The 260,422-nt window shown below is 49.7% G+C and overlaps 7 protein-coding genes, 3 long non-coding RNA genes and 2 pseudogenes across 28 annotated transcripts; 4 read left to right on the top strand and 8 right to left on the bottom strand.

The window, feature by feature from the left end:
• Window positions 1-584: 584 nt before the first annotated feature.
• LOC135286317 (zinc finger protein 418-like) lies at window positions 585-15,347 on the top strand (annotated as a pseudogene).
• Window positions 15,348-17,600: 2,253 nt separating this feature from the next.
• LOC135286390 (class II histocompatibility antigen, B-L beta chain-like) lies at window positions 17,601-21,620 on the top strand. Of its 2 annotated transcripts, XM_064399525.1 has the most exons (5): window positions 17,601-17,844; window positions 18,143-18,412; window positions 19,052-19,327; window positions 19,869-19,975; window positions 20,077-20,217. In XM_064399525.1, the coding sequence occupies exons 1-5, from the start codon at window positions 17,601-17,603 to the stop codon at window positions 20,083-20,085; spliced, it is 906 nt and encodes a 301-aa protein (XP_064255595.1). In that variant the 3' UTR covers window positions 20,086-20,217. The 2 variants fall into 2 exon arrangements, with proteins under 2 accessions (XP_064255595.1, XP_064255594.1); XM_064399524.1 differs by lacking the exons at window positions 17,601-17,844; window positions 20,077-20,217 and adding an exon at window positions 20,820-21,620.
• LOC135286397 (zinc finger protein 239-like) lies at window positions 21,611-38,610 on the bottom strand. 12 transcript variants are annotated; one of them, XM_064399538.1, is made up of 11 exons: window positions 38,470-38,610; window positions 37,725-37,803; window positions 35,530-37,586; window positions 33,419-35,263; window positions 32,804-33,055; window positions 32,566-32,683; window positions 29,909-30,210; window positions 27,873-28,107; window positions 26,339-27,691; window positions 24,386-24,458; window positions 21,611-22,799 (listed from the first exon to the last, which is right to left on the bottom strand). In XM_064399538.1, the coding sequence occupies exons 2-3, from the start codon at window positions 37,774-37,776 to the stop codon at window positions 36,769-36,771; spliced, it is 870 nt and encodes a 289-aa protein (XP_064255608.1). In that variant the 5' UTR covers window positions 37,777-37,803; window positions 38,470-38,610; the 3' UTR covers window positions 21,611-22,799; window positions 24,386-24,458; window positions 26,339-27,691; window positions 27,873-28,107; window positions 29,909-30,210; window positions 32,566-32,683; window positions 32,804-33,055; window positions 33,419-35,263; window positions 35,530-36,768. The 12 variants fall into 12 exon arrangements, with proteins under 12 accessions (XP_064255608.1, XP_064255611.1, XP_064255610.1 ...); XM_064399541.1 differs by lacking the exon at window positions 32,566-32,683 and having other exon boundaries at window positions 21,611-22,347; window positions 22,425-22,799; XM_064399540.1 differs by lacking the exon at window positions 32,566-32,683 and having other exon boundaries at window positions 33,419-33,494; window positions 34,124-35,263.
• A 94-nt stretch (window positions 38,611-38,704) lies between these two features.
• Window positions 38,705-63,666, top strand: LOC135286412 (uncharacterized). Of its 2 annotated transcripts, none has more exons than XR_010350734.1 (3): window positions 38,705-38,824; window positions 39,569-40,079; window positions 57,652-63,666. It is a non-coding gene; the product is annotated as an uncharacterized LOC135286412 (long non-coding RNA). The 2 variants fall into 2 exon arrangements; XR_010350733.1 differs by lacking the exon at window positions 57,652-63,666 and adding an exon at window positions 47,001-47,137.
• LOC135286417 (uncharacterized) lies at window positions 43,044-45,068 on the bottom strand. The gene is made up of 3 exons (XR_010350739.1): window positions 45,021-45,068; window positions 43,285-43,354; window positions 43,044-43,122 (listed from the first exon to the last, which is right to left on the bottom strand). It is a non-coding gene; the product is annotated as an uncharacterized LOC135286417 (long non-coding RNA).
• Window positions 51,584-54,819, bottom strand: LOC135286385 (zinc finger protein 239-like; annotated as a pseudogene).
• A 974-nt stretch (window positions 63,667-64,640) lies between the features above and the next one.
• On the bottom strand, window positions 64,641-69,034 carry LOC135286409 (hydroperoxide isomerase ALOXE3-like). The gene is made up of 13 exons (XM_064399561.1): window positions 68,808-69,034; window positions 68,248-68,446; window positions 68,092-68,173; window positions 67,874-67,996; window positions 67,672-67,775; window positions 67,251-67,573; window positions 66,972-67,175; window positions 66,754-66,840; window positions 66,021-66,190; window positions 65,825-65,946; window positions 65,633-65,733; window positions 65,038-65,208; window positions 64,641-64,820 (listed from the first exon to the last, which is right to left on the bottom strand). The coding sequence occupies exons 1-13, from the start codon at window positions 68,943-68,945 to the stop codon at window positions 64,641-64,643; spliced, it is 2,004 nt and encodes a 667-aa protein (XP_064255631.1). The 5' UTR covers window positions 68,946-69,034.
• Window positions 69,035-81,376: 12,342 nt separating this feature from the next.
• On the bottom strand, window positions 81,377-88,688 carry LOC135286415 (uncharacterized). The gene is made up of 3 exons (XR_010350737.1): window positions 88,430-88,688; window positions 87,092-87,231; window positions 81,377-85,285 (listed from the first exon to the last, which is right to left on the bottom strand). It is a non-coding gene; the product is annotated as an uncharacterized LOC135286415 (long non-coding RNA).
• A 529-nt stretch (window positions 88,689-89,217) lies between these two features.
• Window positions 89,218-92,941, bottom strand: LOC135286316 (N-acetylmuramoyl-L-alanine amidase-like). Its single transcript, XM_064399431.1, is given in 5 exon segments — window positions 89,218-89,593; window positions 90,512-90,722; window positions 91,593-92,013; window positions 92,015-92,451; window positions 92,704-92,941. Coding segments are annotated over 5 exon segments (1,650 nt in total). The 5' UTR covers window positions 92,909-92,941.
• Window positions 92,942-102,762: 9,821 nt separating this feature from the next.
• Window positions 102,763-162,969, bottom strand: LOC135286386 (olfactory receptor 14A16-like). Of its 2 annotated transcripts, none has more exons than XR_010350726.1 (4): window positions 162,287-162,969; window positions 106,592-106,752; window positions 106,079-106,125; window positions 102,763-103,770 (listed from the first exon to the last, which is right to left on the bottom strand). XR_010350726.1 is itself a non-coding variant. In XM_064399520.1 (4 exons), exons 1-4 carry the CDS (start codon window positions 108,431-108,433, stop codon window positions 102,974-102,976), a joined length of 1,161 nt encoding a protein of 386 aa, XP_064255590.1. In that variant the 5' UTR covers window positions 108,434-108,854; the 3' UTR covers window positions 102,763-102,973. The 2 variants fall into 2 exon arrangements, 1 of the variants encoding a protein (XP_064255590.1); XM_064399520.1 differs by lacking the exon at window positions 162,287-162,969 and adding an exon at window positions 108,278-108,854.
• A 6,876-nt stretch (window positions 162,970-169,845) lies between these two features.
• On the top strand, window positions 169,846-202,292 carry LOC135286401 (hydrocephalus-inducing protein homolog). Of its 5 annotated transcripts, XM_064399555.1 has the most exons (11): window positions 176,536-176,551; window positions 178,221-178,337; window positions 179,899-180,018; window positions 182,024-182,143; window positions 183,928-184,062; window positions 185,696-185,895; window positions 189,652-189,776; window positions 190,685-190,822; window positions 200,536-201,151; window positions 201,508-201,625; window positions 201,978-202,292. In XM_064399555.1, the coding sequence occupies exons 4-9, from the start codon at window positions 182,075-182,077 to the stop codon at window positions 200,544-200,546; spliced, it is 678 nt and encodes a 225-aa protein (XP_064255625.1). In that variant the 5' UTR covers window positions 176,536-176,551; window positions 178,221-178,337; window positions 179,899-180,018; window positions 182,024-182,074; the 3' UTR covers window positions 200,547-201,151; window positions 201,508-201,625; window positions 201,978-202,292. The 5 variants fall into 5 exon arrangements, with proteins under 5 accessions (XP_064255621.1, XP_064255622.1, XP_064255623.1 ...); XM_064399553.1 differs by lacking the exons at window positions 179,899-180,018; window positions 182,024-182,143 and having other exon boundaries at window positions 176,402-176,551; window positions 200,536-200,615; window positions 201,044-201,151; XM_064399551.1 differs by lacking the exons at window positions 176,536-176,551; window positions 179,899-180,018; window positions 182,024-182,143 and adding an exon at window positions 169,846-170,541.
• Window positions 202,293-209,779: 7,487 nt separating this feature from the next.
• LOC135286402 (RNA polymerase II elongation factor ELL2-like) lies at window positions 209,780-220,380 on the bottom strand. Its single transcript, XM_064399556.1, has 8 exons — window positions 220,338-220,380; window positions 218,901-218,967; window positions 217,364-217,608; window positions 215,383-215,507; window positions 214,909-214,999; window positions 212,434-214,529; window positions 210,762-210,933; window positions 209,780-210,309 (listed from the first exon to the last, which is right to left on the bottom strand). Exons 3-6 carry the CDS (start codon window positions 217,541-217,543, stop codon window positions 214,251-214,253), a joined length of 675 nt encoding a protein of 224 aa, XP_064255626.1. The 5' UTR covers window positions 217,544-217,608; window positions 218,901-218,967; window positions 220,338-220,380; the 3' UTR covers window positions 209,780-210,309; window positions 210,762-210,933; window positions 212,434-214,250.
• Window positions 220,381-260,422: the final 40,042 nt, after the last annotated feature.

Here is a 260,422-nt window from a genome sequence, read left to right as displayed (position 1 = left end):
AACTCTCCTGGTCCTTAGCTCAACTCCTGAACCCCTGGTTAAATTTTGTCTCCTCTGTCCGGCTGTAGAAGGCAGTGAGAGAGCGGCTCTGGTGGGTGCCCAGCATCGGGCGGGCATCACCCCACTCCAATGGGACGTGTCCTCATGTGGCCCTGTGCTATGGTGACACTGTTGCTGTTGCCTTTCTTATGATTTTTGCATTAAATGCTTGTGAAGTGCCCCCGCTGTCCCTCGTGCTCCCCCGGCGCCGGCAGCCCCGTCCCTTCCCCTGCTCCCCCTGCCACGTTCCATCCCGGCTGGAGGAGCCTTGGAGCTGCCCCGGGGGCTGCGCCCCGAGCCGGGGCCCCTTCCCAGAGCTCCCGGTCTGCCCTGGAGCCTGGAGCAGTCAGCTGGGACGGCAGAGAGCCCCACATTGGTTCGGTTTGTTTGGTCCTGCACGGAGGCAGATGGTGATCAGATGCTCCTGATTAGGGGCAGGAGAAGCGAGGCTGCAGGGCTTCCCGCTGAGGCGGAGGCACGGCAGGCGCAGGGCTGGGAAAGGCGTGGCGGGAGCTGCGGAGCAGTTTGTTGGTGCTGGCAGCTCAATGCCGCCGCGGGCCCGGGCCCGTTCCAGGGCTGTTCCTCAGCTCCGGCTCTGCCCTCAGGCAGCGCGGGGGGCGCGGAGAGCGCGGGGCGAGGCTGTGCCGCGTGCAGAGCCCGCCCGTGGCTGCGATTGGGCGGCGGTGGCGTCAGTCGCGGGTGCGGCGCGCTGATTGGCGGGAGCGGGGCGGAGGCGGGCCCCGGCGGCGGGCCTCGGGCGGCGGTGGCGCAGCAGCGGCGGCATTGGCGGAGCGCGTGTGCGGGCCCGGGAGCGGCGGCAGCGGCCGGAGCCCGGGGAGGCGGCGGCGGAGCTCGGAGGCGGCCCCGGCGCAGGTGGGAGCCGCGCTGGGCTGTGCGGGGGCTCGGGGCTGGCTGCGGGCCTCGGGGGCGGCAGGGGGCTCGGGCGGGTGGCTTGTGCCGTGCCCGGCCCGTGTTGGCCCTGGGCTGAGGGCGCTGCGGGAGCGGCTGCCCGCGGTCTCCTTGCCGCCGCTGCCTCGGCAGGAGCCGCTGCCGGAGCAGCGCTGGCTCGGCGCGCTTGCTGTGGGCAGGACAGAGGTGGCTGCCCCGTGGCCGGGGCTGTGCGGGCCAATTCCCGTGGCCGGAGGTTTCTGTGGCCCGAGGAGAGCGAGGAGTCCTGGAAAAGTGACTTTCTTGCTGGGCAGAGGCACAGGCCGTGGGGCATTGGCCAGGCGCTCTCTGCCATTGCTGTAGTACGCAGCCTCCTTTGGATCCTCATTTTCCCGGCCGCTTCTCCCTCTGCCTTTGCCCACTGGATGAGGTGCTTGGCAGGTTCCGACTTCCGGATCCGCCAGCTGCATGTCCTCGTTCATGTGCACCCCACTTTTGTATAACAGCCGATATTCATGGCTCTGTTAGGTCCTTGTTCTTCTGCTCGAAGTTCAGGAATTTAGCAGGACTTTGAGCAGCAGTCCATATCAATTAACAACATTTTCTGGAACTGATGGTTTGCTCCCATTACTTCCTTATCTACAAGTCACTGGCCCTATCTCCAGGCAGACTCACTCACTGACTCTGTTCTTACTGGGTCTCCTTTGCTTTAAAGATTATTCTCAGAGCCTCATTCCCTGTCCTTTTGTAGCCATTTCTGGATCAGGAGGCCTGGCTGCCACCTGCATCCCCTCGCTCAGCTGCTGAATGAGCTGCACTCTCAAGGTGTGCAGCATGGCAAAAAGATGAGAGTTGCTGTAGCACATAGAAGGAGAAAGAGCATTCGTTTAACCCGTGGTCTGCCAGGGAACCACGAAATGATGTCCCATTCCCATCCTTTCCACATTTGGGCCGTAACAGGAGGTGCTTTCTTATTTCCTTTGTTATCTATTTCTCCACTTTTCCATTGCCTTCTATTTGCAAACAGCAGTTTGAGTCATTGAATTTTCCACCAACTCCTCCTTTTTCTGCTAACAGCTAAACTGATTCCATCCCCTGGTGAAATGTGTTCCTCATTTCAGTGGATTGGTCAGCAGGAAGGTCAGGAGCTGGATCTGTCTGGTTGGTTATTGTTTTGAGGACAGCTTCTAATCTAATGATGCCATTGAAATGATAAATGGGTACTGTGGCTCCTGATATGAATTGGTTGGGGTTCCCAGGGGCTGGTCCATGGTGTTGTAGGATTTGTTGCGGTGGCCGTTCATCTTTTCCCCATTTTTTGGGTGCTCCTTCCAGCCAGGGCTGCATCAATTGTCTGCTTTTCTGTAATTTGAACATCAAATACTTGGATTCCAAACTGATTTTGCTGAACTTGTGGTAGCAAGAGCACCCCAGTGTTCTAATACATCCTATACAGCATAGACAGTGACAGCTCCTGTTGCAGTGGGCAGAGGGATGATTCCCCCCGGACTTTTTTTAGTGAAGTTTTCACAACGTTCTTCATTTGCTCATTCTCTTTGCAACTGAACCCATTTGTGTTGCAGAGTCAGATATCCTCCCCATGGGCTCTGCCTTGAGCTGTGCAAATCCCATCAGTGGAAGCAGGCAGAGCTTGGGGTGAGGGGCAGAGGGAATGAGCCCAATTCCTGCCCCAGGCAAGAGACTCGGGTCCATTGTCCACACTTTGCCCCAGCAGTGTTAATTTGCATTTCCAAAGCTGCTTTCCTCCTTGCTTGGAAGGAAGCTTCTCTTCCAGGGAAGCTATTCTGAGACTCACTCGTGGCCCCCAACAAAGACTAAAAATTTTTTTAACAGTATTCTGTTAACTGTTTATGCATTAAAGGGTCACCTTTGAATCTCTTTTAGTTTTGCAATTGCAGCCTATAGGTAAACCCACAACAAAATTTTTCTATCAGTAACAGCCACACAAACACATGCACAAAAATAATCCAAAGCCATAAAGATTTTTTCCTACTTTTCAGCTAAGAATAAAAATTGATTTTCACACCCCTGTCTCAAACCTGACTGACAATATAAAAGCAGCATTATTAAGAAAAAACTTTCTCATGGTGTAATCCAACCGCAGGCAGCCCAGTGTGTGAGTGTAGGTGAGAGGCAGAGTGGAATTGTGCCGTGGTGTTCCCCAGCAGCTGTGGCGAGTGCAGGCCCAGCCAGCGCTGAAGCTGCAGCAGGGGCAGCAAGGATTGGCCCCGGTGGCTGGAGCTGGCAGAGGAGGGTGGCCAGGCCGAGGATTGCAGCAGAGGATGTGTGGGCAGGCGCAGGGGCTTGGCCCGCTGTGGAGCCCTGGCTGCTGCTGCGTTGCCTTGAGTGCAGGCTCAGGGGCGGCCTGCCATCCTCCTGCTGCAGGCGGGAAGTGCAAATCTCCGGGGCTGCAGAGCCTGGAGCCCAGGCTGAGGGGTCCCCCCGTGTTCAGCTGTGCTGGCGGCTGTTTCTGGCCTCAGGGACACTTGGCATGGGCCACTTGGCCACCAGTGCTGCTGCTTTGCCCTCCTTAGGCAGGAGCCGATGTCCTGGCTGGGTGTTGGGAGCAGCAAAGTGCCAAGGTGGGTGTGCCTAATCTATCTCTCCCAGCCTGGGTCTGGAGCTCTGTCCCTTGAATGCAGTCCTGGGTTTCTTGCCAGCCCCTCTCCAGGCTGTTCAAACAGGAGGCTGGGTTAAACCCTTCCCCTGTCCTCAGTTCTAAATCCTCCTGTGCCACTGAACAAGTTTCCTACTGTCATACTCAAGCTCTGCTCATCCATTTAGAGGCTCTTTTGGTTATCAAAGCTTTACCTTGATGCCAGACTTGAACAATAAGAGATGCTCCTTCTGTCATCAGTTTTTGAGCCTCAGTTCCCATGAAAGCTGTGTCTGCACAATTCTGCAGACAATGAGGCGACTCTGGCCACTGGGTTAAAGATTTCAGCAGAAGAATTCCTTTGGCAAGACCCTGTTTAATATCCACACACAATCCAAATTCTTTTTCTGTGTCTGGAAGGCCCAGGGCAGGAGCCTCAGTTAATCTTCATTTTAACACTTGAAAATTCTGTGATTTCCTCCTAGTGTCCATCCATCCAGTTTGTTGACTAGCAGGATAGGGGTGTTGCAGGGAGAGATTCCTGGCTGCGAAAACCCTGCCTTTAACAGGGACTCAATAGCAGGCTGTGAGCCCTTCCCTCCCTCCCTTGGAACAGGGTGTTGCTTTTAGACTCCACTTGTCCTGGTTGCTTCCAAGTAATTTGGAGAGGCTCCATATCTAATTGACTGTATTTTCCTGGGCCTGGCCACACTTCTGGGTTCACTTTAGCACAGGTACAGCATTAGCCTCTGTTTTACCTTTTAGAATAGAAATCTGTATTTGCGCATTAGCCTTGGAATCCCTCCCCAGTAAATGATAATCACAATTAGGAGGAAGTAGAAACCCATGCATTTCAAATCTATCTCCCACATCCACTAACAGTGGTTGAAGAAAACACACCTGCTCATTTTTCCCACTTACCCCCTGCATGATCAAACAACTTCTTCACAATTTCCCCCCCCCCCTTACATCTGAGATTCAGAGTGGATGGAGAGGTCCCTGTGTCCATCAGGAAAGGCCTCCTCTGGATGCAGACCCCCCCTGAATGTTGTCAAGGGCTCCAGTGTGGTGGGTCCCTGGTGTGATGGGAGCTGTGCCCCCCCTGCCAATCCATGTCCATCAAGGGGTGCACTTGCTGCTGCTGAGGGTACTGCTGTCTGTGCTTGCAGTGTCCTTGTGCCCTGCAGCTGGAAGCCTGATTCCTTCCCAGGGGCTGTTTGGGTGGGCTCTCCCCTGCCCAGGAGGGCAATGGCTGTGCCAGGTGCTTGTGGCCGAGCGCGTCCCCTGGGTGCTGGGGCCCCCTTGGGCCCTGGGGTTGATCCCTCAGGGGCTGTAGGAACTCTGCCATGGCCTTTGCCTTCAGCTTGGCCTTTTCCTGCTCATCCCTTCTTGCATTCACCTGCTGTGCCTTTGTGCCCAAGTGCTGCAGGGCCTTCTTGTGCCACTCCTGCAGCCCCCCTCACTGCCTGTGGGTGCTCATCCTCTGACAGCTGCTGAGCTTTCTACAAAACCAGTTAGTTTTGCTGTCACCAAAATAAAATCCCTAAAAGTGAATTCTGTCACTTTCCCATATAATCCACATTTCCCAGATGTTCCTTGCTCGTCCTCCTTGTGCTCACTGTCCCATCCACACCCTGTATCCCAGAGCAGGTCCCTGTTCTGCCAAAGTGTCCCCCGGGGTATCCACATCCTTAATTACCTGTGGGACAATGTGCAGACTTCCTGAACATTCTCTCCTTTTCTATTATGCATTATATTCATGGCTCTATTAAATCTTTTTTCTTCTTGAAGTTCAGGAATTTTGCAGGACTTTGGCTAAGGAGCAGTCTGTGTGAATTAATACCCTTTTTCTGAAACCGATGGTTTCTCCTGTCAGTTCCTCATCTACGAGTTCTTAGCCCTATCTCCAAGCAGATTCACACCATCTGTTTATTAAGACACACTCATTTATTCCTTTCAACTTGATGGGAAAGGGGGAGAGAAGTTGTAAAAGGACATTTAGGAGACCTAGACTGAGTGAAAGAAGGGGATGTGTCACCCCCAAGCTGAGCTGGGCAGAGCTGGGATGAGGGTGGGTGATGGAAAGGGGTAGGTAGGAGAGGGAGATTAGGGGAGGGGCACAGTGGGAAAGGAGGTCGTGTAGGGGATCTCTTTGTGTTCCCATCACATCATCCCTGGAGGGATTCTCCAGGGCTCTGGGAGGGGTTGGATCTGCACTGGAGGGATCCCCAACCCTCTTGTCCATCCGTGGGGGATTTTTGGGGGTCGTTCCCCACATCCACCAGCCAGTGCTGTGGCATATGTGGAGCAGAGGGGAGTACAAAAGAGAGGTCCAGGGTTGGCAAGGAACAGGCATGGGAGGAAGAGAAGGGAGACAGGAGAAGTACAGGGTTCCAGCCTGCAGGTGGCCAGGGAGGGGAAGGTTGCCCTAGATATATCAGAGTGTTCTCAAGCGAGTTTTTATGGGGACTGTTTGAAGTTTACAGATTGTGGACTCGAGACCCAAATAACTTTGTGGGTCACTGCGAGGGCTTGGTTTTTTGGGGGGAATTTTGGATCTTGCAGAAACCCAATGCTGAGTTGCCGTTCAAATCTGGGGTCCATGTGACAATCACCAGGTACTGGTGGGGAGAGGACATGGGTCTTTGTGATGCCTCAGGAGAGCAGTGGAGAGGAACCCTAAGACCCCTGGGGTGGGAAGAGAGGATAGCTCACCCGGAGCTGGAGGACCCCAGGCAGCCTGAAGGTCAGAGCAGAAGGGCCTGGAGTAGGGGGACCCCTAGGATCTGTGGAACCCTGGAGCAGAGAGTCAGGGGGAAAGGGATCACTGGAGCATCAAAACCCCTTGATCATCCATAAGAAAGACCCTAGAATGGGCCATGCCAGAAGACATGGGCCCCCCATCAGTCCGGAAGTGAAACCCGCAGAAACCAAAACTGGAGAGACGAGAGAGGCAGATCTCCTATGAGCAGTTTTTTGGGGGCTGAGTCTTGGTGCTTTGGAGATTTTTATGGACACAAAATATCTGGTAACTTCCTGAGATGGACTTGTTCAGGAGGAACCCCACTCCAAGGAGCTCACGCCCTTGTTTTTTGTCCCAAACCAGGATTTGTCATTCTGAAGCCTTGGCCAGATGGAGGAAGAGGAAAAGCGAGGGAGATCCCCCACAAGGAGAGGCTGCAAATCCAGCCCAGAGAGCTGCAAGGAAGAAAGACCCCCTCTGTGTTGGAAGGCCAGAGATCTAAATACAGTTCGGAGCTGGTGGAGAAGCCTGAGGCTTGGGAGAAGCTCCACAAGTGCTTGGAATGTGGGAAGGGTTTCAGCCGGAGCTCCAACCTGATCCAGCACCAGATGTTCCACACCGGGGAACATCCATATGAGTGTGGGGAATGTGGAAAGAGCTTTAGCCAGAGCTCTGACCTGATCCAGCACCAGAGGATCCACACTGGGGAACGGCCCTACAAATGCTTGGAATGTGGGAAGAGTTTCAGCCGGAGCTCCAATCTCACTAAGCACCACCAGATCCACACTAGGAAATTGTCCTACACGTGCTTAGAATGTGGGAAGAGCTTCATCCCGGAACTCCAACCTCATTAAGCACTGTAAGATCCACACCAGGGAACGGGAACAGCCGTATGAGTGTTTGGAATGTGGGAAGAACTACTCCTGGAGCTCCCAGCTTGTCATCCACCAGCGCATCCACACTGGGGAGAGGCCCTATGAGTGTCCTGAGTGTGGGAAGAGGTTTCAGAGCAGTGCCCATCTCCTCAAACATCAGCCAATACACACGGAGGAGAGGCCCTTCCGCTGCCATGACTGTGGGAAGCGCTTCAAGCACAGCTCCACCCTGTCCAGCCACCAGCTCATCCACACTGGGGAGAAGCCCTACGAGTGTCCCGAGTGTGGGAAGAGGTTTCGGACCAGCTCACAGCTCTTCCTCCATCAGCCAGTACACACAGGGGAGAGGCCTTTCTGCTGCCCCGACTGTGGGAAGCGCTTCAAGCAAAACTTGTACCTCGTCATCCATCGGCGCATCCAAAATGGGGAGAAGCCCTACGAGTGTGGGGAGTGTGGGAAGAAGTTTTATACCAGCTCCCATGTCACCCACTGTCGCATCCACACAGGGGAGAGGCCCTACAAGTGTCCTGAGTGTGGGAAGAGCTTCTCTAGGAGCTCTCACTTGACCCAACACCAACGGAGCCACCGGTAGGAGAAGCCCTGTGAGTGCCCCGAGTGCAGGAAGAGCTTCGTGCACTGCTCCAGCTCCATCCCCCATGGGAGGATCCGCGTTGGATGATCCCCAGTGACCCCTGTTGGGCAGAGCCTTGGTGATTTATGATCCTGGTAAGCAATGTTGGAGAGATACCTGGCTGGTGGGTTCCACATCTTGGCTCCCCACAGGTACCTGGATGAACACAGACAGGAACATCCATCGGGATGCCGATGGACTTCAGCAGCTCCTTGGGAAGAGCAGACTGTTTGACTTTCAGCCCCATAAAACTCACCCTTGGTTTCAATTATTTCTTTTGGTGGCATCAGGGAATGCTGATTGGTCTTGGACATCTTTTCTAACCTAAATGATTCCACAATTCTAATTCTCTGGCCCACAGGCATTGTCTTGGGAATGTTTTTTTTATTCCATACTGGTTTTGGGGCTTTTTTTTTCTGTGGTGGTCGTTGGTCTCCCCTCACCTCTCCTGGCTCTGGTAGTATAGGGATGGGTGAGAGCCAGCCCAGGATTTCCTGTGAGAGCGGCCAGTCTGCTCATGACTGTGTTGTGTCATGCCTCTGACCAGAGATACTGTTGCCTTGTGGGTTTTGCCTGTTTCTTTTTGTTTATTTTCCTTTGGCGCTGTGGCTGGCCGTACTGGCTTCCTTCTCTGGTTCTCTGCTGCTTGGGAGCCCAAAGCCAGTGTGTACCATGCCAGGACCTGGGACCAGGAGCCCCCCAGTCCCGTGCCAGGGTCTGCCCCCTTTGCACAGCCTGACCCAGGGATGAGCCATCTCAGATGAGCTACCCAGGGGAGCAATTTCCCCGCTCAGCCCCGCTCTTCTCTGCCGGTGCTTCAGGGCTTCTTGATACACTGTAACCCGACCTGCAGACACCCTGTGGCTTTAGGCAGGGCCCCAGAGTTTCTGCTATCTTTTTTTTTTTTTTTTCCACTTCCAGCTCAGCTGCCCCAGTGATTTTGCCAAGGAAATCTCTGTTCCGTCTCCTGCCAGCCCACGCGCAGAGGCATCCAAAACTGCCGCAGCGCCCCCTGCAGCTGCGGAGGAATCATCGCACCCTGCCTGCCGGGAGCCACCAGCGTCCCTGCTGGCCGCGCCCGGAACTGCACCAACGGCAAGAGCAGCCTGGCACTGGGTTTGTGGTTCTGGTTGTTGTTCCTGCCGTTGTTGTTTGCTTGCCTTATACACATACATACTAGTAAAGAGCTGCTATTTCTCTTTTCATATCTTTGCCTGAAAGCCACTTAATTTCAAATTTATAATAATTCAGAGGGGAGGGGGTCATATTTTCCATTCCAAGAGAGGTTCCCGCCTTCCTTTATAGGAAGTTTGTCTTCATTTTGTCTTTCAAACCAAGACAGATTTTTGCACCCAATGTGGGGCCTGAGGGCATTGAGAGGAAAGAGTGAAAAAGGAATAAAAGTTCCTGGGTAACCTACTTTTGTGTGTGCTGGATATAGAAACCTTGTTAGGCAGCACCATGTGGTGTAGCCTACCCTGGTTCAATGAGTGCATGGTTGTGGCTGTATTTTTCCCGTTTGCAGCTCCTTATCTAAACATGGGTCCTATGACTAAGGCTACTGTGGCTGTTATGCAGTATTTGCACAATGGGTCAATAAGGTGAGGAATTAATGGATTTTTAACTTCTTGAAACTGGGAATGTAGATACATGGTTACCACACACTAAGTGTATGTTTTTGGGGTTTCATTGATAATGGGACCCATTTGTGAGGGAGTGACACCAGGGGAAGTTTTCTCCCAACCTTTCACCCATTTCTTTGGGCCTATCCCAAGAGCTTTCCAAAGGGTCAAATATTCTCTAGATACCAACCATATCATACAGTGGCTGTTGTTGCTGATATTCTATTTAGCATTTAGAGATAAGGTGAGACTGCCTTGGGTTACCACTCTGACATCTAGTCACTCTACCTCAGTGACTAGGGATGCTGCCCTGCAGCCCATCTCATAAATAAACCACCCAGACTGGATGGGGGTAATGGAGAAGATACAACAGCTGCTGAGGGAATATACTTCTCCAGCTGGTTGGTAACCCTCTCCCTACCTCAGAGAGGGAGAGTCTGGTAGTGCAGCACTGGAACCCATGGATGTTCCGACTGTCCAGGTTCCAGCTGAACCACATGGGCAGTCACAGCCAGCAGCAGTCACCCCTGTGCAGAGGGGGAAGTATAAGACATCATTAACAGTGTGCCCAGTTAATGATCATGAGGAGCCAGGGCCCTCACAACCAGCAAGGCGGCCAAAAGTTGAAATCATCAGCTGAGTCTCTGTCACACCACGGTCTCTGTGATCTGTGAAGAGACATTGTACAGCGGGGCTGTGAGGCTTATTCGACCTAGTTACTCTGGGTTTGGGTCCTTATGGGTCCAGGAGAGCAACTGAGTGGTGGCAAAACAAGGAATTTGGGGTCCTGGACCCAGGGCATGGGTATTGATCAGGTGTTCTTGAGGGATCTGTGGCCCCTTTCCCTCCCTCTGTGAGTGGCTTTTAACGAGTGTAAGAAAGAGGTTTGCTCACAGAGGCAGAATGCAGGATTGCTGTCCTAAGACCATTGGAAGACCACTGAGGAAGGAAGTGGCAGTACTAGAAGAACTCTTTGGAAGGGGCCAACAGCACCATCATGACTCTAACAATGTCAGGTGCACAGGGCAAATGTTGTGGAACGTGGCAAATCCTGGGGCCATCCTAATACAACACCTTCATTGTAATGGTGAATGCTGGGGACGACTGAGAGACAGTGGGTTCTGTAGCCAACAGGCTCAGGTACTATGAGAATATGGTCAATGGCCTGATGCACACTCATGTCTCTGCTTTGGGTAAGGACCAAAGAGGAGTTTAAAGAAGAAATTAGGGAGGTGAGAGAAGAGGTGAGAAAGAACAGTTCCCATGTGGCGCCAGTGCAAGTCACAGGCCCTGGCATCAAAGTCCAATGTCCCCCAGCTAGAGAGAGGGGCTACACCCAATGAGCTGAGCTGAAGTTCTTCCTTTGTGACCATGGGGAAGACATGAAAAGGTGGGATAGCAAACCCACTTATGTGCTGGCAGCAGGGATGTCAGCTCAAAAAGGAAAACACTAACCGAGGGAGTTCGGCTAAAATGAAGGGAACCTCAGCCTCCCATGACCGAGCTGCTGGTACAACAGAAGGGAAATCATATGTCACATTCCCTTGAAGGAACCTGTAGGATGTATGTTGAGGGAGGGAATGATAACCAGGGCTAGAGAGGCCCTGCCTCTAGCCAGGTAGAGGCGTGGGAAAATGGGGTCTTTTGGACAGTATGGATCTGATGGCCTGGCATGAAGCGGCGCTGCCGCTGGCGGGGCTGGAGCGCGGCTGCCCCGCACCTCAGGGCGAGCCAGGAGTGACCACACGGGTGGGGAGGGACTCCTGCTGGACTGCAGGGACCGAACCCATGGACAGATCCCATGCCTGGAGCAGGGCAAGGATTCCTGTCCCTGAGGGGGAAGCAGTGGCACAAACTGGCCGTAACTCCCATCCCTTCTCCCTGCACCGCTGGGCAGAGGAGGGAGGGAACCGGTGGTGGTGTTGAATTTTTACATTTGTTGTTACAAAGCAGAGTTGCAAGGGGAGCTCAGCTTGCAGCTTCAGACGAGGGAATCCAATGTGGGTGCTGGGACTTCTGTAACCTCAAGGTGTTACTTGTTACTTGACACTTTAGTTTTGGCAATATGAGGCCCTTCAGCAGCAAAGTCTCTCCCAGCCACTGGTTTCTGACTCAGACCCAGCTCACAACTGGGACAAGAAATTCAAAGTCCCAATAGAAAAAGCTCTGCTGCACTTTATTTTCACAATTTCATTTCATTTCATTTCATTTCATTTCATTTCATTTCATTTCATGTATCTTATATAGTCTACATTTTTTTTTTCTATAATCCCATGTTTATTTACTATTTCTCCCCCAACCCTTGTTCTGTCCTGGAGGTCTGTGGGGAGATGCCGTCCCACAGCCCTTCCTGCCCCAGCACCCATGGCTGCTCCGGTGCCATCAGGCCCTGGCTCAAAGGGAAAGCACAAAACCCTCTGGAAATAAAGCTGGTCTGGGGGAAAACCCTGCAGGGGGGATTGAATTTCATGGACAGTGCTGGCTGAGAGTTGGAGATTCCAAATGCTCCAAGGGGCCAGAGGGAATTGTCCTGGGGCCTTGAGGCCTCCCTGGGGTGGGGGCACCTCTGAGACTCCCGAGCACAGCGACCCCTCCCACCCCCCAAAATCTGCAGGTCTGGGTCAGCTGAGGAAAAGAGCTGGAAAAGGGACTGGAAACGGGGTGGAACTTGAGAGGACCCCTCAGCCAGCACCCGCAGCAGTCACCTGAAAATCTCCCAGAAACCAAGGAAATAAATGGAAATAATGATGAATTTTTAAACCCTTTCTTCTGCTGTTTCTCGAAGGTCCTGGCTGGGTCCCACCAGGAGGAGCCAGGGGCAGGGAGGGAGATCAGGGCTTAATTGTGGAGAAGTTCAATTGGGGCGAGGAAACTGACTGTGGGGAGAAAATGTAAATGGAAGGGGATGATTTGAACTGGGGAGAGAAGATGAAGTCAGGAGAGGAGACTGCCAGCCCTCAGCTGTGTCCCAAAGGTGCTGCCAGTGGTTTTTCCACCGACCCCCCAGGCTGAAAACACACACAAGGGAGTGGCCCATTCACTGCCCCAGCTGCGCGAGGAGCTACAAATGCAACTCCCACCTTGCTGTGCACCAGCACATCTGCACTGCGTGGAGGCCCTACAAGTGTCCTGAGTGTGGGAAGAGATTCTCCTACAGCTCTGCCTTGGCCTCATGGAAATGGACCCATGGATAAGGGAAGCTCTGCGAGTGCCCCGACTGTGGGAAGGGCTTTGTCCCCTGCTCCAGCTTTATCACCCATCAGAGTGACCCACAATGGACAGAGAGCTGGTGACTCCCATTCTGGGTGATCCATGTTTACATCCAGTGTATTGGGTTTGTGTGGACAGGTTTTGGAAATGAAGGGGGCTCATTAAAGTAACACAAGAGAAATTGTGTAAGGGAAAAGAAAGCAATCATCAGAGTAGAAAGATACACAGGCACCAGCCCTGGATCCAGCAACAAAAGTTTTGGTTGTGATTATTACAATGTCCTTGTCCTTGGTCTAAGTGATGGTCCCAGGATGGACCCCTTGGGGGTTGGAAAAGCCCCAGAAACACCAGATTCTGTGGGTCAGTATGGATTCAGGTTTGGGTGAATGCCCAGGTACCTCCTCTGGAGGGAGTTTTACACTGTCTGATGTCACACTGTGGATCCTGGGGCACTGTGGGCGGCTCTGATGGTTTCTGGCCCCTTCTGAGATGTGGCCCTGCCTCTCCCAGCAGTGCAGCTGAGCCAGGTATGGCCCATGTGAAGGGATGAAAAGCTCCAGCCCTCTCTGTGTGAATGTCCTGGACCTTCCCCAGGGGAGTTTCCAGAGGCGAGGCAGTTGTGTAATGGAGGGCATTGCCCTGTCCAAAGCCCTGTCCCACGTGGCAGCATCTGCTCCTGATCGGCCTCTTCCCTTCCCTGGCTCCCAGCCCAGCTTGTCCCGTCTGGGGCTGGCTGTTCATCCCCTCTGCCCCGGGCACTTCCCATGCCCATGGCCAGCAAAGCCCCTCTGCTTTTGCCAATGGTTCGAGCCATTAACCCGGGACATTTCAGTCCCTCACAGCTCTGCTCCCCACAAGCAGAGAGGGATGGATGGTGCCTCAAAACGACTCCATCCCACTGAAAATGGCTCAACTCCACCTCCAAACTGCTCAATCCCACCTCAAAACTTTGGGGTATGTCCTGAGCCCAAATTACTCCCAGTTGTAGATGTCCCTTGTCCACAAACTTCAGCCAGTTGTTGCCATCGAGGAAGTGACAGTGGGCTTTTCCCCAGAAATGGAACACACCTGTGTGGGAAAGGAGACAGGTGAGGGGGTGCCTCCCCTCACCCCCAACAGACCCCAGCACCCCACAGCAGGTTGGGGGCTCAAGGGACCACCCTGGATCCCCCATTCCCACCCGGCTCTGCCCCAGGGCCACCGCAGCACTGGCTGCTGGGTGGGGTCACCCCCACTGTCAGCCCCCCAGGGAGGGACAGGGGGAATGGGGACCAAATGAGATGGAGACGGGGGACAGAGAGAAGGGGCTCCCTGTTGGAGACTCATGAGGTGCAGCCTGTCCCAATGCCCCTTCAGGTGGTGAAATGGACTGTATCAGGAACCTTGTAGCAGGAGGCTGGAACAGCAGATGCGAGCACACCCGCGGTGGGAAATGAAGTGTACCAAAAACTCTGCAACCATGCCTGGAGCCACAGAGGTCCAATGGATGAGGTGCGTAATAAACAAGTGGTGTTCCTTTGCTAAGTTGTAAATGTAAGTTATAAGCTAAGTGTTGCTAAGTGTTGTTTTTCTGTCAAATTGCTAAGTAAAATGTGGAAGTTATAGCTGTAAGTTAGGTTAAATACTGTTAAGTGTTATTCCTCTGTTAAATTGCTTGCCCTAAGGTGTAAGTTAAGTTACAAATTATGGTAGAAGTTAAAGTGCTGCTTAGTGTTTTAGGCCAAGTTCCTTTTATTCCTTGCCCACACTGTATTTTGTCCCATGCACTAAACACAACACACACACCCAACCATCATCCCCTAGATTCTTCTCAGTTCATTTCTATTTTGGTTGCCTGTATTTTGTTTGGTTTTGTTGTTGCTTGTTTTTGTTTTTGTTGTGCCTTAGCTGTTCTGTAGGCAGTAGAGTGCATCTTGCCAATGAACTTGTTGTGCTTTGTCGCTTAATGTTACTGTGATTGAAAAGGGTCTTGTCCAATTAAATATCTCTCAAGGCTGCAGCCATCTTAGTGGCCAGGACCTGAAAGGGTGTGGAGTTCAAACCAATGAGAGCATCCAGACTGGATCTTTCAAATGCACTGTGTAAGGGGGAGGGGGGCTTGGGAATAAATGTTGTCTGTTGCCACATGAACTTGAAGGTGAGTAGTCTCTGTCTCCTGCGCCCTCTCCCCCCAACATGTGACCTTGAATCATGATTTTAAAGGGTTAAGATTTTAGCTGAGGGTCAGAACCAATTCAATATTGAAGTTAGATACACCAGTGATAGGTTAATGATTATTAGATGCTTAAGCTAAAGCTAATTGTTATATTATGAGCTCATTTGTAGGAGGAAGTGGAGCAAGTGAACTATTACAGTAACTAACATATTGAAACCAGGAGAACGATGCCCAGCACCTGGACTCTGTGTTAATCCATCATGAAGCAGGTGACCTTGGGTCATACCAGAGGGTCACGGAGACCTTATGAAGACCTTCCTGACTTCATCCCTGCAACCACTGACCCACTTCAAGACCACCAACCCAATTCAAGAGAAGAGTTGCGCATGTGTGAAGGACTAATGACCTCATTTTAATACAAAGCGGGAATGGGAGGTGCTGGGGTTGAGCATATGTATTATTTTGGGAAATAAATAGAAGGCAAAGAACTCTGTGTGGAGCGGTGACGCATTTCGGGGACAAGCCCCGTGCTGCCTGCTGGTGTAATAAACACACAACTTTCTAACATTAACTAGTTAGAGAGTCTTTGTCCACGATCTTCAGTTTTACAACTCAGTCTGACTTTTGCTCATGCCCTTGCCACTGATTTTTAAGCAATCTCAAACACTCTCATTCATTACAGCCCCACAATGTCCCACATCACCGAGGGCCCTGACATGGGCCCGTGTCACAAAGTGCCACACCTGGCACCCAACAAGAGAGGGACAGAGAGGAACGGGCACAGAGCAGCCCCGGCCTTGTGGCCTTGTAGCCCCTGCAGTGCCCAGAGCCCTGGGAGGCTTTGGCCACGGTCCCAGGACAGCCCCAGCCCTGCCCTGCAGAGCCCTGGGGCTCAGCCCGGGCTGTCCGGGGCAGGAGGAATTGGCCGGCCGGACATGCTGGGGCCTTGTGGGCAGTGGCTGCGTGTCCCGTGGGAGGCCGGGCCCGAGGGTGTCCCTGGGTGTCCCTCAGGGCTCTGCTGGGCACCGGGCTCGTCACTGCCTCGCTCAGGGACACCCAGGGGCACCGAGAGCAGCCTCGGCGCCTTTGCAGGGCACGGGGAGCTGAGTGGGGCAGGGACACCATGGAAACACCGAGTGCCTGCTCGGGGCACAGCCGGGAGAGAGCCGGGCTGGAGAGCCAGGAGAGGCTGCTCAGAGCTGGCCCGGGGACTTGGGCACCTGGGAGACAGAGCAGGCTCTGAGCCAAATGCCTGAGAAAGGACAGCACGTTTTTCTTTTTTTTTTTTCACACTTCATTATTCTGTATTTTCTCAATGTAAGCTTTTATGAGGGAACATTGTCAATATTAATTTTACTTTATTTAGAAAGAATTCCATTGTATTTTGTTATGTGTGAAGAGGGATGGGCTGGGAAATAGTGGGTAATGGAGTTTTTTATTCAATGTATTTTCAAAACTGAGATGTGACAAGTCCAGACTTTGACTCCAACAGCAGCGTCTGGTTCTGACTGCTCTGCTTTTCATGGTGGGATCGCAGTTCTTTCAAATCCAGCAATCAAGACTCTTGAAACACAGAAAAGCTGGGAATCAGTTTAAAGCCCTTGGAGGGTTTGCTCTGTCTGTACATTCCACATCTCCCCTGGTGTCCGTTCAGCCTCTCCACTCCTGTCCTGGTGCACGTTGCTGTATCCAGAGTTCGGTACATGCTTTTATAGATAGATAGAGACCTGTGATTACTGTATATGCAATTGTCTTGGAGTGAGTTACTGAGATGGCACATTCCGTGATCCTCTGCTTTGTGACCAAAGAAGGGTTCTTGTGTCTTTAACCCCGGGAGCCGGGAGAGAAAACAGCCCGAGCTGCAGTGCCGCTGCTGCACCTGCCGGGACTTGGCTTTTCCCCTGGGGGAGAAGCCGCTGCCACCTGTACCCCGTGTGGGGAGCGGGGATGACTCTGGCATTTTGGGTCTTTTGTCCCAGGGTGTGTGTGGGGGGTAAGGTCTAACAACTCAATGTCTATTAATGATTTTTTTTTTTTTTTTTTTTTTTTTTTTTTTTTTTTTTTTTTTTTTTTTGTTTCATGCCTTACGGGCATTCTGTTTGTTAATAAACTGTTCAAGTTTTTTTTCATGTTCATCTATTACTTTTCATTTCCTGTTGGTGGAAAGGGATTATCGGAACCCTGTAGAGGGGACAACACTCACTCCTAAGTGTCCTCTTTTAATCCTCTTTCAAGCTGAGACACCCTACAAGTGCTTGGAATGTGGAGTGAGCTTCAGCCAGAGCTCCTGCTGATCCAGCAGTAGGAGATCCAAACAAAGGAATATCCCTGCTGGGGCTTGGAATGTTGGAAGAGCTTCAGCAAGAGCTCCTACCGCATCAAGGACCACAAGATCCACACTGGGGAAGGACCCTGTGAGTGTGGGGAGTGTGGGAAGAGCCTCAACCCGAGCTCCAAGCTCCTCACCCGCCAGCACATCCACAATCGGGATGCAGGAAGAGCTTCGTGCGCTGCTCCACCTCCATCCCCCATGGGAGGATCCTCGCTGGATGATCCCCAGTGACTCCCGTTAGGCAGAGCCCTGGTGATCCGTGGTCCTGGTGATCCCCCTTGGGTGGGGGGAAGGTGTTGGAGAGATTTATTTCCCTTCTCCTTGTGCTGCTGTGATTTGGTTGGTAATAAATTCACTCCCTGTGCCCAGGCTGGGTCTGTTGCGCCCGTGCTGGTGCTGGTGCTCCAGGCGGGATCTCTCCCCATTTTCTTCCAGCTCCTGGGCCTCTCCTCAGCCATTTGCAGAGCCAATCAGAGCGCGCGGCGCTGATGACTCACCAGTTGCCAGGCAGACCCGCAGCGCCCAGGGCTCCTCACCTGGGCTCCACCTGGGCTCCGCCTTCCCTCCAGACTCTACCGCGAGGGGAATTTGGGGAGGGGGGAGCTGTCAGACCCTGCCCGGCGCTGGCCATGGGGCGAGGGGCGGCAGCTGCGACCGCACTGGTGGCACTGGTGGCACTGGTGGCACTGGTGCTGCTGGGAGCCCCCCCGGCTGCGGGCGCCGAGCTCTCGGGTGAGCGGGAGGGCGGGAAGTGTTGGGAGGGTGGGAACGGTGGAGGGAAAAGTGGGAGGTGGGACCCTCAAATTGATGTGGGGGGTGGTGCTGGCGACTGAGTTATGGAAAAGGGGGAGGAAAATACGGAGAAAGGTGGAAAAGAGGAAGAGGGGCCGCGGGAAGAAAGGGCCTCCAAGGGGTGGCACGTGGGGCACAAGGGGTGCAGAGTGGGGATCCGGGGTTGAGCTCTCGGTTTGCTGTGGGGTGCTGGGGGCTCCTGGTGAGGCACCCTCTGACCTGTGTCCTGCACACACAGGAGTGTTCCAGGAGATGGTTAAGACCGAATGTCATTTCATTAACGGCACCGAGCGGATGAGGTTCGTGAAGAGGTTCATCTATAACCGGGAGCAGTACGTGCACTTCAACAGCGATGTGGGGCACTTTGTAGGGGACACCCCCTATGGGGAGGAGCTTGCCAGGTACTGGAACAGCGACCTGGAATGGATGGAGCACAGACGGGATGCGGTGGACAGGCACTGCCGGCACAACTACGAGTTGTCCACCCCGTTCCTCGTGAAGCGACGAGGTGAGCGTGGGGCAGAGCGTGTCCCCTCGGGCCCTGCCCTGTCAGTGACCCTGGAGCCCCTCAAAACTTCTCTGGGAATAACCCCAGACATGTCAGCCCTTCCTGTGCCCATCCCCGTGGCCTCTTGCCCACCCCGCAGTGTCCCGCAGCTCTCCCAGTCCATCCCAGTCTCTCCCAGTTCATTCCCAGTCCATTCCCAGTCTCTCCCAGTGCCCCCCGCTTGTCCATCTCAGCCTAGCATGCTGCTGACGCCTCTCAGCCAATCAGGGCGCGTGTCTCTGATGACTCATCCGTTGCCAGGCAGACCCGCAGTGCCGAGTGCCCCGCGCTGGACTCGGCCTCCCAGTGCCGCGCGCGTCATTCCCAGTTCCTCCCAGTGCCGCCCCAGTCCCTCCCAGTGCCACAGAAATCCCTCCCAGTGCCAGGCACTTCCTTCCCAGTCCCTTTCAGTTCATTCCCATTCCATTCCCAGTCCTTCTCGGTCCACTCTCAGACTTCCACTCTCACTCCCGGTGCCCTTCCAGCATTCTCCAACCCCCTCCCAGACCCTCCCCAATCCCTCTCAATGTTACCCGGGTCCTTCTCCGTGTCTCCCATTTTGCCCGCATCTTATTCCAGTGTCTCCTCGCTCTCTCCCAGTGCCTCCCACCGTGTCCATCTCGCTGGTGCCCTCGAGCTCCCAGCCCGGCCCCGTCCGCCTGCTCTGCTCCGTGATGGATTTCTACCCTGCCGCGATCCAGGTGAGGTGGTTCCAGGGCCAGCAGGAGCTCTCTGTGCTGGCCACCGACATTTTGCCCAACGGGGACTGGAGCCACCAGCTGCTGGTGCTGCTGGAAGCGCCGCCCCGGCGCGGGGTCACCTATACCTGCCAGGTGGAGCACGTCAGCCTGGAGCAGCCCCTGAGCCGGCACTGGGGTACGGCGCGGCCCCCACAGCGCCGGGAACGGGGGAGTGGGACTGGGGGGACTGAGAGGGGAATTGGTGGTAGCTGGGAGTAATTGGGAGGGAGTTTGAGGGAGGCAGGGGGTAACTAGGAGAAGGGTTTGGATAGCCTGGGAGGGCAGAGAAGAGTTTTGGAGGATGCTGGGAAGACTGGGATGCTGTTAAGGGTTTCCTGGTGGATTCTGAAAGGGAACATCCTGGTGGTGCTGGAAGGGAGTCTGACGGAGCTGGAAGCAGGTTGGGGATGTAAAAGCAGGGCTGGGATGGGAGCTGAGTGTGCTTCAATCTACTGGAAGTGATCTTGGTGAGTCCTGGTGGGACTGGGAAGGGACTGGGAAAAGGTTTGGGGGATCATTGGGAGATGGTGTCAGCTGGGAGGGGGTTTGGGTGGTACTAGGGAGGTTGGATGGGGATAGGAAAGAGGTCTCATGGTCTTGGGTGGGCTGGAGGGGTATTAAGGTGCATGGGGTGTCTGTGAGAGGTTTGGGGGTGCTGAGCCCTGCGGAACCCCCAGAGATGCCACCGGACAGTGCCCGCAGGAAGATGCGGATGGGGATCGGGGGCTTTGTGTTGGGCTTCGTCTTCCTGGCGCTGGGGCTCGGCTTCTACCTGCGCAAGAAGGTGAGGGGGGGCTCCCGGGGGTCGTGTCCCCCCCATGCCGGAGCGTGTGTGCTCCCCCCGGGGCCCCCAGCCCGGTGTCACCCCCTTTTCTCTGCCCACAGAGCTCCTGAGCCGCCGCCGGCCGCAGCCCCTCCCCGTGGCCTCGGGCCCGGCCGGGACCCCCCACTCTGTCCCTGCACTGATTTTGGGGGGCTCGTGTGTCCCCCCAGCCCTGCTGTCACTCTGCCCCCACTCAGCTGCTCCGAGTGTTCCAAATAAAGTTTCCCAGTTCTCCCCGATCCCGTTTATGGGGGAGCTGTGTGGAGGAATTTTGGGGGAACGCACAGGGATACTGTGATGGGAGGGGGCAGAATCGGCTCCAGGGTGGATCAGGAATGGGGATACCCGTGAGTTCCCTGTGTGTGCCCCCACTCTGGGTGCTGGGAGCCCACCCTGGATGTGGGCAAGGAGCTCTTGGGTGAGAGGGGGAGCAGCACAGGGAAGAGGGGAAACGTGTTTCAGAGGGGGGTAAGAGGAGGGATAACAGCAGCAAAGGGATTCCCGTGGGAGTCCCTTCGTGTCCCCATCACTGGATCTCTTGAGCAGCTCCCTGGGGTTCTGGGGGGGAAGGGGAGTGTGTAAGCAGAACCTTCCTGGGGGGGTCCCCAACTCCCCTGTCCCTCCCTGGGGGGCTGACAGTGGGGGTGACCCCACCCAGCAGCCAGTGCTGCGGTGGCCCTGGGGCAGAGCCGGGTGGGAATGGGGGATCCAGGGTGGTCCCTTGAGCCCCCAACCTGCTGTGGGGTGCTGGGGTCTGTTGGGGGTGAGGGGAGGCACCCCCTCACCTGTCTCCTTTCCCACACAGGTGTGTTCCATTTCTGGGGAAAAGCCCACTGTCACTTCCTCGATGGCAACAACTGGCTGAAGTTTGTGGACAAGGGACATCCACAACTGGGAGTAATTTGGGCTCAGGACATACCCCAAAGTTTTGAGGTGGGATTGAGCAGTTTGGAGGTGGAGTTGAGCCATTTTCAGTGGGATGGAGTCGTTTTGAGGCACCATCCATCCCTCTCTGCTTGTGGGGAGCAGAGCTGTGAGGGACTGAAATGTCCCGGGTTAATGGCTCGAACCATTGGCAAAAGCAGAGGGGCTTTGCTGGCCATGGGCATGGGAAGTGCCCGGGGCAGAGGGGATGAACAGCCAGCCCCAGACGGGACAAGCTGGGCTGGGAGCCAGGGAAGGGAAGAGGCCGATCAGGAGCAGATGCTGCCACGTGGGACAGGGCTTTGGACAGGGCAATGCCCTCCCTTACACAACTGCCTCGCCTCTGGAAACTCCCCTGGGGAAGGCCCAGGACATTCACACAGAGAGGGCTGGAGCTTTCCATCCCTTCACATGGGCCATACCTGGCTCAGCTGCACTGCTGGGAGAGGCAGGGCCACATCTCAGAAGGGGCCAGAAACCATCAGAGCCGCCCACAGTGCCCCAGGATCCACAGTGTGACATCAGACAGTGTAAAACTCCCTCCAGAGGAGGTACTTGGGCATTCACCCAAACCTGAATCCATACTGACCCACAGAATCTGGTGTTTCTGGGGCTTTCCCAACCCCCAAGGGGTCCATCCTGGGACCATCATTTAGGCAAAGGACAAGGACATTGCAACAGTCTATTTTTATTGCTGGATCCAGGTCTGGTGCCTGTGTATCTTTCTACTTTTATACTTACTTTCTTTTCCCTTATAAGTTTTCCAAAGTGTTATTGTAATGATAGAGATGGTAACCAAAAGGGTTCAAAAACTGCTTTACATGGCAAAGAAATTGTTCTAAAATAAACCCAACAGAGATATATTTATAAACACAGATCAATCACTGTTGTTTCACATTAATCTGTGCCAGGGCATCCATGAACCAGAACATTGGTTACCCTCGCCTTCAGGAGTGGATCAGAACAGGAGCCACTGTTGGAAGACATAGGGGAAGCTTCTGGAAGCTCCTCACAGAAGCCACCCGTGGAGCACCCCTGTTTCCAACACCTGATCACCCAAACCCAATACAATGCCCAACATGGATTGCCAGGAACATGATTCACTAGGTCTGCCCAGCGGGGCTCACTGTGGATCATCCAACGTAGGTCCTGCAGTGGGTGATGGAGTTGGAGCAGTGTTTGAAGCCCTTCCCATACTTGGGGCACTCACAGGGGTTCCCCTTCCAGAGAATCCATTGGTGTAAGGTCAAGGTAGAGCTCTGGGTGAAGTTTTCCCACACTCAGGACACTTGTAGGGCCATTCCCCCGTGTGGATATTCTGGTGGTGAATCAGGTGGGAGCTCTGGCTGAAGTTCCTCCCTCACTCCCCACACTTGTACAGCCATTCCCTGGAGTGCAGGCGCTGGTGGCTGATGAGGTTAGAGTGGTCACTAAAGCTCTGCACACATTCCCTACACCTGCAGGGCCATTATCCCCTGTGAATTACCTGATGGCAGATCAGACAGGAGCCGTGGCTGAAGCTCTTCCCACATTCCAAGCACTTCTAGGGCTGTTCCTCCATGTGGATCTTCCGGCTCCATCTGAAGCTCCTGCCGTGTTCCAAGCACCTGTAGCAGATCTCTCCAATGTGAAACCACTCAAGGACCACCAGGTCAGAGCTCTGGATGAAGCTTTGGCCACCTTCCTGACACAGGATAGGTCTTTCCTCCTTGGAGCACTGTGGGCTGTGTTTGGAGACCCTCCTCATGGGATACCACTGCAGCTTCTCCTCCCCATTGTATTCTTGTGCCATGGAGTCACTCAAAATGGCCTCTTCCACGAGGTTCTGATGCGGGGATTGTCCTCCCTGGTCTGTCAGTTCCTGGGGAAGGACAGAGAGGAGAGGAATGAAGGAGGGACAGAAGGAGGAAGGAAGGGAGGGAGAGAGGGGGGGATGGGATGGGATGGGATGGGATGGGATGGGATGGGATGGGATGGGATGGGATGGGATGGGATGGGATGGGATGGGATGGGATGGGATGGGATTTGCCTCCATGCAAGCGGGAAGGGGAAGGACATCCCCCAAATCCATCCCTGGCAGGACAATGTTGGCAGTGGGGTTGTCCTGCAGCCGGGGGCGATGCTGGGCTGGGAGGTGGAGCAGAGGAGAGGGGGAAAGGGGCAGTGACTTCCTCCTCACCTGCCTGGGTGCTCCTGTCTGGTGTCTCCACTTTGGTTTCCCTCTGTCTGGCCTGCTGGGAGTCTCATGTATATTGGGAATTCCCCATCTCCAGGGTTCCTCACTTTCAAGACTGATGGGGGTCCTGGGAATCCCTGGGTTCAGCCCTCTCCAGGATCTCTCCTTCTCCCAGGTTACCCCTCACTGAGCTTTGCCTCTCTCTGGGCTGTCAGGGTCCCTCACTTCCAGTATTGCCTTATCGTGGCAATGATCCCCTGAACGGGGAATAGTTAACATTGACTCCATGATTGCAGAAGGCTGATCAATTGCTTTATTAAACTATACTGCATTATGCTATACTACTCTTAAGAAACTTGTAACCCTCACTGACTGTCCAATACAGCTTTAACCTAATTGGTCAATCAATCCAAACACCATCCAGTGTCCAATCAAGAAACCACCCTTTGGTTAACAATCTCCATAACACATTCCACATGTGCACAACAACAGGTGCAGCAAATGGAGATAAGAATTGTTTCTTATCCTGTTCTCTGAACTTTCTCACAGCTTCTCACAGCTTCCCAGGAAAATCCTGGGACTATGTCTCTCTTTGTTCAGAGAACACGTGATTACCACATTGCCTCTCTCAGTTCTCCTCTCTCCAGGGGTCCTGGCCTTCCCCCAGCCCTGGCTCTCCTGAGGAGTCCCCAGAAATGGAGTTCCTGGTCCCCCAGCCCTGGTACTGGCTGATTGCCACGTAGCTCCAGGGATTCCACATCCCCTGCCAACCGCCACGGCTCAGCTGGCAGCAGCCACCAGGAGTCCCCACACAAATATAATCTCTGGAATCCCCCAGCATCTCCCGAGGGACATTTGCAGATCAGCTCTGGAGTTCTGCAAAATCCAGATATCACCTCAATATCAACAAATACTGAGAGACACCCCCCACCCACCCTGGATATTTGAAGCAAGCTCCCCCTCCCCAGTCACCTGCGGGAGGTGAGGGGGGATGAGGCTCCAGGCTGGGGAGGGCTGCAGATACAGGTAGCAGTGGACCCATGAGGTTCCTGCTATTCCTCCTCCCCTTCCTCCTCCTCCCTAATTCCATCTCCTTTTCCTCCTATTTCAATTAGTACAAATACAACTCAATAATACAATTCCACTTCTCTAAGGCCCATGGGTGTCTTTCACAGTGATGGACTGAAGACCAAGATTTCAGAGACAATGTGGTGGAAACTCCTCAAAAAAATTCTCTTCCACCCACCCAACCCAACTCCATGGATACTCACACAATGCCAACATGTAAACACTCTTGGTTTGGCCTTAATTTTCTTTTGATTCCTCCTCATTGCTTTAAAACACCTGAAAGTGGGGTAAAAATAAAGAAGTTGAAAAAAGACATGTAAAACCCTCCTATTTTACTGCTTTTGGGGGAGAATTTGGAGTTCAGGGGATTTGGGGATTCTGTGGGGATGTAGGGGAGTCTTCTGCATCGGTGTGCACAGCAAAAGCCAAGAGGGATTGACCAATCATCTTAAAACAACACAATCACACTGAAAATGGCTCCATGCCTCCCCAAAATCTCTTGATACAAAACTCAAGTGGCTTAATTCCACTTTCAAAACATCTTGAGTGGGGCCTCTGGGCAATGTTTGGGCAGACACAGGGTTTTTTCCCCAACGTGGATCCTGCAATGGGAGATCAAGTCCATTCTCTGGCCAAAGCTCTTCCCACAGCAGACCAGTCTCTTGCCATGATGAATCCTGGGTGGGAGCTGAGGTTGGAGCTGTCACTGAAGCTCCTCCAACACTCAGGGCAGGTGGTCACTCATGGCTGAGGGATGGATCAGGCTGTGTAAGGACCTGAGGAGCAGAGCTGCCCATCTCAAACACTGCCAAGGCCACAGAAGGGCTTTGCCATGGGATAAGCACACAAGGGAGTAACAGGAAGGTGCTGACTCCAGGCCTGGCAGAGGCAAGATCTGGGTGGCACATGCTGGGAAATGCATGCCTACAAAAATTCCCACTGTGGCAAAGTGTGTAAAGAAGCAACTGCTCATATGCACATCACCAGTCAAATGAAGCTCACCACAAGCTATGGACACATTTGCAGCTGTCACCACCAATGACCACTGAATCCTCCCTCCCTCCTGCCCTCCCCCAGTATTCTGATATTCCTCAGTGGATACTTGGCACTTGGGCTGTAGGTAGGATCAAGGTGGGACAATTGTCCAGGTGTTATCTCAGGCCTGGGGGAGGTTAACAAAGCTGGGGAGGAGAATGGGTTACTGAGAATGGACACAAAGATTGCAGAATTTATAGGCCACAAGGAAATCCCAATCCAGCAACTGTGTGAAATCAGCTCTGGCTGGATCAAAGGGAATTCTGGGAAGGGCAGACAGTGACCACCAACCCACGGCCACCAACCCCAGAAACAGCCAACTCAAAAGAAAAGAAACTCTGAGCATGCAGGCTAACAAATGCAGTCTTCCTAATGAATTTCTGTTCTGCCAGTTGATTGGGGCAGCACAAAAGACACAACTTTAAGAAATAAACATATTTTTTTTTAGTTCAAAAGAGCAAAGAATTAAAAAAGGATAAGTAATGCACCAACTAATTAGTACAAAAGATTGCCTAGAGTGATTAATAAAGATCCTTGAAAGGTGACCCACATTGCAGCAGTTTGGGGAGGACTGTTGCCCCTGTGATGGACTCATGTTGCAGCAGTTTGCAGACAGCTGTTTCCTCACTCTAGAGAAGTTTATGGAGAACTGTCTCCTGTGGTAGGGACCCCACAGAGCAGCAGAGGAACAACTCCTCTCCCTGAGCAGTGGGAGAAGCCACAGATGATGAACTGACTGTAACCCCCATTCCCTGTCTCCTTGTGCTGCTGGGATAGAGCTGGGATGGACGGAGGGTTGGGGGAAGGTGGTTTTAAGGGCTTATTTTATTTATTATGCTGCTCTGATTTTGTAGTTCATTTCATATCTGAAAACTGAGCCTGTTTTGCCTGTGATGATGTTTGGTGAGGAATGACTCTCCCAGTCCTTATCTCAACCCATGAACCCTTTGTTACATATTTCCTCTCCCCCATCTGACTGTGGAGGGGAGTGAGTAAGTGGCTTTCGTGGGTGCGTGGCATCTGGCCAGCATCAACCCACATTTGGGTTCCACCCAAAGCCTGGTCAGGGCTCAAGAAGGAACCAAGGCTTTGATGATGTACCTCCAAACAAGGCCACATACCTGATTTCATTGCTTTGACTGTCCCCTAAATATGGAAAGATAAAAGCACTTGTATCACATTACATGTTTCACTAATGATCATTGATATTTCACTAATTAGCAGATGCAAGTATCATATAAGGTTTGGTTGGAAGGTTCATCTAGAGATCAGCTTTGATGCAGGGCCTGTTGTTCAGGCCTCAGTACTTCAATTTCCGATGTCAGTCCCCATCCTGATAGAAGTTCTTTCCCCTGTGTTCATCCAGGTGCCCCAGGGAACCAGGAGGAGGTGAAGACCACCAGCCAGGTGTCTTCCCAATGTGGATCATGTGGAACACGGGTCACCAGGTTTTCACCCACCATGGATCACCAGGAATGTGGATCACCATGTTTTTGCACACTATGGGTCACTGTGGATAATGCAACATGGGTCCTCTAGTGGGTGATGAAGTTGGAGCAGGGGATAAAACTCTTCCTGAAGTCAGGGCACTTGTAGGGCTTCCCCTACTCATGGGTCCATTGGTGTGAAATCAAGGCAGAGCTGTAGGAGAAGCTCTTCCCATACTCAGGACACTTGTAGGGCCTCTCCCTGGTGTGGATGTGCTGGTGGGTGACGAGGGTGGAGTTGTGTTTGAAGCCCTTCCCACAGTCAGGGCAGCAGAAGGGTCTCTCTCTCTCTCTCTCTCTCTCTCTCTCTCTCTCAGTGTTTGCTCATGCATGACCATCAGATGGGAGCGCCTCCGAAAACTCTTCCTACACTCAGGATACTTGTAGGGCCATTCCTCACTGTGGATCTTCTGGTGGTAGATCAAGCGGGATCTGAAGCTGAATCTATTTCTGCAGTTGGGGCACTAGTAGGGCTCTGCAGTGTGGACAAGGTGGTGGGAGAGGAGGTTGGAACTCCAGCTGAAGCTCTTCCTCTGTTCCCCGCATTTGTAGGGCTGCTCCCTAGTGTGCAGGCTCCGGTGCATGACGAGGTTGGAGCAGTCACTGAAGTCCTTCCCACATTTCAGGCACTTGTATGGCTGTTCCTAGGTGTGAATATTCTGGTGGCAGATCAGATAGGATCTTTGCCTGAAGCTCTTCCCACATTCCAAGCACCTGTACACCTGTAGTGCTTCTCATCAATATGATGCTGCTTGTAGACCACCCAAGTCTGAGCTCTGGCTGAAGCTCTGGCTGCCTTCCTGGCACAGTGTGTGTCTTTTCTCCTCAGAGCACCCTGGGCTGGATTTGGAGCCCTTCCTCATGGGATATTTCTGGGATTTTTCCTCCCTGTTGGATTCCTGTGCTGCGGAGGTGCTCAAAATGGCCTCTTCCTCAATGTTCTGCCAGGAGATTTCTCCTCCCTGGTCTCTGCCTGCAGCTCAGTGCCTGGCAGGAGGAAGGACAAGGAGAGGATGGGATTTGCCTCTGTGCCAGAGGGAAGGGGAAGGACTTCCCCCAAATCCATCAGGATGGCATCAGCAACAATGTTGTCCTGCAGCCAGGGGAGATACTGGGCTGGGAAATGGAGCAGAGGAGAGGGGGGAAAGGGCAGTGACTTCCTCCTCACCTGCCTCAGTGTGCTGGGACATCTTCCTCTTTCTTACAGCCTCCTTCTCCATCCAGCCAAGGCTTAGAAATGACAAATCCTGGTTTTGGGGAAAAACAAGGCATGGAACTGTTGTGTAACAAGGCGTGACAGTGTTGGGTTGGGGTTTCCTCCTGTCCAAATCCATCTCCAGAAGTCACCAGGCATCCTGTGTTCACACATACCTCCAAAACCAGATGCAGACCAGAAACCCGTCCTATGAGAAAAGAAGGGCACTGGTGAGTTTTTCAAGAAGCAAAAGCATACACAGCTGACTGTGCTTGTGGACGAGCAGCTGCTGGATTTAGCAATTCCCTTCAGTGTGCACAAAAGCCCAGTGCTCTGCTGCTTCATTCTTTGCCTTCTGTGATTTGCCTTCTGAAGCTGAGCAAGGCTATTCAGCTTTGCCCCTTTTCAGCATCTGTGCTACACGTATGCACTGTGATATCTGAGGGATCTTTTGCCTTTGTGAGGCTGTAATGTGCCCTCTGGTAAAAAGACCTCCCTGTGGTCTGCTGACTTTGGAGTTCTGGGGGTGTCCCCTATACAGGGTGATGGGGGTCCTGCATGCATTTAAAGTTAGATCTCCCCAGCCTCTTCAGGCTGCATGTTTCCTGGCAATTTCAGGTGTCTTCCCTCTATGGTCTTCCCACTTTGGGGTTTTTGATGTTCCCCTTCTCTGGGCTGCTTGGGGGTACCATGGGTCCAGGTTCTTCCCCTTCTCTGGAGTCCAGCTTATGAATGCCGAGGGTTTTGGGCATCCCAGGGGTTCTTTCTCTTCTGACTGTGTCCCAGGGATCCCCTTTCTCTATGCTGTTGGGGGTCCTGGCTTCCCTCCTACGTTGGTTACTTCTCCTCCTATCAAGACTGCCTTGGGTCCTCCCTCTTAGGATTCTGGTTTCAGGGCTCTGGGGCTCCTCCCTCTTTCTCCCACCCCTCCAGCCTTCTGGGGGTCCCTCAGCACCAGTTTCACCCCTCTCCCCACACTGGGGATTCCACGTTTCCCCCTAGTCTGGCTCTCCCCAGGTTCTCCAATACTGCTGTCCTCACCAGCACCCCTCAGTGCTTCCACATGGCTCTGGGAACCCCGCACTGCACCACCCATCGCAGGGACTCTGCCAGGGACCACCAGTATCCCACTAAGGAGCATTTGCAGCTCAGTCTCGAAGTCCTGCAAGCTGAAAATATCCTACTCCGCCCAGAAAATAGTCCCAAGGACACCCAAGATATTTGGGCCGAGCTCCTCTTCCCTGGTTACCTGCAGAACGCAGGGAGGGAGAAACCCCCAGGGTCGAACTGGGCTGCGGAAACAGTGACCGCAGCAAGACAATTCCTTTTCTCTCTTCCTCCTCCTTGTCTCTCCCTGCTCCTCCTCTTCCTCCTCCTTAATCCCGCTTTTGTTCTCCTTCTTTGTCCACCCTTTCTCTCACTCCTCCTTCATCCCTCCTTCTCCATCCCTTCTCCTCCCCCCTCCACAACCAGCACTGCCTGGAGCAGCACTGGCCCCTCCTGCACTGCCTTCTATGTTTGCAGAGCTGTTCGCTTGGGCTCCAATGTTTTAAGGTCACTTAAAGAATCACCAGGAAACCCATCAGCAAAAACAGGCGTCATATAAAAACGACCCTACAACAAAGTTCCTTGGCAAGGTTCACTCTGCCACATACTGGATGCTTAAAGCACTCTGAGAAACAGCAAAAATCAAAAATCAATCAATTCAAATGGAAATAAACCCAAAACCATTTTACTGCATGCTGGGTGGTGGGGCGGTAGGACAGAGGAGCAGGGGAGAGAAAAGGATAGAAAAAGGTAAGGATAAAAAGGAATATGAAAGACCCCACTGTTGAGTCACAAGGGTCAGAGTAGACACCTGTGCAGAACTGAGCCTGGATTTCAACAGTTTATGCTTAAAGCCCCAATAGCACTTAACTTAAACTTAACTGAAACTTAATCAGTAACTTCACATACAATTTATTACACCACAACAGGAACATACCCACAGGCCCAACTGGCTTACATACCTTAAGTACTTCCGACTCCAGGAGAGCGGCATTCCCAGGACATTTGCTATGGCATATTCAGTGTCACACACATATGGACAGGAGGAGTCTGTACGAGGTCCCTGTGGGGAATTCCCCTGGAATCCAGTGGAATTCTCCTTTCAGTTGCCTTTGCATCTTCCCACCAGGTGCAGGGCAGAGCCTGGAGGAGTTGGGGGGCTCAGCCCAGGACCCGTCATCATTTGGGGATGCCCCAAGTGCAGCAAACAGGAGAGTTCACAGCTCGCAGAGGCCCCAGCACAGGGAGGTCGCTGTCGCAGCTGCTGCAGCCCAGCAGAGTTCCAAGGGTGTAATGTGGAATCGGTGGTGAGAGACAGAGACACACTTCAGAGTTACAAGTGGCAATAAGAGAGAGAGCTTTGTTGTTTGAACCTAGCTTTATATAGGGGGTTTGAAAATGCCCCAGTCTAAACCACTCATTGGTCTGATCTTAACACCTCTCAGTTCTCTGAGCGAGATGTCTGCAGCTTAGGGTGGAATGTGATTGGGTGAAATTGCCCAGTACAAGTCAGCTTGTACTGTAACTCAAAGGTCTCACTCAGGGCTGCTGTTTATAGGGCCCAAGGGATGGGTTTTAGTCACAGACATTTTCCACCCTGGCCCAAGATCAGGCCACTGACTTTCTGGGAAAGGTTGAGATCAAAAATATGATCCCATTAGGGATGTTATTCAGGCAAAAGAAAAAACATTTCCAAGGCTTTTAGTTAATAAGCAGGAGCTTTTTGGACAGCACCACTTCATGGAGCAGATAGTGTTTGTGGTAAGCCCCAAAGGAGCTGAGCCCAGGGTTTGGTCACCAAGGCCAAGGCCTAAAGAGCATTTCTCAGATCATGCTTTGGCTTAGGGAAGGGTGGATGGACTCTTCCTCGAGTGTGTCCACTGATGCTTTGCGAAATCTGAGCTACTCCAAAACCTCTTTCCTTGTTTCCCACAGTTATAAGGCCATTCCCTGTGTGCCAGGGCTGGTGGGTAGTGAAGGTGGAGGGAGGTGGCCCCACCATAGTGCCTGAACTGCTCCTTGGTGTAGATGCTCCTGCCCATGAACCTCACCTGCTCGGGGTCATTCAGGAAGTGGTACTTGGCCTTTCCCATCCACTGAACACCCCTCTATGAGGGCAGAGAGGCAGGTCAGTAGCACCTCAACTCCCAGCAACCCCCCGAATCCCACAGCAGGTTGGGAGCTCAAGAGGCCACCCCTGCCACCTTTTTCACACCCTGCTCTGCCACATGGCCGCTGCAGCACTGGCTGATGGATGGAAGAGAGAGGAGGAAGAGGAGCAGGGAGAGGAGGTATCATGTGCATCCACCGTTTAATGCACCTGCAGTCCCTCTGCCCCTGGAGGATTGGCCCCTCACATCCCTCAGGTGACCAGGGAGAGGGAGCTTATCTCAGATATCTTGGGCAGTCCCCAAGAGCATTGTTTTTGCAGGACATGCCGTGGGTGCTGGCAGCAATTGCCTGGTGCTGGCCAGGGGTGTGGAATGCTGGTTTTGGGGACTTCCTGGGAGAGACTAATGTGGGAAAGCCTGGGACCCCTGCAGTGGGGAAAATGGAAATGGGCAATACTGGAACTGTGGGACCTCTGGCAGACTGGAGGTGGGAGTAATATGGATAGGGGAGAGCCCTGGGTACCCTGGAGCTTGGAATGGGGGGCTGGGAGAGGAGGGAGCCCAAAAGCGCAGAGGGGCACAGAGATCACTGAAGTATAGGCTGGAAAAAGGGGGGGTCTGGAGAGGGACAATTCCTGGGACTGCTAACAGGCTTGAGACAGGGAACCCCTAATAAAACGTGGGACCTTCAGCAGTACAGGCAGGGGGAGCCCCAAGAACCTCAAAGTGGAGAGACCAGAGATGGGTTTTGGGCTGAATCTTGGTGTTTTGAAAATCTCTGTGGACACAAGATGCCTGGTGACTTCTAGAGATAGACTTGGGCAGGAGGAACCTCCAACCCAACATGCTCACACCTTGTTTATCCTCCCAAAAAAGGATTTCTTATTCCAAAACTTGGCCAGATTTCTTATTCCAAAACTTGGAGGAGGAGGCTGCAAGGAAGAGGAATGTAGGAATGCAGCTGGCTAGGATGAATAGTGGTTTAGCCTCAGTGGCATATACAGGAGGCATCAACCTGAGACCATGGGAAACAGGACACTGAAAGAGAGCTATCTGGTCAGGTCATGGTGAAAAGAGTGTGGTCATGGAAGTTAGTATGTTGATGGTATGTTAATGGAAATATCCTATATTAAGTCACGTTTCTTGTTCTTGTTCTCAGCTGGTTCAGGACCTGTCACATATAAGGTCATGTTGCAAGTTCGTGTTGCTGATTGGACCCCTGTCTTCAGAACAGCCCTGTATATTGTTATGTTCGCCCCTCCTGTCACTGGATCTTGCCCCTCAGATGGTGTGGTTTCTGTGTTTGTTATTTTGCTGTTAAAGTTCTCTATTTTTCGGGCAAATCCACCGTTCCCATCTCTCTATTTTGCCACATTGCCCCCAGCTGGACTGGACTCGGGGTTGCAGCGAGCCAGACTGCGATAGAGGAAGATGCCCCAGGACACACAGGCAGGTAGAAGCAAGTCACTGCCCCTTTCCCCCTCCTCTATCTTTTAGCTGAAAATTACCCTGGGCTGCAGGACAACCCCATTGCCGATGCTGTCCTGCTGGGGGATTTCCTTCTCCTTCCCTCTGCCATGGAGGAAAATCCCATCCTCTCCTTGTCCTTCCTACCTGGGCACTGAGCTGCAGACAGAGACCAGGGAGAACAAATCTCTGCAGCAGAACCTCCTGGAAGAGGCAGAGATCCCACACGAGGAGGGGCTGCAAACCCAGTCCAGGGTGCTCTGAGGAGGAAAGACTCACCTTGTGCCGGGAAGGCGGCCAGAACTTCAGCCAGAGCTCTGACCTGGGCATCCAGCAGCATATTCACAGGAAAGAGAAATGCTACAAGTGCTTCTTGGAATGTGGGAAGAGCTTCCGCAACAGCTCCAACCTCGTCATCCACCACTGGGTGCACATGGGGAAACGGCCATAGGAGTGTAAGGAACGTGGGAAGAGCTTCACTCAGAGCTCCATCCTGATCCGCCATCAGAAGATCCACACAGGGAAATGGCCCTAAAAGTGTTTGGAATGTGGAAAGAGCTTCAGTGACCGCTCTCACCTCCTCTGGCACCAGAAGGTCCATACTGGGGAATAGCCCTGTGAGTGTCCCAAGTATGGGACGAATTTCTACTGGAGCTCCCACCTCGTCACCCAGAGCGATGCCTTGACCCCACACCAGTGGTTCCACTTGTAAGGGAAGCCCTGCAAGTGCCCTGACTGTGGGAAGAGCTTTTGTCCAACTTTATCACCCATCAGAGGACAAATATTGGATGATCCATGGTGACCCCCACTGGGCAGAGACCCGGTGGTCTACACTGGAAAAAGACAGCTTGACCAATATTCCTGGTGAACCACATTGAGCAGAGACCTGCTTACCCATGTTCCAAGTGATCCACATTGGGAAGACATCTGGCTAGTGGTGTCCATATCCTCCTTGTTCCCCACAGGCACCCTGATGAATGAAGAGGAAGGAACATCCATTAGAATGCAGGCCAACATTGGAAATTCATTGGGAAGAGCAGTCTTGTTGACTTTAGACCCCAAAAAATATCACCAGCAGCCACCATGCATTTCTTCAGGAGGCATCAAGCAAAATGGGATGATCTTTGAGGTCTTTTGCAACAAAGAGGTCTTTTTAATTTTATTGTTCTAATTCTCTATGGCCCACAGGCATCTTCCACAGACAAGTGGTGATGGATTGGTGCAAAGACCAAACTATTCAAATCAAAGGCTCCAAAAAGGGTTCTTCCCACCCAAACAACCCAGCAACAGAGAAACTCACCTGAGACCAATATGTAAATCCTTCTATTTGGACCTTTGTTTTCTTTTGAGCCATTTTAATCTCTTACAAACTGATTAAATTTGGGCTAAAATAAAGTAATTAAACAAAGATCTTCAACCCCCAACTATTTCAATTTGATTTCAAGGAGAATTTGGGATTTAGGGGGATAATCAGGAGGATTTGGGGATTTTTGTGGAGATTTGGGGTTGTTTTCCTCAAAAACAGGGCTGCTCATGCCAGGTGATTGGGGTCATGATCTCATAGTTTTGCCAAGAGTATGTGTCCCTGTAGTGCAGTACCTGAGCCCATCTCTTCTCCAGTAATTCCAGTTGGGTGTTCCAGTACTGGGCCTGGGTGTTCCCATATGGGGTATCCCCTCAAAGTGCTCAAATCACTGTTGAAGTGCTAGAGCTGCTTTAGGTTATAGATGTTCTTCTCCATGAGCCTCACCCGCTCAGGGCTGTTCAGGAAGTGACACCGGGCTTTTCCCATCCACAGGAACACCACTGTGTGGGCAAGGAGGCAAGTTGGGGGATGCACCCCCCTACCCCCACCACCCTACATCAGGTTGGAAGCTCAGGGGGACACTCTGGATCCCCCTTTCCAGCCCCCACTCTGCCACGTGGCCGCTGCAGCACCAGCTGCTGTGTGAGGGGAAGTCCCCCATTTGCTCCTGAGGGATGGACAGGGGGATTGGGGCCCCTCCCCGTGTGGATCTCATCCCCCATGGAGCCCCAAGGAATCGCTCCAGAGATCAAGTGATGGGGAATGCAAAGGGTCGCCCACTGGGAACCCTTTTCCCACTGTCCCACCTTCCCTTATGCGTCCTCTCAAACACCTTTCAGTTCCCTCTCCTGCCTCCCTGCTCAACCCAGAGCCGGGGCGCTGCCAGCAGCAGCAGTGCCACCAGTGCGGCCGCAGCTGCCGCCCCTCGCCCTGCGGCAGCGCCGGGCAGGGGCTGCAGCCCCAAAGCAGCCGCGCTGCGCCGGGAGCGCCCGCCCGGAGCAGTCGGGAGCAGTTTGGCCCGTGGGCAGCATCAGCCGTGCCTGGGCAGGGCCGGGCCCCCGTCTGCACTCCCCCTGCCTCAGCTGCCCCCTTGGAGACAGCTTGGGGGGCCCGCTCCTGGCGCCCTCCACGTGTTCCCTTCCCAAATTCTCTTGGCAGGGAGCGCCGGGGGTGGGGGTCACACTGGAGTCCAGGTGAGGAGGCTGAGCACTGCGGGTCTGCCTGGACACTGCAGAGTCACCAGCACCAAGTGCTCTGCTCGGCTGAGCTCTGCCTGAGGGCTGGAGCTGCGGCAAGTGGGGCACCCTGCTCCAGGGGGGATGTCCGGCAAACGGGGGACTCTCACAGGCCTCTCACTTGTAATCCCCTCCAGCGGGTTAACCGTGACTGGATGCAAGGTGCCACCAAAACTGCTTTGTCCCTGCCCTCCGCACCTGGACAGGGAAGAGAAAATAAAAGGAAAGGCGCAAGAATTGAAATATGGACCAGGAGGGATTGCTCCACAAACACCGTCACAGGCAAAACAGACTCACCCTGGGGAAAGGACCTCAATTTATTACCAACCAAATCGGAGCAGGATAATGAGAAGGAAAATAACTTAAAAACTCCTTCCCCCAGCCTTCCTCCTTTCCCAGGCTCTCCCTCCTCCCTCCAGCAGCACAGGAAGATGGGAATGGGTGTCATGGTCAGTTCATCGCACCTTGCTTCTCTTCCTGCTGCGCAGGGAGAGAAGTTTAGGAGTCCTTCCCCTGCCCCAGCGTGGGTCCTCACAGGGCCTCAGGTCCTTCCAGCAAAGCTGCTCCAGTGTGGGCTCCTCTGCCCAGGGATCCACAGGGCCCTGCATGGAGGCTGCTCCAGCATGGGCTTCCCACGGGCTCACATCCTTCTTTTCGGGCATCCCCTTGTTCCAGCGTAGGCTCCTCCAGCGGCTGCAGGAGAATCTCAGCTCCGGCACGTGGAGCAGCTCCTGCCCCTCCTTCTGCACTGCCCTGGGTGTCTGCAGAGCTGTTCCTTTCACATGTTCCCACTCTGCTCTTCTCTGGACCCAATTCCATCGGCACAAGAACTTTTCCCTTCTTGAATCCATTATCCCTGGGGTGTCACTGCCATCTCCTATGGGCTTGGTGTTGGCGAGTTGCGGGTCCATCCAGAAGCTGGTGCTGGCTTTGCTGGACACGGGCAAATTTCTGGCAGCTTCTCACAAAAGCCATCCCTGTAGACCCCTACTTCCAAAACCTGGCCACACAAAACCAGTACATGGGCCACCTGGAACATGGATCACCGGTCTCAGCCCAGTAAGGGTCACTGTGAATCATCCAGTGTGGGTCCTCTGATGGGTGATGAAGTTGGAGCAGCAGACAAAGCTCTTCCCACAGTCAGGGCATTCACAGGGTGTTGCGGAGTGTCCACAGTGAGCCTCTGTTAACGACCTGCACTCCCAGAGCCCGGAGCAGGCTTGCTTAAACTGCTGACAAACAAGGCCAGAGATAGGTCTCTGTATGGAGCTCCAAACCTGGTTAATTGCAATGAAGAGGGCTCAGGGACAGAGGGCTGAGGACAGGGTTTTACATGGGGGGGGAAAGAGGCGGATCTGAGGGTCAAGGGCCAATGGGAACTGAGTACAAACAACACAGACGAGGGGCAGCCACCTGGGGAACCAATGAGGCAACAGGGGCAGAGCATTGCAGTAAACCGGGACCAACAGGGGACAAGAGAAAGGAGATCATTCTAGGGGGAGTACATATAAGGAAAAAACGGCAGTTGAACCGGGTGATACCAACGAAGCCTGCTGCATTAACACGAGCCTGCAAACACCTATGGATAAGACCATTGTATTCAGAGGGTTGTCTCTCTCTGACCCTGGTCACCTTTGCCCTTCCAGGGCTGAGGTATTACAGCTCCAACGCTGGGCCCCTGGGCCTCCACAGCATGACCTGCATTACAAGTGGGACTGTTGGTGTTGGGTCAAGCCAGAGCTGCTGGAGAAGCTTTTCCCACACTCCTCACACTCGTAGGGCCTCTCCCCGGTGTGGGTGCGCCGGTGCAGGGTGAGGTGGGAGTTGCGTTTGAAGCCCTTCCCGCAGTCAGGGCAGCGGAAGGGCCGCTCGTCTGTGTGAATGCGCTGATGCAGGAGGAGATGGGAGCTGGTCCGAAATCTCTTTGCACACTCAGGACACTCATAGGGCCGTTCTCCACTGTGGATCTTCTGGTGCTGGATCAGGTCAGAGCTGGTGCTGAAGCTCTTCCCACACACCCCACACTCAAAGGGCCGTTCCTTGGAGTGCAGGCGCTGATGGGTGAGGAGGTTGGAGCGGTCATTGAAGCTTTTCCCACATTCCTTGCACTTGTAGGGCCGTTCCCCTGTGTGAATTACCAGATGGCGGATCAGACAGGAGCTCCTGCTGAAGCTCTTCCCACATTCCAAGCATTCATAGGGGCGTTCCCCTGTGTGGATCATCCGGTGGCGGAGGAGGTGGAAGCTCCGGCTGAAGCCCTTCCCACATTCCAAGCATTTGTGGGATTTCTCCCCAGCTTGAGGCTTCTTCATCAGCTCTGAGTTCCAGCTGAAGCTCTGGCTGCCTTCCTGCTCCTCCCTGGAGCATCCTGGGGTGCGTTTGCAGCCCCTCCTTGTGCGGGATCTCTGGGGCTTCTCTTCCCCATTGGCTTCCTGCACTGTGGAGGCACTCAAAACAGCCTCTTCCGCAATGTTCTGCCAGGGGGATTTCTCCTCCTTGATCTCTGCCTTCAGCTCATAGCCTGGGGGAGGAAGGACAAAGAGATTCCCCCAGTCTGTGCCCAGCAGGATGGGCAGCAGGGTTTGTCCTGCAGCTGGGGGCTGTGCTGAGCTGGGAGATGGAGCAGAAATGAGGGGGAAATGGGAAGTGACTTCCTCACCTGCTTGGCTGTCTTGGAGCATCTGCGTCTTCCTTACAGCCTCCTCCTCCATTCAGCCAAGTCTTAGGAATGACAAATCCTGTTTTTGGGGGAAAACAATGTGTGAGTGTGCTGAGTTGGAGGTTCCTCCTGCCCAAGTCCATCTCTAGAAGTCATCAGGTATCTTGTGTCCATGGAAACCTCTGAAAAACCACGATGCAGAAAAAAAAACCCTCCAAAATATTAAGATTCAGCAAAGGAGTCCTCCAAGTTTCCCCCCTCTCTGGTCTCTCCATTTTGGGGTCCTGGAGGTCTTCCCTCCCCTGGGTCTTGCTTAGGGTTGCTGGAAGTTTTAGAGGTCCTAGGGGTCCCTTCTCCTCTGAGTCTCTGTTTCGAGTGCTGGGGGTCCCAGGGTTCCTGCTTTTCAGGCTCACCCCACTCCCGGGTGCCGGGGACATCCCCCCTCCCAGTCCCCCGTTTCAGGGTCTACGGAATCCTGCCCTCCCCGTTAACTCTGTGCTTCCTCCTTTCTAGTCTGCCGGGGGTATTCCAAACAGGTATGGCCCCTCTCCGGTCTCCCACGCCAGGGGCAGCCAGGACTGGTGTCCCCTGCTCCCGCCGGGCGATGTCCAGCTGGCGTGCATCCCCGCATCCTGCCCGCCGCCGCCTGGGCTCTGCCGGCAGGCACGGCTGGGATCCCCCCTCGAACAAAACAACCCCCGGGGACGCCCGAGATATGTGGGGTAAGCTCCTCCTCCCCGGTCACCTGTGGGATGCGGCGGGGCAGATGCTCCACGGGCCGGGAGGGCTGCGGACACAGGGCGCGGTGGACACGCGAATTTCCTCTCCTTCCTCTTCCTGCTACTTTTTCTTCTTGTCCTCTGCAGAAGATCAGACAGCTACAGAAGCTGACCTCCTGGCCCTGGTACATAAGGCAAGAACAAAAATGCAGACTCCTCTTCCTCGTCGTCTTCCTGCTTCTCCTCCTTTTCCGGCTCCTGCTCCTCCTCTTCCTCTCCCCTCGCGCTGCCTCAGCTCCCCCCTGTCCGCTCCCTGCGCCCGGCTGCGGGTGGGACGGGACGGGACGGGACGGGGGAGGAAGGGAGAAGATGGTGGAGGAGGTGGGTCAGTCCCGAACCGAGATGGGGGGAGCTGGGATTTGGGGGGAAAGAAGTGGGAGAGGGAAGATGAAGGGAGGTGGCGCAGCGAAAATGGTTCCCGAAGGGGGTCCCTTCCTATCTGCCGTACGTAATCCCTGGAGGGGTTCCCTGCGGCCCTGGGGGAAGCGGATCCTCACTGGGGGGCTCATGGGGCAGAGGGGAGTGGGAAACGGGGATCCGGTATGGCCTCCTGAGCTTCCAGTCGGCTGTGGGGTGCTGGAAGTGCTGTGGCGGGGGGCACACCATGACCTGTGTCCCTGCCCACAAAGGGGTGTTCCAGCGGACGGGAAAGGCAGAGTGCCACTTCTAGGACGGCATTCCAGAGTGGAGCTGGGCAGGAACAGCTCGGGCACTCCACTGGAAGCCGCTCTGCATCATCCTATGCTGATTCTCGTCTACCTCTCACCCAGCTCCGGGCTCTGGAAATTCTCTTCTTCCATCTGCATTCATCACCTACCAGCACCGGCACACGGGGAATAGCCTTACAAGTGTGAGGAATGTGGGAAGAGGGTTCAGAACATCTCAGATCTCATGAAACATCAGTGGACACACTCGGGAAAATCTCTACCCCAGCCCCCCTCCTGTCAAGCCACACCATGATCTGAGAAATACTTGTTTAGGCCTTGGCCTTGACAAGCAGCCCCTGGGCTTAGCTCCTCTTGAGTCTCTTGAGTTTCTCACCAACATTGTCTGTGTCTGTTCCAGGAACTGGTGCTGCTCAACAAGCTCCAACAACCTTGGAAACTTTTTTTTTTTTTTTTTTTTTTTTAATGCCTGAATAACATCCCAAATGGGATCATATTTTTGGTCTCAACCTTTCCCAGAAAGTCACCAACCTGAGCTGGGGCTAGGATGGAAAATGTCTGTGACTAAAGCCCCTCCCTTGAGCCCTATAAACAGCAGCCCTGAGTGAGACCCTTGGAACTCTCCTGGGCCGCAGCAGCTGCAACAGCAGCTGTGAACTCTCCTGTTTGCTGCACTTGGGGCATCCCCAAATGATGACGGGTCCTGGGCTGAGCCCCTCAACTCCTCCAGGCTCTGCCCTGCACCTGGTGGGAAGATGCAAAGGCAACTGAAAGGAGAATTCCACTGGATTCCAGGGGAATTCCCCACAGGGACCTCGTACAGACGCCTTCTGTCCATATGTGTGTGACACTGAATATGCCATAGCAAATGTCCTGGGAATGCCGCTCTCCTGGAGTCGGAAGTACTTAAGGTATGTAAGCCAGTTGGGCCTGTGGGTATGTTCCTGTTGTGGTGTAATAAATTGTATGTGAAGTTACTGATTAAGTTTCAGTTAAGTTTAAGTTAAGTGCTATTGGGGCTTTAAGCATAAACTGTTGAAATCCAGGCTCAGTTCTGCACAGGTGTCTACTCTGACCCTTGTGACTCAACAGTGGGGTCTTTCATATTCCTTTTTATCCTTACCCTTTTCTGTTTTCCCTCATCCCTTCCTCCCCCAGAACCTCCTGAGGTACATAAAAAGTTTTGGGTTTATTTCAGTTTGGATTGATTGATTTTTGATTTTTGTTTCCTTTTTCTTGGCGTGCTTTAGCCAGGTAATCTTCCCTTCCTCTCTCCCTCCTTCTCCTCCTCCTCCATCCCTTCTCCTCTTCTCCCCGGGACCAGCACCCACTCTTGGTCTCCTGTGCCTCCCAAACCCACAGCACCCACAGGAGGGGCAGGGATGAAGCTGGGGCAGGTCGGGCTGGGGCAGTGCTGGGCTCTTGGCTGCTCCTGCCCACACTCAGCCCCCACTGCAGCTACCACCGCCAGGACAGTGCAGGGGGGGGCAGGCTGGATGCCCTCCATCTTCCCCCTCATCAAATTCCCCTCCTGGGGGGTGCTGAAGGTGAGGGGGGGTTCAGCTGGGATCCACATGAGGAATGTTGGGTGCTGTGGGTCTGCCTGGCAGCTGGTGAGTCATCAGCCACCCCCTGCAGAACTGGGGGATACCCTGCAACCCCTTCAGGAACGGCGTCCCCCTGGCCCCTTCCTCCTCAGCCTTCAGCTGTCTCATTTCAGACCCCATCTGACCCCTCCTAATCCCCATCCCACCCCTCCCAATTCACATGCCACTTCTCCCAAATCCCATCTCACCCCTCCCAATCCCTATCCCATCTGCCCCAGTCCATATCCCACCCCTCTCAATTCATATCCCACCCCTCCCTATCCTCTTCCTTCCCCTCCGGGGTGTGGAGTGCTGTGGTATTGAATATTTTTGGGGTGGTATTGAGTCATTTTGAGGTGTGATTGAGCCATTTTGGGCTGGGATGCAGACACTTTCAGTGGCATTGAGTGGTTTTGAGATGATGGATAGAACCCCTCACCTTTTGGGGTGCAGAGTAATGGAGGAAACTCCTGTAAATTCCCTCAAAAACCCCAAATCCCCCCAGACTACAAATTCCCCCCCAGTCCCTTTAAAATGGTGGGGTTTTACACATCTTTGATGAGGTTCTTTATTTTTACCCAGTTTTGGGTGCTTTTAAAGGATAGATCACAAGAAAATCAAGGCCAAAATTAAAGAAGTTACGTGTCAGCATTGTTTGAGTATCCATGGGGTCGGATTGGGTTGGGTGGGTGAAAGAGCCTTTTTTGGAGGGGTTCCCACAAAATTGTCTCCAAAATCTTGGTCTCTGCCAGTGCTGGATTACCATGTGTGTGACCAACTTGAAACACCAGGCTGATTCAAGTCCAAACATGGTCACCATAGATAACACAATGTAGGTTCTCTAATGGGTGAACTTGGAGCAGTGAACAAAGCTCTTCCTGCAGGCAGGGCCCTCGCAGGACTTCCCTCACCTGTGGGACTGTTGGTGTTGGATCAAGGCAGAGCTGCAGGAGAAGCACCTCCTGAAATAAATGGGCAGGAGGTCTTTCTCCTTTTTAATGCCTTTATTAAGAAGAATCAGCTCAGGCGGGGAGAAATCGACAGGTCGCGCCCACGCCGCCACTGCTCCTGGGCGTGTCATGGAGGAGGAGGGTGATGCAGCTTTGTCCGCTGGTCTGCAGGCAGAGCTGGGGATTCCGTCCTCATGGGAGAGTAGCAGATTCCTGACTTTTTTGTCTAACACCTCGGGGCATCTCTTTAATCAACATCTTTTCAGGTTAGGGTGAGACGCAAAAAGGATCCAAGCAGGTACGGGACTACGCTCCCATCCTTAGACGTCACTTAGGTCACTTGTTGGCTCGTAATTTGAGGGGTTTTCCTGGGAAAAACTGTAAAAATTCGGGGCCCAATGCATTTCTCATCTGCATGCTGGCTCTGATGTCACTGCTATTTTCCTTGTACTTGGAGGGTCTGTCCTGTGTCCCTCCCTGGCAAGCGGCCAGCATCAGGGGAACAATGGTTAATCACCGGCCATTAACAGGTAACTGAAGAACTTTTCTTTGGCAGTGAAACTAACTTACAACAACTGGTCTGACTTGTTTTTAACTCTGCAACCAAAAAAAAAAAAATAGATAGCTTTCTATTCATAACACCTCCCACACTTGGGACACTCTTAGAGCCTCCTCCTGGTGTGGATGCTCTGGTGGCAGATCAGGTTGGAACAGTCACTAAACCTCTTTCCACATTCCCTGCACATGTAGGGCTGTTCCCCAGTGTGGATGCTCTGGTGGCAGACCAGGCAGACACTTCACCTGAAGCTCTTCCTGCATTCCAAGCATATGTAAGGCCATTCCCTAGTGTGGACCTTCTGGCGGTAGATCAGATGGAAGCGGAGGCTGAATCTCTTTCTGCATTCCAAGTACGGGTAGGGCCGTTCCCAGTGTGGATCTTCTGGTGGCACATCAGGCTGAAGCTCTGGATAAAGCTCTTCCCACATTCCAAACACTTTTAAGGGCTGTTCCCCACATGGATCTTCTGGTGGCAGTTCAGGCTGGAGTTCTGGCTGAAGCTCTTCCCACATTCCTCACACTCATAGGGCCAATTCCCCATGTGCACCCAATGGTGGGTGAGGAGGTTGGAGCTGTTGCTGAAGCTCTTCCCACATTCCAAGAAGCCCTGGTAGGGTTTCTCCCCATCGTGAAGCTGCTGGTCAACCACCAGGTCAGAGCTCAGCTGCCTTCCCAACACATGGGGGGTCTTTCCTCCTCAGAGCACCATGGGCTGGGTTTGCAGGCCCTCCTTGTGGGGGATCTCCATGGCTTTTCCTCCCTGTTGACTTTCATGTGCTGTGGAGCCACTAAAAATGGCGTTTTTCATAAGGTTCTGCCACGGGAACTTGTTCTCTTGGGTTCCATCCACAGCTCAGTGCCTGGGGGAGGAAGGAGATTTGCTTCCATGCCAGAGGGAAGGGGAAGGAGATCCTGTGCCTGCAGGATGGCATTGGCAGCAGGGTTGTCCTGCAGCTGGGGGCCATGCTGGGCTGGGAGATGGAGCAGGAGAGAGGGGAAAGGGGCAGTGACTTCCTCCTCACCTGCCTGGGTATCCTGGAGTATCTTCCCCACAGTCTTCTCCATACAACCAAGGCTTGGGAATGACAAATTCTGTTTTGGGTGAAAAAAAAATCAAGGTATGAGCTCATTAGGTTGGGGTTCCTCCTACCCCAATCCATCTCATATATATCTATATGGTCATCTTGTATTATCTAAAAGCCTCAGAAACATGAAGACTCAGTGTCAAAAACCCTCACAGGAGTTCTCCCTTTCTAGTTGCCTCTTTCTGGGGTTCTGGAGGTGCCCCTTCACTGGGCTGCTGGGGGTCCTATGGGTTCTGGGCTTCCCCTCTTCTTGGGTGTTGTTTAGAGATGTCTGGGGTCCCAGGGGTTCCTCTGATAAGAGAAATGGGTCTTAATGTCTTCACAAAAGACTAGGTCTGGAAGAACCAATCAGGTTCTGAAAGAAGGTGTGTGAAGGTCTTCATGAACATGTTGAACATGTCATGAACAATATGACTTTGTAGCAGAACCCAGACAGTTTGAACTTCTGAGCTTTAGGGGAATATGCAGTAGGTGGTTCAGGTGGCTGTACCTCAAGAAATGGGGAAACAAAGAGGGCAATACGCAGCCAAAATTTCAGGATAAAATGAGGTTGCATCCTTTTATGAGGAGAGTCCCCACAGCGGTGTGTCCTAGTGGACTCTCTCCCTTTGTTCGATAAGGTTGCAGGGCTCCTCTGTCTTTGTGTGAAAAACGCCAATCACTTGTTTTTGAAATTTTAAAAGTTTAATAGTAATAAAATAGTTATAAAAATAGTAATATAATTAGAATAATAAAATTTGAACATTTGAGATTAGGACAATATGAGACAATAAAAACAAAGAGATACGGACGTCTGGGTACCTTTTTCTGGGCAACACAAGCCCGAAAAAGGACCCCCGTTAACAGAGGATTAACCCTTAAAAACAATTGCCTGTTGCATATTCATACATCTCATACATGATGCATAAATTCCATTCAAACACAGGATTCTGTCTGGTCACTGTCAACTTCTTCCTCTTAATCCTCATGCCATCTTCCTGTCTGAGCGAGGTGGGAAGAAGTTAGTTTTCTGCTGAAAAGGTAGCAATAAATTCCCTTTCTCTGAAAGGTTTAGGTGTCTTGTGGCTTCTATCTGGTGCGAGTCCTTTCTTAAACATCTTGCATAGCATAGTTTCTATTTTAACATTATGTTATAACCTAAAACTATATTTAATACGCTACTTAAGAAAATTAATATAGCATAACTTTCTAGCATAATACAATATTTATTTTAATACTTGTGAAAAGCCAATCATAAAATACACATTTTTCACATTTGTGAGCACTGGCTCTTCACAGCGTGGTTTTTCCACACACCCATCTCCAGGCTCCCCCCTCTCCAGGCTGACAGGTTATGGCTCCTCCGTTGCCCCCTCTGTTCTCCCCTCTCCGCTCCAGACTGCCGGGGATTCTGCCTCCTCCGTGTCCTCATTTCAGGATCTCGGGGTTTTCCCCCTCGGCTCGCCCCCGCTGCCGGCACTTGGCGATCGCCGTACGGCTCCGGGACCCCGCATCCCCCCGCCCACCACCACCACTGCTCTGCCGCAGCCGCCACCGGGACACCCCCAAAAAAACCCCACCTGTAGTGTTATGAATAAAAAGTTATCTATTTTTTTTAAGGTTGCAGAGTTAAAAACAAGTTAGACCAGTTGCTGTTAAGTGAGCTTCATTGTTAAGAGTTCTTCTTCGGTTACCTGTTAATGGTTGGTGATTAACCATTGTCCCCCTGATGCTTGCCAGGGACCCTGCAGGTACGAGGAGAATGGGAGTGGCATCAGAGCTAGTATGCAGATGAGAAATGCATTGCACCAAATTTTGCAGTTTTCCAGGAAAACCCCTAAAAATAACGAGCCAACATAGAACTAGGGGACCTAAGTGATGTCTAAGGATGGGAGCGTGGTCCAGTGCCTGCTTGGATCCTTTTTGCTTCTCACCCTAACCTGAAAAAATGTTGACTAGAGAAATGACCCAGGATGTTGGACCGAAAAGGTGGAATCTGCTAATCTCCCGTGAGGACGGAATCCCCAGCTCTGCCTGCAGACCAGCGGACAAAGCTGCATCACCCTCCTGCTCCGTGCCACTCCTGGCAGCAGCGGCGGCGTGGGCGCGACCTGTCGATTTCTCCCTGCCTGAGCTGATTCTTTTTAATAAAGGCATTAAAAAGGAGAAAGACCTCCTGCCCATTTATTTCACGTAGGGAATGCCCCGAGATGTTTAGGGTGGGCTCACCTGCAGAATGCTGTGGGCGGTACAGCGAGTGGTGGACCCCCTTCTCCTCCATTTTCATCCCTCCTCTTCCTGCTCCTCCTGGTCTTGCTCCTGCTCCTCCTCCATGGCCACCCTTTCTCCCCCTCTGTACCACGGCCACCCTAAGCTAACCCTAACCCCACAACAGCACTGGCTACGGAATGGGGTAACCCCCCAACCCCCCCCAATCACCTCCACAGGATTGACCGGAAGCGTGGGGACTCCCTCCCCGCCCCAGTGTGGATCTGCCTCCCTCCTCCCAAGCCCGAAGGAACAGCTCCGAGGCTCAAGTGATGGAAGACAGCCGGGGATCCCATAGGAACTTCTTTCCCGCTGTCCCACCTCCTCTTATCCCCCCTCTCCCACTCATTCCTGTCGTCCCTCCAAACTCCAGCTACCCCTCACCACAGTTTAGGAGTGACCAACCCCGCATCTACCTCAGAATGCGGTTCCACGCCCTCTTATTCCAACGCTTCTCCCGCTTTTCCACCATCACCCCTTCCCTCCCACAGCCAGGGAGCCAGCCTTCCTTCCTTCCTTCCTTCCTTCCTTCCTTCCTTCCTTCCTTCCTTCCTTCCTTCCTTCCTTCCTTCCTTCCTTCCTTCCTTCCTTCCTTCCTTCCTTCCTTCCTTCCTTCCTTCCTTCCTTCCTTCCTTCCTTCCTTCCTTCCTTCCTTCCTTCCTTCCTTCCTTCCTTCCTTCCTTCCTTCCTTCCTTCCTTCCTTCCTTCCTTCCTCTCCTTCCTCTCCTTCCTCTCCTTCCTCTCTTTCCCTTCTCTTCTTTCTCCTGTTATTCAAGTTTCTTTCTTTTTGTTCCTTTTTCTCCTCCTCCTATTTTTTTCTTCTTTTCCTTCTTCCTCTCCTACTTCTCACCACTTTTTTTACATGTTCCTTCCTCTCTTTGTTCTACTTCCTCCTTCTCCTTGCCTCCTTGCTAATTTCTCTCATTTTTCTTTTTCTTTTTTTTTCCCCTTTTTTAATGCTCTCTTTCTTCCTTCTCTTTGTTCTTTCCTCTCCTTCTTCCTTCCTTCCCCAGACAATTAGCTGTGGATGGTGATCAAAGGGGACAAATTCCCCCAGTAGAACCTTGTGGAAGAGGCTGTTTTGAGCAGCTTCATGGCTCAGGAATCCAACAGGGATGGAGATCCCCCATGAGGAGGGGCTGCAAACCCAGCCCAGGAGCTCTGAGGAGGAAAGACCTTCCCTGTGCCAGGAAGGTGGCCAGAGCTTCAGCCAGAGCTCTGATCTGGGGGTCCAGCAGCGGCTTCATGATAGACAGAAGCCCTACAAGTGCCTGGAGTGTGGGAAGAGCTTCAGCTGGAGCTGCCACCTGACCCACCACCAGGTGATCCACACTGGGGAACGGCCCTATGAGTGTCGGGAATGTGGGAAGACCTTCAGTGATGTCTCCATCTTTGCCTCCCATCAGCAGCTGCACACTGGGGAATGTGCCCACAAATGTGGGCAATGTGGGAAGACTTTCAGCCAGAGCTCCGTCCTCCTCACCCACCAGTGCCTGCATACAGCGGAATGGCCCTTGGAGTGCCCTGACTGCAGAAAGAGCTTTGTCATCCACTGCCACGTCCACAGTGGGAAGAAGCCTTATGAGTGTCCTGGGTGTGGGAAGAAGTTTCGAGCAGCTAAATTCTCATCAGGCATCAGCAAACACACATGGAGGAGAGAACTTATGAGTATCCTGACTATGGCAAGAGATTTTGGAATAGCTCACATCTCATCAGGCATCAGGGGACACATACCAGGGAGAGGCCCTACGAGTGTCCCAAACATAGGAAAAGATTCAGCCAGAACTTTGCCTTGACAAGACACCAGCAGACCCACCAGTAAGGGAAGCCCTGCAAGTGCCATGACTACAGGAAGAGCTTGAGTTGAAACTCCGAGCTCATCACCCACCAGCACCTGCACACTGGGGAGAAGCCATAACAAGCGCTTGGAATGTTGGAAGAGCTTCAGCTGGAGTTCCAGCTTTATCACCCACCAACATCTGCACACTTGGGAACAGCCCTACACCTGTGGGGAATGCAGGAAGAGCTTTAGGTGGAGCTCTTGCTTGAGCAAGAGGATTCACACCAGAGGATCCACACAAGAGAACCACCATACCAGTGTGAGGAATGTGGGAAGAGTTTCACTGATGTCTCCAGCTTCATCACTCACCAGTGCCTGCACACTGGGGAATGGCCCTACAAGTGTCAGGAATGTGGGAAGAGCCTTAGCATCATCTACTACCTGATCCGCCACCAGAAGATCCATACTGGGGAACAGCCTTACGAGTGTCCTGAGTGTGGGGAGAGGTTTCAGAATAGCTGAAATCTCATCAGGCATCAGGGGATGCACACAGAGTAGAGGCCTTTCTGCTGTACCAGCTGTAGGAAGAGCTTCAGCTATAGCTCCAGTCTCATCACCCACCAAGACATCCACAGCTGGGTGAGTGTTGGGAGTATGGGAGAAACTTCTGCAGCTCTGCCTGGATCTCACACTGCACCCATCAGTAAAGGAAGCCCTTGTGAGTGCCCCAGCAGGGAGGAGGGGGGAAGAGCTTTGTTTATTGCTCCAGCTTCTTCACCCATTGGAAGACACACACTGGACGATCCACAGTGACCCACATTGTGCAGAGACCTGATGATACATATGCAGAGCTGGGATGCATTCAAGAAGCTGCTGTTTTTTTGAGGCCTGTGATGAACAGGGATAATTTGAGGAATGGGATGTTCCCCAGGTGACCACCAGAGACCCTTAAATGATGCCAACTCTAATGTAAAGGAGTTCCAAGAAGTGATTTAAATATGTAAAAGAATTTGAGGGGAATGTTTAGCATATATGTATGAGTTTGGGAAATGTATTAATATGTATTAGTTATATAAATACAAACAAATATGAGAACTGAGTGTGTGTGATAGGGGGAGTCATACCCTGCACACACCTAGCACTGAAATAAAGCTGCTTTCTAATAGTGAAATTACATGGTTAAAGAGATTAATTCCTGTTTTCAGTGACATTTTCTTCTTATCAGCCCCTCCCCCACACACAGCGGGGGGGTGTTCATGTCCCCACCTTGCACAGCACTGGGAGCTCCGGTCCTTGAGGGATATCCTTATTCCACAGAAGAATCTCCACATCCCTCTCCCCCTACGAACTGGATATGTCAGGAGACTCTGTAGTAAAAATTTGGGATCGGGCTGTTACAGTCTGAAGCCCTGCACTGTCAGTCAGATGTGCCCAGGCTGCTGTGCCAGCTCAGCAGCTTTGGAGAAGTTATCACTTGGTTGTTCCTTTATCCTGCTATTTTAACAGATCTCCTGTATCTTATATCACTGTCATTCAACGCCAAAACCAGTGCAAACCGCCTTCATTTACCGCTGGCATGTTTGCAAACAGGGCATTGTTTGAATTGTTTGACCCCATTCAGGCAGAGTATACCCACGGGATGTCCCTGCCCACTGTCCCACCCCCAATTTTCCTCATTCTCCCATTCATTTCACATGGTCCCTTCAATCCCCAGCTCCCCCTACAGCTTAGTTTCAGGGTGTTCCCCCCCCTCCCGCTCGGTATTGGGAACTCAGCCCCTTCACACTCAGTTTGGAAGTCAAAAGATCCTCTTCTCCGCCCTTTCACACTCCCTTCTCATCATACATCAACCTCTAGTCTCCAAGTTTCCCCAGAACTTGGTTCGGGGCTGCCACCTACCTCGCACTAAATTTAGGGGGTTGATGTACCCCTTTCACTGAGTTCTGTAGATTCCATATCTCTCCCACTCCGTTTATGGGTCCCAGACCAAACTTTCCACCTCTTTCTCACTGCACTCAGATCCCCAGCCCACCGTACCCTGCTCTGGATGTGGGGAGGTCCTACCCCACCCTTTTCCTATCCTGACCTGTCCTGGATTAGGGTAAATCTGGGAGAAAACCTCCAAAGGGGGCCCCTCAGAAAGGAAACCCACACGGCCCCTTCCCCCCACCGTTTCGGGAAGGATTCCTCGGAGAGAAGTGGAAAGAACCTGTTTATTTAACAGGCAAAACACCCCCAGCACACAAAATGAACAATAGCAGATGACAACACTTTCACCGATCTGAAAAGGATGACAAATTCAGAAAGTCTTTCCTGGGAGTGGTCGCTCCCTCTGGCGCTGGGGATAGCTGCTGCAGCCACAAGGTGCAAACTCTTGGTGTTTCCCAGGTCCCAGTCCGGAGCAGGTTTGAGTGGTTCCAAAAAGGGAAAGGAAACACAGTCCAGGGAAAAAATCTGGACTGCTTAGCTAAGCTAACTAACAAGCAGAAGCAAAAAGCAAAAGCAAAGCAGGAGCACAGCAGAAGCAAGAGCAAAGCAAAAGCAAAAAGCAAAGCCAAAAAAGCAAAAGCCACACTATGTACTGCCCTGTCTCTGTGTCCTGCCAGCCGTGGGGGAGCAGGCTGATAACAAACCAGAACAAACCTTGCTCTTCAGAGCCAGTCTTGAAGGCACAGTACATAATATCCAGCATTAACAGAACACACGATTGGGGATACAAGCATCATGACCTCATCCTAGGACATGGCCTCACTGCTTCCCATCGTTCCCCTCCCTGCTTCCCCCCATTCCACACCCTGCCCCGTTCACCCGAGCTCTCTGTGCCCGCAGCCAGGGGTGCTCCCAGTGCTCCCAGTAGGGCCCCAGCCGTGCGATCCCACAGTGGGGGGGTCCCCAAAGTGGCCCCAGGAGCACCAGACCAGCACGGGCCATCGGCCATGCCTGGGCAGGGCCGGGCTCTGCGGGGACGGATCCGGCCTGGGCGCCCCCATCTCCCCCCTCCCCAAATTCCCCTGGCGGGGGTCGCTGGGGCCGAGGGGGGCTGCAGGGTCCGCCTGGACACGGGGGAGTCCTCATCGGCTGGGGCTGCATCAAGGGGACACACTCTGCTCCAGGGGGGGATGCCCTGCAATCGGGGGACCCTCACAAGCCAGTCATAACCCCTCAGCCATTGGAGGAACCATGGGGTCACCCCAACCTCCCAAAATGAGGGCAAGGGGGCTCCACAAGCCATTTATAACCCTGAAAATTGGCAGAAAACAGCAAGATCCTCTCTGAAATGGGGTCATCTCATCCTCCCATAATGAGGGGGCATCACCGCAGCCCCCAAGAATAGCAGGGAGTCACCTCAGCCGCCGAAAATGAGCAGTATATTCCCAAAAGCCGTTCATAACACCTCAAACCTAGCAGAAAGCAACAGGGTCCTCCCCAAAATGGGCTCCCTGTACAGCTCACTTTTCCAAGTGCCAGAGCCGCTGTCTCTCCCCTCTCCCACCACCCCCCACTCAGGATTCTGGGTACCCCAAAAACTCACTTAGGAAGGTGGGTGCCCAAAAATCCCCTCAGAAATGGGGAATATCACAGAATCTCTTCAGGAATGGCAGATACCCCAAAACCTCCACAGATTTGGGGGATACCCTGAAACACCCTCAGGGACATGGTCCCCCCCATCCTTAACATCCCCTATCTTTTGCTCTTATTCCAGATCCCTTCTCACCCCTCCCAAAATGTATTCCAGCCCCTAACCTGCATCCCGCCACTCCCAATCCCACCACTCCTAGATATGAAGATCCCCTTTCCAAGCCCTATTTCCTCCATCCCATCCCACTCCTCCCAAACCCCATTCCTTTCTTCCAAACTCCATCCCACTTCTCCCAATCCAAATCCCACTCCACCCCAAACCCCATCCCAACCCTCCCAATTCACATCCCACCTCTCCCAATCCCCATCACACCCCATCCCACCCATCCTGGGGGTTTTGAGGGTTCTGTGGAATCACATAATTTTTGGGGTGGAATTGAGCCATTTTGAGGTGGAACCATGCCCTTAAGGGGTGGAACTGAGCTATTTTAGGTTGGGATTTAGCCATTTTGGGATTGAGTAATTTGGATGTAACAGATTGATCCCTCTTGGATTTGGACTGCAAAGCAATGGAAAAACTCCAACATTTCTCCAAACATTCCCTAGAACCCCAAAATCTCAGTAAAATGGTGGCAGTTCAGAGGTTTTATTCAATTTTTTTTTTACCCCAACCTTGGGTGTTTTTAATGGATAAACAGGAACAAAAAAAAATCAAGGCCAAAAGAAAAAGATTTACATGTCAGCATCTGTGAGTGTCCATGGAGTTGGCTTGGGTGGGTGGAAGAGCCTTTTTTAGAGGGGTCTCTACCACATTGTGTTCAAAATTTTGGTCTTTGCCCCAGTCCATCACCATTTGGCTGTGCAAGATAACCATGGGCCAGAGAGAATTAGAATAATGGAATTATTTAGGTTGGAAATTACCCTAAAGATCATCCAGTGTTGCTTGATACCAGAAGAAGAAATGACTAGATGTAGCAGATGAGATTTTCTGGGGTCTAAGGTCAACAAATCCGCTCTTCCCAATGAATTTCCAACATCAGTCTATGTCCCAATGGATGTTCTTGTCCCTGTGTTCATTCAGGTGCCTATGGGGAACCAGGAGGATGTGGAAACCACAAGCCAGGTGTCTTCCAATGTGGATCACCAGGAACACAGGTCACCAGGCCTCTGCCCAACATGGATTGTCCAATGCTTTTCCCACAGTTGGAGCACTTGTTGGGCTTCTCTTACCAGTGGGTCCGTTGGTGTGAGGACAAAGCAGAACTCTGGGTGAAGCTCTTCCCACACTTCAAGCACCTGTAGGGCCTCTCCCCAGTGTGGATGCGCCAGTGCTTGACTAGGTCAGAGCTACGGATGAAGCCCTTCCTACAATCAGTGCAGTGGAAGGGCCTCTCCTCTGTGTGCATCCGCCGATGCATGAGGAGATCGGAGCTGGTCTGAAACCTCTTCCCACACTCAGGACACTCATAGGGCCGCTCCCCGGTGTGGACACGCTGGTGGATGACAAGGCTGAAGCTGCGGTTGAAGCTCTTCCCACATTCCAAGCAGTTATATGGCCGTTCCCCGGTGTGCAGCCGGCGGTGGCTGATGAGGTGGGAGCTCTGGATAAAGCCCTTCCCACAGTCCAAGCAAATATGTGGCCGTTCCCCAGTGTGGAAGCGCTGGTGGTATGTGAGGCTGGACCTCTTGCTGAAGCTCTTCCCACATTCCAAGCACTTGTAGGGGCGTTCCCCTGTGTGAAGGCGCTGGTGGACCACCAGGTCAGAGCTCTGGCTGAAGCTCTTCCCACACTCCCCACACTCGTAGGGCCGTTCCCCAGTGTGGATCTTCTGGTGGCGGATCAGGTGAGAGCTCCAGCTGAAGCTCTTCCCACACTCCAAGCACTTGTAGGGCTTCTCCCTGCCATGAAGCTGCTCGTGGATCACCAGCTCTGAGCTCTGGCTGTCTTCCTGGCACAGGGTGGGTCTTTCCTCCTCAGAGCTCCCTGGGCTGGGTTTGAAGCTGTGCCTCATGGGGGATCTCTGGGGCTTTTCCTCCTTGCTGACTTCCTGTGCCGTGGAGCTGTTTAAAACAGACTCTTCCACAAGGTTCTGACATGGGGATTTGTCTTCCCTGGTCTCTGTGTGCAGGTCATTCCCTGGGGGAGGAGGGAAGAAGGAGAGGAAGGGAAAGGAGAGGAAGGAAGAAGGAGACAGAAGAAAAAGGAATGAGTGAGTCAAAGGAACAAGGAGAGGAGGGATTGAAGAGAGATAGGAAGGAAGAAGGAGCAGGAACAGGGAGAGGAAGGAAGTGAGAAAGGCAGAAGGAAGAAGGGGAGGAATGAAAAAGGAGGAGGAAGGAGAAGAAGGAACAAAGAAGGGGAAGAAGGAGAAAGGAGAGGAGGGAATGAGGAAAAGGAAGTAAGAGGAAGGAGCATGAAGAAAAAGGAGGAAGGAGAGACAGGAAAGAGAAGGAACAAGGAAAAGAAGGAAGAAGGAACAGGAGAGGAAGGAAAAAGCAGAAGAAAAGGGAGGGAGAAACAAGGAGAACAGAGAAGGGAGAAGGAAGAAAGAAGGGGAGGAAGGAGATCTGCCTCTGTAGCAGAGGGAAGGGGAAGGACATCCCCCCAAATTCATACCCAGCAGGACAGCTGGGGTTGTCCAGCAGCCAGGGGCAATGCTGGGCTGGGAGATGAGGCAGAAGAGTGGGGGGAAGGGGCAGTGATTTCCTCCTCACCTGCCTGGGTGTCCCAGACCATCTTCCTCTTCCTCTCAGTCTCCTCCTCCATCTGGCCAAAGTTAGGGAATGATAAATCCTGGTTTTGGCAGAATAAACAAGATGTGAGTGTGCTGGATTGGAGATTCCTGCTGCCAAATCCATCTCTAGAAGTCACTGGGCATCTTTTCTCTATAAAAACCCCCAAAACACTAAGACACAGCCCCTAAAACCCCAAGATTCAGCCAAAAAACCCTCTAAAATAGAAAATTCAGCCAGAAAAAACTACAAACAGCCAAGATTTAGCCCAAAAAACAATAAAAATACCACGATTCACCCCCCCAAAACTTCACAAGATCAAGATTCTGGCAGAGAAAAATCTCCCAGGAGATCCCCCTCTCTGGTCTCTCCACTTTGGTGTTTCAATGGTCCCCCTTCTCCAGGCTTCTGGGGTTCCTCTGTGTATAGGGGATCCTCATTCCGGGATGCCAGGGGTCCCGAGAATCCCAGAGGTCTCCCCACTTTGAGGCTCTGGTGGTCGCTCTTCTCTGGGCTGCTGGGGGTTCAGTGTGTCATGCCCTCTCCACCTCCTTCGTGGCCCCCCTGCTTAGGGATACCGCGGATTTTGGAAGTCCTGTGGGTGTTTTCTCCTCTCACTACTATCTGCTTGAAGATGCTGGGCGTTCCAGAGTTCCCCCCCACCCTGGGTTTCCCACTTTGGCGTTCCCTGGGGGAGCCCTCTCCAACCTATCCCTCTCCCCTGGCTGCCGGCCGTCCCCCCTCTCTGGCTCCCGAGCGTACCCCCTCTCCACGTTTCTCCCTCTCCGTGCCCGAGCCCCCTCCAGGCGGCTGGGGATCCCCCAGCTGCAGTATCGCCTCTCTCCGGGGCTCCCCCCCACAGCTCGGCTCTTTCGAAGGGCCCCAAAGCCGGTGTCCCACCCCCTCCCAGGAGCGGGCGATCGCCACGAGGGCGGGCTAACAATGGAGGCGGCGGGCCCTGACCAGGAAAACCAGCCCGCCCTCCGCGGCTCCGGGGACCCGGCATCCCCCCGGCATCCCCCCGGGGCTCTGCGGCCAGCCGCCGCCGGGACCACCCCAAAAAAACCCACCGCCCGGGGACCCTCCACTATCCTCCTAAGGGGCATTTCCGGGTCAGCTTTGGATTCCCGGTAGATCCCAAGATCCCCCTCCCAGAAAACTCCACCAGGAACCCCGCGTGATATTTGGGGCGAGCTCCCGCTCCCCCGTCACCTGCGGGATGCGGAGGGGAGCACCGACGCTCCCAGGGCTGGGGGGCTGCAGCTACTACGAGCGGGGCGCTTGTGGCTCCTCCTTTTCCTGCCCCTGCTCCTGCCCCTCTTCCCTTCCTCTTTCCCGCCTCCTCCTCCCCCTCCTCCCCCTCCTCCGCCTCCTCCTCCTCGTCCCTCTACTTCTTTTTCTAAAGAATCCTTACTCCTCGTCGTCTTTCATGCGTCCTCCCCCTGCTTCTCCTTGTTCGCTCCTTCTTCTCCTCTTCCTCTTCCTCTTCCAGGCACCCTGCCTGTGTGTATACACTGGGAAAGCAGAGGCTGGAGAGCAGCTGCGGCAAGGGGCCTGGGGATGCTGATCGATGCCCGTGTGGACCTGAGTCAGCGGTGCCCTCGCAGCCGGGAGGGCCGTCCGTGTGCGGGCTGCATCAGGCTCAGCATCGCCGGCCGCGCCAGGGACGACACTCACAGACAACACATACCGATGGGGATAGGAATTGAATTAATTACCTGTCAAAATAACAGCAGGATAATGAAAAGTAAAATGGATTCTATAAACACCTTCCCCGACTCCTCCCTCCTTCCTAGGCTCTCCCTCCTCCCTCCAGCAGCACAGGAAGATGGGAATGGGTGTCATGGTCAGTTCGTCGCACCTTGTTCCTCCTCCTGCTCCCAAGGAAAGAAATTTGGGAGTCCTTCCCCTGCCCCAGCATGGGTCCTCACAGGGCCTCAGGTCCTTCCAGCAAAGCTGCTCCAGTGTGGGCTCCTCTGCCCAGGGATCCACAGGGCCCTGCATGGAGGCTGCTCCAGCACGGGCTTCCCATGGGCTCACATCCTTCTTTTTGGGCATCCCCTTGTTCCAGCGTAGGCTCCTCCAGCGGCTGCAGGAGAATCTCAGCTTCGGCACGTGGAGCAGCTCCTGCCCCTCCTTCTGCACTGCCCTGGGTGTCTGCAGAGCTGTTCCTTTCACGTGTTCCCATTCTGCTCTTCTCTGGATCCAATTCCATCGGCACAAGAACTTTTCCCTTCTTGAATCCATTATCCCTGGGGTGTCACTGCCATCTCTGTTTGACCGACCCTTGGCAGTGGTGTGACTGTCCTGGCGCCTGGTGGTGTTGGTTCTGCTGGACACAGGGAAGCTTCTGGCAGCTTCTTACAAAAGCCACTCCTGTAGCCCCCCTGCCACCAAAACCTGGTCACACAAACCCAACACAGGCACTAATGAAAGAACCCTGGAAGGTCCTTGCTTTCTCTTTGGGAACTATTGGTCAGGTCACCTCTCATGTCACAGGTCCCACCTGGCCTGCCCCATTTGTCCAGCAAGACAGAAAGAAAAGAGACAAGAGAAAAGCAGGAGGTAGGAGAGAAGGAGGTAGAGAAAGAGCCAGAAAATGGGATCCTGGGAACAAAAGAAGGATGGGAAGATGCACCAGGATGGCAAGAGAGACAGACAAGTGGAGAGGGGTATCTGTAGTTACTGCAGGCTCTGCTTTTTGCACAGATGGAAACCTGGTGGCACCAAGTTCTGCTGGTGGGCTCCTGAAGGGAATGTCAGTGCCTTTCCTTGGGAAGTACAAGATCTGGGCCCATTGTTGCTGTGCAGGTGATGGCCACCCAGGGGAGGGAAAGACCAGCAACAGCTTTCTGTCCTGGGTCCTTTTGTGTGGGAGCAATCCCCCAGCTTACTCAATTTTGGGAAGTGGGCTCTCTCAATGTCCCTCCCTGGGCTGCATCACAGGCCCCTGAGCCCTTTATTGTGCTGAGTCAACAGTTCATGGCCTCTTGTCTCTCTAGACTCCCCCCAGAGTTCAACCTGCAGCTGTACTGCAGCTGCATCAGGTGTGTTCATGACCCTGCAGGGTTTCCTGGTGCCCAGGGGACATTGTGACACTGCAGGGCATAATGGAAACAAGGGAATTGTATTGGGTTTTCATGGTCAGCTTTTGGTAGTGGAGGCAGGGGGCTACAGGAATGGCTAATGTGAGAAGCTGCCAGAATCTTCTCCCACATCTGGTAGAGACAATGCCAGCCAGCTCCATGATGGACCTGCTGCTGGCCAAGGCTGACCCCATCAGAGATGGTAGTGATAATATATTTAAGAAGGAAAAAAACAAACAAACAACCCACCCTCTTGTACAAATGGAATTGGGTGCAGAAAAGAGCAAAATGAGAGTATGTGAGAGGAACAGCTCTGCAGACACCAAGGTCAGTGGAGAAGGAGAGTCAGGAGGTGCTCCAGGTGCTAGAACAGAGATTCCCTTGGGTTGAGATTGGATGCCCAAAAGAGGGCTGTGAACCCATGGGAAGGCCATGCTGGATGCTTTGAAAAGGATGTGATGACTTGGGAAGACCATGCTGGAGCAGACACCTTGCAAGGACCTTCAAACCTGCAGAGAGAAGAGCCCATGCTGGGACAGCTTTGCTAGAAGGACTTGAGGCTCTGTGGGCGATCCATGCTGGGGAAGGACTCAGACTTCTTTCCCTAAACAGCAGCAGGAGCAAGGTGTGATGAACTGACCATGACCCCCATTCCCATCTCCCTGCACTGCTGGAGGGAGGAGGGAGAGCCCAGGAAGGAGGATGGTGTTTTTAGGATTTATTTTATTTCTCATTATCCTGCTCTGATTTGGTTTGTAACAAATTCAGTTCCTAGTTCCAGGCTGTCTATTTTGACCGTAACTGCGGTCAGTGAGGGATCTCTTCTGGTCCTTATTTTAAGTCTTGGGCCTTTCCTTATATTTTCTCTCCTGTGTCCAGATGTGGAGAGCAAGGACAGAGTAGTTTTGATGGCACCCAGTATCAAGCCAGGGTCAACCCACCACCAAATCCTACATAGTCCAGGACTGCAGGAAAAGCTTTGGAAGAAGCTCCAACCTCATCAAGCACCAGTTGATCCATACTGGGTAGACCCTCTGGATGCCAAAACTATGGGAAGGGCTTCACTGTGAGCCCGAAGTTCCTGGAACACCTCTAAGATCCATCTGGAGGAGGTCTCTAAAAGTTCTCTGGCTGCAGGAAGAGGCATAAGGAGTCAAGGTCCTGCCAGAACTATCACCTGAAGTAGAAGGTGGTGACAAACCTTAAGCCCAGGGCCCCAGGAGCACCTGAGGCTTTCCAGCTAGACTCTGCTGAGCCCCAGGAAGGGGCTCACACAGCCTCTCATTCTGCCTCCAAAATCCCTTGGGATCCCCCATCCATCTCTGCATTCCCCCTCCAAGATCTCCAGGCTCCTGAGATGAGCACAAAGGAGTGGAAGTCCCCGACTAGGGAGACCATAAACCCCAAAATTTTATCTCCATTCACAAATTTTCTGTTTTCCTCTGCTTTTCCCCTTTCCGTGTTCTGCCACAGCAGGTGGGAGCAGCCAAGAGCTCAGCGCTGCCCATCCAGACCTGCCCCAGCTCCATCCCTGCTCCTCCTGCGGGACACAAGGGGTTTTGGGGGGAAGGGTGGGCGCTGGTTGTGGGAGGAGGAGGAGGAGAAGGAATGGAAGAGGAAGGACGAAGAAGGAGCGGGATGAGGGCGGAGGTAAGAGGAGAAGGAGGTGGGAGTACAGAGGACGAGGAAGAGGAAGCGGAAAGGAATGAAGCTCACGGGGACAGCGCTGAGTGTATCCGCAGCCGCTCCCCTCGCGGGAGCATTGCCTGCACACCTTCATCCCGCAGGTGACTGGGGAGGGGCAGCTCGCCCCAAATATCTTGAGAGGGAGGGGAGTGTCCCTGGGACTATTTTATTTTTCGGGGGGGCGAAGATATTTCAAGTTCACCCCGAATATCTTGGGGCAGGTCTCTTGTTTTTTTTTCGGGGGATGGGGGAATGTTTCGTCCTTGCAGGATACCAAAGCAAACGCCCCCTGGGAGGATTCTGCGGAGTCTCCAGGAGGTGTTTTTTTGTGAGGATGGTCCCAGGGGCGCCTGCCGGCCGTGGGCGGGGGATTACCCCGCCTGCTGGGGCTGCGCCTTGCCGGGTCCGGCCCTGCTGCCTCCGCTGCCAGCCCAGAGCTGCCGATGGCGGCCGGCGGGAGGTATGACACGTGCTGGGGACTCTCCCGGGAGAGCCGGATGGGGTGTGGGAGCACTGGGACCCCCAGAATGGGGACAGTGGAGAGGGGCCATACCGAAGCTTGAGGACCCATAGCAGCCTGGAAGCGGATGAAGAATGGAGAGGAGGGGGCCCGGTGAGGAGGGATCCTGAAAAGGGGGGAGTCCCGCCGGGACCCTGAAATTGGGAACCTGGAGAGGGGAAACCCCTGGGAGCCTAGAAAGGAGGGAGGAGCCTGAAAGGGGAAAGCATGGAGAGGGGGCACCCCCAGGAGTCTGGAGAGGGGTATCGCCTTGTAGCCCTGAGAGAGAAGGAAGGAGCCTGGAGAGGTGGGAGCCCTTGGATCCCCGGGATGCTGAAAAGGGAACCCTGGAGACAGGGGACCCCCAGGGGCCTAGAGAGTGGGGATCCTGGAGAGGGGTGGGTTATGACCAACCTCTGAAGATTTATAGTGGTATCTATCTGTCTGTCTATCTGTCTATCTATCTATCTATCTATCTATCTATCTTTATGCACATTTTTTTTGAGAACTCCCCAGTTTGGATGTAGTGGAAAGGAGGTAGGCAACCATTTTGGTTATGATTATCTACAGAAATGCAACAATATAAAAGCATAAAAATAACATGTAAGAAAACATATAAGGAAAAGAAAGAAAGAGAAAGAAAGGTTAAGAGTAGAAAGGTATAACTATCTGTGGATCCAGACATGGGACTTGACTGTTGCGATTTTGATGTCGGTTGAAGTGATGGTCACTGTGCTGATTTGCTGGGGCTGGGTGAGGCCCATGAAACACAGACTTCAGTGGGTTAATATATGCTTGGGGTTTTGCAGGAAGGTCTATGTTCTTCCCCTGGAAGGGGGAGTTTGCACAGTCTGTTGAAACACTGTGGATTTGTTACAACACTGTGGATTTATTGCAACACTAGATCATATGCAGTGCTCCGGTGGAAGGCTCCAGAAATGAGTCTGCCCCATCAGAAGGGATGAAAACCTTCAGCCCTCTGTCTGAATGTTCCAGTATGTCTGAATGTCCCAGTATGTCCCTTGGGGAGGGGGGAGTTTTTACAATTGAGCCAGTTGTGTTAAGGATAAAATTGCCCTGCTCAAAAGCACTGTCCCACCTTGCTGGATCAGCTTATTATAGGATTCTTCCCTTATTTGGCTCAAAGCCCAGCTTCTTGCTAAACCAAGTTTGATTTGTTGTGGTCATCCGCTGGGGCTCACACCCTCTGCATCTGGGCTGTTCCCTTGGACATAATCAACAAAGCCCCCCTGCTTTTACAAATGGCCAATTGTTTGAGCCATTAACCCAGAACATTCCAGTCTCTCACAGTGAGACCTTCAGAAGCACTAACAGCTCAGAGTGGAGGAAGTCTTGGGGCCCCCAGCAGCCCAGGGAGCCCTGGAATTCTGAAATGGTGAGTCTATAGAGGGGGGACTCCCAGCAGCCTGGAGGTGGCGGGGAGCATGGAAAGGGGGAGCCCCAGGACCCCTGTCATGATCCACTGGTAGGGGAGTGATGTTTGTTATAAATTTGCATCAAGCTAAACAAAGACCCGGACACATCTTACGTTTTGTTGTTCCCAGCAGTTCCATGAGTTCTCTCCTCCCACCACAAACTCCTCCAAGGCACTGGCTTACAAGTGTGTGGAGCAGCACAACTCCACAATGTCCCCAGTCCCACCACAGTTCGTGTGGAGAATGGGAGAGGTGTGCTTTGCCCAGGCACAGCCAGGGAAGGAAGCAAAGAATATTTCCAGTGCTTCAATCCTGTGTTGGTGCTGCCATGTGGATGGGCTAGAGCTGGGCAGAAAAAAAACAGAAAGAGAGAGGAGAGAGGGAGAATAAAGAGAGGCAGGGAAAACAGAGAAAAAAGAGCGAGGGGGCCTGATCTGCTCCCTTTTGTAGTTCACCTGGTGCAGCCTCTTGTGTAAACCAGACTTTTGGTGGGTTTTGTTCCTGTGGGTGCAGGTGTTCTTCTCCAGTGGGTGAGACAGGGGGGCTGAGCACAAGTCTTGGGGCAGAGCAGGGAGTTCCTAGAATCACAGAGTAGGCTGAGTTGGAAGGGACCCATCAGGATCACCAGTCTTTCTCTGGGACTTGCACAGAACACTCCAACAATCCCACCATAGGCTGACAACATTGTCCAAATGCTCCTTGAACTGAGACAGGTTTGGAATTGTGACCACTTCCCTGGGCAGCTTCTTCAGTGCCTGACCAGCTGGGGTAAAAACCTTTTCCTGATACCTCACCTAAACCTCCCTGACTCAGCTCCAGCTGTTTCCTTGAGTCCTGCCACTGATCACAAGAGTGGAGAGGTTGGTACCTGCTCCTCTGCTGCCCCTTGGGAGGATGCTGAAGAGCTCAGTGAGGTCTGCCCTCAGTCTCCTCCAGCTGAACAGATAAAGTGACCTCAATGGCTCCTCATAAAGCTTCCACTCCAGACCTTTCCCATCCTTGTGGCCTCCTTTGGATGCTCTCCAGTGGCTAAATGTCTTTTTTATGTTTTCGTGCCCAAAACTGCCCCCAGGACTCAAGGAGGCTGCCCCGTGCAAAGCAGAGGACAAACCCCTCCCCAGCCAGGCTGACGATGCTGGGCCTGATGACGCCAGGACATGGATGGCCCTCCTGGCTGCCAGGCACTGCTGATTTAGATCCAAGTGGACATTGACCAGGACCTCCAGGTCCCTCCCCACAGCTGCTCTCCAGTATCTTATTCCCCAGTCCATACACACAACCAGGGGCACCATCTCAGGTGCAGAATCTTGCACTCGCCCGTGTTAAACTTCACACTGTTGGTGATTGCCCGCATCTCTGATTTGTCGAGGCTTTTTTCAGGGCCTCTCTGCCTGTGCAGGAGTTCATAGCTCCTTCCAATTTAGTATTGTTGGCAAACTTTCTTAGTATTCATTTGAGTCCTGCCTCCAAGTCATTTATGAAGATGTTGAAGAGAACTGGGCTGATGATGGATCCCTGTGGAACCCCACTAGTGACTGGTGCCAGCTTGATTTCACCTGTCACTGTCACCCTTTGTGCCCAACATGTAACACAGTTATTCAGCTGTGGGCTGGAACGCGCCCTGGGCCTGGAGCAGGAGCAGCTTTTGAGGGCCATGAGGCTGGGGCTCTTGTGCTGGCATGGGCAGATGGGATGGCAGCAGGGGCTGCAGAGCTCTCAGGATCTCCTGGAGAGGGGAGCAGGGCACTCAGGGAGCCTCCTTTGGCCTTGGCCCAGCACCTTCCCCCATGGCTGGGGCTGAGTCCTGTGTGAGCTGCAGCTGCTGCTGTGCCCTTGGCAGGGGCTGAGGCCGTGGGGCCAGTGGCCAGAGCAGCCTGGCCTGAGCAGAGCTGTGGGGCCAGAGCCGGCTGGGCTGGGCTGGGGAGAGGCCCTTGGTGCTGCCCAGAGCTCAGGGCAGCTGGCAGAGCTTGCAGGGAGCTGGGCTGGGCTCAGAGAGCCTGCCCCAGAAACCATCAGCATCCATCTCAGCCTGGCTGAGTGTGCAGGGGCAGGACTCAGCCCAGGCCTTGTGGGGCAGGGCCAGCGCCTGTGCAAGGCATTGCAAACAGGCAAATGCCCCAGAGAGGAGGCTGCTCTGTGCCCTTAGGGGCATGGACAGAGCAGGGAGGGGTCCCAGGACATTTGTCACTGCCAGCCTCTGTCCCCAGCCCTTGGCAGCCCTGGCTGCTGAGCCCAGCTTTGCCCTGGGCTGAGTTTGGCTGCGGCCCAGCTCCATCCTCCTGCGGGGCTCAGGGCCTGTTCCTGGCCATGGCCAGCCCTGGCCGGCCTCTCTGCTGGCCCAGAGGCCGGCAGAGCCCGGGGCAGGGCTGTCTGTGCAGGCCCACAGGTGCCATGGGCTGTGCAGGAGCTGGCAGAGGCTGCCCAGCAGGGAGGCCATGGGGCACAGAGCCCCAAGGCTGCTGTGGGCACCACGGCACAGGGGCCGTTCCCAGCCGCAATGCTCCTGGCCTTGGGCTTGGGGCCCAAGGGACATGTGAGGAAGCAGGGCTGCGATGTCACAGGACAGGTTACAAACAGGAGCCATGAAGAAACTGGGTAACAGCAAGGCCAGCAAGAGACAGGGAATTTCTGTGCATTGTTTGTGCTGTGCAGGGCTGCTTCAGAACAGGGAGGGGGATTTAATACCAGCAAACGCTGATACTGATATTGAGGGATAAAATGGCTTCTTTGCCTGAGTCTTTGCTGGAAAGGTCTCTCAGATCTCTGCATTCATTGAAGGGCTACAAGGAGGAGGAAAGCATGTATTGACAGGAACCTCACTGGGGGGGGGGGTGGAAGGGGTTAAAAGCAGAAGATTTGGCAAGGAATAAAAAACCAAGAAAAACTATATTTTCACTCAAACATGACCTTGCAGCTGAAATATGCTAATATTTGGTGGGAGAAATTTCACATATTGTGATTGCTTTGGGTTGTTTCTGTCTGCTTTGAGAAGTGGAATTTCTGCAGAAGAGGATGTTGTAAAAAAGTCCTAAAATGCATTTTGCACAGACCTTAGGCCTCCTGGTGAGAGGGAAGAGAGATAAGAAGCTCGGAGATTGCAAAAGCACAGCCTTGTGAAGAAATGTGTCTTTGATGGGCCCTGTGGTATGTTATGGCCGGGGAACGGGCTTGGCATGTGTTCTTTTTGCTCCTGTTAAGATGGAATAAGCTTAGGACTGTATATGTCCCCTTTTCCTAGCGTGGCGATAGAATAAATCTACTCTTTACACTTCAGCTATGGATTTTGGCTTTCTTGGTTACCTGCATATATTCAGTTCACACATTCATGAAATTAATGAAAAAAGGACAAATGACAGTATTAGCCCCTGCAGTGGCACCAGCTGGAGCTGCCTGGTTGGGAGTATCCCTGTGGGAAAGGACTTGGTGGACAAGGAGCTGGAGGCAGCCATATGCCCTGGCAGCAAGGAAGGCCAGGAGCACCCTGGTCTGTGTGACCAGGAGATTAAGGATATGGATTATCCAGGTTATTGTGCCTTGGTTTTGGTTCCTCAGCACAGGAGAGATGTCTGTAAGCCTGAGCAGGTTTAGTGAAGGGCCTCCAAGGTGGGGCTGGAGTGCCTTGCCTGTGAAGAGGCTGTGGAAGCTGGACTTGGATTAGATCCAGCCATACCCACATTCCCTTCTGAGAAGTTTAGAAAGCCAGGAGGTCCTGGTTAGGTTTTGGGGGTGTTGGGGGTCCTTTCTGTACTTTACATCTCAAAAGAAGCTTCTCTAATAAACTTTGTTTTAATGAGGGAAGCACTGCAGGGGGGCACTGGGGACCAGTGGTGAACACTGTGAGCACTGGGAGGAAGCACTGGGAGCACTTGGAACTCTGTCATGTCCCCCAGTTGCCTTAGCTCAGCTTCCTACTTTGAGTGCAGGCTGTGTGGATCCCTGTGGTTTTAGGGTATGCCAACAAGCAGCAAGAGTTTGATTGACAGCTGGCATTTATTGGGGAGAGAATAATGGAGTGGGGGTGCTGAGGGAGCTGAGGGATAGATGCTGGAGATCTCGAGGTGTTGGGTTGCTGGGGTTGTCCAAGTGCGGGATGTTGGGTGACAAGGGTGTTGGGGATGGCCATGTAAGGGGTGCTGGGAGTGCTGGGTATACTGGATGTCCAGATGATGGTGGCTCTGTCTGTTGAGGGTGCCCAGGTGCAGGGTGCTGGGAGTGCTGCTGGTGCTGAGTGGGTGCAGCTCCTGTGCTCAGATGGAGATGCTGTTCTCTGTCTCCAGTGGGTTCAGGTAGTTGTATCTCAGCTCAGCCAGGTGGTTCCTCTCCTCAATCCGGTCCCGGATCTCCTCCAGCCGCCCTTGGAAGGCCCGGATGAGCCGCCGGGGTTCCGTCTCCGTGAACCACTCCTCCGGGTACTGTCCCAGGAGCCTCTGGAGGGAGACAGCAACATGGACCCTTCAGCTTCAACCCCTTGATGCTATTCAGGGGGGTCTCTGGCACCCTGGTAGGTGTGGAGCAATGGTGGCCATCCCCCAGGCTTGGTGTCACCAAAAGTGGTGACATCCACCCTTGTGGGCACCTCTTGCAGTTCCCCTGGCCCACAGAGCTGTTTGAGGGGCCACATGGGGACTGTGGGGCCAGACTCACCCTGTCCTTGAGTTGGGAGCTGAGGAGAATGAGGGCAACCAGGATGTTAGCAGTGGTGGCCACCTCAGGAATGGTGTCGAGGAAGTGCTGGAGGAAGGCCTGGCCCTTCTCAGTGGGTGGTGGGTGGCGCATGGAGGACGGGGCGTTGGGGACGAAGGCCCCCAGATCATACTGCAGGAGAAAAGATCACTGCAGAGAACATTCCCCCAAAACAGCAATGGGATGGGTGGGGACATCCTCCAAAACAGCAAGGGGACAGGGGGAAACATTCATTGGCACAGAGAGGGGGCAGATGGGAACATCTCAGCATTGCAAGGGAGATGGATGGGGACATGTCCAGTATGAAGAGGGGATGGATGGGGACATCGTTCTGGTATGGGGACCCATTGGATGAGGACATAGGGTGAGGACATCCTTCCAGCATGGGGATAGGATGGATGTGGACATCCTTCTGGCATGTAGAGAGGTGTGACATAGACATTGGTTCAGGAGGGGGACATCCTTCCTGCACACAGAGGAGTGGAAGGGGGACATGTCCCCAGCATGGCTGGAGGACACCTGAGGATATCCTTTGGGTCCCTCGCCCATGTCCCACCTGCCCATTGTTGACAGCCGCATGCTGCGCCGAGCAGGTGAACATCACCATGGTGAGGAACTTGATGAGCTCCACCACTGTCTGCAGCGACGAGGGAATACCTGGGTGGGGATGGGACAGCAAAGAGCCTCAGGGACCTGCCTGTTGCCTGCCTTCCCTGGGGACATCCTGTGGCAGCCACAGGTGTGCTACCTGAGGAGGTCCTGCCCAAGAAACCATTGGTGAAGATGTCCATCACCCAGGCCTGCAGCTCGGTGTCCCCGCTCACCGCTGCATCCCCACCATAGTAGAATGTCACAATGCCGGTGACAAAGCTGCCATAGGGAAGAGGTGATTGTAAGATCCTCGGGCGTGCCGGACCACCCTCCACCCCCAAAACCAGTCTCACCTCTCAATGGCTTCCCAGAGGCTCATCCCATCGTCTCGGTAATGGTAGTTGGGGACATGGGACATGCCACGTTGTTGGATGTCATCAGGGAGGCACAGGGACGTGTAGGTCACCTGCTCCAGGCCTCGCTGCACCACCAGCAGCAGCCCTTCGTAGGTCACCCCGGAACCCTAAGAGGATGGCCACCCATGGTTGGGGAGGTCAGGAGGTGCCAGGCTTCAATGTCCCCCAGTGCTCCCAGTATACCCCAGTAGCCCATACTGCTCCCTGGATACAAGTACTCCCAAGTACACATCCGGTGCCCCCGGTACTCCCATATACCCCCGTGCTCTCCAGTGTCCTCCACACCATGTTCTCTAATGTCTCCCAGGTCTCTCATGCTTCCCAGTGTCTCCTGGTGCCCCCAGTACACTACAGTGCTGCCCAGAAATTCCAGTACACCCAGTGTTCCCAGTACACACCAGTACTCCACATTGGTCCCAGTAGCACCCCAGTGCCCCCCAGTGAATCCAGTAGACCCCAAGGCTCCCAGGAGACCCTAGTGTCCCCAGGAGAATCCAGTACCTCCAGGAGACCCCAGGAGACCCCAGCACTGCCAAGACTCCAGTGCTCTCCAGTGTCCCAGTGGACTTCAGTAGTCCCCCAGTGTCCCCAGTACACCCCTGTGCCTCCCAATAGCCCAGAGCATTCTGTGCCCCAGCAGAGCCCAGTGGTCTCAGTCCCCAGGGCTCACCTTGTCAATGAGACCACCTTGGTTTATGAGGACACTGCGGGCCAAAGTGTTGATGTGCAGTGTGAAGTGGAAGTGGGGCATGAGGAGCTGAGGGAGGAACAAACACCAGGCAGGTGACCACGGACCCCTTCATGGAGCTGGGGGGCCGTCAGGTGGGGCATAACTGCCCTCAGATCTGGGGGCGGGGGGCAGCAGGTGGCCCTGAGGGAGGACCTTACCTTGAAGAGGGGGTGACAGGTGGGCAGGTGGCGCAGGGTGGCGATGGCAAAGACCTCCCCAAACAGGTGGGTCCTCAGCAGGTGTGTGAGGAGCTGGTGGCTGTAGAAGTCAGCGTTGCGCACCCAGGTCTTGGCCAACAGCCAGTCCCACTCATCATCACTTGGCAGGAAGATGGGGCTGCGGGGTCCTGGTGTTTGGCTGAGCTGTGGGACACCAGACAGTGGTATAGGACCATTGCCACCCTCCTGACAGCAGGATTTAGGGTGGGACACCCCTACCTGGATGGCGATGGGGCGCAGGAGCCCATCGGTGCCTTGGTGAAGCAGGCAGAGTGGGGCCGCTATGTACTGCTGGCGCCCGTAAATGGTGTCGGTTGGGATGTCCTCCAGCACCTTGTAGTCCACAATGAAAATCCGACCTTCTTGCAGCTCCTTGTCCAGGTCAGTACCACCTCCCAGTGAGCCAGCGACCATCTCTGGTGTCACTGGGAATTTGGGCGGCAGTGTGGTGCAGCGATGGATGATGATGGGATTGTTGCCATTGAGGAACTGGGAACCGAAGAAGTCATCTTCTTGCCAGTGCTTGGCCACATACTCAGGGACTAAGGCAATGGTCAGACATCAGCACCCACTTACCCACCCTCCAGGCACCTTGAGTGATGCAGGGGGAAGGGCAGGGGACAACACAAAAGGCACCCACCAATGTCCCTGCCCTGTGTCCGAGAGAAGATGGTGCGCATCTCATCCAGGCTCTTCCAGGAGCTGCGTCTCAGTAGGAACCCTGACAGAAAGTGGGAGGCCCCTCTGCAGGGCATAGGGAGGCCCTCAGCACATTTCTTGCCTTCTCTGGCCCCTTTCCCTGCCATCACCCAGGTCCTCCATGGCCTCAGGGCACTGCTTACTGGAAGATGAGGAAACCAGTGAAGTTGTTGGCCCTGATGCGGGAGAACTGGATGTTGGAGTCCAGGTCGAAGATGGAGTCCACGTTGAGGCAACGGGGCCAGCCCTGGGCGAAGCTCTTCCACCTGAATGGGGGGGGGAAATGGGAGCAGACCTGAGCATCACTGCTGACCAGCCCACCTGGCCAAAGCAGGCCTTGTCCCCATGTCCCTGCTGTCACCGGTAAGCCTCCTGCCGTGCTGCCAGCTCCCGATGACGATGTTCCTTGAGGATCTGCAGCTTGTCGTCCACCAGCTTCTTCCCTAGAAGGAAGTGGGGGGTGTGAAAAGTCGAACCTCTGGCCAACAGAGGAGGATGGGGGCAGGGTGGGTCCTACCTGAGCCCTCTCGCACCTCCACTGTGGTGACCCCCTCCAGCCACTGGTAGCAGGGGAAGCGATACAGGGTGCCATTGGGAGCTGTCACCCGGACGTCCTTGCAGAACCAGGCATCCTCCAGGAAGAGCCGCCACTTATGCAGGCGGATGAGGACAATGGGGCCCAAGTCCTGCCCACAGTGCACAGACAGGCTCCTCTCCTGGAGAGGAAGAAATACCTTCTGGGGGAATGGGCAGATGTCCTGTGGTGGCACCAGGGACACCAGCGGAGAAGGGGCATTCCCACTTGCTTCCATTGCCTCCAGGATCCTTATCCTCCATCATCCCCTCAAAGTCCTTTTCTTCCATCCTCCCAGAACACCATTCCTCCAATCCCCCAGGACGACTAGCCACCATCCTCCCCAGATTTTTTTCTTTCAGACCCTGGAACCCCTTTCCTCCATCTCTCTCAAATCCCTTCTCACTATCCCCTTGTATCCCCAGGACAGTCCATGCAGCCCCTCATGTCCCCAGGACAGCTCTACCACCCCATGTGCCTTTTGTCCCTATCCCCATTCCCACCTTCCCTGGCAGGAACAAGAAGGAGACGGTGGTCTGGCGGCTCTCGCCATAGCTGCCCACCAAGGTGATGGAGATGGAGTTGTTGGTCCCAGCTTCCACCATGTCACCTGTTGCCACTGTCACCTTGTAGGTGGCCATGACAAGCTGCAGTGATGTCCTGGAGATGCTGTCAGAGAAGAGTGAGGGGCTGTGGGGTGCAAGCCTGCTGTTTTGGGTGATTTGGGTGTCGCAACCCCCATGGCCGTTGTGTGAGCGGGTGATGGCCCTTCCTCCTCAGGGAGGTGTTATCAGACCACTGCTACTGGCCAGTGTCCAGTATATCTGATCTCAACTGATGTTGAGGGACATTACTCAAGAAATGGCCCCGAGGATGGCCACAGGGACATTACCCAAGAAATGGACCTGGGGATGACTGCAGGGACATTACCCAAGAAATGGCCCTGAGGATGGCCGCAGGGACATTACCCAAGAAATGAACCTGGGGATAGCTGCAGGGACATTACCCAAGCAATGGCCCTGAGGATGATCGCAGGGACATTACCCAAGAAATGGACCTGGGGATGACTGCAGGGACATTACCCAAGCAATGGCCCTGAGGATGGCTGCAGGGACATTACCCAAGCAATGGCCCTGAGGATGGCCGCAGGGACATTACCCAAGAAATGGACCTGGGGATGACTGCAGGGACATTACCCAAGAAATGGCCCTGAGAATGGCTGCAGGGACATTACCCAAGCAATGGCCCTGAGGATGGCCGCAGGGACATTACCCAAGAAATGGACCTGGGGATGACTGCAGGGACATTACCCAAGCAATGGCCCTGTGGGTGGCTGTGGGGACATTACCCAAGTGATGGCCGCAGGGATGGCTGTGGGGACATTACTCAAGAAACCGTCCCATGTTCGTGGCTATGGGAACATGACCCAATCGATGGCCGCAGGGGTGGTGCCAAAGGAGGGGCATTCACCGTGGGCCAGGAGCTTCACATGCCCCCACTCAGGGTGTCTTCTCTCACGAACATCCCCAGCTGCCCTTGGCAGGCAGGAGACAGTGGTGCTAATCGCGGGCTTGGAGGTGGCTCTAGGGGCCAGGCCGCAGCACAGCAGCTCCATCGGTGGTTCCAGCGCTGGGTCTGGGGGCACTCCTGGGGGGTGGTGAGGGGTGAGTGGGACTCCTGGCACCAGAACACCCCTGAACCTGCATTCCTGGGTATCGGAACTGCTATTGCCCAAAACCATGACTCCCATGAGCCCCACATCCTGTGTGTCGAGAGCCCCCTGCACCCCATTGCCTGGCCCTGGCACCACTCTCTATCCTCTTTCCCAGCCATCCCAGCTCTCCTAGCCCCCAGCCTCTTCCTTTCTCTTGAACCTGGCACCCCATGCCCATTCCTGCCTTTCCCAGTCCCCAAACCCTCCTTTCATCAACACTGGCAATGCCCTGAACCCTTCTTCCTGGAGATCTTGCCTCTCCCCACTCTTATCTCCACCTTTCCTTACCGTGGGAGCCCCCCGAACAGCAATTCCCAGCACCAGGAACCCTGAACCGCAATTCAAGAGCACCAAGATGGTCTGATACACTGTTCCATGCACAGAAAGACCCTGAACCCCCTTTCTCAGCCACCCTGTATCTATCTCCAGCCTCCAGACACTCCTTTTCCTTCATCCTGGGACCCCCTACACCCCCATTCCTGCCTTTCTCCTTTCCTTAACACTGGGGACTGTCATGATCTGCTACTACAAGTGGGGGTCGTGGTGGTTAGTTAACTGATCTCAGAGTGCAAAAAACAACGCAGAGGGGATTTCATAACTGTGTATAGGTTCAATGAGGGGTTCAGCAATTAATTTATATGTTATTCTAACATCACCTTGTGTTACCATAAAGGGAGGGAAAACATTATTTTTGTCATCCAGCACTAGTTTTATCATGATTTATCAGGTCTTCGTGTCCCTCGGAGTTCTTCTGTGAAAAAGTAAACACAACAGAATCTGCCACCAAGAGGCAGGAAATTAAAATGATGGGATTATCCAGTATGTATTTATCCAATGCTCTTTCCCCAGAGCATCAGGGGCTACCCATGCATATTTATTCAGAGAGATTTTTAGCACCAGTGGTACTTGCCCTATAATAAGGGAGGTCCACCAGAACAAGTTGTGCAGGGTAATGTGCTGGATTATTAGGATAATTTGGTGCAGAGCCACAGCATAGGAGTCAGTGTAGATACAGACAAGAGAGGTATTCTGTACCTCACTTTGGAAAACACTGCAAATAGCTGTCAGCTCCCCAGTCTGAGCATGGCTTTCTCGCTCAGTAATAATTTGTTCACCAGAGGAAATGTGGAGGGCTGCTGCCCTGTATCTCCACATCTTCCCCTCTTGTTTAGCAGATACATCAGGGAACCAAGAATTTGCTGATTGTTCAGGGGAGAAAGGAGGGGCTATTTTAATTACAGAGGCAGGTTTATTTTGGCTGCTACCCAATTCTCAGTTTCTTGTATCGCTAAATTTTTTACAGCACCTTCTGTTATTGAGAAAATGTTAAGAGTAATGTTCAATATGAGCATACCACTTTCTAACTGAGGCCCTCTGAGCCACCTCGTCAGGTGGGGGGGGGGGGTCCCAGTGGTGACAGCCTTAACTTTGAAAGGGCCTCTCAATACAACCGGTTGTTGTTGTACCATTTTTTCCACTTCTATGGGAGCAAATTAACCACAAACAATCCTTTTTCCCAGGTAGTGTATATTTTCTCAGCATCTTTGAAACCACAGGAATAAAAACCAACAGGTCTCATCAGGCCCTCAGGACCCCACTGCCATAGGTGTACTGACAGCCCTGAGGAGGCAAATCCCCATTCCACTTAAAAGGGATCTGTGGGATGGACAGGGTCCAGTGCCTGATGAGCTGTTGCTTCAAAAATCAGCAATTGCAATGCTTCTGCCTGAGAAAGAGTCCAATCCCATTTCATCCCTTTCCTCAGCAAGTCATAAAGGGGAACAAATGGGTCGTTCTAGTTACTAGGAAATCTAACTGGTGTTTCTACAGGAGATACAGCTACCATGGTTTTTTGAAGGAGAATTGTTGAGGGTTTAAGTGTTTCTGGAAGCCCTCGAATTAAAGGGAGTCATAATTTCAGGCTTTACAGGTAATTGCATGGGTGACTCATAGCCTGCAGTTAATTTTCTTTCATGCAATATTTGCAAGCAGGCACCTTTGTGAACATTTTCCAGGAGTTGGTTGGGGGGTACCAACTATGGCTAAAGGGTCTCCCCCTTCCAAGGGGTTAAGCACCCCTGCCCAATAAGCTGTGCACTGAGTTAGAGACCATGGGCTATGTCTGTCTCCTGTTGTGAAGAGCACCTCATGTCCCCAGTACCCACCAGCTTCTTGTTCTGACAAATGAATTTGGTGTCCCCTGGTGAGAGACACTCGAAATACGTATTCTGTCGCAGATTTGTGGGAAAGATAACTGTACTCCTTTTTTCTGTGCAGGTCAAGATCCTCATAAGTGAAATAGTTGTATTCTGTTTTAATTAGAGGTCTCATGCTAGAACAGCAGTGTTCCCCACAATTTTTCATCAGAGCTAATTCTTTTTGAGGGTAATTTTGATTAATGTGAGGAGTTTCCTTCTCCTCTGTTTTTTTTTGGGAATCAGAATTCTGTGAATTGTTAAAATATTCACCTCTCAAGGCAGCCCATAATAAATGGTTTTCATTTCTTTCTTCATCTAATTGTTTTTGCAAAATTTCAACTAGGTTTGAAGGCAGTCTATTATAGCTTTTTCCTCACTTCTTCGCTTTAAGTGAGTTTCTATAGCTGCTGTAAGACAAGCTCCCAAAACTGAGCATAAGATATTTTTATTTTTGCCCTGTTTGAATTTTGTTTCATAATGTAAAGAATATAGTCTATCAATAACATTTTCCAAATTAAACCAGTTACTTTGTGCCCTTTCTTCTACTCCCAGAGAAGTTTTGCCATTGTGTTTAGCTAGTAGAGCATAAAATTCAGCTTTAACTTTTTCACTAGAGTTTTCAGTCATTTTGTGAAGGAATCAAAACCATGACAGGGAAGTACACTATTTAGATACACATACACACAGAGCTCTGCTGTATTTCCCTTTGCTTCCCTGGGTGGGTGAAGAGACAAAATCTGCCTGGGAGGTTTTGCTTAGTTACTCCAAGTTGTCCCTTTGCTTCCCAGACAGCCTAGATTCACATATAGTTTTCCCTTTTGCATGAAGAGATTTTTTTCTGAAATTCTGAAGACAGAATCCTCAATTGAGTATGGGGGTGCTTTTCACCTGGGCATGTGCAGTTTGTGGGAAATTTGAGTCACCCTCCTTCTGGAGTGAAACGTCCTTCCCCTGTTACAGACTACACACAACCCTGCAAACCCCTCTGTCTGTCAGAATCCTGTCCGTGATGCCAATTTAATGTCACGATCTGCTAGTACAAGCGGGGGTTGTGATGGTTCATTAACTGATCTCAGAGTGCAAAAAACAACATGGAGGGGATTTCAGTATTGATCAAAACAAATGCATCTTTTATTGAGTGCCCACAGCAAATGCAATAGAAGAATTAGAAAAGAGATAAAGGAGACAAAGAGAGAGAAAGAGGGGAGGGGAATATAGCTGCCAACGGAGAGACTAAAATCCTCGTGGTCCAGCCAATAGATCCATCTTGTCACATCAGGGAGAATCTCAAAGTCTTTAACTCAGGGGTCTATTATAGTGCTCCACCGAGGGGGGAACAGGTGAAAGACAATAGAGAATAAGTCCGTAGAGAACAAGTACAGACAGTACAGCTTGGGGCCCATTGTTTCAGGACTGGTTTCTATGGGAAACCAGTTTTGGTCCACCGAACACACCTGCAGGCAACGCTTGGCAAACATCCCGCTTCTGTCAGGCCAGCAGCCCGTGTCAGAATTACAGGGGTCTCAGTCTCAGTCCTTGGGAGGGGGCTTCAATCTCCGTCTGTCACAGTGGTCGTGAGGCAGATGAGGGATTTTCCATAGGGGATCACCAGAGTTACCTCAGAAAGTTCATTTGGTCAAGAGGTGGAGCAATTCCTGGGCTAGTGTGATGAGCGGGGATTGTGAAGCAGGTGTAAGCCAGCAGAGCAAGCCGCTCCTGGCCAGGCCCTGCTCGAAGCCGTGTACCATGGCGGCACAGCAAACAGCTGCAAACAATCACCCGGCGAGCATCCACCTCAACCAGGCCAGAACTCCAGCCAGGGTCTCCAGGGTCTTGGTCTCTGTCCTTGTGATGGTCGTGAGGCAAATGAGAGAAACTTCAGACCCTCTCTTACAGGGACTCCCTCAGCCCCCCTCCCCAGCTGTCCTGGCTCTCCCTAACCCATGACTCACCTCGAACCTCCCATCCTACTTTTCCCAGTCCCTATACACCTTATTTCCATGACCTTGGGACTGGTCTGAATCCTCATTCCTGTGCTCTGGATCCATCCCCTTGCACCCCCAACCCCGGTACTGACATCCCCTGCACGTACGTCTCCACACCAAGTCCTCCTGAACCCCCTTATATGGCACCAGGATCCCTATCCTGCACCCTTATCCTCCACTAATACCCCACTGCACTCCCTTTCCTGGCCATCCCATTGTCACCAGTCCCCAGCCTTCCCCTTTTCCTTGACTCTGGGACCTGGATCCTTGTTTCTGCCTTTCCCGGCCTCCAGATCCCCTGTTCTTTCACACTGATGACTTCCAGGTCATCTATTTCCAGGTAACCTGGGTTTCCCCACCCTGTGACTCCCCTTTCCTTGAACCTGGGGAATACTGGACAGCCTTTCCTGGGCACAAGAACACCCTGGAATCCCCGCTACAAGACCCTGCACCCCCTTGTGAGAAACAACGCTCACTTGTAAAATTTTAAAGGTCTATTAAACCTTAACAAAACGCAACAAAAGACTGAATAAGGGAAAAGGACAGCACTTGAGAGCATATGATTATCTCCTGTGTGCTCATCTACAAAATGGCTGCTCCCCATTTTATACCCCTGGGGGGTTGCATCAGCCAACCCTGCCCCCTCCCAAAGTCTGTCAGTCAACCCTTCTTTGCCGCCCATTGGTGGAGACTGCTTTCTTGCAGCTCAATTGGAGAGTCGAGTGTTGTCATGGCATGTCCCCCCCAGCAACAAGCCTTCCCTATTCCCTACTGCCCCATCCAAGGGGCACATGTACTTGCCCTCCCTCCACAAGTCTTTCACAACCAAGGCTGTCTGGCGGCAACAATACTGAGGGGGGGAAGGGGACTATGGGGGGAACAGAGGATGTCTAGACAACAAATACACACAATAACATAATTATACATTAATAACATATACATAATATTAATCTCTTAATTGCAAGAGCCAACTATTGTGTTACTCGTCTACAACACCCTTGAAACCGTCTTCCCCAGTAATGTGTACACTGTGCACTCCCTTATCCTGCGCCAATCCCCCCTGGCACCCTCTTTCCCACCCATCCAAGCTCTCCCCACCCCCAGCCCCCCCTTTTCTTGGCTCTGGGACCCCCAGACCTCCTAAGTCCCTGTGTTCCCCCAGTTCTTCACTCCCTGCACCTCCTGGGGTGAGGCTGGGAATGTGGGAAGTGGGAATTTGGGACACGAATTTGGAACTGTGGGACACCGGGATGGGGTTTCTCCTTCCCCTCCTCACCATCCTGTGCTTCCCAGAGCCAGAATCCGGCTGGCATCTCAAGGTAGTGTTGGGTCACTGTGTCTGTCATCACTGCCAGCATCATCATCCTAATCCAATTTGGTGTCCTTGTAACACCCTGAGTTGGGTTGGAAAGGCGGCACAGCAGCATTCTGAAGATCCCTCGCCGTATGTGGTGGTCCCACTTCAGGTTTTCCGTCCTTGTTCAAGCCCCACGAGTTGCCAGCCCAGCCCCACAGATCCGATCCCTGCCCCATGTATCCTCATCACAACCCAACAGATCCCATCCCATTCCCACAGACCCCTGTCAGAGACTGAAATGTTATAATTTATGACTTAAACATTTTCATAAAGGACTTTTGCCTGTTATAGCAAAATTATTACAAAAGCTGCAGAGATGATCACCACACCCTGAGTATGCCTCCTGACTTAAGCCCTATGGCAGCTCACTCATGAAGATAAGATAAAGAACAACTCAGGGCTGGGGACATTCACAGAGCACAAGCTCAGGGTAGAGATCATAGCCCCAGGGCTATAAGCTGTCAGACTGGAACAGACCCTTTTACCATAGTGATATAAGGAACTGTCCCAGATTGCAAGGTAAGATATATTCTATTTGCCATCTGTTAGAGGTGTGGCAGTTATCTTCTGTTAATTGGGAAGTTTATCTCTTCCACAACCAATCCTCTCTCTAGGGAGACATCTGCTGTTCATGGGCCATTGAATGTCACTGCATGACTGATAAGAACTGCAGCAACCCATTGTGAGACGCTCTGCCCAGAGGGAGCGGCCAAGCATTCCTACCTGGATATAATATGAGATTCTGGGGTAGCAAGAACAGCCTTTCCACTGGGCTCCCAGAGGAGCAGCTGCTCTCTTCCACTGGATCTTCAGAGGAAGACTACACCCTTCTACATGATCACTGCTTCAACAGAACCACATCTGCCACTCCAGGAGGACTGCAGCAACCATTTCAATTAGACTGCTACCAACACCCTGACCCACAGGGTGTCAGGTTGTATTCTTACTCTGTCAGTGTTGTTTTGTTTTACTGCACTGTTTATTTCATTTTTATTTTCTTCCCTAATAAAGAACTGTTATTCCTGCTCTTATATCTTTGTCTGAGAGCCTCCCTTAATTTTAAATTTATAGCAATTTAGAGAGAGTGGTTTACATTTTCCATTTCAGGGGAGGCTTCTGCCTTCCTTAGCAGACACCTGTCTTTTCAAACCAAGACAGGAACTTATAATTAAATTTATAATTTGCTGTATAGTCAAGTATGTTAAAAAAAGATAGTTCTTGCTTTATCACAAGAGGACTTTGCTTCTTTGCTACCACAAACAAGACTTTGTGTATTCGTTTAAAACTGATAAGCAAGAAAAAATTGGATCTGTAGTTTGGACTATGGCCAGAAGCCTTGGAAAACAACCATCTACCCAGAGAGCATATGCAAGGATTAGGGTCATCCAAAGTGCACCCCGAGGAAGACTGCTTTTACCCCATTTACTTCATCTGATGACCCCTGCCCAAGACTAGCAGAAGATAGTACTTATGCACAAAGGGATAAGAAGCTCACAAGGACTAAAGCTCCAGAGAGACATCTCGCACAGAAAAATGTGCTGGGACAAAACCTTGGTCTCCCTGTCCCCTTCTCATTGCTCATATTGTGGTGCTGTGTGAAATGTCTTGGACACAGAACAACAAATCCAGCAAGTCCTTCTCTCCCAGCATATTTTGCTGAACGAAAGCTCCATAGACAGTTTGGATTTGGCGAAACAAAAAGGATATGAGTGTACCTAAAGCTGAGGAGAAACCGTATGTAGCACACTGTGGGTGCTTGAAGTACATACAGGGAAAAAGGCAAAGCTGAATGCCATCAGTGGGCTTCAGTCCTGTCTGGAACACATAAGGTGAAGAATAAAGTGGCAGAGCGTTGGGCTTGTTTGCACAGTGAACAGAATTGCAAAAGTCCAGCAACAGCTCATTCTCAATTTAAGTCTGCTGAGAATGCTCTTGTTGCTTGAAAAATAACATAAAGCCATTAGACTTTATCACAAAATGTGGAGATTAGCTCTTTTTTACACTCTCAGTGTTGCAGAGTCTATGATAACCAAGTCCATAGATCACCTAGAAGCACATGTCAAAACAGATGTTCTTTACATACCCCTTCTCCAAGCAGCCCTGAAACTGCACACAACACACTGCATCTCTGTACTTTCTTTCTCAGATAAATATGCCATCACTTTTTCCACTCTCGCAGCTCCGTTGCCAACTGTCAGCAGATGCTGTTACGGAAAAAAGCTCTGTAAGTCAAAACAAGTGCAGGGCTGTGTCGGGGTCCGCTGTTACTTGTCTCTACCCCAACACGGGAAAAGGTGGTTCTGGGCAGGCCGTGCTTTGAAGAAGGAGTCTGGACTCTTGCTTTTCGGTCTTCAGTTGCATTTATTGTTTCTTATCTACAAAGATTTTCTGTCTGTCCAGCCGAGGTCTGATCAGCAAGACAGCCAAGGGCACTCTCTCCCGCCCACGGGGCGGTTGTCTCTTTTATAGTGAAAACTATGTATAAGATATTTACCTTCTATTTCCAATACTTTTTCATCCTTGTTAGCAAGTGCACCTTCACCATGAACCAATCCACACGTGCCAACATCATCCTGAACATGGATACCAGGGAGAAGAAAGAAGAAGGACAGGGCACGCCCAAATCCCTCCATCTTAGAACCCCTGACCCCCATGTACAGGATTCCAAACCCCCCTGTACAAGGTTCAAAACCCCCCTGTACAGTGCTCCAAAATTTTTTCCTTTCACCCTGTGATTGCTACTACTATGCTACTTAAACTTTTGTGACCTGTAATTCTTCATATAAGGTTGGCAATTTGCTCCATGAATTAAGATCGAATTTCCAGGTGTCTTTGGCTTCCTGCCAGGGTCTCTGAGCCCCTGCCAGGGCTTTGAGCCATCCAGGGCATCCAGAGAGATGTCCTGGGTTCCGACAGGGCTGCACCATCCGCTTGCTACATATAAGTCACATCAAACTGACCAGTGCACTGGGTCCTTTCGCTCTCCACTGCAACTATCATTGTGTTGTCTGGATCTTGGAGCCTAGGTGAAAGCGCAGCTGTTTCTACAGAGGGCCAAAAGAAAAATTGATAGCAGCAAAAAGAGCTGTCCTTAAGATTCTTGCTTAAGACGTGAATTCAGCAGGCAAGAAAGTACCAGCCACCAGTTTTTTGCAAGTCTTTACGCTACATGGGGGGAGCTGGACTCGAGCAACTGGGACACGTGATGGGATATCCACTGCTTCCAGTGCCCACTCCTGGTGCTCCCAGTGCCTCACCTCAGTGCTCCCAGTTCTCTTCAGAGCTCCCTGTAGGACTCCCTGGTTCCCCTTCCTGCCCCCAATTTCAACCAGTGCTCCCAGCTGACTCTCAGTTCCCTCCTGGTGGACTCAGTGTTGCTCTCCACCATCCCTGTCTCACCCCAGTGCTTCCAGTGCCATCCCCATGTCACTCCCAAACTGTCCCCAGCCCAGCTCCCTCCACATCTTTTCAATCTCTCTCATGTCTTTGGCTCACCCCAAACTGACTCCAGCTCGTTTGGATTCATTGAGGCCAGAGCAAAGGGGAATTTCTGTGGAAGATGCAGAACCCCTGTCAGCACCAAAATTCCCAATGTTTCACCCACTGTCCCAAGGCAACACCTAAACCCATCTTCTCCCACCTAAAACCCAGCTTTTCCCACCACCAACTCTGGGAAATAATGTGTGCCAAGGACCCAAATCCTGGACACGGCACCAAAGTGGAGACACAAAACTTCCTGCAGAGCCCAACCTCCTAATCCTGCAGCTGCTTTGGCCGTTCCCAACCTGGAGACAACCCAAGATCACCCGGAGCACAGAGATGGGGCACGAGGACACCCCAAAACTCTCAGACCCCCTGGGGGAGGTGGGGAGTACAGACACCAAGACCCTCCACGCCTGCAGGTGATGAAGAGGTGTCTGCAGTGGTCCCTCAACCCTGATGGGATCCCCCCAAGTTCAAACCCCCACATGGCTCCCCCTGAATTTTCTTGACCAGTATTTATTGATTGGGCTTTTCCTAATTTTCCTTTGTTTCCAGGAAAGGTTTCTCCATGGTGACTAATAACCCACCTTTCTCCCACCCCCGTGTTATGACTTAAGAATTCATCCAGATGCGTCACAAATGACCTCCACTTCTTTCAAACAGGAAAAGATGCCACCTTTTCCCTGCTCTGGTCTGTCCTCACAGGGAGAACTTTGATGTCTGCGCCAAGGGCTGTGCAGCCACTTTGGGGTGGAGCAGGGGCTGAGATGGGTGGGTGAGGAACAGAGATCCTCCCACCTTTGCAGAACTTGCTCTGCCCGTCCCAAACGCACACTTCAGTCGTTTTGACCCATTTAACCATTTCTCCAGTCTCCTACACCATTCAGTATCAGCCACTGTTAGAAAATCTTGCTGTTTTCAATGGCTGCAGCTTTAGATAAGAAAGTTCAACATGGCAAAAGTTTGGAGTGCTGAAGACAGTAGGTATTTCCTGTGTGTTCCATACCTTTTCTAAAAGGCTATTTGTATCTGGATGTTTAGACACTTTTTTAGACAGTGAGTTGCATTTATCATCTGAAGATGTAAAAATCTTAATCTCCACAGCACACCCATAGGCCACATTCATCCCACTCAGCTAATCCCAGAGCAATGCCTGCCCTCTGCCTGAAGCCCCCAGTCCCAGCACAGTTTAGGCTGTTCTAATTCAGCACTGCCAGTCACACCCTGATAGACTGAAGTGCCTGCAGTCCATTTCTTGAGGCTCAAAACTAACAGGAAGTTCTCAGCTTTAATTTTCAGCTGGTTTAGCCCTGAAGCAGGTCACCAGAGTCACGTAAATCCCCAGAAATGTCCCAAGGAAGGCCAAATTGCCCAGCCAAGGCTGTGCCAGTGGTGTGGAAGTGGTGACTTCCGCTGTCCCAAGAGCAGCCCTGGGACTGCAGCCTGAGATCCCTGAGGAGCCACATTTCCTCAGGAGCAGGAGCAGCAGCCTGATGGATGTTTAAAACTTGAGCAATTCAGATGGTTCTTTCCTGTGCCCCCATGATAGCCTTCAAAAAGGAGCAAACCCACTGATTTCAAGATATGAAAGATCCCTGCAGGAGGAACTCAACACAAGCTCCCAGATGTGTCCCCAGTAATTCCCTCACTGTAGTCAACAGAGCTTTAGGAGAGCACCCAGAGCCGCTGTGCTCATGGCAGGTGACCACAGCTCAGTTGGCTGTGAGACTGTGTGTGGTGGGTCCCAGGCTCCCATTCTGGACAGCCCAGTGCTGTGGCAGCTTGTGGTGGGTCACAGTGGCCACAGACTTGGCTGCTTGCCCACAGGTCTGTCTTGTTCCAGAATTCACAACAAAATCTCTTTTTCCCACCCTGTCAGTGAGAGCAATGTCCCAGCACCTGCTGCAAGGTTAAAATCTCCATGCCCAGGATTTGTGCCAGGGACAAGGGGACACTCAGCCTCCTCCAGGCAGCATGTCCTGCTCTGTTAAACATCACAGCTGATGTCATTCTGGGGCTGGAGCAGCAGCAAGTTCAGGCTGAGGAGAAAGTTCTTATTGGAATCACAGAATCACAGAATAATGAGGTTGGAAGAGTCCGAGAATCCTTGGACTTCGCACTGGTGTTCCTAGTAACACCCAGAAGGTCATGGTTTGGTTACCAGGGGAAGAATCATTAGCACCTGGTGGGTTTGATGCCTTAGGATTTTAGCTTTTATATTTTTCATGTATTTGTGAACCTGCAATTCTTTAGTGTATAAGTCTAAATTCCATATTCAGTGTGAGCTGCTGTTTCCCCATTTTGGTCAGATACAACAATTCCTCTCTAGGCCTGGGAATCAAGGACACCTCACTGCCTCAGGCCCCAAGAGGTGTAAACAAAAGTGAGTTGGGGGGAAAGAAACTTGGGGTAAATGACTTCATTACCTGAAGCTGTAATTGGAAGATTAACCCCCAATATGCAAATGGACTGAACTTATAAAAGTGTGAAAACGCATGACCCACTGTACATTTTTGGCTGTAGCCCCTCGGGGGGCTTCATCTGCCTGAAATACACCTGAAGGCCCTTCAATAAATCCAACCGCTTTTTATTCCCTTAATTTTGTATGGCCTCTGTTTTTAGGTGGCCCTGGAAAAGGCATCAGGTTAATACAATGCTAATTTTTAAAAACCCATTTGTCTATGGAACTTATTCTGTAGGAAAAAGAACTGGAAAGCAACCATCCCAGTTGTGGCAACTTTTACCAGTTCAAGTATAACTTTGGGGTTGCCAACTACCTGAGACCACCAAAGAGACCCCTAGGACAGAAGAATCCGTGCATAAAAGGAAGAGAAAAAAATCTTAATGATTTTGGGGAAAATTGTTATCATATGTATGTTTACTCCAGGAAAATAAATGAATATGTATATAAAATAGAGTATAGAAACAGAAGCAGTTTCTATAATCAGTGTGTACTTGGTGGAGTTACATCCCACACATCCAGCCAAATAAAGAAAGCCTGCTTTCTGCAGGAAAACATGTTCCTCAAACATAAAACTAAAATGCACAAAAAAGAAAATGCTCACAAAATGTCACTAAACTGTTTCCAAGCCACCAAAATACATTAAGTGGAATCAGACAGTTTAATTTAAACAGAATGTGACAGGCTCCTTATCTTTGCTTTGCAAAGAACAACAAGTACAGTATGTCCACTGTCCTGGTTTGAAAAGACAGGTGTCTGCTAAGGAAGGCAGGAGCCTCCCTTGAAATGGAAAATGTAAACCCCCTCCCTCTGAATTATTATAATTTTGAAATTAAGAGGCTCTCAGGCAAAGATATGGGAGCACGAATAACAGTTCTTTTCTAGGAAAATTAAAAATACAAATGCAATGGTACAAACAAACAAAAAAATCCTCTGACAGAGTCAGAACACGACCTGACTCCCTGTGGGTCACGGTGGTGGTAGCAGTCCTATTAAATGTGGCTGCAGTGCACCTGCAGTGCCAGGTGTGGTTCTGTTGAAGCAGTGATCCTGTAGAAGGGTGTAGTTTTCCTCTGAAGGTCCAGTGGTGGTGTAAATGGGCTCAGACTTCCTTGGGAATCCAGTATAGGAGAAAGTTGCTCCTGCAGGAATCCAAGGGGAAAAGGCTGATCTGTTGTTCCAAAATCTCAGATGATATCCAGGCAGGAATGCTTGGCTCCTCCCTATGGGTGGAGCATCTCACAATGGGATGCTGTAATTTTTATCAGTCATGCAGTGAGACTCAAGGGCCCATGAACAGAAGATATTTCCTGGAGGGAGGATTGGTTGTGGAAGAGATAAAGAAAACTGCCCAATTAATAGAAGATAACTGCCCTTCCTCTAACACATGGGAATAGAATACACACCCCAGCTACATCTTTCAACCTAACATACCCCCTAATGACAATTCCTTTTGGAATAACACATTCCTCAACATCCCTTGAAGCTGGGAATTTGTGCTAAATACAGACAGGTTAGGGAGCCCTGACAAGCAGGCTCTGATGTCAGAAAATGTCTTGATGTGTGGACAGGAGCTGCACCACTCACTGTAAAGTGAAATGAGTCTTGGGTGGGTCCCAGGGAACTCTGATCCCTGCAGAACCTCATCTGACATGGATGGACCAACCCAGATGCACTGGGATCACAGATCACTGCACTTCCAACTGCCAGGTCAAACATCACCTCATCACCTTCCTACTGAATGCTTATCACTGTTTGCTGTGAATGACAGGAGAAGTGGCTGGGGAGAAGCAGCAAATTGGTATTTACTGACTTTCTGAATTATTGAAAGGAAATACAATCAATTGTCACATTAACATTTATTGCTAATTCTACGCAATTAAGTAATTTCATTAAATGTAGTACTTACCATGCCCATAAAGACATTTCCTTCAGAGGAAAAGGAGGGTGCTTCAAACTGTGCCATAGATGAGCCCTCATTTAAGCAAGGCTTCTACAGTTTCCTCTCTCTAAACCATGACAAATTCACAATTGACTTTTTTTTCAAACCTTTCATGACAGTTCACTTGTGCACTGTGAGTCCCACTTTAAAAAGCTTTTAAAGAGATTGTTTTATCTGCAATGACTTTGTGCCTGTAATCAGAAAATATTTTAAATTGTTCTATTAACCATTACTGCCCTCAAAGTGGGTTTTCCTGAGAAGAATAGAAGCTCAAACATTCAGACGTGAGCAGGCTGCTTCCCCTGGAGAAATCAGAGCAAACACAGAGTTCAGATCTGGGATTTGAGGAGTCCCAGCTGACTGGAAGCTGGCAAATGTTGTCCCGATTTTCAAGGGCAAGGAGGATCCCAGACACTACAGACCTGTCAGTCTCACTCTGACACTCAATAAAATCATGGAAAATTTGTTCTGAGAAGTATTGAAAAACACCTGGAGGACAATGCAGGCACGAGCCAGAGTCAGCACGGCTTCATGAGGGGAAAGTCCTGCTTGTGAAATCTGATTTCCTTCTGTGACAGGGGAACCCACTTGGTTGATCCAGGAAAGCCAGTAGATGGAATCTTTCTGGATTTCATCAAAGCTTTTGATACTGTGTCTCCTAGAATGCTTCTAGACAAAGTGTCCAGCACACAGCTGGATAAACACATTGTGGAATGGGTGTGCAACCGGCTCATGGGTCAGGCACTGAGGGTGGCAGTGACTGGGGTGACAGCACTCTGGCAGTGGTCACCAGAGGGTTCTGCAGGGCTCCATTGGCAGCCCTGGCTCTCCAACGTCTTTGTTAACAACATAAACACAGGACTTGAAGGGATAATCAATAAATTTACTGATGACACCAAAATGTCGCCTGCCTGGAGGGCAGAGAAGCTCTGCAGAGAGACCTCCCAAATAGAGATGGGCAATCACCAACAGTGCAGAGTTTAACAAGGGGAGGGTCAGATTCTGCCCCTGCGATGGGCACCCCTGGCTTGGCGTATGGACAGGGGAAGGAGGGGCTGCAGGGCAGCTGCAGGGAGGGACCTGGGAGTCCTGGCCAAGGGCAAGTTGAACATGAGTCAGCAGTGCCCTGGCAGTCCAAAGTGCCACACTGTCCTGGGGGCAGCAGGCCCAGCATCCTGGCCTCTGGGCCGGGGAGGGGATTGTCACACTCTGCTCTGCACTGGGGTGGCCTCACCTTGAGTGATACCACAATATAAAAAAGACATAAAACCATTGCAGAGTGTCCAGAGGAGGTCACAAGGATGGGGAAGGGTCTCAAGGGGCTCTGTGACAAACTGCTGAGGACAGTTGATTTGTTCAGCTGGAGAAGAGGAGACTCAGGTCAGACATCACTGAGCTCTTCAACATCTTCCTGAGGGGCAGTGCAGGGGCCAGCACCAATCTCTTCACTCATGAGCAGGGACAGGACTCAAGGAAATGGCTGGAGCTGAGTCAGGGGAGAATAGGTTGGATATCAGGAGAAAGTTTTTCACCTAGAGGGGGGTTGAGCACTGGAACAGGGTCCCCAGGGAAGTGGTACCAGCCCCAAGTTTGTCTTGGGACAGGAAGCATTTGGACAATGCTCTGAGGCCCACGGTGGAATTGTTGTGGTGTTCTGTGCAGGCCAGGAGTTGGACTCAATGATCCTGATGAGTCCCTTTCAACTCAGCACATTCTGTGCTGCTCTGAAATTACTTCAGCATCCAGTATTCAGCTTTCACTCCAGAATAAAGCAGTTTCAGCCTGGCGAACACAGGCATTCCACCCCTCCTAAGTACAGCACCTACAATATTCCTTAATTTCTTTGGAAGAGAGAAGGAAGGAAGGAAGGAAGGAAGGAAGGAAGGAAGGAAGGAAGGAAGGAAGGAAGGAAGGAAGGAAGGAAGGAAGGAAGGAAGGAAGGAAGGAAGGAAGGAAGGAAGGAAGGAAGGAAGGAAGGAAGGAAGGAAGGAAGGAAGGAAGGAAGGAAGGAAGGAAGGAAGGAAGGAAGGAAGGAAGGAAGGAAGGAAGGAAGGAAGGAAGGAAGGAAGGAAGGAAGGAAGGAAGGAAGGAAGGAAGGAAGGAAGGAAGGAAGGAAGGAAGGAAGGAAGGAAGGAAGGAAGGAAGGAAGGAAGGAAGGAAGGAAGGAAGGAAGGAAGGAAGGAAGGAAGGAAGGAAGGAAGGAAGGAAGGAAGGAAGGAAGGAAGGAAGGAAGGAAGGAAGGAAGGAAGGAAGGAAGGAAGGAAGGAAGGAAGGAAGGAAGGAAGGAAGGAAGGAAGGAAGGAAGGAAGGAAGGAAGGAAGGAAGGAAGGAAGGAAGGAAGGAAGGAAGGAAGGAAGGAAGGAAGGAAGGAAGGAAGGAAGGAAGGAAGGAAGGAAGGAAGGAAGGAAGGAAGGAAGGAAGGAAGGAAGGAAGGAAGGAAGGAAGGAAGGAAGGAAGGAAGGAAGGAAGGAAGGAAGGAAGGAAGGAAGGAAGGAAGGAAGGAAGGAAGGAAGGAAGGAAGGAAGGAAGGAAGGAAGGAAGGAAGGAAGGAAGGAAGGAAGGAAGGAAGGAAGGAAGGAAGGAAGGAAGGAAGGAAGGAAGGAAGGAAGGAAGGAAGGAAGGAAGGAAGGAAGGAAGGAAGGAAGGAAGGAAGGAAGGAAGGAAGGAAGGAAGGAAGGAGGAAGGAAGGAAGGAAGGAAGAAGGAAGGAAGAAAGGAAGGAAGAAAGGAAGGAAGAAAGAAGAAGAAAGAAAGAAAGAAAGAAAGAAAGAAAGAAAGAAAGAAAGAAAGAAAGAAAGAAAGAAAGAAAGAAAGAAAGAAAGAAACTGCATTTAAGTGTCACTGTAACAATTCCATGCCCTTCCTGACTGGCTGCTTGTAAGGGAGCCATTTACAGAGCAGCTTGGCAGGGGCTGTGGCTTGTCCTGGCCATGGGAGGGGACAGAACAGGCTGTGGATGCCCTCCGTGCCCCTGTCACTCATGGGGGATGTAGCAGTGATGGGGAACAGGTGGCCTGGTCATGCCACCAGGACTGCCAGGATGGGGCACAGGTGGCCATGGAGGCGCCACTGTGGGTGTTGTGACAGCAGGGCACACATGGCCTTGGAGATGCCACTGTGGGTATGGTGACACCAAGGGATGTGTGTGGCCTTGGAGGTGCCACCGCAGGTCCTGCGGTGCTCATGGAGATGCCACCAGGGGACAGGTGGCCATGGGGTGGCAATGCCAGTAGGTGTGGCAGTGTGACAGCGACAGGCCCATGTGTAGGGCCAGGCTGGGGTGGCCCCGTGCCTGCCCTGTGCGTGGCCTCACTGGTACTGAGCCAGTTTGGCTGGGTCTCAGTGCTGGTGCTGCAGAGCCTGGCCCGGTGCCACTGTCAGTGCCAGACCTGGCACTGGCAACATTGGGACAGGGACATGTGGGGTGGGCAGAGACCCTGGGGATAGGGGAGACTGGGCATCCTGGGGGGCTGTGTCAGGCCAACACCTTCCACCCCACACTCCAAAATTCATCACCCCCCACCCATCGTCATCATCACCCCAAAAGTCATCACCCCCTGCAATCCCAAAAGTCATCACCCCCCACCTATCACTTCAAAATTCCCCCCACCCCTCACCACCACTCTTCCACCCCTGTACTCCCCTCACCTGCCCCATCCTGTGCCCCCAGCACTGCCCTGGCTCTGCTGTCGCTGTGTCGCCTCCTCCTGTCCTTGGAATGCAGGTCCTGCTGCAGGGGTGGTCTCGTCCCCTCGTGTCCCCCTCGGGTCCCCTCCACCCTTGGGCGCCTTGGAGGGGGCGAAAAGCCCCATTTAGAACAGGGACCCGCATGCGCTGGCCTTGGGGACACCCCTGTCGCTAGCCCTGTTGCCGTCGGTGCCAGGGTAGCTGTAGGAGCGTTTCCAGCCCTGCAGCCGCTCCCAGCGGCGGCTCCCGGGGACCTCCCGCCCCTTTCGGGGTCGCTGCCCGTCGACCCCCGGGGGCAGTCGCGGTGAGCCATTTGTAGTTCTTCAGTAGGGCGGGGGGTCGGGGGTGGCCGGGCGGGGGGGTTGGGGGTGGCCGGGCAGGCTTCCACCTCCATCTGTTGGTGGGAGAGTAGAGTTCGGGGGGTCTACAGGGTAGCTGTGGGGGCACTGGGATGAGGGGAGTCACTCTGGGGGGCCCAGGGGATAAATTTGGAAGTGGTGGGATGGGGGAAGTAATTTTGTGAGCTGGAATTGTGGGTGGTGGGATGGGGGAAAATAATTTTGGGGGGTTCATGGGCTGGATTTGGGGTTAGTGGGATGTGGGGAGGCATTTTGGGGGTCCCTGGGCGGGCGTGGGTGGGGTTGGGATGGGGAGAATCACTGAGGGGAGCCCAGGGGCTGGACTTGGGCGTCGTGGGGTGGGCATCCCCAACCTGGCATCCCCACTTTGAGGGGTGCCCAGTTTTTGGGGTTTTATCTCCCTGGGATACCCCTGCCCATCCAGGGGACCCACATTTTTGGGCTCTTCTGCCCACTCAGGGGGTCTCCAGCCAGTGGGTGCCCACACCAGCCCCTCAAACCCCCACCCCTGCCGGGGACAGGGTGCCAGGTGATGAATGTCCTGCCATCCCTGTGCCGTGGGCGCAGGCGGGACCAGAGGCATTTCCGTCGCACCCCGGCCGCGCTTCCCCTGCGCCCCGCCCTGCACCCTGGGGACCCCCTGATCCCTCCTCTGTCACCGGCTCAGCGCGGGGGGCGCGGTGGCACCGCAGGACCCCCTCTCTGTGACATCCCCGAGGTGGGGATGCGCTTTTCGTCACCACCACCCACCAATTTGTCACCAGCGCCCGCCAATTTGTCACCAGCGCCCCAAAGCGGGGAGTGGCCCACAGCCTACAAGGGGGGGTGACAGCATTTTGGGGTCTCCCCAAGCTACTTCCAGCCCGCTGCATCCCCCCGAAGATGCCGCGCGACCCTGTATCCCCCACGCTGTCCCGGCCACAGCGTGTCCCGAGGGTACCTTGGGGGCTTTGGGGACTGTCCCCACCGCCCCGTCCCCACGGTACATCCGCTGCTGCTCCCGCGCTCGGTCCCCGTTCCTGTCGCGGCTTCCCCATGTGACCGGGCAGGAATTACAGTCACCCCGTCACCTCCTCCTCCTTCTCCGCCGCTGCCTCGGGAGGTGATGCCGCTGCTCCCGCTGGGGACGCGTTGGCGACACTCGGAGGACACCGCGGGTCGCCTCGCGAACAGACTGCAGGGTCACGGTGGCTCCTAGAGTCCCCCTGATATGACAGCTGGGGAGGCCCGGAATGCTGCAGGTGCCAGTTTGGGGACTGGGTACTCGTTTGGGGGCGGGGGGGCAGTGTGGGGTCTCCAGGGTGGCTTCCGAAGTCCCCTCCCATCACCCCAAAGTCTGTGCCTCAGTTTCCCCCTTGCTCTGCAGGGACCACCTGGAACTGATGTCCTGGAATTTGATTTATTTTGGGGGGTTTTGAGGTTGGAGCTACTGGGATGGGCTGGTGGGCCAGTGGGCTGGGTCAGGGTGTGGCTGGGCCAGTGGTCATCTGGGCTGGGGGCTGTCCAGGCTGGGGGGCTGCAGACCAGAGTCCAGCTGGGATCCATGGGTCTGGTGTTCACCTGGACCAATGTCCAGCTGGGATGCATCAGACCAACATCTGCTGGACCTGTGTCCATCCAGACTGGGCTGGTGTCCATCTGGACTGCTGTCCAACCTCTCCTGCCTCCATCCAGCCCAGGCTCCCCGGCTGGGGCTGCTCCTCACTGCAGAGTGGACAAGACCCACGGTCAGTCACAAGATGACCCTAAACCCCTTCCCACCAACCCCACCAGGCCACCCACCCCAAGTCCCCGTGCCACTGGTGTCCCCTGGAAGCCAGGCCAGCTCTGGATCTCCTGGAAGAGGGCATTGCCGGGGCAGTCAGTGTGGCCGAGCTGGCGGTGGCCGTGCAGGATGAAGTCCGGCCGGACGTGGCCAAAGCGGATGGCGCAGGGCAGGAGCTCATCCCGCACCAGGGCCAGTGTGTCGGGGTCTGGCAGGGTGGCCGTGAAGTCCCCAACGATGCCAACGCCGAAGCCTTGGGTGTTGTAGCCCTTGGTGTGGGCACCCACCCAGTGCCACCCCCGGCCTTCGTACAGGTACCCATCTGAGCCCACCACAAAGCTGCAAGGACATGATGGCAGTGAGGGGACAGTGGTGGGGACTGTGGGGGGGCAATGGTTGGGGCTGCAAAGGGACAGGGATGGGGATAGTGGAGACACAATGATGGGGACAATGAGGGGACAGTGGTGGGGGCTATGGGGGCTTATGGGGACAGAAGGGGAAATGGGAATGGAGACTGTGGGTCAGCAGGGATGGGGACTGTGAGGGAACAGTGTTGGGGACTGGAAAGGGACAGGGATGGGGACTGTGGGGGTTATGAGGACAGTGTGGGGACAGGGATGGGGACTGGGAGGGGACAGTGGTGGGGACCATGAAGGGACAGTGGTGGGGATTGCAGGGGGACAATGATGGGGACTGCAAGGGGACAGTGGTAAGGACCATGGAGGGGCAGTTATGGGGACCATGAAGGGACAGTGGTAGGGACTGTGGGGGGACAATGGCAGGGGCCATGGGGGGACAGTGATGGGGACTGTGAGAGGACACTGGTGGAGTCTGTGAGAGGACAACAACATGGACTGCAGGGGGACAGTGATGGGGACCACAGGGGATGACAGTGACCATGGGGGTAGACGGTAGACAGTGACCATGGGGAGAAAATGACCGACCCCATAGAGGGTGGCAGGAACCAGTGGAGGTGATAGTGCCCACAGGGGTACAATGACAGAGCTCATGGGAGGTGGCAGGGATTGTGAGAGTGACAATGCCCACAGGAGTACAATGACAGGAACCAGGGGGGTGACAGGGACTGTGGTGGGTGGCAGGGACTGAAGGAGATGATGGGGACCACAGGGGATGACATGGCCCTGGGAAGGTGGGAACCAATGGAGGTGACAGTCCCCACAGAGGTACAATGACCGCTCCCACAGGGGGTGCCAGGGCCCATGGCAGGTGCCATCACCCCAGGGCGGTAACAGTGACCTGTAGCCAATGTCGTCCCAGCCGCGGGTGTCCTGGTGGAAGCGCTGCATGTCCCTCATGGCGCGGGCGCAGGCGCTGAAGGTCCGGCAGGGCCGCGATGGCTCCAGGGTGTGGTGCAGGAACACCGACCCCAGCGGGGGCTGCAGCGGGGCTGGGGTGCCCCGGTAGGGACGGGCACCCCACAGGCAGCGCGGCATGATGGCCGGGCACTCTGTGGGGACAACAGGGTGGTGTTCCCTGAGATCCTGGGGACATGGCAGAGGCCATGGGGGGACATGGGACTTGATGGGGACACAGTAGAGTCTGCATGGGGACAAGGGTCTTGATGGGCCCTTGGGGACATGGTGGTGTCCACATGGGGACATGGGAGCCCTTGGGGACATGGTAGAGCCCACCAGAGGACGAGGGTCTTGGTGGGGACACAGTAGAGTCCACGTAGGGACAAGGGGCTCTATGGGCCCCTGGGGACATGGCAGAGGCCATATGGGTACAAAGAGCTCCTTGGGGACATGGTAGAATCCACCAGGGAATGAAGGACTTGACAGGTGCTTGGAAACATGGCAGAGGCCATGTGGGGACATGAGGCTTGAAGGTGACACAGTAGAGTTCACCAGGGAACAAGGGGATCCTTGGAGATGTGGTGGTGTCCATGTGGGGACAAGGAGCTGGATATGTCCCCTGAGCCACTGGGGACATGGCAGAGATCATGTGGGGACAAGGGTTTGGATATGTTGCCTGAGCTATTGGGGACATGGCAGAGGCTGTGTGGATACACAGGGGGTGACAACGCCCATTTAGGGGGTAACAATTCCTGCTTGAGGGGTGACACCCCCGTTTAGGGGGTAACAATCCCTGTCTGGGAGATGACAACTACTGCTTAGTAGTGACAACTATGGGGGTGACAACTCCATCTGGGGGGGACAACACCTATTTGAGCAGTGTCAATCCATATTTGGGAGGTCACAATGCCCATTTGTGCAGTGGCAATCCCTGTTTAGGGGGTGACAACCCCTGTCTGGGAGGTGACAACTCCAGTTGGGGAGGTGTAAACCCCATTTACGAGATGCCATCCCACCCGTACCCACGTAGCGCTCGCTGAACTCCCGCGACGCCCTATGAGCCACGGCTGCCACTTCCTGTGTCCCCACGTCCCTCAGGAGCTCCGAGGTGGGCGACAGCGTCCTCAGCAGCTCCAAAACCGCCGCCACCTCCTTCTCCAGCCGTCCCTGTCCCGCCAGTGCCCCAAAATCCCGGCGCCGGTAACTGCTGGGGGGTCTCCCTGCTTCCGAGCCATTCCCGGTCCCGTAGTAGTCTCGAAGCAGTTCGGCCACCGGGAGGGGTCCCCGGGCCAGCCGTGCCCCCAGGACTGCCCCATCCATGGCCCCGATGGCCACAGGGTCGGGGACAGGGGACGGGGGACCCCTCAAGGTGTAATTTTGGGGGTTCTCCACATCGTCCCAGCAACCACTGGGTCCCAACGCGGTGATGTTGTTGTCACCCCCCCTGCGCCAGCAGGAAGGATGTCCCCAAAGCCTCGGTGATGGTGACAGCCAGGAGGGGGTCGGCAGGCGGGTTGAGGGTGGGGAGGGGTTGCCCAAACCCGCCGGATCTCAGCCCAGCCTCAATGCCGGCCAGGAGGGGACCGAGGGCCACCGTGGAGCCATCGGGGGCCAGCACCGCCCCCAGCTCCGGTGTCGCCGGGTCGTGGTGGAGGAGCTTGGTCAGGAGCTGCCACTGGCCCGGGGTGAGAGCCGGGGGGCGTTCGGGGGTCTCGAGGGGCTCGCCCAGCACCGCCCGGCACCCCGGGGTGCTGCAGGCTCCCAGACCCCTCCCCAAAGCTGCGGCGGTGCCGGGGGAGCCGCCCCGGGCCGGGGACTCGAGGGCATCCAGGATGTCGACCACCGAATCCATGTGGCGTGGGGGGACAGTTGGGAACACAGCTGGGGACACGCCTGGGAGGACGGGGGCGTGGTGAGGGGGGTTAAAGGGTGGGGAGGGGGTTGGAGGAGGGGGAGACACCCAAAAATGTACCACAAGCAAGGGGAGGGCACCAAAATAGGGGGAAAGGACCCAAAAGAGGGGGAAAGGACTCAAAAGAGGGAGGAGCAGACCCAAAAGAGAGGGGAATGATCCAAAATCAGAGATAAAAATGGTGTCCTGGGGTGTTGTGGGATGTTGTGGTGTGTCCTTACCTGTGCCAGGGTGGGCACAGACGCTCAGTGCCAGAAGCAGCCATGGGAACATCCTGCAGGACATGGTGACACCTTGAAGGACACGGAGACAGCCTGTGGAACAGGGGGACACCCTGCAGGATACGAGGACACCCTGTGGGACACAGGGACCTCCTGCGGGACACGGCCCCGGGGCCTTGGGGACTTTGACCCCACAGGGACACATGGGGGAGGGACAGGGACACAGGGAAAGGGACAGGGAGACAGGGAAAGGGACAGGGACACACGGGGGTGATGGGGACATACAGAGAGGAGGGGACACAATGCCACCAGGATACAATGTCGCCACACCTGTGGGGATGCTGCCACCATGACATGTCAGTGCATGAAGCCACCAGGATGTGTCAGGGGACGCTGTCACCAGGCCATGTGACTCCCCAGGTGACACTGACTCCTTGTTCTGTCCCCAGCCTGTTCCTAGAGGCAGTTGGTGTCCCCTGAGTGCAGTGGCTCTGGGACACCCTAGTGGCTGTCACCTGCTTCTGGGCCACTTGTCACCAGCTGAACAAGTTCCCTGTCCTGCTCTAGTGGGTGGTGACATTCAGCTGGGACATCGTGATGGTGACAGTAGGGGCATGGTGGCAGTGCTTTGTCATGGCTGAGATAAAGGTGCTGGTGGCACTCTGGTGGCACTGACACTGTCCCAGTTCATGACCCCACTCATGTCCATCTCCCTCCATGTCCCCATCCATGTCCATGTCCCCTCATGTCCCCATCCATGAAGGGGATGTCCACATCCATGTCCATGTCCCCCATGTCCCCATCCATGGGGCAGCTCTCGGTGTCCCCAGCAGGTCACGCTGTCCAGTGCAGCCCGTGCCAGCGGTCACTGCACACTCGGGGCAGGCTGGGCTGGACGGAGGGTGGGACACAAATCCACCCCTGGGACTGGGCTCTGTCCCTGCCTCTGGGGCCCAGCCCTGCTGGGAGCGCCTTGGGCAGGGCACGGGGCTGCTGCTGGCCCAGGGGGACAGGCCTTGCCCCCCTGACAGCTGCCCGGGCACCTCTGATCTCTGTCCCACATCCCTGTGCCTCCTGTCCCTGCTAGTCCCTGCCACCTTCACTCCCTCCATCAAAGCCCCTCTCAACCTCTTCATGGTGACCTCTGGAAAGAAAGAAAGAATGAAGGAAGGAAAGGAAGTGTAGTCGGTTGATCCTGTCTGGGTGCCAGGCACCCACCAAAGCTGTTCTCTCACTCCACTCCAGAGATGGGCAGGAGAGAGAAAATAGAATGGAGGCTTCATAGATTGAGATAAGGACTGGGACAGATCACTCAGCAGATACCATCATGGGCAAAACACATTTGAAATTAGAGACATTAATTGAATTTATTGCTATCAAAATCAGAGCAGAATAGTGAGAAGTAAAATAAAGCTTTAAAAAAACTTTATGCCCATCCCTCCCTCCTTCCCAGCTCTACATCCTCCCCCAGTGGGTGCAGGGAGATAGGGAACTGGGGTTCTGGTCAGTTCATCATAGGTTGTTTCTCCCACTACTCGTGGAGAGGAGTTGTTCCCCTGCTGCAGTGTGGGGTCCCTCCTGGAGACACTTCTCCATGAACTTCTCCAAGGTGAGCTCATTTCAGGGACAGCAGTTCTTCACAAACTGCTGCAGCGTGGCTCACTCTTCCACGGGCTCACAAGTCCTACCAGGACCCTGCTCCAAGCGTGGACTCCTCTCTCCAGGGTTTGCAGGTCCCTGTCAGGTCCCTGTTCCAGCACAGGTTTCTCGTGGGGTCACAGCCCCACTCAGGCACTCCCTGCTCTGGCATGGGCTCCTCCAGGCACTGCAGGTGCATCTCTGCTCTTCGTGCCCTTTGTGGACTGCAGGACCCGGCTGCCTCCCCAGGGACTGCCCCAGGGAATCTCAGGGCAATCAGCTCCACACCTGGAGCAGCTCCTGCCCCTCCTCCTGCCCTGCCCTGGGGTGTGCAGAGTTGTTCTTCTCACATGTTCTCACCCTGCTCTTCCCTGGTCACAGTTACACAATCACCAGTTTTCTTTTTCTTAAATCTCTTATACCAAAGGTGTTACCACCATTTCTAACTGGCCCAGCCTTGGCCGGTGGCCAGTCCCTCCTGGAGCTGGCTGGCGTTGACTCTGTGGGACATGAAGGAGCAGCTGCTTCCATCACCCTCTCACAGAAGGTGCTCCTAGACTCCCCCCTTACCAAAGCCTGGTCATGCAAATCTAGTATAAATATGGTAAGGTTTTTATAACCATTATTAATTGTTATTATTTATATTATTGCTATTGTTGCTGTTAATGTTACAGTTATTATTATTATTATTAATATTTTAATTCTTTTTTACTCTATACTAATAGTGGCTATAGTAGAACTTGAAACCAAAGTTCTTAATTGCAAGTAGAAGTTATAATTTTGGCAGCTGCTTACCCTGCCCTGTTCTGTGTCATTACTGTGTGTGAAGCTGCCAGGGTTCCTTATTTCCCTGGTTTGGGAAAATCGATGGCATTGCTCACATGTCAGAAAGAGGGCTTGTTCCAATCAAATGGAACAATCCTTGGATATATGGAAATTAGGAAGTAGAATCCCAGTTTTGACCATGGGCACCTGGATGGGAATGATGGTTCTTTTCCATAGTAGGGAAAGGGTGGAGCCCCAGTGTTTTGAAGGCAGATGAGAGGTGGCCCCCAGGAAGTTAAGGCCAGCAACACATCTGTCCTTAAAGCTCTCACCGAGGAGCAATCCTTGGTTATACAGATTTGGGAGGTAGATGTAGCCATGATATTTTTGAAAAATCGTCTGCTAGGATTTTTCCTGTCCTGAGGAGCTGAGAGCCTCAGGAAAGAAATGTAAACAATAACTATCTGCTGCTGTGGAATGCAACAGGTGCATCTTCCATTGGTCCATGTGGATTGTTTTCAATTAGTGACCAATCACAGCCACCCGTGCCAAGACTGTGAGCAGTCACAAGATTTTATTATTCTGTTCTGTTCTGTTCTTGGTTTTTGTAGCCTTCTGATCTGTCTTCTCTCTCTGTTATTTTAGTATAGTTTTAATGTAGTATTTTAGTATATTATATAACATAATAAATCAGCCTTCTGAGCAAAATAGAGTCAAGCCTCGTGTCCTCACACATGGGTGGTTTGCCGCAACAGGTAGAATCCCAATTTTGACCATGGGCATATTGTGAAAAAGAAGGACAGTTCTTTTCCATAGGAAGAAAAGCATGGAGCCCCAGTGTTTTGGTGGCAGATCAGAGATAGGCCCCAGGAGGCCAAGTCAGCCAGACTCATCTGTCCTGGCACCTTTAGTGACAGAGCAATCCTTTGACAGAAGAAATTTTGGAGCCAGAATCTTAATTTTGGCCATGGGCCCCTGGAGGAGAAGGAGAGCTTTGTTCCATAGGAAAGAATGCATATAGCCCCAGTGCTCCAGGGGCAGATGAGAAGCAGCCCTCAACATGCCAAGGTCAGCAGGACCTGTCAGGTGGTCCCCAGCAGGCCATGACCTGTTCCATGTTCCCATGGCTCCATGGGATCCCTGAGTGTCACAAAGGTGTCCTTGGTTCCACAGCACCCAGCAGTGTCACAATGGACTCCATGATTCCATGGGGATCTGTAGTAGCACAATGGTCTCCTTGCATCCATGGGGCCTCTCAGAATCACACGGGTCCCTTGGTTCCATGGGCCCAGCAGTGGCCTGATGACCCACTTGGATCAAATTCCAAAATTACAGGGCTCCCAAGCAAAAATGTAGGAATAGGAATAACAGTTCTTTGGTATAAAATACATAGAGAACAGAACAGAACAAACACCAACATGCTAACAGAAGTTTTCCACCTGCTAAGCACAAATGATCATGGGATACTCCATTCCTTATCCCTCCCCCAGACAGGTCTGAGGAATAAACCTTGTGTGAGCCCACCAGGTGCAGAGGATTTTTCCTTTGACAACATGGGGGATGCTCTGGGGGGCTCTTGGGAGACTGAAATATTGTGGTTCATGGCTTAAACTTTGTCAGGAAGGACTTTTTGCCCATTATGGCAGCGTGTCCAGAGGAGGGCAATGAGGCTAGTGAGGGGTTTGGAACACAAGCCCTATGAGAAATGACTGAGGGAGCTGGGGATGTTTAGCCTGGAGAAAAGGAGACTTAGAGGCAACCTTATCACTCTCTACAGCTTCCTGGAAGGTGGTTGTAGTCAGGTGGCGGTTGTCTCTTTCTCCAAGCAGTAGCGGACAGAACAAGAGGACACAGTCTCAAGCTGTGTCAAGGGAAATATAGACTGGATATCAGGAAAAAGTTTTTTACTGAAAGAGTGATAAAGTTCTGGAACAGCTGCCTGGGGAGGTGGTGGAGTCACTGTCCCTGGATGTGTTTAAAGAAAGACTGGATATGGCACTGGATGCCATGGCTTAGTTGAGGTGTTTAGGGCATGGGTTGGACTCAATGATTTGAAGGTCTCTTCCAACATAGTCATTCTGTGAATTCTGTGAACTGTGTAAAGAAGCTGCAACCACCCAAGGTCGCCCCTCCCTGAATGTGCCTCTTGAGAGGAATTTTTGGGCTGTGAGTTGAGCTGAGGAACCTTGAGATAAGGGAAACATGACTCTTGTCCAGTGATCTCAAGTGTAGGGAGAAGTAAACAAGGCTGAGAGAGAAGAATGAATCCACCAGAATGCCAAGACCAGAGCTGTCCTGAAAATCATCCCAGGCTGGGGTCAGGCTGGGGTCAGCCAGAGCCCACAGACTCATCAGCTGAGACCAGATTTGCATCCCCATTACCCAATTAAGGGAGGAGGAGAAGAGTTTGAGGGGTGTGGAGTAACCCCTGCCCGGGGAAGTGAACACCACTCCCCTTACCCAGACTGGTTCAGGTATAAACCCCCAGCCTGGGAAGGCTACACACACACAGGGGACAGCATCACACTTGCCCCCCCCCAGGAGAGGTCTCTGTCCTTGTCACTTTCTTTCTCTCCCCTCTTTTCTCTTTCACAGGCTGGAGGGATTTACCAAATGCGAGAATCATTCTTCTCTTTGTCCCTGTCACATTTGTGACAGCTACACAGAATTTTTCTTTCCTTTTAACAATCTGTATTGGGCCAAATTTCCACTTTTTTTTTTTTTTAATTGCAACGTGCCAGCAGCTGAGCTGGAGTTGTGCAGGAACTGATGAAACTCTAAATTGCCACCATAATTGCTTGTATTGTCAGATTATTCATGTTTGGGATTTGTTTGCAATTCATCACAAGTGACTTGTGGGAAGAGCAAATATTCCTGAAAGCATTTTATGTAGAGTTAAGTTTGATTTCTGCCAAGTTTATTTTGTCCCAAGGGATGCTCAAGGGTTCTCCATGCCTCTTACCCTGGGAGATGCTTGGGAGGGAATTGGGGGTGTTGTCCCTATCACTTTTGTTATAGATGAATAATGTAATAGTTGGCTCACACAACTAAGAGGTAGATATTATGTGGATGTTAAAATGTATAGTGATGTTATGTAATATGTCTTCCCATAGTCCTCTTTCCCCTCCCCCTTGCAATAGCCTCAGTAGTCAGGACATTTGGAGAAGGCTGGCTTATTACCAGGAGGTCCAGCATAACAACACCTGATCTCTAGTCAAGATGTAAGGAGGTAATCTCCACCAATGGATGGCAGAGAAAGAATTGACTGACAAAACTTTGAGAGGGGCTAAGGGTACAAAAGGAAGAGCATTCATTTTGTAGAGAAGCATGTGGATGATAGTCATGGGGGGGCTCCCAGTGCTGTAGTTTTTCCTTATTTAGTCCTATGTTGTAATTTTTGTTGAGGTTTAATAAACCTTTTAAAAATTTAAAAGTGAGAGTATGTCGTGGTTTGGCCCGGAAATGTGTTTCTGGAAAGGTCTAAGTCGGGCCAATCAGTGGCCAAATTGAAAATTGGCATGGGATGTGGCCATTGAGGATCTGGATACGCCTCTGAGAACACACGGGGGTTAAAAGCAGGAGATTCCCAGAGAACTTCCTCTTTGGGAATCCGGCGTTGGTGAGTAGAGTCTGACCTCTCCCCTGCCCAGCTGCGCCTGGGTGGGGGAGGTGGAGGCCATGACAGGGAGGAGGCCGGGAGCCCCAAAAGGTGCAGAGGTGGAGGAGAACATGCAGGGGTTGATGAGACTTGGGATGTCTGGGTAGCCCCCCCGGAGAGAGAGACAGAAATTGTGCTGGCAGTTCAGCCGGCCAGAAGCGGGGGATGCGGCGACAGAGGTGCCTGGCAGCTGTGGGAGTCCTGGACAGGCAGAAGTGAAAATTTTAACCCCTTTTTTAGACTAATAGAAACCTTACAAATACTGCATCCTCCTGAATCAGGATGAGGTGAGAGAGAGATGAGAGATGAAATGGGCAAGCGTGAGGAAAGCTAGAAGAGGAGAGAAGAGTCCTGAGTGGAAGAGATAATGGAGTGGCCTTGGGCTGGACTCTTTCTTGTATAGCCATGGACAGACCCGTGTTTTTTCCCTGTGACCCGGAGACTGTATTTAGGGGGAGGCAACACCCGGGAGTCAAGAGTGAAGCAGCGGCGTGAACAAAGACGGCTGAAGGGGGTGTGAGATGCCCTTTGTCTCCACGGAGAGGAAGATCTCTGTTCATGAGGCCCCTCGGCCCCAGGGGGTGAAATTTGGGGGGGACTGGTGTCCCGAAGCTGAGAATATTCACAAGGCCCCTCGGCCCCAGGGGGTGAAATTTGGGGGGGACTCGTGTCCCAAAGTTGAGAGACTGCTGTTTCTGGAAGTGGGTGGAGCATCTTTAAACGGGGAGCCCTGAAGGCAGTCCTGGCCCGTGTCCAGTGGTGAGAGCACTGGACATGGGGGGAGAAGTCACGAGGGCCGATGTTCTCTGGGTGGGGCCATGGGTGACGCGGAAGCACAGGAGGTTTTAATTGTGCTTCCGGGGGAGGCCTATGAGGCAAGGGGGGACTCCTCTCTCCCTGATGGATTTGAGGGTTGATAATTTGAGGGGTGGTGAATCTGTGGAGAAAAGAGAGGGGGAGGAGGAAAGTATCTGGAAGGTTTTCATTCTTAGCTTGGTATGTGTTCCTTTCTAGATTTGTAATAAATAAAGTGTTGTGTTTTTCCCTCCATCCCCGAATGGGAGCCTGCTTTGTTCTGTTCCCGGGTCACATCTCACAACAACCCTTTCGGAAATATACCCTTCATGGGGGCCCTGGCATTGTGCCAGGGTCAAACCATGACAGAGTAGTTTCTCACTTTTGGTGAGATTGATCCAGGATATTGAGTCATTAAAATCAAAGATGGCGGACAGAGACTCTCTACCTAGTTAAAGTTAGAAAGTGGTATGTTTGTTACACTGGTGGGTGGCATGGGGCTCGTCCCCAAACGGCATGACTGCGCTGTACAAAGTTCTTTACCCTCTATTTATTTCCTGAGATCTTACATAAAATACATATGCATAACCCCAGCACCTCCCCTTCTTGCTCTGTATTAAAATGAGATTATTAGTCCTTCATGCTTGCGCAGTTCTTCTCTTGAATTGGGTTAATGGTCTCGAAATGGGTGAGTGTTCTTGAAGGATAAAGTCAGGAATGTCTTCATCAGGTCTCTGTCACCCTCTGTCACAAGCCAAGGCCCCCTGCTTTGTAATTGCTTAATGTAAAGCCCAGGTACTAACCATTGTTCCACTGTTTTCAACATGTTCTTATAATGGTTCTGTTATGAGTAAAAAGCTATCAATTTTTTTAAGGTTGTGGAGTCAAAACGGTTGGACCAGTTGCTGTCAAGTTGAAGGTTTGACTATTTGTTGTTAATAGCTTCATGTTGCAGTCACCTATTGTTGAGAGTTTTACTCCGATTGCCTGTTAATGGTTGCTGATCAGCCATTGTCCCCCCTGCTGCTTGCCAGGGAGTGACACCGAACCCTGCAGGTAGCAGGGGAAGGGAGTGACATCAGAGCTGGTAGGCAGATGAGAATGCATTTCACCAGATTTTGCAATTTTCAAGGAAAAAACCCCTAAAAATAATGAGAGACCTAAGTGATGTCTAAAGGTGAGGAACTTAATCCAGTATCTGCTAAGATCCTTTTTGCTTCTCACCCTAACCTGAAAAGATGTTAACTAGAAAGAGGACCTGGAATGTTAGACTGAAAAAGTGGAATTCCCACCACTCCCTGGAGAACGGAAGCCCCAGCTCTGCCTGCATACCAGCGGACACAGCTGCATCATCATCCTCCTCTGTGCCACTACTGGGAGCAGCGGCGGCATGGGCGACCTGTTGTTTCTCCCCAGCCTGAGCTGAATTATTTTAATAAAAGCATTAAAAAGGAGAAAGATCTCCTGCCCTGTTTATTTCAGTTCAGTTACTCCACACCCTTCTGTAAGCAAGCTCATAATGGATCAGTTTTAGTGTGAGCACCTAACAATCATTAACCTACCATCTACCTACCTCTTAATCAATGTGAATTGTTTCTATCCCTCAGCTAAAATCTTACTTTTTAAAAATCGTGATTCAATATAAAACCTCATCTCTGAGGTCCTGGGAGATTTTGGACAAATGGTGCACCCTTGCTGAATTTGGCAGCTTGTACAATGTCTCTTAGGACCATTGGTGATTGCTGGTTGACACCACGGAGACAACAAAGACTGGATAACAAAAAAGAAAAGGGGGAAGAAGAGAAAAATTCCTGAAAACTACAGATCTAGAGGATTGTGAGTATTAGTGCATGTATGCTTGAAGTATGAGTGGGGTAGTTCTGGGAGTGGGCTAGATATGAATCTTAGAAGATCCTAATAATTATTCTGGCCAAATTGTTTGTCTATAATCCGGGTGTTCAAATGTCAGCTCCAGGCAAGTTGTACACGGGATCTCTTCCAGGAGTGTGTTGGAGCTTAAGGACAAGGGTTTTAGACATTTAGACATTGAAGGCGTTTAGACATTTAGGAATTTAGACATTTAGGGTTTAGACATTTAAGGCGGGAGATGTAGAAGAGGAAAGCAGGGACTCTGTAGAAGGTGGGGACCCTGTGGCCGGCAGGATGCATGTGGTAGAGTGATATTAGAGTTATGGAGACCCAAGAGCATCTGGAAATGTCGGGTTGAGGGTCACCAGATTTAGAGGGTGTTAGAGTAATGGCAAAAGTTGCTGTTGAGTGAAGACCACGCTTGTGTAGAGACGAGGAGTCGCAGCAGCTTTCGCAGCCTGCCAGCATGGGGTGGGGTATGTGGCTGCTCCACATGGAGCAGCAGTGCACACAGCGCTCAGCACGGTGAGTTTCTGGTGCGCACTCGGCGTGATAATTTCTAGAGTTTACCAGCCGAAGCTTGAGAGGCAGTGCTGCCACTGGCAGCGGCGACTGAAAAATGCTGAGCATGGAGACGTCCCCCAGTGAGGAAAGGGAGGCAGGAGATCCATAGCTGGAAAGAAACTGCACGTGTGCATGCCTGCCTGAGGTGACTCGTGGACACTGAGCAGTGGAGCCCAGTGGGTTGACCCCGTGGCAGGATACCCAGGGGCGAGGGGCTGGTGCTGGCAGGAGTGCCGCTCAGAGAGATCCGAGTGTGCAGGGTTTTCCGAGCGGGAACCATGGCGAGGAGGTGGGTGAGGTTTCCCTGACCTGCCACAGTGGTTTACACACGGCGCTGCTGGCGTATGGGGAGCAGCCGAGCAGCACAGGTGTCCTCAGACTGAAGTGCGGAATCCGCAGCAGCTCCCCTATAAAACCTGCCAGCATAAAGCCTTGAGACTGGGGCGCTGTGTAGGTGGTGGCTGCTGGAGGTGGTGGAGGGCTGTGGGACTGATGCTTCTTAAATAAACAGCTCATTACGCTATTCAGGTGTGGTCCCATTCCATTCATGTCTGTATATAAACGGCCGGAGTCAGGGATCTCTGGAGGAAAATTTGCTGGGAGATCCTTTAGTTTGATTCAAGCCACTGAGAACTCATTGACACAGTCTGTGGCCACAGGGAAGGTGGAGAGAAACAAAATGAGAAATGGTGCAAAAAAAGACATTTCTTTGTGGACAGTATGAAGAAACTGAAACAAAGAAAAAGAACCTCCAAATTGAAACCAAGAAGAAGTATCCAAGATGACTTTTATTACAAGCAATTTGCAGAAATTGGCTATCACTTGAATATTTCTGGACCCATCTGGTCATCAGTCTCCACACTGCAGCCTTGAGCTCCTGGTTCCTCAGGCTGTAGATGAGGGGAATAAGGGCTGGAGGCACCACTGAGGATAGAACTGACAGTACCAGATCTAGGGTTGGGGAGAACATGGAGGGGGTTTTCAAATGAACAAATATGCCAGTGCTGACAAACAGGGAGACCACAGCCAGGTGAGAGATGCAGGTGAAAAGGCTTTTTGCTTTCCCTCCTCAGAGGGGATCCTCAGCATGATCCTGAAGATCTGCACATAGGAGAAAACAATAAACACAAAACAACCAAATACCAAACAGGAACTAATAGCAATGAGCCCAACTTCCCTGTGGGTGTTGGAGTGTGAGCAGGAGAGCCTGAGGATCTGTGGCACCTCACAGAAGAACTGGCTCAGGGCATTACCATGGCCCAGGGGCAGAAAAATGTATTGGCTGTGTGCATGAGAGCACTGAGAAAGCCACAGGTCCAGGCAGCTGCTGCCATGTGGGCACAAGCTCTGCTGCCCAGGAGGGTCCCGTAGTGCAGGGGTTTGCAGATGGACACGTAGCGGTTGTAGCACATGATGGTCAGGAGTGACTGCCCTGCTGTGATAAAGAACAGAAAGAAAAAGATCTGTGCAGCACATCCTTTGGGAGATGGTGCTGGTGTCCCAGAGGGAATTGTGCATGGCTTTGGGGACAGTGGTGCAGATGGAGCCCAGGTCGCTGAGGGCCAGGTTGAGCAGGAAGAAGAACATGGGCGTGTGCAGGTGGTGGCCGCAGGCTACGGCGCTGATGATGAGGCCGTTGCCCAGGAGGGCAGCCAGGGAGATGCCCAGCAAGAGGCAGAAGTGCAGGAGCTGCAGCTGCTGCATGTCTGCCAATGCCAGCAGGAGGAAGTGCCTAATGGGGCTGCTGTTGGACATTTGCTGTGGCTGGCCATGGAGACCTGTTCATGGAGAAAAAGATAGTGAAGAGTTAGAGGAGATATCTGTAATCAAAATCAAAGCTATTTCCCAGACACTCCCCTCTGTAACACACACGGACACACTTCTGTTTTTGAGAGTTCTGAAGTTTTCTTTTTAAGCTCCCCCCATGTCTCTTCTGGTATTCTTGGATAGCAGAAACCCTCAGCGTGTCTGTTGCCCTCTGGAAGAACAGAGTGAGTTCCCTGAGGCAAGATGATGAGTGGAGACTGAGGGAACATGGTCTGTCACTTCATTGTCTTTGGACTTTCTCTGGGCTTTCACTTTTCCCAAACGCAGGATGTTTACACTCCTAAGTTTTCCTTAAAGTTCACCAGGTACTGCTGAGAGGAGATGGACCCACCACAGTCCAGCTCCACATTTGTAAACAAGGACTGACATTGCTCATTTCACCAACCGCAGCATTTTCAGTGTCAAAACATCTCGGCCTTTCCCCCTGGCTCTTATAATTCAGAGATGCTCTAGGACAGATTTGCACCCGGGATTGAAGTTCCCAGCTTGGACTGAATCTCAGAGAGACTTCCAAGTGTCCTTATGCTGGCACTGGATGAAGGGAGATGCAGCTCCTTCCCTGGCTGCACTGCCAGCATTGCCCAGAGCTGGGCACTGGGGACAGCGTCACCCTGAGCCAGCTGTGCCCCCTCCCAGAGCCCCCAGGGCCGGGCAGCTGCTCTTATTCATGCTGATTTCAATAAACATCTTCTTTTGGTTCCTAAAAGTCCCAGGTTCTAATACCTGGATGCATTTAGATCAACATTTTCTTCTCTTTGTTGGAATATTTTAGAGGACATGCAAAGAAAAGTCTAGGCTTGCAAGAGTGATACCCAAATGTCAAGTATGTTCTTGACACCACATAATTCGTTTTCCCCAAGGATTTTCCTTCTGAACTGTATGAGACTGGGCCATTTTCGGTCCAGCCTGACTAAAGGCTGGTTTTCTAATTGCAAGTAGAACAATGGAGCTCATTTGAAATACCCTCCAACAGAGCTGTTAGAACTAAGAGAACTAGTTCTTTACATGTCTTCTCAGAGGATAAATTTATATGGCAGCCAAGCAGTTTGAGAGGAATCCCTGTCATAAAACTGGATTCCTTCACCCAGCATTCACCTAGAATGCTTCAGTCAGTAATAAAAGTGAGACAGCTAAGGATTAATGGGATAGGTCATTTCTAGTCCAGAATTAGTCCAGAAAAAATGTCACCTTACTTACTGAGCAATACTTCTCCCTAGCTGCACTAAGCATTCCAGCTGCATATCAGCAATTAGGCTGATATGCAAATTGCAAATCAGCAATAAGCAATTCCAAAGGAGCCATAGACAGGATTTGGCAGAACTAACCCTGAGCAAAGGGACCAGGGCATCTGATCCCTTCTTCTGCATCAGCAGAAATCAAGTATTTCTTCAAGTCTCACCTCTCCTGTCATGACACACCCACAGATGGCAAAGGAACAACAACAGTGTCATTGGGGCTTCCAACTTGAAAGCATTGGCTGACCCAGATGCATCAGAGACCGCATGTTGTCTGGCACAATTCCACTTGTCAGGGATCAGGCAAGGCAGGGAGGGAGGACAAGGCCAAGGCATCTCCTCCCCCAGCCTCAGCCTGCAACACTGACACAGGCACAGAGAGCTGGGGAAGAGATTTGTCATGGTGAACCTGCCATAGGTGGCTTTGGGCTTGTGCTGTCACAGGATGACGGACTCAGACCTTGCATAGGATGCATCCATTTGGAAGGCTCTTTCTCCCTAACTGGAGAATTTATAAGGACATTCTGTCAGAGCAGGTTTCCCTATTTTTGCCAATACAAATCCTGGTAATGTCCATGAATCTCCTTCACATCTCAAAGGGTTCGGCTCAGAACCTGCCCAAGGAAAGCTTTTCTGCTTCAAAAGCAGGAGGAAGGAGTTGGAACATTTCCCATGTCATGCCAAATGCCTTCTTTTTCCCTACTGACACTAGAAAGGCTGAAGGGAGATAAAAGGCATATGCAGGATGGTGAGGAATGTTTCCTTTTCCTGCACTGCATTTCCAGGGCCCCAAGGTACCACTCCAGCTCCTGCCACTCAACACTTCACACTGCAGGAATTTTCACTGCACCACTGGAGCACACTCCCAGGGATTGGGCTCTGGAAGAGTCCACTGAGCCCATCAAGCAATTGAAATGCATGTAGAAAAATATTTAAAAGAATGGGTTTTAACCAAGCTTTCCAAATGTCACCTCTGAGTCAAGACTACAATGGTCATTTTAGGACAGACATGCCCTGTGCCTACCTGCATGTTCACAGTTCTCCTCCTTGCTTCTGCTGCTGGATCTTGGCCTGCAGAAAATGGAGGACAATGAACATGTGAGGAGGTAGAAAGAGGAGGGAGGGAATGGGTGTACCATGAAAGGAGGTAAACCTTCTTAGCATGGGCATCCTGATGAAGGAGGAAATGCAACACAGAAACCCAATAGGATGCAAAGCTGATTCATTGTCCTTAAGCTTTCCATTGCTGGAGTCACACAGAGCTGGCCAAGCTCTGTGTGAAACAATAGCCACCTCCAGCAGAGGACCAATCTTGAGGTGCTTTGAAGCACTTCCTCCTCTTCCCCACCACCACCTCTGTGCTGGGGACATTGGTGTTGCCTTTGACATTGTGCTGGATCACCATAGATGGGCAAAATGGTGAATTCACAGAGGTTTGCCTAAATACATGGGACACCTGACTGTGCAAAATAACCACACGGGGTGGGAAGAGAGAGGTGAACAGCACACTGCAGCAGCAGCAGACACCTTGCCTTACCTCATCTCCTGGGACTCCTGGGATTCCAGTTGCAGAGAGATTTGCAGAGACCCTGCAGCACTGCCAAGAGGGGGACTTTCTGCCTTGCCTATGGGGGGGATCAGAGGTGGTCCCAATGACCCCTTCTTCATATCCCCTCCACTGGAATACAGCAAGGAGGTCTGCAAAGACAAGAACACAGTGCTCACATCAAGCATCCAGCCTTACCCCCATTCATGCCTCAAGACATTCAGATATGTATTTAACTGGGACCTGGCAGGAAAAGACAAGGAAAACTGATTGTCCAGCTTGGCCCAGGATGGGGAATGGAAAGGGAGGGTGAGGGAATGGTGAGTGGGTGGGGGACAGCCCATGTGACACATTTGCCACCTCTCCCCTTATGCTCAGTTTTCTCCAAGAGTGCCCACATTCCCAGCTGGCATTCACATGTTTGACATCAAGATGTTCTGGGGTGCCACTGCCTCCATCAGCCTTTTGGATCATATGGGAGTGGCTTTAGATCACTATTCTCCCCCTGCCCCTAAGGTACCTCACAGCCAGTGCTGATCTCCAGCCAAGTCCCCACAAAGCCATTCTGCAGGAGCTCAAAACCTGCTTTTCTCAAGCCCCTCATTTCTTCTGCTGCTGCCCTTCCCTCTACACTTCCCCAGCAGCCTTTGAGCCCAGATGCTGCTGAGCTCTCAGGATGCTCGCTGCTCTCCAGCTCCCACACATCCACCATCTCAGCCTCACTGGCATTTAGGATGTTCAGCACAGCTCCCTGCCCTGCTGCTCTCTGGAAGATCTCTGCCTGCCCAAGTTCCTCCAGGGCCCCCATGCCATGGCCAGGAATGGGGCTGGAGGCAGCAGGGGCAGATGCACACCCTTCCTTCCCATCCCATTGTTTCTGGCCCAGCTGAAGAGCCAAATCAGGACCTGTTCAGCTTCAGTGAGAGGGTCAGTTCCTGTCAGGGAGACACTGGGCCCTTTGTCAGCAAGGCTGAAATCAAGTACCCAAGCCTTTGATTGGACATTTTGTCTACCAAAACTCTTGTTCATCTGCCTCCTCTGCACCCCATGGCAAACCCAACACAACTGCAGCTCCTGGCCCTGCTGCCAAGGCAATCGTGTGCCTGGGCTCTGGGCTGCTCTCCCCACGGCCACCTCCCATCCCTTCCCTCTGGACAAAGCCATGCCAGAGCACACAGCTGCCCAGAAGCTGATGAAGTCTAAAAACAGCAGCAGAGACAACTGTGCAGAGGGCATGGCTGTACAACTCAAAAGCTGAGACAACCTGGAACTGACTTTGCAGCACTGCCTGTTCAAGCAAACACCTTTTTCCAACCAAACCACACACAGCTGGCAGAAAACACCACCAAGACATAGACATGGTTCACAGATACCCCTAGGTTACTAAATCTAGAAGGACAGCTTGTCCAGATTTGTAGCAGTGGGGGCTTGGGGGGTTTTTGAGCCTCTTTGGGGCTCCTCTGCAGCGGGCTTTGGGTATGTTTGGTCTCTGACTGTCTGGTTGGGACGGCAGTTTGAAGATGTTTAGTCTATGTTTGCCTCTTGTCTAGCCTGTGGCACTTGGAGTAACTTCTCTCTGTCTGCCCCCAGAAATCCTGCCCCTAGCTAGAGAATTCTCTGTCAGTTACAGTCTTTTCCCTTTAGTATTGGTTTGTTTTTCCCGCCTTGGCTTCTGACCTTCCCCCCGCCCCCAGTTTCCACGGTCTCCTCCAGAACAGCAGCAGTTTTCTCTGCCCCTTGCTCTCCGCCGCTGCCTTCCCCTCGGAGCTGCCGGCTCCCGCCACTGCCGGACCCCGCACGGCGCCGGCACAGCCACCGCTGTGGAGGGGACATCGGCCCGCTCCTGCCCGCTCCGCCGGCGCCGCCGGTGCGGCTGCTGCCCCGCGGCTGCGGTTTCCGCCGCGGGACAGAGATCGCCCCGCGCGGCTCCGGCCGCCCCGCTCCGCCGCCGCCGCTGCCGCGAGCGCTGCGTCATCTGCCCGGCCCGGCGCTGCTGCCCGCGGGAAAGCCGCGCTGCCAAGGCCGAGCGGCGCCAGCGACAGCACCGTGCCCGCCGGCAGAGAAATAAAAGCAGCTGGGAAAAGCAAGCACCGCGCCCTTCTTTATTTCCTCTGCTACCAGTCCTTTAGGCGCTGAACCCGCCTTCTGAGCCAGCCGAACCGTGGCCCTGCCCGCCGGCGGCACAGACAGGGCACGGCCGCTCTTGACGCGGGCCCCGATCGTCTCCCGTGAGCGGGGCCGGCGTCCCTTTGGCGCACAAGGCGAGGCGCAGCCCCCACGGGAAGGACTGTCTGCAGGGTGCACGGACGGCCCTGCCCAGTGAAGTTCGTGCTCCGTCAAGTGCCGCCGGTGATTTCGCGCACTCTGCTTGCTGCAGCTCCCGGGAAAGCCAACCCTCTCCGTTCCAGGCGGGAGAGGAGCTTTCCCCTGGATCGAGGACCACCTCCGAGATTCTCGCTGCCAAGAATCTTGGGTTTCGTGAGTATTGCGGTGGCCGGACGGACCCGACTGGGGTGCCCTGAAGTTGGGTGGGGGTGACTCTCGGGGATGAGGGGAGGCGTAGTGCGCAACGTCCAACCCCGCCACCGCCGGTGATTCTCGGGTGTTTTTCCTTTAGATTTCGTTTTACCTCGGAGGTGGGTGGAAAAGAACCTAGCAAATAGTCTCGGTCTGAGTGTTCTAGTGGCCGGGACGGACCCAACTAGGGTACAGTGGGTGCGAGGCTGTCTGCTAGGGAGAAGGGAGTTTATAACCAAGTTGGGAATTCCTTGGTGGGAGGAGAGTTTTGTTTATCTAAGGGAAAAGTTAAGAGATTTGTTAAGTGGGTTTTCTTTCATTTTCCAACTACGGCCCTTAATGAAGTAAAAGCACTAAGATTTTGGGATAAGATCAGAATGAAACTTGGAGAAGAGGCAATGATAGATAGTGAATCAAAAAGTAATTTTTGTCCTCTCTTTATAAAATTGAAAGGTATCACATTAGTAATGGAAAAGAAAGTGAAAGAAACTCCAAATAAATCTTCCCCAGTTCCTCCTGAAATCCCTGCTCCAGTCCCCCTTGTTCTGACCCCCAGCATCCCGAACCGAGTGAGCTGAGGGGAGCAAACCACCTGCAGCAAGTGCACAGCTGCCCCACATTGTGGGTCTCCCTTGCTGCCCACATCACCCCCGGTTCCCCCCTGGCTCTGGCAGGACTGATCACCCTGTCAGTGCTCCTTCCCTAGACCCGAATACCTCACCCCTTTTACCTGTAGTAAAACCTGTAGATCGTTTCCCAGATTCCTCACCTCACCCAGAGTCTCAGAATGGAGAATGTCAAATAGCTTTGCCTTCATTTTGTGGTTCTTCTCCCCATAATCCCTTTCTCCCCTGCTCCCTTCCCCCTTCCCTCGAGTCACAAAATGGTGGACACCACATGGCTTGGTCCCCATCTTGTCGTCCTCCTTCTACTTCCCACAATCGCTTTTTCCTCTGTTCCCTTCCCCTGTCCCAAATCCCCCAATTGTGCTCTGGCTTCTCCTCTTCCCATCCTCCAATTACCCTAGCTTTAACCCCTGTATCTCCCTTCAGTGAAGTGTTTCTGGATTTTGTAGGCAAAGTCAGTGTGGTGCAGAGGATCAGGAATGGGACATCACGCCATGATCAGTGTGATTAAGTGAAGCCAAATTTATTACTCCTGAAAAGGCTATATGTATAATAAGTTTCTACTGTTCATGCGTCTCTAGCTAATACACGATAGGTTAATCCTAGCTGTTCACATGTCTAAATTAGAATGCTGATTGGATAGTTTAATTTTTCATGCGCTTTACTATGGTTGTCTGACACACCCTTTGCTTCTATTTTCTCACTTTCTCAAACTTGCTGACAAACTTGCTGAGTCTTGATGGCTCTTCTTCTTGTATCTTTCTCAAGGATATACCAATCCCGTTTCTGAATATGTCCATTATTCACTGTCCATTATCAGCAGCAGGCTGGATTGTGTGTCGGCTGAATATGGCCATTGTTTTGCAAAAACTCCTCAGCCTGCAAAAAATCCTCAACAGTTCTGTGTTTGTTTTTGCACAAGCCAGACTGAATTGAAAGCACGGGTAATTAACTTTTGCACAGAGCGTAGTAAGCAAGGCACTATAAGTAAAATTGCTAAAAGGATACAAAGTGTCATAATGCTAAAGCGTACTAAATCTTTAAGTAGCCTGTTATGTTCTAGGATTTTAGCCACTCATCACAGGAATTCTCGACAGCTGGGAGCTTTTTCATGTTTTCCTTAAGCAGTGACAGTTTCTTATGAATAGATTCAGAGTGGTGAGAGAGACTCATGCAACACATTCCTTCAAAATCTTCACGCCCATGTCCTTGAGCTTGCAACAAAAAATCTATGGCAGCTCTGTCCTGTAACACAGTGTGGCATGTGCTACCTACATCAGTGGTAAGTTCATTCAGTATTGTGGATGTAAGGTTAATTTGCTTTCTTGCCCAGCAAGCTAATAGTCTTAACTGAGTAAGGGCTTGTGCTGAGGCTACTCCTGGTGAAAAAAATTGAGGCTAGAGTAACTGAAGGTCGATTCCACAATTCTAGATCATCTTTACAGTCTGACCTTAATAGAAGCACACTACATTTTGCAGGTTGGAACTTGTGCCTGATGTTAAGCATCTGTTGAATGTTTGGGGCAAACAATGTCAATTTCCTAAAATAGCATGGTCCTCCTAATGCTTTCTGAGGAACCATAGACCAAGCTCTATCTCCACAAATGAGAAAAACTCTAGGAGGTAACATCCTAGCTGATATTTGTTTGATGAGTACACGCTGTGCCAAATTGGCACCCTAGGCTGTGGTATTGTAATACCACGAAGAAACAGGAGATATCCAAGTGCTGTCATTTCTGGGTTTTCCTAATTTCTCCCTAATCAGCTCTTTATCTTTGTAGTACCCAAAGAACAAACAGTAATTTCCTGGCATTGATCCCAAAATATCCAGTTCTTGTGATTCTTGACTTGTAGTATTTAAGTTTCAAGCAATTGTAAATGCTGGAGCTCCTAAGGGGTTTTATGAATCCCTTATTTTTCACACTAATTTTCTGTAACAACCCCATTTGGATTGGTACACCAATTTGACCGGGCCTTACTTAAGTTACCATCAATTTGAGCTCTGGTTCAATTTCCAAATTCTTCCATTGAATCTAAGGGAATTCCAATTAAACAGGTGCAAAATGGATCAGAGGGTGTAGCTAATGATAAGCAAAAAGATTTCTGCCCTGTTCTGTTGGCCCATGTAACCCACATGTTAATTGGCTGATGGATGTTGTAGAATCCCTGCGTTTCCCTAATCATTGCACTGAGTAGCATTGTTAATATCTGCCAGACTCTTGCCATTGTTGCCATTGCCACTGATCACGCCTACGCTTTGCCCAGTATGCCTTAGCCTGGTCCCACTGAAAGTCAGCAAGGTGATGTTGTTGTGGCACTGCTATTCCTGCTCCACATTCAGTAGCTATTATTTTGCTCTCTAGTACAATTTGGTTTGTTAAAGCAACTATAGCAAGATGTAATTGCACCCACAGTAACAATCTTTGATCCTGTGTTTCTATCAAAGATAAATCCTGGGGAAAACTCTGACGTCCTTCTGACCTTTGTGGATTACGCTCTAAAAATAGAGCTAATGCTGTGGGTGGGCTAATATTGCTAAGTATCTGAAAACATCTATTGCATGCTAGGTTAGTAGACCTAAATTTTTGCTTTCTCTCTTGAGGTAAAGTTAGATTATGTTCTTGATGAACTTGAAAACTTACACTTTACAGAATGTACCTTAAGCCAAGGCTTACCTGCATAGCCATGCACAGAACAAGCATTTTCCATCTGACTTACAACTTGTAATGCAAGTAAAGGTAAATAATTTCTGGTTGTGTCCAACTCGTGTATAGTAAATCTTCATGGGGGTGCCTGCATTGCTGCAGCAAATTCTAGTAATATTGGTAAAAACTCTGAGCGTTGTTCAGCTGTCAGGTGTTGAAGAAGTGGATTCAGGGCTGTCTGGATTCAGGGCTGTCGCTGACTCTCTGCCTCTGGGCACAACATGGGTTGATGACGGTGGTTTCAGACAGGGCTTCACCCACTTGGCTGGAATCCAACAAATGCCTTTATCTGTAAGTAAGCATAGATCACCTCTGCCTGTTAATTTGACTGTAGCTGGCCCTTCCCACATCCCTGTTTCTGGGCTTTTGAACATGACCTGAACTCTGTCAGGCAATTCCTCACTTGAATTACGTATAAGGGCATGATGCACAAGAATAGGTGGATCATCCCTATCTCTTGCTGTTCTAAGGTAATTAGCACAAAGATGGCTTTAGCTGTTTTTTCTTCAGGGGATAACCCTGTGGTTCCCCCTTTTGGTTTTTGCAGCATGCCCTTAAACGTCTGAGGAGCACGCTCAATAATTGCCTGACCAGTAGGATTGTGAGGAATACTAGTGTCATGTCAGATACTTTATAAATTGCAGAAACGCTTGAATCATAGGCAACAGTAGGCTGGACCATTGTCAGTGTTAATTGCTGAGGGGACATGTAATATGGCAAAGGAATTGTGCAAATGTTTTTCAACATGACGTGCTGTCTCACCTGTTAAGGGAGTAGCTTGTAGAACACAAGAGTAGGTACCAATGCAAACATGCACAAACTTTTTCTGACCAAATTCTGCTACATGAGTTACATCCATTTGCCATAATTGCAGGGGTTGAATACTCTTAGGGTTGACACCAGTGCTTAAACTAATGCTATCTCATTGACAATCAGGATAGAATTGCACTATACCAGTAGTATCAGTAAGGGGAAGACTAAATTGTTTAACTAACATTTTTGCAGATTGATGAAAAAAGGCATGGGAACTTTTAGCTTGCTGGAATTTATCAGAGGCTGGCATTGGCCAGACAGTGGCTACCAACTGATCAACTCGAGCATTACCTTCAGACAGACCAGGGAGAGTTTGATGACTACGAACATGAGCAATAAAGTATTCTTGCTGTTGCTGATTTAAGTTTTTAAGCAATCGGCTTAAAAGGGAATACAGATGTTTATTACTCACCTCCTTAAGTACTGCTTTTTCAAGGTGTTGGATACAGCTAACTCCATAAAGTGAATCAGAAACAATGTTAATGGCTTCATTGTTCTAATTTTCAAAAGCCTAAATAACAGCTTTTCATTCTAATGTCTGCAATCTTTTACTTCTTTAAAAATGACATGCTTTTTCCCTACCTTATCTTGCTGCCACCTGCAGGCAGCCTTTTTTGACCTTTTACTTGCATCTGTAAACACTGTTAGCCTAGATACTGGACAGTCAGCTCTCTAGGGTCTGTCTTCCAGACACTGATGCTCTAATAAAGATAACACTCGGTGTCGTGAATAGGTATTGTGAATTTTACTATAATAATCAGCCAAAGCTATCTGTAAAGGAACAGAATGCCCGATTCCTCATTCCAGATAGCAGTTAACCAACGGTATTACAATTGCATATGGTTCATGTCTCCAGCTTTCTAATATTCTCCCTCTGCCTTTCATAATCAAATGAGTAAAAAGTTCCAGTCGAGTGGTAATAGCTCTAGACTGTTTTACAGGTAAAAGTACTTATTCCAAAGTAACTAAGGGATTAGCTCGAGATTTATCTACTGACAAATTAAGGCAAAAGCATGTTTGGCATAATGGTCACCCTCTTTGCTCTGATTGATGATCCTCAATTGAAGTGGCACGTTTTTGATCATGCGATGTGCATGTGCTGTAGCAACCTTTGTGGCTATGTGATCCAAGGCCTGCTGTTGTCTCTTATTTAGGGTCTGATGTTCATCTGCCTGAGACAAAGTACTTAATAACTGTATTAATGGCTCAATTTCTTCGTTAGTTATCCCACAAATAGTTCTAATCTATTGCATATCCCCCACTAATTTCTGGACATCATGTACAGTTTTAATTTCAGTGGTGATGGTGAGTTTCTGTGGTTTCACATTGATCACATTTTCAAATTGATCGATCTGCCACCCGAGATATTTCTAAGGAGCTGAATGTTGCACTTTATCAGGGGTAATTTTTAATCCTTTTTCCTCTAGCAAAGCTGTCATGGTTTTTAAAACAGTTACAAGTCAAATTGTTTCCCAGCCACTAAGATATCATCCATAGAGTTGACACAATCTGTCCTAAGGACGAGATTCGTGGAGGTTCTTTTCACTGATCTCAGGGTTCAAAAACTGACATGACAAGGGGGTTTTGCAGTAAAAACCAAAACAAATGTACCTTTATTGAATGACCACAGCAAAATGCGTTAGGGAGAAGGGGAATGATGAAGAGGGAAAGAATAAGGAAAAATAAAAAGAGAGGGGAAAAGGAAAGAAGGTTTACAGCTACCAGATGTAGGATGATGGGGTCCTTTGAAGTCCAGTTGACGAAGCCTGTCTCATGCACATCATGGGAGATCTCAAAAGCCCCTAGCTAACCCAGGGGTTTTTATTATTGAAAATTGCAAAGGTGGGAGAACAGATACAATAGTCCATGATCTCAGCAGTGGGTGAGAGCCATTGTCTTCTCAGTCCAGTGGTCACTTGCAAACTTGCTCTGGTCACCTGGCCTTTACCACACACACACCTTCCCCCCCTCTGCGGTAGGGATTTCATCTCAGTCTTTTAGGGAAGAAGGGGAGCCTTTTCCATACAGGGGTGGCATGTCTCAGTCCTTGGGGGAGAAAGATTTCTCTTATCTCAGTCCATCTGTCACAGTGATTGATGTAGGATGAGGGGAAGGGTCTTTTTGTGGTGACCACTGAGAAGGTCGTTCCAGAGAGAAAGTCCAGCCAAGTCAGGAGGTTGGAGAAGTTCCAGGATCAGCGTTGCTAAGTGATGCAGGTGTCAAAGGGCACAGTGTCCCTTTCCTTATTCATCGAGTGCAGCGCCCCATGGGGTAGCAAACACACCTGTGGAAACATTGGCTTGGCTTGGAGGATGACAATCCAAACAGGAGCAGGATCCTAGAACAGGATCTTTTTCCTTGGTGGTCTTGGCTTTCATGATGGTCGTGAGGCAAAGAATGAGGGGAATTTTGGACAGGCACTCACAACAGTGATAGATGAGATATTCTGGAAATTGTTGCTGAGCAGGCTCTAGTGCTCAAGCTACATAAATTTGACACATTGTAGGCGAGTTATGCATCTTCTGGGGCAAATAATCCTATTTATACTTTTTGTAGGGTTCTGTCTTATTGAGAGATGGAACAGAGAATGCAAAATGACCAGTATCATCTGGATGCCGGGGAATAGTGAAAAAAACAGAGATCAATGATTAATAGATTTTATGACTCAGGTATCATAGTAGGAGATGGAAGACCAGCTTGCAAGGTACTCATACTTACCATTACTGCATTAATGGCACGTAAATCATGTAGCAGTCTCCATTTCTCATTCTTTTTTGGGGTGGCAAAACTGTGGTGTTCCAAGGGCTAGTAGATGGCTTTATGTGTCTTGCTTTAAGCTGTTTTTGCACTAATTGTTGGATTATTAGCAGCTTTTCTTTTGACAGCGGCCACTGATCAATTCACACAGGTGTATTAGTGGTCTAGCTAATTTTGAGGATTGGCTGTGTAACAATGGTTGCTTTTAGCTGGCTTAATAGATTTCTTTCAAGGAGACTTAATAAATTGCTGGGAGTTTGTATGACATAGGGTCTTGCAGATACACTCACTCCATCTGGGAAAGTGAAAGTAATCACTTCTCTGCTTAACTGAGTTGCCTGAGTTTCTCTAATTCCATCAGTACCTAAGGTAGGACTTATCAATGCCCAATTTTTAGGCCATATTGCATTTGAAATGATGGTTACATCTGCTCCACTGTTAATTATGAGTCTCTTAGTAATAGAATCACCATTAGGATGTGTCAAGGTTACCTGTTTGTCTGGTTTACCTCTTGTGATGTCCATAGCTTAATATACTTCTGGTTTAGCTGTGGAGCCAAAACTTCTTGTTCCTCACTCCTTGAAGCTTGTACAGGGGACACAAGACTTCAAAGGAACAGTTGAGCAATTTGGGAACTTTTGGGGATAGATACAGGAGGGGAAAATATCTTAACCATGATTTTAATAACGCCTTGAGAGTCTGCATCAATAACCTCAGGATTTACATCCTGAGTAAAAAGTTATTACTTTTTTGCTAGCAGATGATGTCCCTAACAGAAAAGCACCAAGTCCATTCCCCAAGGGTCTTTTTACATGAGTATCTATCAGGTGTACAGCAGAGTCCGTGATGGTAATGTCTGCTGCGGTTTCCAAGTCCACTCCCGCGCTTCCAGAAGTGGCTGATCTGAGTGAGTATAATCCTCCTCCTCCTCCTTCACTGGGGGCTGAGCTATCCATGCATTTCCCTGAGCTTGTGTTGTCGTGCAGGGGTCACGCTCCGAAAAGCGTTTCCCTGGAAACAACATTCTTTAGTACTGTGGTTATCTTTTTTGCAGATGGAACAAAACTTTTTCATTGTTGCTAAGCGACACTGACTCCGAACATGTCTAATCTTACTGCACCCAAAGCGCTTCATGTTCTTCTCTTCTGCTTTCTTGTGCAGTTTAGAAATCAGTGGTTATCCTGTAAAATTGTCTCAAGCTGGCAAAAAACATCCCATTCTGCTTTAGGTAAATGGTTCCATCTCATTGCCCAGGAACCCCTAAAGTGGCTATTTACTACTTACAAGGATATCAGCTACAGATGATGAAGGGGATGATCCATTGCTCCTTTTAACAGTCTGGGCCTCTGGCAATAGCACTGTCCACCGTCTTCTTTTATATTTTTTATATTCCTCTAACCTATAAGTCCTCACACGGGGCACCATTTATTGTTGGCTGGGCGTCTATGTACAAATCACAAACGGGACGGGACTGCTGAGGAACGCGTCTCAAGCTGTTTCTTTTCCAGCATCACTCTCATTACATGGTTATGACAATGGGAAGATGCCAGCAGCTCACGTCCTCGGCAAAGAACGAAGAACTCAATGTTGCAACTCGCTTGCTTGTTTCAAATACAATACCTGCTTGTAAGCATTAAAATACAATGCACAGAGCTCCATTATTAAGCCTAGAACTTCCTAACATCTTGTGAGATATTCTTTTCTGTAGCTTTGGGAGTTATTGTAGCCAAGTGCTAATAAACAGATCATTGTTCCATTTGTCCTTACATTTTACATCTCACATAACTTTTCTGCAGGCAAATCTTATGGCTACTGCTTAGCTCTAACAGCAGTTCTGCTGCTGCTGAGGCCTGCCTTTTGCAGCTTTCCCAAAACCCTCAGATTTTAAGGATTCCCATACCTGGAAGCATCCAAGGCCTGATGGGATGGAGCTTCCTGCCCAAGAGGGATGGCATGGGATGGCATGGGATGGCATGGGATGGGATGGGATGGGATGGGATGGGATGGGATGGAGCAGGGTGGGGAGTGGTGGGGTGTTCTGGGCTGTGCTGGGGTGGGGTGGTATAAGGTGGTGTCATGGTTTGACCCTGGCACAATGTCAGTGCCCCCATGAAAGGTATATTTCCAAAATGGTTACTGTGAGATGAGACCCAGAAACAGAACAAAGCAGGCTCCAACTTTGGAATGGAGAATGGAGGGAATGGAGGGAAAAAACCCCAACACTTTATTAATCTACAACACAGAGACAAAAGGGTAAAAAAAGGAAAAAACCACACACAACAATCCAGAATGGAATACCTCCAAAACACTCCTCCTCCCTCCCCCACTCTAACACTCAATCCCCTCTAACACTCAATTCTCTGTCTAATACCATCCTTCACACAACCTCCCCCCAGTTCATCAGGAGAGAGGAGTCTCCCTCTTGCACCATGGGCCTCCCCACGAAACACAGTTGGAACCTCCTGGGCTTCTGTGTCACACGTGGCAGCCGCCCGGAGAGAATCTGCCGTGGTGATTATTTCCTTTCTACGTCTAGTGCTTTCATTACTGTCTATGGATTTAAATTGCTTCTTAGGTCTTTTTAAGAATGCATTGTTCAGTTCTAAGAAGTGGCAGCTTCTCACTATTGGGACACCTGTCTCCCTTATATTTATTCCCTTGGGGTCTGGGGGGTCTCAGGAACAGAGATCCTTCTCCTCTGAAGGCAGAGGGCTCTACCACACCCTCCCCATCAGTCTCTGTTCCTTCTGTTTCTTCTTACAACAGCTTTGTCACTCTTGGCTTCTGGCCAACCACCTCCCCCAAGGTGCAGTCTCTAAATTACAGGAAGAAATTGGTTCTGTCCTGTGGCCATGTAAGAGGAAAGTCCAGCCAAAGCCACTCCCATCGTCTCCTCCATCTAGGGCGCTTCTCATCTGCTGGCATTTCTTCACTCACTCAAGCCTTCTTCTCATTTGCCCATCCTCCGTCCCCTCTCAATTCTCAGCTGGGGAGGATCAGTGTTTTTACAGCTTCCATAGTTTCAATACCAAAAGAGTTAAAACCTCAGCCATGGTCTGCCTGCGGCTGGGCACCTCGCTCCCCCACTTCTTCTCCTGGCCATGGTGCCAGCACAAGATATCAAATTTCAAGCCAGCACAGTCTCTATCACTCTCTCCCGGGGGGGGGCTGCCCAAACATCCCAGGTCTCCTCCACCCTGCACCTTGCAGGGCTCCGGCCTCCCTCCCCACAGGCCGCATGGCCTCCCCTGCCCCACCCAGACACAGCTGGGCAGGGAGAGGTCAGACCAGCTCATGGCTGGACTCAAAAGAGAGAGCCCCTCTGGGAATCTTCTGCTTTTAACCCCTGTGTGTTCTCAGAGGCGTATCCAGGTCCCCAGTGGCCACACCAGGTGCCAATTTTCAAATCTGGCCACTGATTGGTTTGACCACAACTTTCCCAGAAACTCACTTCCTGGTCAAACCACGACAGGTTTTCATCATCTTCCTGTTCCACGCTCTTTGTGACTTAGCATGTGTTCTTAGCTGGTTATGGCACAAACATTTAACATCATTTTTTCACAGGTTGCCTATGCTGGCATTAATTCTTGGTGTTTTGTGGTCTGTAGTTACATTCATTGTTCTGTTCCAGAAACTCTGCCCATTCCTTTTCCAAGCTATAGCTGGGGATGCATGTAGAACAGACGTAGATGTTTTGGAGGAGTGCTTTTTCTTAGACTGTTATTTAGTGTATGAGATGTTCCAGCACCCTCCTATGGAAAAAATAACTTTATTCCTTCCATTTTACCTCTTCCTCCTGCATTCCCCTGCCTTTGTCATGCCAGGAAGGTGGCACATGGCTGTGTATCTCAGCCACTCTGGACTATCTTTTCCCATTTCCTTCTCCATAGCTGCCAACCCTGTGGATAGCTGATCAGCATTTCTGTCTGAGTGCAAGAGCTGAGTGCTGGCTGTAGGGAGCCTCCATCTGGGACAATGCAGGACTGGTGTCCTGCAGGCAGGATATAGGGTGGCAGTCACTTCTGCCTTGTGGAGCTAAAGTTGCCTGGTGGTTTAGGGGCCTGCAAACAATCACCCAAATTTCCTTGCTGTTCAGTGTTCCATAGGTTTTTTCTCCTTCCCAGTGCAGTATTGAGAGGCCATGTGCCTGGTGAGGCCTCTTCAGAGGTCAGTTAAATGGGCAATCTGGATAATCAGTGTTTGGGGAAATAGGCCTTGAGGCAGAGTCCCAAGAGCTGTAGCCATGGGCCAGAGCCCTGCTGTGCCAGGCAGTATGCAGGAATGAGGTGAAACTGTTTTAGAGAATGTCTTTACAAAATCCAGGAGATACTTGTGGTTTCTGCTCTGTTGTTGGTATGATGAGCATCACCTTCAGCTCCTCAGCAGTTCACCAGCCAGCTCTTGAACCAGCTGGGCTCCTTTCACCTACTGTGGTGGACAGAAGTAATTTTTAGAGTTTAAACTTGTAAATGGACTAAGTTTGTGGACTTGAAAAAGGAAATCTTTTTGCATGCGATGGGGAATTTCGGTTTTGGAGAAGAAGTTGAATATCATTACACAGGTGATGACAATGGGAGGAATACGTGATCCACAAGTCTTTTGTTTTCTTTAGGATTAAAAATTCATTCCTGTAGTCAGTCTTTCCAGTGCTGGTCTTTCCCTTGTCCCCGGCAATGCCCTCTCTTGTCAGATGTGTAGCTGCTGCCCTGGAGTGTTTGCACTCCTTGTGGCAGACCAGCTGGCTCTCCCTGCAGGAGCACTTGGGAGCTGAGCACCAGCTGCTTCTGGGCAGCCAAGGGAAGGTGTGAACACTGGAAATGGAGCAGTGGAGGGAATAGCAGCAGCAGGAATGTGGTAACAGGTAGAGAGTAGAGTACAAGCCCACTGTGAGCAGGGTATACACACACCAGTTGTGTTTGATAACAGGCAGACTTTCCTGGGGGCATTCCCAGTCCCTTGCTGGAGAGTGGAGAGAAAGGAGAGGCTACAGCAGGGGTGGGGCAAACTGGGAGTGGAGGAAAATCTCAGAATTGCAGAACACCCCGTGTTGGAAGTGACCCACCAGGATCATTGAATCCAACTCCTGGCCCTTCCCAGGACATCCCAACAATCCCACCCTGTGCATCCTTGAGAGCATTCAAACACTCCTAGAGCTCTGGCAGCCTTGGGGCCATGCCCATTCCCTGGGAAAGCTGTTCAGCACCCAAAGAAAACCTTTCCCAAATGTCTGCATAGCAAATATGTTCTTTTCATTTTTCCTTGATGGTTAACAAGAGAATTCTGTCTGGTTGAGAAGCAGTAAATGGCAACTTTCCATATTCTAATTTTGTTCATTTGAACAAAATAAAAATAAAAACTTCATTTGCTAAGCCTGTAATGTCAAAATGTGAAACTGTTACAGCTTTTCCAGTAAGTCACTGGTTTTCTTAATTACTGTGGTACTTTGTGACTTTCAAGTGACTAACTTTTGGGCTGACACCAAGCTCACGTGGCCACCAAGCAGCCTATAGGAAATGAGCCTTATTTTCTCTCCCTGTTTTTTTTTTTTTCTTTCTAACTTGTAAGATGACAATAAGATGACAATAAGGTTGAATGGAATAGAAATTAATAGAAGTGAGTCAGGTTGTGGTGAAAACCTAAAGGCAGGGGTAAGCCAGGTTCATTCAGTGCTGTTTCTAAATTCTTTTCCTTGAAGGGGAATAAAGGAAAATATATGAATATGAGGATTTTTTTAACTTGAATTGAGGAATTACCCAGTGAAAATAAAAAAAACTATGACCATAACTAAATTATAAAGTGATCCAATGACTCTTTTCTTCTTTTTTTGTTTCCCATAGGCCGAACTCACGGGCACCAAACAGCGTAGGTACAACTTTGAAGGCCATGGGGACTGTGGGCCCATCATTTCAGCTCCAGCCCAGGATGATCCCATCCTGCTCAGCTTCATCCCCTGCCTGCAGGCCAACCTGCTGTGCGTGTGGCATTGGGACATCAAACCCGACTGCGAGGAGCTCTGGATATTCTGGTGGGGGGACGAGCCCAACCTGGTCGGTGTCATCCACCAGGAGCTGCACAGTAAGCCACTCTTTGCTTCTCAATTACTTCCATTTTTTCCAGTGAAAAAGCAATTTTTTATAATGCCTTAACTTGCTATCTTATGTGATTTTGTCATAGTTCATGTTTTAAGACTTACTGGAAAACAAAAAAACCTGTAATTTTGACTTTTTTTGCCATGTGATAAAATGCAAAGTGAAACTTGAACTCCCACCTGTAGTCAACATCATGACTTGGATTTTTGTGGAACCTCTGAAAGTAAATTCTAGTTCCTAGGGATGATGATAATAATAATAATAATAATACCCCAGCTCTGGCATAAGGTAGTAGCTGATGGAATAAATCACCTCTCCTGTAGAGTCAGGTGAACTCCATGGCACCCCAGGTAAATCTGTGGGGTCAGGACTTGCTCCTTGCTCGAGCTGCAGGATTTGAGCATGATCCAAGGCGAGTTGCAGCAAGTGAGTGGAATAGGAGGCAGGAAGAGGCAGGTAGGTCAGAGGTGACAGTGATAAGTTGGTGATTATAGGCTTTGTGTAACTGGGATTGTCCTCAGAGTCACCAGCATGTGGAGCCTTAGCATGATAAAGTTACTTCTGCTGTGTCTGTTTTGATCCTGCTTGGGTTTGACTATATCCAGTGTGTATTATTTTCTTTCCGGTGGTGTGTTGTTGCTATGACAAGTCTTAGTTTGTCTGAACTAAAAGGTCTTTTATTAGGCTGATTAATTTTACCTCTATTTTCACCTTGTATCTTGCAAGAAAACAACCGAAGTTTACTAGTTCTGGAATAATAACAGTAGTTTAAAAAGCCCAAGAAAATCATAAGGATCAGGTTCTGGTTTCTTGCAATAATGTTTTTATCCTTGTGGTCTTTAGACCCTCTGGTGACTTGGTGATAAAATTTGTTTCAAGTTCACAGTATATTTTGTTTATCAAGTGTGCTTGAATTGTCCCTTATCTCCCACCTGTACCCTGCACTGTTTTAGTCCTGGGTTATGGTATATTAATTTCTTTTCATTCTGTTCTAAGCACTGTTCCAAACTTCCTGCTTTGATGGTTGCCAGATTGTTTATTTGGCACCAGAGCCTGTGAAATCACAGATATGGAGGCCTGGGTACCTTGGGGCGTGTTCCACGCAGGTAGCCCTGTGATCATGTATAATTAAAGAGATGGCTCACAAGTGCTGTGCTGAGCCATTCCACTGACGTTCATTTTCTATGAGACACCTGTTTTGAATGAGGGAATGGGTAATATTTCTACTTACCCAGCAAAGCTTTAATAATATATGCTTTTCTCTTAGTGAAATATAGTTTATTTAATATTTCAAATGCAGTAGATGGGACTTAAGTGTCTTTTTATTTGAGGGGAGTTGCAGGTGATGTTTCTGTTTCTGTTGTAAATTGGTGGAGCTTGTTTATATCTGACATCTTGGTTACAACAATGTGATGCTGCTTGCAGTGGTGGTGGTATGGAAATCCACTTAAATGTCTGGACAGCTGAACCTGCTTCTGCTGGGTGCAGTATGGGGCAGAGTATAGCAAAGCAGCACTGTCACACATTGTTTGCCTGGTTCAAAATTGTATGGAATCACAGAATCATTTAGTTCAGAAAAGACTTCCAAGGTCATTGATTCTAACCTGTGTCTGATCCCCAGCCAGAGCACTGAGTGCCACATCCAGGTGTTCCTTGGACACCTCCAGGGATGGAACTCCACCACCTCCCTGGCAGCCCCAGCCAATGTTCAACACCTTTTCATGCAGAAATTCCCTGCTGTCCAACCTGGGACTCCTCTGGCACACCTGAGGCTGTTCCCTCTCCTCCTGTCCCTGTTCCCTGGGAGCAGAGCCTGACCTCCTCCTGGCTGTCCCCTCCTGTCAGGAGTTGTGCAGAGCCACAAGGTCCCCCCTGAGCCTCCTTTTCCCCAGGCTGAGCCCCTTCCCAGCTCTTCCAGCTGCTCCTGGGGCTCCAGCCCCTTCCCCAGCTCCCTTCCCTTCCCTGGACACGCTGCAGCTCCTCAAGGTCCTTCCAGAACTGAGGGGCTCAGAACTGGACACAGCACTCGAGCTGTTCCTGCATCCAGGCTGGAGCCTTCAGAGCAGTAACTTCTAAGTGGAATTCAATCTGAAACTCGTTTGTTGTCATGTGTGTAAATCCTACAAGGATAGATTTCCTTGTTCTATATTAAAAGCACATTGCAACACTTGTAGTGACTTATCAGGTATAGTTCAAATGTAAATTGTGTAAGTGTTGTACATTTTCTGCTGATAGAGCTGTTGGGCTCTGCTCAGTACATTTTAGACTTCTAACATCAGTAATGACTAATATTGAGCCTCAAATTCTGCCAGAACAAGGCATTTATGTCCATTGATTCCTTGAGATAGGACAAAGGACACAGTTTGTGTTCACTGCTTCATGCAGCCAGAAGGCAAAAGGAACAAGTTTCTTCTGATTTTTGTTATAAACAGGCCACAATACTGAGCTATTTGATAGTTGAAATTAGCTTCCTGAAAATCTAAAGGGCTTTTCCATGTGGGCATACAAACAGAAAATAAGAAAATTACTGAGGCAGAGTTTTCCTTGCCTGTCAGCTGGGCCAGGGTAACACAATGCATTTTTCTGGCATAACATGCTCAGGAAATGAGCTGCTTTGGCTTAAAATGCTGTTCCTGCAGGTTGGATTGTCACTGTGACTTAGAGTTCCATTGCCAGAACTTTGTTCTTGTGCTGTATTCACTTCTTCAGGAGTACAAGTCCCAAGAATCTGATGCTGCAAATCCAAGAGGAAGACTAGAGTCTAACCAAAACATTGACATCTGAGATATAGGGACTATAGGGAATAATGTCTGTTAGTAAGGTCATGAATTCTTATCAAGAATAAAGTTTTGGATTTCTCTTTTCCTGCCTAGGATTTGTGCTTTGAAAGAGAAATATTTTAGTGATAATTAAATTCTAAAGAATTTAATTTTTAAATGTTATGTTTTATTAATTCAAGTCTAAATTATATATTTTTTTTCTGGATAAGAGAGTCACTCCAATAGTGCTGTGTGATACTTAGTGCTTTGAGTAAACAGAGGAAAAGTCCAAACTGAGGCTTTGCTTTCAGAAGCACTTCAAAAACTTTTGCTCATGAACTCTTTCACTTTATAACACTGAAGGTTTGGTAAACAACAAATCTGCCATTAATAAAAGAATTTCAAATAGTCATAGGGAAACCAACTTAGTGTTTGTAAACAGGAGGTGTGAGGAGAGTTGTTTATGTAGTAGCTTTCCAAAACTGTGGATAATTAAATGCTGTCATGGGAGATTAAGTAAAAACAATTATTTGCAGAGCAGTTATAGATCAGTGGAGTGGTTGGATTAACCAAGCAGCTGGGAACTTCAGAGGTCTCTCTTGCACATTCTCCTACATTTCTTCTTCCTGCCAGCCTTGACTGTGGTGTTCTGATTTTTATTGTGCTGGCATTTAAAACTGGATGAGAAGTTGAAGATTTTTATTCAATCCTGGGTGGAAAAAGCTGATTGGGGTGGGGTCAGTGAGTGGGGAAAAACTGGAGTGGCTCTATCAATCTGAAAAAGTTGGGTGTGCTTAAGTTTGTTGAAGTTTGGTTTTCTGAAAGATAAATGCTATTTAATGATATTGCCTGGAGAGGTTTGGCAACTGTTCCAGCCACAGTACCTTTTCCTATAAATCCATTTTTTTGTACATCTGACAGAAGAAGTGGAAGGAGAGGAGGGAGTGTCTGACTGTTGGCAGCGTTTTTGACAGGAACTTTGTGGATTTGCAAGTTGCAGAGCTCTCATTTGCATTTGGTGACTAAATACCATCTGAAGCATCACGGAGAATTTAGACTCAACTCTTGGGTTTTCTCTCTTCTCCCACCCCTGCCCTAGACCCTGTGGGTTCCACAGAGATTATAGGGAAGGGAGATCTGTTCCTCAGTTCCCTTCTTGGCTTTTGCAAAGAGTACTTTGCCCTGACATTTTACACCACTCCAAGAGTTGGACTTGATGAACTTATGGGTCTCTTTCAACTCAGAATAATCTGTAATTTTCTGACAGTTTTGTCTATCAATTTATAATCTCTGTTCTGGATTTATGGATGTATTCCACTTGGTCTGCTGCATTTGTGGTACAGAATATTGGCATTCTCAGGGACTATTATGTGTACCACTTCTGAGAATACAGGTTGGAGACTGTAAGCACAGCACTGGAGGTGGACTCTGGAAGGCTGGCAGGAGATAGGAGCTTGAAAATGAATACATTCTGGGTGTTTGATAGTTCTTTAGGTAAAACTACATCTTTCTATCAGCTTAGTAGCTTGTGTGCCTGAACTCACTGATTCTGGTAGGTAGTTGGGATTTCCATCTATGTATTGCACATGATCCATTAATTTCTGGAGCTGCTTCCCTAGAAAAATGATACTATTTCAATTTCTGCTGTGTAGAATGTAAGAATTTGGATGTAAATGCTTATGAAGAATAGATGATCTTGAATGAATTAGGCAATTCTTTCTTGAAAGATTATTGTACAGGATCTTTGCAGCTTGGTAAGTTTAAAAACGTAGCTGAAATTTGAGCTATGACAGGAAAATCCTGGAGCTTTGGCTCGTTCCTGTTTATGAATTCTTGGCATATCAGGCTGGCGCAGCCACAATCCCCTGGTGCTGATAAAAGTGAGGAGGGAAAAATGCTGCCTGTAGGAAGAGCTGTGTGCAGGGCACCTACATTAACCCATGTGGTTGTGCCCAAAATTAACTTCTCTTATTGTTTCTCTATCTGAAATTTGCTGATTTTTACCTACAGGAAAGCAGAACATTGTCAGCTCTGTTTTTAAGGGTGTTTCCTGAGGAGAACAACTTGCCCCAGCACTCAGTTTAGTTGTTTTTATTCCTGCTAGGAAGGGTTCTTGATGCTCTCTTATGAACTGCCAGATTTCCAAGTTTCATTTATCAGTCAAGTCTTCTAAATCAAGTCAGTGTTTAACCTGTAAGTGGTAAGTAGTAGGTGGTCAGCATTTAGTAGGGATTAAAAGAAAAACAATGTAAAACTTGGAAAAAATTATATTTTTTGTTTCCACTAATGTAAAAGAGAATAAAGTAGTGAAAAATCTACTTTCCATTTCAATTTGGGCCTATTTAAAGTTCTTTCAGGGTACTGTCTTACTTCTGCAATTGTGAGGAATTTGGAGCTCTGTCAGAAATTAGAGTATTTTCTAAGCTCTGTGTAGTGAGATGTGTTAATCGTTGAATGAGAAGATGTTTCTGTCTATTCAAACACATTTTAAGTGTGTGAAGCAATGCGTGAAATGAAGACTGACCTCCCTTGCTGTGAAATGGGTGTTCAAATGAGAGTGCTCTTCAGTCTTTTCATTCTACCATGAGATTATGGCAGGGGGCAAGAAGGGAGGGAGTTGCTGCTGGAATTGCATTACCCCTGACTTGGAGACTTCCTTGGATTTGCCCGAAGGTTATTCCTGGGATCCCTGGGCTTTGGTGAAAACATGGGATGTGTATTACAACAATTTTCTGCACTCTGAGTAACTCCAAAAACCCCAGAACTCTTGTCATGCCCAGAGGTACCAGGAACGAGAGCAGCCAGGGCATGGAAAAGCAGTTCATGAACAAGGAATAAAGGATCTGAAATGCAAGGCTTTTGGAAGGCCTCCATCTAAAAAGCAGCAATGAATATCAAGCAGCTGAGTACCACTTATTAATAATTTGAAGTGAAATCTGAAAATGGTTAATTGCCGGTTCTTGAGTGCAGAGTGGAATTAACAAGTAGGTTCCTGTGACAGAAGACTTTATTGGAATATTAAGTTACTGAAAAGTCTGTTTCTGGCTTGATTATTTTCAATAAGATAAGTAATTTGCATTTTCTTAATTGCCTAGCATAGATTATTCCCAAAGACATGAAAATAAAGTTCAACTTTTCCATTCTTTTGGCTAGGAGATGGGATTGAAAAGTGAATTCCTTCTTTCTCAGCCTGCAGAATTGTTCTGTGACCCTTATATCTGACACTGGTAATTGGTGTCCAGTGATTGCCAGTTGAAGTTCAGCTTAGACAAAATAAAATTTTCTTTTAAACAGGCATATTAAATGAGGTGATTATGCCATCATTTGGGATTAAGGAATTGCTTCATGGGAAAATGCCAACTCCTTTTGTACCCATGAAGTTGACAAGAGCCTGATTGTGTTTGGGCGAGATGTCTTCATTTTGTTTTGCTTTCTTTTAAAAATAAATGTTCTTCCCACCACTTCTACTCCTTTTACTTGTAAGTTGGGTTATGGGAGTCTTTAAAAAATATTTTAAAATATTCCAAACATTTATTGGAATGTTTGGAATAATGATTGCACTTACCTTTGCCTTAATTCCTCTTTCCTGCAGTGGTGTTGTCTCCACATGAACAGGGAATCTTAGCGTTCAGAGCAGGATCCAGTGAGTACATGTGGCATTTATGAATTCATTACCAATTCTAGTCAAGAAATGGACGTAACTGATCCGTGTGGGTCCATTCCAGCTCAGGATACTCCATGGATCATTCTCACATGGTGTGTTTTCCCTCTTCTTACAGCTGGCAATATCTAAAGCTAAAAAGTCTGGTCTTTATTAAAAAGTCTGAAATCTACCAAAGGGCCATATGTAAAAAAGCCTCATGCTTTTTGTTGTTTTATTTTATTTGTATCACTCAAGAATTAATATCTTAATTTTGTTCATGGCTGGGAATTTGGAGGTTTTCCTGTTGATTGCAACAAATTACCTAATGAAAACAGTTTAGAGGAAAGACACTGATGGAAGGCAAAGCCAAGAAATTCTCTACTGAATCCATGTGCTTCCTCATAATCTTTCTGCTTTCCAAATACAAGCTCAGTTCAACTGAAATAGTTGAAATTTTGTGTAATTAACCTTTAGGTTTTATTTGCCACACAATAGTTCCTGTTTTTCTCTGGTGTTTTTGTGAACAAAGGACTTAGTATTCCAGAGATAACATTAACAGCTGCCTTCTGGATGGACATTTGATGATCCTTTGGCAGAACTGTGTCAGCAAGGCCAGACTTAGAGCAAATCCAGGCTATTTAAGCTGGGATAGAACTGTGGGAGTGGAACTGCCAGGAAAGCACTGGAAATCCAAAGCAAGGTTCCAATAGCTGGGAATCCCTCCCATAACAGCAGAGTGAGGTGTTACTAATGAATCCAGGAGAACTATTGTGTAAAATGGGCTTGGAATTAACTGGACTGCTGAGAACAAACTCAAGTCCAAATTTTGAATGTAAATAAAATTGATGTGTTACCACAGGCAATTTGGTGAACCATGAAAAACGAGACATTATGCTGCAGCTGCAGCAAAGCAGTATATAAAGGATTTATATTCTAGTTATATGAAAATTAAACAATCATTAAAATACTGTATTTTTAAAAGTGCTGCTCAGGGAGGGGGGAAATGAAAAAAATCCAATCAGTAGAATTTATTTTTCAACAATGTATTGGGCAATATCAGCCACAGTAGCTGATGTTTTTTCCTTTAGGGAATCTCTTTTTCCAGTGAAATGAATTCACTTAACTGTGTGAAGTAAATCTAAGTTAGCTTGAAGTGAAATCTGCATTAATAGGGCTCATTACTAATGTTTGTATTTGGATGTATTGAGTAATTCTAAGAACCCAGGGTAAGATCTACTGGAAAATTCAGACTTTAAAAATAGATGGAATGCCACCTTCTGAAGAAAATTATTAAAAAATTGCATACAATTGTATTTCAGTAATGGCATTTTTAGAATAATTAATGAACTTTAAGTGACAGTGATGGTGCTGGGTTGCAAACAGAAAACACTGAAAGACAGCTCTGATTATGTTAACACATCATTCCTCTTTAGAGAGAGATGGTTTTCATTATATAAAAGTCACTTTCTTTATAATGAAGTTCCTGTTAAAGGTCATAAATCTTACCTAGAGAATTCTTGTACCCCAAGCCTGAGACTGGTTTCATTTTAAGTGGGCTTCATTATACACCTGCACTTACTTATCCTGGGATTTGACTGTAATCTGTAGGACAAGTACCTTGGATACCTGGCAGTGTGTCCCTGTGGCAATTCCCAGATGTGATCCATGGCTCGGGGTGTCAGTGATCAGCCAGGAAAATGGGAGGAGAGGCAGCTTTGGAAATGTGGAGTTTGTTCCTGATGTTCATTGAAACCTCAGGGCCCTGAAACTGGAATATAGCCTTTCCAAAGAAGCAAACAAAACCATATTTCTGCATGGAATGGAGAGGAGGAGCAAGTGGAAGACAACTGAGTACGTGGGATAGGTTAAGAATGAAGGTGGATTCTTACCTTTGCTCTTTGCCCATGGGAAATGGGGGTTTCAGAAGGAAAAGGCTGGAGTTGTGCTGTTAGTTAAATATTAGTCTTTTGGTTAAAAAAAACCCAAACAAACCAAGCACCCGTGTGTTGTGGTCACTCATATAATGATAAGTAGAGCTTTGAGTGGAACTGTAAAATTGATTTTCAAGGCTGAAATGCTCAGTAGTTTGAAGTGAAGGTACAGACCAGAGGAAAGGCACGCTGCAGGGTGGGCACAGCTGAAATGCTTTTGCCTCTTTGTTGATGTAAACTGTTATGAATAAAAAAGTTATCAATTTTTTTTTAAGGTTGCAAAGTTAAAAAAAAGTTGAACCAATTGCTGTTAAATTGAAAGTTACCTGCATGTTGAGCCACCTGTTGTTAAGAGCTCTTCTTCAATTACCTGTTAATGGTTGGTGATTAGCCATTGTCCCCTCTAATGCTTGCCAGGGGTGATACCAGACCCCGCAGGCAGCAGGGGAAGGAGAGTGACATCAGAGCTAGTATGCAGATGAGAATGCATTTAACAATGAGCCAACGTGGAATTAAGAGACCTAAGTGACATCTAAGGACAAGGAGCTTAATCCAGTATCTGCTAAGATCCTTTTACTTCTCACCCCAACCTGAAAAGGTCATAACTAGAAAGAGGACCTGGAATGTTAGACTGAAAAAGCAGGAATTTCCTACTCTCCCATGAGGATGGAATCCCCAGCTCTGCCTGCAGACCAGCGGACACAGCTGCACCATCCTCCTCCTCCTCAGTGCCACTCCTGGGAGCAGCGGCGGCGTGGGCGCGACCCATCGGCTTCTCCCCACCTGAGCTGATTCTTTTTAATAAAGGCATTAAAAAGGAGAAAGATCTCATGCCCCATTAATTTCATAAACTACACTTAAATGTGTCCTTGGGGCTGAGCAGAGCCAGCAGGAGCTGCAGCCCAGGTCTGGGTGCCGAGCCTGGCTCAGAGCAGCAAAGGCTGCGGTGCTGCTTTGGTCCCCCCAGTGCCCTGCAGCTGTCCCTGCGCTCCCTCAGCTCAGGGCTGCTGGGAGCCCGGCACAGTTTCAGTTTCTGTTCCAGTGCTGAGGGCTGGGAGCTCCCTGAGCTGCCTCTGCCTCCTGCCAGCCCTGCCTCTGCCTTGGCAGGAGCCCAGTGCTGGGCTGGGCCCTGGCACAGGCACCTCGGGTGTTCCCTGGCTGTCCCGACAGCCATTCCTGCTCCCCTTCCCAGCCCTGATCTCTCTGCTCCTCCTGGACAGTGTTTGCACCAAATCCTGGGACATTTATTGCTTTGGAATAGTCAGTGAGCCAGAGGAGTCAAACTGAAATGCTGCAGCTTTCTACAACAAATTGATGGGTGGATCATACAAATAACCACACACAAGTAGCACCTTAAATTCCTGGAGAAATTGAAGTGTGAATTTACTATAATAAAGTGCTTCTATTGATAAACTTGGGCTTAGAAGGAAGAACAGAAGGTGGCAGGTGTGGCAGTTTCTAAGCAGGAAATAAATTTCAGATTTGCAATAAAACATATCTATTTTGTAGGTGTTCCATGACATTCTGGTTGCTTCTGAAACACAAGTAATGGAACACCTTTTCCACCAGGGAAAATTCCAGTCACAGGTGATGAAAGGGTCATTGTACAGGATTGTTTTACTGGAATGGCTTTAAGAATTTAATACTTATTCTTTAAAGATCTCTAAAGAGATGGGAAGTATGGACAGTGCTATTGTGTCAACAGGGCAGCAGCAGGGCTTGGAGTCTGATGGGTTTATGGTTCTGGAGAGCTGGAAGGAAAATTTCTTGGTCCCTTTGGAGGAAAAATCATTCTATGCAATGCTTGACTACATATGTCAATGAAATTCCCTGGAATCTGTTCTCTAAAGCAGCTGAAGGGGAAGTGTGTGGTGTTTGTCTGCTCTGTCATTTTTTCATCTCTTCTATATGAAAAGGATGTGATTTCTGATATTGTGGTAATGAGCAGTGTGACTGTAAAGCAAGCTTGGCTTCTGTATTTGAGTGATGTCCTCTGCTCATATTAAGAGATGGAGGTGATGTAGGACTGTGCTGGGATAGAATGGTGAAGGGCTTAATTGACAATCCTGCCCTTTCCAGAGATATTCCTGAGAGTTCTGCCACTTTAACTGGCTGCTGGTCAAGAGGAATCTTTGTTCCTGATGAAAGCTTTATAGGTTTTCTTTAATGTGTAGTTGGCTTATTGAAAGATAACTTTTTATTTTTATTTTCTACTAACATTATTGTTTGAATAACTTACAAGTAACTTCAGGATTCTCTTGCCATCCTTAGCAGCCCTGAGTTGGGAGTCTAATTTGGATTTTCTATACAAAGCAAAGTAAGATTTCCATTGCTGCACCATACTAAAATAAATGAAATACTTCACTAAAACTGGGGTGTCCTGAAGTGATCTCACCATCATTGCTGCTGCTTCTCTGCTGGTATTGATGCTTCCAGCTTCAGTAAGGCCCTCTGGTCCTCTGCACAAACCCATGGAATTTATACCCACAGGGTTTTGCAGTCAAAATGCAGGAGTTCCCACTCATTTATTCCTGTTTTTTGAGAAATAGTGTATTCAATAATTAATAAGCAGGTGAGGTAAAGCTGAGAGTAATAAACAGCAGCATGTTTGAGATGTCTCCCCAGAGAGCCTTTGTACTTGGACAAGCTGTCCTTGGAAGTGGAAAACTTCCAGACAGATATCCCCTGTCCCAGGTGTAGGTGGAATTATGGCTCAGTCCCTCTCTGCCTTTTTCCTAAACTAAACCAGACTGCAGGAAGCATTATTTTATTACTATTTCTTTTGCTGCAAACCACAGTTAAGGCCTGGAAAGTGTGAAGAAAAATGTTTTGCCTGCAAGACTTTGCTACTTCATCTCAAAAGTAATGCACTCTAGTACTGAAATTCCTAATCCTTCCCCTTTTGGTATAGGGGTTCCTGCCTGGCCTTGTCCTGGGAGGTTCTCAGTGAGCCCACAAAGGGGTAATTGGTGAGCAAACATTACACTCAGCACTGTTTGCTTGTCCTGTCCCAGACAGCTGTTGTAGGATGGCTGAGCCTGGAGGTGAGACTGCCCACATTCAAGGGCTCAGATTATTGTGTTGGAACAGCAGAGACAAAAATTCTGGTGCTTAGACGCATGCTAAATATATATTTGTATTTTAAAAAAATCATTACTGCCTTAAAAATAAGTGACTTTTGAGTTTAATATGAATTTACATAAGTCCAGTTTTTCAGTTTTCAATGAGTTCTTGCAATTATATTACACATTTATTTATTCCTGCATAGTAAACATGCCAGCAAACCTGTGTTATAAATCCCCATGAGAAACGTTAATTTGCTTAGTTTTCCCTCTTCAGGTACTGACTACAGTTTACATTTTGTCATTAATGCACTGAACAGGAGTTCCTGTAAGTTTCTGAAACTCAAAATGTTAAAATTAAGCACCAACCCCAAACTGCCACTTGCTGCCTCTTTGGGATTCCTGCTTGTGCTCCCCAAATGCTGGAAGAAGCAACTGAATTTTTTTAGTAGCTTCTTGTGAATTTACTTGCTTTGTTTATTTGACATGTAATCACTTCACTGAAAAAGTGGAGACCTTGGCTTACTGGTACATTGGGAAATCTGGAAGCTCTTCATTGTCCAAGATGGCATTTTCTGGAGCTGGCTGGATATCAGAGCTGTGAAGCTGATATAGAGGGGCTGTGGAAGGAGCTGCCCACAGAGGAGGCTCCTTGATTCATTTCTGTGTGAGTCCAGAATCTTCCAGGGCTCAAACTGCTGAGCTTGGGAGTTCTCTGCTGTCATTTGTCTTTGTTTTAATGGGATTGAGGAATTACGTGTGCATTTTCTTTCAACTAACCAGCCTGATAAAAGCAGGCACAACTGAAGAGCCCATAAATTGTCAGCTCTTCTGTTCCAGCAGAAGTGCTTTGATGGCTCTGCAGATTTTACATCTTGGTGCATATATTTAGCTGCCCTGCAAAGGTGAGTAAGACTAGAGAGTAGTTTATGTAATCAGTGAGCTGAGGGTCTCCCCTTGGGAATGTGTCTGGGGGAAAGTGGATCTCAGCTACAGGGCAGTTCTAAAGGAGAAATCCCTGGCACTTCCAAGCAGAAATAGAAGCTGTTCCCTCAAACACTGGAGTAACTTCATTGGAACTAATAATGTCTGGTATGGATATTTTGGCTGTATCAGTCTTGGGTTCAACTTTTGCTGTTGCTTTGCAAAATGTCTGCCCATGTCCTGCAGCTGTTAAGACTCACCAGTTTTTTGTAAGTTTGATATCCATCTGATTTTTCAAGTAGGAACTGCTCACTGTATCGTGGCATCTGGAACCCTTTGTATTTAATGAATTCATCAGGTGTTTGTTATGTGATATCATTAAACCACTTAATGCTTTTCAGAACTTCATTCTTTCTGCATGGCATGTTTATGCATTCAATTTTATCTTTACTATTAATTCAAATTAAGTATTGCCTTGAGAGTTTATGTGATCACTTTAATGAAGTGGCTGTGCCTGCTCACTGCTTCTTGTTTATTTTAAATATTGGTCTGGGGAAGTAAAGGTTTTAATGTATTCCAAATTATACCTAGCAGTAACTATGCAATAGTCCTCTTATTAATTCAGGTTTAAGAGCTCTGCATATAAGATGACTTTTACACTATTGTGCTGTCTCATAATTTCTTGTGAGAAAAGGCTGCTGTTAATTTGTTTTCCTGTTAGTCCCTATGTGTCAGAGGCAAAATTTGTCATTCGTCTTCTTGTAGTTGTGTTGTCAGCAGATCCACTTCTTTTCTGGAGTTTCCCTATGACAATTACAGTTTCTGCATTTTTGTGCTTGCGGCCACTTAATCCCAGGTATCAATTCAGATTAACATGTTAGGATGAGGAATGAATTACTGCATCCTAAAAATTACTTTTCCTGTTATTTGTACAGTTTGTTAGAAGTTTTCTGTGGTTACTTTGCACATGTTAAGTGGTCTTTGTTTAAGAACAGTGACCTGTGATGGAAATCCACAACTTCCCAATGCCTGTGGGGCCAATAATCAGTCCAGCCCCCTTGTTTGCCTGTCTTACACATGGAACTGTTGGTGTCCTGGCTTCCTCCTGCAGTGGACAAGTTCTGTGGGAATGCTGAGCTCTCAGATCCTTACACCCTCCCTCACCGGGCTGCCTGCAGTGGTTTGCAAACCACACCAGTGGCTGCCTTTGCTTTGGGATCTGGAGCTGCAGATCTGACTGGAACCAGGAACTGGGAGCTGCCTCAGCCAAAGCTTTTGTGTTCAGCTTTTCCCCCTGGCCACCAGCTCTAAGCTGTGAAGTTATCCAGGATGTGTGTGCAGGATGTGGGATGGAGGAAGAGGAGGGAGCCCTGGTTTAGGTGCTGTGCTGAAGAAGCAGGCAGTGCAGATGGTGAATGGAAGGGAAGGTTGGTTATTGCTCCACTTTGTGTTCTGGGAGCTGGGGAAATTGGGAAAAGGAGACAGAGCTGCTGTGGAACTGTTTTAAACCAGCAGATACCCAGTTTTCCCTCCTACTGCTCACACTACTCCCACCTAAATCTTTCTGCTAATCTTCACATGATTAAGAATGTTGGATGGTGACACAAAGAACTCTACAAAGTAATGCTTAAGGATATCCCGCTGTGTGCATTTGATGCCACATCTGGGATGAGATTATAAATAAATAAATTAAAAGGAAAAAGAACAAAAGAAAATACAACCCTGAAATCCTATGAACTGTAACATTTTGTAAGCCTTTGAATATACAGTGCTTGAGGAAAATGGAAGAAGTTAAGATCTTTTGTACAAATATATTAGAAAAAGAGTACAGAATACATTTGGAGTACAAAGACTCCCTGAGTTTTATTGGCTGTGGTTGTTGTCAGTGTTAACAAAACATACAGTCAGCATGGCCCCAGTCTGTCACTGTGACATGCTGAGCATTTGCAGATGTAAATCCCCATCATATGTCAGAAATGTGACATTTTGCAATCAAATAAAAACACACAGAAACTTGGGATTTACAGAACTTTCTGCCATGTACCATAATTCTGGCCATAGCTTCTGTTCAGCATTGCAGCTGCCCAGTGGATAAAGGGAGTTTTCAAAACCATATGTGCTGTGAAAATGGGGCTGTTTGTGTAATGATAGTTTATTTAATGGGAGCTTTGCATAGAATTGACTGTGCTGTGCAGTGTCCAAGAGGGTGAGACACAAAGGAAGTGGCAGGCACAGCCATCGTAACCTGAAATCCCATCTTCAGGTTTTTGGGGAAATGGATTCAGTTTCTCAGAGGTCAGTATTTCATTGCTGCTAAAAGAACCCATTTTATACATACCAGAAGGGGCAGAGCAATGAAAATTGGTGATGGCCCAGCATTTACGGTTCCTCAATCCCAGTGTGATAGTTGGGTTTGTCACTCATCTGCAGTGGGTGCATTGCATGGGTGGCATTAGGTCCTGGTGCTTATTCCCCTCAGGAGGCACCATTTGTTGTGACAACAGGTATTTGTGTCACATGCCCTGGTTTGGGTGTGTGAGGGATGTGTTGCACCCTGACCTTGGTGTGCAAGCACAGCAAACGTGTTCAGCACGTGTGGCTGAGATGAGCTGAGCTGAGCTGAGCTGAAGGTTGTAGCCAAGTTGTTCCTCTGCAGGGTCAGGGGCAGCTGCCAAATGGCTGCAAATCATCCCTAAATGCTGAGATCCCTGTGTTTCAGCATGGCTTTGAGGTTTGAAGGGATGTAGCCACTGGAGCTGTGTAGGTTTTGACTGTGGATGCACATTTCCTTTGTGATTCCGTGGATTTTCTACTTGAATTGTTTCACTTGAATTTATATGTTTTTGGAGGGTTTATTTTTCACTTGAAAAAGTTTTGGGTTATTTTTCTTCAAATAAAAGTATTTGTACAGGTGTCTTCAGATTTCAAAACAGGCTTTGTTCTTTCTGAGCTTTGTCTTGTTTTTCTGGCTTTGTACTGGCACTTTGTGGCTGTTTCTGTGGTGTTTCAAATGACAGGAGTCAAAACAGCAATGGAAAATAGCAACTTAAATAAACATTTTCAGGAAGTATAAAGCAGGGTGAGTGTGGAAACCTTCCCCAGCTCAAACCCTGTACAAATGTTCTCTACAGCTCTGCCCTGGGAGTAGATTTATAGGAGAGAGATATGAGCCTTTTAGATTTATTTTCTGTGGCTTTTTTTCAATAGTAAATGCTGTGAACAAGATGTTTCCAGACACTCTATTTTGTGAACAATCTGGTGGGCATTAACTTATAATAAGCATCAAATTTTCTTTTTATTGTACAGGGTGATTGGTGTATTTTCAATTCTTGGCTGTGTCACCATTCCTCACTTGATCCTGCACTGTATAAATTACTTTTTTCCAGCTGTCTCTGTGTTTGCAATCAAGGAGGAGATTACATCTTTTTTTCCTTTTTTTTTTATTTTTTTTATTTTGTGTGGTGATACGATCCGTCCTAAGGACGTGAGTCGTGAAGGTTCTTTTTCACTGATCTCAGGGTGCAAAAACTGTCACGACAAGGGGATTTGCAGTAAAATCAAAACAGATATACTTTTATTGAATAGCCATAGCAAAGATGCATTCGAGAGAAGGGGAATGAAGAAAGGGGAAAGAATAAGGAAAAGAAAAGAAGAGAGGAAAGGCAAGGAGGTGTATAGCTACCAGACGTGCAGATGAAAAAAGTCCCTCGAAGTCCGGTCGACGAAGAGGCCTGTCGTCTTCACGTCAGGGGAGATCTCAAGGGTATCAGTCAGCTCTAACCCTTTTTATAGTCCTTTTGAAATGGGGGAAGGGGACACATTTCAAAATAGTCTATTGATAAAGGGTACAAGGAGTCCATCAGTAGTCCATCAGGAGCAGGGGTCGTCAGCAGCAGACGTCGTAGGCAAGAACCATTGTCTTCTCGGTCCAGTGGTCGCTTGCAAAACTTGCTCCAGTCCCCACGCACGCCTTCCCTCACCCTATGGTGGGGATTTCAGTCTCAGTCCTTCTGGGAAGAAGAGGGGAGCTTTTCCACGTAGGGGTCGCACGTCTCAGTCCTTGAGGGGAGAACCTTCTCCCATCTCAGTCCATCTGTCATGGCGGTTGATGTACGGGGAATGGAGGGTCTTTTAGTGGTGACCTCCGGGAAGGTCATTCCAGAGAGAAAGTCCAGCCAAGTCAGAAGGGTGGAGAAATTCCAGCACTAGTGTTGCTAGGTGATGCAGGTGAAGGAGAGCACACTGCCCCTTCTCGGGTGCAGTGTTCCATGAGTTGAGCAAACACACCCGTAGGCAATAATCTGGCTCGGTGGACCAGACAGACCTGGATTTTCAGAACAGGATCTTTTCCTTTCCCTGGTGGTCTTGGCTTTCATGACGATTGAGAGGCAAAAAATGAGGGAAGTTTCAGACAGACACAGTCCCCTCATGCAGATCATCAGTGCAGATACTGGAATCCACGCTGGCTGGCTCTGATCCCTCGGCCATCCTGTGGGTTCCCTGTGATGGCTCTCAAGGTGATCTGTTCCATAACCCTGCCAGGCACCAAGGTCAGGCTGACAGGCCTGGAGTTCCCCAGATCCTCCTTCCAGCCCTTCTTGGGGATGGGCTCACATTGGCACCTCCACTCCTCTGGCACCTCCCTGCTGAGCCAGGACTGATGGTAAATGATGGAGAGCAGCTTGGGGAGCTCATCCACCAGCTCCCTCATCCCCCTAGTATGGATCCCATCTGGTCCCATACACCTGTGAGCATCTGAGTGGCTCAGCACCTCACCAAGTGCTTCCTCCTGGATTCCAGGGGACTGCTCTGCTCCCTGTGCCCATCTACCCGCTCAGGAGAACACTTGTCCTGAGGGCAACCTGTCCTAATATTGAAAATTGAGACAAGCAAGGTGTTAAGTAGCTCAGCCTTTTCTTTATCTTAGTTACTATATTCCCCACTGCATCCAAAAAAGACTCGAGGTTCTCCTTATCCCATGTTTTTCTATTAATTTTTTTTAGAAACATTTTCTATTATTTTTTACAGAAGTGGACAGGTTAAGCTCTAATTGAGCTTTCACCTCTTTCCTTTTCTTTCTGCATGATCTAACAACATCCTTAAACATTTTCTAAGTTGCTTAACTTTCATTCCAAGGTTGATGCACCCTCTTTTTTCCCTTGAGTTGCAACAACAGCTCCATGGTCAGCTGGGCCAGTCATTTTCCTCTCTAGCTCATCTTTTGCCACAGTGGAACAGACTGCTGCTTTCCTCTTAAGATTACTTTCTTGAAGTGTGTCCATCCTTCCTGGACCCCTTTGTTTTTAAGGGCTGTTTCCCTTAAAAAAATCAGTACCTGATTTGTTACTCTGCAAATGTGCATTCTAAACAGGCCAAAGTCTGCCCTTCCTAATTCCAGTGTAGAAGTTTTGTTGCTGCCCCTCTTTCTTTCACAGAATATTGAGTACTTGATTATTTCATGGTCACTGTACCCCCGGCAGACTCCGACAACTACATCTGCCACCAGCCCTTCTCTATTTGTGAACAGCAGGAGACAACAGAGCTTTCCTTGGAGGTGGGAGTGTTACCAAAAATTCAGTAAAATAGAAAACTCCTTAACACCAATGTAGCATTGAGAAGCAGCATTCTTTATTCAGCTGGATGCACTGGGAATGGTTTCTCCCAAAGCCGTGCATGCTGAGTACAGGAAAGTTTCTTTTTTATATACTGTATTTTGCATAGATATTCATTGATTGTCCCAGACTAAATATACATCTGATAATAATTTTCCCAAAATCACTTACGTATTTCCCCTCCCCTACTCTCCTGGGGGTCTCTCTGGTGGTCCCTGGTGGTTGTGGACCCCAATGTTCCAGTGGGCCTGGCTCAGCTGGCAGGACACTGAGGCTGGTGAGCTTCCAGTTCCCCTCCTCACACAATGGGCATTATATGGTTTCCATAGGCCTGGGATTTTGGAGAACAAGCTCCAGGTGTCAGCTCACCTGGTGTAGACAATTGATCATCTGGGAACATGAGGTCACAGAATGGGCTATGGCATCACAGAGTGGGTTATGTGATGTCATTGAGAAACTATGACATCACAGGCCATCTCTGTGACTTCACAGACAGACTGTAACATCACAGATCAGAGGTCTGATATCACAGTGCAGACTATGACATCACAGAGTTGGCTGTGACATCAGAGACCAGCTGTGTGACATTAGAGAACGGGCTGTGACATCTCAGAGCCAGCTGTGACATCCCAGATGGGCTGTGTGGCATCCCAGGAGGGCTGTGTGAGGTCACTGGGTTGCTCACTCTGCCCCAGCTCCCCCTCACAGTTTCTCCCAACAAGTCCAATGCTGTTCATGCCCAGCAGGGTCCCTGTCCCCTGGTATCCCCCCGGGTCCACATGGAGCCACAGCCTCCACCAAAGGATGTTGCACAGGATCCACCCCAGAGCCTGACATGGGGACAAGGGGCCAGGGCTGTTGTGCCCACATGGCTGCAGCTGCCTGGGCCAGTGCCTTTCTCTATCCACTGATTCACACGGCCAATACATTTTCCCTACCCCTGTGCCATGGAAATGCCCTGGGCCAGTTCTTCTGTGAAATCCCACAGATTCTCAAGCTCTCTTGCTCCAAATATCAACTCAGGGAGCTGGGGCTTATTGCAGTTAGTGTCTGTTTGCTATTTGGCTGTTTTGTGTTCATGGTTTTCTCCTATGTGAAGATTTTCAGGGCTGTGCTGAGGATCCCCTCTGAGCAGGGACGGCACAAAGCCTTTTCCACCTGCCTCCCTCACCTGGCTGTGGTCTCTCTGTTTCTCAGCACTGTCACATTTGCTCACCTGAAGCCCCCCTCCATCTCCTCCCCATCCCTGGATGTGGCCCTTTCAGTTCTGTACTCAGTGGTGCCACTAGCCCTGAATCCCATTATCTACAGCCTGAGGAACCAGGAGCTCAAGGATGCCCTGAGGAAAAGAATGACTCTATCTTTTCAGAAGCAATAAACTCTCTTTTTTCTGCTCAGAACCTTCAGAAGGTAACTCTTTACAATCTTGCCCTTTTTCTCCTATTTGTCCATTTTGTCATTGGGACCTTTTCTTATTATTTTTACAGTGTCATAATGTTTTTTATAAATTACTGGAGTAATACTCTTAGCATTTCTACATTAACATCTGCTTTTCTTTTGCAACATAAAGACTTTCAGGAGGCTTGTTCCGTATGCATTTGAATAATAACCAGTGTCTGCCCTGAGCTGTGTGTCCAAGGCATTTCCTCAGCCCTTCTCTGGCTCTGCAGGGGCAGTGCTTGTGAGCAGAGGTGGAGGGAAGGGGCTCCCAGCACAGCAGCATGGCCAGGGACAATGGCCCTGGCTCTTTCCACATCTGCTCCTCCCAGCTCCACACTCCCCTTCCCAGCCCTGCTGTGGGTGCGAGGCCGGAGTGCTCTGGCAGCTTGGCCACTGTCCTGCTGCGTGTCCGTGCTGTGCCCTCAGGCAGGGACAGGCCATGGGCACTGCTGGGACACAGCTGGGCTCCAGCACAGCAGCTCCACCAGCAAAGGGCATCTCCTGAGCGCAGGGCAGGAAGGCTTTGCTCCCCTCCAGAGTCACTCTCAGGACTCTCAAGAGGCTCCTTGTGTTCCTTGTTCTCACAGGACTCAGTGGAATGAGATCAGGGTCTCACTGGGGCCTTCAGGGGACTAAGGTCTGGGTCAGGTTTTGCTTGTTGGTGGCCAGTGCCCATCAGATGGGGAATGGTCTGTGCTGAGCCTTCCAGGGGCTCTGCAGCTTGTGCCAGGGCTGATGGCAGGGGAAGGTTTGTCTGGAGGACCTTGGAAGCTGCCAGGAGAACACAGGGGACCTGCAGGGACAGTGTGTGCCAGGGACCAGCAGGGAGTGGAGCTCACTGGGCACAGGCCTGGCAGGCTGGGGTCACCCCGAGATCAAGGACTGAACGTCTGCTGTGAGCCAGGAGAGCTCTGCAGCCCAGGGACACAGCAGGCCCAGGGAAAGGAGTCTGGGCACTGACTCCTCTGACCCTCAGGGAACTCCCCCAGGAGGATCCAGGGCAGCCCCAAGCCCCTCTGGCAGCCCTGGCACAAGGCAGGCACCTCTGAGCCCCCTCCATGGCCCCGCAGAGCCTGTGTGGGAGGGAGTCAGTGCAGGGAGCACCATCAGCTGCCTCTGTGTGCCAGGCTGAGCAGCAGAGCCCAGCAGAGGCAGCCCAGGGCCCCGGGCAGCACAGCCCCCGTGCTCTGCAGAGCAGCAGCCCCAGCTCGGGGCTCTGGGCAGCAGGGCAGGGGCTGCAGCAATGGCTGCTGGGGCCAGCACAGACGTGTTCCCCTGGGAAAGGCTCTGGGGGCAGCTGGCATGGGCCAGGAGCAGAGCAGGAGCCCGTGGGTGTGCAGAGGAGCCCTGGCAAGAGGCTGCCCTGTTCCTGGGCCAGCAGGAGCTGCCTGAGGAGCCCCGGGGCCAACTCTGCTGCTGGGCTGGGCAGCGGGGCTGGCCCTGGGGCTGCAGGAGCTGCCCGAGCTGAGCATCTGCTGAGCATTGCAGACCCAGAGTGGCTGTCCCTGACCTCCAGTGCCGCCAGTTCCTGCTGCAGGGCCAGACCTGACTCTGCTGCTCTGCTGGGCTGAGGCAGGGGCGGGGAAAGGCTGAACTGGGCAGTGCCAGGGAGAGGAAAACAACGGACCCTTGTCGCCATGAGTCCCCCCGCAGTGTCAGAATGGGCTCCATGGTTCCATGAGGCCCCAGTATCACAATGGCCCCTTGGTTCCATTAAGCCCCACAGGGTCACAATGTCACAGGAGGCTCTGCAGTGTCACAAGGGCCCCTTGGTTCTGTGGAGCCCACTGGGTCAGTTTTACCAGTGGGCAGGGTCAGCACCAAAGACACAGACACCAACTGAAGGAATTGTGTCATTTATATAAGGTAAATCTGCAAAAATTACAAAAGTAAAGCACATAATTATTTGAAAATAATTACAATAGGAGCAGCTCAGCAATGCACTCAATCATCACCACCAAAGATCAAAGATTGCAGCAGTGATTAAGAAAGATCCAGCACCAGTTCCCGTCAGGCTTTACCATCCCCCAGATCCACACAGCAGCTGGGGGAAGCTGTCACAGCCAAGGGCTGCAGAGCCACTCCTGGACACTGGGAATTCCTGAAGGTGCCTCCAGCCACAGGTGAGGCTCCAACCTCGCTGTGAGAGGGCCCAGCTCTGATAGTGCTGAATGAACAAACTGACAGCACTTCTAGTGCAGGAACATCTGGTTTCATCCTCCTCTTGGGTTCCTCCCAAAGCCTGGCCAGGGCTCAAGGAGGAACCAAGGGAGGTGACTTTGATCATTAAGCCCCAAACAAGGCCAGACTGGGGCCTTGTCTGATTTTTAAATGCACAGGTAAATCCACATTTCACCAGTGAAAATGTACAGAGATCATACTGCTAATAATAATTCATTAATGAGCAGATGCAAAGATAACCTTTGGTTGGAAGGTTCATCGAGAGGTCAGCTTTGGCCCAGGGCCTGGTGTTCAGGCCTCACACAGGGCCTGGTGTTGAGGCCTCAGGACTTCAATCAGTGCTTTGACCTACAGATGATCTACAACCTTCATAGCAATTCTTTCAATAACACAGTTTAGATTAGGTATTAGGCATTGTCTTGGTTTGACCCGGAAGTGAGTTTCTGGAAAAGTCGTGGTCAAACCAATCAGTGGCCAGATTTGAAATTGGTACCTAGTGTGGCCACTGGGGATTTGGATACACCTCTGAGAACACACAGGGGTTAAAAGCAGAGCAGTCCCACAGAAACTCCCTCTTTGGATCCGGCTGGTGAGCTGGTCTGACCTCTCCCTGCCCAGCTGTGTCTGGGTGGGGCAGGGGAGGCCATGCGGCCTGTGGGGAGGGAGGCCGGAGCCCTGCAAGGTGCAGGGTGGAGGAGACCTGGAATGTTTGGGCAGCCCCCCCGGGAGAGAGTGATAGAGACTGTGCTGGCTTGAAATTTGATATTTTGTGCTGGCACCATGGCCAGGAGAAGAAGTGGGGGGGGGGCAAGGTGCCCAGCCGCTGGGAGACCGGGCTGAGCTTTTAACTCTTTTGGTATTGAAACAATGGAAGCTGTAAAAACACTGATCCTCCCCAGCTGAGGATTAAGAGGGGACGGAGGATGGGAAAGAAGGAAAGGTTTGAGTAGTTGAAGAAAATGCTAGCAGATGAGAGTGCCCTAGATGGAGGAGATGATTGGAGTGGCTTTGGCTGAACTTTTCTCTTTACATAGCCACGGGCGAAACCAATTTCTTCCGAGATGTCAGAGAATGCACCTTGGGGGAGGCAGTTGGCCGGAAGCCAAGAAGGAGAAGTAGAGGGAACAGAGACTGAGGGGGAGGGTGTGGTGGAGCCCTCTGCCTTCAGCGAAAGATCTCTGTTCCCGAGAACCAGGCCCCAGGAGAGTAAAAATATGGGGGGGGGACAGGTGTCCCAAATGGTGAGAGGCTGCCACATCTTGGAACTGGGCAATGCATTCTTAAAAGGACCTAAGGAGCATTTGGATCCATGGCCAGTGGTGAGAGCACTGGACATGGAAGGAAGATAGTCACCACAGCAGCTTCTCTCTGGGCAGCTGCCACGTGTGACGTGGAAGCACAGGAGGTTCCACTGTGTTTCCAGGGGAGGCCCATGGTGCAAGAGGGAGACTCCTCTCTCCTGATGAACTGGGGGCGGTTGTGTGAAGGAGGGTATTGGACTGAGAATTGAGTGTTAGAGGGGATTGAGTGTTAGAGGGGTGGGGGGAGGAGGAGTGTTTTGGAGGTGTTCCGTTGTGGATTGTTGTGTGTGGTTTTTTTCTTTTTCCCTTATGTTTCTGTGTTGTAGATTATTAAAGTGTTGTGTTTTTCCCTCCATCCCCAAGTTAAAACCTGCTTTGTTCTGTTTCCGAGTCACATCTCACAATAAGCATTTTGAAAATACACCTTTCATAAAGGCCCTGGCATTGTGCCAGGGTCAAACCATGACAGGGACTATTTCTACAATTCCATGGACTGAAATTGGCTGCAAAAATAATCTTAGAGCCACTTGAGTAATCTTGCAACTGTTAGATGATTACTTGTTACAGACTGATGGAAAAGCTAGCACTTTTGCTCAACTTGTCAAGTGACATCTGGAATCCCTGAAGTAATTGTTAAAAATCAGTTTCACTGCCAATGCTGCCATATAAAAGTACTTTTTTTTTTTTTCTTTTAGAGAAATGGATCTTACACCCTGTACATATTACCCAGTCACAGAAAGAGTCACTGCTATAATTATTAGCTTTTCCCTGCGTGGAGACACGGTATGGGACACTGTTTGAGGCACTGGAACTGTCAGTGCCTTTTGAGCGACACAAGTGGAGTAATCCCAGTAGAGGTTTCCATATGTGCTTTGTTTGTGGTGGGAGGCAGGACCATGAATGAGCAAAAACTCAGCAGATGAGGGGTCCTATTAGTGGTTGGTTAAACCCTCTGGAGCCCAGCTGGCAAAGAGAAGGACATTTCTTCATGTGGGTGATTTTCCAAACCAAGCTGCAACAAGCAGACAGGTGCTGGGGTGGTGATGGAAACCCAGTCTCAGACCCTGAGATGGTCTCAATCACTGGGGGAGGTGTTCACTAATTGCTAGAAAAGGTGCATTGTAACTAATTAAACATTAATCACCCTCTGTTCAGTGCTAAGCAGGGCTGTATCAGAACAACTCCCTTGAAATGAAAGAGTTGTCCTATGAGTAATGGACAGAAGTGTTGCCTGTCTTTGCCTTTCCCTGACTCTTCCCCATTCTTTTCTGCAGTTCCTAGGGCATGCCTGGCTGAACCTCATCAAGAATTACAATTTTATCAGGCTGAGATAAAGCTCAGTGGAAATGCAGCCCTCGGTGAGCGTGGCAGGGAGCTCCAGGACAGGACACCTGGGCACCGGACCATGAAAGCCTGAGAGGGAACAGCCAGCAAATTACTGCCTCTGCAGGAAGTCTGGAATGTTTCATTCTATTTCTTTCACATATTAATGTTGCATTGACAGCTGCTCAAGCTTAAAACATCTTTAACTGAAAGGTTAAATGAGAGACATGGGAAGATCCCAAAGAAAAGGTTCATCTCTCTTTATAGTCATGTCATATGAGTTTGTGTTACCCAGTGGCAAGTCTTTCTAGATGCAATTTATTCACAGTGAGTACTTGAAGCTTCTTGTATCCCTTACTTCCTTTTATTTGTGCAAGGCTGTTCAATACAACATCTGCATCCATGCTTCCTAATAGCTTCATCTGTGGATCTCTGTAAGTGGTTTTTTTTGCATTGTAAGATGTACACAAAAGGTTTGTTGTTGATTACACATATAATTTCTTACAAGTCAACACTGCTGTTGTAAAGAGGTTCTATAGCAAAACATATTTTGAACTGTTTTTTTCAGGCACCAACTTTCCTTTCAGTTTAAGACATGGTTTTAATTATAATTAAAATTAAATTAAATTTTGATTATAATGTATGAAATATTTGTTTTTTTTCTTAAAAAAACACCCAAACAACAACAAAGGAAAAGCATACACAATCCTTTAGCTTTAATGAATAACTGAATAATATGGGTCAGGAGAGGAGCTTCATGAAATACATATTATAGAAAAATGACTTGCTCTCCCATCCAGCGTCAGAGCAGCCATCTGAGATAATTCCTTTATTTTTTTTGGCCATGCAAAACTATAAAAGCTAAAGAAAACTGCAAAATAAAGGAAAATCCAACACAAATAATGTTTTAGAGAAAGCCAGAGTTAACACTTTTTCAAAATATCACCCATTTTCCAGGAAGACCCAATAAACTGGTGTTTTTTAAGCCCAGACAGCCAGTTTTGGTGAGACAGCTATGAGAAGTGCCTGGAATCCCACACTCAAGGTGCAGTTCTGTGGGAAATGGATTTGTAAAGAATTCTCCAAACCTGATAGAAAGTTCACATAGTCTTGTACATCTGTATGTAAACACTGAGATAAGGTGTGTTGGTTTAGGAAGGCTCTAGAATAGAGATGACATTGTTGAGAGAGAGACTGAACAAGAAATAACTTTTAATAAGTTTCATAAGTTTAATAAGTTTCAAAATATGCCCTTGTGAAAAGACTAGATACTTTAGAGAATTAGAACTGTGAAAGATGGATTGTAGTAGGATCACCTGAGGTAAAAATATAGGTGATTGGTGTTAGAAGCATTGTGTTGTAAAAGCTAATAGGCTGAAAAGTGTTTACAAGCATTTTAATTGATGAAATACGGCTTCCTAAGTCATCACACCTTAACTCAGTGTTTGCACAGAGATGTACAAGACTGTGTGAGCTTTCTGCCAGGTTTTGAGAATTCTTTACGAATCCATTTCCCACACAGTTCTTGTCTTGTTTTTGCAGTGGAGCAAGAGATAAGCCGGGGCTTAGATCTGACCTACAACTTGGGCTTAGGCTGACCTAGGTGAGGCGTGAGGGCAGGGGGAGATGAGAGGTGGCCTGGCTGGAAAAGAACACTGGTACACACAGCATGGAGCCAGGCATGGCTGTGGGCAAGGTCAGAAGGGAAAAGAAATAAAAATAATTACCAGCAGAAATGTGATGGGACGGGAGAGAAAAAAACTTCAGGTTTTTGGCAATTCCGGTGCCTGAGGGTGAAGCTGTCAGTGCACCTCAAGATCTGTGCACAGCCAGGACAGAGCTGCTTTGAGTTTCAGCTGTGAAATACTGTGTGGTGTGCCAGAGTTAACTGGGGAACGGGGGGACAAGGATTTCAGGGAACAAGTACCTGGTCTTTATGGAGAAGAGCTGAGAGACTGCACCTTAAACCTTCATTTCTCCTTAGTGTGTGTGCAGAGTGATGTGCTGTTCTGTGCACATCTGTGCTGTTCTGTCTTATGGGAACTAATACCATGCTTGCTGTCGGTTTGGAGATTTCATACTGTTCCACCCCCACCCGTCAGAACATTTCATTACATCTCTCAGGCAATAGAAAGGACTTTTTGATTATTAGGTAAGTCATTATATTATTAGATATGTTTTTGAATATATGGGCAGAGCTGTCATTTTATAAGTCTGTCAGATGGCAGAAAACAACAGAGAATAAGGGGAAAACCATCAATTCCTACCTCCATATAGCTCATATTGCTAAACTAGTTACCCCCCACTTGTAACTGGGAATGTAGAAGTGTGAGTATTGCTAAAAAAAGCCTTGGCACTGCTTACAGCAAACTTCAGGGGCCATTTGAAAGCTGTGGGCAATCCAGGACATCCTACACTGGAAATTTGGACAGATATCCCAAAAAGCCTTGGGCTTAACACCAAGTTCTGCATTTCCAGTCTGCACTCACTGCTGGAGAATGGATATTTGCAGAGCCTGAGCTACAGTGTCTTTGTAAGTTAAGCAATAAATAAAAATTTAATTCATAATCTTGGTGTATTCTTCAACTCAGAATTAAAATTTTCATGTCTTTTCCACTTGTAGATCTACTTCTACCACAGTCAGTGATGTTATATCACTGCAGAAAGACATCTCTTACAATTGTATTTTACAAGGCAACTGACTGCCAGTGTCACTATGCAGAGTCCCTTGGCAATTGTAGAGACATCTCCTCCAGAATATGGAAATATTCACTTGTGCATGTGCATTTTCCTGGACGCTTATCCCCTAGAACTTTTAAATTAATGCTCTATTCTGATCACCAGGTGTGCAATTTGTCCTGTTGTATACATTGAGTGCGAAGGCACACAAGAGAAAATGTGACTCCCCATCCTGTGAAGAAGTTTTCTGTATGTGAGATCTTAGGACCTGAGTTAGTTTACACTGACTCAGGGGCAGAACAGAATCCTGTCAGAAGGTGACACAGAATGGATTCTGCAGGGTAAAGCCATTTCCTAAAGATCTGCTCCACATCTTCTCCATACTAAGACTCTGACAGCCGTACATTGCAACACATCTCTCACCACAAGAAGCACTATTTCATTCCAGAAACATTCCATCCCGCACTAAAGGATGGCACTGAGAAACTTCACTGCCTGTCCATCTAAATTTCTCTTCTTATTCCACTGCTTTACATGATGGTTTTGGTCTCCTTAATGCCATCTCACAGATTTAGACAAGAATTCTTTTACTCACTAAGAAGTCAAATAAGGGGCTAATTTTTTGCAGGCAGTGCATAAACATACACTGGAAACATACACTGGACCAGATATTCCTATCAAAAGCAGATAAACATGAATAGATCCTAGATCAAACAAGGGATTCAGGGTACTTGCGGTTCAGTTGTTTTGGTTTAACTATCACCTTGTCTACAAGAACAAATCAGCTGTGAATACTAAAAGTTCTTAGCAGAGACTTTTTTTCTGGGCCTGTGCAATGCTCTAAATTTATTTTCGTCCCTTACCACAATATTTCCTGTAAGTTGACCAGACTGTATCACAGAAACTCCAGGCAGAAAATTGATGAACATCAAAAATCCATGGCTAAAGCCTCTCCCTCAGCTCTGGAGCCACCACACATGCTGTTGATACAGCCTTTTGTGAGGAAGGGGCATGGTACCACCACAGTGATGTTTCCACAACCAAGGTGCAGATGTGAGATGAATGGCCAAGATGAATCCCAAGATGAAGGAGTGCCTCAAGAGTAAAGTAAACTGCAAATCACCAGGAAAAGAAAGAAAAAATACCCAGGTATGTTCATGCACAGGCACGCACACTGATATTTCTCAAGGGGGACTGGTTTGATAAAAATTATGACCTTTTTTCCTCTACCCTATTTTATTTTCCAGTACTAAAAATATTGCAAGTGCCTGAGGAGTAAGTCAGAGCAAGCCTCCATTATCACTGCAGAGACTTGGCAACTTTGCTCATTAGGCTTCCTAGGATCTGACTGAGTGACCTTGTTTGGTGGGAAGGCACAGATGGAGTCTGTCAGTAAATCTTGTTCATGTAGCAAGTATTCCTGCTGCTAGATGAGGTTTGCACCTCGTACGAGTGTTTCTAGCCCCAGTAAACAACCACTGTTCCCTCCTCCCAATGTCAGCCCCTTATTTCATGCCACCAGGTACTCCAGCACTTCTTTTTACTGTCAATTACCAAAAAGAAAGAGAACATCTCGCTGTGAGTGTAGGATGATCTTTCTCTCAAAGGCAGTCGGGCACCTCACTTCTAGAGAAGCTGATGTTTGCTTTTACATTTGGTTGTGTTACCTGATAGACCCTAAGGCTTTCTTCTGCTGTGAGTCTGTTCCTGAGCTTGAGAAATAATTCTATGATAGGAATGCAGTTTTTTACTAAAGTCATACTCACACCGTTGTACTATACAATATAAATAACTAATATATAAGTAATAAATAAAGGGTTTATCTATGAGCCAATTTTAAGTGGTCTAAAATTTCAGGATGTAGCCTATTTAGTTTCAGTGAGAAAATAAAAAGCTGCTTTTAAAGTTCATTCAGCTTCTAAAGGGCAATGCTAAAAATGTGACACCACCTTGGTTCAGTGAATGCCTTTGGGTAAAAGAAGAGGAATACAAGAGTAACTGAAATACTTAAGTAAAATTCAGTGTTGTGACCCTGAACACCAGGACAAAATTCACGTTGTATAAGCCATATTTCTAAGTGCAATAAACCATATCTATAAGTGATATTTTCTAAGTGTTTTGCACTGCTGAAGTACAGTGGCAAAGCTGAGAGTGGTTAGGGACTCCCATTTTTCAGTTCTGCCTTCAGATTTATTTACTAAGTTCCCCATCCAAAGGCAGATGTGAAGACATCATTCCAAAGCAACAGCTTTGCAGAATTTGAAATGATATTCCATCCTGCTTTGCAGATGAAAGAATCAAGCTTTACATCAGAAACTGGGATGGATTTCTAGTGTCTCTTCCCTGACCACTTGGTTCTACAGGCTAGTTCAGGGCTCCCGCACAAAGAATTCTGAGCCTGAATCCAAGGAAAAGCAGCTTTCTGCTGCCTGTGCCTGTCCCTGCAGGAGGGGCTGCTGCAGGGTGCTCTGCAGCACCTGGTGACTTGGATTGCTGAGAAGGAAGGAAGAGAACAGACAGAAGCCACCACATGGCTTTTACTGCTGCCTTTCCACCCCTCATCCCTCTTCTAAAAGCCAGCAAGGCTCTGCAATGGAAAGCCAGCACTGCTCACAGCCCTACTGAGGCTTATAGTGCCTGCTTGTTTGTTTTTAAACACGATAATTTATCTTATCCCATGGGTGTTTCTGCCAAGTTCTTGTTGCTTCCAAAGTTCCAACATTTTATTAGTTAAACTTCTCTGTGCTGCTTGCTACTGTAGGGATTATGAAAAGAAATTAAATTTAGGGTACCAAAGATCATCACAGGCAGAGGAATAAAACCTCCTTGCAAGCTTAATTACAAGAAGAAGATGGGCTGATAACAGATAATATTTTGCTAACTAGTCACCAAAGGTAGGAGAAGGTAGAAAAGTACATACTATTATTATTTTAAAATGCATAATATTACAATATAATAATTATATTATATTACATATTATTATTATTTAAATCTTTAAGTTGCATAGAAGGTGATGTCCAGGTACTGATACAACAGGAATGGGAAAGGCTTCTCAGGGTCTGATGGGAAAGAAATGAGCAGAGTGTGTTAAACAGATAAATGGGACAGAGGAAGATGTTCTAGACAGAAATATGCTGGAAATATTTTGAAGCAGAGTCCTGGCAAAGTGTTTTCAATGTTGTTGTTAGTAAGGTTTGAATAACACTGGTGTATCTTGACCTTGGCTTCAGGCTTTCAAGCAAGTGAAATTATGTGCTGGCATGATCCATGACTTCAGAGAGGTGTCCCTTTCCTGTGCCTGTGCTAAGGGGCTAAAAAGTCACCCAGTCTGTGTTGCTTGCTCATTTGAAACTACTCAGTAGTGTAAGAGATAACTACATCTGTTTTCAGACAATAAAACTTTATATAATTCCTTGGGGAAAATCCTCCCTCAGTGTGTGCATGTAGATCATCTGCACACTTCACAGGAAATATATGCTGGTCAGCATAAGTTCTGTAAATTTAATAATAATAATTAAACATGTAGGCAAATATATTTTAGCTTTGCCTTTTCCTCAGTGAGGACTAATTGGGATTTGCATGTTATGAAGACTTTTTAAAGATGTGAGCTGATATTTGTGCCAGTTTTGCACGCTGGAGTTCAAAATCAGATTGATTCTTTCTGAGACTGGTAGGTCAGGATTGTCAAGCCCTTCCTTCCACTTGTCCTTGTTCACTGGAGCTATTTTCTTGTGAGAGTGGCTCTGTATTGCAGGGATCAGAGCATTCCATGCCCTGCACTACCATTTCTTCAGGTGCCTGCAGCAATGAAGGAGCAAGCCTTGGCAATTCTCCCTGGTAAGAGTCTGTTCTCATGGGTAAACGACACAGCCATGGAAGTGGAGCCTCAGATTGCTCCTGCATCTCTGCAGACACACTTGCAGAGAAAATATTCTGGTCCTAGGAAAACACCATTCCCTTCAGCTGACAGGCTCTGCAATGAAAGCCTGGGGTAGCTGGAAGAAGTGAAATTCAGATTGCCTTCATTTTATCTAAATATTTATCAAAATAAAACTACTTTTTTTTCCCCTGCAGAAAATTCATGTTTCCACTGCTAGTTGATTTTACCCAATTCATCCTAAACCATCCAGATTTTTTGGTGAGGTGTTGTTTTACATTACATGCAAATGCAATTTCCCCTGAATAAAAATTCTCCATTTGTACTGTACTATTATTGTTGGGTTTTTTACCTAACTTGCTCTTGCTAAATTTAGAAATGGAAACAATCAGCAATGAATAAACTATTCTCAGACAAAAAAAAAAAAAATATAACCCTAATGCAAGGGCTGTACTTTTTATCTCTATGTTGAGTGTCTCTATTGAGCTATACTTGACAAAAACTTGAATTATTGAGATGTTGCTTTCTCAAACACCAAAACAAATTTGCCACTGATTATGGTCACCTGGAATTGTCCTGGAGCAACATTTTTGCTTCACAAGGCTGGATTTGCTGCTAACAGGACAAACTTATTTCCTGTTTATTTGTTGAAATAACTGTGCTTATTTCTGTAAATTGGGATTAGGACTAGTTTATTTCACATCACTAATGGGTAGCTCACAAAATAGCCATTAAATGTTTTCAGATTATTAAAAATACTGAAGGAAAAATAAAAATTTATCACTACACCATTAATTTAACCATAATTCTTTACTTTCCTACAGGCCACTGTCACCACCTTTAAAGCAAGCTCTGAGGGCAAAGTCAATGAGTTGTGTTTTGGAAGGTTTCTGATTTCATTTAAATCCATGCAAATCTAGTGTAACACCATTCAAGTGTATTGATAATAGAAAACTTTCCACTGAAAGTAGTTTTATATGTGGGAAAGATACTTTTTTTTTTTTACAAAACTGGTCATCCTTCTTTAAAAAAGCCCAGCCAAAGAAGAACGATGGTCTGATTTTCGTAGGAAATTTTAACAAAAAGTGATGTAATATTACTTCTCTGTATTCTCATATGGTATATAAAATAATCCTACAGGAATCTGGAGCTTTTTAATGACTGGCAACAGCTCCAATGTCCTTGATATGTGTCATGGCATGGATTATTGCTCAAATCAATGCATAGCAGTTTCCAACCAAGGGAAACAACTGTCCATTGGCTTGTTCTGATACATTTTCAGAGTATCCCTACAGCCTCCCATGGATGTGCAGCTGCTCAATTACAGCTTAATTGCATGACCCCCGTAGGGTGACACCCAAGGAGTGCTCGTGGTACGTGGTGACATTCAGAACAAAGCAAAAAAGCAAATACAGTGAAGACTGCAGTTCACACAGGAAGGGAAAGCAGACCATGTGAAAAGAAAGATGTCATTCTATCATACAGTTGTCACACGTGTTCTTGTTTACAAATCTCTAGGATGTGTGTGGGGCCCTAAAATGCCCACTCTACCCATCAACTGATCTGAAGACACACAAAACCACTGTTCATTTCTTATCTACAGGAGAAAGAATAAACCAGAAGAGAAGAAAACAACCAGTATCTTTCTCACCAAAGCTCCCGGAGAATCTCCTTGTTAAAACCAAGCAAACACCTTTCAGCAAGGCTAGTGTGCTAGACAGCATCACCAGCCACTGGGGAAATTGGAAGGCACCTTTAATCTTCTGGATATTCCAGATCTGGGAATATTTACTGCAACAGAAACTGGCCAAAAGCAGAAATTTTATGGCAGGTATTCAGACCTCACCATACGCTACCAAATACACCTGGTCCAGGGAATAATCCTTTTTGTCACACATAATTGCATTGTGGAGTTACAGGAAATTGGTTGGACAGAGAATTTCTACCCAGCTCCCAGCTCTCTCTCCTATGATGCTCCAAATCAGGTTTAATTATTCCTTTTTATTTTTTTTTTCCTTGCAGGATGTTGTGATGGTTTTATGCCAAAAGGTTTGAAGAAAGCTCACTTTTAATGCAGCATTTATGGCATGGCTTTAGGTATTTTACTGCTTATTTGAAACAATATTTGGACATTTTGTTATCCACTTTGGAAAACTATTTTATATACATTTCACACTACATCCATCTTAAGGATTGTCTTAAAGAAATTACTGTAACTTAAGGAGCCAACAAACAATAGATATAAAAATGATGTGTGCATAAATAAGACAATGGAGAGCTTAGAAAATAATTCCATCAGTCTATATCATCTTTTTCCAGACCAATGTTTTAAAAGAGCAGCACCTTTTTCTTTGTGACAAGGCTTTTCTCCATGCCTAATAAGATTCTTCTATGTCCTAGGAGTAAGCCATGCAATTTGAAGAAACAGGTGAAAGACAAAAAGATAAGATAATGAAGGTCATAGACTGACAGGGAAAGAAAGAGTCTGTAAAGCAGAGTTGTCATATTACCATAATTTCTGTCACGGATCTAATACAGAACATGGTTCTTCAAAATATTCACCACATTTTCAGTACATGAGCCAATCCTTCTTTCTTAGGAAATGTGTTTATTGCTTGTGTAGTTACTGAGATTCAAGCACACACTTCAGATGCTTTCCTAAGTGAGATTACAGTAGGAAACAGTAGATTCTAGAGATCTTGCTTCAAGTGTTTCCACTTCTAATTATACCTCCACTCCCTCTCTTCAGAAACCATTATTATTCAGTAATAAATTCCTCCAGAGATTTCTTGGAGGGTTTTTTAAGGATAAATGCTATAGAAGGGCAGATGTGTGCCATGTCAGCTGGCTGTAAAAGCATTGCTGCCAGGAACTGAAGTTTAAAACAAGAACTGCATCCTCACATATCACAGGAGAAGACAACATTTTTGGTATCTGGGCAAGTTAATTTTAAAACTGAGGAAGCTGTTTATGTAAAAAGCACTAAAATACTATAACTGACCACAAAACACACTTGCTCAAATTAAACATTCTGAGCTAGCTTCAGATTTAAACAAAATTTCCAACTATTGCTCTATGGAATATGACAAACTCAGTGGTGCTGACCACTTCCAGTCACCTAAGTGGTGTGGGAAAAACAGAAGGGATTATGATTTCTTTTTCCAGGTGTCACCCCACACCCTACCATTGCAAACTCTTCCAACTTTTTAAAATAGAAATGATAATGTGTCTTATCTATCTCCTTCTCATTCTGCAGCTAAACCACTTTGATGATCTTACATGTTTTGGCTCTTTTCTCCTTGCTTGCAGTGTGGAAGAATGGAGATATGTGGCTTCTTTGGGGCATGGAAAGAGCTGACAGAAATGTTTCCTCTCCAGCTTGACCTTATTGCTAGGAATATTCTGTTCCACATCACCTGAGGGACAAGCTGAGTGTCTCTGAGCCCCCAGGGTTTCTGTCTCCTATCAAGCACTGAGAGCACAGCTGAAATTCTGGAGCACAGGCAGCACCAGACACCCCCACACTGCAGTTTGAGTGCTGCTGCACTTTCCTTGGGCAAGATTTGGTGCCACAAGAGTGCAGAGTCTGGAAGAGAGACCTGAAGTGCTTACAGCAGGCTGCATTGCTAAACAGCCACTCACATGCCACGAGCCACTGTCTTGTGTTTCCAGTTAGCTGGAATTACAATTCCTGTGCCTGGAACACAAAGGTCTTCAGCACAAGGACAGCAGAACAATCTCACCATGTTCTGGTGGGCTTTCCACAAACCACTTGGCATTAGCTTTATTCCTTCCAGTGCAAATGTTCAGGTTAACCCCAGCAAGCATGAGCTTTGAATACCTGCTCTGGGAGTCCATACTACCCATGGAGAAAAGGATTTCTAGTTAAAATTGCACTGTGGGCAGGACACACTCGATTCCCCTCCCTCTGTGCATGGGCTAGAGGAGATGTGGTTTGAACACTTCCAATTCTGGAAACTTACTTAGGGTCCTCAGTCAGAAATCATAAAGCCAGTCCTGAATGCTGCTATTGAAAATAAAATAAAATAAAATAAAATAAAATAAAATAAAATAAAATAAAATAAAATAAAATAAAATAAAATAAAATAAAATAAAATAAAATAAAATAAAATAAAATAAAATAAAAATCAGTCTGCATGTACATGCTGAAACAAAAGTTTGCAGTTCTGTCCAGTGACAGAGAACCATGAGAACTCTTATATCAGTTGCATTTGGACAAAGCAGAGGAACACTCCTTCCTAGTGATAGAGAAGACATTTGTAGCCTCCATCTGCTGCTGAACACACAAGCCAGGCTTTCAGCCTTTTGCTCTCTGTAGGGAGCTGGTACAAGTCAGTCACCTTGGACTGAGACAGAGCAAAGGTCTCCAAGTCTGGAATCCTTTCCAGCACCCTTCAGGGACCAGCACTGAGCCAGCCAGGAGTTAACACACAGTGCTTCCAGCATGTTTGCCATTCCAGGAATCCCTTTTCTTTTGCATGAACACCCATAAACATCCACACCTGTACAGTCTGGCTCTGACATACCCATTCAGCACTCTGCCTCGTGTTTCCCCAGCCTCTCCCTCAGCTTTTGTGGGCAAAGCACCCTGTGCACCCAGGCGTTCTGCAGAGCCACACTCTGAGCCTGCTGAGCCTGTCAAAACAACTCTTTTGTTGTGGTAGCCAAGAATAGGGGTTTTTTTTTCTCCACTCTCACTCACTTCATAATATATTGACAGCTGACCTCATTCCTCCATGGCATTTTTAAAATGCATTTATTGTGCTGCAATGTGAAAAATTAGAGAAACCCTCTATTACAGAAGAAATTCACATATTGTAATATTTACTTATAATAATTAGTCTCAAGGTGTTCTGAAAGATACAACCAAAGGAATAGAATGAGAGTCCATGAAGACAACAAATGAGTGTGCTGCAAAACATATGCTTGTGGTATTTATCATGCTTTTCATGCATGAAAGGGAAATAAAGGCCTTCTACATCAACCATTTCTGTTACTGTTCCTTTTTTAAAATTTGTTTTCCTCTGGCCAGTGGTTTCAGTTTGGTTAGGATAAAAAGAAACAGAAAAAGAAAGGAAGAGAAAGAAGAGAATGAAGAGAAGGAAGAGAAGGAAGAGAAGGAAGAGAAGGAAGAGAAGGAAGAGAAGGAAGAGAAGGAAGAGAAGGAAGAGAAGGAAGAAGGAGCTTCTGCTTCTTAATAATTCAATTTTTTTTACTGAGGAGTCCATAGCATTTTCTGGACCAAGGTGACACACACTTTGGATTGTATAAGCAATAAAAACCCATTACTGTGGACAAAGGCAACTTAAGAGTTGTAAAAATACTTGAATATGAGAAACTGGAGTGTACTCTTGTTATAATTTATTGATTCGAATAGAGATTTGTGTTTCAAAATGGCCATTCCACTAGCCAAAGTTCTGATCTGACTGCTAACCAAAGCAAACAGAACAAGCCACAGTAAGATGACCTTTTGCTTTGTACTTTGGTGGGTTTTTAGCTTATCCAATTGACATTGATCACAAAGACGCCCCAATTAAGTATAGTTATATCATCTACACAGACTTGGAAAATCTTGTAACTACTGTCTGGTACTAAGAACAGTAAAGACATGAGAGGTTTTGCCACTCTGCTAGACCTGTCCCGTGTGAGTCAGATGGTTTGGTGTGGAGCAGGGTGGCACCTCCACAGACAAGGGGCGTGAGTCACCCCTGTGAATGCCCTTGTGGGGCACAGCTGGGAGGGACATTGGCCCAAAGTGGCTTCCCAGGGAGCTCCAGCTGCTCTTCCCTCCAAGCTCAGCAGCAGGATTTCAAGCCTGAGAGCTGTCCTGAGCTGCTCTTTGTGGCCAGGTTTGTTTGTGTGAGGTGGGGCACAGCCTGGCTGCTGATTTCACCAAGTCAGCTTCTTTTCCATCTGTCTCTTGGGGCTGCCCCGCTGCTCTCTCTTGTCTTTCATGCTTCACAGAGGGATGTTTTGGCTATTAAGCCAAAGGCTGGCTCAAAAACTGTGCCTTTCTGTGGAGCATGAAAAGCAGCAGGGAAGAGCAAAGCACCTATGGCTCCTGGGGAAAAGCTGGCAGGGGCTGAGAAGCCAAATCCTCTGTACACTGAAGTTAAATATCTCAGATGGAGTGAAAGGACAGATGGAGCCAGACAGAAAAGCAGTGCCAATGTTGTATAGCACTGAAGTTTAGAAAAGTGATACAAAATTCAGCAAGAATGTGACCAATGTGACTGGAGACATCAAGGGAGGGACAACATTTGAAATCTACATCCTCAGTCAAACCAGATGGTGTGAGTATCTTGAAGCCAGTATAAATCTGAATTCTTCTACATTGTAACTTCCTAAGGTGGATCATACTATGCAAATGTCCTTAGGAATTGAATTGTGATCACATATAGACTGAAAAAAAAAAAAAGAATTATTTTCTCACACCTTGTACCGTTCCACAGGAATCAGCAATAATGTGTTACACAAAGAAAAAAAGGAGAGTACACATCTCAGCCGACACCTCGTTCTCCATTTTAATTGTAACAGCCTCCCAGAAGATTTGCTCTTTAAAACTCATCTTTTCATGCAATTCACCACACACTCTTCATATAGCTCTCACCACTCCCTTCTTCGACAGCTTCCTAAACACTTAATACTCCTGACCCTTGACATTTAAGAATCTGTTTTGCTTCAGAAAAATGCCAAATCCACCATACTAATCTCCATCTTACTCACCTCACTGCTCCCTCTTCCACTTATGCTCCAGATGGGCCCAGGAAAATTTTCTCAATGATTTTTATTTTTCCTTTTTAAGCTTCCTTATTAAAAAACAACAACAACAACAACAACAACAACAACAAAAAACAACCAAAAAAAACCCAAACCCCCCAAAAAAACCCCCAACGAACAAAGAAAAAAACCCCAAAAAAACCAACCAAACAACCCCACCCAACCAATTTTTATACGAAAATCTCAAATTTTCTCCCAATTTTCAAGTCCCAAACAGTGCATGCCAGATACTATTTCTTAGAACTGCATTAAGTTTTCACTGTCACACAGCTATTCTCCAAAGCTGCTGTTCACCTGCTTCTTAACCTTCTACAAGTCTGGGTTTTTCCACAGTGTCCTCATTATTATCTGAATTTCTGAGGCACTGTGATCCTCCTCCAGCAAAGTGCTGAGAGGAAAAGGAAAGGCCAGTGCAGCTGTTCCAGTCTCCTCCCACCCCATTCCCCTGCTGATATTCACACCTTCCTCTCTTCACAAAGGAGACTTTCCAGTCTGGTTTTTTCCAAAACATCATCAGATGGTTGCTTGTGAATACAGGAGGACCCTGTGGAAAATCCTATGGGATTTTCCACTGCAGTAACAGTTTTGTCTGTTCTGGGATTTTGGAAGCTTTCCCTTGCCACACAGGAGTTTTTGGTCCATTACAAACACAGTTATGAGGAATATGTGTGAGACTGAAGCTGCCAGAGGTCAGGCAGACTTGTCTCCTGAGTTTCAGACAGAAGGAATCAAGACAGGGACAGAATTATGAATCATCACCTTTCAGGATGTTTTGGGTTCAATCCATGCCTGAATCCAATCTCTGACCCATTGAACTTCTATTTTCAAACAATAAATCCCCATGACCTACTTCACCACTCTTGCAACCTGCCCAGTAAATCAGGGCAAAATAATAACAGGGAAAAAAAGTGAAAAATGTTACCTCTCAACACTCTCAGCTATTAAGCTGCCTACTACTGAAACTAACACCCAGTCAGGTTGCTAGTAATGCTAAATTATTAGATTTATCTACATTCTCATGCCTACACTTACAACTAATAATACGTGTTTGTATAAATATAATTTCACACACAGACACTCTATATAAGTACAACAAACATACTCAGAAGGCGTTTTATGCACTGGTTGAAACAAAATATTGAGGTGTGTCAGAGTCAATAGACAGAGGAGGGGGAGCTGTGTTTTATGTTGAGGAAGGATTTGTTCTTCTTTTGTTCCTGTTTATTGTGGGAGCAGTTATTTTTTGTTAGTTCACTTTGATCCTCCATGAAATCAAGTGAAACTTGTGAAAATGAAAACAAAGAATTCTCTACAAGTTTGAACACATTTGGTTGCTTGTGCTTCACTGGCCAAACCAAGTAGTTTTTAATTTTGCTGGTGTTTGCAGGCTTATTTCTATATTCATGTTTTGAAAATACAATTACAAAACCCAATTCACTGGCTGTGAACATTTCATCAAAATTTTGGTTTTCAGAAGCATTTAATCCATGCCTAGAACTTAAAGGTCTCCAGTAGGAATGTGAAGGATCAGGATTTAAATTACCAAAAAGTAAAACCCAAACTAGGTACCAATAGCACATTGCCAACATTAAATTGTTCACATCTCCCCTTTTAACCAATTTTGTTTTGATACATTGTGGATGAATAAAAGCAGTATTGTGTTTTTTGCAGAGGCTGCTTGCTACTGGACATACACATGGGGAAAATGCAAATGATATTTCCCTCATTCATTTTTGAATCACTGTGAATTACACAACTGAACTTTCCGTATTCCAAACATAAACAGACTAAAACGAGCCAAACAATCTCTTTTGGGATGCTCCTCCTCTTTATGAGCTGGTTTTACAGATATACAGGCAGTGTGGTGCTGAGACAGCCACTGGAGGTTTAGGAAACGTTTAGCCAAAAAGTTGAAGGAGAAGCCAAACATCAACTTGCATTTAACTGAAATGTTACAAGGAGATAAGGCTCCATAAAAGAACATTGTTCTGCACTTATCATTATCCTACAGCCTAGAAAAACTAGTAAAAGATGCATTAGCACCTAAGGAAGAAAAAGTATTTTTAATTTCCCATTCTCCCTGAAAAAACTAAAATAAAAATCCCTTGCTACTGATAGCTGGAATTGTGATGTAAAAATTGAGAATAGAAACTGCTGAGAAAGCTTATGAGTACCCCTCTAAATACCTGTAAGCCCCAACTATCAGTGTGCAGTTGGAGGGAAAATTTCCCCCACTCTACCCAGCGCTGTATTGCTCATACATTACCATATTCATTAATAAATAAATTGATTGCTGCTTGAATATTGGCCTAGTCAAGCTTCTCATTTATAACACCTGTGATAAACAAAACCCTCCCCCACCAAGGAATCCACAATTTGGTTATAAACTTCCTTCTCCCTAGCAGACAGTCTCGCTGTACCCCATTGCACCCCGGTCGGGTCCATCCTGGCCACTAGAAAACTCAGACTGAGACTATTTGCTAGGTTCTTTTCCATCCATCTCCCAGGTCAAACAAAAACACCCAAGATCACCAGCCGGAGGAGTTTTTAATGTTGTGCACTGTGCCTCCCCTAATCCCCGGGAGTCACCCCCACCCAATTTTAAGGTACCCCAGTCCGGTCCGTCCCAGCCACCGGAATACTCACGAAACCCAAGATTCTTGAAACGAAAATCTCGGAGGTAGTCCTTGAACCAGGAGAAAACTCGTCTCACGTCTGGAACGGAGGGGGTTGACTTTCCCGGGAGCTGCAGCAAGCAGAAAGTGTGCGAATTCACCGGCAGCGCTTGACGGAGCACGAACTTCACTTGGCAGCAGCGTCCGTGCACCCTGCAGACAGCTGAGGTGTGCACCAGCGTGCCCCAATCCCTGCAGGCGATCGGGGCAGGCCCAGGAGCGGCCGTGCCCGACCTCTGCCGCCGGCCGGCAGGGTCACAGTTCGGCTGCTGAAACGCGGGCTCAGCCTCTGAGATTCATTATAAAGGAAATAAGGAACGAGCCAGTGCTGGCTTCTCCGAGCCGCTTTATTTCTGTCCCGCGCCAGGATGGCGCTGCTTGGAATCGGCAGCGTGGCACAGGAGCTGTTCTTTGCCGCGGTGGCAGCAGCGCCGGCGTGAGAAGATGGCGCAGCACTCGCAGGCAGCGGCAGCGCGGCGGGGACAGTCTGTCCTGGCGGCGGGGACAGTCTCTGTCCTCACGGCGGGGACAGTCTCTCTCCTCGCGGCGGGGACAGTCTCTCTCCTCACGGCGGGGACAGTCTCTGTCCTGGCGGCGGGGACAGTCACTGTCCTCACGGCGGGGACAGTCTCTGTCCTGGCGGCGGGGACAGTCTCTGTCCTCACGGCGGGGACAGTCTCTGTCCTGGCGGCGGGGACAGTCTCTCTCCTCACGGCGGGGACAGTCTCTCTCCTCACGGCAGGGACAGTCTCTGTCCTGGCGGCGGGGACAGTCACTGTCCTCACGGCGGGGACAGTCTGTCCTGGTGGCGGGGACAGTCTCTCTCCTCACGGCAGGGACAGTCTCTCTCCTCACGGCGGGGACAGTCTCTCTCCTCGCGGCAGGGACAGTCTCTCTCCTCACGGCGGGGACAGTCTCTCTCCTCACGGCGGGGACAGTCTCTGTCCTCACGGCGGGGACAGTCTCTCTCCTCGCGGCGGGGACAGTCTCTGTCCTCACGGCGGGGACAGTCTCTGTCCTCACGGCGGGGACAGTCTCTGTCCTGGCGGCGGGACAGTCTCTCTCCTCACGGCGGGGACAGTCTCTCTCCTCACGGCGGGGACAGTCTCTCTCCTCACGGCGCTGGCAGCAGCGGTGCTCGTGTGAGCGATCCCCCTCTCGCCAGGAGCCGTGGCTCACGGGAGGCTCAGCGGTGCCGGCGGCGCGGGCAGGAGCCAGGCGGCCGATGCCCCGCGGGGTGACCTCCTTTCCCGGGCGGAGAGGGGTGCCGGCTGCGGAGGGGGAGCTGGCGGGGCACGGGATCCGGCAGAGCGCGGGAGCCGTGCAGCTGGAAGGGCAGACAGTGGCACAGAGCGGGGAGGCAGAGAAAACAGCGGCTTTTGCGTAAGAGAGAGTGGGAAATCGGGGTGGGGGTTAGGTCAGAAGCTAAGATGGGAAAGGCATAAACCCATAGCAAAGAGAGAAACCCGGAACTGACAGGGAACTTACCAGGCTAGGGGAAGAAACCACTCCAAGTGCCCTGGCTAGACAGGAGGCAAACATAGACTAAACATCTTCAAATTGCTATCCCAACCAGACGGGGAAAGACCAAACATACTCAAACCCAGTGCAAGAGGAGACCAAAAAACCCCACTGCCACAGGCAGAGCTCAGCTGCCCTTGGGGGCTGCAGGAACAGTCAGGAGCCCAAAGAGCCTCCATGGCTGTGCTGAGACCAAGGCTGCAGCAGGGAAATGCAGGGCTGCTGCGGGATGGGGAGGGCATTGAATTCCAGCACACACCTCAGCTCTCTGATGATCCCGGCACCATGCTGGGCCCTGTTTCAGACTGGAGCAGAGCAGATGTTGATGGGACAGGAGCCCTGCGGGGCTGTCAGGGACCTGCAGCTTGCAAGGTGCTCTGCTCTCCCTCAGGTGCTCTCGGAGAGATCCAATCCCAGCTGGGCACCTCAGGGCACAAGTGGCACTGCCTGTTCATGGGCACACAGCTGATGGCTGCCTGGAAAGGGGCACAGGTTTTAATACTTGCATATTTCATCATATACAAGCAAACCTTTATTACCTGGGTCACTTGAGTACATTTAAGAAATGGCAAAGTTATCCCATCAGGAACAGGAAATTATTTCCTGGATCTCATGGATTCTTCTACTGATGTCAGGAGAAGAAATACTGATCTTCCCCTCTATTTGAGCTACCAACATTCAGTCTAATATTTCATGACCCCTCCTTCAGGTGTTTCCAGCTCTCCTGGTTAAATGGCCATGTCTAAGGACATCTCTTCAATTGGAGCAGCTGGATCTATGCCCTTCCCCTTCTCCCAGATTTCCTCTTGCAGCTGTTTCCTCCAAACAACTCTCTCAAGAAGACCTTTAGAAGGACTTACTATTATTTTGTCCTTTGAGTTGGCCTCCCTGGAGAAATACCAACAAAAGATTCTCAGAGGCTCAAAACAGCCTTTACTGGGAACTTTAGAAAATTAGAGAAATTTTGGCAAAAGGTTTATTGTGACATTGTAGTGTTATAGTTTGTTAATTTAAGATTTTTCTAATTTTGAGATTTCTTAATTAATGTATTCATGAGTGTGGTGGGTTTTATTGTCACTTGAATATTTATATATTTATTTTGTTGTGAGATAGGATTAGGAGAAAAGTAAAGCAGGCTTAACATTTTAAAAGGTTATAAAGAAAATGTTATTAAAAGTAACAAAAAGAAAAAAGGTAGTAATGTGAAATACAAAGCTATGTTTCATGTCAGGTACATACAGGCAACGTGTATATCTGTGATTGTGATATGTGTGGAAACTGACTGTGGGACAGTTATAAAGACAATTCTAATAAATAACTGAGGAAGGAAAGCATGGAAGAAGGCCTTTGAACCTCTCCTTTGTTCACAATTAGTCTTTATAAATCTTGATTTAGGAGCATTTGAATTAAAGCTTTAAGGATGTTGCTGTTTGACAGGAACTTTCTGCTTTGAGCTAAAAAGAGTTTTGCAATAATAACCTTTTGAAGTATCATTTTAGAATATTGTTTGTAGTAAGGATCTTTGAAACTATAGCTTTAGAAGATATCAAAAGGAAACATGCTTATCTCAACACATTAACAAAACAGTGAAAAGCAGCTTAACAAAGGAAGATGAACATCTACTCAAGGATTGATAGTTTCCACCAAGGGAAGCTGGATATCACTGTTATGAGATTTGCAATTAAAAGGTGAACCCATCTGGAATCTGGACCTCACCAGCTGAGAGATTTCTTCCTTCTTTCAGAAGACAGACACCACCATCTGGGGATACTCCTTTCTGGGATACATCCTGAGAAAAACTAAATCATAATAGTGTATAGAATTGTGACGTAAAAATTGGGAATGGAAACTGCTGAGAAAGCTTATGAGTACCCCTATCAATGCCTGTAAGCCTCAACTATCAGTGTGCAGTTGCAGGGAAAATTTCCCCCACTGTTACCAAGTGCTGTATTGCTCATACTTTACCATATTAATTAATATATTGATTGCTGCCTGAACATTGGCCTAGTCAAGCTTCTCATTTATAACACAATGAGCCATAATCCCTGCTGGGATTGCATGGGACATGGGTGCCAATGCTGTGCCCAGGCCGGCTCTGCTGTGCCCGTGGCAGCGCCAGGGGAGTGCCCTGTGCCTGCCCTGAGCCCAGCAGGAGCCTTTCCTTGGCTGTTGTGTGCCCTGCCTGGGGCAGGAGGGCACTGCCAGAGCAGCTTTGGTGGCCCCGGGCACCCGGCCGGGCTGCAGCTGCTGCAGGGGCTCCTGGGGAATGTTCCAGAGCAAAGCTGAAAGCAAACAACAGTTTCTGGAGGGGATTCTGCCCCTGGGCTGTGCTGGGAGCCCAAGGGCAACAGCCCCAAGTGCTGGAGCTCAGTGTCCCTCGGCCAGGCCGTGTTCCCTGGCTCTGCCCTGTCCCCTGTCCCTCTCCTGTCCCTGTCCCTGTCTCCTGTCCTTGTCCCTCAGCTCTCCCCTGTCCCTGTCCCCTGTCCCTTGGCTCTGTGGGGTCGGAGGTGGCAGCAGGACCCGGGGCAGCCCTGGGGGAGAACAACCCTGAGCCCCAGCTGGGCCAGTTGCCCCAGTTCCCCCAGGGGTGCCCAGGTCACTCCCAGCATGGGCTCTGCGGCTCCCAGTCACACCCAGTGTGATCCCAGTAACTTTCAGTTGCATTCATTACAATCCCAGTATGATCCCAGTCACTCCCAGAATGATCCCAGCATGGTCCCAGGTGTTACCATTCACCCCTAGGATAGTTCCAGCCTCTCCCAGTATGGTTCCAGTCACCCCCAGTATCATCTCAGTCACTCCCAGTACTCTCAGTACAATGCCTTTTGCCCCCACTATCGTCCCAGTATGGTCCCAGTCACCCAGTATGGTTCCAGTTACTCCCAGTACCATCCCAGTCACTCCCAGTATATTATTCCAGTAGCTTCCTTTATGATTGCTCTGTGATTCCAGTCACTCCTGGCCTCTCCCAGTATATCCCAGTTGCCCGCAGCGTGCTTCCACGCACTCCCAGTTGCTCCCAGTAGCTTCCACAATTCCAGTTGCTCATAGTGACTCCCAGTCAACTCCAGCATGATTCCAGTTACTCCCTGTATATCCCAGTTGCCCCAACATAGTCCCAGCTGTTCTCAGCTTGCTCCTAGTGACTTCCAATATGATCCCAGTATGACCTCAGTCACCCTCAGTGTGGTCCCAGTTGCTCCAGTATGATCCCAGTTGCTCTCAGTTGCCCCTAGCACTGGCCCAGTCATTCCAAGTGTGATCCCATTCTCCCTCAGCATGGTCCCAGTCAAACCAGTCACACCCAGTATGGTTACAGACACTCCCAGTATATCCCAGTTGCCCTCAGCATACTCATGGTCCTTCCCAGTCACATCCAGCTAATCCAATACAGTTCCAGTTTCCACCAGTATGATCCCAGTCACTCCCAGTATATCCCAGTTGCTGCCACTATGATCCCTGCTGCCCCACTTCTGGTCCTGCTAGGTCCCAGTCTGCTCTGATCCTGCTCCCAGTGGGTCCCAGTCCTGGGTGTGGTGTGTCCCAGTGTATTCTGGTGTGTCCTGGGGTATCTCGGTGTACCCTGGTGTGTCCCAGTGTTCCAGTCCATCCCAGCCTGTCCCAGTCCATCCCAGCCTGTCCCAGTCCATGCCTGTCCCAGTCCATCCCAGCCTGTCCCAGTCCATCCCTGTCCCAGTCCATCCCAGCCTGTCCCAGTCCATGCCTGTCCCAGTCCATGCCTGTCCCAGTCCATCCCTGTCCCAGTCCGTGCCTGTCCCACTCCATCCCTGCCCCAGTCCATCCCAGCCTGTCCCAGTCCATGCCTGTCCCAGTCCATGCCTGTTCCAGTCCATGCCTGTCCCAGTCCGTGCCGGTCCCTTCCCAGCCGCCGTTTCCCGGATCCTGCCCCTCCCGCCCCCGGAGCTGCCGCCGGACGACCCCCAAGGTGCTGCCGGGGCTCGGGGGCTTCGTGTTGGGCTTCGTCTGCTGGGCTGGGGCTCGGCCTCCCCTGCGGGAGAAGGTGAGGGGGGTCCCCGGGGGTCGTGTCCCCCCTCAGAGCGCGTCTGACTCCCCCATGTCCCCCCATGCCGGCGTCACCCCCTTTTCTCTGCCCAGAGCTCCCGACCCAGCTCCTGCTCCCCCCTGGGAGGGGCTTTGGGGACTCCCCCAGGGACCCCCTTGAATCCCCATTCCGGGGCACTGGGACCCCCCTGCATCTCCTTCCCCAGTTCCAGGACCCCCTGCACTCCCTTATCCTGCACCAACACCCCCTGCACCCCCTTTCCCGGGTATCCCCCTCTGCCAGCCCCTGGATTCCCTGTTTCCATGAGCCCAGGGACCCCCGGACCCCCATTCCTGGCTAGCCCGGGGCACCTCACCCCCCGGCCTCCCTTTGCTGGGAAACCCGGGCTGGGCACGGGGCTCTGCAGCTGCTCTGGGATTTGTGATCCCCCAGAGGAAAGGGAGGGAACAGGAGAGACAGAGACAAGGGGATCGACAATCAGGGATCGCAGTCCCAGCTCCCAGTTCTGCTCCGCCGGGGCTGGGACCCGCAGCCACAGGAAAAATGGATCCAGAATCCCAGTTGTCTTAGGTTGCAAATAGGGGAATTCTAGTCCTATCTGTTAGAGGTGGGGCACTGATTGTCTGTTCATTGGGCACTTCTCTTAATCTCTTCCACAACCAATCCCCCCCCGCCACTTTGTTCCAGGGCAGGCAAGGACAGGACAAGGGAGAATGGATCCAAATGGAGACAGATTAGGTTTAGCTAAGGGATTCAGAAAAAAAGACTCTGCTGGAACAGGTTGCCCAGAGAAGGCGTGCATGTCCCGTCCCTGACAGTGGTCAAGGCCGGGCTGCACGGAGCTCCAGACAAGCCGGTCTAGTGCAAGGGCTCCCCAGCCACAGCAGCCGGGTTGCAGCCATGGGATTTTTCAGATCCCTTCCAAGCCCAGCCATGCCACGACTCCATGACTCTGGGATGCTTCCCCTCCTCATCCTCTGGCAGAAAATGAAACTTGGCCCCAAGTTCCAGACTGCAGACCATGTCTTTTGGCAGCCTGCAACTGTCTCAAGAGAGGATGAAAAGAGATGACATTACTGACACGATTTCCCTTTTCAACTTGAAAATTCAATGCTGCACTCCTGTCCACTCTGGCAAAACTGTCAGAAGAGGCAATTCTTCCCCATGAAATGCTTCGTCTCACCCAAAGAAGAAAGAAGCTTCTTTATTGCTCCATTGTTTTCTTTGGTTATTTCTCTAATAGGAATGACTTTGGGGTGTGATTTGTTTCTTTCTCTCTTTCGTTCCGCGGGGCACAGCAGCAGCAGCAGCAGCAGCAGCAGCAGCAGCAGCAGCAGCAGCAGCAGCAGCGCTTCTCTCGATGGCTTTTCCGTTCGACTTTCCACTGGCTCCCCATCCCCTTCTCCCTCTCACACTCGCTCTACTCCCGTCCCGTCCCGTCCGTGTCCCGCCTCTCCCGCCCGGCTCACGCCGCGTCCCGCACGGCGCCCCTCGGCGGGGCCGCCCCGTGCCCGCCGCTGCCCGGCCCGCCGTGCTTCCGCCTCCGCCGGGCTCTCTCCGTCCCGCCCGTGGCGCCGCTGGAGGTGCCGCTCGCTCTGCTGCTGGCGGAGCAGCACGGTCTTTCGGCTTCGCCCGGCGCGGGCTCTGGCCCCGAAGGAAGCCCCTGCCGCGGTTCCGCCCGCAGCCGCCCCGCTGCCGCCCGGCTCCCGGCCCGCCGCCGACAGCGCTGCCGGCAGCTTCCCCGCTCCGAGCTCCGCCGCTCGCCAGCTCGGCCGCCGGCCCCGAGCCGCCGCAGCCCGGGGCGGCTCGGCAAGCAGCAGCGCGCCGGGCGCTCGGCTGCCCCGGGCACAAGAGCGAGAGCGCGGTGCCGCCCGCACGGGCGGAGAAGCCTCGCCCAGAGCAGCTCTGCCGGGAGGGCCGCTGCTGGGCAGCGGCGGCTGCGGCAGCGTTTACTCCGGGACCCGGTAAGAGACGGGGCCGGGTCGGAGCGGGGCGGCGGGCGGCGAGCTGAGCCCGCCGCTGGCCTTGGCTCGCAGGCGGCCATCAAGCGAGCGTGCCGGGAGCGCATCTGGGAGTGGGCGCGGCCGGTGAGGGAGCGGGGCCCGCGGAGGAGCCGGCGGGGCGTGCCGGGCGGGGCTGAGGCGAGGCCCGGCAGGGCGGCAGGCGGAGGGGAGCGAGCGTGGAGAGAGCGGGGCCCGCGCAGCGTGCCGGGCCGGGCAGTGGTGAGCCGCGGCGGGGCCGGGCAGGGGGCCCAAGGCGCGGCGCAGCATCGGCCCCGCTGTCGGCATCGCGGTCCCCCCGCAGCACAAGGGCGCCCTTGTGGCCCTGGAGCTGGCGCTGCTGTGGAAGGTGTGGTGGCCCGGCTTCCGCGGCGTGGTGGCGTGGTGCGGCTCCTGGGCTGGTTCGAGGTGCCCGACGGCTGGGCGCTGGTCATGGAGCGTGCGGAGCACAGTCAGGAGCTCCGGCACTTGCTGGAGGAGCGGGGCTTCCTGACGGAGCCCGTGGCGCGGGGGCTGCTCCGCCCGGTGCTGGAGGCCGTGCGACACCGCAGCAGCCGCGGCGTCTGCACCGCGACATCAAGGCCGAGAACGTCCTCGTGGACCTGGGCACGGGCAAGGCGAAGCTCATCGACTTCGGGTGCGGCACGATCCTCCAGGACACATTCTACACCCGGATGTCAGGTGAGCCCAAAGCCGGGCCCAGCCGGGCAGCGGAGGTTCCCCCCTTTGCTGGCAGAGGGGGAACAGGGAGGGAGGGAGGGAGAATCCTTCTTCAGCCAGCTGCAGCCCAGTTGCTTTTTGGCAGGGCAGGGGCTGGCTGTTGTGGAACGGGAGCTGGCTGGGAGGGAGGGAGGGAGGGAGCAGCATGGGCCTGATGAGCTGCGCCCGTGTCCCATAGGAATGCCGGAGTACAGCCCAGCGGAGTGGATCCTCTTTGGCTGCTCCCATGGCCAGCCAGCCACCATCTGGTCCCTGGGCATCCTGCTGTACGAGCTGTGCTGTGGGCACCTTCCTTTCCACAGCAGATGTGGAAAGGCCATTGGATCCACACCATCCAAAAGACCTGGTTTTCCCGTGCCTCTCCCTGGCTAGAGGAAGAGCCCCTTTAGCCGTGGTTATTCTTTCTTTCCTGGGCATTCATACTAGAGGTACCTTTTAAGGGGATCTGACAGATCATACCCAGCAGCTTGGTCATGGCAGGAGGCTACCTTCACCTTACTGGAACTCCCTCGATTAGTGTTTCCTTCCTTGAGTTGAGTTTTCCCTCCTTGTGCTGCTAAGACAGAAGTGGGTTTCCCATCCCACGTTCCCATGCCTTCCCCATGGTCACTCAGGAAGAAGCACAGGTCAGCTCGTGGGATGTACTCTCACAGTAGCTGGGGGACGTTGGGCTCTGACTTTGGGGCCTGTGACTTGCACTAGTGCTGCATTTATCTTACCTCCTGCCTCATCTCCCTCATTTCCTCTTTAAATTCCTTTCTGAGGTCCTTAACCACAGCACAGACTGCATCAGGCCTGCATGGGGCCATTGATCACACTCTCATTATTTCTAAGCTTGTTGGTGGCAGAGCCCACTGTCTCTCGGTTGGTATGGGCATTAATGGTTGCAGTGAAGGTGGTGTATTGAGATGGCCCCAGATTTGCCAGACTCCACAGCATTTGGGTGCTCTGATTTCATCTTCGATCTCCTTGGTTCTACAGGGGCGACTGCTGCTGGCTGTGGCTGCCCTTGCAGTTCAGCTGGAACCTGGATGGTTGTAATGTGGGTTTCACTCCTGCACCATCAGACTCTTCCTCTTTGAGGCAGAGGGAGGGTTTCTCACCAGCTGGGGATGTGTGTGTGCTCCTTCAGCATCTGGCCACCTCCTTGTTTGGGGAAGGGTTTTCTTTTCTGTTCTTCCTTTTCACCTGTAGAATTTCTTGCCAGTGAGTTGCTAATGGCAGGTGATGGCTGGGTGCTTCAGACAAAGGGAGAGCTCTGTTTCTTTGGGAGTTTTCCCTGGGGAAGCAGGAGGAGGGCCAGAGCTACTGTGGGATTTGGGCTGGGGGAAGGGGCTGGGTGCAGCTCCTAGCCCTGTCTTGGCTTTGGAGGAGCACTGTGGGAGCCACTGCTCTTGGGGAAAGGAATTCCACTGCTGCTGCAGGAGCCCAGCCCAGAGCTGCTTCCTCTGCCGTGGGGTGAGCCTCTGCTGGTGAGAACAGCCACTGAACTGGGACCTTATTAACACCCACCTCAATAAAGGAGACACCAATCCCCTTCTGCTCGGGTGCCTGGGATCCTGAGCTCGGCTCTCCCTGCCCTGCTGGGAGCCCCTCACCCCTGCCTGTTAGCTGTACTTAGCCGAAGCAGGAGGCCCGAGGCATCATCTTACAAGGGTAACAAGGCTCTTCTTTTATAGGGCTTTACCTATATGCAACATTGACATACGATTCTTTCAGTCTTCAAGAATAATCTTAAATTTCATTCATGTGAATTTTGACCTCTGTAATATTTGTGTATGATAGATTTGAGTTAACTCTGTTCTGAATCATGCCTTCATAGAATCATAGACTCATGGAATCATTAAGGTTGGGAAAGGTCTGTGAGACCATGGAGTCCCAGAAGTGCTCGATGCCCAGCTTGTCCCCAGCCCAGAGCCCTGAGTGCCACCTGCAGGCCTTCCTGGGACAGCTGCAGGGATGGGCACTGCAAAGCTCCCTGGGCAGCCCCTGCCAAGGCCTGAGCAGCCTTTCCCTGGGGAAATTCCTCCTGGTGTCATTTCCATCTCCTCAATGTCATCCTCCTCATCAACTTCCATCTCCTCAACCTGGTCTTCCACAGCCACCTGCATCCTTTCTTCCTCATCCTGCACCATGTCCACTTCCATCTCCTCCACAGTGTCTCTGTTAGTCTGCAAGAGACAGCACAATCTCACAGTGGGGTTCCTGTCCCACACCATCCATTGCCACGTGGCTGCATCCTGCTCAAGCAGGCTGCCCCCTCCCTGGAATGGCACAGTACCTCCACTGGCGCAGCAGTGCTCATCCTGCTGGGATTGGTGCTCCAGAGCAGGCAGCAGGAAAAGGCCAGGCAGCAGCAGCAACAGCTGAGTGCTGACGGGCAGAGCGCAGAGCGAGCGCCAACTGAGCGCTGGCAGCAGGCAGAGTGTCTGCTGTGGTGGTTTCCAGGTGCTGGACGTTCCACCTGGAACACTGTAGGAGCTGTGATGTCACAGAAGTTTCAGGGCCGCTCCGCACTGGGAGGTGGGCATGGTGGAATGATGAAATCCTTGAATGGTTTGGCTTGGAAGGGACCCTAAAGATCATCTGGTTCCAAGCTGAGCAGCCTCCCAGCACAGCAGGTTGCTGCGGCCCCTGTCCAAGCTGGCCTTGGATGTTGGTGGGCATGGGGTATGCACAGCCTCTCTGCGCTGGTCCCTGTGTCAGGGACAAGCACCCTGACAGGAAAGAACTTCTTGCCATCATGGAATGGATTCCAGCTCTTGCAGTTTGATCCCATTCCTCCTTGTTCTGTGACTTCAGTTGCTGACAAAGAGTCCTCTCCCACTTCCCTGTGGGTCAGGCTGTTCCTGCAGTGTCACACATGTGGCTGAAGCTGCACGCAAGAGAGAGAGAAGCCAAGCTGCCAGAGAGAGGAAATGGGGAAAGTGACATGAGAGATGAGGGAAGAAGGAAAAAGTAGAGACATGCAAGGCATTGGGTTGGGTGGGCTGTGGCATTCATGCCTTTTATTAGAGGCCAGGTTCTCTGGTGCACTCAATGACTGTGTGCTTGCGGCGTGTCCACAGTGAGCCCGTGTGAGCGAGCTGCACTCCCAGAGGCCGGAGCACACTTGCTTCAAGTGCTGATGAATGAGGCCAGAGATGGGTCTTTGTGTGGAACTCCAAACGCTGTGCATTGCGATGAAGAGGGACCAGGGCCAGAGAGAAAATGAGGCTGGGGAATGAGGGTTTTATATGGGGGCGAGAAGGGGCGTAGCACTGTAGCAAGCTAGGACCAATAGGAGACAAGTGAGTTGGGAAACATTTTACGGGCAGCGCATAGAAGGAAAAATCAGATTTGATGATACCAAGAAAACCTGTTCCATCATCACGAGCCTGCAAATGACCGTGGGCAAGATCATGGCATTCAGAGGGGTGTATCTCACTTTGGTCATCTTTGCCATGAGGTATTAGAATTCCAAAGGCAGGCCCCTGGACCTCCGCCAGACTGCCTCTTCCTGAGACTTCATTGCTGTGTTAGGATCTCAGCAGTGCTGAAAGCAGAGCCCTATCCTTTGGGTTCCCTTTGGGATGGCAGTGGAAGTGCCCTGAGTGCACATTCAGAGCCACCATCCAGGCTTCTGATGCCACGACAGCGCAAGGAAATTGGCAACATGGCTTCTTTGAATGACATTTAGTCCTTTTTAATATCTGCAGCAAGTGGTGTGAAAGTGCTTTCTGAGGCTGCTCCTTAGGATCAGCTGTGAGGGGCTGAGGGCTGGTGTGAGCCCAGTGCTGTGTCCCACTGGGAGCAGCCCCACAGGCTCATGTGCACAGCAGGCACTGCCAGACACCCGGGAGATCACAGCTGCCCTGGAGCCACCTTTGCAAAGGTGCTTTAAACATCAGCTGGTGCTGACTTTCCCACTGGAACCCTTGGTTCACATGCTCTGGGGAATTTCATTCCTGAAACACGAGGGATTTCCCACTGCCGCCAGTGATGGGGATGCTCGGGGAGTGCGGGGCTTTGGGGGCAGCTCCCCGGGCAGGGGCTGAGCTGTTGGGCCCATGGTCCCCAGCAGCAGCACCCACAGGGCCCAAAGCCCCCCACCCCCTGCCCAGCAGAGCCTGTCCTGTCCGTCCTGCTGTCACCTGAGTAGGGGACAGGAGCCAGTGGCTGCTGCAAGCAGTAGGAATGTGGGCAGGGTGAGGATCCCCTGGCTTGGCTTTTGTCTCTTGAGCAATGCGGAGCCAGGGCAGTGCAGAGCAGGGTGGGAAGCAGAGCCCGGAGCCTTTGGAGGCTGCAAGCCTTAAACATCAGCCCCTGCAGCAACCCAGATGCAGGTGCCACAGTTGCCAAGGCTGTCAAGGCCTTGAGAGCGGGCAGGTGGATTTTGCATCCCTGTGGGCTGATGGCGGCTCTGGAGCCAGGAGTGGCTGTGGCTGCAGCAGGAAGGGTGGCTGAAAGTTTCCTGCCTTGCTTTGGTGGCATGGCTGCAGGGGCCAGTGCAGTGAGAGCCCCCTCTGTGCTGGTGACAGCTCAGCTCTTGGGGACGCGGCTGTGCCCCAGCCCAGGAGCAGCAGCAGTGGCCAGCGGCAGCAGTGGTGTCAGTGGGACCCCCTGTGCACAGGGACCCCCAGCCGCGGGGTGGCCGTGGCAGCAGCCCCAGGGAGCTCCAGCCCCGGGATCCCGGAACAAGTGGAAATCCCAACTGTGCAAATGCTGCCTGTACCCAAAGGAATGACAAAGAGAAGTGAGGTTTTAAAAAGAAGCAGAATTTATTTGCCAAAAATCTGCAAACACGAGTATTTACAGAACATCTTTCATTACAACAATCCTTATAACAACAACAATAACAATCTACAGAACATATTTACATGGGATCCTATGGACTAACAATCTTTGAAACATAATTACAGAGAACTTCTAACCGCAGAACATATTTACAGAATTCTTCTACCGTTTCAAACATATTTACAGAGGCGTCACATCGGTGGCCATCATCGGCATCAGTCCTGGAAGAAAGGAAGCAGCAAAGCTGGGTTCTGCTGCTAGCACTAAAACCAGCTGTGCTAACAGCAGGGCCCCAGGAGCTGGGACAGGGCTGGCAGGGCTGGTGTGGCCCCAGGCAAGTGCAGGGCAGGCCAGGGCTGGTGCTTGTGGCAGCACAATCCAGGCCCCCTGTGGGCAGCGTGTCCCTGAGCGGGGCCATCCAGCCCAGCCCCAGCCTGGCGTCAGGGCAGCCACCATGTCTGTGGGCAGGGCATGGGGAGCATCCACGCTGAGCCTGCCCTGGCCCAGCCTGAGGCCGTTCCCTCTGCTCCTGTGCCTTTTCCTGGGAGCACAGCCCGAAACCCAGCTGTCCCTCCTGTCAGGGAGTTGTGCAGAGGCAGAAGGGCCCCCTGAGCCTCCTTTTCTCCAGGGTGAGCCCCTTTGCAGCTGCCTCAGCCCCTCCTGGGGCTCCAGCCAGGATAGAATCCTGGTGCTGTACGAAGAGCAGTGTACAGACCTGCCATAGGTGCCTTTGTCAGCACATTTTAAACTTTCCTGGCTACAGAAAGGCTCTGCAGCAAACACATGAGTCAAGTCAGCAGGGACAGTGCCAATGTCCTTTGGCAATGCGTGCGGCCCGGCCCGGGCCCGCGCTCGGTGCCGCGGTTGCCTGGTAACCGTGCCCGGGCCCTCAGCGTCTGTGCCGGCGCCGCGGCCTCAGCGCCAGAGCTCGGCCCTGGCTGCTCGTTCGCAGCCTCGGCGCCTTTAGGCGTCTGCACTCGGTCATTGCCACGGCAATTGTTGGCACAGCATTGGTTTCTGTCAGCCACTGCTGTCAATTGGCAGAGAATTGGTCTCTGTGAGCGACTCCTGAACTCGCAAAGCATTGGTCTTTTTGCGAGGGACTCCGGAACTCTCAGAACATTGGTTTGTGCCAGGGACTCCGGAACTCGCAAAGCATTGGTCTTTGCGAGGGAGTCCTGAATTTCCTTTGAAGGTAAAGATTGACTCAAATTGTACTTTCTGGTTTTGTCCCATCTGTGCTCTGAAAGAGAATGCCACAGGGAGATACAGGATGGTGGCATGTACAGCTGAGGGGATGAACAATAGATGGTCTACTGATGGTGCTTTTTGCTCACTGAACAAATGCAACATTTCCTAAGTACACTAGTCTATAGAGTTTTTCCTGTAGTATTTATTTAAACTACTTATAGGTGAGTGAGTTCTGTTCAAATTTCAGTGGGTTGTTATGATCTGGTGATTAAAATTATTAAGGAGGTGCCCCTGAATTAAGGTGCAAAATGAGACCATCTGCCAAAGTGGATAGTCTGGATTTTATGTAACAGTAAATGTGAGGAAGAGAGAGGGAGAAAGAAATAGAAAAAGGAGGGGGGGACGGAGGTTGATGGGAAGGGGGCATGAAAGAGAGTGACAGAGACAGATTTAGTAGAAAAGATCACCATTCCATGGATCCCATCCCATCCCATTCAATCCTCTTCTGGTCTTCTCTGTGGTGAGGTTTCGCAAAATGTAAGACTCCAATGGATGAATGCAGATTTGGGCAAGGTGGGACAGCCCAGGTACCTCCCTGGGGAAGGGCAAGTTGGGCTCTGTCTTTTGCTACTTTCAAATAATATACATTGTTAGCACCAGTATATCCTTTGAGTCTGCCACAAATTGGGCTGTGGATTTTCGGATCTGTTGTGTTACTTTGCATGCCATGCAGTCATCTGGTGCAAGGCCTCAGAAATGGCTCTGGGGGCACTTTGGGGGTCTTTGATGGGCTATGACACCCCCTGAGCTGCCCCTGATGGGAATGTCCCCTGGATGTGGCCTTCTGGGGGTGGGGGTTGTAGAGCTGAGCCAGTTTGTGTGAGGGAGGATGGGTGTCCACTGCCCCTTACCAGCGGTTGTGCCACAGACCCAAAATTTCCTCCTGCCCCTCTGTTGATGGGAGGTGTGTGTGCAAACCTGGCCTCAGCAGAGGAGTCTGTGGCTGTGACTTGCCCAGCCTGAAGGCAGACAGAGCTGATTTTCAGGACAGCTGCTGGCTGTGGCTATGGTGTGGATCTATTTTTCTCCCTTGGCCTTGTTCACTTCTCCCGAGACCTGAGCTAATGGGGCAATAGTGTCACCTTTATCTTGCCTCAAGTTCCCATGTGGGCCTTAACTCCCAGTCCCAAGTTCCAGTCAGGAGGCATTTTCAGGGAAGGGTGGGCTTGGGTGCTCTCAGCTTCTTTGTACAGTTTTGTCACAATTGGAAAAAAGTCCTTTGTAGCAATATTTAAGCCATGAGCCATAACATTGCAGTCTCTCCCAAGTCCAGTGAGGAGCAGCTGAGAGAGCAGGGGTTGTTTAGCCTAAAGAAGAGGAGGTCCACTCAAGCTGGTTTTAAGTAATATTTAAGCTACAGCTTTGTCTGTTCTAAGTATTATTAATGTTCAGCTTTTTAGCTCCAGATTTCAGCAAGATGCATTTTTGAATTGCACAAGGGAGCCATCTAGTCCAAATGACGTCCAACTAGAGGCCTAACAATACTAGCTACTTATGCCAAGCAAGCACTTAGCTACTTTCAAATGATATAAAATGTTTAGCAGCAGTGTATGCCTTGAGTCTGCCACGAATTGGGTTCTGGATTTTCAGAGTTCCATTGTTGCTCCTTCCAGTTTTGCTGAGGCCTTGTTGCTCCTCTGTGACACCCTCCCTTCAGAATGGCTTCTGGATTCCCGAAAAAGACACCGACACCTCGTCTTTTGCTGAGGGAAAGACTGCAGCCTAACACTGTGAGTAGCCACTGGGGCTGTGCTCAGGCTGGCAAGTGCCCTGGTGTCCCTGGTGTCCCTGCCCCTGTTGTCCCGCAGCGCTGGGAAGCTGCAGAGCCCCTGCCCAGCTCTTTGTGCCGTGCTGCTGTTGGTGGGGGCTGTCCTGGTGCAGTAGGGAACACTGTGTGATGTTCCAGGGACAGCCCAGCGCCTTGCCTGGCTGTGCCACGGGAGCCAAGTGAAAGCAATGTGCAGCTGAAGCCCTCAGCATGTGCTTCTGTGCCTGCCCTTTGCCACAGGAATTCCTTCTGTCAGGCTGGGCACTGCCCTGTGCTGCTGTGACCAACCTGCCCTTGGGCACCTGGGCATGTGGGGGGAGAGCTCAAACTGTGCCCAAAGCCTTGAGAGCCACGGCTGGTCCCAGCCAGAAGAGCTCCCAAAGCAGCTGCTCTCTCTGAGCTCCTGGGTGGGTACAGCTCCAGCCCTGCAGGCAGCACTGCAGTCAGGGCCACAAAGGTCCCTTGATGTCTGGAGCTCACTGGGCTGAAGATGCCCCAGTGCTGAGGCTCTGGCAAGGAGATCCCTGTGTTTTCTTCTCTGGAGGGCTCTGTCAGCCCAGACAGAGAAAACAAATGCTCATTAACAGAGAGAGGAAAAACTTGGACACATTCCTGTGCACCTCCCTCTTGGTACAGCTTTTCTTTCTTGCTTCTCTTGGACTCAGCCAGCAGTGGTGTCTCCTGGCTGTGAGTTGTGAGTGTTGTGCAGGGATGGAGTTGGGGCAGTTCTGAGAGCTCCTTCCCACTCTCTGAAAAGGTCACTGCCTCAATGCAGTGAAACGTAAGAGGAAACAAATGGCCAAAGAGCAGAAATCCCCAAACATGTCACATCAGATCACAAAGAGTCTAATGGGACACAGCCATGTGGTTGGAGTGTGTGTATTGCACCCTGTATTATTAATTGATTGGTACTAAGTATTTCAGCAAGTAACTTCCAGGGCTTCCAGAACTGCCCAAGTGGCTGTGATCGCAAATTAATTCACCAGAACCACTTGCTCAAGATAAACCCCTCTGAACAAGCACATTTCTGAGCTTCTTTCTTGCTTAAACTGCAACCCCTTGGACGAGGACACGAGGCTTGACTCCATTTTCATCAGAAGGCTGATTTATTATGTTGTATATTATACTAAAATACTACATTACAACTATACTAAAAGAACAGAGAGAAGAAGATCAGAAGGCTACAAAAACAAGAATAGAATAGGAATGAATAACAAAAATCCTGTGACTCTCACAGCCCCGGCACAGGTGGCTGTGATCGGTCACTGATTGAAAACAATCTACATGAACCAATGGAAGATGCACCCGTGGCATTCCACAGCAGCAGATAGCCATTGTTTACATTTCTTTCCTGAGGCCCTCAGCTCCTCAGGACAGGAAAAATCCTAGCAGATGCTTTTTCACTAAAAATCCTGGCAACACTTCTTGCTGTTTTTTGTTTTTGTTATTGTTTTTGGTTTGGGTTTTTTTTTTTTTTTTTTTTTTTTTTTTTTTTTTTTTTTTTTTTTTTTGTTTCCTTTCAGCTGCTTCCCTCTAAGTTCCAGCAGGAGAAGTTTCTCAGCACAAAGAAGGAGGCCAGCACTGGGGGGAGTATTCTGCCCAGAATTGGCCCATGGATAGACCTGAGCAAGAATGGTCCAAAGGTAGCCTTTTCCTGCTCTTTTCCTTTCTGTTTGATGGGAAGTTTGAAGAGGGTGTGTGCTTGTGACAGGCTTGCCTCCAGCAAAACACCTCTGTGTCCAGGTGCTGTTGTCATTGCAAGCTGCTGCAGTGGTGGACTGGGAGTCCTGATGTGCACTGAGCCAACACAGATAACCTCTGCTGCAGCTGCTGGGCTGTGCTGGAGTGTGGCTGCCATTGCTAAAACAATGGGGGAAGGCTGGGGACACAAAGGCACAACATTGGCATGTGTCATTCTCCTGCTGAAGGAGCCACCTCTTGCTTTGGTGTGGTCACCATCAAACGCTCGGGGTCACAGGATTCCCTCCACAGTGGCAGCGTTGGCCTTGGAAAGCCGAGGACCTGCAGGAATTCCTTCAGATTTAGCAAAACCAATTGCATTCCTGCTTTGGGTTGGAACAATGTGCTGGACCCTGACAGGGTGTTAGATTTTGCAGGCTGCCAGATGTGCAGGGGAGTAGCCCTGGGCAGAGGGGAGTGGATGTGCTTTCTGTGCTCAGTGCCTACTTAGAGGTGTGTTTCAAGCTGCTTTTGTGGCAGGACTGGCTCAGTAGAAAGCACAGTCCAAAGGGGCAGGTGAGCCAGGTGGGCTGTTGAGCAGGAAATTGGCAGCAAGAGGCATGGAACAAAGTGGTTCAGGATTGGCCTGGAGAGGGGCCTTGGGAACACCCCAGGGAAGGGCAGAAGTAAGGGACAGTGTGCTGCAGGCACTCCCTTCAGCAGGCTGTGTCTGCCCTGGAGTCACACAGGAGAGCTGCTGGTGTCTCTGCAGTGACAGCAGTGTGGCTGCAGAAGGCAGACAAAGCAGGGCAGAGTCTTCTCCAAGCAGTGTCTCTGCTCCAGAAGCATTTGCTGCTGTTGTGTCATTCCAGACGTGCCTCTACAATGGCATTAAATAAGATAGCAAGAATGACAAGAAAGCACCCAGTTAAAGCTCATGGGAAAAGGAGATACCAACTCTACTCTTACCCAAGTTGCTGAGGAAATAACTGAACCTTATCCACATTCAGCATTCACCTAATTTGTCCTTTTCCTGACTTCTGTTGTACTTTGTTTTTGCCTTTACCTCTGTTAGAAAGGCAGTAACTTTTAAATGCACAGAAAGAGGAAAAAATCATCAAAGCAAAAGAAAACTGTTTATTAGTAACAATTCACTTGAGCCGTGTGTGTCTCCTTGCCCCTGGAGAGGAGCAAACACAGCCTCCAACAAAATGGCAATCTTTGTATCCCCTTTGTACCCGGCCGGGACAGTCCCTGTCCCCTTTCCTCTTGGAGGGGCACTCAGGAACTTCCCTTCTCTCTGACCACCAACTTTTGTGTCCCCTCCCCTCTCATCCTCCTTCCTTTTGGTCAGGTCTTCAACCCCGTCCCTCTGCCAGCTCACAGCAACACCCAACAAACCAACCTGAACAAATCCAACCCACCAACAACACACAGAACCAACAAATTCCATCCTTTCACTTCATAACCTTTTGGCTTCAGCCAAATGTCACCTCATCTCTGACACCTCCTCTGGTACTGTTCTCGTCATCCTGAGGCCTAAGTTCTAGATCCAAACAGAAATTTGCAGTTGTGTGGGCCTCAGTTTCCCTGTCTCAGAGTAAAGGACATCCCAGAATTGTTTCTCCTAGAGTCTGATGTAAATTTGTGGGTTTTACTTACTGCATGAGTGCTCAGGCCGTGCCCCAGGGGGCACAGGGCTGTGCTTAAGGAAAGTGCTGCCTGGCATTGTGGAGAAGGAAAGCTGGAGAAATCAAAAGAGCAGCTTGGCTTGAGCCTGCTCGAAGCTGACCAAGCAGTTCTTGATCAGCTCAGAGCAGAGGTGGGTGAGCCACTGTTTGCCCAGTGTGTCCTGGGCAGCTGTGCTCCCCCAGAGTCTGCACTTCACTGGGGGTCAGTGTAAGATTGTCCTTCATGAGCCTTCCTCCCAGCAGCTGAAGCTGTCCCTGCTCTCTCTCGCCTCTCCAGCTGCCGTCAGCTGCCCCGAAATAGAGCTTGTTTCAGGTTTCCCCACCAGAGATGGTGTTTCAGAACTTCGTGGCTCGGGAGGTCTCTGAAATGGTGCTGTCTGTGACGAATAAGGACAAGGTAAGTGCTGGCACCTGGAGCTTGAACCCTGTGCTAGAAGAGGAGAGTGCTGTCATTGCCCAAGTGGGCAGCAAGGCAAGTTATCTGCTGCAGCACATGCAGGACAAAATGTCTCAGCCCCTTGTTCTGCAAGATGATGGGAATCTTCATGTGCTGGGAATTGTGCCCTGATTTTGGCCATGCATTGATGGTGTCTATCCCAAAGGAGTTTCCTTCTCTTGAAAGCTGTGGATTGATAGGAATGTTGAGGCCTGTACAGTTCTGACCTGCTCTCAAGCTTTGCCTTGAGTCTATAGCACCTCCTGTGTCTCCTTGGTTAATCTTGGCTCCTGGTAGGAATCTCTGCCTCTCTCAGCCTGTTGGGCTCCCTTTGTGCAGCTCACAGTCAGAGCTCAGGGGCTGAGTCTGCTCCACTTGATGCTGGAATCACTTCTCATTAAGGGCCTTGGCACTGCAGGAAACGTGTTCTGGAACAGCCCTGGAATCAGAGTGATGTAGCAGAAGCAGTGGGAGCCCTTTAGGTGCCACTTGAGGCTCCTGCTAAGCTTCATCCTGCTCTGCTCAGCTTTTCCAAGAGCAACACGGTGCTCTGCTTTCCCTTTGGAGAGCCACAGCACATGCAAAGCCATGTGCTCCTGGAGGTTTCCACCTTCACTTGAAGAAATTGTGATGGTTTTGCAATTTCCCAAGAGAGTTGAGAGGGGAAAAGTTGAAAAATGTCAGCAGTTGTGTTCCAGTGTAACGAGGAAAACAGAGACCATTGGAATTTCAGTCAGGGCAACTTTTTCTTAGATGAGCCTTGTGCCAAGGGTAGGCTGGTGGGAACAGAAAGGAGGGAGTCCAAATCATCCGGTTTAGACTTGTTGAGATTATTTTGGTGCTCAGGGGTTGGTGATATCAGTGTGCTAAAAAATGTATGCTTGCTGTGTCTGTGAATGCCAGAGGGCAGACCCTGGCCTGTGGCTGCAGGCAGGAATGCCCAGCAGCCCAGCTTGCCTGCACAGGCAGCAAGAAGCCCTGGAGAGCCAAGATTGGCTTTTCATACTGGAAGCACACTGTCAGTCAGTACTGGTCATGTTTCTCCAGGCAGAAAATGCCTTTGAAGCCCACAGTCCATAGGCACAGCCTGTCTGTGTTTCTGTCACTTTTGACAAGATGATTGCTCTCATGGTTTTATGATTCTTCCTTGCTGCTTTACTGCCCATTTAAATTCTCTTTGCCATCTCCTTGTTTTAGGGATTGTCTTGTTGTGTTCCTTCTTTGGCTTTTCAGGTTTGCTTTTATTCCCAGTAAGGCCACAGTGTTTGGTCTCCTCTCTTGCTGGTGTGCCTGCATGACTGTATCCCCAGAATGTGCCTACCCAAACGTGATCTGCTAGAAGGGAATTTCTTCCTTCCCCCAGGAGAATGTGCTGGTTTGCTTTCAGGGAGCACATTCCCCCTCTGGAACATGACTGCATGGCTGAGTGCAGGCAGAAGCCAGCAGGTTTTTTGGCCTTGTTGAATGTACAGATGACTTGGTTCAGGTGCTCTATCTCCATCCTGCTGGTGCTGACCTGCTTGGCCCTTCCTTGCCACCAGGCCCTGCCCCACTGGCCCTGGCCAAAATGCTGGAGCCAGAGAGAAGGGACTCCAGCTGACCCTTGTGAATGATGTGCCTGCACCTGCTCAGCTGGAAGGGCTTTGGAAAAGGGGTCAAGGAGGGATGTCAGCCGGGCAGGGACAGGTCTCCTGTCGTCCTGTTTGCACAAGTGTCAAAATCATCATTTGATGTCTTTGCTGCAGATTCCTCGGCTGGTGAAGGTGTGCATGGAGAGCTGCCCTTATTTCCAGCTGGCGAGCCCCAGGGGTGTGTACCACATGGTGCCAGCAGGCGCCTCTGCCCCTGTGCGCATCTGCTTCAGCCCCGAGGAGAACAAGGTGAGCCTGGAGGAGCCCGAGTACAGAATTCTCTGCAATGCCATTGTTTTCCCTGCACTCTGGGTGCAGCCCATTCCATGCTGGGAGCTTGGCTCCAGGCCGTGGGCAGGCAGCCTGCAGCCAGTCCCAGCTTGGCACGGGCTGCCAGGCACTGCAGCCAGGCCTGACAGGCTCTGCTTCCCCTCCCTGCACATCCCTGAGCATTGCCAAGGGAAGATGCACAGGGAACAGGATGAAAATGACAGAGGGCTGTTGATAGATGTTGGGCCATCTCTAGGTACAACGGAAGGGGGCTCATGATGATGAGGAACAAAGAGGTCTGAGAGCTTTCCTCCTTCCTGGCTGGCAAGAGCTTCCCTGCCTCCCCCTGGGCTGGAGCAAGGACGGTGCTTTTTCCCAGCCTCTGCTCTGCAGCCTTGCAGCTGTGCTGTGCCAGAGCACAAGTAAGCATGGTGCAGCTGCAGGGCCAGGGCAGAGGATGTGCTGTGCCCGTGAGCCCGGCCTGGCACAGGCACAGGCACACTGTTGCCAGGTTTTTAGAAGGTTTTTGGCAGGTTTGTAGAAGGTTTTTGGCGGGTTTTTAGAAGGTTTTTGGTTGGTTTTTAGAAGGTTTTTGGCAGGTTTTCTGAATATTTTGCCAAGTTTTTAGAAGGTTTTTGCCAGGTTTTTTGAATATTTTGACGAGTTTTTAGTAGGTTTTTGCCCGGTTTTTTTTTTCTGGGTGCCCTTGGTCAGCAGGAGGTTGCTGAGCTGCAGGGGACTTGGACACCTGCCTGCAGGAGCTGGTGTAGGGCAGGTCCAAGCTGCAGGCAGAGCTGTGAGCCCAGAGCCCGTGGCAGTGACACTGCTGTGCCTCTGTCTTCATGCCTGTCCCTGTGCTTGCTCTGTCAGCTGGCACCCATTGCGTGCCAAAGGTGCTTTTGTGTGCAGGTTTGAACAGCAGTGCTGAGGCCCTGGCAAGTCTGATCTCAGTGCTGGGATCTGGGGGGTCAGTGTTGTGATCTGGGGGCTTGTTCATACAGAAGGGTTTAGGCCGTGGCATGGAAGGGAGGAAGCCTTGCAGGGAAACAAAGACAGGCTCTTTCCAACAGCATGCTAGAAAGCAATGTTAGCACTGTTACCACTGTTCTCCTCCTGACTTGGTTGGAGAGGCAAAGTTGGAGGGGAGTTCTGAGCCAACTATGTTTCTACACCAAGCCAGAGGTGCAGGAGCTCTTTGGGTGCAGCTGTTTTCTCATCTTTTTTTTTTTGCTGCTTTGAGTCAGTTTAACTTTGTCCTATTCTCAAACAGTGGGAATATAGAAACCTAAAGAGGAATGTCCTGTGTTCCCTAGCTCCATGTTCCTTAGAAGGGACTTAGGAATTACTGAACATCATTAAAATTTAGAGTAAAAATGATGGTGGCCTAGGGCAGTTCTCTGGATGACCAAGTGACAGAAGAGCTTAATGCCACTGAGATAGGTTTTGCAAAGTGCGCTAGTACCTCTAAAATGTGACATATTAGTAGAGCTTAGTGTTCATTTAGGGTGGGATAGGTAAACTGATGCCCTTGAAGGGTTATAGGAAATGGTTTTTCTTCTGCCGTGGGGACGGCAGTAAATGCCCTGTGCTGAGGCAGTTTCTTTTCCTGCAGGATTATTCCCACGAGCTCACCTGCATCACTACAAGGGGAAGGATAGTGGTGCCAATTCGGGCCATTGCTGCCCGAGCTGTCCTGGACTTCCCTGAGCAGCTGGACTTCTCCACATGTCCAGTCAAGAGCAGCAGCCAGAAGACTCTGCTGCTCCACAACTCTGGGAACCTGGAAGCTCGTTTCCAGCTGAGCACCCAGAGGTGAGGATCTGTCCTTGTGCAAAACACCTTTGAGTGATAACAGGGCTGGGAAAGAGCAACAAAAGGAGCCTGAGCATCCCTGCAGCCCTGGCTGGAAGGGAGCAGGATGGATGGCAGCTGCTCTCGCTTTCGGTCTTCTGAGCAGGATGCAGCCTTTGAGCTTTCTCTGTCCCAGCTTTCCTGGAGGCTGCTGCAACATGTTGGCAGCTGGCTTGCACCCTCCTGAGCACAAGCAGCTTCTGAAATGCTTTCTCAGCACTGTCAGCCAAACAGAGCCATTCTCTGGGAGGCCACAGGCACGTGGCTTTCCAGGGATCCCTGCATCAGATGTCCAACATGAGCTGTGCTGCAGGCAGCCAGTGCAGTTCCTGTTCCTGAAGCTGATCTGATTTCCCTTGTCAGCGGAGGGCATCAGTCACCTCTTGTGTTCCATGATGAACCCTTGAAAGCCAGTTTAAAATTTCAAACAGAGATTTAAATCTCTGAATAAGGTTGTGCCCCCTTTTCATTGAGATTTCTTTTTGAATACTCTGAAGTTCCTGTGTTTCTGCTGGTTTTTTCATTTTGGTTTAAGTGTTTGCCAAAAGATCATGAATTCTTCCTTGGGAACTTTCATGAAGGTCGAGCTCCTCTAATGCCTATCAATATACCACATGCCCATGGGTACTTGCACAGGTGTGTAGGAAATATGAGACATTTAGTGAATATTTGAAAAGCAATTGGGCTGATTTATAAGATAAAAGTATAGAATAACTTTTGGAGGGGAGCTCTGGCAATCATCTGAGCAGACACACTGCTCAAAGCAAGAGCAGTGTCTGGGGATTGCCAGGTGCCATTGGGAGATCTGGACCTGCCTTCAGATGCCGTGCAAGGAAACAAACATCCAAAGGGCCCTAGTTAAACAGCAGAAGAAAACAACCTATTAAACCCCTCTCCATACCTTATTTTTTTTTCCTGTCAATAGTGTGGTAGTGCCTGTCAGGGTGCAGTAGTGATTCATTGAAAGGGTAGATGTAACAGGATGAGAACTATCTTAAGGAACAGCTCACAATTCACAGATAAAAGGCCAAAAATTTAGCTTGCCAGCCCCATCTATTGGCACTGGTATTTTCATTTGGTTATTACAATGTCAGGGATGTCTCCTTCACGGCTCTTCTATCTGTGGGCTCAGGCAACAGCTTAGTGATGTTGGCTGAAATTCAGAGGAGTTAAGTTCAGCTGTAGAGCTTGTGTCCTTGGGTCTTGGGGAGCCAGGTCTGTGTGAGAGATGACTGCTACAGCAGGAACAGTGGAGTCTGGTGGGTACAGCCCGGGGTGGGATGTAGGAGATGCAGGGGCTGATTTGCACTTGGTTTTTCATTCCTGAAAACTGAGTCCTGAACTTGGCTGGATCCTCTTCTCCTGATAATTTGAAAAGAAGAAGATACCTTCTTTCTCAGGCAAGCCCTGAAGTCTCCCCCAGGAGTGTTATTGCCATCCTGCCATCTGAGGGCAGGAGCATGTAACATGGGGCAGCAGTGGGAAGGGAATGGCATAGAATGGAATGGGATGGAATGGATTGGAATGTAGTGCTGAAGTGTGGCCAGGGATTCCCTTAACTGGCAGCTTCTCTGTTCCAGTGAAATTTTTGGCAGAAGAATAAGAACAAAATGCTGTGCCTTGCCCAGAGCAGGCATTGATCCCCGAGCCCCAGCAGAGAGCTGCAGCAGCCCTGGCATCACCCCTGGAGCACATGCAGGAGCTCTGGGGCTGCTGGGGCCTGTCTTTCCACCCCTCTCTCCAAAGCCTCACATCCAGCACATAAGCACTGCTGTCCTAAGGCTTCTCCCTCAGCCAGCAGTGATGTTCTCACCAGTGGTAATGGGAACTGGTCAGGCCCATCATTGCAGCAATAGGTCCTTCATGAGCAGAACCTGAAGCAAGTTCATCACTGCTGACGTGAACAAAGTTCAGCTTGGCAGATGTTCTCTTTATTTTTGTGTGTGATGCATTCATCACCAAGTCCCCAGACGACACTTGGAAGTGACAGACTGAGCAGCAGCAAAGCACCAAGGCCAGGAACTTTTGTTTCCTCAGTGGGGCTGTAGGAGAGCACAAAGGCCAGCAGCTGCTGGGCAGAAGCACATTTTTCCTGAGCTCTCCCTGAGCATCAAAGCAGAGAGTCTTGTGTTTGTCAGGCAAGAGCTCTTTACCTGGTGACCAGTCCTGATTGCTGCTGTTAAATCCAAAGTGCACCAACACATCTGCATAATTATTTCCAACACATTGCACAGAGTTTCTCTGCTGGGCCAAGCAAACAGTTACCAGCCTGGATGACAACCCACAGTCCTAGAGTGCATTGCTGGAAAATACACAGAAACCTCCTGTTCTGCTTCCTTGATGTGCTCCTGCTCATGGTGCTTCATTGAGCTGGGATTGGATCCTTCAGAGTGTAAATGGCATCCTCCTTTTGGGTTTCCATGTCACTGTATTTCTCTAATCTGCATTTGCACTCTTTCAGAGTTTTGACTGCTCCCTTTCTTAGAGTAGCTTTCATTGAAGTACTGCTAAAATGTGCCCTTTTTAGGCTAAATCAGGATGTTTTCAAGGTAAAACACACCAAAGAACCACACTGCAAATTCAACAGTTATAAGTCCTTGGTCTTCAAGGAAAAGTTCCTTCTCCCTGTCTGATTCCTAGGCTGTAATCTCCCAGGACAGGAAGTGCTGTAACATTTGAACCTCTTGAGATGAGGTTTATAAGCAGGAAAAGCTTAAGGAAAAGAGAAATTCCTGAAGTACTCAGTGTCCAGTTGTGCATGCAGATGGCTCTGAAGCCTCTCTGTGCTCTTCAGAAACCATTCTCTGATGGGATTGCTGGTAGTAGGAGCCTTGAGTCTCATTGCAGAGAGCTGGATGCAGAGTATGGGGGAGCTGAGGCCATTTTACCCACAGGATCTTGTGAGAGCTGGATCTCCTCAGCAGTGGCTCCATGGCTGTTTCTGACCCTGCCCTGTCTTCTGCTGACTGTGGTCGGTTTGCTCCCTGCTTGCCCAAGTGTGAAAAATGCCAATCACCTGTGTTAAAGTTTTAAAAGTTTAATAGTAATAAAATAGTTATAAAAATAGTAATAAAAACTAGAGCAATAAGAATTTGGACAATCAAAGTTAGGACAATAAAGGGACAATAAAAAAGCAAGGAATTATGGATATCTAGGTGCTCTGCTCTGCCACAGAACATTTTTGCTAACAAAGGATTAACTCTTAAAAGCAATAGCCTGTTGCATCTTCATATATCTCATACATGATGCAAACATTCTTTTCAAACTAGAGATTTTTCTGTTTATTGTAATTTTCCCCCCTCATCTTGTAAATGAGTCATCTTGGTCCCCACAAAGTCTGGTTCTCCCCAGTGAGGAGGCAATAATTCTTCTCTTGGGATTTTGGGTGTCTTGTTGCTGTTATCTCTGTGCAAAGAATTTCTTGATTATCTTATCCATTTCTTGAGCTAGTTAGAAAAAGTATCTTACATCACATAGTTTCTATTTTGATATTGTGTTATAGCCGAAAACAATATTTAACACTCCACTTAAAAAGGATTCATACTGTACTACAAAATAACTTTCCAACACAACACATTCAGGATTCATTTTAATATTTGCGAGGAGCCAATGATCTAATATGCCTTTTTCACCCCAAGGGAGCTGAGGCGAGCTGCAGTGCAGAAGGAATCTCATGGCCAGGTGTGGCCAGCCCTGATGGCTCTCTTTGTGTTGCAGTCCTTTCTCCGTGACTCCGGCCACGGGAGCTCTGGGCGCTGGTGGCACCGTGCAGGTGACAGTGGGATTCCACGCGCTGACGGCCGGTGACCATTGCGGGTGCCTGGCAGTGTGCTGCAGCACAGGTGAGTGCTGGGCCTGCCCGGGCACAGGACAGCTCTGCACCACGGCTCCCTGCTGTCCAATCCCCTCCATTCCCTCCAGAGGTGCCTCCCCTGCTCAGCTTCACCCCAAAGCAAACTGAGAACTCCTTGGTGTTTGGGGGCTTGAGAAAGTGGATCCCCTCTAACAAGCTAAGATTTTGGACTCCTGTTTTGCTGGGAGTTGCTGAGTGGAGGAAGGAGGATCCCTGATCCTCCACTGCCATGTGGCTGTGCCTGGGTGAAGTTTTCTTTTATTCCTGAGCAGTGCTGTATGTGAGCTCTCCATCAGACTGTCTCCAATGCAATGGATTTCTTGCACACCTCTGTCCCATATGCTGCTTCTCCACTGGCTTGTCACAGAGCCTTTTCCTATGTGGCCCTTACACATATATGTAGTTTCTGTCTAACAACAGTTTCAGGCCCTCACGTTCCTTTTTTTGACAAATCAAAACAAATTTTTCTCTGTCCCCATTTGCCAGGCTGTTCTTGCTGTTGCAAACCTCTCACATCTATCTCCCATTTGATTTCTAGGCTGAGGAATCCCATTCAGTCTTAATGTAGAAACTATTCTGTACTTTACTAATCTTTACTTTGCCCTTTTATTTTATTTTTTTGTCACCGGAGCACATGGACCAATCCCACTGTACACACTGTCCCCCTGGGGCCACAGCTCTACAAACACACTCAGAAATAAGGTGTTGCAGGAGCTGCCCGGACATCCCCACGCTCTCCACACAGAGCTGTCAGGATGTGATCAATGGACTGATCCACAGAACTGCTCATTCAGCTCAAAACTGTGACCCTTCCTTCTGTGACCTGTGGTTTGCTGTGTTCCTTGTGCTTCCATCAGCCAGTGAGCTGAGCAAAGACTCCCCTTTGCTTTGTTCCAGGTAAAGAAAGAATCCACACACACCTCCATGGAGAAGCTGTGGATGTCAACGTTGGGTTGAGCACAAATTCTGTGGAGCTTGACAAGACTTTGATCACCATGTCAAGCCACAGAACCGTGTGTGCTCCCCCCAGAGCAGGTAGCTGCAAGCCCCATCCAGCCTGGCTTTGAACACTTGCAGGGCTGGAACCTGCACAACTTCCCTGGGGAACCTGCTCCAGTGTCTCACCACCCTCACAAGAAAAAATGTCATCCCAAATATCTAACCTAAATTTCCTTTCCTTCAATTTCTACCCATTACTTCTTGGTCTGCCACTACAGGACCCCAGAGATGTTTGAAACTCAGCCAGCTGGTGGCTCCAATTGGAAACCAGCCCAAGGAATGGGTTAGGAATTAGAAGTCAGCCCCAAGGGATATCTGCTGAGGGAAGAGATGGGTCCATATCTTGTCCTGCAGCATCAGGAGCTGGTTGCATCCAGCTCAGAGTCAGGGACTAGCACTGAGGCAGGCTGGAAAAGACAGTGTAACAGAGGGAATGCTTGTTCTGAAATGGACATCTCTCCCCAGGCCGTGAGACCAGGCTGCACCTCAGAGGGGAAGGCCAAGGACCCGTGGTTGAACTCAGCTGTGATACTCTGGACCTTGGGGACATTTTTGTCAACACCCCCCCATGTCTGTGAGATGAGCAGCAGGGCTGGGGATGGATGCTAATGGCTCCTGAGGCAGCAGCAAGCCTGGTGGAGCTGTGGAATTCCTGCCAAGCTGGGCAGTTGTGAGCAGGGAATATTTGATGTGCTGGTCAAATCTGGGGGGTCAGAAAGATGTGTCTGTTGTTCATGAAGCCTGTCTTGTTTGAAAAGACAGGAGTCTGTGAAGGAAGGCAAAAGCCTCCTGTGAAATGGAAAAGGTAAACTCCCTCCTTCCGAATTATCACAATTTCAGAATTAAAAGGGCTCTCAGGCAAAGATATGGGAATGGGAATAACAGTTTTTTACTAGGAAGAAAAAAAAACTAAATAACAATGTAATTTAGCACAAGCAAAAAACCACTGGCAGAGTGAGAAAAACCTGACACCCTGAGAAGTCAGGGTGTTGATAGTAGTCCAGCCAGATGGTGGCTGCTCCTCCTGGAGCGGCGATCTGCAGAAGGGTGTAGATCCTTTCTGAAAACGCGGCAAAGGAGCAGCTGGGCCTTGGTTCCTGATTCCTCTGGGAAATCCAGCGAAGAAGGCTGTCTGTGGTCTCAGAAATGCTTGTTTTATGGTGGCAGGGATGCTTGGCTCCTCCCTCTGGGTGGAGCATCTCCCAATGGGATGATGTAACTAATCTTACCAGCCACAGTGAGTAATTCAATAGCCCATTAGCAGGAGATTATCTTCCTGGCAGTGTCATTGTTCTTGAAAGAGATAAGAAAAACTGCCTAACCCCCAACAGATGGCAAAAATAGAATACATGCTTATTTTACAAGCCAGGACATTATCCACCCCTTATTCTATTTCCATCTGTGTCACAATGAAATCTTATACTCAGTTCTCACTTAAGACCAGGTTTCCCTGTGGTACACAACGGGTTTCCCCATCTTTCTGCATTACCCACCAAGTGTAACCAGGTCCTTGAGCAAAAACAATCCCACGGATGGGTTTGTCTCTGCCTGAGGTGGGATTAATCCAGACAGTTTTCCCTAAAATACCCTTCATATGTACCACAGGGACTTTATCTCCATCTACTGTGTGCAAGGGTTCAGACTGGGCAGGGCTAGCTCGATTGATGGACCCTCGGGTGTTGACCATCCAGGTTGCTTTTGCCAGGTTATTTTCCCAGTTTCTAAATTTTCCCCCACCAAGTGCCTTCAGGGTAGTCTTAAGGAGTCCGTTGCACCGTTCAACGTTGCCAGCAGCTGGAGCATGATAGGGGATATGATATATCCATTCGATACCATGTTCTCTGGCCCAGGTGTTGATAAGGCCGTTCTTGAAATGGGTGCCGTTGTCAGATTCAATCCTTTCAGGTGTGCCATGTCTCCATAGGACTTGCTTTTCCAGGCCTAAGATGGTGTTCCGGGCAGTGGCATGAGGTACAGGGTAGGTCTCTAGCCATCCAGTGGTGGCTTCCACCATGGTCAGCACGTAGCGCTTGCCTTGGCGTGTCTGGGGCAGTGTGATGTAGTCAATCTGCCAGGCCTCCCCATACTTGTACTTGGACCATCGCCCCCCATACCACAGGGGCTTTACCCACTTGGCCTGTTTGATGGCAGCACATGTCTCACAGTCGTGGATAACCTGAGAAATACTGTCCATGGTTAAATCCACCCCTCGGTCTCATGCCCACTTGTAGGTGGCATCTCTGCCCTGATGACCCGAGGCATCGTGAGCCCATCGAGCCAGGAACAACTCCCCCTTATGGTGCCAATCTAAGTCTATCTTTGACACTTCTATTCTCGCTGCCTGATCTACCTGCTCGTTGTTTCGGTGTTCCTCATTAGCCCGACTTTTGGGGACATGGGCATCTACATGACGGACTTTCACCGTTAGTTTCTCCACCCGAGAGGCAATGTCTTTCCATATATCAGCAGCCCAGATTAGTTTTCCTTTACGTTGCCAGTTGGCTTTTCTCCACCTTCCCAGCCAGCCCCATAGAGCATTGGCTACCATCCATGAATCAGTGTAGAGGTAGAGCTTTGGCCACCTCTCCCTTTCAGCAATGTCCAGGGCTAGCTGAACGGCCTTGAGTTCAGCAAGTTGGCTCGATCCACCTTCTCCTTCGGTAGCTTGTGCAACCTGTCGTGTGGGGCTCCATACGGCTGCTTTCCACTTCCGGTTCATCCCTATGATGCGACAAGAACCGTCAGTGAAAAGAGCGTAACGTGTTTCCTCTGCTGGTAGTTGGTTATAGGATGGAGCTTCTTCAGCTCTTGTCGCTTGTACCTGCTCCTCATCGTCAGTGAGACTAAAGTTTTCACCTTCTGGCCAGTTCGTAATTATCTCTAAAATCCCAGGGCGATTCAGGTTTCCAATACGGGCGCGCTGGGTGATGAGGGCAATCCATTTGCTCCATGTGGCGTCGGTGGCGTGGTGGGTAGTAGGAACCTTTCCTTTGAACATCCACCCCAGCACTGGTAGTCGGGGTGCCAGGAGGAGTTGTGCTTCCGTGCCAATCACCTCCGAGGCAGCTTGAACTCCTTCATAGGCAGCCAAGATTTCCTTCTCTGTTGGGGTGTAGTTGGCTTCGGACCCTTTGAAACTTCGGCTCCAGAATCCCAATGGTCGACCTCGAGTCTCACCAGGCACCTTCTGCCAAAGGCTCCAGGACAAACCATTGTTCCCGGCTGCAGAGTAGAGCACATTTTTGACTTCTGGTCCCGTTCTGACTGGGCCAAGGGCTACAGCATGAGCGATCTCCTGCTTGATCTGGGTGAAGGCTTGTTGCTGCTCAGGGCCCCAGTGGAAATCGTTCTTTTTGCAGGTAACCAGGTAAAGAGGGCTCACAATCTGGCTATACTCGGGAATGTGCATCCTCCAAAAACCTATGGCACCTAGGAAAGCTTGTGTTTCCTTCTTGCTGGTTGGTGGGGACATAGCGGTGATCTTGTTGATGACCTCAGTGGGAATCTGGCGCCGTCCGTCTTGCCATTTCACTCCCAGGAACTGGATTTCTCGGGCAGGTCCCTTGACTTTGCTCTTCTTGATGGCGAAGCCAGATTCTAGCAGTATCTGGATGATCCTCTTACCTTTCTCAAACACTTCTGTCGCTGTGTTCCCCCACACAATGATGTCATCGATGTACTGCAGGTGTTCTGGAGCCTCACCCTTTTCTAGTGCAGTCTGGATCAGTCCATGGCAGATAGTGGGACTGTGTTTCCACCCCTGGGGCAGTCGGTTCCAGGTGTACTGCACGCCCCTCCAGGTGAAAGCAAACTGAGGCCTGCATTCTGCTGCCAGAGGAATGGAGAAAAACGCATTAGCAATATCAATAGTGGCAAACCACTTCGCTGCCTTGGACTCCAGCTCGTACTGGAGTTCCAGCATATCCGGTACAGCGGCGCTCAGCGGTGGAGTCACTTCATTCAAGGCACGATAGTCCACAGTCAATCTCCATTCTCCGTCAGATTTGCGCACAGGCCAGATGGGGCTGTTGAAGGGTGAGTGGGTTTTGCTGACCACCCCTTGGCTCTCCAGCTCACGAATCATTCTGTGGATGGGAATCACGGCATCTCGATCCGTCTGATACTGCCGGCGGTGCACTGTCGAGGTCGCAATTGGCACGAGTTGCTCTTCCACCCTCAGGAGTCCTACTGCAGATGGGTTTTCTGACAGTCCAGGCAAGGTGTTCAATTGCTTAATGTCCCCTGCCTCTACAGCAGCTATGCCAAAAGCCCACCTGAGTCCCTTTGGGTCTTTGTAATAGTTGTTCCGGAGGAAGTCTATGCCCAGAATACACGGGGCCTCTGGGCCAGTCACTATAGGATGTTTCTGCCACTCCTTCCCAGTCAGGCTCATCTCAGCTTCCACCAGGGTCAATTGCTGTGATCCCCCTGTCACACCAGCAATAGAAACAGGCTCTGCCCCCACATGTCCCGATGGTATCAGGGTACACTGCGCACCAGTATCAACTAGGGCATCGTATTTTTGTGGCTCTGATGTGCCAGGCCATCGGATCCACACCGTCCAGAAGATCCGGTTTTCCCGTGCCTCTCCCTGGCTAGAGGCAGGGCCCCTCTAACACTGGTTATTATTCCTCTCCTGGGTATACATACTAGAGGTCCCTTCAAGGGGATCTGACAGATCGTACCCAAAAGCTTGGTCATGGGAGGTTGAGGCTACCTTCACCTTGGTGGAACTCCCCCAGTTAGAGTTTCCCTCCTTGAGTTGACGGACCCGTGCTGCCAGGACAGAAGTGGGTTTCCCATCCTACCTCCCCATGTCTTCCCCGTGGTCACGCAGGAAGAACCACAGATTAGCCCTTGGGGTGTACCCTCTCTCTCTAGCTGGGGAATGTTGGGCTCTGACTTTGGGGCCTGTGACTCGTACGGGTGCTGCATTAACCTTCCTCATTTCCTCCCTCATCTCTTCTTTGAACTCCTTAATCACAGCTGAGATATGAGCCTGCATTGGGCCATTAATCATACTCTCGTAATTCCTAAGTTTGTTTGCAACAGAGCCCACTGTCTCTCGGTTAGTGTCAGCATCAATTGTTGCAATGAAAGTGGTGTACTGAGATGGCCCCAGATTTGCCAGACTCCACAGCATTTGCCCTGTGCACCTGACCTTGTCGGGGTCATTATTATGTTGTCCATCCCTCCCAAAGAGTACCTCTAATACTGCCACTTCCCTTAACTGTTGGATCCCTTCCTCCAGGGTCTTCCAACGCATTCTATGGTGGTGCTCCTGCATTCTCTCCCTGTGGACAAACCTCTCTCTGACACTCATTAAAAGCCGCTCCCAGAGAGAAAGGAATCCTGGCTCCCTTACAAAAATCTGATTCATACCTGAGTCCTGGGTTAAGGGTCCCAAGTTCCTTGCCTCACCACCGTCCAGCTGCACGCCTGTACCCATAAGGTCCCAGACCCGGAGTAGCCAGGTAGTATAAGCCTCACGCCGTCGTTGCACAATGTCTTTGTGCAGATTACGGAGACTTTTGTACGTCAGGGACTCAGTGATGATCGCAACTTCTGGCTCCCCTGTGGGTTGTGAGGTTCCTCCATTCCTATCTCTATCTGGGTGTTCTGCTTTCATCTTAGACCTCCTTGTTTCTACCGGGGCAACTGCTGCTGGCTGTGACTGCCTTTGTGGTTCAGCTGGAACCTGGACAGTTGTAACATTTGTGGGTTCCACAGCTGTACTATTAGACTGTCCCTCTTCAAGGCAAAGGGCGGGTTTCTCACCAGCTGGTGAAATGCACTCCTTCAGCATCTCTTGCATCTCCTGCATCTCCTTAACCAGCACCCTCACCCAATCTGGGTGGTTTGTTTCTGAGGCAGGCTGTGGGGCAGGGTCAGGCTCTGGAGCAGCAGCACCTCCAGTCTCTGGGGTAGTGTCAGGCTCTGCAGCAGCATCCCTAGTCTCTGGTGTAGATGTCAGGGTAGTTATCCAGGTTAATCTTCTCTTATCTCTGAGTGCTAAACATAACAGGCATATCAGCAACACCACCCATTGTATGATATCATTAGCACTTAGAGTGGATCTTAACCCTTCGAAAACTGGTGGAGCAGACCCAAAAAGATGGTTAAAAGGTTGGGAGAAAGTTTCCCCCCGTGTCATTTCCTCACAGTAGGTACCATTATTAAAGTAACTCCAAAAACATGCAGTTAGTGTGTGATAGCTCTGAATCCATGTACCTGCCATCCAGAGGAAATTAAAGATCCATGAATCCTTCACCCAGAGGACAAACTTGATAACAGACACAGTGGCCTTAGTTATAGGACCCATATTTAGATAAGGGCCTGTAAATGGGAAGTATACACTTGCGACCACATGCCACCCAAACCAGGGAAAACTAGACCACATGGTGGTACTTAAAAATTAAACTACCTAAGAACTGTTAATCCCTTTTTTTTCTCAATGCCCTCGAGACCCACGTTGGGCGCCAAAATCTGTCTTGGTTTGAAAAGACAGGAGTCTGTGAAGGAAGGCAAAAGCCTCCTGTGAAATGGAAAAGGTAAACCCCCTCCTTCCGAATTATCACAATTTCAGAATTAAAAGGGCTCTCAGGCAAAGATATGGGAATGGGAATAAGTTTTTTACTAGGAAGAAAAAAAAACTAAATAACAATGTAATTTAGCACAAGCAAAAAACCACTGGCAGAGTGAGAAAAACCTGGCACCCTGAGAAGTCAGGGTGTTGATAGTAGTCCAGCCAGATGGTGGCTGCTCCTCCTGGAGCGGCGATCTGCAGAAGGGTGTAGATCCTTTCTGAAAACGCGGCGAAGGAGCAGCTGGGCCTTGGTTCCTGATTCCTCTGGGAAATCCAGCGAAGAAGGCTGTCTGTGGTCTCAGAAATGCTTGTTTTATGGTGGCAGGGATGCTTGGCTCCTCCCTCTGGGTGGAGCATCTCCCAATGGGATGATGTAACTAATCTTACCAGCCACAGTGAGTAATTCAATAGCCCATTAGCAGGAGATTATCTTCCTGGCAGTGTCATTGTTCTTGAAAGAGATAAGAAAAAAACTGCCTAACCCCCAACAGATGGCAAAAATAGAATACATGCTTATTTTACAAGCCAGGACAACATGACAGTCCCAAAGTCTCTGTGGCGTGTCAGAAAGCTCAGGAATGAACCTGCAGGGCTTGGATAAACATCATTGGTGTGCGTCCCCCAGAGCACAAGCAGCCCCCCAACAAGACTTCAAAGCTGAGGGACAAAGCTTCCCCCTTCAGCTCTCCACAGCAGCTCCAGGGAGTCTCTCTCCATTGCAAGGTCTCCTTTGTCAGTCTACAGTGACAAAAGGTGCCTGCAAGAGGCATTTGCATTGGAACTCTCCCCAGATGGGTGGAGGAAGAGGTGATTCCTGAGGAAAGCAAAGTGCATCACCATCTGGGAAGACACCAGCATGAGTTCCCCACAACTCTAGGCCATTAATTGGTGCCCAAAAAGTAGGTAATAAAACAGTGCTCCATAGTGTGGGGCCCATAGGGCAGGTATTTGTTTGTTCATCACCAGCAGTGAGGGGGAAGCTCCACCACAAAATCATTCGCCCGTTCTTCACACAGTACTAGTTTTATACTTTTTTTTACTTCATGGGCACATTATACTTTCCTAACCTTCATCTCATAGCATATTTTCTAATTACATGATTAAAAAGCCCTCATGGCACACTTGCAGTTTCTGCACAAGGTGGTCATCACTCTTCTGCTGATCATTTTGGATGAAGGCTCAGAAGGCTTCCTCAGGCATGAACTTCTCACCTATCATTTCTGCACAGTCTACAAGACTGTCTGCTCAAATAGCCAGTGGTTACCATTTGCGGTTAGCTTTTTCTGCTAAATTTGCTGATTTCTAGAGAGTGCCTCATTCGCATCCCCTGCTACAAAATAAATGCTTCTTTCAGCACAGCTACAGCTTTTAGCATAACTCAAGAATTTCCTCATTGCCTCGGCACCAAAAAAAAAGTGAAGTAGGAGGGGGCAAACCAGGGAGGGTGATGGGGCAACATTATCTTATTGCCCAGGCATTCCTTGGGTAAAGCAACATCCATCCATGGGCCAGCACTTTAGCTTGGATGACAATGCGGACAAAATTGCTGCCCCTTCCTGCTGCTGTAGCTGACTCCAAATCACGAGAAATGTGCCAACTCTGCCAAAGACTGGCAGACATGGTGAGATAAAAAGAGCTAGTCTGCTGAAAAGGAGACCAAATGAATGTTTTCTAATGCCCCCTTTTCATCCTTTCCCCAGCCAAGCCAGAGCAATGTCCTTCCTCCCTGTCACCAATGGTGACCCAGGCACGGGATGCAGCGTGGGGACAGAGCCCGCCGCTGCTCTCAGTGCCCTGCCCTGCCCTTCCCTGCCTGCCTTGCCTGCTGAGTCCTGCCCTGCCCTTCCCTGCCTGCCTTGCCTGCTGAGTCCTGCCCTGCCCTTCCCTGCCTGCCTTGCCTGCTGAGTCCTGCCCTGCCCTTCCCTGCCATGCCGTGCGGTGCCCGGCCAGCCCCAGGAGCCACCCTGCCAAGCTGTGGCGCCTGGTGAACAGCCCCCGGGTCCGCTCTGTGCGCTGGGACAGCCGGGCCCAGGGGCTGCTCGTCGACCGCTCCCTCTTCTAGCGGGAGCTGCTCGGCCCGGGCCACGCCTGCAGGGGCGGTGGCTCTGGGGCGGGGCCGGTGCCGCGCCCCTTCAGGGCCGCGCAGTTCCGCAGCTTCGTCCACCAGCTCTACCGCTACGGCTTCCGCAAGGTGCCGGGCTGGCTCGGCGCGGCTGCACCGGACGATGCCGGGGGCTGGCTGCACTACAGCAGCCCCTGCTTCCGCCGCGACCACCCCGACCTCCTGCTCCGCGTCAAGAGAGCAGGGAATAAACCTGACCTGGTAGGAGTTGCGTCACCAAGCTGGGCGTCCCAATTTTGTGCTGATGTCCATGGATAAATTTGCTGCAGGATGACAGGGGAGGCCAGGCTGAGCGACTCTTGAAGGAACAGGGGAAAAAAAGAGAAGTAAGGACTCAGGGTAGAAGTCCAAATCACTGCCTAAAAGTAGTACCAGTCTGCTGGTATCAGTCCTGACCCACAAGCCAAACAAGGAGCAGAGCATCAGAGGCCAACTGATTGAAAAATCACAGTAAATCCAGTAAAAAAAAGAGAAGCTTGAATGAGCCCTGATTAGCGAGACCTAAGAGGACAGAGGGAGCACTTTGGATCCGTTCCTTAGCCAAGCTGGTGCAGCCTGCAGGCCTCGTGGGGAGCTCTGTCCCTCCCAGCTCTTCCTGCCAGAGCTGATGCTAGAGTTGGAGCAGCTGCTGCTCGCTGCAGACGGCACTTTGTAGATGCCAGGTAATGGAGCTGGTTCATGACTCAGCTGCCAGCAGCCCTGAGCTTCAGCTATTTCAGTGGGGACTGAGGTCTCTCTGTCAGCACAGAGAAAGAACAAGGCTGGGCTTCTTTGTGGCAGCTGGGGCTGTCTGTGTTTCAAGCTCTCGTGGGTGCCCTTTGCACTACGAGGGCTGAGATTTTATTGAGATACTTCAGTGTTTGGAAACACGCTTCTGAATACTTGGAATGATCCCTGTTCTTTGAAGAGCAGGCTTCAACTTGCCAAGTGAGAGTCTGCCTTTCAGGCCATCTCTGACAGTCCCTGGTAGAAGGACAATTGCTGCCCAAGGGAAAGGTGCACAGAGGCCAATACTGACTCAGTGTTCCCTTTGCTTCCCAGATGCCATCTGACCAACATCTCCAGGAGGGCTGCCCTGCATGGCAGGAAGAGACAGAGGAGAGCCTGTGACCATTGGACAGGTAGACTTCCTCTGTTTGTAGATACATTTAGAGATTTCTTTGGTTCCATTTATCAATGCTTATAGTTCCATTTATGTATTATAGTGTTCTGTTTATATGTCCATATATTTATAAATCTGTATAGTTAAATGTGGATATGTATAGAGTTTCAGAAGTGATATAATTATATTTCTATATATGTAATTATATTTATAGATTTTCAAAGTTAAATTTACATATAAGTAGAGTAAAAAATATATATATGTATGAAGTTATATTTGTAAATGCGCAGTTATCTAGTAAGAGGAATATGAGTGTTTTACTGAATAGATTGATGTTTGTGTAGGTCTAGGATGCATTTTTTACTTCTTTCCCCCATGGCTGCCTTTTTCACCTCTTGCTTTTCCCCCTGTGCCCGCTCTGTCCCCTCTCCCTGGGCTGGGTCCAAGCTGGCGGCCGGGCCGGGCGCAGCAGCAGCTCCAGCCCCGGGTGTCCCTGGAGCGCTGGGAGCTGCCAGTGGCCCCAGGCACTGTCCCCTGAGGAGCTGCTGAAGGACGGTGAGACTGAGGGGGCTGAGGGGGCTGAGGGGGCGGTGGCGCTGAAGGGACGCTGACCCTGAGCTGCTGCTGGGGCTGAGGGCTGTGGGGCAGCCCAGGGCCATGGTGGCACTGAGGTGACAGGCAAGTGGCACAGGCTGAGGGGATGGCGGGTCTAAGGGGACGGGATGGGTCAGAAGGGACTGAGGGGGGTGAGAGGACTGTGAGGGGCTGAAGAAGCTGAAGGAGGCTGGGGGTTTGCCGAGAGCATGGTGGGGCTGAGGGGATGGAGGGGCCAGCAGGGAGCACAGAGGGCTCCGGGACTGCAGCTCTGACAGGCCTTGGAACCAATTCCAGAGCCTCCACTTTTGCCACAGCTGTAAGGAAGACTACGAGGACAGCCGGAGACTGCCAGGAGCCAGCAGGGAGAAGCTGAGTGCCAGCAGCAGGAGCAGTGAGCAGGACCCTGCTGCTGCCAGCCTGGAGAGAGCCCAGGTGAGGCCTCAGGGCCGGGGAGGCAGGGTGGGGCTGAGGCTGGCGTGGGCTGTGGCCGTGGGCCCTGCCCGTGCTGGGGCTGCTCAGCACAGCTGCCCCGGCTGGCACAGGGGCTGTCCTTGGGCAAGGCAGCTGTGCCGGCAGGGCCCGGGAGCTGTGCCGGCTCTGCCGGGCTGCCGGGGCTGTGGGACGGTCCCGCCGCGGCTGTGCTCGCCACAGCCCAGCCCACTCGGCTGCTTTCTCTTTCTAACCCTCCTGGGGAGGCTCTGACATTTCCTCTTCCCTGATGGAAGTGCAGCTGCTGCCAAAGGAAACGTCCCCATTCTGACTCAGTGTTCCCTTTGCTTCCCAGATGTCCCATCTGCTCTCCGTGTCCAGGAGATCTGCCAAACTTCATCTGCAGGATCAGAAGAACTGGTGTCCTTTGGCCACCTCCAGTTCCCACTGAAGATGGGAGCACCTGCAGAGCAGAGGGGACCAGCTGCAGCTCCAGGCCCAGCTCTTGCTGGTCATGGCTGAGTCTGTGACAAGCTCCAGGAGCTGCTGCCATCTCCCTCCCTGTTGGCAGCTCCCTCCCTCCAGCCCACAGGCCCTGCCCATCCCCTTTATTCCCTCCCAGCTCACCCCTTCGCTTTGCCTTCCCTTATTAAACAGTTTGTCTTTTTCATTTGACTCGTGGATCTGTCCATGGAGCTAAAGCAGCACAAATCCTGAGCCCGGGGACACGCAGGGCCCTGCTGCCGTTCTCTTCCATGCCGTTGTCTGTGCATGGGCAGAGAGGAACAAGGGCAGCTCAGGCTGCAAAGGTCCCTGTCCTGCTGCTCCAGTTGCACAGCACTGTGGAGTTGAAGGTCGTGCTGAGTACGCTGAAGGGAACAAGAACCCTGGGATTTAGAAGAGCCAGCCTGAGTATGCTCTTCCATGGCAAACATCCACCGAGGGCAGAGGAGCTTGCGGTGCTGGAAGTTCTCCCCAAGAGCTTCCTGAAAGCACAGCAATTCTCCATGCACACACAGGGACAGGAAGAGGGCAGAACCAGAGACCATGGTGGCCTGACAGTGAGCTTTGGGTGTGCCTCAAAGCAAATGAAGCAGCAGCAGCAGTGCAGTGGCTGTGACTCAGAGGCGCGAGCGTCCCAGTGGCCGCAGCGCTGTCAGGCAGTGCCTGCAGGCTGGGTGCGCTTCTGGCAGCTCTGCTCTCCCCACAAGTGAGGAATTGCAGCCCCTGCCTCAGGCCCAGTCAGAAAGCCAGCCAAGTGAGACCAGAGGCAGGGGACCCTTCCCAGCTATCTTGGGCATGGCTGCAAAACAGCGGCTGAGTCTTCCTGGGCCTGTGTTTGGGGTGTGCTGAGCCCAGAGCCGGCCAGCTTGTGCTCTGCTGTGCCAGGAGCGTTCTGGGAGGGCAGGAGAAGTGCTGCGTGCACAGCGGAGCGTCCTGCAAGAGGCTGAGCAGAGCCTCCTGCGGGAACAGGGCTCCGCTCCCTGGCTGGGAACAGCCTGGTTTTGCTGCCGTGAGCGCAGGCAGGAGTTCAGGCACGTGCAGAGGCAGCGGCAGCTCGTGTTTGTAGGGGCCTGGGCTGCGCGCCCAAAGCGACACGTGGGCGTGGGGAAGGAAGCGACACAGAGCTGGGGGAAGGAAGATGAGCTCGAGCTGGAGTGCCTGTGCTGCAAGAAGCACAAGTAATTCAGCCTTGCCAGGGTTTCTTAAGTGTGTGTTGGTGTTCTCTGGGAAATGCAGACATTTGGGGAAGTGCCTTTGGAGGAGAGGAGCTTGATTCTCAAGGAAACTGCTTCCCCAGGAGCCCCCAGTGAGGTAGGTGCAATTACAATCTGGATCCCAGCTCATGCTCAGTATTTACTACAATCTTAAATAACAATAAAGTCAAACACAACAGATGACTGATGTTCCTACCTTCTGCTTCCCAAACACAGCCAAGGGTGGCAGCAGCCACAGCTCCATTCTCCTGAGCTCACAGCACAGTGCAGCTGTTCCAGCCACACCAGCACGGGACTGGCCGCAGGTTGTACAGCCCGTGCCTGAGCCAGGATCAGAGCACGTTTCCTCTCAGGTAATGGGAGCCCCGTGCTCTTCCACAGGAGAATGAATGTGAAGAATGCCAGAGCAAATTCAAGTCTCTTGAGCCTGGTGAAGATGAAATCTGCTTCTGTCCTTGAATAGAGGTATGGGTTTGTTTACGTGGCTTCTCCTTCCCTTTTCTGCCTGGCTTTCTCACCTGCAGTTTTCAGTAGAAAAATGAAGCCATAGGTGGAATAAATAGACTCCACAACCTGATGTAGTTATGAAGTGGGTCTGTATTGTCAGCACCCGGCACAAGCAAGACAGCTCTCCTGAAAACTTGTGCCCTGAGCCCTGGTCTGAGCCCCATCTTTTATTCACAAAGGTGCTCCATATAGATGACATTGCTCAACCTTTTCATGCATATTCAACCCCTGGCCCTGCCTGTCCTCGCCTGGCATGATAATTAGATCCATGCCCTTCTGAACATGCCTTGTTCATGGTGGGGGTCACATAGGAGTCTTTGGTGGTCTCTGAGGCCAAAGATTGTGGTCATCCTTATGGCTGAACTTTTCAACTTTTCTCCTTTGTGCGTGTGCTTTGGTCCCTTGGTGCTTATCTGAGTACGTCTGTCGGTCTTGATGAGCTTGGAGACAGAGGAGCCCCTTTATCTGGGTTTCTGCATCCTTGGTCTTCTCCCAGTATTGTTCTCTATGCAAGAAGCTTCTGATATTTGCATTTTTCTATTCTTTTTGTACTATGACAGAGGTTTCTTAAGTAAAAGGGTAAAATTCAACACATAATTCTGCAAGCTAAAATTTAAGTACTTAATTCATATTGCTAACTCAAGGGAGCTCCAAAAATCTCTCTTTCAAAAGAAACAAACCTTTGAAAGGTTAAACCTCAACATAACTGTGATCCTCAATCAATACCTCCTTCTTCCACTTGCTTAAAATCTCTTTCTCCTAGGCACTCAGTATGGCCTTTTTCCTGGAAGCTCTTTGGCTGTCTTGAATGCTTATGGAGTAACAGGTAACCCCTGATCTATTTTTGACTCTGCCCAGACAGAGACTGCTGGAAGGGAGGTAGGACTGGTACTGGGGACCTGGCAGCTTGTCCAGGAAGAAAAATTAGTGAAATAATGGTAATATGGACAAGGCATGCAAGTCCAGGTGGTGAGCTCAAATATGCAAGTACTTGCAGTTTCCCCTCAGCACTTGACAGTTTAGGGGTATGGTCTCTTCTTATTTCTGTCTCTTAATCCTCAATCCTTGCCACACTCCTTCAACATCTTTTGCATTGTGATCTTCCATGTTTTATCCCTCCCTTCTTCTTTCTGTGACTTTCTGTACATGACAGACAATCTGTCACACACTGTCAGCTGCTCAGTCACCCGAGCAATGATAATGATGGTGTAGAAATTGTAGGTGCGCAGGAGGCAAAGGTGTCATGCTTCTGTGTGCCCTCTGCAGGCAAACCTGCTTCCCAAAGCTTCAGTCAAACTTGGAACAAAGGCTTGTCCCCACTGCATTGTTGTGGTTTATGCATTGATGGAGCAACACTTCTGTCTCAGCCCGCTTAAGCCACTGCAAAGCTGGAATTGTTGCTTTAGCAGCAGATGTGCTGGCAGGGTTCTTACAGCTCCATAGTAAGAACTCTACAGTTCTTCTAGAACAGGTTTGTGATCTTTGTGCAATAAAAACAATGCCTTCAACTGCTGCAGTGCAAGTCATGCACTCATGTAGATGTGTTTTCAGACACAGGTATTTCTATATATGCCTAGTGAGTGGCCTCGTGGGGAGCAGGGACAAACGAGGAAGGAAAGTGGGCTGATAAAACATGCTTCTGCTCCAAAAAAAAGCCATGACTTCCCTTCATAGAGAAGGATATAAAATTTTTCTTGATTTGCCTGAAGGGAATAAAGGGAATAAACAAGTCTCTCTATGTCCTGCTCTTTTACTAGTCTGAAATTGTTCAGAAAGGTTGCAAATTTTTTTTTTTTCTTTTTTTTTTTTTTTTTTTTTTTTTTTTGTGGTGCGGGGTCAGGTCTGCATTTCAAGCCTGTTTTCCCAGCAGTCAGGGCCCTGCACAGCTGCTGTGGGTGGGGCAGGTGCTCAGGTAATTACCAGCAGGTGCTTGGTAATTACTGACAGCCAGGTGAGAAGTTGGCTTGTGCCTGGTTGAGGGCTTGAGGACTGTGCTGAGAGAAGGGCTAGGCAGTGGAGTGGAAAATACAATTTACACAAGCAGGTATAAGTGGATGTCTGGGGTGTAGGTGGGAGTTAACTGGTTTAGGTACTGCATTTATGAAGAATTGAACATTTAACTCTGAGATAGGACTATTTAGTTGCTACTCTAAGTGCTGCATTTACTAACACATAATGTAATTTCTGCTGCTGTGGCAGAACCTGCTATCCCTGTGTGCTTGGAACAGGCGTGGAGGGTCCCCAAGACATCCTCAGAATGGGCTTTGCCCTCACCTTGGCTTGTGCTGCTGCAGATTTTGGAGACAATTGTGCATAAGAACGGGCACTAGAACCAGACTTGGGGCTGGCATGCTCTGCATTTCCAGGATGGTTCATGGACAGGGTAAGGTGCTGTCGGTGCACTCTGGATCAAGCTGTGATTCTATGGACACTTCAGCCAGAGAGGGTTTTTTCAGGGTGATTAAACCTTCATCCTTGCTGTGCTTTCTATGACATTTGTATCTCTATTTTGTAAAACTTCAGAAATCCAAATCATCTTTGGCCCTGTGAAATGTTACAAACATCAGCAAAAGTCATCATAGTTTGCATGTGAAAATACATAATTTTTGACATTTGGGAATTGGAAATTCTGATAATTTAAAACTGATTTCTATTGCTGATGATACAGAAAGGGGGCAGGTTGGTGCCTTGGGGCTTATGTCTGCTACTGTTGACTGAAAAAAATAATTTGAAGTAGCACCCTATGACTGTGGATGGCCAGAACGGAGGTCCAGGAGGCTTGACAGGTGTTTACTACTGAGTCTTTGACCTTTCCTGCCAAGTAAAAATTATAATTTCTTAGAACTATGTATTTATAAAAGAAAAGTATAAAGGAGAGATGTTGTACACTCTGTGTGTGTCCCACCTTGAACATACGACATTATAAAAACACACTCTCCAAACATCCATTCTTTTGTATGACTATTATCCATTAGGAAATGCCAGGTAAAACTGATTTTGTTCAGAAGTATCTCACCTACTGACAACAATTAGAATTGCTTACAGGGCCTCAGTTGCAAATGCAAAACATTCAAAACTCAAACTAACTGGTTACATTAGAATGCACACTTTGCTTTTCTCAAGGGGCTGATTGTGAGCTATTTGATGAGCTATTCATGAACATATCCTGGGGCTGTTTGTATCAAACACTGGGATTTTGTTAGCAGTAAAAGAGGGAAAGTGCACTATGTGTGGGAAAGTAATTCCTTCCCAAAATATGTGCTTGGAGGCTACTTGGGTCAAAAGAATTTATTTTTAATTCCATGGGCTGAAGAACTGCCCACCATCTGCTTTTTCAGAAAAAGAGGGTTGAGTCTTTGGCCCCTTGCAGAGCCTTAAATGAGCAAAGCTGAAGGGATTTGCCCCAAAAATCAAGGAGTGTTTGAGGATCATGGCCATAGCTGTCTGCAGAAGTGAGCATGGGCCAAGGGAAGGTCCTGCTGCCCAGAGCCAGCCCGAGGTGTCCCTGAGGATGTGTCACATCCTCTGCCTCCTCTGGCAGTGCTGCCACAGAGCACAGCAGGAGGGATTGCAGGGATTTGTCAGCACGGGGAGGCAGAGCATGAGCTCCTGCTGACATTTCCATCCAGGGCTGGCACTTTCAGGCCAGCAGTGACAAATTCTGCGGCTCTGGCTGCACAGTTGCTGTTGGCAGTGCTGTGACAGCCTCTGCCACCAAGCCAGAGCCTCTGCAGGGGTTCCCACAATGTGCTTGGCATTTGGTTTCATCTGGGCACAATGCTCCTTCTTCCTTGATGTATCTGTTTGAGGACAGCACATGGTCTGTCTTGTTCTGGGGACAGTACAGAGTAACTCTGTAAACTGCAGGCCAGGTTGTCCAGTTCCCACAGGAGAATGTCATGGCATTGTTCAGCCAGCAATCCTTCTACAGTTTGTGGAACCATTTTCTGCATGGCCAGAGGCTTTTCCTTGTCACAAAAAAAACCCCAAAAACCACAAAAAAACCCCAAAACAACAACAACAACAAAAACAAGAAGCCTAAATAATTAGCTCAAGTAATAATAAAAGAAAAACTACTAAGATTTGGGATTCCTTGAGTCCTTTTGGAATGTCATCAGATACAGATTCTCATTTCAGAGCTGAAACTGCAAAAGTTATGTAAAACACTCCCAGTTAAATGGGACCTACTCAGCCCCTGGAGGTCATTCCCAGCAGCAAGGCTGAGAGAACAAATCAGAGTCTAAAAGCAGAAATGAGTAAAAGTGGCCAGGGAAACACACTGAAATAGCCACCAGTGCTTCCCCTGGCTCTCTTGAGGTTCAGAATTCCAGTGGCTTCTAAAGAAAAAAGTGAGCCCATAGGAAATGCTCTATGGAAGGCACTACAAATTCCAATCCTTTCTAGAGAAAGTCTTATGATAGGAATAATTTCAGTCCCTTTTTATCATCTTTGTGGAAAGTGCTCTCATCTTTCCACAAATTTCTGACCATCCCTAGTGTCTCAGGCACTTCCTCATCAACCTGGGAACTGTGTCTTATGTCAGAAAGCAGAGTAAAAAGGCACCTAAAGAAAAGTGGAAAGGACCATTTGAACTGTTCCTAAGCACTCCTGCAGCAATAAAAGGGGATGGGATCAGTACATTGATACACCTGCCCCCAAGGGAAGCCAGCCCCAACACATAAGGGACTGGAGGGAAAATATAGATGAGAATTTGAAGCCTCAATTTGTTAAGCATGGAAATAAAACTTTCTAATGCAGTGTGGAGTGAGTTAGAAGAAATCCCATCAAGGCAAAGATATGTCATGAAGGGGTAACCATGAAAAGTCCTCAGTGTCAGCCCACCCTGGGCAGCAGCACTCTGGCACGCTCTGTCAAGCAGCAGCAGCCAGCAGGCCCAGGGGAGGCACCCCAGCACAATTCACCCCATGCCCCCCACGGCAGCGTCCCTGGGGCTGCTGCACTGCAGAGCTGGAGGGGCACCCCCTGAGCCAGGCAAAAATGGACCCAAGTCTCAGGGTTTAGGAGGTGACATTTTCTTCAACTTGGCTTGAAGGAGAACAGAAGGGCAACAATGGCTCAGGTGTTCAATCACAAAACACCCCAAGGGCTCTCAGGTATAGGGACTCAACATCGTTGGCTTGGGGACAATGGAGGAATTTGTAGAATGCTCTGCAAGGAAGAAAGGGGCATTCACAGCCACCTTTGAGTGTTCCCAAATATTATCCTCCTTCAGTCAATTTCATCTCTCTCCAAAAACCAACTTTGCTGGTAACATTGCTGGTAACATCTTCACCTTGTCTGCTGAATAAATAAATGGCAGGAAACTTAAGAGAAGATCTAGTCTTCAATGTCCTCATAGGTCTGTGCAGGAATCAACATCTGTATCTCTCTAAAAAGACTGGTGTTACAGACTAGTTTTGAAAGTGCTAAAAAAGGGACAGTGTTTGCATAGGGACACTTGAACCCAACTTCTCTTTAAAACCCATTGAAGGACCTTGCCTCCAACACTTGTAAATGTGTTTAACATACCACTTGCAAAAGAACTGGATATTCCTCTGCTCACTGACAAGGGGAGGCCATGATTTACAAGCAGTCCTGGGAGCTGCTTCAGCTGACAGCTTAGAGCAGCCCATGTGAGCTCCTCTGCAACCCTCCACAACAAGGTCATTTGGGGACAGGGTTGTACAAACTTCTAGACCTTCCACCACTTTAGGTAAGGAGTTTGAATTAACAAGAACCATAAAGAATTCTATAATATCATAAAGAATGTCCATTTGCCACAATCTTTACTTAAAATGAGCACAACTTCATAGTAGAGGTAGTGCCCTCTATTGATAAATTTATTTCAGTGGACAAAGTTAGGACTTGAAGAAAACAAGTGACCAGAAGAAACCCAATCCAAATATGATACAAGCAACAATGAGAGAAGGAATTACCAATAGTGAGATTTCTTTATTGTTAATAGTCAATACTATCATCTTTCAACTTCTTAAAATTACTAAACTTCTTTGAACTAATCCTACATTTTTAAGAAATAATCTACTCCAAAGTGCTAACATAGCCTATGAATCTGTACTAACTTAAATAATCCTAAAAACCTAATCTTCTCATTGAAATAAAAAATCCAGATGTCACAGATTTCACCAGGCTGAAGCAGATGTCTGGTGCCAGTACTCCACTCACTGCTGGTCAAATTCAGAAATGCAGCTCTGAATATGGGCCAGCTTCTTGTGGAGGTACTGGCACCTGCTCCTCATTTCAGAGTAGCTGGGGCTACCCTGTGAAGGAGAAAGCAAAAGAAAATCAGGGCATGCAAACACTTCTGCAGAGTTTAGAATCTGATGTCCTTTGCTTTAAGAAAGCCCTGAGGCAGAGTCAGCAGCTGCCATGGCCCTGCAGGTCTGGTGTCACACGTACCTGTTGTAACTGCTGATAATCTGCTAGGATTCGATGACGAAGCATCTTCAAGAAAAAAAAAAACCACAACCAAAAAAACCAATCAGAATGTTTCACTACCACCTTAAAATGCAAACTTTGGTAAAATAGTAAAAGTACACTCAGTCTGATTCTAGAGATTTTCTTCTCTGTGAGCCACCACTCTTCTGGGAGGTTTGCAAAACAAATCTCCATCTCCCAGCATCACCCAAGATCTGTAATTAAGCCTCTCAATAGGCAACAGAAGCAGCCCATGCTCTAAGACTCTGCTTGGGACACCTCTCATGGACAACTGTTTCTTCATAGACAGCTCAAACCGGGGCTTTTGGGCAGGGACTTGCCAAAATCAGACCCAGCCCAAGCAGTGTCTGAGCATATTTGCCAGTTCCACAGTTTCCCTTTGTCTCACTGAGCAGCTCCAGGGAATCCAAAACACTGATATGATGAAGCACAGTCTTCATGGTTTTATCCTTCTTTACCTGATAAGCTTTGGAGCCTGGAGTCAGAGACTTCCATTGCTCCTGAAATTGTCTGAATTTCTTGATGGTCTTGTCAATCTTAAAATATAAATTCCGATATTCCTCATACTCTGCATTGAAGTCATCCTTGTAGCGCTGGCGTTGCTCCAAGGAGACAATGGCTCCATATTTTCTAAAGGAAAAAATGAGACCATTTTTCTCTGAGTGAACTCTAAGAGAACATTTGAGTGTGTTTCAATTCCATAAAACACACATATAATTTGACACCAAGCACAGGGTAATGTCAAACACAGACACCCAAGCTTTGAGGCAGTGGCTCTGGGACTGAGAGTTTCTGCTTTCAAGCTCGTGTGCATGAAGAGAATGTAGTCAGGTAACTCTGGGAATCTGCCACATTTCTATGTGGCCCATTTCTAGTTCAAAATCGCTGACATTGTAGAGGTTTCCTTCATGAGCAGGAGCACATTTAGAAATTATGTGCCCTCATTTCAAATGTCAAAGGAAAAACAAACACAGCAGCTTCAGGAAGAGAAGAAACATTACTAAATTATAATCTCTTCCTATGCTGGAAAAACTTAATTAAGTTACATATGACTGCGAAAATTCATTTGCAAAATATTTTTGTAAAGGAATGTATTAATGGAGTTGAGTGCACAGAGTTGGACTTTTGAGCTACATTCTTGCCTGTCTACGGGCAAAGCAGAGTTAATGATAATATTTGATAGTGGACAGCAGTTACATCACTGACCTGGGAACTGAGGCACTTCTAACACACAAAAGGAAACAAAGCCACAAAAAAAACCTCTAGTCAAGTCAGAAACTACAAGAAGAAATACCCAAAGCACATCAGCTCCTCAGGAGGGCAAAACTCATTAATGCTTAAAGCCACTGATGGGAGTCAAACTTTCTTCATTCCCTTCTCCCTCAAATCAGCAGGTGTGAGGTTTATCAAGCTCATGATACAAATCCAAGATGAAGTGGCAATGAGAATAATAGATGCTACTTCCCAGCACTCTCACTCTCAATGCTTCTGCTCCTCTGGGCCTGAAGGTCTGGTTCTTATTGGATGACAAAAACTCCCTCCACATTGGAATCAATTCCTTCAAACCACCCTGAGATTAATATTTACAAGCAGTAAATTGCTAACAAGTTAAAATTCAGTAGCAGGACAGACAACATCCTGTGCCAAGGATGCATGCCAGGCCTGATACACCTGATTAATATCCAAGATAATTTTGAAAGGAAAACCACAGATGCCTTTCCACATTTTGGGCAGTCCCGGAGCAATGTGAGCCGGGGCCCTGCCGCGCCTGCTCCAAAGGCCGCAGCTGCCCCAGAGCCCCAGAGCTGCAGGAGGCCTGGCTGCCCCTGCCAACACCACTGCCCTGACACAAGCTGCGAGCAGTTTCCAGGGCTTTATACCACACACACACTTCTCCCTCCTCTCCTGCAAATGCCATGAGGGGATGCAGCAGCACTGCTGCAGCTGAGCCTGTGCAGCTGCACTGCCGGAAGGGAGGGCCCGTCCGGGCCTAACCCACCTCGGTGTTCATCTCTGCTCTGAGCCTTGGAGGCCCAACAAAACCTGCTCAAACTCATCCTTTCAGTACAGCAAAGAGATGGACACTGCACCCCACTGAGAGTGGCAAGAGTGAATTGCTATTTTACTCACCTCAAGTAGTCTGCTTGGTTGCTTGTTGCAGAGCATGTGGAGGCAATGGAAGGATCTTTTCTTGTTCCTGCAGAAAAGCAGAATTTTGACACTCTTCATCAGGACATCACTAAAAGGCCAAAAGATCCCCATTGGACAGTCTTGAGAAAGTCCTTCAGTGCTTTCTTTTCACAATAAATTATTCAGAAGAAGCAGTAACATTTATTAATGGGACACACACAACCTTTTCCACAGTAGCCTGTCCTGGGGTTTAGAAAGAGGGAATGGCCACTTTATCCTACAGGTTGTGCATTCCCACAGTGTTAGCCCCAGCTATATATTTTCTCATATATAAAGCATGAGGTGTCATCTGCAGAGCCATTCAATTCTTGCAGCAACAGATGCAGCTTCACAAAAGACAACAGCTTGAGAGAGACCAACATCGAAGTTCTAACAAAAAATGAAGAAAAAAGATGAGTTCTTCTCATGCCATATTTTTATCCCCACTTCCCTGCCAATTCCAGGGGCCCAAACGAATCATGTTCAAACTCAGCCATTCTTGCCAACCTTTAGGCCACCTGAGCTTTAAATCTTGAGGAAAGAGCTGTTCATGTCACATTCCACTTGCTTTTGTTGATTTTAGTGTTCAAACTATTACATGGTATAGCAGAAGTATAAAAGGAAGTGTAGAAGTGGTAATAAAAGTGGACAGAAATACCAATAGTCAGAGCATGTTCAATACAACTTGCCTTTGCTGTGAGCATTTAATTTCCAAAAGTGCATTTGCTCTCATGGCTCAGTCCACACAAAAGCTTCAGCCTAAGCCCCAACTTGAAACACAGAACAGATTTTTCCTTCACCAGCTAGGCAGAATTTTGTTACTGCCTCCTGTTAAAAGCTGCTCATGTGTTTATGGATTCAAGCAGAAATCCTTCAAAGGCATCCCAAGGTTTGCAGGTGCCGTGTGCATGTCCAGAAGAAATGTGGGAAGACCATCTCAAAGCACCTGTCTCTACAAGCACACCAGCACTTGCAAGAGGCATCTGCACACTCTAAACCTGCCTCCATGCCAAACCCAACTTGGAATTTGCAAGGTCAACCTCCAAAAGAGACAAGCGACAGATTTAACAAAGCAACTGAACTCTGCCCTACTGCCTGTGTCCCTGTCATCAGAAATCAAGTGTTCTTTATGCATTTCTGTTTAGCTTTTCAATGTTGATTTCAGTCTGTACCACTTCCACAGCTCTTGAAGAAAGAAATTCTGCAGCTGGCATAAAGAAGAATTCACAGTGTAGTTCAAAGTAGAACTCCAGGAAACCACAGCCCAGGTTTTATAGGTTTTTGTAGCTTTTGCAGCTTTTGGTATTTCCATAAACTGCCGAGACTGTGGAAAATCACTGCTTCCATGGCTTCTAGCCCAAGATGTAGGGACAGCTGTGACCACCCTGTGGATACCCCAATCTTGGTCAGTATAAAGGTGGTACCTCCAGAGAGACTTGGGAACCCCCACCACCGAGAAGACCAAGGATGAGGAAGGAGTGGCTGGATGAAAGAGGGCCCATGTCGGGATGATATCTTCCTGCTGAATGTCTCTCTCTTCCACTCACCCTGCCTGTCTTCTCTTATTTCTTTCTGTCTGCCTAGTTTTGCATTTCCTGTTCAATAATATTTTTACTGTTGACTGTGGAAAAGGGTGGCAGTTGCACCTTAATTTGGGTTATTAATCTTCACTTAATAACCAAATTTTACACCACAGTTATGCACACAGGAGTCAGGGAAACCAGCACATTAATACCTTCATCGAAATCCAAGGGCTGCAACTGCTTCAGCCTCCCCAGTTAATTTGTTTTCCCATTTGAATTGGGGATCTCCTTTTCCACCCTGACAGGTGCTGGGATGGTAGAAAGATGAAATTTCTCTGTTTGTTGTACGACATGGGTGGTGGGGGAAACGGAGACAACACTTGGAGACATGTCCAAAGGATAAAGAGATGTGGAAGGCAAAAGGAAGGAAGAAAAGAGGCCACCAGCTGCTGCCTGGACATGACTGGGCCGGTGACCAATTCTCCTCTTCTTGCTCGTCACAGGACTGGTCAAGTCGGAAGCCAGAGGACGTTTCTGCAACAATAAAAACATAATTCATTCATGAACCTATGAGCAGGGTCAGCTTTTGCTCCCATTCTGAAAAGGCAGCATTTCTGAACTGGCCAAGGTTGAAAACACATCTTTCTTAACTAAAAAGAGCATTCCAACCAGCAAGTACTGCAGGTAAATACAGGCTCTATCTCATCCCTCCTTTCTCATCTTAGCACTTAGCAAGTCCTACTTCAAGTCTGGAGCTAAAATGCTTTGGGAGAAAGACACTCCCATTCAGGAGCTCCATCAAAGTCTTTCCCAAAAGGGAAGATCCTGCACATTGACATCACAGCTTTTACACCACCAGCAAGTCTGCTAAAATTTACCATACAGTCCAGAATATTAAAAATGCACAAAATACCTGAGCAGGTCTTGCTGGAGTGTCTCTCTCAGAAGGTCCCAGAGATGTCGCTTGGCTGGTGTTGGTGGTGTTCTGAGATGGAGCTGATTTTCTGTATGGATGATCCAATAGTTCATGTTAAAAAGCCTAAATAGCAACTGTCATAGTTGTTTCCATGCAAGGAAAACAGACCTTCAGTTCAGGACTCAAAGAACCAGCATGAAGCTGAGTTCAGGGAGCTTTAGGCAGGATATCAGGAAAACATTCATGGCCCAGAGGGTGCTCGAGCACTGCAACAGGCTCCCCAGGCCAGTGGTCACTGCAGAAAGGCTTCCAGAAGTGTTTGGACAACTCTCTTGGGTACTGGGTGTGATTCTCATGGTGTCCTGTGCAGGACCAGGATCCTGGCAGGTCCCTGCTACCTCAGCATATTCTAAGAATCTTGGCTTTATATCCAGAGCCTTTTTTTCCTTTTCTCCCAAAGACTGAACTTACCCAGAAAGTATTAACTTCAAATTCTCTCTGTCTATGTCAGTGTAGCCAGGCCAATCAGTCTGAAGGGTGTGAAATAGATGTTCCTTCAGACTGAAGGAATTCTCCTTTGGATTCCACTTGGCTACCTATGGGCAGACATTTCAGAAAACTAGTCTTCATTATGATTGCTGCTTGCACACTACAGAAATATGATTGTTGCTGAACAGCTGTTTTTGAGCACCCAATTTGAACTCAACAATATCTTTTTGCACAGAGCTGAATTATTCCTCTATCACATGAGTTTTAAGCCATATTAATGCTTCACCAATTGGAAACAACCAAGCATCTCCATTCATATCTGGCAAGCGTTCATTTGAAAACAACATTTAGTGCCACAATGTGTAAGGAGAGGGAGTGAGGCCCAGAGTCCCTCTTCATGTGGCAGGGCCAGACTTCATTCCAGCAAAGTCCTGCCATGAGAAGGTCATGCACATGCCTTGATGATTCCTTTGAAAAGAAATGTGGTTCATACCTTCCTCAAGACAAATACAAAGTCTACTTATAAAGGTAAAATGATGGAGTAAAACCTCAAGAGCATTGATATCAAAAGTGCTGGTTCAGACTTCATCAGCTGACACCTGCTCAGAGTTCAATAGAAAAGCCCATTGGAACGTCTCCATCAATCTGATCCCTGCAACACGCTGAATAACTCATCTAATACACTGCCACCATCTGTCACAACTTTGATTTTTCTCCTTGAAGACGTGGTAGACATTTATAATACAGGTCTGTGTTGATGTACATTTCTCCACAGATGTAAAAAATATAAAAGTAACAAAGATACCCAGAATCAGGGATTCACTTCCTAGAAGCAGAACTCAGGTTGTGTTGGAAGGGAGGCAAGTGTGTGTGTACCAGATCTCAGCAAGCTCACACTGCCCATTTGAGATTTATACAACATAAACCCCCACTTGCTCTGATGTCCACAAAAGCCTGAGAGGGCATTTCAGGGTGCAGGGCTGCTCACACAGCCCTTTCAGAATTCAGACCCTGAGGCAGTTCACACCTCATCCAGCACATTGCCTCCAAGGCACTCTCCTCAAACATTGCAATGGAATAGGAGAAAATGTTTTCATCCTTTACCTTCTAAGGGGCTGGGCATTGAAAATTTATAATCAACTTGAAATCTAAATGGACTACTTCAGCTGAGATGGCAGAACATGGCTCTCATAATATTGTGAATGTCTTCAGGGTGAAAAAACCCTGCCACTGCCCTGGGCAACCCAGCAACAAACTTCATAGGTTCAGGAAATGAGTTCCTAAAAGTCCCTGTGGGATCAACTGAAAGTGTAGCCATGTTGAGTTTTCCTCCCTTGATTAGGTTCCAAAAGACTTTTAAATCTCCAAAGATGGAGATTTAATCCACGTGACAGCAAAGAAACCCTCTGCTCAAAGTTTGGCTACCACCTCTATCATGGAGGATTTGTCTGGAACAATATTTCCTGGAAGGCAATCCCCACAGATCCCAGCAGAAGCCAAGTGCCCTTGATGGGCCACCAACCCTATTCAAATGAGATACTGGCCTCTGCAGTTCCTGAATTTCTCTGCTCTGCAACTTAATCCAGGAACTTTTAAGTGCCATGACAAACCATTTCCCCCAGTCAAGGAACCCCTGTGAAGTTACTCCATGAAGCAGTTAAACAATGCATGGAAAAGACAGGGGAAGGAATAAGGCTTGAGGAGCAGCAACATTACAAAGTGTTACTCATTACCAGCTATTCTAGCAAAACAACAATGCCCAAAAGGTTTGAAGTTTGCTTTCTTTTTGTCACATGGACTTGCAGCTTGAGACCTCTGGATAAACTTGATGGAAAAACTTAACAGGGAGCATTTCCTAACTTGCTCATTACTATCTAATTGAAACAGTGGAATAACAAGTGACAATTAGGAACAAAATATTAGTGTGGTGGAAAAATTGCTGACATCAACTCCACAATCTCACCTGCTGAAGGATCTTCCCAAGGGTGCCCTTGTCCTTTTGCATGACTCCATCTCTCTGCAAGCGAGCAAGTAACTCTGGCTTCTTGTAAGTCCTCAGAGCAAGCAAATGAATCACCCTGTCCCTGAAGGGCCGGCGATAAACAGCACTGCAAGGATTCTGTTCACTCTCTGCAGGCTTCATGGGCTTTGTTCTCTTTTTCCCAGGGGCAGGACATGAAGCATTTGCTTTGGCTCTTCTCACATCATCTTGTTTTCCCAAAGGAATGGAAAAAAGAAAAAGAAGTGTCAAATGGGAAGCTGGGAGAAGGCAAAAAAGTTGATTTTAAATGATGATGGATATTCCAGGGAACAGAGCTGATCTTGAATATCCTTCAGTGATTCTGTTTCAACTCGGCATATTCACTGATTCTGTGACAAAGCCCAGTCCCAAACTGCTACTGAATGGATCATATTGCAAAGGAACCCTGTACCCTACCAGCAATCAGACATGTCCCACCTGAGATTCTCTGTGCCAGCCCAAAGCAGAAGTGGCCCCAAGTTCCACAATTGACTCACTACTGCCAGCCTTCACACCCAGCTACTGAATGTTAAATATTCCCTTAGGATTTACGTAGACCACCACCAAGAATCACACAAATCTTCATTCACATGTGAAACAGAATGTCCCGAATGAGAAATTCAGAAGTTTAGTGTTGTATCACTATGGTGCTGCCTCAAAATGCTCTGCACTAGGCTAAGGCAGAGCAAGAGCTGCGCGTGCAGGGGCAGGGATGTCCCTGCAGGCAGGTGACCGCAGCCACAGCCAGGTGAGAGCCTGTTTTTCTCAGGGCAGCTGGCTGTACCTGGCTCAGCTCACTGCTGCAGGCAGCACCACGGAGTGCCTGCAAGGGGAATGTGCACCTGGTGTCTGCCTGGAGCCAGGCTCCTTGGGGAAACAGCACTCAGAACAGGTTAACAACAAATGGCAGCACCTAAGCACATTGTGCTTTGTCGAAAGTGATGGAATCTGCTGGGAAGATGACATCAATGCCTTCCTTCCAATATCCTTGAAAAGAACCCAACACAGTATTGTGGCAACACTGACTTATTAATGACCAAGACAAAAAATTAAATCAAGCAGAGTTTCCCATATTGACCTTATGAAATTCTCTGTGCGACTTCCTCAAGGTCATTTTCTTTCAATTTCCAATTAAATTTAATGGATAATGGCAGTGCCTAGGTACTGCAAAACCAACACATTTGCTACCAAGGCAGTGAAATTAGGTACACGGAGTGGGTCCAAACCATGACATCCATGCTCCAAATTCCAGCCCATCAAGCAGTATGGGAACAAGGAAGGACTGGCAGGTTTCTCAGGGGAAAACAAACCAGTGCCTGAATGAACTGACAAGAGACTGCAAGGCTGACCTGAGGCCAAACCACCTCCAGCTGAGAGCTCTGAACACAAGACATCCCCTGTCCCAAGAATATACTGCAAAAATAAATTGCCAAGTTGAAAATCTTACAGGCATTGAGCAAAATATGAAAAGCAGCCATACCTCCAAGTGGGTTATACAATTTGACATCCTGCACACTTCCATTGTGCAACACCTCGCGGGCATTTGGCTAAAAGGAAGAAGAAATTTTCTGTAAAATCTTCAGCCAACTCTCCACTACTGCTGATTAACTAGGCCCTTCATTTTAAACAAGAGCTGCACTTGCAAAGGTTTGCTGTCCCATCACTCAAAAAGGATGCTTTGACACACTTCTCCCTCTGAAAGCAGACAGCTACAAAAGTGCCCTGAGAGAGCAACCCTCACTTAGCCTCTAATGCAGCCAAGCCTTCAAGCAGCAAGTCATCTTTTCCCAGTTGCTGGAATTTATAGGCACAGGCTTCCCTTGAAATCAAGTGCCTGAGTACAGTTGAACTGATCAGTGCTCAGCTAACAATCCAGGTGAGAGTGGTTCACAAAAAGATTAAGAATTCGGGGCAGGACCCAACACTGGGATTTATCTGGCACTATGGAAGTACATCATGGAGTCAGCTCCAAGAAGAATTTCATCTGCATGAGGTGAATTTCAACTCTCAAGAGGCATGAAAACCCTTTCTCTTTTCCTCAGCTCTAGATGCAATTTTGAATAGATGTGAAGTGGAAACAGTTTCTCCTTGGTAAGACAGATATACCAAAATTGGGGTTACTTGGCTGATGTAATCATTTAGTACAAATTGTGTCACATTCCAGTGGAGTTTAAAAATCTGTAAAATCTTTTTCAGCCTAAGTACATTTTTTAACAAAAACAACTGCTGCCATCCAACTGCTTCATTCTGAAGGCACAACTGGCTGAGTTGTATCTAAAAAGTTATGACAAATGGACTGGAAAATGTGGACTAATTAGCATGAGAAAGGAGACATCAATCCCAAATAGAAGATAGAATATTATTTAGTGGAACTGAAATTTAGAACCAATGAAAGTTAATTTCTATGTTTGCTAAAACTGTATCAAAGAGTGGAAAAGCATTGAAAATGATGTGCATGTGGCTAGAGTTCTCCACTAGGCATCACAACTGGGAATATACTAATACCTCCTCCTAATACTAGAAAATACTGTTAGAGAGTTTCCTTTACCCTGACATGTTTGGTGAGTGCAGTACAACGTGGAACAATGAGAAATCCATGCATTGTGGCCAAGAGCCATGCCCAGGCATGAATTTCCCAAGTGTCCCAGCATGGAGAACATGTGACTTTCACTGGCACCTCCTCAGTGTCATCCCTGAGTGCCACATCCATCAGAGATCCTCCCACATCCACTGGCACCTCCTGCGGGTCATCCCTGTGAGTGGCTCCCACCCGGGCAGCTGCTCCAAGGGGCCCTGGAGCAGCCGTGGGGCCCCAGCCCTGCCCAACAGGTCCCACGGGCTCAGCAGCACCTGACACCAACACCATGGCCAAGCCCCCACCCCTGTCAGCCCGCAGAGCCCCACAGCTGCCCCTCACCTCTTGGTCCTGGGGCCTCTGGGTCACCCTGACGGGCACGGCAGTGCTGCTGGGGGCCCTGCGGGACGCAGCGCGCGCTGGGGCCCTGCGGAACACACTGGATCCTGCCCAGGCCCGCAGCTCCGCCATCCCGCTCTGCCTCGGCTGCTCCCGCTGCCACAGACACTGATCCTGCTGCAAAGGCTGCAAAATGCAAAATCCTTCTTAGCAAAATGTGTTCCTGGATGTTTGGCCTTGGTGGCTTTCCAGGCTCATCAAGAAGAAGGGAGATCACCCCCATGAAACAAGAAGCAGACACCAAGCTCAAAGGGATGGCCCAGCCTTTGAAAGGCAGGTTACTTGTTGGCTCAGTTGCCTTGGTGAGGTGTAGGGCTTGACAGCCTTCAGTGACCTCAGACACAGGGGAGGTTAGCAAGGCTTGGGAAGAAGGATGCACCTCTGATGGTGGACACAAAGAATGTCGGATTTATGGACACAAGGGCATTTGGCAGAACACCTGAGAAAAGGAACAAACTGATAAAGCCAACACAGCAACTGTGCTGAATCAGCTGTGACAGGGTAAAAGACCATTCCAGCAGGGGCAGACCATGGCCACCCACTCAAGAAACCCCTCACTGTAAATAAGGGGGAGACTGAGCATGCAGACTATTGGGCATGAGAAGTGAAAGGAAATTACCTAACAGTAGACAAAATACTAATTATGAAGAGAACTAGGAGAATTTCAATCATTGAACACTAATTCCTTTCTTTGCTCAATTGTATAAATACTAAGACACTCTGGTTCTTGTGGTGCTAGCTTTGTGAATTTGCCCCTGAGCTCCCCCTTTCTGCCCAGAACTGTAAATAATTACCTCCACTCAGTGTGTGGATCGGCCTCTTGAACAACAAGTGCTGGAACCACCAAAGCTGGAACAACACTCACTGTCGCTCTGACACCTCCGCTCTGGCTGCAGCCGCCGAAGGGTCTGAGCGGTCCTGCCGTGTGCCGGTGACAATGGCCACGTGTCCTTGGAAACGGGGAGTTCCATGTTCCAGGCTGGGCGGGATGTCACTGAGGAGCGGGACGCGTCACAGTCGGGGCAGAGGGAATTCACAATGGGCCCAGGTGGGGAATGCCCTGCCCTGGCCCATGACTGACTCAGCCCATTTCCAAGTGCAGAAAGGGGCACTCCACCAACCCCAGGTGCTGCAGCTGTGCAAACCAGGCCTAGTGAAGGGTTTCTGCACTAAAGTGCTGCACTTGGCTCTCTCGGAGGCGAAGGAGCAGCTTAACACCTCTCACCAGGGCAGCAAGGTGCAGCCCTCCCAGCACTGGGCGCTCCTGTCGTGGGCCTGTCAGTCTGTGAGGCTTCCAGCACGTACATGGTCACTCAAACATCATCTCTTTGACAAAACCCCCTGACCTTTCCTCATCCCAGTCTCCTAAAAGGAAACAAGCCAGCAGCATGCCCAGGCCCCCACAGCCTCTGCAGGAGGAGCTGACATGGAACAGCCAGCTCTGGCTCTGATCACAATTACAGGCTGACATTTGTGCTGACTGCAAATGGCCATTGAAGTTATTGACACATGTAGAAAAACATTTTATATTCAATTTATGATGGTTTTATTGTCATTTCCCCCATACCCAGGATTATTCCAGATTTCAGTCAGCTGGCAACAAAAATAAGTGCCAGCCATAAGTTGTCCAGGCATTACAGGGATAAGTAATAAAGCATGTTGTTTAAAATGCGTTAAATATTACCATCCAAAGCTCATTTTCAATGATATCTTGTATTAGTTTTGAAGTTCATACAGCCTTTCCATATCTTTTAAAGGTTATTGATGACAACCCCTACTCTGGAGTTACCAGATTTGATGAAAACCTTTACACTGTTCATCCATGAGTGCCTTTGCCCTGCACAGTAGCCCCATTTTAGCTCAAAGAATGGGAACGAAGGAAGGAACCCTGTGGTATTTTGGGCGTATTTCTCAAAAAATAACTGAACAATGTACTCAAGGCATGGTCAATGTACCTCCAAGCAGGAACCACCATGGTCCTGATTGATAGAATATACTTGAAAATAAATGGGAAAGAAAAGTGACAGTTTACGTGCCCCACATGGTTATGTCTGGTTCAGCACAAAAAGGAAGTCACTGGTTCTCCCTGAACAGAACCTGAAAGTAACAGGTGGTACTCCTGGAACAAAACACGTGGTGCTAAAGACAGCTACTGCCTTGAGCCCTGAGTAAAGGTTACAAATTGCTGGATTTGTTACAAGAATGCTGTTGATTTGATATCCAGCAATCTGGCATATCATCAGTCAGAAAAAGGAGTGTAAGAATGGGAGAAGGCTAGAAGTCCCCACTCTAGGTGGGACTGGCTTTCCTCATGGCTACCAGACCTTTAAAGGCTTACAGAAGTATTTCTAACCTGTGCTGGAATTGTTGCTGTTTGCATTTTTTTCTTTTTGTGTGATAATTCATTGTATTTCAGCTTTCAGGAGATGCTTTGCAAATATTTGTAATAACAAACATTCTTATCCTAGAAAAGAAAATTAGTTTTAGAAATGAGACTTCCAAGACAAATCTCAAAAGGATCTGTGTGAGGGATTGTTGCAAATAGCTTAGGAGGAAGGAGTGGGTAGTGGAACTCTGAAAGCTCTGAAACCCTCTATGCCCCAAGCCAAGCCAGAGCAATACAGTTTCTTCAAGAACACATTCTGCAGCTCAGATAACCAAGATGAAAATGACTACTATATGGAAGACCACAATGAAAGGTCAACAAAAGTCCAAAAGCTCAGTGAACACCCGGGGTCCCTAAAGATCCCCAGCTAGACCCTCAGAAACTAACTGTGCAGACTCCAGCAATTTATACATATTTAATGATTTCTGAGAAACAGAATGCCTGTGTACTGCATACTGCAGTAAAGCACAGCAAGCTCACCCCAAAGTGTGCGTGTCCCCGCGGTGCCTGTGCGCCAGCAGCAGGTGTCACTTGGGGTCTGCCCGGTGTCTGCGTCTCTCTGCTCCCCAGGGTTTCCCTGGCTCAGGAGATCCCCCGTTCTCCACGCTTGACTGCTCCACTCTTGGCTGTGCCTCTCAGAAACAGGGCTCCTATTGCGTGAGTGAATGCCTTGAGAGCCAGCCCCTCCAACACTTTCTTTGTCCTTGCTGCACATGTGCCTAGAGCAACATGTGGGTCACCTTCCTGCCACTTCAGCATGTGCAGAACTGTACCTAAGTGCTACTTCTGTTCAAAGTTTTCTGGAGGCAAAAAGGGAGCTGGGGCGGGGGCAGAGGGGCTGATGTCAGTAAGTGAGAGGTTGTCCTCAAGTCCCTTTTGCCGGGGCAGTTGCCATGGGGGTCTGTCACCCAGAGCAAGAGCCAGGACCCGCAGGAAGGATCCTGTGTCCCGGATCCGGCCAGGAGGGTGATCTTTGCAGCAGCTCGGAGGAGCACGGCCAGGACCTTGGGGTAACTGGATACCACCTGCCACGTGGCAGAGGCAAATGGAAGGGTTTGTTCTTCCTCCACCTGTGTGCTGCAAGTCATGGGCTGTGCCAAGATCTGTGTGGAGAACGATCACGTGTGACTCGTTCACCTCTGGTACACTCTCCTTTTAGTGTTGTTATTACTGTTTGTGTGTTCTTTTTTCACTGCTCTTTCTAGTAAATTGTTCTGATCTCAACCCGTGATCTTTACCTATTTGTGCTCTTCTCTCCATCCTGCCACAGGGAAAGTGGTGGGGAAGTCAGTGAGGGGCACGTGCTCTGAGGGGTATCAGTGTGAGCACTCAACTGGGGAATACCATTCCTACACTGCAACAATGTGGAAAACTCAGTTTCCTAAGGTACTTTCCTTGGCTAGTCCTACAGGAAAATCAGCCTGCTGAAAAGCAACTGCTGTCATTGAACTGAAAGCCTGCTAGGTAACACTTGTTTTAAACTACAGATTTAATAAAGTTACACAAGCAGCAAAAATTAAATATTGCCAAACCGTCTTTATAATAACATTTTAAATTATTTTAAAATCCAAGATGGGAGAAACTCCTGTGAACTTTTTCCAATCCCACAGTGGCAAAGAATACAAAGAAAGTAAAGCAAATTACAACTGAATATTTTCAGCCCCTAAAAAAAAAGTTAAGCAAAATAGCAGAAAGAGTTACATTTGAGCTGCATTTCCAAAGCAGATGGTTGACTTTAATGCTTAAGGCTACAGAAGAGGAAATGAGAGAATCTGTGTGTTGAAAAAAAACAACCTGTAATGGAACTGTGCAAATGCATTCTCCTCCTCCCTGAAATGAAAATTCTCATATTCAAAATATCATTAAAAGTTGAGGCCAAAATTTCAAGTGACTTGATGTCAATGAGCTGTGTTAAATCTTTGAAGAGAGCATTACTGCTCTGGCTTCACAGGCACCTGAATGAATGATGAACAGAAGATCTGTACATTCCAAATTATACTGTCTTGGATAAGCCAGATTTTCCAAAGATTCAACAAACAGATTTGGGTTTGGTTTATTTTCTCCCTCTAAAAAGAGCTAAAAGAGTTCATGCACTCGCTTAGTCAGGTCAAGGTCCTGAAGGGTCACTCGTGAGTATTGAGGTCACAGACAGCGGATTCCAGAAAGATGTCCTTGATTTTCAGACTTTTCACAGACAAAATACCAAGAAAGAAAAAATTGAAATCAATTGAATTCAGACACTGCTTTGCTCTCCATGAAACCACAAGCCCACACTTTACTCTTCTCATTAATACAAACACAGAAACACCAGCAGCCTTGGTTGGCAGAAGATGGAAAACTGTCATTTCCAGACACTCACTGAGAGCAGGCAATGTGAAAGCCCCGCCCTGGGTTTCACAGCCACTCCCCTCCTGTGCCCATCCCTGCAGGGCAGGCCCAGCATCAGGACGAGCTGTGGAAAGAGCTGGTGACAGTGGCAGGTCCCTCTGCCCAGGGCAGAAGGCACAGCACCTCTGCTCCTGGCTGGAAAAGGGGCCGCTTGCCCAGCTAGACCTGGTGTCCCAAAAAGAGGAGGGGCCCTGGCCCCAGGGCTCTCCCCAGCCCTGCAAGAGGCCAAGCCACCAGCAGCTCTAGCAGGGCTCTTGCAACTCTTTACTCAAGGAAAAGGAAATCAATTGTTATTTCCCTCACACACTCCCTAGACACTGCTTTCTCTCCCTCCTAATGCCCTTCCCCTTCCCCTTGTGCCCCACCGTGGGTGACACTCCTGTGCTGGGGGCACAGCCAAGGGCCCCTGCAGTCGAGGGCCGTGGCAGCAGTGCTGCCTCTTCCCACAGGAAATCCTGCTGCAGCTGCCACACCTGCAGCATATCAGATGCCAAAGGCAGAGCGGGCAGCAGGAGCAGCTGCTCTCTCACAGGACCATGCCCTCAATCTTCCTATCCAAACATCTGGATACACAGTGACTCCACAGCCCGAGGTAATCCAATCGGGGGCACTCCCCTCTGATGTTCCAGCCCAGAAGGTAGAACTAATTTCAGTCACCCGAGCTTTGGAATTGAGTAGAGGAAAATGAGTTAACATTTGAACTGATTCATAATATACCTTTGGAGTGCTACGGGCACATGGGATTTCTGGAAAGAAAGGGACCTTTTGACCTCTCAAGGCACATCAATCAAAAATGGAAAACAAATCTTGGGTACACTTGAAAGTATCCAGAAACCAGAGGAAGTTGCCATCAGGCATTGCAGAGCACACCAAGTGGTTAAGACCAAACTGCAACTGGGGAAACATTTAGCCAACGAGGCTGCAGAAAAAGACATGTTAGAAAACAAAGCTTTATCTTTAATACCCTTGCCAGAGATACCTCTCCAACTAGAAAAAACAGAGTATAATGCTAGGGACTGTCAATTAACTGCAACTGTAGAATTGTGATTTGATCCACAGGGTTAGACAGTTATCCCAACTGGGCAAAGAATAGTCCCACAATCACTCCTGTGTGAAAAAATGGATTGCAAACACAAAGCCACTCATTGGAGTACTAAAAAACTTCGGAAACATTTGCAAAAATCTGTAACTGGGTGTGAAATGGCTCAGATTGTACAATCAAGACTCCAAAAGTGTATAGTTTGTAAAAGAGACAACTGTAGCACAGCTCACAATGTAGTGCTAAGAGCCATAACATCTGGAGGTGTTCCAAGGGAATAGTGCCTGATGGATTTCACTCAATTTCCCAGAAAATGGGGGTATCAATCCCTCCTAGATCTGGTGGATACCTTTTCCGGGTGGCCGGAAGACTTCCCTTGTCTTACCAACCAGTCTAGGGAAGTGGCTAAAATACTGTTGAATCAAATAATACCTAGATTTGGGGTACCTTTGGGAATGTCATCAGATAGAGGTTCCCACTCTCTTGCAGAAGAGGTACAAGAGGTTAGGAAAGCCTTGGGAATAGCTTGGGATCTTTGTGCTTCTTATAGGCCCCAAGCTAGCGACAAAGGAGAGAGAATGAATTATACAATCCAATTGAACTTGGGTAAAATACGTCAGGAAACCTCCTTGACATGGTTCCAAGCCTTACCCGTGGCTCTGCTTTGAATTAGGATTCAGATATGGGGCACCAGCAAAATCTGGCCCTGTAAGCTGCTGTATGGTTGACCCTACCAAGTACCACACATTTCAGGAAACACACACATATAAGGAGAGGTTGATTTGAATAATTACCTCATTTCTCTTAGCAAAACTTTACAGGACTTACAGCGAGCAGTGGCGATCTCCAGACCAACAGGACTGGACATACCAGTGCACAAGTTCCACCCAAGAGCTTGGGTGTACTTGAAAGGCTGGGGAAGCTGTTCTGCTACAGCCAAAGCAGGGCCTTCTCAACTTCTGTAGACAATATTGCTGCATTGAAATGGATAGGATAAAATCGTGGATACATTATTCCAGAATCAAAAGAGCCAAAGCCTCTTAGCTCAAGACAACATTTCCTTGGGATTTGAAGAAATCTGGGCCAAGCTTACTTCATGGTTACCCAGCTGGACTTGGTTAAAACATCAGTCTGTAGCTGTTGTAATGCCTTATCCTGTAAGATGAAATTATAGCTATTAAGAAACTAGTTCCCATAATGAACTTTGTCTCAAGAAAAGGGGGCACTTGATAAGGACCATAGGACAGAGCAGCACAGCCTTGAAGAAGTGGATGAAGGATGTAACTTCTTCGGCAGACAGAAGTCATGCAAAACACAAGCAGGATGCCAGCTCATTTCTGCAAGGCTGACAAAGCAGAAGCTCCTGTGCAAAAAATGATACTGTGCTTAGTGCAAAGTAGGGGTGAGCAACAGCCACCTAAAAAGGACATCGGATGTTGAAGACAGACCCCAAAGAATCATGTGAGGACTATTGAGGCGGCTTCCAGCCAGGCTGTGCCCGGTGGGCTGCCTTGGCCACGATAGCTCAGTGGTGCTCAGCACAGCCTCTGAGTTCCCAAGCAGCTGCCAGCCGCAGGCAACCTAAGCAAGCTCAAGTGATATCAGCTCTTAGTGATTATCAGCTCTTTCTGATTTCAGCTCTTTAGCTTGCTGGTGCCACAGCAGACACTGGGAGAGAGAGGGGAAGCGCTGTGTGATGTTCCAAAGAATTCTCTATTGGTGTCTTCTATGAAGGTTCTCAGTGACAGCTCTTCTACTAGACCAGGCAGAAATTGGAGTTTATATACCTTACAGGGGTTTTGGAAATTGTCCAAGAGTAAGGATCAAGGGAAAGTGACCTATGGGCTTACAGAGAGATAAGCAGGGTCCGAAAGGCAGAAGAGAGGGGCTGCTAAGGCTCAGTCATCATGTCCTGGCATTTCCTAGCTCAGGCTTGTGGCCTCCAAGGAAGGCTTGCAGGCCCTGGACCTGCTGCGGTGGTTCAATAACGTGACATGAGGGAGTTCCCCCAGGGCAACTGGGATGCCTGAAAGAAGTGAACAGCCTCACCACATCCTGGCATGCTCAGCTGCTATTCCTTCTGATCCTCCTGGGGAGGCTCTGACATTTCCTTTTCCCTGATGGAAGTGCAGCTGCTGCCTAGGGAAATGTCCCCATACTTACTCAGTGTTCCAGACAGATTGATGTCATTGGCAAAATTCCCTCTCTTCTAAAGGATTTTAATTTAGTTTGGCTGTACTTTGTATGGCTGCAGGTCACATTTCCCTTGATTTAAGGAAGTATCTTGGCAGTTCATGAAGAAATTGCCTTTGGAGGAATTGCTCAGTTCTGCAGTCCCCATTATATGCCCTGTTCTAAAAAACTGTTATGCTATTTTCCCTCTCTCTGTGTTTTCACACTTGTTCAACAAGGTTTCCTTTCTAAGAATATTAATCATAATATCCCAGAGGCTTAAAGTGCTTGGGTATTTTTTATCTAAGTATTTAAAAAAGAGCAATTTTTAAAAAACTGTATAAATGCTGAATATAAAATGCAAATGCAGATTAAAAAAAAAAAACCCAAAAAAACCCCAAAAACCCAAAAAACCTTCAGCATTCTCTCAAAAATCTTAAGAAATAAACCCCACGTACTCTATAAAACCAGATAATTCATCTGCAGAATATAAAAAGGGACATGTTCTAGAAGAGAACATTTGTACCACAGTGCTGCACAGAATGATATTATTTCAAGCTTTTTGCACTTCAGGGGCAGTATCATTCTTGGAACTGCAATGCTCTGAGCATGTTCTGCTTACCATGGCAGCTTTCTGCTCTCTCCTGGTGCAGATCATTGTCAGAACCCAGGGCACAGGGAATATTTCTCTGCCTGTCATGAGATGTCCTGATCCCCAGGAGAACACTGCTTTTAACATTCACCCATGGAGAAAGCTTCCAAGACTTTGGGATGAATTGGGATCTATGAGTGTGTGAAATAGATAGTTGTGTAGTTTATCACAGGGTAAAAAACTTAGAGTTTTGGGTTTTAGTATGGAGGTAGATAGAACACAAGATGGAGTGGTTTTGGGCATTGTCAGCTCTCCTTCTTGTTCTTCATCTACTCCATTTTCTGCACTGTTGCAAGCACAGAGTGATTGGTTAGAAAGAGCTGCAATGCAGATGTTGCGTAAACAGACAAATAATTATTGATAGAAAGGTAGAAATAAAATATGTTCTAAGAGTGAATTGGACAAAATCATTTTAAAAGACCATGAACCTGTGTGTCTTGTGACTTTTTGGTGCATCTCTTTTTGTAGGCTAAGTCTTGTGTGCAGAGAGCATGCTAAACTGTTGATAAGAGAAAAAATAAACAACCTGAAGACCAAAAGCCCAAAAGTCCTGTTTCATCTCTCAGTCCTGGCACAGAACTTTTTAGGGGTCTCTCCATCAGGTGATCCACGGGGGAGTTTCCACAGATCATCCTCCCAGCCAAGGCTGAGTGCAGCCACCACAGCTCGCAGCACCTTCCCACACAGCAAGAACCTGAATGAGAGAGATGGCTTCCCCCAACTGCTGTGTGTTCTAACACTGCCACCTCACAGCTGCTGAAAGCCTCAATTTCTGTGCCCTTTTCTCCTTCCCAAATGTTACATTCTGCACTCCAAACCTGCAAACCATTCCTCTCATCAAGGAGGAATGTCTACCCCACCTGTATTTCAATGCCACCACTTGGCTCAGCCTCCTTTCCTTAGACCTACAAGTTTTTTCCCAGTGTGTGAAATGCCTCCTCTTTAGAAAGGCATATTCCAGAACTTGGCAAATCAGCAGGGGTGATGGATGGATTGAGAGCAGCCCTGTGCAGAAGGACTGGGCCATCCTTGAGAAAGGAAATACTGGATATGAGCTGGCACTGTGTGCTTGCAGCCCTGACACCCCTCTGTACCTGTGCCTAAACAGGGATGTCCAACAAGTCAAGGAAGGGAATTCTGCCCCTCTGCTGGAGTGAAAGCCAGGAACAGGATGCCTGTGGATGTTGTGGATGTCCCATCATTGGTAGTGTTCAGGGTCAGGTTGGATGAGGGTCTGAGGAATGTGGTCTAGTGGAAAGTGTCCCTGACCATGGCAGAGAGAGAAAGGCCCCAGACCCTGAGGAGTCTCCCCACCCCTGCCAGAGCCCCCCCTGCCAGTAGCACCAGCAAGGCTCCCTCAGCCCCTTATTTTAGAGACAAGAAAGAAATTGTTGTTATTTCCCCCACAGAGTCTCTGGGCTCTGCTTCCTCAGCCTTCCCCTTGTGCCCCACCACGGGTGGCACCCATGTCCTGTGGGGCACAGCCTTAGGCCCAGGGCCATGGGCGCAGCACCTTTTCCCACAGGAAATCTAAGGCTCCAATCTCTCTGCATCTCTCTGCATGGCATCTTGTTGTTGTGGTGGGTTTTCATTTTCTTTATTTGCTATATTTTATTGCTTGATTTGTGGTTTTTTAATCCCTCTGTGTTTTTCTCCCCGCCTTTGGAGTAGCACAGGTTCCCCATTTTGTATCTTATGTTGCTAAATTTAGACTCGCTCCCTCGTTGTTATTCAGCTTGGTTAACTGTCTTCTTGTTTGTTGCCTGGCCACTTCCTGCCAAATTGTCAATCCCTCTTGTCCCTACTCTTTTTCCCCCAACACCTTCCCTGCTCCTTCCCTCCTCAGATGTCAATCCTTCCCTAAGCCTGCCTTTTTCTCCAGAACCTTCTTTGTCAGTTCTCTATCCTTTGAAACCCCATTGGTTTACTTAAGCCTTTCCCCTCCCTTAAGACCCTCTATTGGTTTACAGATTGTATTTCCCCACCTTGTGTTCCACCGTCAGTCCTCTCGATTGGTTAACAATTGTATTCTCCCCCAAGACCGTCCCTGTTTATATAAGTTAGTGCCTGTCCTTGGTTCAGGGTCTTGGGACTTTGGACTTGGGGAGTTTACCATCAAATAAAGCTACCCCTGTTCCGACTCCAAGACCCGTGCTGCTTTGTTCATCTGTGCCGAACCTCTGCTGGCAGCTGTAATTCTGCGGCGTCTGCCAGGGGGATCTGTCACACCCCTGTTCTCTCTGTCGCTGGGCTGGGCACACATAGCCTCTACACCGCAACATCTTGTCCCTCAAGAGAGTCAACAGCCCCTCCCAGTTTGAGATCAGCAGCAGCCTTGAATTGGGACATTTAACTGCGGCATCCCAATCTTTGAAAAATCCCAACCTTCTCCTCCAGCTCAGTTTCCAGCTGTCCCTCACTTGGTCAGTTCCTACGAGGTGTCCCACAACAACACAGCAAGGCCCACGAGACCCTGCTGGCAGCCTGGCTGCCCTGATTCAGACACATTTTCCTTTCTTCCCACAGTTCTGCAGCTTGAACAATGGGAAGGGGCCCTTGTTTGGTCAGCAGTGAAGTGTCAGACTGCACCTTGCTGGCACAGTGCCCTTCCCAGGCTTCAGGATTCAGGTGGGGAGGACAACTCAGCACAGGCAGGAGGAGAAAAGTCGAGCTGCCCTGGGGCACCCTTTGTGTATTTGCAGATTTCCTTTGTTCAGGGGCCTACATGCTGTCCTTGTCACCTCAGGGGTGCTGCCAGCATGGAGGCCTGGCCTTGTCATTGTGCAGATGAAAGAACTGCTGCCAAAACAAAAGGCAGAATTCCTTCCTGGGTTTGGAGCCCCCTGGACAGGACCCATTCTACTGAGCAAGCAAGGCTGAACAGTCCCACAGCCCTAAACACAGCTGCAAAGTGTCTTTGTGCCCATCACCCTCGATCCAGAAGGGCTGCAGAGAGGACAAACTCTGACCTTTAAACCAAAAGGGACAAAATCATGCACAGGGCCTGGCCTGGAAGGCCTGGATGTGATGGCCGCTCCCAGGGAGAGAGACCAGAGGCCCTGTGAGTAGAGACCAGGACTGTTCCCAGGAAACCATGGCAAGGTGTCAGGAGCAGGCATTAGAGACAGGGCCAGGGAGATGTGATGCAGGTGGCTGAGGGAGAGCATCATGGAGATGAAACTAGGAAATTAAAACTAGGAAACAGGATTTCCTTTGTTCTCTGACAACATGTGCCTGCAGGGATGGAAGGCCTCCTGTGTAATCACAGTATTAGAAATGAACTTTTAGATACAAATAAATGGAGAGACAATGTTGTGGAGGCAAAAGAAATCTGTTTATTAGTAACAATTCACCTGAGCTGCAGGTATGCCCTCTTTCCCTCAAGAGCCAAACACACACACCCTCCAAAAAAGGACTACATTTTATCCCCTTTCCTGGCCAGGGGCGATCCCTGTCCCCTTTCCCATTGCCTGGGTACTTGGGAATTCCTATTCTCTCCTCACTACCTTCTTTTCTGTCCCCACTCCTCTGATCCTACTTCCTTTTTGGTCATGTCTTTAACTTGGCTGTTTTCCCAGCTCACAGCAACAAATTAACTGGAGCAATTCCAAACCAGAAGTTACAACACACAGAATGAACGACTTTCATTTTTTTACCTAATAACCTTTTAGGTTCAGCAAAATATTACCTCATCTCTGACAACAGGGTAGAGGACTCTGATGTCACCAACCTCTGGATGATGACATCAGGCATTGCTGGATTGTGACCTCACCTTCTCTCCCTGCTTATCTTGGGGTTCCAAGGAGTTTCAATGCTTTTTGTGCTGTCACAGGGGTTGGAGGCTGGTGTCAGAGAGCAGTGGGCTGTGACATCACAGGGGGATGCATTGTGACATTATGCCCCTCAGTTCCAAGGGATACTTCTGAAAAATACCTCCCAAAGTAAATCTTTCTCCAAGCAGATGGACTGGCAAAACCCATGTACGATCAAGTGATAAGACAGAGTTTGTACTCTCACAAATTTGTTTTTCTTCCTCACACCTCTGAAAACCTCTAATTTTTTTGGATTTTCTTTCTTCTTTAGAATCTGTGAGCAGAAGACCGGAATACTTTTGCCTGTTGGAAAAATGCCATAGCAACGTGCTCTTGACTAGACATTCTCTTGTCCTTACCATAAAGAAAAAGACACTGAACAAACTGAAACATCAGGGATTTTGTGGGAGCAGAAAGGAGAGACAAAATCTGTTTCATTCTTTAAGTTGTCTGGAAAAATTCTGCAAGTTTGCAAAGTGCACAGAGATGCAGTCACTAGAATGAGGCCGTTACTCACATCTGGCATCCCTAAGCCTTTGCTTTAGTTTTCAGAGAGTTTGTAAGTGAGGGATACATGCAAGATTTGTCTAATTAGTAAAGGTAAAGATTCACTTAGGGTTTGATGTGTGGGGATCTCTGCAGTCCCAGAAGGCATGCTGAGACCAATTCCTTTTGTTTCATTCCCTCACAGCAAAAAAAAAAAAAAAAGGAAAAAAAAACCCAATGAGGCTCTTTCTGTGCCACGCTGTGGCAGCTCTGCCCTCTCACCTTTGCCTTGAGCCCTTTGGTTCTTTTCCCTGAGCCCTGGTTCCCATCCTCAGCCAACAGCCCCTGGAGCCCTTTCTGGGACTGCAGGAAAAGCTCCCTCAGCCATGACCATGGAAGAGCTTCTGGAAAAGTTTATTGTCTCTTGCTGTGTCTGAGTCAGAACTGGTATATATCAACTTGGAGTTCTAGAGGAACAAATTTTCAGGGACTATTCCTCTTCAAATCTGTTTTGTTCTAACCCAGAAGGAAGACAAAGAGGAGGTTCTCTGCTGGTGCTAAGTTACTTGCAATTAGTGTAATAGTAGTCATTAAGTTGGGGAAAGCTGTTGGGGTGCATTAGTTTTTAAGTTGGTTTGTTCCTGTACCCCCCATTCCTGTTTATGGTTCTGCCCGGGCTCTCTCTCTCTCCCTCTTCTTGATCGCCCCATCAGTTGCACTTTTCCCCACCCTTTCCCTACGATTTATCTCTCCTAATCCCTCCCTGGCTGCTGTCTGTTATTCAGTGTCCACACCCTTCCATCCAGAACCTTCTGCCTTGGACATTGAATGATTGGACCAGGGGTCAGGGTTCAACCCTCAGTTTATTCCCACTGGAGATCCGAGATGTTTGTTACGTGTTATTCCCTCCTCTCAAAAATTTAGATTGGTCATTGTGTTCTGGTTATAAGGCCCTGCCGGGCATGCTTTTTTGTCCGCGCTCGACGCACTTTCAATAAAACACCTTCTTTTTCCCTGTCGACGCGGTCCTGCCTTTCTCCTGTGGGTCGCAGCCCAGCTCCTCTCCAAACAGCTCCGTGGATTCTCGCTCTTCTGAAGGCATTCCGCCTTAAGCACTCTCCCCAGGAAGTCTCCCAGCGGGAGGGTGCCCTTCCCCCCTCAGTGCTGCAGGCGGTGCTGGCCGCAGCTAGCCGGGAAATTCAGAGACTCAGAGGTCAGCCGCTGCCGCTGCAGAAAGCAACAAGAGCAGTGCAGTGAGCACTTCACGCATTACAAGTTAGGACCCAGTCCAAAAGATCCCAGAGTTGATGCAGTTTCACACCTTGGTTTTGCCCAGGAAGTTTGTCTTGTTTGCTGTTTCTAGGAACACCCCCACTTCCCTGCTGAAGATCAGCAGAATCAGTCTGGGAGCGGGGCAGCTGCCAGCAGTTTTAAATTGAGATGTGATGATCGTTTTTCACTTAGGCTCTGTCACCTTTGGCTTAGATACAAGAGGCTTTCCTTCTTTTTCATAATGGGTATGTCGTGGGTCAAATTTCCTTCTTCCTTTTTAAAGAAACCTTCCTAGAGTTGAGATGGAGCTGTGGGAGAACCAATGCAATTTTGAATTGCCACAGTTGCTTCTATTGACAATTTACTAATGTTTGTGACTTGTCTGCATTCTCATCACAAGTGACATGTTGAGAGACCAAATATGAGTCAAAGAACTTAATTTTATTTTTTTAAATGAAAAACAAAAAAAGCGGTGTAGGAAAACTCCTATAGATGTCTAATTTTTCTCAACATAAATTTCTACATATTTGAAATCATGTTAACCTTCCCAGCACTGCCTTGGGAAGCTTCAGAATTGTTATGATCTGGCTACATTTTTCAGATTTCATAATAAGGAACTAAAGAATCCTAACAGAAAACAAAAAATGTCCCATGAGGAATGGTTCCCTTCACCTTCCCCAACTCCTTTTTGCCTGCAATGCTGTCACCCCAGCAGCAGTGCCATCGCGGCAGTGAGTCTGAGAGGTGGCAGCTCTCTGGCCCACACGGTGCTGCTAGCAGAGCCGGCTGCTGCCTACTCAAGGCTCAGGCAGGCCCCTGAGCTGCCGAGCTGCACGGCCAGAGCCATCTCGATGCTGCAGTGCAGGCCAGAGGCGCCGCTCAGCCGGAAGCTGCAGGACTTGCCGGAGGGCAGCGCCGTGAGCTGGCAGTGGCGCGACTGCGGCAGAAGCGGCCAGGCCGACAGCACCAACATCTGCACCCAGCGGGTGACTTTCTGCAGGTCCAAGTAGGAGCCCGTGCAGAGGGTGTCCAGCAGGTACCACTCCTGATCCGTGGGCAGCTGGCCACCAGCGGCGTGCAGGAAGCACGTGTGCCCCAGCAGCTGCTCCCCGGAGCACAGGCACTCCAGCGCCACACGGATGCGTCTGGCTGGCGGCCGCTTGGTGCTCTCCGGGCTGAAGCAGTGGCCGGGGGGTGGCCGCAGGATGACCAGCGTGAGGTAGCTGCTGCTGCTCTCCTGGATGCTGCAGGCTGCAGGGCTGGTGTCCGTCCCGGCAGCTGGGTGCAGCTCCGGCACGAAGCTCCTCCGGGAGAGCACTCGGCAGACACCCAGGAGCTCGTCCACCAGCTCCTGCAGCACCTTCGTGCTGGGCAGGCCCTGCTGCAGAATCACAGAACAGCTGGGCTTGGCAGTGAGCTTTAAGGACTGTCCAGTGTGACCCCACAGCAATGAGCAGGGACATTCCAATGAGATCAGTTTGCTCACAGCCCCCTCCAGCCCTATCCCAGATGTGCCCAGTGGTGATGGGCTGGGCACAGCCAAAATGCTGCCACCCCTGTCTGCACCCTTGTCCTTCTCATGCTCACTCACCTTCTCCTTGCTGCTGAACTTCACCCTCACAATACTCATCTTGCTGCTGGATTCCTCCTGCGTGTTGTGTCTGGCAGAGCCACACTTCCATCTCGTGACCAGCCAAAAGGCAAGAGAGAGCAAAGGCAGCCACAGCAGCTGCCATAGACAAAAGAAAAGGCTTTCCATGATGGAATTGTTGCCATCAATCTCCTGCAGGAGCTGAGTCATTTCCCAAAGCAGATACTCCTCGTGTTCCTGCATCCGTTTAGCTTCATTCTTTTCAATTTCTGGATTCCCTTTCTGCCCAGCTATGGTCAGCCAAGGCAGCCACAGCAGCTGCCGTACAGAAAGGAGCAGGCTTTCCATGATGGAATTGTTGTCATCCACCTCCTGCAGGAGCCGAGTCATCTCCTGATGCAGAAATTCCTCACGCTCCCGGATCTGCCTGACCGCATCTTTATCAATTTTCATGTCCGCTTTCAACCCACTGGGGGTGAATAACAGGGCCAGGATGAAGGCCAGTGTTGGAGACATGGCCTGGTGGGAGAAAGGGGGCTCAGCATGTCTGGCTTGGAGGGACCAGAGAGCTGGTGACACCTGCAATGTCCCCAGAGCCTCTCTGGGCACCTGCCACATTGAGAGCCCCAAGCCCCACTTCCCTCAGCCCTGGGGACAGTGCCCTGCCCTGAGGGTCCCAGCTCTCACTCTGGCTTTAAATCCCCAGGGCACCTTTCCCAGCCCCCCTCCAGCCCAGCATTTCCCCTGCATGTGCACTCACTGGCTGCCAGAATCCAACTGCCCAGAGCTGCTCCTGACACAGATGTCAGCGTGACCTCTCCTCTGTGATGTCACAGCCAGCAGAACCATGTCACTCAGCTGCCAAACTGGCCATGCCCCTGCTCACAGCTCCCACTGTGACCCCTGCCCTGGCATGTCCCAGCCCCCAGAGCCACACCTGCCAGGCCACGAGCCCCAGCCTTGGTCCCCACTGCCGGCCTCAGTGGCTCCTGGCCATCCTCACCCTGAGTGCAAAGCCAGCCCCAGGAGCCCCCCAGGGTGCTCTGGATCCAGGCTGAGACACCCTCAAGCCATCACTGAAAGGGACATGGATGGGGACTGCAGCTGGATCTTCCAGTGCTCACCACCCCTGACTGTGCTCCAGGTGAACCCAAACCTCACCTGCAGCAACTTCAGAAGTTTATAAGACTTTGTGTTCTACATGTGTGAATTTCATGCAAAGATATATACCAATGTGCAATTGCTCAAACATATTCAAGTCATCTAATAATTAATTTTTTTATAGGCATGGTTTCTTTTATAGCTATTTTTGTGACCTTTTAAGAATGCTTTCTGTTTTCAAAATTCTGTTATATTCTAACAGCACAACTGTGTCTCCTTTTTATAAGGGTAGTTAGAAGACCCCAGTAAATTTGTCTTAAGAATAACAAGTCTTTAAAACCATTGGATAGCAGAGAGGTAAAACCCTCTAACAGCCTTACTAAAAGGATGTGTAACTAAATAAAATTTTGTCTCTCTGTGTACTCTGGACGTAACAAATCTGTGAATTGAAATTTGCAAATACTCAGTGTTTACTAAATCTTGCAGCCTATCACAATTTAATTTTTTCTTGCCAATGTATTCTATTTACAGGTTGTTCTCTGAGAAATTACCTCCGAGGGAGCCCTGCTCGCCCATGAAGCCTCTTGGAAACCTTACTCCCCACCAGCAAATAAATGGTGCCATGGTCAAAACACCCTGTGACTTGGGAAGCCTGCTCTGCTAGCACCTAGCATTACCATAATTCGTGACCAAAAAAATTAAGCACAACAGATTTGTCCATCAGTTTAAATCTGGCTGCAGAAACAATATTGATTTTTGAGGCAGAATAAAGAAAATAGCAGCCTCAGTATTGATCCCTGGGGTTACTGCTGCAAAAACTTTAAAAAATAAATGCTAAGAGAATCGAAAGTGCTCGCTCAGTAAGCAAACCAGTGCTACCTCCTAAGCACTGAGTGAGCTGCTACCAAATGCTAATAACACCAAGCATGTAGCACTCTAAAACCAGCAGCAATACACTTTTCACTGCTCACCATGGACACAGCTGCCACAACTTTGAAAGGATGTACTGCTTCAAATTTCTTCACACCCAACATCCATCCATCTAAACATCCAGAGCTGAGGGAGCAAGGACTTTTTAAGGACTTAAAAGTTAAGAAGAACCCAGATGGCATCAATGAACTTTTCAGACAATGGGGGTTGACAGGATAGGTTTCATCATTTGTTAGAGGAATTTTTCGGGTTGCAATCATTGTTTTTACTCATGTTTCCCTGTTTAGTTAAGTGCCTGCAGAGGTCCACTGGGGAAATCTTCATAGTAAGTAAAAACAGGGGAGTTGTGGAATCCTCTGACTCCTCCCCCTCAAGGAAGATCAGATCACAGAGTTTTCCCAACCTAGACTGATAGAGAAGACTTAACCCCTGATGCTCTGCAGCACTTCTGCCAATCCACATCAGATTGCCTCCCCCACTGGCCAGCTGACACCGCCCACCCCAATTATTCATCCCTCATCCCCCTACAGGTTGCTGCCCTTGGCCCTGCCCTGTGCCCGCCCCTGTGCCCGCCCCTGTGCCCTCAGGTCACCGGTCACTGACCCCACATTGAAGTCCTGCAGACCACATGGTTTGGTCTTTTGTCTCTGGTCCCTCTGGCGTGCTGGATGCAGTAAAACCCTTGCTGGAATATGCCATGCAAAGACCCTTCCTGCCTTCCTGTGCTGAGCTGTCTGTGGCGTGTGCGTGTGCATGGACTGGAAATGGCTGTTCTCATGGCCTTCCTCTGAGCGGCTTATGAAGGAGACGCCTCCAAGAAGGTTGCAGCATTTCTACCACCCTGTAGCACTGCAACACTAAACAAATATACAAAAATCAACTTAGGTTAAAAATATGAAATTTTTTATAAATTGCTACACTGGCGATGTCAACATACAAATATCAATTTAAGGTTGCAAAACAAATTTATTGTTACTATCATGCAATGTAAATATGTAGAAATATCAAATACAGTTTAAAAAATCTAATGTACTGAAACCCTCTACAAACACTCATTAGAAACAAATATCAATCAAAGTTTAACAATTAAATTTATTACAAATTACTACAACTGAACAGCCCATATACAAACACAGGAATATCAATATTCCTCTCTAAACAACCCTAGCCTAGAACTAAATTAACACAATTTCAGAACTGTACAAATCCATACGCGTTTCAATAGAATTAAATACACCACAGCAATGTGCAGTGTAAATATATATTAAGTGTTACATATGACATATAGTAAGACATATGTAAACATATTCTTAAGAATCCTATCTATAAATACAAATATCAGTGTACCAATAGAAAAATCCATCTAACTGTAACAGTGGAACTACAGAGCTGTACAACTGTACACATATGTGAATATAACAAAGCAGGGACGTAAAGTGAACATAAGTACACATATATATAACTGCATACATATCTATATTTTTATATATGTTTACACACACACAAACACACATATATACATACATAACATACATCCATAAATGCAAGTAGATACACATTCATAATATCCCTATACAAATATCAGTCAATGTATGTAAATATCCCTACACTTGTAACTATCCAAGTCTAACTCTACCCATCCATAAACAGAACCAGATCAGCAGGGATTGCAGCCCCCCATGTTCCCAGGCTCTCCCTCGGTCTCCTCCTCCCGTGCAGAGCAGCTCTCCTGGACAGGGACAGCAGATGGGACATCTGGGAAGCAAAGGGAACACTGAGTCAGTATGGGGACGTTTCCCTTGGCAGCAGCTGCACTTCCATCAGGGAAGAGGAAATGTCAGAGCCTCCCCAAGAGGGTCAGAAGGAAAAGCAGCCGAGCGGGCCAGGCTGTGGTGAGCTGTTCACTTCTTTCAGGCATCCCAGTTGCTCTGGGGGAACTCCCTCATGTCACGTTATTGAACCACCTCTGCACTTACCAAGACTGTGGCCCCCAGATCAAGCAGTATTTCTGTCTCCAGCTGCTTGCACCAATGACAGGGAACGTCCTCTGACAGCGCTGGGGCACAAAGTTACCTTCCACAGCTCATCTGACAGGGCCTTGCTCTTCCTCTGCTTCCTGTCTTTCTCCTTATCTTCCACTTGGAATTTTCACAGAATTTTTTTTTTCTTTCTTTCCCTTTGATCAGTGCTAAAATGAATGTTTCTCTTCCAAGCTTGAGTTTGTTCAGTGATCCTGTGGAGTGTTTTCTCAGAAGCCTTTATCATGGAATTGAGTGTTAATTTCAGCAGTTTTGGTGATTTTCTGTGTGATTTACACAAATCTCCTTTTAGTTAAGGCACCACTTGGGAAGGTATAAAGAGAAGAAGGATGTTTCTGTATGTCAGTCCACTAGTGGAATATTCATGGAGAGAGAGAGTGATTAGCTGCATTTTACATGTACTCCTAACCTGAAAGTGCAACAGATAACTTGGGGAGAAATTAAAGCCAGATCTCTCCTTCTACCAGCCTGTATTCAAATGTAAAGTAAATAGAGCAGGGTGAGAATGTTAGTGTTGAGTTCCTAATGTGCCTTATTAAGGTGTTCTTAAAGTAATGCAGATAAAATCTGGGTTGGCATTCCTAATTTCCAGACACTCTTTGTCAGTTTCATTGACTCTGAAAACACCAGAGGTGTGCCCATCCTACCTTATTAATCGATTTGGGGAGGTTTTAGGTTCAGATTCTCTGAGGCTTTAGCTTTTTAGATCTCTAGACAATGCTTCCCGGAATCTAAATGGGTTTCAGAAATTAAACTTTGCTCCTTTCTCCCCTCAGTCTGGTGCACTTGTGTGCACCAGAAACCTTCAGTGAATGGATTCCACTCTAATACAACTCCAAGCTGAATCTCTCAGCTCTGTTTATAGTGGTGGTTTACTCTCCTGCAGTGCAATTTTAAAACCTTCATTCCTTTTTATCTTTCTTTTTCTGTTTTAGCTTGCAAATGCATGCAGATGTATCAGAAATTATACATTTAATTTCTGATACATCACTTCCAGTCTAGTAATTTCATTTTATCCTGTTCTGATGTTATGCTAGCCTTGTATGTTTTATTCTAAGTGCACTCATGTTTTCTTGAATGTGGAAGTTTTAGAATGCAATGTTCTCATACATCTCCTTTCATGAAACCCTTCACTAACATCAGCAGAAGTAACTGTGTGGTTCCTTTCTGCTTTGTAGAAGATTTTGGGAAAGTCCTGCTCAGCTCCAAAAAACATTTATGATGCTAGGTAATTCTCCTAAGAGCTGAAGTTAATGGTAAAGCAACGGCAGCTGCTTGTTCACTTGACAGAAATTGGGAGAAAGCACACTGCAGATACTGAGGAATGCAGTGCAAGGATGGTGGGCATCCCTCAGTCATCCCAGCAGATTGATATCACTGGCAAAATTCCCTCTTTTCCAAAGGGTTTTCATTTGCTTTGGCTGTATTTTGTATGGCTGCAGGTCACATTTCCCTTGATTTCAGGAAGTATCTTGGCAGTAACTCTTGGTAATATACCTTGCTAATTCCCCCCTTGGAGGAATTACTCAGTTCTGCAGTCCTCATTATATGCCCTGTTTTAAAAGACTTTTATGCTATTTTCCCTCTCTTGGTGTCTTCACACTTGTTCAACAAGGTTCTCTTTCTGAAGATATAAATCACAATATCCCAAAGGATTAAAAATGCTTGCGTATTTGTTCCCTAAGTACTTACAAAAGAACAATAAGAAAAATCCGTATAAATGCTGGATGTAAAATGTAAATAAAAATAAACTTGAGAGTTCTCCCAAAACCCTTATGAAAAAGCCCCAATGTATTCTATAAATCCTGATAATTTGTCTACAGAATACAAAAAGGGACATGTCCTAGAAGAGAAAATTTGTACCACAGTGCTGCACAGAATTCTATGCTTTCAAGCTTTTTGCACTTCAGGGGCAGTATCATTCTCTGCACTGCAGTGCTCTGAGCATGTTCTGCTCACCGTGGCAGCTTTCTGCTCTCCCTGGTACAGATCATCCTCCCAGCCAAGGCTGAGTGCAGCCACCACAGCTCGCAGCACCTTCCCGCACAGGAAGAGCCAAGCGAGAGAGAGATGACTTCCCCCAGCTGCTGCGTGTTCTAACACTGCCACCTCGCAGCTGCTGAGAGCCTCAATTCCTGGGTTGCGGCGTGTTAGTTTATTGAGTCCAATGTTCTATTAGCTTGTCGTATGTTCAGGTGTTCCCCGAGTTATCACAGTTAGTTTCTCCCCTGCCTTATGCCCTCCTACCCAACTGTCCCTCCAGGAATCCCCTCCCTCCTTCCCAGATTTTTCCCTGTCTGTCAAAACAACCCGGCCCCTTTGCCCTGTCCATCAGCTCAAACCTTGCCCTTTGTTCCAGAAAGTTCCCTGTCCCTCACCCTAAGATCCAATCCCTATCCCAACCCTCTCTCCTCCCCTTGTTCTGATTTGTTGCAGCCCTCAAAACCACACCCTGGGACTCGTTTATTGGTTACTATATGGTGCCTGCGCCCTGTTTTAAGAGTTTTTAAAAACAGATCATCCTCCCAGCCAAGGCTGAGTGCAGCCACCACAGCTCGCAGCACCTTCCCAGACAGCAAGAGCCGAGTGAGAGCTTGGCTTGTGTTCCCGTTTGGCAGTTCTGTCCTGTGTAACCTGTCCTTTCCTCTCCTAATAAATTTGCTGGACTTTGCACTGCAGAAGAGCCTCCTCTGCCTCCTTCACTCGGTGCTTGTGGCTCCTCCAGGGTCTCTACTGCCAGGCTGGCTTAGAGGTTCTGGCTCAGGCAAAACCCCAGTCTAGCCACTTCCCAGCTCTCACCATTGCCCCTGGAGCATCACAGAGCTAGCCAGGGCTCTGGAGGACAGTGGCAGTGAGCCATGCCCTGGCATGTCCCAGCCCCCAGAGCCACACCTGCCAGGCCACGAGCCCCAGCCTTGGTCCCCACTGCTGGCCTCAGTGGCTCCTGGCCATCCTCACCCTGAGTGCAAAGCCAGCCCCAGGAGGCCCCCAGGGTGCTCTGGATCCAGGCTGAGACACCCTCAAGCCATCACTGAAAGGGACATGGATGGGGACTGCAGCTGGATCTTCCAGTGCTCACCACCCCTGACTGTGCTCCAGGTGAACCCAAACCTCAGCAGCTGCACCTTGAGCACATTGATCCTTCTTGCACACCCTGGAACGTGGTATTCCCACATCATACATGAGCCCTTTGCAGGGAGTGACCAGCTCCCAGCTGATCTGCTACCTTGGCATTCTTTTGTGTTTCCCAGCAATGAACTTAATGGATCCACTCATGAGAATCCCAGCACATCATTTGCTTCTCAGGAGCTCTTAGGAAAAAACCTCCACTCATCACTAGTTTTTGCACAGAGAAGGAGGTGCTGACAAGCATAAGGCACAGACAGGGCCCTGACATAAGAATTCCTGAGCCATAGGATTCTACACATTGCTGATGCCAGCTGCTTGGTTCATATTTCATAGCCAGTTGTGGATGGGGGTTGCTGCTGACAGGGCAGGAAAATTTGGAGAAATGAAGGTGCAGAAGACAAGCAAAACCAAGAAGCAAGAGGGAAGACACTTAGAAATACAGAGCACAAGAGAAGACCTTGGAGATGGCTCAATAGAAAATGCCAGCAGCAGCGCCCAGAGCCCGGAGCTGCTCACTGCCACCACAGGGGCTCCTCAGTGCCCTGCTGGTTTGTGTCTGATCCCTGCTGGGCTCCCTCTGCCCCTCCAGCAGACACAGCCCTGCCTGCAAAGGGCTCCGTGCTCTGGTGTTCTCAGCTTGCTGCAGGCTACATTCTTAGCAGCGCTGAAAGAAGAGGTGAAACAAAGAGCCCTTTTCTGTGCTGCCTGCAGCTCGGAGTGCCCGGAGCCCGGGCCCGTGAAGAGCTGCTCCTGGCGCTGGCTGTGCTCAGCCCGCTGTGCCGAGCAGCCGCGGCCATGGAGACACAGGCGGGAGCTCTGCCCGAGGCCGGCAGCGGCCAGGCCCGGCTCGCAGCTGCGAGGACGCCGGCAGCCTGTGCCTGAGCCGAGGCCATGCGGGGGGTTTGCGGGCAGGGCTTTTGCGAGCCGGCCGGAATGTGCCGCCTCCCGAGTGGGCCCGGCTGCGGCAGAGGCAGCGGGAGCGCGGCGGGGCCGGCAGCGGTGGGCAGAGGCCGCGGAGAGCAGCAGCCCGGCCGGGCCCGCTGCGGACCGGCACGGAGCTCCCGGGCAGCCCTCGGCCGTGTCTGTGCCCGCCGGGCAGGAGCCGCGGCAGGAGCCGGCCATAGCGGCAGCTCGCCGTGCCCGGGGCCGCGGCCGCAGCTCTCCCCGCCCGGCCGCAGCAGCAGCCGCTCGCCTCCGAGGCTCCGGCACTTCCAGAAGAGGACGGGCCCGGCCCCCGGGACGCGCTGGAGCCCCGCAGCGAGAGGAGCCGCCGGCACCGCGAACGGCAGCGCGGATGGCGCGGCCTGAGGAGGAGCAGATGAGGCTCTTGCTGGGCCACGCTGTGGCAGCTCTGCCCTCTCGCCTTCGCCTTGAGCCCTTTGCTGCTTTTCCCTGAGCCCTGATCCCCCATCCTTGGCCAAGGGCTCCCGGAGCCCTTTCCAGGGCTGCAGGGAAAGCTCCCTCAGTCACAGAATCACAGAATCACTGGGTTGGAAGACACCTTCAAGATCATGGAGTCCAGCCCATGCCCTAACACCTCAACTAAACCACGGCACCTAGTGCCACATCCAGTCTTTTTTTAAGCACTTGCAGGGATGGTGACTTCACCAGCTGTCTGGAGGGGTCTGTCCCAGGAAGAACCAAGATAGCACTGGGGCCTTCTACCTCCCCCCCAGTAGTGCTTGGAGCTCTGGAAGTTTGTCTTTCTGCTTAGGGAAAGGCCGTGGAAAAGTACTGGGAAAACTAGTCACTAATAGAGTAGCTTACAGAGCTACAAATATATGTGCAAAGAATACAGAAAACATAGAAAAGAAAAATGGCAAAACCCAAACAGCATGAGCGTGGTCTTGGGCATGATCACATAGATCCAAATGGTCTTCTCAGCCCTATATCTGTGTATTTCTGAGAACCAAAGGAATCCTGCTGGAGCCTGTGGGGAGATGGGTTTGGGAGGTACAAGTTCATTCATTTTTTTTCTCCTTGGGGCAGCTCCTGTTCCTAACATCAGCCGAGCCTGTCTCCAGCCTGATGCCTCTGATGGTTGCAGCCAAACAATTCGTGGCAGGCAGAAGACATGACTTTCTCCAGTGCTATCTGTGAGTGGGAGTCAGAATAAAAACTACAGAACCCACAGCTCCATTGGAAAATTCCCTTCCTTTTCATTCTGTAAATAAGTTCTGTGTCCACTTCTGAATTGTCAGTTATTTGTTAAGGATGGGAAGTTCTCTTTTACAAATTTTTTAATGTGGTTTGGAATTGGATAAGGGTCTCCTTCCTTCACAAACTCCAGCCCAAACTGCCTTTGGAATATGGCCCACTGGGCAGTTTTTGCCAAGCCATGGTATGTCTGGATAAGAAAGCAAGGGCAATGGTATTTGCAGCTAAAAGCCAACAAAGCCTGGGACAGCCAAAGCATCCTGTGGAGATCCAGGCCTCCAGCTGTTACTAGAAATCAGCAGAGTTCCAGCCAAATGGTTCTGTGTCACTAAGTGCAATCTCTTTGCCTGGATCAGAGCCTTGCTCAACTGAAAAAGCAGAAAGATCAGCAAGGGTGATCCCAAAGGCCCACAACAGCATTGTTATGTTGTTATTTTGCTCATCTTGTTTAAGTTTGCAACTAAATGTTGAGCTGATGGGGGGGGGGGGGGGTTGGGGGGGGCGTGGGTAAGAAAAGAAAAGAGGCTTATGACAGGGCCATGACATTCTACAAGAGGAATCACTGGTGTGCCTGGTGTGCATTTCCTGGACCTGTCTCAATTCCATTAAAGAATTGTAGCCCTGATTTAAAACAGACAGGTAGGAAACGACCTTTGAGAGCCAGAGGCTAAAATGGCTTGTGGATTTTTTTTAAGAACGAGGACATAAAAATTACCAACTGCAATAAATAAAGAGTTAAAAAAGAAGTATTTTGGTATATGAATAATTAGAAACACAAAAATGTGGAGATGGGAATGCATGTTTTCATGAAAATAATGAAATTATAGACCAAAAACACAGGGCTGTTGACATTTCTCTCTCCTCCTGTGGCATTCTTGAGTGCTCTAACCACATCTCCAGAAGACCTAGAAACAAAAGAGAAGCAGTGAAATGAGAAGCTGTTTAGCTCTTGGAGTGAAAGCCAGCCCACACAGGAGATGTCTCCTGCAAATGCCCAGAACCTGCAGGATGCAGGAGGGCTCTGCCAGAAGGCAGATGATGCATTTTCCTCTCAAGTGCATGGGCACTGCGCCTGTTCCTGAAGCACTGGGGTTCACTGCCTCAGCTCCTAAAGGGAGTTTATTCTTTCATCTTGGGTTTCAGTTTCTAAACTGTGTGGTTCCTATCCTAACCACAGATTATTTCCTTCAGCAAACCATGGGAAAGAAATGTTCCTGAGAACTGTTATCTGACAGCTTTGATAAGGGGGTTGCCCTTTCAGGCAAGCAAGATTCTTCTTTTTTCATTAGTGTGTCAGTATGATTGTGAGACATACAGAAATGCTAAAGAAATTAACACAGAGCTGTCCCACACTTGAGAGACAAGGAGATCTTCCAGGTCCTGCTCCTTGATGCAGGCAAGACCTCGGCAGCATGAAGATGTCTCTGACAAAGCACTCTGAGCACACTCACAAATTCTGAGCAGCACTGAGAGATGGGACAATCTATCCCCAGTGTGTGAAGACGTTTCCAGCTGGCCTGACTTCATGCTGGGTAGACATTTCCACCAGAAAAACTCCTGGCCCATGGTTGTGTAGAAGTAACTGCGTTTGGACTCACCCGCTGCCAATATGTCCCCTTTCTGTGTATTTAATCACAGGGTTTTCCATGGTCACCGTTCTCCCTGAGGGGAACAAAATGCAAGATGCTCAGTTTTAAGCAGAGATCCGAGCTTCCAGGAGATACAAAAGGCAGCCCCACTGTCAGGGACTCTGAGCCCTTTGTGGTCAGCTGGGTAACAATAGTAACAACCACAATGGCAAAAACAAACCAAAAGAAAACAAACAAACAAACCCCACAAAAATAAGCAAAACAAAACAACAACCCTTCCCCCCAACCAAAATGACAAAAATAAATCCCCAGCCAAAAAGACAAAACTCCAAAACCAGTCAACTTCTGTGAGGTTTGTTTGCTCTGATGACTATTTGGGAGTCAGGAATCTAAGGAGAATTTAAGAAGCTAAAAATTGTGTTCAGTTTGGCCACTAGCACACAGGACTTGTCCAGATGATTTGCTAGCTCACAGCCTTCATCTGGTTCAAGAACAATCCGTGCTTCAGCCTTTAGCAGAGAGGGAAGCTCAGGCAAAGCCAAGCCAGTCCAAGCTGCCCTCAGAAGCAGCAGGAACACCCAGAGCGCTCCCTCGCTGCCTCAGAGCACAGCACTTCCTCTGGGGAGTCCTGAATGTCCCCAGTGGGACACCAGACTCAGGAGGAGCATTTGGTACAGCTCTGCTGACACCTGCACAGAGTACACTGTCCCTCAGACAAGAAATACGCCAGACTTACCCAGTATCTCCAGGTACTTCTCAATCTCTGGTTTCGGAGCAGCCATGCTGCTGTCAGACCTGGAGATGAACAAACTGCCCCAGCTCGAATTCCCAGGTTCAACAGAATAGATTCCCCCAGGTAACGCTGCTGCAGCAGCAGGTTTAGTGCCAGAGCCCATGTAGGTGTGCTGAACCTGTAGCACTTCTGGTGGGGACAGTTCCTGTGCCTCACACCAACCTTGGGGCCCTTCATTGCCAGTTGTTTTCCGGAAGTCTTTGCGGTCTGCCAGGTGAGATGTCAACACTTGCACCTCAAGTCAGAGAACAAAGCAATCAGAGACTACAGCTTGTCCCTATCAGCCAAGAGTCATTGACTGTGAGCAAAGGGAAAGAACAGATTTACAAGGGATACAGACAGCTTGTTTCAGTCCTCCATCTGGGTCACCACGTTCCCCTGTAAAGAAACAGAGAGAGCAGGAACATGCCAGCAGGAATCAATTTGTATGATTGCTGGCCAAAAGCCAAAGAACAAGTCCCACTGTCCAGGGCAGCACTTGAGATCCAGCACAGCAGGAAATGTCCTTCATAGTGACTGTGATATATACTAGAGCAGGATGGCACTCAGAGGCATGGCCCCACTCCCTGCTGCTCTGCACTGAAAGGCAAGAAGGGCAGAAAGCATCAGTTTGGTGACTGCAGTGGCTGTCCCTCCTTCACTCCCTTGCTTTTGTAGAGCCTGAGGGAGGTGATTAACTTTCTCTCTGATGATTTTCATTTCTTCTTCCAGCCTCTTCTCCCTTGCCTTGTTCCTAGCCTCAGATTCCTGCAGCTCTGCCTGCACATCTTCCTTGATGGTTTGTAAACAACAATGGAGAGGAAGTTTCATGAGTGGAGTGGCTGCCATTCTTTCTCTCACCTGGTTTTGTTGGTCACCCCTGTGCTGATGGAGATTCATCTTCTCTTGAATTCTTCTCTTGTCTTCCTTGTTCTTTCTCTTCACTGCCATGATGGCACTCTGAGATTCAGGCAGCTCTGCTTGTGGCTCTGCCTTGATGTTCTGTACACACAAATGCAGAGCAAGTGACTGGGAGCTGCCATCAGGCTCAGCTTTTTCCTCTTGCAGCCTCAAAATCACATCTATTCAGCCACGTCTTTCTGCTTCCCTACCCACCTCTGCTTCCACTGCAAACCTCCTGTCCCAGTGCTGATCTCTGCAGATTCCAAGGCTCTGTGCTTTCAGTGCCTGTGGGACTCCTGGCCTCCTCAGTCCCAAGAGCTCAATTTTATGCCCCCCTTCCTGCCCTTCCCTCTGTCACCTGGCCAGTCAGGCTTACCTGGCCATTCTGCTGTGGCTCTTCCACCTGCTGCCTGAGCTGCTCTTCCTGCTCTCGGGCTGGGAACAGCTCTCCCTGAGCCTGGCATGGCATCTTTGATAAGCAGTCTGCTCCTGCTCTTTCTCTACAAGAACCTGCACAGAAAGCAAGAGACGATGGGTTTCGACTTCCTGTGTGATATTTGTGAGCCAAGACTCAAGGGCTGATGGGCTCACACATTCCCAAGGCACTGTGCTGATGCTCTCCTGGATCATTCTCTGCCCGTGGGGAGGCACAGATTCCAAAGTGAGCCTGGCACTACAATCAGGGGCCATCTGGGACTGAAGCTCCAACAGCCTGTCAGGCAGCTGACAGGGAAGGTGTGGCATTCCTCAAGGCTCTGGTGAGGGCCTCCCTCTGCTCCTGCCATGTCCTCTTTGTCTTTCAGTAGTGACTGACACCCAGCCCTGTCCCACAGCTCCATCCTGGCTCTGCAGGTGGCTTCCTGGCTGAGCTCACTCCTTGTGAGAGACACTTCTGCAGTTCACGTTCTCCTCAGGCCTGCACCAGCAATCCTGCCTTCCTGACATCTACACTCTTGTTAGAAATCCTCGTCATTCAGGAGATAGGGATGCATGCAAAGATACTTTGATGTATGTCACAGAGCCTCTACAGCCACCTCAGTATATGGAAGAGGACCAAGGTGTTTTTTCTCCCTCTTTTGTCAACTGAGAATTCTGACCAGCAGTAACAGAGACTCTCATAAGGCCCAATTAACAAATGCACTTACACACGCCTGGGGATGCCAGTGAAGGAAACTGTGTGTCGTGTAATGCATGTATGACCAGAGTCACCAAACAGCACCTAATCATGGAATTGTTCCACCTAACTAGGACAAGCAGAAATTAAAAAATTTAAGTGGGGACTTCAGGGCAGAAGAGGCCAGAGGAGGAAAACAGCTTTGAGGGGAAAAAACCCATATCTGGAGGGGGAAACATCTCTGCCTGTTCAGAACTGGTACACGGAACATGTGTCTAATCCTCTCCTGAAAGGGATGCTTTAGGTGAGGTTTGCACCTCCAACATCCTTGGGCCAGAGATGGGAAGATTAAATTATGTAAAAGTTACATAGATAGATAGATAGATAGACAGACAGACAGGTAGATCTCACTACTATAATCTGTCTTTACTGTCCTCTCTCACATCAAAACTTGGTAGGCAGTGCCCCCACTCAGCAGCAATCCTGAGATTGCTGTCCTGTTGCTTCAATAAACCACACTCTTGGGGAATCTGGAGCTTGTAGGTACTTATGGAAAACGATCTGACCCAGAGCATTGCGCTGAGAACTGCACTCTTTCTGCGTCTGTGCTTGAGCAAGTTCTTCTCTTGGACTCAACCACACTGACACTGCTGAAGTGGCTGTAATCAGAAATGCTGCCCAGCCCCTCCCAGCCCCTCTGATCTCTGAGGACCAGTTGGAATGAAAGGCCATTGATGTTATGCTTTCTCCTGTTTTTAGTGAACAAAAAGGTCATATTCCCATCACAACCGATATCCTGCTCAATTCCCGAACACAAAACAAATTGATTCCCTGGGCTGCAAAAAGCCACAGGCATTGATAACCTGAAAGTGATCTCAAATGCCATACTGGCTGGCCAAGAAATACACAGTTTCATCTGCACCAAGGTGCTAGCACTGAATGATGTCTTGTCATGCAAAACTATTTCATTCTACAGCAGTGACACCTTAGAAATTAAAATTCTAGCAGAACCAGTACCAGTCCTGTAAAAGGGCAGAAAATAATGAGGAAAAGCAGCATGGATGGGAAAAAAAGAAAATGAAGAAACCTCATTCTCCAAGCAAAGACAAAACAGCAGTTAAAAAAAAGGGGGGAAAAAGTAACTACAAAAAGTAGCTAAAATAGTTCAATGGAGAGAGTAGAAGCTGAAGGTCCCCTCATGAGCCTCCCGTTGCCCAGGCTAAAGCTCCCTCAGCACCTCGTCACTGGGCTTATGCTCCACACCCTTGCCCAGCTCCCGTGTCCTTCTCTGCACCCGCTCCAGCCCCTCAGTGACGTTCTGCTTCACAGGGCCCACAACTGCACACAGCACTCACTGCAGCTGTGGCTGCAGCGCTGCCCAGCACAGGCCGACACTCAGTGCCCTGCTCCTGCTGCCCCTCTGCTGCTGACACAGGCCACCCTGCCCTTGGCCTTCTTGGCCACCTGGCCACACGCTGCCTCACGTTCAGCTGCTCTGGACGGGCAGCACCCCTGGCTCCTTTTGGCCCACACAACTGGCCAGCCAAAAAGTTGCCCATCTGACTTCAAATACTGTATCCTCCATTTCAACACGTCCCTCCTGTGCAGAGCAACACAAGACCGCACTCAAGGACTTGCAGCTTCACCCCCACTCCAGGCTCCAAGGCACTTTCCAAAGCTGCAGACTTCACCGCGAAACAGATCCACAGAAACTTGCCGCTTCTGCCTTTTGCCTGACAAGAAGGCTTCACAACTGCGCGGTTCCTTTCCTTGGCCACACGGGACAGAAATGGCCCCCCACAGCTTCAGGGACAGCGCAGTCATCTCCTTGCAGCTTACCAAAAGCCAAAAGACAGCTGGGCCAAAAGAGTCTGTACGAGTGAAGAACTCCTCAGGAATACTGCAGAACACTTCCACAAGCCAACCACACCTTTCCACGATGGAAAAACCAACATAGCCCTGGGATCTCCAGCACTGCCATGTGTGCCCTTGGCCAAAGCACTGCAGAAGCCCAGAAACAGAGCTTCACTGAGTCAGGCAGCCAAAGGGTCATCCAGAGCCCCCAGCTCTTCGGTGCCTCAGCATGACAGGTTAAAGGCCAATTTTGAGCTGTCAGTGCCTGCAGGAAATGGCTACATCCTGCAGGACTCCAGCACTCGGCATCCTCGGCCAGCAACACAAAGTGCTGGCTGCTCAGAAACTTGCACCTCTGCCTTGCACTAAAGGCAGCAGCACCCACAACTGGCACTTAGTCTCTTGGAATGATGGGGCTGTGCTGTGAGCACAGCTGGACGCATGTGGTCGTCCTGCTCACTTTGCTCCTCTTTGGCTTCTTGTCCAAGAGCAGAAGGAGCCAGGGGAGAGACGGCTGTTGCTTTTGTCGTCTGTGGCAAGACAGAATCATGAGGGACAGGCTGTTACCTACCATTTCTAACCTCATTTCTCCTCGCATCTACAACCAGAACTTCTAAGGAGAACTCATCAACTGTGTCACAATGGTCTATGCATCATAATGGTCTCCACAGTTCTATGAGACTTGGTGTCACAATGGACCCTCTGTAGATGGGGCCTCACAGTGTCACAATGGTCCCTACCTTCCATGGAACCATACAGCTTTAGTATGGTCCCCCTGTTCCATGAGGCGAGTGAAATATCACAGTGCTCTCCATGATTCCATGAAGCCCAACAGTGTCACAATGGTCCCTTGGTGTCACAGGGCTTCACGGTGTCACAATGGTCCATGCATTCCATGGGCCCTGTGCTGCTGCATTCCCCCCTCCCCTTCTCAGGCCGCCCTGCCAGCTGAGAAATGCTCCTTGGGCCTCGGCCTTGGCCAACAGCCCCTGGGCTCAGCTCCTCTGTGTAGGAATCCATAAAATCAGAGGGTTTTGGGAAAGCTGCGAAAGGCAAGCCTCAGAGACAGCAGAACTGTGATTAGAGCTAAGCAGTAGCCATAAGATAGGTCAGCAGAAAATTATGTAAGAAGTACACAAATAAGCACAAATAGAACAATGGTCTGTGTATTAACGCTGGGCTAAAATAACTCCCTAAGCTCCAGAAAAGTATATCTAGTGAGATATTAGGAAGTTCTAAGCTTAATAATGGAGATCTGTGCCTTGTATTTTAAGGCTTACAAGCAGGTATTGTATTTGAAATAAGCAAGTATTCTTTATGTTATGCTGCCAGCTGAGAAATGCTCCTTGGGCCTCGGCCTTGGCCAACAGCCCCTGGGCTCAGCTCCTCTGCAGCTCAGCACAAACACTGTCTGCTCCAGCCACTGCTGCTGCCCAACCAGCTCCTGGTTGCTGTAGGAGCAGCCCTGGGAACTGGTTTTGTTCCCTCAGTAGCACAACATCCCTGTTCTCACAGTGCCAAAGAAAGCTGTTGATGCCAAGTGCGGCCAGGATGAACCATTGCTGTGACTGCAGCCCCTCTCTTGGGGCCCTACAAACAGCGCTCCAAAAGGAGCCCCTTGGAGCTCTCCTGGGCCAGCGACTCCCTCTGAGTGGAGCCTTTCCGAGCAGGGAACTCTCCCGTTTGCTGCACTCGGGGATCCTGAACAACGAGGGAGCCTGGGTCGATCCCCCCACTCCTCCAGGCTCAACCCTTCACCCACTGGGGAGATGCCAAAGGATCCACAGGGAGCATTTCCTGCCCTCAGGGGAATTTCTCACAGGTGCCTTGCACTGACTCTTTGTGTCTGTGTGCACACAGGAGTGCCTGTGCTGGGGAAATGTGGCAGAAATGCTGCTCTCGGAGGGGTTGGAGTGCCTTGGATAGCTGAGTCAGTCAGGCCTGTAAGTGAGGTTAAGTCACAAGGTCTAAGCTGAGTTAAATGCTGCTAAGAGTTGTTCTTTTGCTAAGTTGTAATGTTTAATATAAGTTCTTACCTAAGTTAAATATTGTTAAGCATTATTAATCTCTTATATTGCGAAATCATAGGTTATAAATTAGGTTAAACACTATTAAGTGCTGTTTTTTTGCTAAATTGTTAAATTTACAGTAGAAGTAAATGTTAAGATGTAAGTTAAGAAATATTAATTTTGAGCTCTGTTCAGCTTTTAGGCCCTATTCCTTTTATCCTTGCCCTCACTGTCCTTCTGTCACACACACACAGGGACAGTTCATGGTTCATTTCTGGTTTGATTGCCTAGATGTTAATTAGTTTTGTTGTTGCATTGTTTCCCTGGTTTGCCTGATGTGTCCAGTCAGGAGCAGAGTGACTCTTGCCAAGGAACTTTGTGGTGCTGTCCCTTAATATTAAATCTGGTTTTTGCTGATCCCTTGCTGGGGATATTTTCAGTGCTCTCAAGCCCTTGTTCATAACAGGGTGAAGGAGCCCTGGCCCAGGCTCTGGCCCTGGGGGACACGAGGACGCTGCCGGGGGGTCCCTGTCCCCTTGTCCCACCCCCCATGGCCCCAACCCCCGTCCCCATGTCAGGCTCTGGGGTCGATCTCGTGGAACATCCTCTGGGGGAGGCTGTGGTGCTGGGGGCGGGGGGACCCGGGGGGACAGGGGACCCCGCTGTGCACGAGCAGGGTTGGACTGCTCTGGGGGAACTGTGAGGGGGGCTGGGGCAGAGTGACCTCCCCAGTGACCTCACACAGCCCCCATGATGTCACACAGACATGTGATGTCACAGAGCATCTGTGATGTCATACAGCCATCTCTGTGATGTCAGACAGCCTCCTGTGATGTCACTGAGCCCCCTATAACGTCACACAGCACCCTTGTGATGCCACAGAACCAACTAAGGGATGTCAACCTGGAGTGTCATGCAGCTGCATTGTGATGTCACAGAAGACTCTGAGATGTCACAAAGTCACCATGTGAGGTCACAGTCTGTTCTGTGATGTCACAGCCTGCTCTATGATGTTACACAGCCATCTAATGATGTCACAACCCAATCTCTGATGTCACAGAGCCACCCTCTATGATGGCAAAGTCTGCTCCATGGCTTCACACCCTACTCTATGATGTCACAGCTGTGAGATGTCACAACCCCCTCAGTGATGTCACAAAACCCTCTCTGTGATGTCATACTGCCACTCTGTAATGTCACAGCACGCAATTTGACCTCACATCCTTCTCTATGATATCATACAGCCATGTCATGACGTCACAGCTGCTCTGTTATGTCAAAGAATCCCCTCTATGATGCTGTAGCTGCTTGACAACCTCACACAACAAACTCTGTGATGTCACACAGCTCCTTTCTGGCATCACAGCTGCTCTGTGCCTCTATGACACAGCCACAGAGGTGCCACTGTCACACAGCCCCCTCTGGGACATCCCCCAGCCCCTGCCAGTGCTGAGCCCCTGTCAGCTCTGGCTGTGCCCTGCTGGTGTCCCTGAGCTGCCCTGGCAGTGCCCCAGCCCTGCTGGGCTGTGCACAGGAGCTGCTCCTGGCCAGAGCTGTCTCTCTGCAGCGCTGCCCTTGCCAGGAGCTGCCTCTGGGCCAGGAGCCCAGCCCAGCTCAGCAGCACAGACACACCACCAGGACATGAATGACCCTCTGGGGCTTTGGTGCTCTTTGTATCTGCCATGGCCAAAGTGCTGCCCAAGTTGGCTCTGTCAGGGCCTTGCAGCTGCTGCCCATCCCTGTGCCCTGTGCAGCCCAGGCTGTCCTACGTTGTCCCTGCCCTGCACCTCTGTCCCTGCAGGCTGTCGTCATCCCCCGGCTGCCCCACCTGACTGGCCCCTTCCTTTGCTGACAGCTCTGCCTCCTGCCTGCCTCTGTCTGCCCACACAAAGCCTTGGGCTGCTCCAGGCTCCTTCTGGGGGACATGTTGCACCACAGCCCTGCCCTGGCAGGGAAATTCCTTTCTCCTGGTGTCCACTTCGGGCCTCCTCAGCTGCCCTTGGTGCCATTATTGCCTTCTCGTGCTTATATTCTCTATGAAGAAAAGCTCCAGCCTCTCTGACACCACCCTTCAATTCCTCCCAGGCTATTCCTGTTCTGTCCTGTCTCCACAGCATTGATCACAGAGCCGTGTGCTTCTACCTGCTTGTTATGTGATGAGGCCTCCAAACCCCATCTTGGGAGATTTTTGTGTCCTCTCCAAAGTATGTGAAAATGGAAAAATAATGGTCAAGGTTGTTTTCTCCCAAAACTTGCAGTGACACAACAAGGGTCAATGTCTCTGAACTGAATGAGGGCGGATTTACATTTGTTAGAAGGAGGAAATATTTTATAACTATGAGAATTGCACAAAACTGCAAATGTTTTTCCAGAGAAGTGGATTCCCCATCCCAGGAATGCTCCAAGATGAGGAACTTTGTGCAACCTGACACAGTGAAACCCCATCCCCTCCCCAAGGACAGAATTCCTGTTGTGTGGGTTCTCTGATGTGCTGGGTGCCCTCACAACGCTTCTGGCCAGAATGTCTGCTGAGGGCAGCCAGGCTGCTGCAGGGGCAGTGACCTCACAGCCATCACCATGGCAGCCCTGACCCCTGGGCCTGCCTCTCCCCTTTCCTCTGCCCCTGCCTTGTCTCTGCTGGCATGAAGAGTTTTGTCATCCATATCTTGTCCCCAAGGTGCTGGGGCCAATGGCTTCCCAGGCAGGCTCCTGGAGCAGAAGTGGCTTTTCAGAGCCCAGGCAGAAAGGAGCCCTGAGGCAGCAGCTCTGCAGTGGTGGCCACCAGGCCGGGCTGCCAAGGGAGGCTTCTGGCCATGCCCTGCAAGCAGCTGCTGCTGCCAAGGTGCCTTTGGTGCCTCAGGCTCTGCCTGGCACAGCTCCCAGCATGGCACTCTGCCCTTGTGCCCGAGCCCTTCCCTGTGCTGGGGCTGGCCTGGGGCTTTTCCTGCAGTGGGACCTGCCCTGCTGATGGCACAGGAAAGGCAGTTCCTGCTGGAGCAGGAGGCTCTGCCTGCAGTGGGCTCCAACAACCCCAGCCAGGCCGTTTGCAAAGCCCCAGTGGGAAATAAAGGAGGAGGGTCCTGCTGATTTTGGGGTGAATAAAGCTGGAACCAGCCTGACTCCTCCATCCTGAAGTTCAATATCCTCAGAGGGAGCTGAAGCTGTGGCAGAAATGGAAAAATTCCTGGAGAAAGGAACAACCAAGTGACACCACTGAAAGCTTCTGCAGAGCTGCTGAGCTGGCCCAACCTGGGCACATCTGATTGACAGGGCAGCACTTCAGACTGGAAAAGTCCTGACCCAAATTTTATTGGTAGCATCTCCTGACATTTCTCTTCTTGGGATGTGTGGAAATTCTACCCTGCAGTGGGGACACCCCTCAAGATCACGTCTCCAGGTTGAACCAAAGGGATTTGCCCACGGTCATTGGTCTAGGGCAGTGACATCAATCTCTGCTTAATTACTGGTTTTGTTTTAATACAGTTGCTTAGAAATCACTTCTGAGTGCTCTAAATAATAAAATATGTAACAGCTCTTATATCTTGGTGCAAATATTTCTAATTAAGATAATTTTGTCTCATCATTACCATGGTATAAATTTATATAAATATCTCTGTTTTGTTATCCTTAATCCTGGGGGACAAATTCTATAAAGGTTAGATTCCACTTTGATAATTATTTACACATGAAGGCTTGAAAATTCCGGAGATGAGACTGGATCAGCTGCTCCATGGCTGTTCTCACAGAAAGAATTTAGAAAGCCTGGAGGTCCTTGGGGGTATTTGGGTGTGGATATGACAGTGTGGTGAGAGACAGAGAAAGCAAGATAAGTTTCCAATGAATTGGTCAGGGAACTTTTAGGGAGCTGGGGGGAAAGAATTGAATCTATCCACAGGTGGTGTGTATAGTAAGTTGGTTTTTCTCCATAAAGTTGTTTACTGAAGGATATTGTCTTAATTAGCCAATCATGTGTAATGTGTTGACTAAATGACCAATGAGGTCCACCTGTAGCAAACCAAGGTATAAAAGAAGAGGATTGAATAGACAGGTGGCCTTTAGCCTTTAGCTTTCTGGTCTGAGTCTGTGCCATCTCTGACTCAACGGTGACATTTGGGGATCTGTGGGGCTATTGGGGATCCTCTCTGCACGCTGTGTCCTAACAGGAGCTTTTCCAATAAACATTGCCTGAAGCTCCAACTGTGCACATGACAGGAACCCCTCTGAGTGCTTCTGGGATATCCCAGCACTTTGGCAGCCTGGGGACTCCTGGGATGTCACTGTGGAACCCCAGTCAGTGCCTGTGACAGATCAGTGCCTTTGCAGCCCAAGGTGCCCTGGGATGTCACCATGGAATGGCTGTGACTGCCTCTGAGCACAGGGCCCTTTACCATCCCCAGAAACCCCTGGGAGGTGTCCATGGAGTCCCTGTCTCTGCCTGTGACATTCCAGCTGTTGAACAGCCTGGAGACTCTTGGAAAGTCCCCATGGAACCCCTCTGAAGGCCTGTGACAGATCTGATCTTTAGCGGGCAACCATCCCCAGCCCCCTGTTGCTATGGTCAGTTTCCATGGCAACCATCCCCAGCCCCCTGTTGCCATGGTCAGTTTCCATGGCAACCATCCCCAGCCCCCTGTTGCCATGGTCAGTTTCCATGGCAACCATCCCCAGCCCCCTGTTGCCATGGTCAGTTTCCATGGCAACCATCCCCAGCCCCCTGTTGCCATGGTCAGTTTCCATGGCAACCATCCCCAGCCCCCTGTTGCTATGGTCAGTTTCCATGGCAACCATCCCCAGCCCCCTGTTGCTATGCTCAGTCCCTTGGCAGCTCCATGCAGACCCCATGCCAGGGGTGGTTGCCATGGACACCAGCTCAGGCCTGCAGCCAGAGCCCGTTGCCATGGCAACCATTGGCAGCCCCATCCCCAGGGTCATGGGATCCCAGATCCACAGAATTGGCTGAGCTGGGAGGGACCCATCAGGATCCTGGAGTCCAAGTGCTGGCCCTGCACAGGACACCCCAACAATGCCAGCCTGGGCCTGGTAGCGCTGGCCAAATGCTGCTGGAGCTCAGAGAGCCCTGGAGCTGGGAGCCTTCCCTGGGGAGCCTGGGCAGTGCCCCAGCAGCCTCTGGGGAAAAACCTTTTCCTGAGATCCAACCTGAGCCTGCCCCGACTCAGCTGCAGCCGTTCCCTCCAGTCCTGTCCCTGGGCACCAGAGGGAAGAGGTTCCCACAGCCCCAGCCAGGGACCCGCTCCCAAGGCTGTTGCCATGGCCACCAGGGTTGGGACCAGCTGGGATGCTCGGTTTCCACTGGCTGGGGTTTAGGAATGGGATTCCTCAGATTCCTGCTCCAGCTAAAACCACGCTGCTGCTCTCTGCCCTCCTGCCTCCCATGGAATGCACAAAAGGCAAAGATCCCAGGCTGGGATAAGAACAATTTATTGGGAACAGCAACGAGATAAAGAACAAACAGGAACAGAAACAATACTGCTAACAAAAGGGAAAAGAAAAACTATTTACAGGGAAAACCAAAACACAACTCACTGGGTCATCCTGGCCACATATTTCCGCCTACCTGGCAAGGATACTCTTCTCCTCAGGGAGAGAGAGACCCTTTCCTGCCTCTGGCAATGACCTGAGGAGGGAGTGGATCTAATGACATGGCCCTGGCCAGAACCTCATGTTCATTGATCCCACATCATGTCATTGGCAGGGGCAGGAAAAGGGACAGGTGTCTTCCCAGCATGGATTACAGTGAACATGGAACACGGGTCTCTTCCCAGTGTGGATCCTCCAATTGGGTATGAAGCTGGAGCCAGGCACAAAGCTCTCCCTGCAGTTGGGGCATTTACAGGGCTTCACTTACAGGTGCCTCTGTTGGTGTCTGGTTAAGTTAGAACTGTTGGTGAAGCTCTTCCCACACTGGGGACACTCGTAGGGCCTTTCCCCAGTGTGGATGCACCGGTGGGTGATGAGGTGGGAGTTGTACTTGAAGCCCTTCCCACAGTCCAGGCAGCGGAAGGGGCTCTCCTCGGTGTGAATCCGCTCATGCAGGAGGAGATTGGAGCTGGTGTGAAACCTCTTCTGACACTGGGGACACTCGTAGGGTCTCTCCCCAGTGTGGATGCGTTGGTGGGTCACAAGGGTGGATCTGTAGCTGAAGCCCTTCCCACACTCCCCGCACTCGTAGGGCCATTCCCCGGTGTGGATCATCTGGTGGCTGATCAGGGTGCTGCTCTGCCTGAAGCTCTTCCCACACTCCAAGCACTTGTAGGGCTTCTCCCCATCATGAAGCTCCTCATGGACCATCAGCTCCGAGCTCTGGCTGAAGCTCTGTCCACCTTCCTGGCACAGGGTGGGTCTTTCCTCCTCAGAGCACCCTGGGCTGGGATTGCAGGCCCTCATCCTGTGGGATCTCTTGGGCTTTACCTCCCTGTTCGATTCCTGTGCCATGGAGTCCTTCAAAACAGCTTCTTCCACGAGGTTCTGCTGTGAAGATTTGTCATCTCCGGTCTCCATCCTCAGCACCTTGTCTGGGGGATGAAGGACAAGGAGTGGATGGGCTTTGCCTCTGTGCCAGAGGGAAAGGGAACGAGACACCCCCAGTGCATCCCCAGCAGGATGGCCAAGGCA

Source organism: Passer domesticus, chromosome 26 (assembly GCF_036417665.1).
Source record: "Passer domesticus isolate bPasDom1 chromosome 26, bPasDom1.hap1, whole genome shotgun sequence".
Classification (NCBI taxonomy): domain Eukaryota; kingdom Metazoa; phylum Chordata; class Aves; order Passeriformes; family Passeridae; genus Passer; species Passer domesticus.
The sequence above is the reverse complement of the archived record's forward strand: the minus strand, read 5'-3'. Positions and strand labels throughout refer to the sequence as shown.

Coding starts and splice junctions, on each gene's coding strand:
- LOC135286390 (XM_064399524.1), top strand. CDS start 18,327: ATGGATGGAGCACAGACGGGATGCGGTGGACAGGCACTGCCGGCACAA. Junction 18,413..19,051: donor GTTCCTCGTGAAGCGACGAG/GTGAGCGTGGGG, acceptor GCTCTCTCCCAG/TGCCTCCCACCGTGTCCATC. Junction 19,328..19,868: donor GCCCCTGAGCCGGCACTGGG/GTACGGCGCGGC, acceptor CGGAACCCCCAG/AGATGCCACCGGACAGTGCC.
- LOC135286397 (XM_064399538.1), bottom strand. CDS start 37,776: ATGGAGGAGGAGGCTGTAAGGAAGACGCAGATGCTCCAAGACAGCCAA. Junction 37,587..37,724: donor GCTCCAAGACAGCCAAGCAG/GTGAGGAAGTCA, acceptor TTCCTCCCCCAG/GCTATGAGCTGAAGGCAGAG.
- LOC135286409 (XM_064399561.1), bottom strand. CDS start 68,945: ATGGCCACCTACAAGGTGACAGTGGCAACAGGTGACATGGTGGAAGCT. Junction 66,191..66,753: donor AAGGTGGTCTCATTGACAAG/GTGAGCCCTGGG, acceptor CCATCCTCTTAG/GGTTCCGGGGTGACCTACGA. Junction 64,821..65,037: donor GCTCCCAACTCAAGGACAGG/GTGAGTCTGGCC, acceptor GTCTCCCTCCAG/AGGCTCCTGGGACAGTACCC.
- LOC135286386 (XM_064399520.1), bottom strand. CDS start 108,433: ATGTCCCCTCCACAGCGGTGGCTGTGCCGGCGCCGTGCGGGGTCCGGC. Junction 106,753..108,277: donor AAACTGGGGGCGGGGGGAAG/GTCAGAAGCCAA, acceptor TTGTCTTTGCAG/ACCTCCTTGCTGTATTCCAG. Junction 106,126..106,591: donor CAGGAGTCCCAGGAGATGAG/GTAAGGCAAGGT, acceptor CATTTTCTGCAG/GCCAAGATCCAGCAGCAGAA.
- LOC135286401 (XM_064399551.1), top strand. CDS start 178,266: ATGGCTTCTGGATTCCCGAAAAAGACACCGACACCTCGTCTTTTGCTG. Junction 178,338..183,927: donor AAAGACTGCAGCCTAACACT/GTGAGTAGCCAC, acceptor TCTTTGCTGCAG/ATTCCTCGGCTGGTGAAGGT. Junction 189,777..190,684: donor GGCAGTGTGCTGCAGCACAG/GTGAGTGCTGGG, acceptor GCTTTGTTCCAG/GTAAAGAAAGAATCCACACA.
- LOC135286402 (XM_064399556.1), bottom strand. CDS start 217,543: ATGAAGCCTGCAGAGAGTGAACAGAATCCTTGCAGTGCTGTTTATCGC. Junction 215,000..215,382: donor TTGAAGTTAATACTTTCTGG/GTAAGTTCAGTC, acceptor TCATCCATACAG/AAAATCAGCTCCATCTCAGA. Junction 214,530..214,908: donor CTCCAGCAAGACCTGCTCAG/GTATTTTGTGCA, acceptor TTATTGTTGCAG/AAACGTCCTCTGGCTTCCGA.